At 51.8% G+C, this 268,096-nt stretch overlaps 14 protein-coding genes, 2 long non-coding RNA genes and 1 other non-coding gene across 55 annotated transcripts; 10 read left to right on the top strand and 7 right to left on the bottom strand.

Annotated features, from left to right (window-relative positions):
* Positions 1 to 6,496: 6,496 nt before the first annotated feature.
* On the bottom strand, positions 6,497 to 18,563 carry LOC130150558 (T-cell surface glycoprotein CD4-like). Its single transcript, XM_056341628.1, has 10 exons — positions 18,205 to 18,563; positions 12,337 to 12,474; positions 10,521 to 10,676; positions 10,292 to 10,435; positions 9,779 to 10,051; positions 8,970 to 9,332; positions 8,612 to 8,854; positions 8,403 to 8,521; positions 8,105 to 8,172; positions 6,497 to 6,885 (listed from the first exon to the last, which is right to left on the bottom strand). The coding sequence occupies exons 2-10, from the start codon at positions 12,401 to 12,403 to the stop codon at positions 6,870 to 6,872; spliced, it is 1,449 nt and encodes a 482-aa protein (XP_056197603.1). The 5' UTR covers positions 12,404 to 12,474; positions 18,205 to 18,563; the 3' UTR covers positions 6,497 to 6,869.
* Positions 18,564 to 26,062: 7,499 nt separating this feature from the next.
* LAG3 (lymphocyte activating 3) lies at positions 26,063 to 32,361 on the bottom strand. 2 transcript variants are annotated; one of them, XM_056342039.1, is made up of 8 exons: positions 31,999 to 32,359; positions 31,665 to 31,836; positions 31,280 to 31,506; positions 30,789 to 31,046; positions 30,309 to 30,602; positions 29,676 to 29,966; positions 29,278 to 29,393; positions 26,070 to 26,904 (listed from the first exon to the last, which is right to left on the bottom strand). In XM_056342039.1, exons 1-8 carry the CDS (start codon positions 32,051 to 32,053, stop codon positions 26,794 to 26,796), a joined length of 1,524 nt encoding a protein of 507 aa, XP_056198014.1. In that variant the 5' UTR covers positions 32,054 to 32,359; the 3' UTR covers positions 26,070 to 26,793. The 2 variants fall into 2 exon arrangements, with proteins under 2 accessions (XP_056198015.1, XP_056198014.1); XM_056342040.1 differs by lacking the exon at positions 30,309 to 30,602 and having other exon boundaries at positions 26,063 to 26,904; positions 31,999 to 32,361.
* A 16,593-nt stretch (positions 32,362 to 48,954) lies between these two features.
* Positions 48,955 to 53,021, bottom strand: PTMS (parathymosin). The gene is made up of 5 exons (XM_056339951.1): positions 52,354 to 53,021; positions 51,527 to 51,598; positions 50,703 to 50,781; positions 50,482 to 50,546; positions 48,955 to 49,914 (listed from the first exon to the last, which is right to left on the bottom strand). The coding sequence occupies exons 1-5, from the start codon at positions 52,399 to 52,401 to the stop codon at positions 49,864 to 49,866; spliced, it is 315 nt and encodes a 104-aa protein (XP_056195926.1). The 5' UTR covers positions 52,402 to 53,021; the 3' UTR covers positions 48,955 to 49,863.
* A 467-nt stretch (positions 53,022 to 53,488) lies between these two features.
* LOC130149839 (translation initiation factor IF-2-like) lies at positions 53,489 to 59,970 on the bottom strand. Of its 7 annotated transcripts, XR_008822022.1 has the most exons (3): positions 58,704 to 59,346; positions 58,502 to 58,562; positions 57,708 to 58,417 (listed from the first exon to the last, which is right to left on the bottom strand). XR_008822022.1 is itself a non-coding variant. In XM_056339949.1 (2 exons), exons 1-2 carry the CDS (start codon positions 59,967 to 59,969, stop codon positions 58,315 to 58,317), a joined length of 720 nt encoding a protein of 239 aa, XP_056195924.1. In that variant the 5' UTR covers position 59,970; the 3' UTR covers positions 57,708 to 58,314. The 7 variants fall into 7 exon arrangements, 1 of the variants encoding a protein (XP_056195924.1); XR_008822021.1 differs by lacking the exon at positions 57,708 to 58,417 and adding an exon at positions 53,489 to 57,675 and having other exon boundaries at positions 58,502 to 59,346; XR_008822019.1 differs by having other exon boundaries at positions 58,502 to 59,346.
* On the top strand, positions 57,350 to 67,575 carry MLF2 (myeloid leukemia factor 2). 3 transcript variants are annotated; one of them, XM_056339946.1, is made up of 10 exons: positions 59,961 to 60,120; positions 60,253 to 60,326; positions 60,738 to 60,785; positions 62,873 to 62,999; positions 63,472 to 63,507; positions 65,012 to 65,065; positions 65,467 to 65,592; positions 65,960 to 66,119; positions 66,208 to 66,448; positions 66,983 to 67,575. In XM_056339946.1, the coding sequence occupies exons 1-9, from the start codon at positions 59,968 to 59,970 to the stop codon at positions 66,384 to 66,386; spliced, it is 957 nt and encodes a 318-aa protein (XP_056195921.1). In that variant the 5' UTR covers positions 59,961 to 59,967; the 3' UTR covers positions 66,387 to 66,448; positions 66,983 to 67,575. The 3 variants fall into 3 exon arrangements, with proteins under 3 accessions (XP_056195923.1, XP_056195921.1, XP_056195922.1); XM_056339948.1 differs by lacking the exons at positions 59,961 to 60,120; positions 60,738 to 60,785 and adding an exon at positions 57,350 to 57,369; XM_056339947.1 differs by lacking the exon at positions 60,738 to 60,785 and having other exon boundaries at positions 59,962 to 60,120.
* A 10,790-nt stretch (positions 67,576 to 78,365) lies between these two features.
* Positions 78,366 to 82,058, bottom strand: COPS7A (COP9 signalosome subunit 7A). Of its 3 annotated transcripts, none has more exons than XM_056339945.1 (8): positions 81,740 to 82,058; positions 81,578 to 81,653; positions 81,082 to 81,170; positions 80,801 to 81,003; positions 80,228 to 80,333; positions 79,729 to 79,880; positions 79,313 to 79,378; positions 78,366 to 78,499 (listed from the first exon to the last, which is right to left on the bottom strand). In XM_056339945.1, the coding sequence occupies exons 1-7, from the start codon at positions 81,899 to 81,901 to the stop codon at positions 79,339 to 79,341; spliced, it is 828 nt and encodes a 275-aa protein (XP_056195920.1). In that variant the 5' UTR covers positions 81,902 to 82,058; the 3' UTR covers positions 78,366 to 78,499; positions 79,313 to 79,338. The 3 variants fall into 3 exon arrangements, with proteins under 3 accessions (XP_056195920.1, XP_056195919.1, XP_056195918.1); XM_056339944.1 differs by lacking the exon at positions 78,366 to 78,499 and adding an exon at positions 78,758 to 78,980; XM_056339943.1 differs by lacking the exon at positions 78,366 to 78,499 and having other exon boundaries at positions 78,758 to 79,378; positions 81,740 to 82,057.
* Positions 82,059 to 90,473: 8,415 nt separating this feature from the next.
* PIANP (PILR alpha associated neural protein) lies at positions 90,474 to 103,091 on the top strand. Of its 3 annotated transcripts, none has more exons than XM_056339612.1 (6): positions 90,474 to 90,864; positions 97,148 to 97,216; positions 97,369 to 97,931; positions 98,089 to 98,170; positions 98,423 to 98,641; positions 98,776 to 103,091. In XM_056339612.1, the coding sequence occupies exons 2-6, from the start codon at positions 97,200 to 97,202 to the stop codon at positions 98,795 to 98,797; spliced, it is 903 nt and encodes a 300-aa protein (XP_056195587.1). In that variant the 5' UTR covers positions 90,474 to 90,864; positions 97,148 to 97,199; the 3' UTR covers positions 98,798 to 103,091. The 3 variants fall into 3 exon arrangements, with proteins under 3 accessions (XP_056195587.1, XP_056195585.1, XP_056195586.1); XM_056339610.1 differs by having other exon boundaries at positions 90,475 to 90,864; positions 97,366 to 97,931; XM_056339611.1 differs by lacking the exon at positions 90,474 to 90,864 and adding an exon at positions 91,441 to 91,770 and having other exon boundaries at positions 97,366 to 97,931.
* An 18,282-nt stretch (positions 103,092 to 121,373) lies between these two features.
* On the top strand, positions 121,374 to 151,492 carry ZNF384 (zinc finger protein 384). Of its 11 annotated transcripts, none has more exons than XM_056339595.1 (12): positions 123,281 to 123,408; positions 123,917 to 123,965; positions 124,858 to 125,047; positions 127,717 to 127,783; positions 127,927 to 128,167; positions 128,517 to 128,847; positions 133,716 to 133,793; positions 141,026 to 141,250; positions 141,895 to 142,077; positions 142,906 to 142,984; positions 143,856 to 144,014; positions 144,180 to 151,492. In XM_056339595.1, exons 3-12 carry the CDS (start codon positions 124,995 to 124,997, stop codon positions 144,453 to 144,455), a joined length of 1,692 nt encoding a protein of 563 aa, XP_056195570.1. In that variant the 5' UTR covers positions 123,281 to 123,408; positions 123,917 to 123,965; positions 124,858 to 124,994; the 3' UTR covers positions 144,456 to 151,492. The 11 variants fall into 11 exon arrangements, with proteins under 11 accessions (XP_056195575.1, XP_056195570.1, XP_056195576.1 ...); XM_056339594.1 differs by having other exon boundaries at positions 123,366 to 123,470; XM_056339602.1 differs by having other exon boundaries at positions 123,367 to 123,470; positions 127,713 to 127,783.
* A 2,841-nt stretch (positions 151,493 to 154,333) lies between these two features.
* ING4 (inhibitor of growth family member 4) lies at positions 154,334 to 169,872 on the top strand. Of its 6 annotated transcripts, none has more exons than XR_008821985.1 (11): positions 154,379 to 154,437; positions 156,859 to 158,106; positions 160,440 to 160,540; positions 166,725 to 166,796; positions 166,968 to 167,134; positions 167,314 to 167,428; positions 167,751 to 167,859; positions 168,182 to 168,329; positions 168,727 to 168,788; positions 169,009 to 169,182; positions 169,276 to 169,872. XR_008821985.1 is itself a non-coding variant. In XM_056339615.1 (11 exons), exons 4-11 carry the CDS (start codon positions 160,501 to 160,503, stop codon positions 169,046 to 169,048), a joined length of 753 nt encoding a protein of 250 aa, XP_056195590.1. In that variant the 5' UTR covers positions 154,379 to 154,437; positions 156,859 to 157,029; positions 157,912 to 158,106; positions 160,440 to 160,500; the 3' UTR covers positions 169,049 to 169,872. The 6 variants fall into 6 exon arrangements, 5 of the variants coding, with proteins under 5 accessions (XP_056195591.1, XP_056195589.1, XP_056195590.1 ...); XM_056339615.1 differs by having other exon boundaries at positions 156,859 to 157,029; positions 157,912 to 158,106; positions 169,009 to 169,872; XM_056339613.1 differs by having other exon boundaries at positions 169,009 to 169,872.
* Positions 169,873 to 179,901: 10,029 nt separating this feature from the next.
* ACRBP (acrosin binding protein) lies at positions 179,902 to 195,180 on the top strand. Of its 2 annotated transcripts, none has more exons than XM_056339606.1 (10): positions 179,902 to 180,012; positions 180,860 to 181,072; positions 184,537 to 184,631; positions 184,745 to 184,850; positions 184,991 to 185,393; positions 193,095 to 193,227; positions 193,454 to 193,633; positions 193,740 to 193,907; positions 193,983 to 194,069; positions 194,621 to 195,180. In XM_056339606.1, the coding sequence occupies exons 1-10, from the start codon at positions 179,988 to 179,990 to the stop codon at positions 194,732 to 194,734; spliced, it is 1,524 nt and encodes a 507-aa protein (XP_056195581.1). In that variant the 5' UTR covers positions 179,902 to 179,987; the 3' UTR covers positions 194,735 to 195,180. The 2 variants fall into 2 exon arrangements, with proteins under 2 accessions (XP_056195581.1, XP_056195582.1); XM_056339607.1 differs by having other exon boundaries at positions 179,926 to 180,012; positions 180,890 to 181,072.
* A 233-nt stretch (positions 195,181 to 195,413) lies between these two features.
* LOC130149687 (protein Wnt-4-like) lies at positions 195,414 to 201,834 on the bottom strand. The gene is made up of 5 exons (XM_056339619.1): positions 198,805 to 201,834; positions 198,215 to 198,453; positions 197,192 to 197,323; positions 196,910 to 197,034; positions 195,414 to 196,168 (listed from the first exon to the last, which is right to left on the bottom strand). The coding sequence occupies exons 1-5, from the start codon at positions 198,867 to 198,869 to the stop codon at positions 195,704 to 195,706; spliced, it is 1,026 nt and encodes a 341-aa protein (XP_056195594.1). The 5' UTR covers positions 198,870 to 201,834; the 3' UTR covers positions 195,414 to 195,703.
* A 22-nt stretch (positions 201,835 to 201,856) lies between these two features.
* On the top strand, positions 201,857 to 211,025 carry LPAR5 (lysophosphatidic acid receptor 5). The gene is made up of 2 exons (XM_056339609.1): positions 201,857 to 201,910; positions 208,706 to 211,025. Exon 2 carries the CDS (start codon positions 209,015 to 209,017, stop codon positions 210,125 to 210,127), a length of 1,113 nt encoding a protein of 370 aa, XP_056195584.1. The 5' UTR covers positions 201,857 to 201,910; positions 208,706 to 209,014; the 3' UTR covers positions 210,128 to 211,025.
* Positions 211,026 to 225,116: 14,091 nt separating this feature from the next.
* On the top strand, positions 225,117 to 226,976 carry LOC130149689 (uncharacterized). Its single transcript, XR_008821987.1, has 2 exons — positions 225,117 to 225,186; positions 226,042 to 226,976. It is a non-coding gene; the product is annotated as an uncharacterized LOC130149689 (long non-coding RNA).
* On the bottom strand, positions 226,011 to 231,430 carry LOC130149688 (uncharacterized). Its single transcript, XR_008821986.1, has 2 exons — positions 228,837 to 231,430; positions 226,011 to 228,614 (listed from the first exon to the last, which is right to left on the bottom strand). It is a non-coding gene; the product is annotated as an uncharacterized LOC130149688 (long non-coding RNA).
* A 639-nt stretch (positions 231,431 to 232,069) lies between these two features.
* On the top strand, positions 232,070 to 254,004 carry CHD4 (chromodomain helicase DNA binding protein 4). 10 transcript variants are annotated; one of them, XM_056339582.1, is made up of 40 exons: positions 232,070 to 232,093; positions 233,232 to 233,393; positions 235,398 to 235,525; positions 235,716 to 235,907; positions 236,309 to 236,427; positions 236,860 to 237,101; positions 237,187 to 237,314; positions 237,451 to 237,586; positions 238,022 to 238,203; positions 238,332 to 238,571; positions 239,515 to 239,718; positions 239,825 to 240,030; positions 240,268 to 240,399; positions 240,702 to 240,798; positions 241,211 to 241,402; positions 241,490 to 241,690; positions 242,613 to 242,750; positions 244,780 to 244,901; positions 245,013 to 245,186; positions 245,512 to 245,653; positions 246,133 to 246,264; positions 246,374 to 246,491; positions 246,706 to 246,830; positions 247,122 to 247,359; positions 247,529 to 247,701; positions 247,863 to 248,043; positions 248,120 to 248,230; positions 248,382 to 248,488; positions 248,567 to 248,700; positions 249,208 to 249,352; positions 249,549 to 249,714; positions 250,095 to 250,204; positions 250,437 to 250,572; positions 250,827 to 250,904; positions 251,113 to 251,250; positions 251,345 to 251,453; positions 251,776 to 251,908; positions 252,846 to 253,041; positions 253,157 to 253,332; positions 253,439 to 254,004. In XM_056339582.1, the coding sequence occupies exons 2-40, from the start codon at positions 233,297 to 233,299 to the stop codon at positions 253,454 to 253,456; spliced, it is 5,796 nt and encodes a 1,931-aa protein (XP_056195557.1). In that variant the 5' UTR covers positions 232,070 to 232,093; positions 233,232 to 233,296; the 3' UTR covers positions 253,457 to 254,004. The 10 variants fall into 10 exon arrangements, with proteins under 10 accessions (XP_056195557.1, XP_056195567.1, XP_056195566.1 ...); XM_056339592.1 differs by lacking the exon at positions 232,070 to 232,093 and adding an exon at positions 232,161 to 232,316 and having other exon boundaries at positions 248,144 to 248,230; positions 248,403 to 248,488; XM_056339591.1 differs by lacking the exon at positions 232,070 to 232,093 and adding an exon at positions 232,161 to 232,316 and having other exon boundaries at positions 248,144 to 248,230; positions 248,400 to 248,488; positions 250,440 to 250,572.
* On the top strand, positions 249,742 to 249,880 carry LOC130150892 (small Cajal body-specific RNA 11). The gene has a single exon (XR_008822417.1). It is a non-coding gene; the product is annotated as a small Cajal body-specific RNA 11 (non-coding RNA).
* A 390-nt stretch (positions 254,005 to 254,394) lies between the features above and the next one.
* On the top strand, positions 254,395 to 260,114 carry NOP2 (NOP2 nucleolar protein). Its single transcript, XM_056339593.1, has 16 exons — positions 254,395 to 254,571; positions 254,651 to 254,696; positions 254,769 to 254,872; positions 255,492 to 255,757; positions 256,056 to 256,099; positions 256,265 to 256,434; positions 257,230 to 257,429; positions 257,532 to 257,621; positions 257,701 to 257,788; positions 257,885 to 258,025; positions 258,216 to 258,355; positions 258,634 to 258,723; positions 259,020 to 259,142; positions 259,227 to 259,324; positions 259,416 to 259,546; positions 259,656 to 260,114. Exons 1-16 carry the CDS (start codon positions 254,397 to 254,399, stop codon positions 259,907 to 259,909), a joined length of 2,160 nt encoding a protein of 719 aa, XP_056195568.1. The 5' UTR covers positions 254,395 to 254,396; the 3' UTR covers positions 259,910 to 260,114.
* Positions 260,115 to 268,096: the final 7,982 nt, after the last annotated feature.

The raw sequence follows: 268,096 nt of genomic DNA, 5'->3' as shown, positions 1-268,096 counted from the left end.
CTAGAGGCAGTGAGCAGAACCAGGACTGACGGAACAGGTCCGGCTTTCTGCTGGGGAGGTGGTGAGGGATGTCTCTGAGGGAGGTGGGTGATGATGCCGCTGCCTTGCTCTGGCTATTCTTTGGCACGCAGGAGCTGCCACGTGGGAGCGGCCCAGGGCTGGTTCATCTCAGTGGTCAGTCCAGTAACGGCCGGAGCCAGAGACGTGCGAAGGGGCAATTACAGCCCCCTTCAGTCGTTTCTTTTCAACTCCCATAATTTGCAGGAGGTTTATGCCTTGAAGTGAGGTCTATATCCACAAATATAAACATTTGGGCAGCTCCAGTCGTGTCATTTGTATGAATTACTTAATGTGATAACTTCCACATTACCACCCTCTTCTGATTCAGAAGCTGAGTCTCCTTAGCGTGAGTTGTTAGCTTGCCTGCGTGGGTGAATAAATCCTCTTGTTATCTCACAGCAAACCAAGCTCCTGACACTTTCGGTGCTGACTGCCGGCCCCAGCTCTGCTCTGGGAGGGACATCCTGCAGCCCAGCACCTCTTCATGGCTTGGGCTACCCCTGGCAGAGAGTGGTGAGCAGAACTGGGGGCAGCCCCTCATATCTCGCCGAGGCTTCTTGTGTTTGCAGATGTGGCTGGGTTCTTCATTTGAATGAAAGTGCAAAATCAAGGATTCACTGTGAAGTGGAAAGAACTCTGTGGGAAGGAGAGCTTTTACCCTAAGGCTGTCATACTCCCAAGCAGGTGCTTGTCCATCCATCCATCTCATCTAAATGGATTTCAAAGACTCTCTTTATTTGCCCAAGATTTCCAGACACCTGGTTTTATTAGTTTTGGTAAGAAGGGGGTCGCAACTGTGTATATGCTGCACATTGGCAGGACATGTGCAAAGGAGCACCAATGCTTGGATCTGGAAATCCTGAAGGCCCATCACGGTGCAGGGTTCTCTGGGATCTAGCACGTCCAGGCTACAAGTGAGACACCACCCCCCCCTGCTCATATCTTAGAAAGACTCACAGAGCTGGGAGCGATTTTTCATTCCTGCAGAGCCAGACTGGGCTCTGACCAGCGATACACTGCCTAAAGGCTCAGCTACTCGCTATAATACCCTTGGGCATCCAGGCCCAAAGAAACACCACTGTTACAGTGTCAGGGTAAGAAATCTTTTCTGGACAGCAGCTCTGCAGGCCCAGGGAAATGCTCTTCCTGCAGGTGCCCTGGATTCTTCAAGGAACAGAGCTCATTGACCAAGAAACAAACATCAGAATCCCCAAAGCAAAAGCACTGATGGAACAGCCAGTGCCGCTTCACAGGGCTGTGGTGGTTTGCAGGTCTGGCTCAGGACTTGGGCAGTGACCATGGGAGCTTTCATGCGTGTTTCTCCTTGCCGATCAGGGATGTGATTAAATCCGCCCTGGTGGCCCCAGCCCCGGCGTGAGGCTACACCGGTGTGCTCGCCGCGGGCTCCTGGCACCCCTTCTGGCTCTGGAGCAGGGTGCGTTAATGGCTGGCAAGAACCCAGCCAAACAGATACACTGGCGTGTTCCTTCAGAAAAGACAGTGACTGCAATGTAGATTTGTCATATCCAAAACTCACATTCTATTTCTAGCACCTTAACACAAAGATTTAGTGAGATTTCCTGGACAAATTGTCTACAAAATGGGCAAGTGGTAGTAGCTTGGCATGAGGGGACAGACAACTGACCATGTTGGTCATGAGCACACAGAAATATGAAGGGCTTGCAAGGTAAAAACTGGGTTTTGACCTTGTGAATGTTTGTTTACAGCTGAATGTTTTTTCTTACACAACTGGGCACCTTCTAAAAGATTTTTTTTCCCTCTGTCACATACATAAGTATTTGTATAAGGTATTTTCCTTGAGAAAAGGAAGAGCCAGTGTAGGCTTGTCAAATACGTGGTTGTTACACCGCCGCATGCCGTTTAGCAGAGGTGGATTTATCCTCCTGCTTCCCCCACCACGCTACCTGCCCAATGCAATGCTTTGCATCTTCTTTTCTGTCTGGGCTCTACCAACCCCTTTTTATCCCTCCTGCCCTTGTGGCATCACTGAAATCCCAGTGCAGTGAGTTCCAGTCTGTGAAGGATGTAAAAATGTCATTTCAGAATTTAATTATACCACTTTCCAAAATTACTGAACACTTACTTGCTTGTTCTCATGCACAGAAAGGATAATTAGGAGCTCTTGAATCATTAATCTGGGAACCTACGATGTCTGGAAGGAGCTGAAATGATTTCTTTTCTTTGGATGTGTAACACAGCATTGCAATTTTCATTTTACCACCTGTTCCCCTAGCTTGTCTAGGTATGCCTGAGGTTTCTCAAGACTGGAACAACTTTTCTTAATGTAAAAATAGGCTCAGACTTCAGAAGCACCGCTGACATGCTGGATGCAGCTGGCCTGGGCCAGGGAAGCTCTCTGGCTCCCCTCATTCTTCCAGCTGGTGTGGTGGCCCCTTTGGAGCCATGGTCCTCACAAAGCCAGCGTCACTGCTACTGCTGTTCATCTCCAGGACCTCACCTGCACACAGCACACAGGCAAGCTCAGAGGAGGGACTTCCCAGTGCCGGGGCCTGAAACAGGCGCTCTGACACCAGCCAGCTGGTGCCGAAGTGCTGAGGAACTGGGATTTCTCCTCTCTTCCCTTTCGATTCCTTGCCAGTGAGGCAGTCTCTGCCACCACCTCTTATTCTGCTGTTCTCTAATTCTCCAGATCTGGAAGCACCTCTAAGGCTTGGCCAAGCTGGCTAGAAACTAAACCAGAGGAGAGCCAAAGGCTTCTGCAGGGGGGTGCTGGGGAAAGATGCTGACACGCATGAGGCAAAGGCAGCCTGCCATAGTTTGGAGGTGTTGCTCAGATGTGAGACCACTAATGAATCCTCCTAGTAAACATGTACTTGGGAATACTCTCAAAAAGGAACCAGACCAGAGCTGAGAGCATCTGCAAGAACCTGGTGCTCCTGCTCTACCTTAACCTCTGAGAAGGGAGGATGGGAGCTACCCTCTCTCTGCAGCAGCGCTGGCCTGATGAGCCACCCAAATGGATGCTGAAAACTGTTCCTTTATTCCCCCCTGAGATAAAAAAAAATTAGAAGAGGCTGAAGTGCACAGCTTCCTCCCTTCCAGGCCTTGGGAACATGCAAAGACACACACAGGGTCATTTGGCTCTGAAGGCTGAGGGATGCGAGCGCTTCCTGCAGAGCCTGCGGGGAGCATGAGTCACATCGACTGCCTCAGCAGATCCGGGCTGACAGCATCCACGAGTTGCTGCCTCGCATTGCACTCAGAGGGCAGAAATAAACTGGGAAGCAGGAGGGGCTTGGGGAGGTAGAGCTACGGGCTGGGTTATTTCAGCCCACACGTTCCCAGTTCAGCAGAACTGGGCAGGGCAGTATACATACCTTCAGCTGTGTCCAAGCCCCTTCCTCCACTTGAGCGAGCAGCTCTGTGGGTCCTGACGGGATCGTGCGCTGGAGGTGGGTCCGAAGGACTGAAACGTGCTTTTTCCCTTTTGCAGCCCAGAACTGTGGGGAACTATAGTGCCACAAAGACTAACACGTTAGGGGAAACCAGCACTTCTCAGTTTTTTTCTAAACTCTTGCTTTCTGTGATGTTTCCACATCACTGCACAGAGCTCTTGCTATCATTGTCATCTTGTAAGTATTGCCATGCACGCCCTTCTGAGTCCTGCCATCATCTCAGGGCCACTCTGACGAGCTGTCACCACAAGATAAAATATGCCTGTCATTGTGTTTGCTGCTTTGTAGAGCTGTATATCGCCATGCTTCATGTTGTGCAAGAGGCATTATTCCATTGCATAGTGCAGGTATGTCCCTGTCACACCTAGCAAAGGGAGAAGCCCTCAGCGCCTCCTGAGAAGGACCAGGATACATGCAGCACACCCCTGGGATGCCACAAGGAAGGGACCACACAAAAGTGGCTCTGAAGGCAGTGTGCTGTGTCAGGATGGGAGCATGCTGTGGCATTACCGCACCCCAGGCCTGGGCAAGATGTTCCTGCAGTCCACTCCAGCTGGGGACTCATCAGGTGCATTTACATCAACACTGATATTTGTAATACTTATGTATTATTCTTCTCTGGTCTGAGCCTCCACCTCCATACTGCCTTGAAGCCCACACTGAAGCTTTCACTGTTGCACTCGTATGGAAAGCAAAGCCCATCTAGGACTCGCTCTGTGGATGCCTTTCCTCTCAGTCAGGGTGGTCTGTGCACCTAGGGCACAAAGGAGGTCATCGTGTGAAAACATACAGACAGGAGAGCTGCCAAAAAAAGATTTATGAGATTGGAGCCTAGAGCGGTTTGGGCTTGCAGGTGAGTTTCAAGTAGAGCAGGGCAGGGTCATGACAGCTGAGATCAGGAGACCTGCTGAGGAAAGGTGCGGTGTTGAGGAAGGCTTACCATTTTTGTTACGCTCATCGAGATGGGACAACTGGAAGCTGTGCATCTGTGGACATGGCCGTGCATCCCAGTGGCATCCCAGTGGCACCATCATGTCTGCTGTAATGCCAGGCATGCATCCACACAGTGCCACTCCTCACCCCAGGAAAGGACCAGCCTGGGCTTGGGGACTGCTGATGCCTGCTGGCACGAGATCAGGGCTGGCTGGGGCAGCCTTCCAGAGCCGCAGGCAGCGCAGGCACAGCTGTGCTCCCTGAGCCACCCGTGCGGGCACCTCTGCTACCAAGGCATGTCATCCCGGGCAGGACGGGTTTGGTGGACTCAGTGCTGGAGGCCAGGCAGAACCTGTCAGCTTAGTCTTTTTTTTTTTTTTTTTTTTTTTTTGTCAGGCTGATTGACTCACCGAAAAAGTGAAAGCTTGTGGTTTTAGGTACAGGGGTGGTCGGTTCAGCTGCCAGAGCCTCAGGTGAGCAGCTGAACGGCTGGAGGTGGCTGCAGTGCCGGAGGAGACCATGGTGGATACTCACCCAAGGTGCTGCTCTGTCCCACCCGGGCATCAGGTGGTGCAGGATCAATCCCTCTGCTCTGGACACCCATGTGAGTAGAAAGAGAAGCAAAACTGGGTACTCAAGCAGTTATTTAAGGAGAAGGGTCTGGACTGCAGGAGCAGGGTTTGGTTTTGGTTGAGGGGACTATGCCCCCACTTTGTCATGATGGTTGTATTGACTGCCACGGACCCTGCACTCATTTTCCCTCATACAGCACCCAAACTTGGCCTCTTCTTAAGCCCTGGTGATGACTTGTTGAGCAGACTGATGGGCTTCAGACAGCTCCCAAGGTACGCTGGCCATCAGGGACAGGGCAGGAGCAGGAGTGACTGCAAGCACCAGGATATGGACCAAGGCTTTTTTCAAAATTACTGTCATGTTTTGTGCACAAGCTATGGGAAGGAAAACAGCATTAGCGCCAGCCTTTGTCGCTCCTGTTTGTGTGAGGATGATGGTGGAGAAGCAAGCATGAGAGCAGTGGTGGCCCACACCTGCTGCCACAGCCACCTGGGGCTGCGTCCCCACTCCAGGGGAGAGGTGGGGACACACACATGCATGACACTGTTTCCCCTGGCTCGCAGATGTTGTCGCTGCTGTTGTTGCCACCTGTCCTTTCTCTGCCAGTGACGGTGATGTTGGTGTGACTGCTACAGAGAAACCCCCGCCTCCAGCACCGGGCATCCTGCGGGAGGGTCTGTGCCATGTGGAGTCCTTCCCACAGCTCAGCCCCCGCTGCCCCCCCAGCCAGCCCAGTGCAGCCGAGCAGACCCGGACCGCAGCCGGTGGCAGCTGTGGGACCCCAAGGGCTTTGTGACCTGCCACTAGCAGATGGCAGAATAACTTCTATAAACACAAGGCTTCTGTGTACATATTTTACCAGATTTTTTCTTTCAGGACATTCTGGCATCTCAGCAACACACTTTTACTTTCATCCTAAATTCCCTGGGCTTTCCACTCCCTTTTCCCATCTCCTTGAGCCCGCAGAGAGTCATTTTGGTGAGAACCATTTTTAGTGGCTTTCGCAGAGGTGCCTGCTCTCTCTGCTCTGTGGGCTTGCTCAGTCCAAGGCTGGTTTGTTCTCCTCGGAAATGACTTTGCCACCCCCTTCCCAAACTTACCTTCTAGATCAACATTCACAACTTCTTCAGGCTCTGATTTCCAGAAGCTATTGCTCTCTTGAACTGCCCTTCTGACACAGGAAGTCCCCAGTTACCCCACTGCCCACGGCATTTCCACCTGTGCACTGGTGTGTTGTGGGAGAGGGGAAGGCTACGGGCTGAGGGATGGGACTGGGGGTTTCGCAGGGCTCAGACCACCCAGGAGAGGGGAATGAGGACTGACAGGTTTCACGGAGAGCAGAGGGCATGAAGGAAAGCTCATGGCAGCCAGGGGTGTGGGAGACAGTGAGAATCAGGATTCCACATCCTAGCAGGAAAGGGAGAAATGTGAATTTGAACCAGACAAGCGTGCCTCACAAAAAATTTAGTTCAGCAGCAAAAAAACCCCACCACCCAACCCTGAAGTAATTTATTGTCTCTCAGGCAGATAAAAGCAGTGCATAAAATTAGTTCCACAAGAAGGTCAAATTAAGTGCATGAGCAAAATGCAGGCACATATATATATGTACATATCTCTCTCTTCTGTTCAGTGTCTCTCATTATAGAACTGGGGATCAATCATAACTCTTAAGGGTTTCTTGACTTGTCTGTCGGCTGCTAGCCAGACAGCAACCCTCCATGGCATTAGACTGAGGGAATGATGAAGGAATCCAGAATTACATCAAAACAGGAGAAAGGGAGATGGATGCACAGAGCACTATGGGCTGGCAGGTGTTTTGGGACAGGCAGAGACTTCATCAGTCCTTCTGACTCCAGTGCTGCAATACTACTTATTCAGCTGGCTGCAAGAGAAAAGTGTTACGTGAGTACCAGTACTGTAGAGGTGAAAAGCTTCACTCAGATACCTCGAAGCCAGCCAGCCTCCCACTTTGTTGCACAGTGTAGAGGATGCCTGCCTGCCTCAGTAGCTGCGGATGCAGATAGTTACTTCTGCATCCACGTGGCTGCAGTTCAGGTTTCAGTTACACTGAGCTGCTTACTTGGCAAAGAGAGTTAAGGAACAACTGTATCAGCACTTGTATTCCACAGATTTATCTAGGTTTGGATGTAGCTGTATGAGCTTTGTCCTCTCCTTAAGGGGATTTTTTTTTAACCTTGACAAAATGGAGGTGATGAGGTGAATTCTTTGGCACATGGTATGCTAAGCAGCTCTTCACCAAATACACATCCTAGCTATAACGCGGTATTTGCCCTAAACACCCTCACTGAAAAAAAGTAGGTGAAACCATCACAGTGTGCCACTGTCACCAGTGAAAATTAAGCAGAAGTCCAGTTCTGTACCTCTACATTCATTCAACTTGTTCATGCAATATTTATGCTGCCCTTGGCTCTCCACTCCCAGTGACAGAACAGCTGTGAGCGTTTCTCCACAGCTGCTTCTGATGCCTGATACCCTGTCAGCCTAAAGGGCTGGAAAAGGGCAGCTGCTCTGCTGAGAAACCCTCGCTCCTGAAAAGGGTCAGGACTATTTCACATCACACAGGACCTTTGAGAGAGGGCATGGTTCACAGTGTTCTGTGATTTTCTCTTCTCTTTCCTCACTCCCTGGAGTTTACTGGCAATTTTCACAGGTTGAAGCCCAGCACTGTGCTAGCAGAGCTGGAATTACATTATGGACATCACACATTTTCAAAATCTGGGTTTCATCCTTGGGCTTGGCTGTGTGCCTTCTGCCTCCACAGCCTTGATATCCAGGTCCCAGACCCACTGTGGAACCTACCAAAGGGCTCTGGAACTTCTGCTTGGGTTTGGCTAACAGCTCTCTGCTCGACAGTTTCCTAGCAGAGTGCTACCATGGGTTTGGGGCATAACAGGACATTCATTAAACATAGCTCATAACGCTTACACATGACTTAACGTGGGTAAGAGCTGAAGACGCTGAGCTGCAGCTGTGCTGTAGCACCAAGCAGGCTCAAGCTCCACTTGTCCCCACTCAGCCGTCTGGCTCTCCCACCTTGGAACAGGAGTCTGCCCCTTCTGGGTGCCCTTGTTGTCACTTACTGTTGGCACTGACATGTCTTGTTTTCCAGCAAGTATTGTCTTGCTCGTGCCATCCTTTTTGCCCGTTGCTGCCAGGAGAGAAGGGATAAAGAAGGATAATTTTATGCTTCAAATGCTTTCCTCTGAAGTAGTAGTAAGGTACTGCCTGACCTCTGCAGGCTGTCCATCTCTAATCATTTGCTCTGAGTCTATGGACTGACCCTTTGTTCTGCCCCACACCCAGAGAGAAAATCGGACTCCTCCTGTGCCCTGGGGACACTGCCATCTCTTTGCCCATCACAGGGACCAGGGCACTCACCCTTCTCCGCTGCCAGCTTATGCCGTTGATGATGCACAGGCATGCAAGGCCAAACACCAATATGCTGCCTCCGACGCTTGCTCCGATTGCCATATAGCTAATCCAAACAGGAGCTTCCTCTGTGGAAGGAGAAAAATATCCAGACACAGAAACAAAGAGAATTTTAAGGCTTTTGTGTGGAGGCAGGAAGGTGATGCTGGTTTCCATACCCACGAGGTAGTGAAGGCTGATCTTCCTCTCGTTGTCTTCCATGAGGTGACAGTTCCACAGCCCTGCAGCACTGACATTCACCTCCACCTTCACTTCGTGCTGCTTTGACTTCTTGACGTCCACCTGAGTCCCATTCACACGTTCCCAGAGCAAGTGGGCATTGGGTGGGAGCGGACTGGAGACCTGGCAGGTGAGGGTCACCTCAGCCCTGCTGGGGAGCGGCCCAGCAGGGTCAGCCGAGACTGTGAGGGTAAGAAAAGGACACGTGAGTGGGAGGATGGGAAGATGGGTCCACACGTATTCTTGTGGCTTCCAGGTTTCTGCAGCTCCTCATCTCTCGATCCGCTTCTCTCTCACCTTTCATCACCAGCAGCTCTATCTGGCTCTGTGTGTACCTCCTGCTGTACACCAGCCGGCACCAGTACTGCCCAGAGTGGCTGAAATGGACTTTGGGAATTTTCACTTCTATGGCACTTTGAGGTTTGCTTTCAGGTATCTCAAACCGCAAGGGGCTGCTTTTTTTGGTCTCGTGCTGCTCTCCTCGTGCCGTGATGTTGAAATCAAGCAGCTCATGAGCAGTCGCACTTTCCTTTTGCTTCCAGCTCAGCTGGCCTGTGAAACCTTCTTGCCATTTTACCTTCTGGAAGTTCAGACGCCATGACAAGGTGACAGTGCTATCGACAGCTGCATACTTTCTTTCCAAATCTGGATTCTGAAAACCTGAATTCAATAGAGACAGGGAATACAGAGGCAAGGAAAGCCACAGCTACACTTCTCAGTGTCCTCCCTTGCTCTGCAGAGACACAGGCTGTGCTCGGTTGAAAGAGGACTTGGAGAAAAACTGAGAGATACTCCAGGAAGGTTGAACGGTTAGTGTCTGAGGAGAGGTTTAAAGAGCCAAAGCACCCAAGCTCACCAGAGCTGAGAAGAACAGACCCCAGGGAGAGGAGGATCCTCTCCTTACAAAGCCTGGAGAGGAAAATGGGAGCAAGTGTGGAACAGAGCTCAGGCAGCAGAGCCATCGCCAAGCTGCAGTGCTGGAAGCTGTGGGAGATCAGCCCTGGAGCACCATTGCTTGGGGTGCTGGAAAGCAAAAGCTTGGCTCACGAGCTGGAGGGAGCAATGGTTCTCGAGCCTGTGTGAGTTGCATTTTGGCTGTTGCATACCTAATACCTTCACATCAAAGGTGATGTTGTGATCAATCAATGGAGAGTCTGAATGGACATGACACGTCCAAGTCCCATTGTCCGTAGCCTTCAGTTGCTTTAACATCAGTATGTATTTTTGAGGGGTCTTGTTTTGTAGTTGTGGTGTCACGGTGTGATTGTTACTGTCAAACAATGTGATGCTGAGGTGGGGTAGAGGATGGGATGAATTTTGCATTAAAATCAGCTCGGGGACCTCTTTTGGTAGGAAGTGTCCGTCCAGAGAGATTGTCACTGTAAAAAGGAAAAGCACAGCCAGTAACTCAACTCCTCTTCCAGCCAGAAAGGGACGAGTGTCACAGCAAAGAGAACACGGGGACACTGTGCCCTGCAGCTGGAGGAGAAATGAACTATCATAGCCCAGGCCAGAGAAACGGCAGCCTGGATAAGGAATCCCAGGAGAGACGCCTCTCTGAGCCCTGCAGTCCCCAGCCCCCTTGCCCCCTCGTGGATCAAAGTCCTCTGGTCACTCACGTTGAAAGACATGCAGTGAGATACTGACTGTGCGAGAGCCAGAATCACAGGTGTAGATGCCAGCATCGGAGAGCTTCAGGTCCCACACCTTCAGGTGCTTACTGGTGGAGCTGATTTCAGATCGATCCGTCATGGTGGCTTTGCCTTTTGTTAAAATAAGCTTTGTTAGGAAGGGAGAGGTTTCTTAGCCGTGTACTGGGGAGAAGGGGTGATGAATTGGGAGCCTTACCTCTCAAATGGTTACTTTTAAACTGCCTTACAACAAGCCTGTAGTACCTCCAGGTCACCCCTGTGTCGTGAGGTATGCCTCTGCAGCTCAGGGTCACCGTCTGTCCTGCGACCCCAACCTGCAGTTCATTTTGCTGAGCCATGACGGGGACCAGACCTGCAAGCCGATGCCCACCGAGAAAGGCAGATGTTCACTGCCCGAAGGCTGCCTCAGCGAACGCTTCCCGCCCCTCCAGAAAGACGCATGTATTTCTCCTCACTTTCCAGATACTGGGAAGATTATCCTCAATTTCTGAGTTTTTCACACCTTTGCCTCATCACTCAACCAGCCCTTTTCTTTTCAGCTTCCCCCTGGGGCCCTTCTCCTGGCTCTCGGCTATTCTGTTTCACATGTGTTCAGAAACGGGGAAAATACCAGTGGTTCTTCTGGATTCACCATCATTCACAATTTTGAGATGTCAACAGTTTTACTGAAACGACCCTTTCCCACTGGACGAGATTTAGTTGTTGTACTGGTGGAAAAGGCCGGACAGCGTGTGCCAGCCCTGCTTCACTCCCCAGTCAAGACTTGCAGCAGCACTGGCAAATCTGCTCACCCCTTCTTTCAATTTTTGCATGGAGCAAGACTGAAAGCCCAGGAAAACGAAAGGATAAAGTAAAACAGAAAGAAAGAAGGCTGGCCTAACGGTGGGTTCCTGTGGTTGGGTGAGGGCTATGTGACAGTGAAAGCAGGAGGATGTACAACATGGAGGAACATTAGGAGCAGTTTCTCGGAAGAACTGCTTCCCTTCCTTCGCTGGGAAGAGGGTTTCTGCAGGAGACCATAAGAAGCAGATGGAGTTGCCGAGGAAATGAGTTGCTGGGAATGAGGGGGCTGTGGTCTCCTGCCTCACTGCTGGTGAGCCCTCAGTGCTGCCTAGCCTGCAGGTCCCCCAGGTGACCCTAGTGCTAGGGAGCCACAGAAGTGCAAAATAAAAAAGTTTCTGTGAGTTTAACAGAGGGTTTTCCACAAGTTACGTATTCCTCCAAGGGCATAGGCAATCCACAACATTGCCAGTACAGATTTTCAGTAATCACATATCAGACCACAGAAAATGACAATTTTGTCTTGAACTGTGAAATTATGTTATTAACAAGAAAGGGTATTTTTTGCTTTGCTTGAAAGGTAAATCTTTATACTTTTGCATAAAAGATTTCCAATCTTTCCTCTGCAACCAGAGGAATCAAAGCTGAGTATCTGAGAAATGCAGGCTTGGCCTTACTCAGTCGCCTTCCTTTCTTGGGAAATAAGCACTGAAAGGGTCACCAGACTGTGTAACATCAGCAGTCAAGCCAAGGAAGCTGGTACCATCACACTGGTAAGGGCAGATCTGTGGCGAGGAGCATGTGGTTCTGCCCCGACAGCTGGAGGCAGCTTTGGTGGGAACCCCACTGCTGCATCCCTGCAGGGCAGCTCCCTGAGCCTGCTGGTGCCCAGACACCCCAGTTTGACTGGCAGGCTCAGCCAAATGGGGCCGGGAACAACCTGAGGCCCAAAGCCTGAGCTGTCCATGCTGCCTCTGAAATAGCAGGACATGGATGCAGGGAGCCTCCCAGCTTCCAGCCCCGCTGCCCTAACCTCCAGAGCGCTGCTGGGCAGGGCAGGGGTGGGCAGGCGAGGCAAGCGGCTGCTGCCGCAGCTTCCTGGCTGGAAGGAGCCTGCTCCGAACAGGTACGTTACATGGCAAACTGCAAGGAGCCTAAACCTACCCCAGATGTCGCTAAGGCTTGTGGAAAGGCTGTAAGAACCGGGGGGATTTGCTGAGCCGAGGACTCACCCAGATGCAGAACCAAGACGGCAAGCACGGCAAGCACGCTACCCACCACCGTGCCCAAAGTCTCCATCGCTGCAGGGACACGCCTCACTGCTGCAGGCTGCGGCGGTGGAAGTGCTCTCCTTCCCCAGGGGTGCTGGCCTGGAAGACCCAAACGCTCTGTTAATAACGCTTGGTTTTCAGACTTGGGTGGATGGGATCCATGTTCCCGGTCAGTACCCACCACCCGTCAGTGCAGCAACGTGGAAACTGATCGGTGAAGTCACCAGAGCCCTGTGTTTCAGCAAAGAATCCAGCTGCAGTGTTGCCCCTGGTGTTTGGTATTAAACATCCCTAGGTATTCCTTGGCCTTCCTTGGACTGCAGGTGTTCGTGCTGCCAAGAGGTCTGTGCTTTTTCACTTCTCCATGGTGGGTTATCATCGCTCCCGCAGCGATTAAGGCGAACGACATACAGGGCTCAGTTAGCAGGAAGACAGCCAGCAGGCTGAGGGAGGTAATTATTTCCCTCTGTTTGGCCCACCTGAGGTGTCATCTAGGACACAGGGTTCACTTTAGGGCCCCCAGTATAAGGCAGATGCCAATAAACTGGACAGAGCCCAATGGAGGGGTACTGGGATGGTGAAGAGGTTAGGGAGTGACAGAAAGCTGGGTTTGGAGGGGAGAGGCAGGGGAGCCAAGGTGGGATCTCATTTCAGTCTCCCATTATCTAAAGGATGCTACCTGGAAGAAGCAGCAACTGTCTCCTCAGAGAGACATGGGAGAGGAGCAGGAGGCAGCAGCCAGAGGTTGCAGCAAGGAACTGTTGACTAGATATAAGGAAGAATTTTCTTGCTGCTGAAGGTGGTGCAGCACTGGAATAGATGCCGAGCGATGCCAGGCAATCTGCGCCCTTGGAGATGTCCACAGGTTCCCTGGATGAGGCCCTGAGCAAGGTGCTGCCGTTTTAGGGTCAGCCCAGCTGTGAGCAGGAAGTTGGACCCGAGGCCTCCGGAGGTCCCTTGCCATCTAAATATTTCTGTGTGATTTTGTGAGTCTATGATTGAGGCCACCTTTAGGCTGTTATTAATATTTTTCTTTAGTTTGTTTTTTTGCCTGCTTATTTCTTACCTTAAAAATCTCAATAACCACCAGGTCTGGTGGCATTGGAAAGACTTGCTGGAATCCTTAGGGCTGTTCAACAGAAAGTTTGGGGAGAAGGGAGGTATGAGGTGGGAAAGAAGAAGTTGCGTTGATGGTAACAGAGACTGAAGTGGGAACTGGGACTTAGTTATGGTGTTGGGTTTTCAGATCAGACGAAGTATCTGGCTGTAGCAGAGACTGAGCGCTGGCATCAGCTGCAGCTGGGTGGACTGACAAGGTGAAGGGGACCATGGCTGCTGGCGCGAGGAGACTGCCAAGCTCTCCATCCCTAATCCAAGGCGTATGTTGCAACAAGGAAGCCAAGCAGGTTGACTGGTTGGAGCGAGCAAAACCAGTGAGGCAACCTCACTTCTTGGAGAGCAGGGGCTCCCCATGCCAAGAGAGTGACAGACGGAAGGCTGGAATTATAACAGGAGTGAACTCAAACAAAATGCAAGAATAATTTTGTACTGTATTTATATGTATGGTGTGCAATATTAAGTATAATATATTCTGTTAGAGGACACTTGAATATTGAAATTAATTTAAATTATCAGAGCACATGAAGCTATCAAAGAGTAGATGAAAACATCAGTGCTACATTTACATGGGGATCAGGTCAGTGTGACTGGCACTCTGACGGCCAGGCAGATGCACACGTGTGCATGTATGCAAAGTGCAGGTGCAAGAGCAAGGCAGCAGCCATGTGCGCCATCAGAAGCAGAATAGATGGCAAAGGCACGGTCAGAGAAGATTTGTGGGTTGCCTCGTGTAAGTCAAAAACCCAGCCCAGCCCCAGAGAATATTTGCATGAGCTGTTTTGTGCGAAACAAATACAACAAAGGAGCCAGTGCATGCGGCTGGAGACCACTTCTAGCAAGATGCAGCAGCAGCGATGAAGCAGTTTGCTGGGCTATGCTGCAGAATAAAGACGGGGGCAACAGCAAGGCATCTGTATGCATCTCACTGCAAAGAAACATCTATAACCGAGAACTGGCGTAGGGCCCTAGGAGCTGCTCCTGAGACGACCGGAGAAACCTCATCCCCGCTGTGAATACTGGCGTCGCCTGTCCCAGCAGCACCAGTGGGAAAAGCCAGCCCTGGCTCTAACGCGGTACCTGCACATCAACAGGGTCAGTGCTGGATTTCAAATATTTTCAAGTCATTAAACTTTATATAAAACCTGAAGGTAATGGAACAGGTAAAAATGAAATCGCTGAGTCACACTCCATCATTCTGTTTTGGCCAGGAATCTCTATTTTCTGTCATCTTCTGGCTTCGGTTTGTTCTTCGCCTTCTTGCTGCCCAGTTTTGAGCAAACCCACACTGCCAGGGCGCCCGGGGCCGGTGAACCGCTGCCCCTGCCCTGCTTGGTAAGGGCAGATCGAGACATCTTTGCTTTTCTGTTTCTTCTTGTGGTTTCACATCTTGTGCGTTCCTACTTCATTCTCACTAACCTTTGCCTTTCTGTGGCAGACCCCACAGCACGGTGTGTGCCACCTACGTGCCACCTACGTGCCACCAGCCAGCGGGCAGTGCACGTTGCCCTCAGCTAGCATTTTTCACACACTTTTCTTGCTCTCCCTGTTTATCTCTGCTGCTCAGCCATGCCACTTCCTATTTTTCCCCCGAGTCTTTCTATCACCTTCTGCATCCCTCCAGGCCAGACGAGAGGCAACGCTGCTCTGGAGTTTAGGGATGGGAGGGAGCAAGGCTCTGCGGCGTTAAGCGAGCGAGCGGGCAGCAGACCCCCAGCCTCCTGACAGACAGCCCCGCTGTATCTTACCCTGCTGCTGGTAAATTAACTGGTGTCAGGGAATGTCCCCAGGCGCTGGAACACACTCATCAGTCCTGTTAAATTGCTAGAACAATTCCTGACACATTTTTGGCCCAGGGCAACTCTCACTCTCCCGAGCAGCTCCTGGGATGCATTTAGGTGTTAGCGTGGGCCAGGGACCACTCCGTTAGGTGGCTGGCTTGTAGCCAGTTCATTCTGGAGATTGAGTGAGTTTAATAGCCCAGACCATCTCATGCCGGTTGGCCTCTGTGCCAGAATTGTCCAGGCACACTTGATTTATTAGCACGTCCAGTGACAGAGGAGCAGGGCTCCCTCCCAAGTGAACATCGATTTCCATTTCATTTTAACTTCTCCCTCTTATTAAACTGGTTTAATTTCCTTCTTTACTTATTTTAATGATCCCTGCCTCTCTGAGGGATAGGGAAAGGAGGTAGCGAGCGGTCTTCCCCAGGGGCATGATGCCTGCTGGAGGAAGCCTGGCCGGGAGAACATCTGCTTGGGAGAGCGGCTGGCAGCCCCCCTCTCCCTCTGGCCCCCAGCCCCACGGCTGGCACCTGAGACAAGCTGTCCCCCCGCCTGGCACGGGCTGGCGCAGGAGGAAACTGAAATAAAAAACAGCTCAGCAACCGCTTCTGATGCAGAGCGGGCCATCTCCCTCTCTTGGTGTGTTCCTGTGCCTCTTTCATGCAGTGTGGTTTTCTTGTTTTCCTCTCTTGCTCTTGCTTGTGGCTATGCTTTTGATCTGGCAGCAGCTCGCTCTGCTGGGGCGGGGGGGCCTCCCAGCCCCCCCGCCCCCCCCCCCCCCCTCCGTACTGGGCTCCCTGCCGCAGCTGCTGCTGCTGCTCTTCCCTTTGCCGCTGCCTCACGCCCTGCACACCGGCTGGCCTTGGCTCTGGGGCACGGGGCTGCAGCCGATCACCTCCCTTTTTCCCAGTTCAAACATCCAAAGCGAAGCTGGTCTGGCTCTTGGAGTAGCGGTTTCCTTGGAATTACTTATTAACGTTAAAGCAAACGTATGGGAGCGGCAGGCAGGGTAAGAGAGCAAACGCAACAGAAATAGCCGGCAGAGAGCAAAGACATGATAGCAGTGAAGGTTATTTCACAGGCCCCGCTGTCCCCGTGCGACTGACTGACCCTGCCTCAGTTTCCCCTTGTGCACCTCTGGCCGGCCAGGGGAGCAGCCGCGAAAGGGACCTGCTGGAGCCAGGGCTGGGGGCCAGGCTGGCCACCTGCCCATCCCCCTTGAGGGATGTCCCACTGTCAGGACATGGCAGGGTGGCCGGGCCACCGGCCCAGCTCTCTGGCCATAACATGCCCCTGGCCAAGGCGGGTGCCCCGACCCAGGCGGGTGCCCTGGGAAGCAGCTTCATGGCCACAGCCCTGGCTGCTCCCTCCAGCCTCTGGCAGCCGAAGGGGAACCCCAGACCTGCCCTTGCCTCACGGGCGCTGCAGCACCGGCTTTCTGAGCTTCCCCCCCCAGCTGCCAGCCCTGCTTCTTTCCCCCTAACCCTCCTCTTCTTTGCTCCACAAGCCACCTTTTGCCCTGCAGTCCACAGCTGCAGCCCAACGGTGACTTTCTAAAGCCACGGCGGACTGTGACTAGCCAAAGTGCCGAGATGCCCTCTGAAGGCAGGCTCTCCATCGCCCTGCCGAGCCATGTGCACGCTTGGGATGATGTTCAGGTACCGTTAAGGCAGCTGCCAAAGTAGGGACAGCGAGACCTTACCACACAGTTGGCTTGATGTACAGCCCAGGCAGGGTCAGGGTCTATACACATACTGATACGGTCAGCACAGCAAAACGGCGTGTTTCTGCCCATTCCCAGCAAAAAAGCATCCCTCCTTTATTTTTCCCTAGTGAATACAGAGTCCTCACGTGAGGCTGCAGTGGATCGGGTGGGCACCATCCCTGGGTGCCCGAGAGCCGTGAGTGGGAACGGGAGGGATGCTCAGTTTGGATGAGGCAAGCCCGGCCGCAGTGCAGGCAGCTTTGGCAGCCATGTTCGTGGGTAGGATACCCACTGGTAGGATAAAGGAAAACCCTGTGAATCGATTTGAGACTAAAATGCAGCCAGGACTGCAGAGGACTGTCCTGTTTCTAGCAAAGAACACTAAGTAGTGTCCTGAGCTCAGCCCTGATGCGCCATGGAGAGGGATACCTGAGGGGGCTGGTGGAGGCTGGGCAGGATGCACCACCTGAAAGTTGAAAAATTCAACCAGAAATGAAACTCTGGTTTTCAACAGTGCGGTGGCCCATGGAAGGGGAAGGCAAGGCTCTTTTCTGGTGTCCTTAAATTGAAAGGATCCCTCTTTCCCCAAGAAAGCCCTGAGCTAGTGGATCGGGCTGCACCGGCAGCCGGTGCCGGGCAGGGAGCCAGTCAGCTCGGATTAGCAGAGCGGAGCCCTCTGGCCTCAGCACATACAGATGTCAGCAGACGTCCCTCCTCAGCCAGATACTGGCATCTTCTTATTTTTCAGGCTTTTTTTAGCATAAAGTTCCCTTCCCTGGAGGGCATGCAGAGAAGGTGATAGCAAGTGGCAGCTGGTGGAAGGCTGCTCCCCAGTGCATTTCCAGTCCTTGGCAATACACGGTCACCAGAGACAGACCCCTCGTAGTGGACATTTTTCTCTATATGTGGGTTTAAAAGACCTGTGAGATCTCCAGGCTCCAAGGCATGTTGAGCTTTTTGTAGCCCCCTCCTTTTTGCCCTCTTCAGGGAAACATCTAGGGAGGCAAACACTTCTCAGTTAAAACTAAAAGGCCTCGGAGAGTCGCACAGCAGAAAGTCAAAGGTTCAAGATGGTTTTACATCAGACCTATAAGTGGGGCAAACCCAGACCCATCAGAGCTGAAACAGCAACTTGCGTGGAATAGTAAAAGTTCATAACATTAAAAAACCCGAAAACATATTGGCCTCTTTTCTCAGAGAAATAAAGAAAGAAAGTTTCCTTACCTCTTCTCCTTCCTCTCTGCCTCTGCGTTTCTGTCTCCTTGTGTTTGTCACCTGCCGTAATTGATCTCACTCAGCTACAGCTGAAACAAAAGAAGAATGAAGTCGATGTTCAGAAAGCAGCTCAACAGACGTGGGCCTTGATGTCTCCTCCTCTCCAGCTGGAGCGTCAGCAAGGTCTTGCTGCTGGTCCGGCTTCTGCTGACATCCGCCAGCTTCTCTCGGCAGATGGTGGATTTCCAGGCGCATGTGATTTCGACTTGGTGTGAACAGAGATGGAGACCATAACGGAAGGCGATGTATGGCAGTGCCTGGGGAGAATGAGTGTGAAACAGAGAGAGCCTATTGGCCATATGGCGGCTGATGGGATGCCGTGACGGGGCTGGAACTTAAAAGCAAACAGTTGGAAACTGGTTCTGCTCTACTGGCAAAGAAAGCTCGCAGATGAAGGTATCAGCTGAGCAGATCCGGACCCAGCTCACCTCTGACAGTGTCTAAGAGCCAGCTGACCTCCGTTCCCCAGCCTGCCTCCTGCATCACCCGCAAAGGAGGCACCTCTGTGGCGCGAGCCGGGGACCTGAGCCCAGGAGTAGCGTGGGGATGATAATAGAAGAAGAAGGGATCCCTGGCGATGTTAGAGATACCTGTCTGTGGAGGATGGCTGAGATCTGGGGTGAGATGAGAGAATTTAATTTTTTTTATAGCAGTGGCAGGTTGACCTCAGCTGGCTGCCAGCTGCCCACCCAGCCACTGTCCCTCACCCTCCTCAGCAGGGCAGGGGAAGAAGATAAGAGCAAAGATCTCTCATGGGTATCTTGTCAAGAGAAGGACACGGACATGGCTTACCAGTTACCGCCACGGGCAAAACGGATTTGACTTGGGGAAAGTTTAATTTAATTTATGGCCCATTAAAAACAGAGTAGGGTAGTGAGGAATGAAAACAAAAGTAAAAACACCTTCCTTCCCCCACCTGCCTTTCCTTCACAGGCCCAGCTTCACCCCTGACTCTTCTGCCCCTCTTTCCTCCCCCCGCGTGTCACAGGGGGACAGGTTGTGAGCGCTGCCTTGGCCGCTCCTTCCTGCTCGTGCTGGTACCCTGCTCCGACGTGGGGTCCTTCATGATGTGCTCCAGTGCAGGTCCTTCCTATGGGCTGCAGTTCTTCTGTTCATCTTGACGTAAGAAAGACATTTTTTCCAGTGAGAAAGACCATTCACCAGAGCAACCTCCTGAGAGATGTGGCAGAGTCCCCATCGCTGGGGCCTTTCAAGATAGTGTACAAGATCTTGTACAGGGTGCTAGATAATCCCATCTGGGGTTTCCCACAAAAGGCTGGGCCAGATGGTCTTTCCAGGTCTTGCCCAGACTGGGCTGTTCTATGATTTGATGATTCTAACTGCTCCAGATGGGCTACTGCCCTTCGGGAACAGGCTGCTCCAGCATGGGTCCTCCACAGGCCACAGTTCCTGCCAGTGAACCTGCTCCAGCACTGGCTCCTCTCCACAAACCCCATATCCTGCCAGGAGCTGCTCCGACATGGACTCTGCGTGGGCTGCAGGTGGATATCTGCTCCAGAGCCTGGATGGAGCACCTGTCCCCTCCTGCACTGATCTTGGTGTCTGCAGAGCCATTTCTCACATTTTCTCCTCTCTCTCATGGCTGCTGTGCAGTGGTTTATATCCTTTCTTAAATATGTTACCACAGAGGCACCCCCAGTGTTGTCGGTTGGCTCAGTTTGGCCCACGGTGGGTCTGGCCTGGACACAGCTGTGATTGACTTGGGGCCAGCTCCTCCTCACGTCTCACCGAAGCCACCCATGCAGCCCCTCTGCTACCAAAACCTTGCCATGCAAACCCACTGCAAGGTTGCTCTTGGGTAACCTGCACCGCTACTGAATCTCAGCTGTTTCCCTTCTCTGTAGGGCGGAGGAGGGGGCTTTTGTGGTTTTCCACCCACATTTGGTCTCTCTCTCTCTGAATCCCAGCCTCAGTCAAGACGGCGGAAACCCACTGAGCCCCAGACATGGCTGAGATTTCATCTCTGTGCCACCCACTCTCCTCCTGGCAGCCACTTGCCCCTTTGTCTGGAGGATGGGGGTTTGAGACCCCCAAAGCAACCAGGCTTTGGAGGAGCGGGGACAGACAAACACAGCACGGAGGTTCCTAATGTGCCACCAGGTGTGAAAGGAACAGCACGGATCAGGCCTTGAGCACACCAAGTCGTCCATTGCTTTGTCTTTGGAGAAAGGTGAAGCCATCCCATCACAGTGAAAGAGCTGTGAGACAGGAGCTTCCCAGTGTGGGATACAGGTGATGGGATGGGATGGGGTGATGGGATGGGATGGGACGGGACGGGACAGGATGGGACGGGATGGGATGGGATGGGACGGGACGGGACGGGACGGGATGGGACGGGACGGGATGGGACGGGACGGGATGGGACGGGACGCGACAGGACGGGACGGGACGGGACGGGATGGGATGGGATGGGATGGGATGGGATGGGATGGGATGGGATGGGATGGGATGGGATGGGATAGCTGCCTGCTTTGCCAATGTCCAGAGCCTGTGAAAGCCCCATTCTGAGACATGGCTCTCCTGCGAGAGACTACCACATCACACCAGCATCTTCAAAATGCTCTCGCATGCTTGCAAATAGTAAATGTCCATTTTGGATCCTAGCTGCCAGAGAGGGGCTGTCCTGGGAAAAACAGAGCTGGCAAAAGTCAGGTTGGGATTGTAAGAGCCTGGCGGCTTGGGGCTCGGGGCTCTGGGGCATTGCGCTGTTCCAGCTCACATGGATTTTGGCTTGCATTTTGTGTCCCCAGCATGCTGTAATGTAGAAACACTGGCTTGTTTTTAAACAGTTGGTTTATGTCACTGCAAATATCTACCAGAAATAGCATTCCCTGAAGGGGTGAAGCTTCCAAAACACACTTGAACTTGCTGCAGAGTTGCAAGGAGAAGCAGGGCTGTGGGCCTGAGGGGACGAAGCTGCTGCCTTGGCCCACACACAGACCCATTCTCCCCCCAGGGAAGGGATTCAGGAGGGAGCCTCATCTCTCCCAGCTGCTGCAGCTCTGTGGCGAGCAGGTACCTCTGGGACCGAGGGTCACGGCACACAGTGACGTGTTTGTAGCGCTTTCATCCAAGCATCTCAAAGCACTTTGCAAGCATTAATTAAACATCAGAATCCAAGAGGGATGAATAATATTAGCCAGACAGACTCTCTTCTGAATGTAATATTTCTCATAAATATTTAACTGCTTTTTAAATTCCGTGTGAGTCTGGTTCTCACCTTGCTGGGACAGTTGCTGCACTGCACCCCTGGGGAACGCGGGGCTTATCCAGGACCACATGCTGACCTTGCGCCAGAGCAGGACCAGCACTACGCACCGCTCCCCCCAGCCAAGCCTGCAGCTGTCACGTTTCCCTGTTTTCTCCCCTGCAGAGACCCTCCCCAGTCCTTGTTTGCTCTAATCCCATCACCAGCAATGTCTTTGCAAACTGGGGTTGGCAGGTGACAGATTCTTGCAGACCTCAGCAGAAGAGGAGGCTCCCAGGGTACTCTAGGTGCAGGGACACAAAACCTCTCCAGAGAAATGTGAAAAGGGAAGAAAAGGGTCTCAGAAATCAGGTGTAGAGATGGACGTGTGACTGACTCCAGTGGAAAGCCGCGAAACCTCCAGAGATGCTTTCCTTAAAAGCATGTTCCCTGCATGTCGGTGAGGGCAAGGAATGTTCCTGTGGGCTGTGATGGGTAAAGGGCACCCAGATGTATTGGAAAATTTGCGATGGCTCCACGGTGGTGGAGAGAAGGTAGGACGAGTGTTGAACACAGCATGAAACACATGAAACCTCGAGGCACCCGGGTGGCAGCACCCTCGAAGGCCGGGTGCTGTCTCGTAACAGAATTGCTGACGCCTGTGGAGCTGGCTGAGGGGCACAGCTGACACAGACGGGGAGAGCTAGAAGCAGGCAGCTGTCTGGCGAGGGGGCTCGGTGATTTGCCCCCCACAGCTTTGCACCCTGGAAAGGAGACCCCCGGCTGTGCTGGGGGGAGATGCCTCCCTGCCACGCTGGGCGCCTGGCTGCTGCTGCTGGGGCTGGGGACCGAGGGTTCTCGAGTGTAGGGGTTCATTTGCAGATCACAGAGGAGAGTCCGGAATTCTCCAGGGGTGTCCTTCGCCAGCAGGGTCCCCTGTGTTTTGGCAGGCGTGGAGGCTGGCTAAGGGCTCAGCAGATGTACCGGGGCCAGGGGCTGCTCTGGGGCACCGCAGAGGGGGGGACCCCAGAACCACCGGCTTGGAAACGCCTGTCGCCCCAGAAGCAGCAGGGGCCAAAGCAAGCCAACAAACCCATGTTAAGATGTGCCAGCAGTGCAACGGGCAGGCAGGAGGTGGTGGTGGGAGACTCTAGGACCCACGTTGGATGGATATTCCTTCCTACACCTTACAGCAATGACCTTGGCGAGAGGAACGGGGAGAAGCTGGTGACAGTGCTTGGTGCGACACCTGGCTGGGGGGGCTCTATCAGCACCGGGGGTCTGGAGATGCCGTGGGGAGCAGCCTAGGGCTCGCAGCAGCAGCAGCCGCAGGGTTTTGCTTCGGAGCAGTTACTGTAAAAACTGGTGGCTGTGGCTTCCTTAGCTGACAGCCGAGGGACGGGCGGGCTGAGGGCTCACCGGGCTGAGCACGGGGCGAGCAAATGACGGGGGTCCCGGTGATGCGAGCGCGGTGGGCGGGGGATTCCTGTCACGGTGGACACTAGATGGCGGCACAGGCCCGGGCCAGGCAGCCGAGGGGCCGGGGGGACGCTGAGCCCCCCCCTCCCGCCCGGGGCACAGCGACGGGACCCCGTGGGCCCCCGGCTGGGGATGGAGGCGCAAGGCTTTGGCACGGCGGAGCTGCGGGGTGCCCGGGCGGGGGGGCGGGGGGGGGGGAACTCCTCGGGGGGGACCCCTCGGGGGGGCCCTCTGGGTGCCTGCGCTCACCCGGGCGTGAGATTTCAAAGGGCTGGGGGATGCCTGAGCCCAGGGCCCCCGCCAAGCTTCTGCCGCCCCCCAAAAGGCTTGTTGGGGACACTGCCAGTGCCGCCTCCTGGGGCCAAACGCCGGTGCTGTTTTCCCATGGAAAAGGGAGATGCTGACCTGGTGGCAGGAGGGGAAGACGCCCAGTGCTTGTAAAAGAAGAGGAGCGTGAGCAACCTCAGTAAGAAGGAGAATTAACAAGTCCTTCCAAAGGCTGCCCTTGTGCACCCCCTCCCACCGTTTTCGCTGGGCAGAGTGTCCTGCCCTGGATCCTCTTGCTGTAAGACCCCCTGAAACCCACGCCCAGGCGGGAGGGACACCCACCTCGGAGCTGGGACGGGCAGGCCAGCAGGATGGAAACCTGGTGGTAGGAGCCATGAGCACGATGGAGTCAACAGTGACGTGTCCCAGGGTCTCAGCGGGCAGCACAAGATGCAGAACCTACAGAGTTCCCTGAAGGAGCTCGGTTTGAGGGAACCTTGGGAAGACAAAATGAAGGACCCCGTATATTTTAGTTTTATTCATTGACGCATCAAGGTGTTGAAGAAATCCAAGCAGAGTAGTAAGGCATGGGTGTTTTGTTTTGTTCTGTTTTGTTTTGTTTTTTCAGAATTGGTGCTGGTATTGTTCACACAGGTTTGCCAAGCAGGTACAAAACTCATTGTGCCTTAATGTCCTAGATAATTCGAGATCTGGTTCTAATTTTTAATTATTTTTGAAAGGCTGTGCAGAATGTGCCAACACCACAATAGATGTGCTGTTTATAATTGCTTCTTTGTCAGATTACACTATTTGCTAGCACTTAGCATTTCACTTGAAATCCCTCAGAAGTCTTAGATGCAGAATATCTGGACCTAGTTCTGATTTTTTTTTCTGACAGTGCTTGTCTGTCTTATAAAAAAAGAATAATTTAGGATTAAAGATCCTCTTCCCATTCTTTTTGGAGGGGTTGGATGCAAAGGAATTTGCATGCATAACACTTTCTTTGCGTTCCTTTACTGCTCCCCTCTGAAAAAAGGGAACCCACTGGATTCCCTGTGTTTTTCTCAAACTTTCTACTTCTGTCTGTGGGTTTGCATGGCAAGGGTTTGGTAGTGGGGGGGCTGCAGTGGGGGCTTCAGTGAGGAGCTGCCAGAAGGTTCCCCCGTGTCCGACAGAGCCCACACCAGCCGGCTCCCAGCCGGACCCGCCGCTGGCCAAGGCTGAGCCCAGCGGTGACAGCGGCAGCACCTCAGGGGTGACGGATTTAAGAATAAGGGGGAAAACCTGCAGCGGGAGAGAGGAGTGAGGCTGTGTGAGAGCAGCAGCCCTGCAGCCCCCCGGGCCGGGGCAGGAGGAGGCAGGAGGGGCTCCAGGTGCTGCAGCAGATCCCCCCCGGCAGCCCGTGATGAAGCCCACGGTGAGGCAGGTGTGCCCCCAGCCCATGGAGCCCACGGGGAGCAGATCCCCCCCCCCAGCCCATGCAAGACCCCACGCTGGGGTAGGGCAGCCAAGAGACACGGGTTTTTTGGTTTATTTTATTTTTTAATTTTTTTCTTATATTTATTATTTCATGTATTATATTTATTTTAATATTATTATCTTCTGAAAGCAGAAAGCTTTCAATTCAAAACTGATGAAGAACCATTTTTACAGAATGAACAAGCTGACCCGAGAACCGATGGCCAGAGGAGGTCAGGGAGTACAAGAAAACAGGAAGGTGAGAGGCAGACGGGGCACGCGTCTCGGCAATGAGAGCAGCCAGGTGGGGAGGAGGCGATGCTAACAGCATTACCTACAGGAGCAGAGGGCATCCCACCCTGTGCGAGGAGGGAGCACAAACCTCTGTCGGGCACTGGGAGAATATGCTGTGGTCCTGCTGGACACTGGCTGGCCCCTTAGCCCCGTGGGGGCTAACCCACCTTTGCTCTCTCCAAAGCCTCTGGCAGAGAGGAAGCTCAGCTGGACAGGTTACGCCAGCCTGCAGAAATCGCAGCACGCTGATTCCCCTGGGACGATGCCCAGTACCTGGTGGAAGGTCCTGCTCATGCCGGCCCTGCTCCAGCGTCCGCCTGGAACGGCGTGGGACAGCTGAAGTAGGCAAGCCTGCCTCGCACCTCCGCTGCATCGCCCTCGGTGCAGGAGTGGGCATCATTTTCAGTGAAAGATGTGGCTAGCTGAGGAACTGGGGGGCTGTGGAGGTCAGACGCCCCCCGGGGCGGGCCAGCTGTGACTTTGGGTGCAGCTCGGCTCCCTGCAGCCCGAGATCCCAGGGTGCAGTTGCTGCCATCTGCCTGAACCTCGGCGGGACGGGCAGTGCCACGCAGCAAGAAGGCCTCTGTGTGCCTGCTTAAATAACGGAAACTGGCAGTGGCGCCCACTACTCAGGGCAAGAGAATCTGCCACCCTAAACGTCGAGACCTTGAATTTTGTACCGCTGCCTCCTCGAGCAGCTGCAGCCTGGGGACTCAGGTGGGAGAAACCGCACGTGTGACTCTCCTTACTAGTGAGGTTTTCTTCTGGGTGGCATGGAGTGACAGTTCCAGAGCAGCACTGCTGTCCTCCATGGCTGCTCAGAGAGGAGGGGAAGAGCATTCTCTGACTACATGAAACCTAAAAACATTGAAGGTCTTGAGAGATGGGACCTGGCGGACTCGCGCTTACATTACTAAGTATGTCCTTACCAGGAGGAGAGCGACAGAGAGCCCTAACATCAATTGAAGGCCTATCAGGAAAATGTGAGGACTGAAGGAATAAATGAGTGAGTGAACAGGGACAGCCAGACGGGGGAAGGGGGGGGGAAGCCTCTGAAGTACAGCAAAAAGGAGACTGAACCTGTGATTCTTTCTTCTCTAGTGGCATTTGATTTCCTCTACCCCACTGTGAAAATGGCAGAAATGAACAGGCAGCTTCAGTAGAACAGAAATGAAAGAGAAAGAGCAGGGAGCAAAATCCTTAGAACCTGCCCCACGCAGGCAGAGGTGCACTGGCACCGTCAACAGGCACCGTCCTCCACAAGCACACGCCGGGGCTAGCGGGTTGTTTTGTTAGACAGATTTATTTTGGGTTCTAAAACAAATTTCTGATAAAATAAAATGCTCAAAATGTGCAACGTGCAGTCCTCTGTGGTGTCCCCTCTGCCACTGGGTGGGTGCAGGAGCAGGGTGATGTGGGGAGAGGGTGAGGAGAGCGGGCAGGGGGGAGAAAATGCCATCAGGCTGCAGGTAGGTGGGCTCAAGCCATTGCCCGCATCTGAGCATCCCACTGGTGCGAGGCTGTGAGAGAGGCTGAAGGAGGTGCAGAGGATGGGCAGGAGAAGTGGCACTGAAGCAGGCAATAGCTACTGGCTCAAATACTCCCAACAGCTCCGAAGCGCCTGCGCTGCCTGCCACCTTGGTGCAGCGGTGAGTCTCGGCTTGCCCTGGTACGCAGCTTCCAGCCCCTCTGCAGGTACAGAGCTCCCACAGCCTCACGGTTTGTGCCATCCCTAGACCGTCCTGAGAGGTCTGCATGGTGCCCATCTCTCTGCAGCATGGCACGCAGAGTTTCATCCTCCCAAGCAGATAAGCCCGCTGTCCCTGCTCCCATCAGCACTCGGTTTGCTGGATCTTCTCTTTCTGGTTTTCCTCCACCTCCTTCTTCCTTGGCACCATGACTGCAACCATCCCTTCCAGTGCTGGGAAGGCAGGAGACCGCTTCTGAAAGGGAAGAAAAGGGCAATATCAGGCATGGAAGGTAGACTGACAGGCACAGGTCCAGGCTTCTGCCTGCCATGGAAAACGTGGCCCTACTGCTTGCAACCGCAAGGCTCCCATTCCCTGCCAGAGCCAGTGAGCAGCCCCAGCCCCACTCTCTGAGACATGCCCTTTCTTCTCAGGAAGGCTGGCTCAACACTGTCCTCTGTGGTGTCATGGCCATAAGGAATAATAAAGACAGGACACGTTTAAGAGAGAGCAAAGAGCAACATGGCAATGGCCAGGGCATTGCCAGGTTCAATGGTATGCCAGATTTTACAACACCTTTTCGGAGAGAATAATTAAAGGCATGAGGTTTCATCCAAAATGAGATAAGAACAGATTAAAGACAGAACCACTTTCCCATCTGGCTTTAACAAGTGACTTTCTAGACAATAGAGAAGATGCAGATCTCAGGGCTCCTGATAACGGTAAAGCATACGGTGACACACAGACAATCAATACAGCAAGACGGGATGAGTGGAATGGCATGGTAGGTGATCTTAGCTAGGAGGAAGGGACTGGGATTCTGCTGGCAGGTTTCTGTCAGGCCTTCAAAGATCAGTTGTGGGACCAGTCGTTAATGGCACAGGGAGTGTGAAAGTGCTAATGAGTTGTGTAGCTGATAAGGCTGAGGAGCCTTACTTGGAAAAAAGAGGATGAAAATGTCACCCAGCACCCAGATATCTGAGGAGAACGGAGCAGTAAGCTGAATGACAGGGGGAGTGAAGTACCGACTGCACATCGGTAGGCTCAGGGCACTGGGGCAGAAATTCCTGATGTGCAGGCATCAAGGGGTACCGGTGAGCAGCCCGTGTTCGATCGGCGCAAAAGCAATGTAATCTCCTAGGATGCCAGCAGAGAGAGGGAGAGAGCAAGAGAAGAGCTGACATCCTTGCTCAGCACCTCACCTGCACTCCCAGAGGATGAGCCCCCTGGGGAGGCTGTGCAGAGCAGAGCTCGAGGACCACACGTGGAGGGAGGCCCTGGGCTGCCACAGAGGAGGCTGGCTTGCTTGGCGAAGCACATGCAAATGCTTTGGGGTGGTAAATAACCTGGCTGAGTTAGAGCTGCTTCAGCTGTCAGCTGGACACCCAGGTGTCCTCTTTCCTGCTAGCCAAGGCTTTACAGTTACACTGGTCCAGGGATTCCTGCCCGAGGGCTTTGGCCAGAAAGGTGGTGCTGAGCGTCTTGTCCTGGGCTGGCTCAGACTGAGAGAGTCATCTAGAAACTGCAGATTTCTGCATCAGATTATCCTTTACCATCAGTGTTGATTAAGGACCCGTGACGAAGAACCAGCCATGAGTCGCTCTAGTGCTACCCGCAGTGGTTTTTTTAAAGTGCTTGTCTTGCTTCTGTTTTGATGCTGCCCACCTTCAGTCTCCAGCCACCAGGATTTGCTCAGAATTCACATCAGTGCTGTCACATCCCTTGTCTTCAGCTCAAGGCAGGTTCAAAGCACCCAGCTCTTTCACCAGGGTCAGCTCTCCCAACCTGAGATTGCTCTGAGCCCCTGGCCCCTTCTGCACTGGAAGGGGATTTTCACCGTGGGCCCTTTCCAACAAGCTATGGAGTGTCCTTAAACAACTACATCACTGCTATTCATGAAGGGCGTCCCTTGTCAGCAAAGGGAAGCCCTGAAGGAAGGATTTGCCCTGTAATTAAATGGCAGAGAAGCAGTGTGAAAACTGCAGAGAAATGGTCTGGCTTGGTTGCACGGTTTTCCCCAGTGGCGTGCTACCGAGGGGTCACTCCTGGCCTGCTCTCTGGGATGATGAAGGCAAGGCAGAGTTTTTCAGAAGATGAGCTACTGCAAGAAGCTGAGCAAACGCAGGGCAGCAAGTTGCCAGAAGCAGACAGCTGAGGTGCGAGGGCTGAACCAGCCACAGCAGACCCGCATTGAGATCAGCAAGATCAGCGTCTGGGGACCAGCAGGCATTTGTATGAAACAGGAGACTCTTACATCAAAGCATTCAGATAAGGAATAAGAGAAAGGACACTTACAAAAGCCTGGAAATTAACCCTCCAATATTACAGCATGGCTTGATCTCTGGGAGAGTAAACAAGAGGCTTTTCAAGGCTGGGATGTGATGGTCTCCCAGGGGGTTTTACCCCTCCCCTGAAAGCTCTGAGCTGCCCCCAGTCGAGTGCCTGCTGATGCCCAGTTTGCAGCTTTCACTGCAAGTCCATGACACCTTCAGCCAGCCACCTGGGCCCTGTTCTCCCTCTGGCTGCTGTGTCCCTGGGACAGCTCACTGTCCCTAGGGTACCCAAGGGAAGGGTGAACAAGGGCTGATGTAGGGGGAAACTAACAGAAATGGGGTGATGGACACTTACCCTTTTTTGTAGGGCCAGGGCCATAATACAGGCCGCAAGCAGGAGGAAGAGGGTGAGTGTGAGCCCAAAAGTAACCTGCCCGCTGAAGATGGTGGGAGGGCTGGAGACCTGGGCACCTGGGAGGGGGAACCGCAGTTAGGAAGGAGGGGAAGGCTGATTGTGCACTGGGGCAAGGCTGGGACTGCACAAAGACAGGTAACCTGGAAAAGGGTGCAAGGAAGTGGAAGGAGCAGCAGGAGGAACTGCTGGAGAGCTCAGAGAGGGTGACAGACAGCAAGATGGGATCCAAGTGGTCAAAGGGGAGAGGGACAGGCTGATGCTGAGAGAGGAAAGGGCACCAGGGAACCAAGTAGGGCAAGAAGAAGGGGTCGGTTACAGATCCATGGGGGACAGAGTACCTGTGACCTGCAGCCCATACTCCACTGCTCCCAGCCTGCCTTCTGGGCCATGTACACTGCATTCCCACATGCCCATATCCGCCTGTGACACCCGGAGTATTTCCAGGGTAGGGCCCATATGGGGTGCGTGGCCTTGCTGGTGCTGGGAAGTGGCCACAGCCAGCTTGCTGTTAGCAGGGGCTGCGTCGAGATGCTTCCACTGGAAACGTTCATGGCCCCGGGGGTGTGTGAGGCTGCAGATGAGCAGCAAGTGACATCCCTCAGAAACCGGTCCTTGGATGCTCGGAGTGACTGCAGCAAAAGAAAAAAAAATACTCTCAGGGAGACTACAGGCAGGTCTACAGCTCTTCCTTATCTCTCCTTCTTCTATTACACCCCTCCTTTGTTACTTCCTCTGATTTATTTTCTTTGTCTTCCTCAGTCTTAAGGAGAATAATCAAGTTACCCAGGAAAAGCCCTGCTTTCAGCAGTTGGGTGCAGTGCAATGCCCTGAACAGAGACCTCGCTTCCTGCCCTGGGGTGGGAACCTGTGAGCAGGAGCGACCCAGACTCGCTGCACTGGCATGCAGGGAGGTTTACCTGCCAGCAGTGGGGGACCCCAATGGGTTACGCACCCCCCATCTCTCCTCTCACCTGTAATCACCGCCAAGGTCATGTCCCTGCTGGTTGTCTTGCTGCCAGCAGAGACAGCACAGCGGTACTGCCCTGCGTCAGCTGGCCCCACCGCTGGGAGGTGGAGGGGGAAGTTTCTGCTGCTCAAATTCTGGGGGATGCCCCAGCCTTGCAAGTGTCCTCCTGTGAGGCGGCTCCAGTGGGCTGTCACCGTGCTGCTCCCAAAAGCACTGGGAAGGTAGCTCAGGGTGCATGGTAGCTCAGCTGCAGAGCCACTTGCAGCGTAGACCACAGGGTTGGCTGGGCCATCAAAACCTGAGCCAGAGAGAGAGGACAATGTGGGGTGGGGGCTGGAGGGAGCTCTGCAGGGGGCGGGGGGGGACTGGCCTGGGAAGCGAGGAAAGGCTGGGAGCTGGGAAGCCAGAGCCACTGGGGATGGTCAGTCACATCAAAGGGAGAAACCTGGGGATGCAGGAGCAGCAAGGCAGAGGCTGAGCTCACCTAGAATTTGCAGGTTGTACGTGGCTGAAATGATCTCGTTGTCGGAGTATCTGAGCTGGCAGCCCCAGGAGCCCGCATCACTGATGGCTGGCTGGAGGATGGAAAGGGCCCCGTGCAAGGAGCAGAAGGTCGCGGAGGTGATGACCAGGCGCCCGTTGTGGAACCAGCGCGTCTCCACAAGGCTGGCCCGGTGGCTGGAGTTGCAGCTCAACACGAGCGGCTCATTTTCTACCACAGGGCTCGGTGGGCTGAGGGTTACTGCAAGAAATAGGAAGTGTTGGGGAAGCCAAGGTCACAGCGGGACTACCAGCCCACCGCCTTGTGCCCTTCCGTCCTAGCTCTGTCCCTCAGGCAGCCGGGAGCAGGTGGCAGGGGCTGCGTGCTTTTGGGAGGCTGCCGCCTGTACCCTAACTGGCAAACACGGCAGTCCCACCCCATCCCACCCTTACAACCTCAAATCAACCTTCTCCAGGATTTCCATCTTCTCCTACCTGTCACCACCCCCAGCTCCACACGGCAGCTGCGGACCTCCACGCCGTACACCACCTGTGCCTCGTACAGCCCAGCATCCTCACTCCGGACCGGGTCGATTCGCAGGGAGAAGTTGCCGTTGCGTAAGGCAGAGTCCTGGAGTGACACCCGGGGTCTCATGGGCAGCGCTGTCTTGCAGAGGCCCGAGTAGCCCACCTCCAGCACCATGTGTGGCTCCTGGTGGGCACTGGGAGTGGGACACGTGAGCGGCTCGTGCCAGTGGCGAGGGAGAGATCAGGGGCAGGATGGAGGGAATGTGGGGAAGGAGAAAGGGGGCTCAAAGTGCCTCCCACCCTCCCCAGTCCTCCCCCACAAGGACACAGATCTGTCTTGGTGCTGGCATACCTTCCCCCATGCCGCTTCCACAGCACAGATGTCTTGCTGGGCAGCTGCTTCCAGCTCTTCCCCACCTTCCCGGGGCTCCGGTGGCAGGGCAGCACGGCCGGGCTCCCCGCTGTTGCCCACACTTTCTGCTCCCTGCCTTCCCCCTCTGCCACTGCCGGCAGGACGTGGCCAGCTGCAATGAGATGGAGGGTTGAGCAGAGGGACTCATGGAACAAAGGGCAACAGCTGACCATCTTCAGTGGGGTTAGAAGGGCACAAATTCTCCCTTCCAGACCTGCCAGGGACTGAGTAACACCCCGGCTCAGCCCTCCCTGACACATTCAGCCCCTCTTACCACTGAACACCAGCAGAGTGATGGTGAGGAGCGGCACCAGGGACATCGGCCTCATGGTGGCATCCAGGTGAAGCTAGGGGCTGTGTCTTCCCACTCAGGTCTGGGCTTGATCAGGTCCGAGGCTTTAGGAGCTCAGCAAAAATGAGGCATGGGCAAAGAAGGTGTTGGAGTGGGTGGCTGAAGCAAGCGGGGGTCAGCTGGGTGTGCTTGCTCTCATTCTGCCTCTCCTTCTGATCAATGTATTTCCCTCGATGCCCTTATATTGCAGGTGGGCAGCCAATTTCCTCGTATCACTAAGAAGATGCGTCACGACCAAGAAACCAGTCTAAGTCTGAGGCATGTGAAGGCAGAGCTGAAGCCAGAGAGAGAGGAGGGAGGGACCAGAGACACTGCTCTAAGCATCTTTTAGTGGAAATTCTTTGGGTTGCTGTTGTTTTTCTTACAAGTTTCGCTTCTACATAGACAGTGGAAAAAGTGTAGAAGACACTTCCCAGCAAGTGCCCTTCATGTTTTTCTTTCATCTCTTACCTTTTTTGGTTTGATCTTTCTGTCTCTTACAGCTTCTTTCTAATTGTTTCAGGGCTTTTGAGAATATGCTGGTCTTTTTTCTGCTGTTCTTTCTTTTTGATGTTTTTGTTGTTGTTGTTGTTTCTCACACACACTCCCACCCCCCTCCCCACCCCCTTTAATCCTTCAAATGTGCTGATTTCTCAGCTTTTTCTTATAGGTCACTTCACAGCACGAGGAAAGGGTCTGTGGTGAGCTCCAGCCAGGGCACATGTGCCCCATCAGTCCGGAGTGCGGGGGCAATATGGGACAAAGCTCAGGGGGTCGGAGGGGGCAGAGAGGAGCACCTGGGAGAAGCAGCCGGCACTGAGAAGAGGGGCTGTGCTCTGTGGCACTGCGAGGGGTGTGAGGAAGGGACCCTCCTGCTCCAGCAGCACTGGGGACCCCCCACACCCTGAGCTTGTGTGTTGAGAGGGCTCGTCCTAGCCCCCATGTAGCTGCTGAGCTTTGCGTAGGGCAACACATTTCCATCCATGTGCCTCGTCCTGCCCCTTCTGCCTCAGAGAACCCCCACTTGTGGCTCACACTTTCCAGCAACCCACTGGCTCTGACTCTTTCGGACTTAATCAGCCCTTCGTGACAGGTGTCAGACACCCAAGCCCCTCGGCAGCGCACCCCCCGAGGGCTGGGCTGGGGCTTTTCCAGGGGGGTGAGGGAAGGGGGGTGACTCACAACGGCCATGTCTTCACTGTGGAGGGGTCCTTGCTTGCTCTCTAGTTCTCCTCCGCTGGCTGGGGAGGGTGGAGGATGAAAGAGAGCAAGTGGTAAGCCTCGCTGCAGCAGCCGGCTGCTGTGGTGGCAGCTCCTGTCCCTTATCACACAGGGCTCTTCAGCCCCGCGAGGAGGGGGGTGGGTGTGTGGGAGCCTGGTGCAGCCCTGGGTGCCTCGCTGTCCCTGGGGCACTGCTCTGTAGTGGCCCTTCATGCCCTCTGTATCACACAGCCCATGGGATCACCTGAGAGAGGAAGAGAGAAGACGGGGGAGAACCTGTGACGGTTGGCAGGAGGTGTTTTTTTCCTCCTGTTGAAGAAAAACAGTTTACGGTGCCCAGTCCAAGCAGAAAGCATCGGTCTCTCTTTCCCCTGCATCAGCAGTGCGAGAATGGTGTGAGCGTGTGGGTGAAGGTGAGAGAGAGAGAGAGGGGCGATGGGACCGCGGTGGGCAGACACACGGCTCCACAGCCCGGTGTTACCCACTGCCCATCCCCTGGCTTCGCCCGCAGACACACGGAGCTCGCTGCTGTGCCCCTCCACCCGACCCGCTCTGCTGCTCAGCCTGAGTGCCCTGGCACTGTGCCACTCCAGCTCCTAAAGCCACCCCCAGCCCAACCCGTGCTCTAGGAGATGCTTCGTCTGTAAGGAGCAGCCAAGGGGGGGGAGGCGTACTCCCACCCTGCTCCTGCTCCCCGAGGGCAGTCACGGGGGACCAGCGGCGAGCCCAGGAGCTGCCTGGCACCGAGGGGCCTTTGGGGCTGGGGGTGCTGTGCTGAGCAAGCATGTTGTGAAATGAAGGTTTTGGAGGCACCGTTTTACTCAGCACCAGGCTATCTTTAGCAAAGACACCTGTGACGTTTCTTTCTAACGACCCATTTTAAATGCTGACTCCCTCGAATGGCGTTTTCGTCATCTCCCAGAACAGGACCCTGCGACAGCCGTAACAGAGAGGAGCAGGGTCAGCACTGTGGCACCTCCCTGGAGCTGCCCGCCCCAGGCAGAGGGGTGACCGGGGCGCCTGGGACCCTGGCAGCGCCACGGGGAGCAAGGGGCTGGCTACCACAGGGGTAGCCCAGGGCAGGGACACGGAAGCCCGGCTCGCTGAATGCTCCTTTGTCTGTGCTGGGCATTAGCTGGCTTCAGCCGGACTCTGGGCTTACCCGCAGCCATCACCTTGTGCACAGCCTTAGCACATTGCTTTTCTTGTCTCTCTTGGCAAGCCCTACACATGCAAACTACACTTACCAAGAAAAATAGGAATAGAAAACACTATTCTGCAGTATCATTGAGTTAGTCTTGCTGAAGGAATTTTCCGTTGCGTTTCCAGATTTCTGCGATACCGTGTTTTTCTCTGAGTGATTCCACTTTCATGTTTTGGTCCTTGCAGCATCTAGTCACAATCTTCTGCTTCATGCTAACTTTTTGAGACGCTCTATAATTTATTTGCATAATTTTTTAAATAACATGTTTGCATATAATTTAACTGACCTGAGAAATTGTGCCCTGACTTGAAGGCTGGGTTATCAGCCACACAACTTAAGCTCGGCTGGTCTGGGTGTTCCTGAGGTAGGGTGCTCACCAAAAGGACTTTATGCAAAACATCCTAATCGCTGTTTGCCCAGAGCTAAAGCAAACACAGCAAGGAAAAAGAAGTTACTAATAAGAGATAACTAATAACTCTGTGGCAAGGGACTGTAAACAGAGAGCAGCCACGCCTGGGGAGACAGAAGGGAAAGTCTGGCAGGGGATGGAGGGTGAGCAAGAGCTGCTGGGCAGGGTGATGGTCAACAGGCGCCTGGACAGGCAACTGGGTTTGCAGGGGTCAGACTGGGATTAACTGTGAAACTTCTGGCACTGCCTGGGAGCTCAGGGAGCTGCCACAGACCTAAGCTCACCTCCAGCGGGGAAGGAGCAGAGCTGCCTGTCTCAGGACAGCGGCTCCTGAGCCAGCACCTCGTGGCTGCGGAGGGACCAAGAGCAGGTCCCTGCACCAGCAGAGCAGTGCCTGCAGCTTGGCAGGCTTTGTGCCAGATGCACGGTGTGGAACTGTGCTGAACTAGGCACCCCTGAGGCAGAGGGATGCTGGCCACTCTTTCCTCACAAAGGACCATGATGGTTTCTACCAAGGTGCCAACCTGAGGCCAGTTGTGTGTATGAAATCGCTCAGCTTTGCTAAGTCTGGGTGGGTACCAAGTGTGTGTCCTTCCTCACGGGAGGAAGCAGTTGCTCCAGACTTCTGTCCCTCCACGGTGCCTGGAAGGAGCATGTTATCTTCCCAGGCACACCACGCATTGAAGAGTGGTCTTGGAGGAAAGACCCATTTATCTGAGGTGACAGATCCCAAAAAGGGACCCAGGAGGAGGATTAGAAAAGAGAAAGTTCACATCTGCCCAGTAGATCTGGGCAAAACCGAAACGTGCCTCTGCAGAAGTGCTGGAAGGAGGAAGAGTGGCTGCCTGCCTGGTATTTATTGGGAGGCTTTTTTGAAAAGGTCTTTTTTAGAGGATTTGCTGAATGGGCAGTGCTGGAGCCACCACAGGTCTCTGATGTGGAGCCGAGGAGAGTTTAGAGGTGACCTGCTCCCTGGAATCCCACGGGAACATCCCTTTAGGAAAACATAGATTTATGTCATCTTTGGACAAATCTGAAGCCTCTTTACAACGCTAAAAGGAGAGTGACCTTTGTACGGCAATCCTCAGCAGGTAGCTGAACATCCCAGAGAAACCCAAATTAGAAAGTCAGGAACAACACCGGGGGGAGGCGGGGGGGGGCGGGGGGGGGGGGGCGCGGCGGGCGGGGGTTGTCTGTGACTGAAGCTGTGGGCTGCATTTCTGCTAAAAAACTGGTGAGTTAATCACTGAGAGAACCTGCAGCATTCATGGGCATATTTGTCAGCTGACATCTCGTACGTGGCCAGCATTAGCTCTAGAGAAATGTGTAACTGTTCTCTTTCAAAAAGCATCCCGGTCCTTCCTGGGGGAGCAATGGGATGCCACAGCATCCTCTTCAGGCATTCACAGCCACCAGTGGAGATGGTGATGGATATCGGTACCTTGGCCAATATCTAGTTAAGTGATGCCTTTGATGCCACAGGATGTCTTTGATGCCATAGCCTCTGTGTTTTGCAACACAGAGGGCGAGGTGAATCAGCTACAAAAACCCTTGCAGCAAGCTCGGTTACATTCTGACTCACTTTTCACAGCAGCGTTCGTGCCATGCCTTTAATCCAATGGAAAAATATGTGATGGCCTCCCATATGTCCCAGGGCTGCAGTGACTGTTCTGGAGAGCAAAGAGGTACCCAGGAGCCCAAGGCATGCGAGGGCTGGGAGCCACATGTCTGCTGCAAGGAGAAAGCTCTGAGTTACAGTGAGCTGACAGCAAGGTGAGGGAGTCAGGGACTGACACAACGTGCCACATGTCGCTGAGGGGCTGGGGCCACAGCAGAGTGGTCCTGAAAGATTCCCGTGGCTCGAGTGTGGGCTGGAAGCAGCTGAGGAGCGCTCTGATGGGAGCTGAACCTTGCTCTGAGCGCAGGGCTCACAAAACGTGGTTCTGCTGGGGGTAGCTGGAGAGAAAGGGTCTGACCACCCACGGGTCCCTGCCCTGGCGGGCTGGAAGCCCGGTGCCGGCAGCAGGGCTGGGTGACAGATGGGTGCCCAACATCAGGGTAGCCCAGGAGCAGGTGAGCGCTGGCAGAAGTGGCCAGCAAACAAGACCTCTGTCAGCACCAAGACTGTGGTAAGACTGGTGTTGTGGTGGGCTGGGCGGGTGATGCTGGACACATAGTGAAACCAGGGCGCCCAGATTCCCCAGCAGATCACACACAAGCCCCTTCTTAGCCTTCTCCAGGTTGTCAGTCTCTCTACAGTTTTGCAGGGTGACCGTGTGACTACTTGTCCTGAGAGATGCTTTGGCCAGGGGGATCTCCAGAACAGGTGTGGGTTGTGTCTGCTGGTGTAAGACCTTCCAGCAGCTGATCCAGGGGAATACCAACTTTCTCCTGGGGGCCGAGGGGGAGAGACGCTGATCCACAGGTGCGAGGCTCACACCTCCATCGCTGCTTTTGCTCTCAACTGACAATACAGCATGTATCCCCTCAAAGGAAAACTGCCGCAGCAGGACGTGCCTTCTGCTCATGGGGCTCAGATCCTCTCTGTGTCCTGCTCCTGGCCGCAGCGTGGGTGTCTCTGACACAGGAGAGGTACCTCGGATGTGTTTCAGACGCTGGGGGTGAGCGTTGCACAGGGCACAGAGGGGTCTGGCTCAGGGCTGAGTTGCCTGTGCCCTCAGGAATAGTGAAAAAGCAGACCTGGTCTGTGTCCTGTGTTTTCATGGTGCCTCATGGGAGGAGGACATGAGCCCATATTTTATGAGCTCTGGAAACTACTTATTATATATACTTAAGAGCAAATACTTATTAATAAAGAATATGCTATTTCTTTCTTAGTGGGAAAGCTAGATATAAAAAGTAGAGGGTAACTAAAGGAGCATGTGATGCTATGAGAAATCACTTGGAGAAGAACACAATCCCTGGGAAGGTTCATGTGGATGATGGCACAGTGAGGAAGGGGACAGCAGTGCTCCCAAATACTCCTGAAGAGAATAAAGTCTCTGATTTGGTGATCCCAGACTGGTGATGCGCAAATCATTTTGCTTTGAACAAAAATTGCGAGGGAGGGAGATGGTGCATTTTTATACTGAAAGGGCTCATTGTAAATCAAAATGGTTTTATTTCTTTACAATTTAGTTTTCAGCTGGATCAATTCTCCGATGCTCATCAGTGTTGACAAAAGAGAGGCAGCGGGAGAGTTGAAAGGGAAGATGGGATTGCCCCTTTCTGCACCACCACACGTTCATGCTGGATTATTGTGATGGTGGGACAGACTGCAATTCAGAGTGTAGTGGCAGCTAAGCTGGGTGTTTTTTCTGAATTCCTCTCCATTTGGCACCTCACGGCAGGTAGCAGCCTGCATCATTTTGTAAGGTAGCATCTACTGCCTCACTAACAAAAAATGCAAAAACCACTAAACCCACTCGTTACCCACAGCATCACAGGTACCTCCGGGGTCTCCACTCCATCCCTCTGCTCACAGCAGGGTGACTCCCAAACAGACTGGATTGCTCAGGGCTTGGCCCAGGCAAATCCTGAACACCTGCAATTGTGGAGACTCTCCAGTCTCTGAAAACCTGTTCCGCTGCTGAAACAGGGGAGGCTTTTCCTTGTGTCCCGTAGGAAGTTCATGTGTTGCAACTTGCGTTCCTTGTCCTGTGCCCTTTCCCTGTGCCCCTGTGAGAGGGTTCTGACTCTGTCTCCTCTCCAAGTCCCTTTGGGTAGGAGCAGGCAGCAGCTGGATCCCCCCTTTTCCTCGGGCTGAACAAATGCCCCCTGTCCTGTGTCATGTTCTCCGTCCCACAGCCATCGCAGAGCCTTTTGTCAGACTTGCTCCAGTGTGCCAGCATCCCACAGTGTTGCAATGTGGCTTTTCATCCTGAAGACAGGATTGGTCACTGTGCTCTTGCTAATGAACGCCTGGCTAGCCTTCAGTGCTGCAAAGAGACCCTCCTGGCTCTGGAGGTGCCCCCGTTGTCACCATGCTGGAAGGTGACTAGCTGTTGCTGTGGCACAGGCAACAGGCTTTGCTGCTCTAAGGGCTGGTGCCTGTTTACCCTTGAAGGAAGCTGGGACCAAAGTCATGGAACTACACCTCTGTGTAGAGGGGCTTTGAAGTTCCCAAGGGGTGGGACCTCCCATGTCACAGTGCAGGCTGGGAGAGATCCGGGTTCCAAAGATGGAGATCCCACAAACTAAATGTTAGGAAGCTTTGCCAGTAGTCGGTCACTGGGGTGCAATAAAGGCCACATGGGGAAAACATGGGTGTAAGCTCGATTTTTTTGGTTTGGTGCCATTTTTAATTTTTCCTGGTTCTAAGAAGTCTCTGCTTGCAAATGTCAGGTCTCGTTCTCCAGGAGGCGAAGGGGCCACACTGAGCAGCGCTCTCCCTCTCCACTGTAACAGGCGCCTCTGCCAGGTTTTCCTCATAAAGCCCCCAAAGACCAAAGGACCCTCTCTAGCTGCACAGGATACGTCAGAGCAGAAGATAAAGCTGCTAATACTTTTGTGCCCTGGGTAAATACGATGAAAGTGTCGCAGAAATTCAGGCTCTGTGAGCTTCCAGTGCCAGGGTGCCACATGGCTTGTTCAACATCCGACTGCTTCCTGGTGTTCACGGCTGCCTTAGGCTGCCAGGATGTGGTTCAGAGGGCTCTGCGGCTCCGCAGGTGTGCTGTCCTGCCTGGCACGGCCCACCATGTTTGGCAAGGTTAGTGGGAAGCCACCGCCTCCTGAGACCCCCTTAATTCACACTTAGGATTAAAATGTAAGGTTATATGTCAAGGAACAAAGTATGTGGATCACACTTCCAGAACAGAATACAGTATCCTGGGAAGACAAGGCTCCAGGGAGGGGGGTGCGTGACAGCGTGCTGTATGAGATGGGATCTCAAAGAGCGAACAGATTGTGTTACCTCTGTTTACAGCCCAAGTTACTGGAACGTGTCCATGATTCGAAAAAGGATGTGGAAAAATGGAAACGGATTTAGAAGAGCAGAACAAAACCCCCTGACTTGTGGCCTGGACATCTTGCTTCCGAATGTACAGAACGTGAGGTGTTTGATCTGTTTTACCTAATCCGAAGGAAACAGCGGAGGGCTCAGGCGGCAATTTTGTGGCAAACAAAAGGAAATTTGTTTGACATGTCATGAAGATGGTAGGATCATTGTTAGAGGATGTTGCAGAGACCAGGAGCATAAATGAGTTCAAACAAGGATTAGGTGGTTTGTGGAGGATCAGTTCCTCACTGGCTTTAGAATAGGATGGCCCGGGTGTGACTGCCAGCTCAGGATGTCCTTGGCTCTTGTTTTCAGAAAGCTTCTATACGATGCCTCGGCTCTCAGTGCCTTTCCTTAGGGATCTTGCATTGGCCAGAGCAGAGCTTCAGGCTAAAAAGACCATTGGTACCACCATTTGTGGTACATTCAAAATCTAGCTTTGATATTTTCTCACCATCAGAAGCTGTGAACAAGAGGCAGGTTCTCTGCTTTTGTAGAGGAGCATAAGGATGACCGGTGGCTGGAAATTAAACCCAAAATCTGGCTGGTGATGAGGCACATGTTTTTCACAGCAAGGCTCTGACACAGGAAGGATTGTGGTGGCCTCTTCACCACCCGCAGGCTGTTGATGTGAAAAATGGTTGATGGCATCCTCTTGCTCAGCCCTGGGACACAGGTGCTCTGCAGGAACAAGGAAGCCAAGCCATCTGATCTCCATGATGAGAATAAAACACACGCCAGTCTTATTTCCCCCGGCTTTTCCCTTACTTGCAGCCCTGACCAGAGGCTTCCCCAGGAGTGCATGTGGGCCCTTTGTGAGACTCGGGGAAAAGCCCACTGGTCTTGCTCCACAAGGAAACCCCAGCGCAGGGCTGGGGAGCGGCAGAGGAGCAGGGCTGCTGAGCCAAGGCACAGAACATGCAGGGAAAAGGAAGGAAAAGGCTCCTGGACTCAAACGAGCTGAGGCGGTGGTGGCATGTGGGTGTGGGGGCTTTCCCCTGAGTTTAGCAGGGACCTGCTGTTTTTTCCCTAGCTATGGGTGGTCGGCAAGCTCACTTGTTCCAGACTTGAAGGAGATGTAGAGGTTTCTCTTTTTTTCATGGGTTTTTTTTTTTTTCCCCAATTACTATTATTTTCTTCTGTGTGATGCTTATTAAGTCAAAATAAGTCATTCTGAAAGACTGGTCCCCTCAAGGGTCCTGTGAGCCCCCTGCCTGAACTGTAATGCCAGATCAGCTTGTGCAGAGGAGGAAATATGGACAGAAGGGTCCAGTCACGAGCCAAAGAGAAGTTCAGAAGCCTTATTAATGGAAAAGGAAGCTACACTCAAAATACTGGCTCAAGGGTAGTTATTTAACAGGAAAAAAAAAACAACAACAAACCCAAACCCAACCGAGACTAACAGCATTTCCTGCCTTGCTCTGTGAAAAACAAATGTTTGGGGTGGATATAAAAAACAGAGAAGTCCTCGAGGTGAAGGGGCATGCTCACTGAAGGGTTGGAAGGCGACCTGGAAGCCTTCCCAGGTGCCTGAGGGTGGGATTCCACCTTGCACCTGCTCTCACAAGGAAACTGGCCCAAGAGACTCTTCCAGGCTTGCCTTGCTGTCTCTGTGCCACCAGGAATGTGCCTGCAGCTATGGGCTCGCCCCCCGTGTCTGGGTGGTGACAACATGGCCCTTCACGGGGCTGTGAGCCAGAGCCGTGCCAACATGCTGTTTGAAAGGAGGAGCAGGAGAAAAGGTGGGTGTGTAATTAGCACAGGGAATAACTAGATGACTTCCACAGCAGGTCCCTCCAGCCAGCTGCCCTAGCACGACGGAGTGGATGAGAAACTGTGCTGAGGACTAGAAAGGACAGAAAACTCTTAAAATGCCGTTGTTGACATGTGGAATTATACTGGCTGGCTGGCTGATACCTGCAAGTGGCTCTGGGGGAAGTGGGTTATCCAAGCAGCATCTGAAACCTAAAACTGACAGGTTTTTAAGTTACCCGGAGCAGTTGCTGTGGTTGCCTGGGGACTTGTGGACCTCTCAGCTAAATCCAGAATTTTGTTTCCCCAAGAAAATTCTGCAACTGAAAATCTGAATCAGGTTCTCCAGAAAGCTGCAGTGATCTCAGGTACTGGCTCTGCTGTTGGGCATCCAACAGAGCTCAATAACCAACTGGTGTTGTAGGCAATGAGAAAAAGAGGCCTCTGTCCCCCTAAGGTGGGACAGTCAAACTCCAGGGCTCTACCTAAGGGATCCAATAAGGGAGGGAACCCCACTGGGAGCAGGTCCAGAATCAGCTAGGCATGAACATGTATGTGCCTTTCTACTGGAGGTCCCTAGACCTGCCCTGGGCTCTTTAGGCAGAAGGACCCTTCCTTCTGCAAGCCAGAGAGACACCTTTGTGTGTTCACATCAACCTGTGGACACCCAGGCGAGACAGATCGATGCTGACTGACCAGGCAGGGACTACTCAGTTCTCCAGGTCTGAGTTAGGCCTCTCACAACACTGGCAGTGTGTGAGCAGAGCCATTCCTCATTCCTCTGTTCCAAGAGACAGCTCACAGCCTGCTCTGCACCCAGCATTTTGGGCACAGAGAAACTCAGATGAAGACAGCTCACAATTTTTCAGTCATTTACAGACATGTCAATTCTGGTGCCACCAGGGGCCCTTGAGGCAGGAAAGCTGCAGACCTGAGCTTAAACGACTCCAGCAACTCCTCTCCCAGCAATAAATCGATTTGAGAGGATCAAGAAAAGCAATATAAAGTGCACCCCCCAAGCTGAAAGAGGTAGTGGTTTGAGCTACGTTTGGTTGTGCTGCCTGTTATCGCAGAGTGCTGCTCTTTCCCAGCACAAGCAAAGGTCTTGGAAAGAAGAGCTGGGGCTTAGCCTTTGTGTCCCAGGTTATGCAGGAGGTCTTGGTCCAGCTGGAGGTCCCCTTGGAGTCTTCATCAATAAGAGCATGTACAGCATGGAGGTGGTCTGCTGTATAGCAGCTGGGATGCCACACATGTCACTGCAGTATCCCAGTTCCTGGCACTCCTCCTGGTCTGCTGTCTGGGATCCCATCAGCTATCTGCAGGCTTCTCACCTGTGGAAGTAAAAGAAAAGCAGCACTGGGGAATACTGGGAACACCTGTAGGAATCCTGCCACTGATGGGAGATCTTAAGTCAGGATTGGATCTCAAAACCTTTTAAAACACAGAGAAACTGAGGTGGAACGGGATCCTCTCCCAGAGACAAACTACAGTCAACATGACACACTGTTAGCAGTGCCCTACAAGAATGCTTATTTCTACAGCTATGAAAAGTGATTAACTGGCCCTGAAGCAGTTTGTATTTTCTCTATTTATGAGCAAAACCTCATGACTCATGTGAATTACAAGGGCGGCTTTCCCAAACTTTTCTGCTGAATCTTCTGTAAAATTTACCTTTTTGTGGTGGAAAACTGACAAATTACCAGCTCAAATCTGGGTCCATATCTACTGGGCTGCTGCTTCCCTGGAAGCTCAGGATGCTTTGTCAGAGCTATATATGACAGCCTCAGCTGGATCTGAGACTGGATCTGAGATAGGAAAAAATTTAGGCGTACCATTTAAGAAAACATCCTCCACATAAGAAAACAGCAACCAGCTGTAAGTTTTCAGATAGGATTTCTGATGGGCTTATGGATGAGCCCAGCAGAGCTCGTGCTGTGGAGTGCTGTCTGGCAAAGACCTTTTTGTGAAGTCCTTTGGCTGTGCAACAACTGAAAAGCCACTGAAGGATGCTTCAGGTAAGGGGCTTGGAAAATTTGCATTTCGAATTATTATGTAGCCTAGTAAAGGCATCCTAAAATGACAGATGAATTGCTGTAAGATGTGGGAAAGCCTAAGACGTGCCGGAGAGGTACAGGTAGATATATGTAATCACAGAGCTCTGGAAGCTGGCTACTTTTGCTCCATCTTACAGCTTTTGCTAGTTTTAGGATCTTCCACCTTGGATGCATGAATACCCAGTAACATCTTTGATTTAGGGACAAGATTCTTCATTGCAGGACATGTGGCCAAACACCCTGCTGACATGACACCGCTTCATGGATTAAGCACCTAAAACTGAGAATAAAGTGCCTTGAACCCCACTAGGACATTGGAAACACCGAACTGGACTTTTTGAGACTTTTTGTTTAAGATACAAGGTAGAGCATGGGAACAATAAACGTCATTACAAAACCCACAGGTCTATAGAACATGCGGCTCCTGCAGCCCCCTGGTGACCAGTAGCACCAGCTGGGTATCACCCACAGCACACACGTGGCTCGCATGCTCTTCCATCCTCTTTAATTTGCCACAAGTGGCCCAGCCAGCCACCACAGCCTGCCTGCGCAGGTACGCCTGGCGAGGTGGAGCTTGTCTGCTCCGATACCCCAGTACCCTGTGGCCCAGCTGAGGAACTACTGCTGTGCGGAGATACCTCCAGCTGGGACTGGGGCTGCTGAGCAGCCTGAGATGGGCAACCATAGCCTCTCCGGTGTCTGATAGGAAATGCCTCCCACAAGAGTGAAGCTGTGGCTGATGGCACCACGCTTGGTCCATAGACTGCCTTGTGTGGCTGAGACCCTGCACTACTGACCCCTTAGGTCTCTCCTCATCCCTGTGACTGTCCCTGTTTTGCTAAAACTGTAAAAACTCACCAGGACACTATATTGGGTTTGTGTGGCAAGGATTTGGTAGTGGGGGGGCTGCAGTGGGGGCTTCAGTGAGGAGCTGCCAGAAGGTTCCCCCGTGTCCGACAGAGCCCACACCAGCCGGCTCCCAGCCGGACCCGCCGCTGGCCAAGGCTGAGCCCAGCGGTGACAGCGGCAGCACCTCAGGGGTGACGGATTTAAGAATAAGGGGGAAAACCTGCAGCGGGAGAGAGGAGTGAGGCTGTGTGAGAGCAGCAGCCCTGCAGCCCCCCGGGCCGGGGCAGGAGGAGGCAGGAGGGGCTCCAGGTGCTGCAGCAGATCCCCCCCGGCAGCCCGTGATGAAGCCCACGGTGAGGCAGGTGTGCCCCCAGCCCATGGAGCCCACGGGGAGCAGATCCCCGCTCCCAGCCCATGCAGGACCCCACGCTGGGGCAGGGCAGGGTGTGAGGACCCTCCCCATGAGGGGGAAGCAGCAGCAGTGACAGCGTGTGAGGGACTGGCCGCAGCCCCAGCCCCGTCCTGCGCTGCCCAGGGCGTGGGGAGAGACATCGGGAGTAAAGTTGAGCCTGGGATGATGAGAGGAGTGGGGGAAAGTGTTTGAAGATTTTGTTTTATTTTCTCATCATCCTCCTGTGTTTTGATTGGTAATAAATTCAATTCCATTTTTCGCCAAGTCGAGTCAGTTTTGCCTGTGATGGTGATGAGCCAGTGATCTCTCCCTGTCCTTATCTCGACTCGCGAGCCATTTGTTACATTTTCTCTCCCCTGTCCAGCTGAGGAGGGAGTGATGGAGTGGCTTTGGTGGTCACCTGGCACCCAGCCAGGGCCAACCCACCACAGAAACAAACCCCAAACTCATCCACTGATGACACACTCCAGTCCTGTCCATCTGCAATATGTCCCCAGTTGGAGCCCACAGATGTAAACACAGATTTCTTCCCCGAGAAAACACACAGACTGGATCAGCCATGAGCATGTCTGCCTTTGACTCCACTCTTGAAATAAGGGAGAAAGGTGGGAGGGAAAAGTACACAGGCTTCTTAAGGATCTGGGAAGGCTTGTTTCAGTTTCCCATATGGTGTATGGGAAGCAGCTGAGCAATGCTGGTTTCCTAACCAGAGGGCCTAAAGAAGCCCCTGATCCCAGAGGAATGGCGTGGAAGGTGGGGGGAGAAGCAATTAGTCTTTGCTATTTTTTTCAAGCTAGTACAGCAGAGTGATTACGGACTTTCCTGAAGCAAGAAGGGTTTTCCTCCCAGACCAGCAGTGGCTGGAGGGCTCACTTTTTCCAGGTCTGAAGGAGGGTTCACAATTCTGCACATGCGATGGCTCTGATTACACCAGCCTTCTTTCACTTATTGCCTTAAAACCGATGTGAAAGGCCAAAGAGGCTGGGCGGAGGGGATCATTTGCCTGTGGGGGAACGAGGAGGTGATGGCTACAAGATGCAAAGAGCATTCATTTCTGGGCTTAGCACTTCAAAATATCTCCAGACTCAGCTCAAACTTTCCATGGCAGGCCACGATTTCTTCGTGTATCGCAGAAAGATGTAGGTGGGTAGGGACCTCTGGAGACCTCTAGCCTAACCGCCTTGGCTGCAGCACAGCTGGGTCACACTGCACTGCTAAACCAGAAGCGTTAACTGGTTTTATTCCCCCAGCATGGAGATTAGCTGCCTCCTCTCATGCTTTCCATCTGCAAGCCAGAGCAGGAGCCTGCGCCTACATGGTCACGCAACGAGGGGCAGCCCTCATCCCACCAGCGCTGCCTCAGCAGGCTGGGCACGCCACGGCCACAGCCATTCTGGAGGTGGGCTCACCATCCCGGAGGGTCCAGGTCCCAATCGTTCAGTGAAGCCTGCCAAGGAGCCAGGGGTCACTCACTTGCCTGAGCTAGGACAGGGACACAGCTAAGACTTTGCAGGTGGCTTTACCTGCTCTCTGCTCTGGCATCTGATTTTCTAAAGCACACAAAAAGGCCACCAGAAGCAGCAACCGCCAGTCCAGAGGGAAGTCTAGCAGAGCCTGCAAGAGTGTGACTGTGCCACCTCCACAGCTCTCCAAGCAAGCAGCCCTGGGGGAGGATGAGAAAGAAGGAAACCTCTGGTGCTGCTCCAGCGGCAGGACCGAAGCTGCTGGAAGCTTGGAGCAGGTGCTGTGGGAAGTGAGGAAGGGACGGCTGAGGGAGCTCTGCCCTGAGCTGATGAGGTCAACAGATGGTCACAGGAATTACATGAAATGGGTGGAGAATTAGCACTGAGCCAAGAAAGGCGAATAAGGCCCCTGAGTGGTATCATTACTTCTGAGGAATCACTGGTGAAAGACGGGCTTTGTTCTTACCTTGCTGACACCAGCATGACATGGTTGATCTTGTCGTGGAAGAAGAATTAGGCTGAATGGTAAAAAGCACCTGCAGGTTCAGATATAAATCAAGCACAAGCAGGCCTGGTGTGCAGCACAAAAGGCTGCATCCTCAACTTTTTCTGGAAGTCTACGCAACTTCTCACTGTGATCATCTTGTCAGCTAAAATCCCACCAGATACAGCATGGATTTTTGCAGGCCAAAGGACAAGAAAGAAACTCTGTGAATTTCCATTGCATTATCTGTAGCCCTTACCTCAAGTCAGTGACAATGTCCTGCAAGTCACTGAGATGAATAAAATACCAAAGCAGATATTCTATTTCTGTATCTGTAGCTATATATTCCAACTATCCATAGATGATGACAAAGGTGCGCAATTGAATAAGATGGAAGAGCTAGCAGGAGATGTGGAGTTGAGGGCCCCATAGAGACGTGGAGAACCTGGCTGGCAGCTTTTTGTCACTTCCCTCTGTCCTGCAGCATGTCCCTCAGAGGAAACGAGGGATGGCTGCACACATCTCTGGTGCTGGCCTAGCGAGCAGGTCCTGCCTCACTGCCTGCTGGGTGACGGGCTGGGTAGCACCAGAGGTACTGGCGTTGCACCCACACAGAAAGCGGAGGTGGAGTTCTCTCTCCACAACTTCTCATTGGCAAGGACATTCTGCACTACTCATGGTCAGGCACTGCTGCAGCGGTGGAGAAGGAGCGTGAAAACTGTAATCAGCCTCTGCAGAGATTGTATCATCTGCTAATAATTCATCTTCAGTACAGAACAGTAAAAGGTGACTGGTCAGCAGAAAGTCTGGGGGAGTCCTGAGGACTTGCTCCAATGTGAAAGTATCTCAGAGACTAGAATCCATCATTTTGTAAAATGGAGCAATAGCAGGAATACAAAATTGCCAAAGTGCAACTAAAAGATAGATGCCAGCTGAAGCAGCACATTGATCGCAGCAGCCAAGGCGGGCGGGAGCAGGAAAGGTGCTGCAAGTCAATCCCCGGCAGCAGCAGCTACCTGCTCTTGAAACGCGGTCTAGGTGCTGCAAAGACCCCTGAATGCAGAGCCCAGCACAAGGTCACAGCTGGGGCCAGGGATGTCCCTGGAGCAGGGAGGCCTCTCCAAACCAGACCCATCCCCGCTGGAGGAGAAGGGTCCTGACACTACACGGGGAAGGAGTGAAGGGGCTGAGGCAGGAGCACCAGGGCCGTGGTGGGCCCTGGGCTGGGCTGGGTGCAGACCCGGCAAAGGCTCTGCTGGCAGCTGGGTGCTGGGGCAGCAGTGCACCCACACCCAGCCGCACAGCCATGTCCTATTAGGCAGGCACATTCCGGGTGGGAAGTGGCTTGGCAGCAGCTGCGCTGCTCACGCCACCCCCTCCGCGCCCAGCCAAGCACAGGCATCTGGAAAAAACGATGGTCGATGGCTTTGCCCTTCCAGAGACAAGCAACTGTTGGCGCTTCCAGTACCTGATCTGTTGCTGTGGCTGGACAACCATAAAGCTGCTGACACTCCGACAAAAGTTGGCATTATGTGCAGCTCTTGGCAGCTCGTTGCATGATTGCCAAAATTCTAATAGGAAAAAACACAGCAGCTTTAAAGGTCTGCAAAGATAAAAGGACAAGTGCTGGACAGATCTCTCCCAGGCAGCTGGTGGGACAAGAATGATGCTCCTGCCTCACACAAGGCTCCCCAGCTGCTGTGAGCGCCAGGCCGCAGGGCAGCGTGCACTTAGCGCAAGGCGCAGCCATGGCTCAGGATCCCCAGCCTCTCCCGCCCCATGGCAAGGCCTGCTGGCAGCTTCACAAGCTTCCCAGTAGCTCTGGAACTTCCCATTACCTTTGTGCCACAGCCATAGCAGCTGGCAGAGGGAGCAGGACCCCAGCACACTGGTTCCACTTGAATAACTAAGGCAGGTCTTTGGGGTAATGCAGGGCTCCCCTCTCTAGGGCTGGTCAAGCCACCCCATCTTTCTGCAAATCAACTTCTACCGCAGCAATCAGGAGGTAATGCGAGATGTACAGCCATGACCGTCCACACAAGCTGTCTGAAATATTTTTAAACGCTTTTATTTACAGTGCTAGTTGAAAACAATATATATATTTATATCTATCATCCTCGTGATGTCTGTGCCATAGAAAATGCTGTGGCTGTATCGCCTTTAATTTACAAAAACTGGTCACAAGAAAATCTGAAGGGAAAAAAAATGGAATTGAAAGTTTGGTCCCCAATTGTTTCTCTCTTGATTTCTTTTAAAAAAGCCTCCAAATTAGAAAAATATGCAATTCAGGTGAAATTCATATATAAAAACAACCCTTATCTTCTGAAAAATTCACGAGGGCCAGCTTGCTGTCATGTAAACTTGGGGAAAAAAAAAGCAAGCTTAAAATAAATTCTGTATCCATGTATGGTTTAACAGAACCATTATTTGCTTGTAATAATTCTTTTTTCTTTGTCTCTCAGGGTTCAGTGGGAAAGCAGATGAGAGGACGCCTAGAACTGGAAAATGCACCGTGAGATGTGTGCCCGCAGCCTCCTGGACTCAGGGAGGACCTCTGACAGCAGTACGCCTGGGGAGCAGAAGCCATCAAGAATCTCATTTGCACTAGTGACAAAAAAAGGGGGGCAAGCGGGAAGGGGAGGACGGGTGCCGGCTGCAGGAGGAGCCTGGCACACAGGCCTGGTAAGGGGACATACTGGGCCAGAGGAAACGACGAGATTCTTGAGGGGAGAGGATCCCTTGTCAGTGGGGCACAGCGGAAGGGATGGGGGGACTGGAATAGTTTCAGCTGAGGGATGTCACAGGTAGGCGAGGAGGAAACTGCTGTCTTCTCTGTTTGAGAGCATTTCTAATCTTCCCTCATCTGAGATTGTGTGAAGCCGGAGGCTAACGGACAGTGCAAGCACAGGCTGGAATGGAGGAGAAGAGATGGACGGAACAGAGGAGATGGGAGGGGAGGACTCAAGCTGAAGACCCGTTTTCTGTCTTCTGTCTCTTTGGATCCACTTCATCCTACACAGGACACAGGGGGTGGGGGGTAGGGAAAAAAAAAAAAAAAAAAAAAAAAAAAAAAGGCTTGCCATCAGCCACCACACCAAGGTACATCCTTTCTCCACAAAGTTCTTACTGCTGCTCTTTCCTCCACGTGGAAATCTGTTTGGCCCACCCTAGGCCCACTCCTCTTTGAAGCAACCCTGACTGCCTGACAACTGTCCTGCTGACTGTCATGGTTAAGACCCGGACAGCTCCATTGGGAGGGGCTCCCACGCTGTTCCTTTTGGGAGGTGTACAAAGCCCTGGCTGACGTCACTTCAGGGGTCATTGCCCAGCATCATCTCAAGCACCCTGACTCTCAAACGCTCAGCACTGACTGCTAGCGGAGGGACCTAGATCCTACCGTGAGCCCACAGGGGGTTATTATCCCCTTGCCACAACAGATTTGTTTACCCATCTGCTGCTGAAGCAACTAGACCCGAGGCCGATTTGATATTCAGCAGCAGCATCCACATGGATTTGACCAGCACATAGCAGGTAACCTAATCCTTTCTCACTGTCGTTTACTCTCACACCATCACTCACCTCTTCCTCCTCTGCAGATCGTTTTTCTGCATGACCATCCTGCTCTTGCCCATTCTCGTCTCCTTCTAAGCAGAAGGAAGAGAGGAAGTAATTTTTGGAAGTAGCATTTAAGGGAACATAGTCACACAGTCAGAGGGCTCAGAGAAGGAAATTCCCTCCCTGATCTGCTACTCCCCCACAGCCCGATTCCTCCCCATTCTCCCTATACCAATTACTCCTACCTTCATCCTCATCACCACCTTCTTCATCCACGTCATCAGGATTCTCTTCCTCATCTTCTTCAGCTCCATTTTCTTCATCCTGAACGAAACAAATTGGTCAGAGCAGATACTGGCACCAGGGTGACACTTCCATGTGCTCTTTGGTGCAAGTGCAAGAGCAGAGCTCCAGCTACTTCAGACTCCATCCTCAGACATGCACCAAGTGGTCTCTGCAGTGTTACCAAGACCAGTTATTCCCACCATCCCAGCTGAAACCCTCCTCCCAACCATCCTTCTTCACAAAACCAATTTTTCCAGTCCCTGCCCACCAATACGAACTCCCCTTAGCTTCCAAGGCTTACAACCCCGACAAGCTGCAGCCATTCCATCCCAACAAACAGAACATCTCTCTGGCTACAGGCTAATGATTTAGCCTATGCTCGTAGTACACCTGCTTCCTGATCCCTTCTGACCTTCACCAGTCTGTCCATTTCCTCACTGTTCCTTCCCCTCACCTTCTTCAACTTACACTCCTCACGCACCTCAGGGTACTTCACCGGGTGCAGCACCACATCTCCTGTGCCACTTTCTCCTAACTCCTCCTTGCTCGTCTCCACTCCCTTCTTTGATCTTTTTTCTTCTCACTGGGCCATGCCCAGTCCTTCAAGGCTCATTCTCCGTAATTATCCTATAGCTCGCTCTTCATTTGCCTCTCTCCCTTGTGAGCTCCCTGGGCCTGCCCCCCTTCTTAATCTCCCGTACTTCTTTAGTGTTCATTACCCAGAGCGAGCCTGGCTAACCATCTCATATAACACCCCTAAATTTATCCCTCAGAAGGGCCTCACCTCTACTACCTCCTTCTTCTTTTCTTTGTGAACCGTTTTTTCCTCAAGTTTGTCCTTCTTTTCTTTCATTTCCTATTTGTGAGGTGAGGGGGGAAAAAAATAATTCCAGTGGTCAATGGCAAGAAAAGACTGGAATGCTTGAACAAAGAGGGTTTAGAGGAGACACAGAATAAAACATATTAGGTGTTAAATCCGCCCGCCCTAGCAAAAAAAAAAAAAAAAAAAAAAAAAAAAAAGGAGCGAAAACACGTCAGACCTACTTTTAGACCACACACATATGGAAACCAGCAGTACGGAAGAGTCTTAATTTTTTTTTTTTTTTTTAAAAAGAACCTTGTCCGTAGGATCGAGGCGTTTCCCCCCCTCCCTCCCCAAGGCCCACACTTTGTGTCCACAGTACTTTTCGCCCGGGGTTCCGCCGCCGTTAAACCGTTCTCTTAACGGCTGCCGGCCCCGAGGGGAGACCGGCCGGCGCGTAACCCGCGCTGCGCACGACCGCAACGCGCGCGCCGCCCGGCCAATGGGGGGGGCGGGGGCGGGGCGGGGGGCGCGCGGGGAGCGCGCCCCCCGCCCCGCCCCCGCCCCCCCATTGGCCGGGCGGCGCGAGGAGCCCGCGAGCGCCCCCCCACCATTGGCCAGACGCCGCGAAAAGGGCCAACGAGCGCCCCCCTGCGGTCGGGCACCTCAAAGACCGCGCTGCCGTTCCGCCACCCACCCCCGGTGAGGTGAGCGGGGCCGCTGTTCCCCGTTCCCCGTCGGGACCGGACCTGCTGGCGAGGGGCCGGGGGGTGGGGGGGGTGGCTGGGGGCGTGGGGTGGGTGTCTCACCTTAGCGCTCAGCTCCGCCGGCGCCTCCTCGACGCGTTTTTCCGACATCCTGACCCGGGTTGCGAAGGGAAGAGGCTGGTGGGAACCGTGTGAGGGGGCCCCGCGAGGGGGGAAAAGCGGTCAGCAAAGTCCCGGCGGTCCGGAGGCAGCAGGCTCCCGCCCCGGGGGCCAAAGTACCAGGGTCTCCCGCGGTGGGGGGATACGCCGGGGAAGGGGATTTATACACCGCTCGGTGACGAGGGAAGGAGGGACCTGCAGAGGGAGGGGAGAGGGACGGGAGGCGGAGGAGGGAGGGGAGAGGGACGGGCTGCGCCGCGGGGAGCCCGGCCGGCAGAACAATGTGCGCTCGCCGCTCCACCACAGCCGGCGGAGCGCCCGGCAGCGGGGGCACACGGCAGCCCCCACCCGGCCCGTCGAGGCAAGACGGGGGCGCGAAGCCCACAAGCCCCGCTCTTCCCGCCGAGCCGCCACACCAAGGCACTGCCCCAGGGACCCCAGCCCTTTGCCAGCCGCCCCTGCAGCACAGCCCAGGGAGGCGGAGGGGGACAGCCGCCCGTACAGCCTGGCCGTCCCTTCAGGAGGAACCCGCGGTGGGCGAGGAGCTGTTGTGCGGGTCCGTGTGGGTGGGCAGCGCTGGCGACGGCCGGGCTCACGCGGCCTCCTGCCTGGAATTTTCCACTCCAGCTGCCGACCCGCCTTCCCTCCCGCTGGAAGAGCTCCCGGCGGCGGGGCCCCTCCCTCCCTGCAGCCCGGCCCCAGCTAGCCCGCCCCCCCCCCCCTCTCTGCGGCCCGGCCCCAGCCACCACCCACCCCCACCCCCCCTTCCCCTCCGCTAGGCCCCGCGCGGGAACGCGCTGAGTGGGGGCGGGAGCGAGGCTGCTTTTCCCGCGCTCTGCCCGCGGCGGCGAGGGGTGGGGGAGCGGAGGTTTAGGCAGTGCATCCCGCTTCCCCATATAAGGAGGGAACTAATGGCTAGACGCCTGATTGGGCCATTCAAATGAGACGTCTGCCTGGCAACAGGTTTACTATTGGCTGCCGGCGGTAGGCTGGCTGGTGGGGGTGGGGGGCCCAGAGAGCGTTGCTGCAGGGAGGCGGGAGGGGCCCCTGGCACGTGGGGCGGTGGGGCCGGCGGGCGAGGGCCTGAGGCGGCGGCGAGCGGCGGCGGGGCCGTGGTGCGCCGCGGGTGGCTGCCCGCTCCCTGGCTGCCCCTCTGCGGGGCTGGGGCTGTGCTGGCGGCCGGGGCGCCTGGTGAGGCTAGAGGTCTGTCTGGAGGCAGCGCCGCTCCGCCGCTTCAGGTGGGGGAGAGCCCTCGGAGGCGAGGGAGGCCGCTGCCCGCAGCCCTGTGTGGTGCGACACGGCGGGTGTTGGGGCTGGGCCTGCCCCCCGGCCCGGTGCCGCGGCGGATGGCCGTGCCCCGTTGGCGCTCGGCCCGGCGGCGGCTCGGCTGGGCAGCGTGCGGCGGCCAACACTGACCCCTGCCGCCTGCCGCAGCGCTGCGCCCGGGAAGGCGGGCTCTGCCGGTGCCTCCGGGCAGGGGGCGGCCCGCCCAGGGCCACTGGCCGGCGCTCAGTCTGCCTTTAAGCCGAAGGCCTTTCAGCAGAACGGCAGGTTGTGTCTTGCAGCTGCAGGGGATTTGTGGTTAACCGAACAGATGTGCTTCAGAGCGTTGTTTATCAGCCTGGGCAGACGGGGATGACTAAATTCCCTTTACCTTTCCCTGAAGATTTGTATTGTCACACTCTTAGTCACAGGCAAGTGCAAAAAATTCTGCATGCATTTGCAAGCCTACTTACAAAACCGAGCCTGCAAGTGAGTATGTATGGATGTACACAGCCATTCTCACAGGTACAAGGCAAGGTTATTAATCCATCTGGTTGGAAAATGTATTTAGGTGTGTCAGCCCTTCTTGTCCTGATACAAACTCAGTAAACCTCCATGTGAAGTCAGGATCCAGACCTTGAGTTTAATCAAATGTGTTTCAGTTTGAGCATTTAATAGAAAAAGTGGTTGGTACTTGTGGAACAGAGAAGGCAATAAGTACACATCTCCTGAAGTAAAGTATGAAAGAGATTGGATAAATTATATCTGTGTGACAGGGAGGCAGGAGATCCCCACCTTGTCGTCTCGTCTCCTCTGCAGCTACAGCTGCTTCTCTCATGATCTGACTAATTTATATTCTTCCTAGCTACACATAGTGCCTGCCCCAAAGAAATTGTCATGTAACCCAGACACGCTGATCTAGACTAGTACCAAAATAACAAATCAAGAAAATGTATGCATTAATTATTTCCTGCCCCCTTCCCGTTTCACAAAGCCCCTCTGGCCAACTTCACAGGTCTAGCTGCTATCAACATTCAAGTCCTGGTTTGGTTCAGGTACCCTTCTTTCATCCTTCTCTTGTATGAGAAGAAAATCATAATTTCTGGAGCTACACGCGAAAGGGAGAGCTAAAACCCCCCCATATTATAAAGTGGCCAGATGTTGTTCCTCTCTGCTTTTGCTTGTCAGAAGATGCATGGCTCTATCTGCTGTTCCCTTCACCAGTTCAGGTTTTTTACCCTTTCTTAAGCGTGCTCAACTGTTGAAAATGCAGAACAGTACCAACACGCATCCCTTGGCAGAGACATTTTCACATTAATGCACAAGCAGGCCTTGACACACCATCCTAGATAGGAGAAAGTGGGAATTATATTTGGTGATGTTGCTGTGCTCCAGCTTCTTGTTGACACAGACGGCACACCTATGGATGCAAACAGACAGGCACCTCTCTGTGGAAGGGAAGCATGTTTCCAGCAACCTGTGGGATGGGGCTGTTTGGTCAGCTCTACAAACTGGTGTGCCACCTGTCCCTTCCCCCCTTAGCATCTGCAGTGTGCAGCCTCACATTTTGCTTTCCACACTCCCCACCATATCTGTCTCTGTGATTTTTGCCTCCTCTGTTGCTTCTCAGCTTCTGCCTTCTAACTGTATCCTTGGCAGCATTCTTCCTGCGCCCCTCTTCCTGGCTTCTCTTTGCAACATCCTTTATCCCACGTACAAAATTTGTTTCACATCCCCCCTTCATTTTCCACGTGTCCTGTTTTGCCCAGCATGCCTATATCAGCTATGTTTTTTCCCTTAAATCTGATGTGAAACTCTTCTTCATACCTTGTGACATGCCTGTTTCTGCATCCCAGCTCTTCCTGCCCTTCAGATCCCGATGGTGAGTCTCTTGGCTTCTAGCACGCAGCTGCTTTGCTCAAGCCCTGAGGGCATCTCTGAATTGTCTCACCTAACTCTTCCCTGTGTCTTCTGCTCCTCCTTCTGATTTGTGCTACTCTGCATTTCATCTGCTGGATCAATTTGTGGCTTTTCTCTGCGCTCTTCTCCCATCTGTGTTTTTCCTTTTGTTGCAAATGCGAGTGTACTTACTGCACGGTCTGCAGATGCGAGTCCCTTTTCAGTATGTTCTGTAATCTTTGCCTGAAGTGGCTTTGCCAACTCAGCAGAATATATTCCATCCTTTTTGGAGTCTTATGTCCTTAGACAGTATGAGGGAGGTGCAGAAGTTAGATTATGCATCATTTTTTGGGAAGATAGATGCTGTGCGCGTCTGTCTGTAGCCTGGGCATTGATATGAATGCAGTTTGCTCTGTACAATAAGTGCCAGTTTTTGTGCTGTACCCTGTTTGTGCTTTGTGTTTATGCAGGTGCGTGCATGTATTTAGATGCAGTACATACCTCTTTGTGTACAGTGGTGATATTTTCTCTCCGTTACATGTGTTTTACTTTTGTGAGTACAGAACGTATGGTGCTTTTCTACTGAGGCATGTGTTAAGCTTGCAGGTGTGTGTCTTCGTAAGTGAGCATGTGCTTGCACGTGTGTCTGGGCTTTCATGCGTGGTACGTAGTCTTCTGCTTGTAGCATATGCAGGGTGCATGCACCTAGAAGCAGATGCTTATGCTTTTTGTTTTAATACCTTGCTAGACTTGTCACTGTGTTCTCTTGGGGGATGTGGGGGCTTTTATTTATGTTGAAGGCTGAACTAACTCTGAGCAAAAGAAAAACACAATACTGGGTATTTCAAGAATTTTATTTGGTGAACTAACTCGTAAGTGGTTCCAAAACTCCTCCAAACTGTTTTGCTGAACAGCAAAAGAGCAGAAGGTTGTGTATTTGCATTAACGTTTCTTAGATTTACATAAATTCAGACACAGAGGGCTCTCTTTCCTTTCACTTACAGTGAAACTAGCAAAATCTCAGTGTGTTGGAGGGTACATGTTTGAATGCATTTATGTATTTAATCCACACTATTCATCTTCTGGTCCTGCATCCATTAAAAAATACAGGCAGATAATTAGTTTTGTTCTTCTTTCATGATGCTGTATATCCTGAAGTCAAGAGGAAATACCCAAGAATTCAACCACCAGCCAACTTTGCATTGGGAAATGGCTTCCTGAGAGGCAACACATTTGAATAAGCACTGCGGAGGGCTGGGAAGCAGGGTAGGTAACATGGCAAGAGGAAGCAAGAGGAGTAGAAGGGAGTGACGAGGGGTGACACAGCCTGTGAGAAGATTGGAAAGAGGAGGGAGATTTTCAGTCATGATTTCTGTGAACCTCTCTTTGCTAACACAGCACAGATGGAGGTCGTGGTTCTCACTCACAGTGCGACAGACACATTCTTAACACAAGCAAAATAATCTGAAAGTAATTGCTGCTGCGCAGTGCAAGCTGCAGCCACCACAAGCTGGCTCTAGCATCCCAAATACAAATTGTTACGTTTGAGGATCAAATCAGAGCTGTCCTTCACGCAGGGTGCCCTTCATCTGAGGTCAGAGTTAGTTGTTGGGTGAGGATTATGTAAAAGGCACAGACGAAGGGAACCAATGAGGAAATGGCAGTGGGTAGCTCTGACTTCTGTTAACGAGGATTTCTTTGTCTTACAGGCGTCCACAGGGGCCCTGGAACATTTGGACGCATTAAGAAGCTGTTTCTGTCTTCCTGGCCAAAATGATCAGTCCCTGGAAGCAGCAGGTAACAAGGCATGATTTTTCAGTGTACTGTTTGTTTACCTTCATCACGTGATGCTCAGTTTACTTTTAAAATGCTTCCGCTGTGGCTGCCCCTTTGGCTGACCGCACGCGAAGGGCAATGGGGATGCTGGGGGGAGGCTGCCTGGCAGCAGCCGGCAGTAGGCGGGAGAAGGTGGAGTTGAGGGCAGCAGTGCCATTCATCCTTCTTCCATTTTGCCCTTCACTTGCCTTCTCCCGGCTGCCTGCTGAGCTCCTTCTTCCTCCCCTTCCCCCCCATCTTCCACCGCCTCCAGCACAACTTGGGCAGCTTAAAAAAAGGAAAGGAAGGAAACGGAGAGATGTAGTTAATGGCTTTTATTCATGACGAATACAGAAGCAACCTGAGTATAGAGAATGTGACCGGAGCAAGATGGGAGTCTTGCTTTTCCCTCGCACCCCCACGTGCTTCGTTATTCTAACCCAGAAAACGGCCATCCCCTCAGTGCGCGTTAGACACAACGTGCCGAGCACTATACAGAAACCTCTGTCCTACAAATAGCACAGTAACACAGTGTCTGCATTCCTCAGAACTGTGGGCTTGTCCACGTTCCAGAAAAAGGTTGCATTTCCAATTCCTCCTTCCAGGGTCTCACCCAGCACTTGCTACCAGCGCAATTCTTTGCAAGCTGGATTCCCTCAAGATTTGCTGAACTGGTAGTACCACTGGGAACGTAGTCTTGGGTAACACAGGTTCACCAAGCATAAGGACTGCCTGCGAGGCTACAGAAATACCCCATGAGCCCCACAGCCTCAGCCCCCAGTCTCAGCAACACAGCCCTTTGTGTCACCGGCCACTTGCAGAGGAGCAGCATTAGGGACAGAAAAAGGATCTGCAAAGCAGTATTTGTTCCAGACTCCATTCTGTTCCTTCCCTGTCCCTCTTGTTTGGAAGGCAGCAATGCCTGACTTAGCATATGGGAAAAACTGAGGGAGTCCTATCATCTCTAGGACATTCCAGGAGTGGGAGGATCACTGGTATCTGGGGGACAGCCAGTTGTTTTATCCCAGCTCTGGGGAAAAAAAAGAAAACAAAAAAAAAAGAAGAAGAAAAAAAAAAGAGAGATACTTATTTTCTTGCCCAAGAACCTCTTTACCTGCCTTTGAGTCCTGCCACGCGAGGTCAGCTGCCACACACTAATCAAACACCAGGAGAGCCTGAAAGCAAAAGGAAAACATACTGGACAGGAAAGGCTTTCCAGACCAGAGGTCTCTGAGGGATGATTCAGGGTTGCAAAAGCAGTGGCAGGGAGGCTGAGGCAGCGTTAGCAGAGGCTCTGTATGAACTTCAGTGCTCACAGAGAAGCTCCAAGCTGGTGGCAGGAGAGTGTTCCAGCACTCCCGAAGGAGTGCTGCCCGAGGTCTGTCACCACTGCACCCATGCTCTGCCCGTAGGATGTCTCCACCTCGCCGTCCTGCACCATTGTGCTCTCCACAGCTTCTAGGTTGTGGGTGTTAGTTTCAGCCTCCGTGGAACGCACTTACTAGACACAGGGACACCTGAAGTGCCTTCTGCGTGCACGCAGGCACGGGACTCTGGTGAGAAGTCACCTTTCTGGACACCGTGCGGCTTTGAGACCTGCTGTAGCAAGAAGCATTGCCAAATCCCCTGTGCATCCCCCCGCGTAAACCGCGCTGCCAGGTCATTTTCCTCGGTCAGACTCCAAATTCCAAGGACATGGCTCCTGCCGCAACCCAGGAGTTTGATTTCTCAACCGCATCTTGCAACCTGCCTATTTCCAGTCCTCTGGCAGGGGTTTGGTCTGGCTCCCGCACATAGTGGGCAGGGTACAGCAGTCAGCAACCCCCCCAAGGAAGCGTGTCCAGTCCCCAGCCCGCTGTCCATCCAGCAGAGCCGGCGGTAGTGGGAGGCAGCCAGCGCTCCCCAGGGACGGTGACACAGGCTGTCACCCACGGATTTGTGGGGGTTCCCCTGCACACCGAGTACCTGTGCAGCTGCCCGGGGTCCAGCGGCAACCCGCAGCTGACTGATGGCACGCCCTCCCCGTTCCTGCCAGGCCGAGCACCCCGGTGCAAATGCTGCCGGTGCTCTCGGTATGGGCAATCTGTCGGTACGCCCGATGCGCTGGCACCGCGCAGGATGCCTGGGCCGGGTGCTGTCACTGCAGCGGCCCAAGCACGGCTGCGGGCTCGGACCGCTGGGTTGTGGCTACTGCGAGCTGCCAGGTGGCAACCTCCATCTCTGCGGTACCTGTCCCCTGGCCGGTGCCCCGCTCCCTCTCGCCTCCGGTTTACCGAGGCCAGCAGCACCCCCGGTGCCTGTCGGGCACCACCTCTGCCCGGGGAACAGCGGCCCCTGTGAGTGGGGCGCGTTTGCAGCGGCCGGGCCGGGGCCGGGCCCCCTCCCGGGGCGTTCTGTACGGGGCGGCCCCCGGGGCTGCGGGCCGGTCCCTGGGCTCCGGGGGCTGCGAGGGTGGCAGTCTCCGGCCACCCGCGGCGCGGCGGGGAGCGGCTGCCGCCAGGGGGCGCTGTGCTGAGCGGCCCCGGCCGGGCTACAGGGTGACGCCGGCGAGGGGCGGTGCCCCAGCCGCGCGCGGGGCGCATGCGCGGGGCGAGCCGGCTGGGGCGGGCGGGGCGCAGGGCGAGCGCGGTACCGGGCCGCGATGGCCGCGCAGGCGTGAGCGTCCCGACGTGCTGCTGCCGCGGAACCGGAGGGGCAGCGCCCGCCGCTCGGCACCCACCGGCGCGCCGGCAGGCAGGGCACGGGGCGGGGCGGGGCGGGGCGGGCGGGGGCGCGAGGGCCGCGGCGGGGGGGGCGCGGCCTGGGGCGGCCGTCACCTGCCCGGAACGGGGCCGCTGCCCGCGCTCACCCCCCTCTCCCCCGCAGAGGCCGCCCCCGCCCGAGGGAAGCATGTTCCGGCTGATGAGGGATGGCGAGCCGGAGGACCCCATGTTTGCCATGTGAGTCGGGCCGGGCGTCCGCCGGGGGGGGCTGCGGCACAGAGCCGGGGGCGTGGGGGGGCCGGTATGGCCGGCCTTCCCCCCCGGGGCTGGCCGGGGCGCCTGGGCCGCGGGGGCAGCGCGGCGGCTGCCGGGGGAGCGTGCGGGGGGGGGGGGGGGGGTCGGGCAGCGCAGGGAATAACCTGGTTCGCGTTGGGCTGATTCCTGCAGTGAGGAGCCTGGCCGTGCAGGAAGGCGTAATTAAGTAAAGTAGGCCGAAAGGCTTTGCAGCTGGCTGAGGAAGAGGGGGCTGGCGTACCTGACCTTTTTCTTCGGGGAAGGATTTGGGTTTTTTTCTTACGCAAAGTAGGATTTCAGTTCAGACAGATAAAATCAGCTGTTCCCTCCGGTGCTTGTTGCTGTTCTGCACAGGAAATCGTTACTGGAGCTGGAGAAGACTGCTAAAGGAGTTGTCAAGTTGTAAGGAGCTAAGTAAAGAGAAGACAACAAGAACTTTTGAAATAGGAGTTTTGGAACCTAACAAAGGTCACGATGGGATTCCCTGTACTGAACATCTTTGATTCTGGCCACAGTCCAGAAATTGGATGCTATTGATAAGTTTTGGCAGCAAAACTAAGTTGGCAGTTCTTGCCAAAGCGGATGAGGAATAGACAGTAATACCTTGAGAATTTGATTATGTTAATAAGCATGGCGCTGCTAGAAACTTGGTGGAATTAATTTATGTGGAAGAATAAAGTCTGGTTTTTGCTTATAAAATTGGTAATAAGCAGGAATTTGACCAGCTCTAAACAGATTAGCAGGAGAGGAGACCTTGAGGCCCCAGTTAGTCACAGAATGACTGCTCTCATTGATGTGGCAGGTATGAGTCTAGCCTTTGTTATGGGATGCATTTCCAGTAGAGACAGAAAAGTATTGGTTTGTAGTAGGTGCTTTTGTGATCTCAGGGGTATTCTAGGCAGCTGAGGTTATTCATGCTCAAGAAGGGTAAGCACAGACTCTTAAGATGTGCAGAGTAATGCTGTGGTATTTCCTTGATTTTTTTTTTTACTGCATCTGCTGTATTCCCTGACAGTTTGTCCTTATTCTTCTTTTTTCCCTTCCTTGCTCCCCCACCATGTGTGAATGCGTATAGCCCTCAAAGTAGAGGTTGCAAAAGAAGGAAAAGAAAGGAAGGAAAACCAGTTAGGGACCCCAGTTACTGTTACCTTTCCCTCAACTCTGCAAAAGCTGCATGTGGTCTCAAGCTCTTAGCAGGCGTACACATAACATGTAGCCAAATAGCAGGTGAAGATTACTTGGGGCAGAGGGTTGTCACAGGGTGTCAGGCCATACGGTCCTCTCTGGAGGTTTCAGTCTTGGATTTGAGTGTGTGTGTCTGCGTGTGTGTCACGGTTTAACCCTGGCCAGCAGCTAAGCACTGCACAGCTGCTTGCTCACTTTGCGTGTGTCAGGATGGGGGAAAGAATCAGAAGAGTAAAAGTGGGAAAACTTGTGGGCTGAGATAAAGACAGTTTAACAGGTAAAGCAAAAGCCGCATGCACAAGCAAAGCAAAACAAGGAATTCATTCACCACTTCCCTTTGGCAGGCAGGTGCTCAGCCGTCGCCAGGACAGCAGGGCTGCATCACGTTTAACGGTTGGGAGGACAAATGGCATCACTCGAATGTCACCCCCTTCCTCCTTCTTCCTCCAGTTTATATACTGAGCATGACATCATGTGGTGAGGAATATCCCTTTGCCCAGTTGGGGTCAGCTGTCCTGACTGTGTCCCCTCCCAATTTCTTGTGCCCCTCCAGGCCTCTTCCCTGAGAAACTGAAAAGACCTTGACTTAGTGTAAACATTACCCAGCAACAACTAAAACCATCCACGTGCTATTAGCATTATTCTTGCACCAAATCCAAAACACAGCACTGCACCAGCTACTGAGAAGAAAAACAACTCTATCCCAGCTGAAACCAGGGCAATGTGTGTGTGGAGGGGTGAGAGGATGGTATCTGGGATCACATGCTCTCTGGTCCCATTAAGTGCAGACCTCTATTTGCAGCCGGGAGAGTCTTCATGCACCTCCCTGCAAAACAAAGAACTGCTCTTCTAGAAGGGTTTGATTGTTTAGCAGAGCTGTTGATGTAAAGGGGTTTGATGGCACAAGAGGAAATGAGTATGAAAGGGTGGTACCTGGGCTGTGGATCTGAGAAGCAGCTTTCATTTGTTAGGGCGGTGAGGTTGTGGAGTGCCTCAGCCATGCTTGGCCCTAAAGCGTTAGTGGGAGCAGAACACCAAACTGTCTAAATAGATACCGGTTAGTGCCTGAGAGGAATTCTGTGGTAGAATACCTTCTATTGCAAGAAATAAGATGGGATTCAGAGGTCCCTTCCAGCCCCAAGGATCACCATAAGCAACAGTGAGTTCTTGGGATTCTGGATTTTCAGCTTGAAAAAGAATGTACGGTTACATAAGAGACACTCAAAGTCAGAACGGGTGGGTTATGTGGGGCTTTGTCTTCTGTCATCCCTTCCTCACCATTGTTCTCCTGATCTTTCCGAAAGGGACCCTTTTGCCATCCACCGGCAGCACATGAACCGCATGCTTTCTGGAAGTTTCGGGTTCGGCCCGCTCCTTGGCATCACTGATGGGACCACGCCTGGGGCTCGCCAGGCTGGCCGTAGGATGCAGGTAAGTGAGGCGCTGAGTACAGGACAGCGTTTCTTGAACTGCCTTGTTAGCTCCTGTCTGCTGCCGTTACTGGCATGGCGCATCCCTTGCCGTCGCACGCTTGGTGGGTGCAGAATTAATCTCTAATAAAACAGTGGGTTTGCTTGTCCTTTTCTTTACTTTGCGTGCATTAATACATGGAACGCAACTGTGTTCTGGGTTGAATGGGGGGAAGGGAAGAAATAAGTGCTATTTCTCAAGGAGTTAAATCAACGTAACTGGGGGAAACTTATGAGCATTGCCCTCTGTCTGGTTTGCTAGAGGTGATATGGTTTGAACTGCCATGGGTCTGCGGGGCAGTTCCTTCATCTGTCTGTCGGGCCTGAGTGTTCCCAGTTCTGTTTCTGAGAAGTATGAGGGTGTTCTGAGGAGGATCTTGGTGTCTGGTTGTTGGAAGGTCATTCTCTGTTCTGTTTTTCTGTTGTCCTGGCAGGCAGGAGCTGTTTCACCCTTTGGGATGCTCGGCATGGTAAGTTCTCTGTTTTTCTCCATCAGATCAGAGGCTTTCCAAGTAGTGGCTCCACGCTGAGATTCATCAGCAGTGCGTGCAACCAGTGCTAAAATGTAGCCATCTGTGAGCAAGACCATCTATCCTAAGGGGTAGTGAGGGTGGGAGGGTGTGAAGAGACCAGAATGAGCTCTGGATTTATACGCAGTACAGAAGAGGGTATTGAACCGAAACTGGAGGCAGCTGGTTTCTCTTGGACCTCATTGAGTTGCTGTATGACTTCAGGCCTTCCCCTTGTTTCCCCTCTAATGTTTTAATCTAGGCGGTGAGCTGTTTTGGAGGAGAGATTCTAACTGTTTATATGGGGAGGTTGTATTTGCACCTTGACCAGAGAAGACCCCTAAAGCTGTCACAGTACAATATTTCATAGGAATTGGGACAGTTAATACTCAGGAAGAGCAGATAGTCTTTTAATAACCTCGTATGTCTGAAAAGAAGCAGTGGATCTGTTTGGAGGTAATAGAGGAACTGTGACGTGAGGAAGAGACTTGGCCATCAGTAGGCAGAGGTGATTATTGAACCCCCTTTGCCAGGGGTGGCGGATGGAGAAGCCAGCTGAATGCTTCAACTGAACAGGACTGGAATGAGAATGGCTGTGTGTATGTGAGAACGCCGTGCTTGGAGTGTGCTGATCTCCGTCAACTACTAAAATAATGCAGTGGAAATAGGTTATTCCAGATCCAGCAACTTTAGCTGCCTTGCTCTGCAGGATTGCCTTGGTGAAAGAGACTACGCGTCCTGGAATTATCGTAGCTCAGAGAAGGATTAATAAGAGTACAAACAGATAGACTTCAAAGGATAACATTGCGTGTGAGCACTGCTCTGCTGGAAACGAGAACAAGAAGCTACTCAAGGAAACAAAAAAATCAGCAAGTTTAAATGGACATAGTAATTTTGTTTACACATTGCACAATTAACCTGTGAGACCTGCTGGCCCGGTATATTGCTGTAGCCTTTAGGTTTACAGGATTAAAAAGTCGAGTGTTTGTAGGGAAAATAAGAAAACTTGTAATTATGTTAGAAAGAACACAATCAATGGAAACTTCCTTGCAGTTTAAATTACGAGTTGACAGTGATGAGGTGAAAACGTGCTTGAAGGATGACTGTCTTATGGTTTAGATCACTGTTAGTGCACATCTGAGATTTCTTCTCTTAGCTTTGCTGAGCGCCTCAACTCGCAAGCCCCAGTGCATTGGGAGTCAGACCCAAACGAAAAGAACAACCTTCGCCATATCCAGAGATCTGAAGAGCCAGAACACTTGAGCAACCCAACCTGAGAGAATGCAGAGGACAGCAACCCCAAATCCTGTCTGTTTGGGGCAGGGGATTCTGCACTACTGAAAGAAAGGGAAAATAGCAAGGTTTTTCTTCCTAGGCAGCAGGTTTTTGTCCCTTGCAGACAGTTTTTTGTTCGTTCCTCCTGTATCTTTCCAAACTGACTATTCTTGTATTCTCTTTTTATCAGGCAGGTGGCTTTATAGATATGTTTGGGATGATGAACGACATGATTGGAAACATGGTAAGAACCCTCCCGTAAACCAGTCTGTATTGAGAGGAGTGCTCCTGCCATCGTCCCCTCTGTCTCCATCTTACTGCACCGCTTTGCTGTGGGCTGTGCTCAAGCTGCTGTCAGCCTTGCTCCGTGACCAGGAATCGGTGATTGAGACCTCGCTCCTGAGGCGTACCCTCTGAGAGCAGGGAGGGGAGGTGGGTGAGGAAGGAAGTGTGGGGGTAGGCTTGCTTAGCGAGAAACAAGAATTAATTTAACAGGAAGATGGATTCTCCAGAAAGATGGACCCACGGGGATTATATTCCTCCTATTGTAATTTCTTCCTGCTTCACTGTAGGGAGGGAGAATTAACTGCCATCTCTTCTTCCCTCCCTTTCCTTCTTTATACCATTCCCCATTTCTTCTTGCAGGAGCATATGACAAGTGGTGCTAACTGCCAGACATTTACCTCCTCAACTGTCATCTCCTATTCCAACCTGGGTGATGGACCCAAAGTGTATCAGGAGACCTCAGAGATGCGTTCAGCACCTGGCGGGGTAAGGAGGAGGCTGCAGTGTGCCTTCCCAGCGCGAGGCTGCTGGGTTTGCTGTGGGTGGATAGACTTCGCTTGGTGGCTCAGTGCCGGCCACCCACAGCACTGCTGCTTTGCAGTCACTTGCAGTTCGAGGAGCACGCTGTGACTCACTGAACCATGCTGAGGGCCACTGGGAGGGGATGGGAAGCACTGGGAGGGGATGGGAAGCACTGGGAGTGGGGGAATCCATTTTTCCCCTCTTCATTATGTTGGTGTCTGACATGCTGGGAGTGGTGGCAGTGCAATTTACCGTGGGCAAGAGTCAGAGTGTCTTGTGGGGCTGGGAGAATGAATTGAAATGTTGATCCTACACGGGAATCTGCCCTCAGATCCGCGAGACCAGACGGACCGTAAGGGACTCTGACAGCGGCTTGGAACAAATGTCAATTGGACACCACATCAGGGAGCGGGCCCACATCATGCAGCGGTCCCGGAACCATCGCACGGGTGACCAGGAGGAGAGGCAGGACTACATCAACATGGATGAAAGTGAGTAGCGCCCTTGTCCTCCTCCCAGCAAAACCAGGCGCCGCTTCCCCACCTCCTCCCCATCTGAGCTTGTTCTTTCCTGACACAGGTGATGCAGCCGCATTCGATGACGAGTGGAGGCGAGAGACGTCCCGGTTCCGGCCGCAGCGGGGGCTGGAATACCGGCGTCACGAAGGCAGCAGCGGCCGTCGGGCTGAAGGGACTCGCCTTGCGATCCAGGGCCCTGAGGATTCTCCCTCTAGACAGTCCCGTCGGTATGACTGGTGAACTCAGAGCAGACCTGGTGGGGGGTGCAGCGTGGCCACCCCCAAATCTACCTACACACTCTTGTAAGTCTTAACGAGCTCTTTACCTTGTCTTCTGCTGTGCAGTTGCCTCTTAGCCGCAGGATTACTTTCTTTCATTGCCCCAGTCTTGCCTTATTTTGATGTGTTGATTGGAAATGGGTTTTCCCATTTAGTCTAGAGAGCAGGGGAAGATGCAAATTTTGAGAAAATACTGTTCCAACTGGGAAGGTGGAAGCTGTTGAAGTTAGCTTTGTCATCAACAAAGAAAGTGTGGTGTCAGCCTTAACTGATGGTTGAAATGATATGAAACGATGTAGGATCACAATCTGTAGAGTGTGCTGTCACTGTATAGAACTTAAGAGACCTTTTGCTGTCAATCCAGTCTGAAATCCAAGTAAGTGCTGGTGTCTGCTGTGTTTTGAATAGGGTTCACTTAGGATGTGTTCTAGTGCTTAAAAAGGGACTTTTCCCCCCATTGTTTTTTACATCAGATTTAAACATGTTTATCTGTCTTCTGTGCTGCTTTCTAGCCACTGCTTACTCTCTTTTTATGTTCTCTGTTTCCCTTCCTCCCAGGTACAGACAGTTGAAACTCTGAAGCCCCTTCAAAACACTACTTGGACCCTCCTCAAATTTAGTATTAACCTCCCTCCCACTTAAGAATTGAAACAAAGCAACTAATCTTCTGCATTGCTCTTTTTTGCCCCATTTGGGTGCTGCAGTGGGGCATGGGGAATCTCATGATGTGCAAGGAACGCATTAATTGCCCATTCCCTTTCTGCTCTCCTTTGGTTCTGTTCTTTCTGCCAGTAGTGGTGGGCATGAGGAGCTGCCACCTTGCCTCTTCCATCCTTCCCACTCGTTCTGTGCTGGGTTGGGCTGGTTCTGATGTTTGTGTTTAGTCCCCTGTGAAAGAAATATGAGGGAATTCTGCTGGAACCTTGTGTCGGTCCCCTCACCGGGACAGAGGCTTCGATTCCCCTCCTGCTCCTTGGTGCAGCTGTGGTGAAGCAGAAGGATGTGTGCGTTAGAGAAGGGAGGAGCTGAGCAAAAGCTGGATCAGCCTGTGGGCCCCCTCCCCGACCCCTCTTCAATCAGCTCCCCCACTTTTTTAATTTGTGAAACTTGTAACTAGATGTTTACTGAATAAAGAAACAAACTGTAAAGAATCGTTGGATCCGTCTTTACCTTCAGCTGACCTAATTGTACCTGCTGTGCAATTAAGTAAACGTTTTTTGTATCCTTGGGAAGTTGCTGAGGGAAAACATGGTGTTAAATTGTAAGGCTTTATTTTAGTACAGAAAATAGCCTTATGGCCTTCCCCTGTAGTTACGAAGTGAGATGATGCTCCACATGGAAATGGTGAAAGATGGCCCGAGAACCCACCCTTTGCAAAATATACCTTTTAATTGCTGTAGTTCTGCTGTGCACGCAGGGGAGATGGGTTGGTCTTTCTTGCTGCCTGGTGAGCTGTGCAGCTCTCCAGTGGGCCCCTGGGATTCTGCACGGCCCGGGAATGTTTTCATTATCTCATTATTTCTCTGCAACTGCGGCTGACATTAGAAATTACCTTTTCTTAACTTCTTTGCTATTAGGTGAAACTTGAGCGACGTTGGCAATACAGGACTAGGGAAGATCTCCAAGGTTCTTGGGCCAGTTTCCCGCTCCAGCACGCACCCTTAAATAAACCTTGCCGTTAACTCATTTGGGAGGGAAGGTGGGAAATGGAAGCGTGACTCGCCCTTGGAAGCGGTGTGCCGGGACCTTGCTGCGCACCCCCGTGTTGTAAGTAGGGCGCTAGCAGCGGGACAGACGCCTCGCTGAGATCTGTCTTGCCCTGAAAGAGGGATGCAGAATACAGCCCCCAGAAGCTTGGGGCAGTGGCATGTGCTGTGCCCCTGGTAGGGCCTGGGCTGCGGGCGGGCTCCATCCACGTTCCCCTGCGCCACCTTGCCCCGTAGCAGCCCCCCGCCAGCGCCCTGGCCTTGGGGAGCCAGCTCAGCGCGGGTGCAGGGGTGAGGTCTCCGGCAGCGCGAAGGGACACACCTGGGCTGAGACGGTGAGGTGGATCGGAGGGGGCTGGGCTGGCTGCCCTGGGAGCGGGCTGAGCTTCTGCAAATGCCAGTCGAGGCAGGCCCTGAGGAGAGCGAGGCCGAAGGAAGAGCGACGCAGAACTAAGCGAGGCCGAAGGAGGAGTGACACAGAACAAAGCAGGGCTTGGGAGAGGCTTCATGGAAGACAAGCCATCTTGGGGCTGCCAGACTTCGGAAGGAGGAACTGGAGCGAGAGCAGCCCTCATCTCCGTGGCAGTGTTGAGCTGGCCCGAGGTGTGGGGCCCGATGGTTTGATCCCAGCAACGAACCAGCTGAGCTCAGGAAGGTGCTCAGCGGTGAGATGGTGGTAACCAGCAGCCAAGTCCTGGGCAATCTTTAAGGCAATGTGTGGGAAAGGGCAGGGAGATGGGCACGGGGCGGGGGGATTAATGTGGACCTTCAAGTTGTGAGGATCCCTTCCTCTTTGGGCATGGAATGCCTACCCTTGACCCAGTCCCTAGTCTGTGTACCTGCATTCAGCCTCTGCGCCCCGTTGGGTGCTGCTGTGCTAGCAGGCCTGGGACCCTTGGTGCTCCTCCGCTCTGACGGGGTGGGATTTGCCCGGCTGCTGCACAGCCGTTCCAAGGCGTCGGCCTTCTCCGGCGTGGCATGGCTCTGGTGGTCTGGGTTGATGCAGAAGAGGTTCAGTTCGAGGAGGACCTTGTGTTAAGTCTGGGAAGCAGAGGCAGGAGCCCAGCAGGGACTTTCAGAGATCGCAAACCAAAAAAGTAAGTACGAGAAGTGTATGGGGAGCCTGTCCCAAGCCTACCACGGTACGTTAACCTCTGACTTCGAAAAGCAGGAGGTTTTTTTTCCCCCAAGGAACGGAAGGAACCTCCTTTGACTGCTCCAGTCCCAGGCGGCTGTTCTTCACCTGCTGCCCCGGGTTCTGCTGAAGAAGCCACCTCAGCCACTCCAGGCTGGCACTAACCCAGGCACGATGGTGCTTTTCAGTCAGTGGCTTGAGGGGCTCTGGAGGAGTATGTGAAGGCAAGGAGGAGGGCAGAGCCGTACCCCAGTGGGAGCAAGAAGTGCTGCTGCTGGTGTTTTTTGACAAGTGTCTGCAAGTCGTGCTTGGGGCTCTCCCTTTCGCTGACACCCCGGTTTGATGAGAATTCGCTTACTGATGTAGGTTATCCCATGGAGGAGCACGCAGACAATTGCACGGAGGCAACAAACAGGTACGTGTGTGCAACCTGTGATTTACTGCTCTTCCTCTATCTCCAGACAAGTGGTGAGGAGCTGTAAGTTGCTATTAGCAGGTGCCCGGGGGCATGTATGGCGCCGCTCAAAGTGAGCAGCCTGGGAACAAGAAGACCAGCACAGTCAGAAAGCCCACCTCTGTTACACCACCTTGCTTCGGCATCCAGACCACACCTGCGTCTGCTTTAGTTTTTCCTACTAGTTACATCTCAGGTGCAAAGGTTTCCTGCTAAAAGCAGTTTGGGGCAAGGGGAAGGCCTGGGATGAGTCTCTTGCACTTGAGGTGTCTGTGACACTCTGCCAGCAGGATGCAGTAAGAGCAGGTTGGACGTTCCCAACATGAAAGTCAAGCAGTGCGTATCCAACTCGCCCCTCTGACAGAGGCAAAATCCCTTCTCCTTCCTTCTCCCACAGCCATTACCCTCAAACAGGACCACTGCAGCAGCAAAGCAGCGCGGGTTACTGGCACTTCAGCATCCTCCCAAGGAGCAAGCGGGGCACCTGGAGTGTGACAGAGGGGCTCTGCCCTGCTCAGATTGGGGCAGGGGGGGCAGAATGCGGTGGAGAGTGGCTGGAAACACTGGTAGAGAGATGGATGACATAACCTGGGATCAGAGTGTGTTAGCTACGCACGAATAGAATAGAAATGTCAGGGGATTTGTTTTATATGTTCAGTTTTCTGTGTTTGAAAATGTATCATGAAAATAAGCCATTAAAGCTGGTGGGAACTTGGTCCTGAAGGGTTTTGGTGGCAGCCCTGAAGCTCTGCGCCTTTCACGGCGCTGCTTTGAGCATTGCAGAGCCACAGGGAAACGCAGCGAGCCTAGGGAAGTTTGCAAACAGTAAATGAGATGGTATCCACAGCTGTAAACCAGGCAAACTGACATTAAGTCAAGGTAGAGATGGAAAATGCATTAATTTTTTTAAAAATACTGTATATCAGTTTTTATAATGTTCCCAGTCTCACTTTCTCTAAATTGTTCTTGTCCAACAGCCGTAATATTTTCTGATGAAGTCATGGGTTGGGTTAACAAAGGCACTACAGCACCATAAAGTTAAAGTTTACAGTAGCGCGAGGTGTCTGAGCCACCCAGGAGTCTGCTCTGATTTACAGTACATAAATAAGTATTAAAACAACAAAAGGGATGATACTATAAATTTTAGTTCACTGACAGATTTCAAGTAATGAGGAGAACAAGAGACCCCAGAATATGAAATTATTTCTAGCTGTATACTAGAAACTAATGCTCATTAGTAACTTGATTAATGATCTGAGAGAAGATACTGCACTGGTGCTGATGAAGCTTTCAGAGGACCCAAGGAATGATGAAAGTGATAAACAAGGGAAGGAGATGAGATGTGCGGAGCAGCCCCAGACTCGGTGTGGGGTTTATTCACAAACAGTGAGCAGTTTGGGCTGCACGGAAAGCAGAAGGATGTTCATCCAGGAGCATGAACATAGTCTCTGCTCTTTCAAGATGGAGAATAGTTTTCTGGAAACTCTGGAGGGACTCCGGAAAGAATTAGGGGATTGGGAGATAACCAGGTGAATGGTACTTGCATAATTCTTTGTGGATGCAGGTTATGCCTGGATGCATCAGTCTGCACTCCCCAAACAGGGAGGTAAAGCTGCTCCCCTATAGCACAGTAGTGAACCCATTGTGTGAAATCTGAATATGTGACATTAAAAAGGACACTAAAGGTTAGAATCACAGAATCATGTGGGTTGGAAAAGACCTTTAAGATCACTGATCCAACTGTTAAGCCATCACTGCCAAGGCCACCACCGAACCACGTCCCTGAGCACCGCACCTGCACGTCTTTTCAATGCTTCCAGGGATGGTGACTCTGCCACCTCCCTGGGCAGCCTGTTCCAGTGCTTGACCACCTTTGGTGAAGAAATTTTTCCTGCTCTCCCACCTAACCCTCCCCTGGCGCAGCTTGAGGCCCTTTCATCTTGTCCTGTCACTTGTTCCCTGGGAGCAGAGACCGACCCCCCTGGCTGCAGCCCCCTGCCAGGCAGCTGTAGGGAGCGATCAGGTCTGCTCCGAGCCCCCTCCCCTCCAGGCTGACCCCCCCCAGCTGCCCTGCAATAGCCTTGTGCCCCAGCCACTTCCCCAGCCCCCTCCCCAGCTCTGGACACGCTCCAGCCCCTCAGTGTCCCCCCTGCCCTAGGGGGCCCAAACTGAACACAGGATTTGAGGCGTACAGTCCCACCAGTGCAGAGTGCAGGGGGACGGTCACTGCCCCGGTCCTGCTGGCCACACCATCTCTGACACAAGCCAGGATGCTGTTGGCCTTGGCCACCTGGGCACACTGGAGGCTCATGTCCAGCCGGCCGTTAACCAGACCCCTCAGCCCTTTCCTCTGGGCAGTTCCCAGCCCCCTGCCCCCGCCCGGGGGGCTGCAGCCCCAGCACAGAAGGAAGGGGCGACAGGTGCCACATGAAGCCTGGGACCACTGACCGGCCCCGCAGGACAACAGCGTGCCTGAACCCGCTCCAGCGTGGGGGGAAGGGGCTTCTGATGACAGACAGCTCTCCAACCCCGCAGGAAACCCGCCACTGCTGGCCATGGAAGGGCACCCCAGCGGCGCCTCCGAGAGCCCCCCAGCACCCACTGGGGGGCTCCAGCTCACCCTGCGCCAACCCTCGGTGGGTGCCCGAGGAGATGCTGGCCAGTGGGCACAGGGATGGGCTGCGGTGGCTCTTGGCCACATGAGCAGCCAGGTGACACGGTTGTACTGGTCCCTTTGGGCTGGACAAACCTGTGACCCGCGGAGGAGAGCGGAGTGGGGGGTGCTGGCGGCTGCAGAGCACGCAGGACCACAGTGTGTGTAGGCACGGCAGCTCGTTGGGGAGCCACGCATGGGTGGCGGGGAGGTGTAAGGTCCTGCAGTAAGTGCTGCTCCCACAGCACCGGCACCGGCCTTGGGAGAACAACAGGATTTAAAACAGACCTCACTGCAGGGGCCAGGTTAAAATCACTTGTTTGGTTTTGCAACATTTTTCTGCTTTCCAAAACACTCTAAAAAATAAATAATGAAGGCTTGATATTACTTTTGAGCCCCGTCTTTAATGTAGCTGTTTTTTCCCTCCTGGAAATTTTCTATTTTAAAGACACTACTTCAAAAAATGCCCCCATGGGGAAACACCACTCAGGTGATTACCACTTCCGCAGCTCTCACACCCGACGGTTTTGTCCGGTTGGGTTTATAAATTCTGAGGGCACTTAACACAAACTTCAAACTTCAGGGGGGGCAGGGGGGAAGGAGATACAAAAGGAGGGGTGTGGAATAAATATTACCTGCCTCCAGCTGCAGGCGCCGGAACCATCAGAGGTAGGAAGCAGAGGTACTAGCCTTGTCACAGCCATCCCTTTCTAATAAGGGAAAAGGAGAACAAAGACTGCAACAAAATAAGTACGTGAGTAAATAAAACCCAGGGCCACTGCCAATTTGCATGGGGGTATCACACAGGAGGGCACAGGTGGGCTTAAAGGCATCAGTAACAGCACAGGGACTAAAGTCAGTAGCATGAAGCACAAGGGGGGAGGCACACAGGAGCGAAAAATCAAGACTTTCTTAGCTGTGAACAGGAGCATCTTCATAAGCAGCACCCAAGACAACAGAGTCAGGATCACCAGCACCTCATGTAACCACTGCAAGGAGCTGCTGGGCACTGGGGGAGGCGGGCGCTGGCAGGGGTGTCGGGCAGCTGGAGCAAGCGATGCCCTTCTGCTGCTGCACGAGGTGCCAACCAGCCCTTTCACCTGTGCAAGAGACCACGCACATTCGCAGCCAAGAGAGCCGAATTTGAAGCGGGTAGGAGCGTGCTGGCCGGAGGGCTGACCAGCTGCAGAGAACTGAACGCATGTGGGGCCGGTTGGGGTCGTTAAGCAACCTGCAGTCCATACTCCAGGGAAATAAACTCCAGGGAGGAAGAATAGCTTCAGCTGGAGCCGCGCTGGCACGAGGGAATACAAACTGGCTGTGAATTCATTTCAGCTGGAAATTAGAAAAACTTTCTAATCACTGCAGCAGTCGGGTTCTGGGGCAGCCTGCCAAGGGGACTAGTGGGGACAATAAAATCAACCAGTTTTTGGGTGGCACTTGAGAAGCTTTTGCAAGGAATTATGAGATGGTACCAGTAAGAGATCACACTCACCCCAGGAGCATCCTCCTCCTCACTTCTGCTCCCGCCAAGCACATCATCCATCTTCCTGCATCCCGAAGCCAGTGCTAAATGCTTCTCAGGCAGATGCAGGGAAACCTGCAGGAGACAGGGAAAAAGCCTCCCCAGAAACACCTTCTCTTGAGCCAGAGGGGCTGAGACTTCACTTGTGCCTCAAAGCAGGAGGGTGCAGAGTTGCTTTTAATAAATGCACAAGTGCTACAGTGATTCTGGATGTTCTCGTTACCCACAAAAGCGTCACGGCTCTTGAGGCTGTCTGACATTTCAGTATCTATAGAATTCATCACAACAACAAGTATAATTGCATATTGCACAAAGATTTTTTGCAGAGGAGCTCCTTTCCCTGGCAGCAGCAGAGCCTGGCCACCAGCAGAGGTGGCAGACAAAAAACCAGCCCAGTTCCACATTGCACCGGCAGGGATGTTCCCGGGAAACTGCAGCAGCCCCAAAGAGAAACAACCAAAAGGTGGGTGGCTGAGGAACCAGTGGAGAAAGCAGGTGGTTTTTTCTGGGTATTGCAGCTAAGCGGTGACTAGTACCAGGCAAAAAGATGAGGAAAGAGGAGCCCTGCAGGTGGAAACACAGGCAGACACTGGTGGAGAGGCTGGCAAAGAGGGAAAGGGGCCGCAGATCAAAACTGAGCAGCTGCTCTGGGGCATAAAAAGGAGACAAAAAGGATATCAGAGATCCAAGAGATGCATTTGCAGCTGCTAACATGGCCAGTGGGATTCCTCCAACTCCTCTGCCTTGCTCTGGCTGTAGTCCTGCAGAGCCAGGCCCTCAGCCCAGCGGCTGGTCCGGCCGTGGCAGGAGGCAGGCACAGCCCTCAGGGCTGCCGCTGGCAGGGAGCCCTTTCGAGGCGGCGGCAGAGCGGGACACCCCCTGGCCTGCGCCAGTTCACCCAGCACACCAGCCCGACAGGCACCCACCTTCCACACAAAGCCTTCAGAGAGGAGCTGACCCACGGGCACGCTGGTGCAGAGGCAAAGCATCCCCACATGACGCTCTGGGGGACCATGCTGCCGTGTGAACGTCCTGTAGACCTGCAAACACAAGCCAGCCGGCCTCACCGTGACCTCTGCAGCATCCCCATGGGATGAGCATCACCTGCTCCTCAGCTGGCACCAGGGCCCCACAGGAGGACAGAGGCAGCAGGCCAGGGTGGCCCAGTTTGACAGCTACTTTAATACCCACCAGCCCATTTGTTCATCAAAAACCAATCAACTCCCCACCCCCCATCATGTCTCATTTGGGGAACAGAGGTGAGGGCGGCCTCAGCAACCCCACTAAACAAAACGCTGTCTCCCTTTGCGGGGTCGTTAAGCACCAGGACCAGCCCCACATCCCAAGGTCCCGCGGCACAAAGCACTGGAGGCTGGGGAGAACCTCGGGCAGGTCCCACGGGGTGCTCGTTACGCCTCTTCCCACTCACTGGGCACAGAAGGGCACCGCTGCTGGTGGTGGGCTGCTGGCAGCGCGGTGTCCGACACCCTGCCACCTTTGGGAAGGGGAGCAGCAAGCTCCCAAGAAAAAATTGTGCCCCCAGTAATGCAGTAAGAAGAATTACCATCATTAACGCCAATTCCTAATAAGAATCCATGGTTACCTCTTGGCACACAGTGGCTGGAGGCAGCTGGCAAAAGTCAGATATTGGTGGCAGAGCCATTCAGGTCCCATCCTGCCTCCTCCCTTTTCTGAATCCAGACATGAAAGCCTTCGTATAATACCCAGAGAGGGGATTGCAACGAATCATTGCACAAGAGCTGTTACACTTCCCGCGCTAGGGCTGGCAGATCTCCTGCTCCTAAAGCTGGGACTAACGCCTCTCCACATCCTCTCTCTTACAATCCCCTAAACCTCACTCCCTTGCCAGGGCTTAGGGTGTCGCATGTCCAGGAACTTCTGTCCTGCTCCACTCAGGGTCTGTTTTCTCAGTCTTTTCTTTGGGAGAAAAATGGGGTTCAAACACAAAGACATTTAAAATTAAAATGAAAACTTACAATAATAATGTTCAGTACTTATCTCACTTTTGCCACCTTCAAAGCGATTTACAAATGTTAACCAATTAATTAGCCTTCACATCCTCTCTGGCTGAAATTCTGAGTCACGGCTGAAGTGAGCAGGAAAATAAAAAGCGCCATTTTCAGGTGAAGGGCAAAGGGAAACTTACACTCCTGCCCTTTGTTTGCCAGCCAGAAAGGCAATTTGCAGCAATATTTCCATTCTGCACTGCACACCTCTCATTTATTTTTCAGTCATTTCAAAGGTCTGGAGTAATTTTGTACGCTGCCTTCTGCTTCCTTTTTCTTAATGGAGGTCTGCAAAGGTGTTCCCTTTGAAAAGGAAACAAAATGGAAGACTTTCAGGGCTGTGCAGATGCCTCAATCAAATACATTGAATCCCAAACTCTTCTGAAACCCACACCACCACCAGCCTTGAGAGGGGCACGTAGGGAAACGGGCGGGGGGAGCCAGGGCTGCGGCTGCGCTTGGCAAGCGCCACTACTGGGGAGCGGAGCCGAGCCCCGGCGCGGGGACCAGCCCGGGGCCAGAGGGAAGTCACGGCACAAGGGCGCAGGCAGACAGGCACCAGCTGCGATTTAGCCATGAGGGGCCAAGCCTGGGGCTCCAGTACAGCCTTGGGTCAGCGTGGCGAGGCCCCCCCAGACCCCACACTGGTCCACGCTCCGGCTGCTGTTACCCGTGCGTGGGTGGTTGTGCTCACGAGGCTGATGGCAGCGTGCATAGGGAGCGCAGGCGACGCTCCTTGCCGAGTGCCGCGCACATGGGAGCGTGAGATGTGGCCAGCGCAGACTCCCGGTGCTGGCTCAGGGATGCTTCCAGTTCCGCTCCTGGGATCTGCACCCTGGATTTAAACTGTGGATTCAGGGTGTTTAAAAAGACCCTTCATACCTAATAACCACAGCACAGTTAAAGAGAGCAAAGCCCAAGAGGTTGGAGAGGAGACACTTGGGACAAGGAGCTGGTTTGGGCTGCTCAGCGAGACCCCTGCGGGGCACGGAGCTCCTCCTCCACTGCCGCTAACTTCAGCTCTCCCTGCAGGTGCCACCACTCCAGCCCCGCTCCTGCTGGACCTCGGCCAGTCACTCGGGCACACACCTCGTACAGCTGCTCAGCTCCATCCCCAGCTCGTTCTTCTCGCTCCTTCGCATCACACACAGCGTCTCTTTCAAAGGGTGTGGGGTGCCAGTCGTTCAGCAGGTCCCACCTCCCCTGCTGGCACCTGGGTCCCGGGCTGCCCTCCCCAGGGAGCGGGAATCTGGTGCACATGGACGTTCTTGCTTCCCCCAGTCGCAAACGCAGTGAGCGGAGCACATCGACTTTCCTCACTGGGAGGAACAGAAGGTGGTGACATGATGCCGAGGAAGACTCAAGGCATGTCAAAGAAAAGCTGGAAGCGTTGTCTCAACCCCTCCCTGCAACTTATGGAAAACAGGACTCGTCAATTAGTCTCCTTAGTGCTGCGAATTAGTCGGAGCCCTCCGGGTGGGCTGGGACGACCCTGGTGCAGCTGCCCCACCACGCGCCCCTGCAGCCAGATTTGCATCTCTGGGCTTGTCCTGCCTCTCCTACTTGGCACTTCTGTGCCCGATGACCACAGCCAAGGGGCTTTACGCCTCAGGGCACAGAATGGGGGAAAGGTATGGGGCTGCCCCAGCTCTTGGAGACCCCAGCTGGTGACAGCAGCCCCCCAGGACAGCCAGCTGGTGTGCCCTGCCCTGTCACCTTACACACAGGGAAGGAAGCTGCTGGGAATTTTTATGCGTTCACAGGTCTGGGCAACAGGGCTCCCACTGAAAGGTAGTGCTGTGTTACCGCAGCCCAGAATCAGTGCAACAGCAATATTGCACAAACCAGCACTTTGTGGTGTTTGAGTACTGAGGTGGCATCACACATTGCTACCACCGTAACACGCACGCTCTCCCCTCCCTTCCCCACCCCTGAACGAGGCTTGCTCCCACCTACGCGCCTCAGCTCCAGCTCTCACCTGCCTGCACGAGGAGCTGACCCAGCAGAACACTCACTCAGGCCAGTGAATCGGAACAGCCTCCACACAGACAAAGAGCGCGGCTTTCCCTTGTTGGATTAGTTTTTCAGCGGTTTGCTCAGGCACAGAAACCCAGGCTCAGGGAATCCCATTTCAGCATTGGCACAGAGGGGCAGAACCGAGCCAGGGTAGGAGTCACAGCATCAACTTACATTTACATCAGCGGACACTGTCGCGTGTGGAACAGCAGTGCGACTCTTGCATCCCTCTGACTCTGCTTCAAGCCCATCTCAAGGATACATCCCCTGCAGCATCTGATGGGGTTTTTTTCTGGGCATCAAACAGGAGTCTATTTCATTAAAAGTTTGTTTTTTTTCTTTTTTTCAACCAGACTCATCTGCCAACTCTGCCTCATCACCCAAGAATGGCTTCAGCAGCACCTACACTACAAAAACTCACACAGACGGGCGTCAACTGTGTTACTTTCAACTCTGTCAGACAAGTCCCCACATCACATTCCATTTTGTCCAGAATCACTGGGCACGTAGTACTGACACACACCTCTTCCTCAGTCTCTGTGCCTTCCTCTGAGATTACCTGAAAAAAACCTCTTTTGAACGTTCCAGATGAAAATCAATCACACAAGAAACTCTTTAAATAAGATTTATGATTCATTCCTGCTTTGCGGACTCTTGTCCCCATAGAGCTACTGTGGCACTACCCTCTGGAAAGGAAAGTGAGTATTTTGAGGATATTCCACCCAGAAATGGGACAGAGGCTCTCAATATCAAGACTTATTTTGGAACATCCAGAATTTGTATATGAGAAAAAGAGACACCACCACAGGAGCACCAGTTTGTATAGATATGTCCATAGATCTGTATTTTTATTGTTTTATATATATTTATAATATATTTATATATTTTTAAAATAATCCCTTCAAAATCTACCCTCCCACCTAGCAAAACAAAGATTAAACAATCAAAGATGGCAGCTGCATCCTGGAGCAAAGTATCCCAGGGGTCACATAGAGCCAAAATGATTGCTGAGCACACTCTTCCCAAGGTTCTGTGACGCCCTGTGGGCGCAGAGGTGATGGACACAGTTTTATGGCTCTTTAAATTGACCTGTCAAAAAGACAGGGACAGAGAGAGAGAGAAAAACACACGGCCGTGGCGATGGGGGCTTGAATGGTAGGGGAAGCAGCAACACATACAGCTGTAAGCTTAAGAGTGTGAAATGCTGGGAAGGAAAGGAGGGAGACACTGTCTGGAAAGTTAGTAAGAAAGGTAGGAAAGAGAAGAAACATGCAGGAGAATTAGTTGGCAAGATGGATCTCAGAGAAGAGCTCAGAAGCATCACGCTTGGGACCCTTGCTACCCCTCCATCCCCTAAATCTCCTTCTCTCACCCTCCCAGATGTGAAGGGAGATCCAACTAGTTTGATTTAGACCAAATCTTCGCGCTGCCCCGGAGCCTGTAGAGAGAGGTGAAGGGGAAGAAAAAAAAAAAAAAAAAACAAAAAGGAAGAAAAAATTAGAGTGGAAACTCAAGCTGATCTCCAACTTTCTTTTTCTAAATTCACACAAGGAAGAGCAGCTGTTCTTTGCTAGAGAACAGAAGGAAGGCTTATGAACTCTGCTTCAGATCAAGGGCCACAAAGATTTCCCCTCAACACAGCAGGAAAAAAGCTCAGGCGGGGCTGCATCTCTGACCAACCCTTGTGCAGGGTCAGCAACCTCACCGCTCCGAAACAGAGAGCTCCCCTCAGTGCACCTCCTGCACACACCCACAGCACGGCTCTGTCCGTTTGCCCCCATTCCTCACCCCTTGGCTTTGGAAGTTTTCTTGCTCGCCTGGCGCTGGTTGGTGCCAGGGGCCGGCTCCCTGAGCTCTGTTAGGTGCTGTTCTGGGTCTTGGGATGTGGCTGCTGCAGCGGCTGCTGTCGTCACTTTTATTGTCTTCTTCAGGTTTGCCACCTGCAACAGCGGAAAAGCAAGAAGCAAGGAATTTCCCGAGGTTTTTAGCTTGGTTTGGTTGGATTTTTAAGTTTGTTTCATTGCTTCGTTGGTTTTTTTTAAAGCAAGCCTTGGAGTTAAGAGCTGCAAGCTCAGGTCAAACAAGAGAGCCAACAGCTGTCCAGACTCCGGCACTACAGAGCAGCATTAAGCTGATTTAGGGCTCTTCTGCAGGCACAACCCCCTGCGGGGTCTGGCCTAGGAAAAAGGTAATGCCTCACTCGAGCAAAGACCGTACCAACTGTGGGGTACTGTTTCTAGTCGCTTTAAAGTAAGGGGCACTGGCTGCTTCCTCTCGGCCCACTCACCTCGCTCTCTATCTGCTGCTTAAGTGCAAGCTGTTGCTCTTTATGTTGGTTGGCCCGGCTAACCTGTTCTTCAATGCCTGACAAGACAACCTCGCAGCCGTGGCACCTGGAGAGAAGACACAGAACTGAAGGCCAGGTAATTTACAGAGCACAGAATGAAATGTGAACGATGACAGATTTCAACTCTAGAGGCCAGGAGGACCAGAAGGCGACAGCTACACAAGGCAGGAAAGACACAGGAGCAGTTCAATGTAATAACGCAGCAATGTTATTACCTGGGAGGGGGACAAATACAGTGACATTAGGTTAGGAACTACAGATATATGCTCAGGAAGCCTCCAGCCAGCAGCCAGGACTGTGCAAAGGTTGCTGCAGTCTCATCCCTGCTCCAGCAACAAACAGGAGAATTTGGAAAACTATTTTTGGAAAATTACTTTCCGTTGGAGTATGGGAAAGGGGATCAAGAAAGCCACCTCACAACACTACCCCCAGCGACACACAGAGGATCTGGGGAAGCCACCAGCCACTCCTGCAACCTTTTTTGGGTGTTAGTATCGGGGGCTTCCTCCTCACCACTCCTGCAATGTGCGGGTGATGGTGCTTAGCTCCTCCCTCCGGATGTCCCTCCCAATGCTGTAATCCACCTCCAGGCGCTGGTTCCGCTGATCCAAGCTCCCTCGCAGCACATCTGCGTACACCGCCTCAATCACGAGGTCCTCCAGTTGCCGAACGTTCTTCAGCTGTAACTGCTCCAGCAGCACGGAGTAGGGGATGCACTGTGGAAACAGGAGGGTAACTAGCATGAGGCAACCCCAGCGAAAGGAGTATGCCGGGGAGGAAAACAGGGGCACTACCTTGATCTTGGCAGCCAGAGTGACGACCGACAGGTGCCTCAATTTGTTCTTCTGAGCCTCTGTCAAGGGAGGGAGGTTTGCTGCTTCAGCTGTTGTCAGGGGAAAGAACAGGCTGTAAGAATTTATGCCTCATTTTCCATTTCCCAGCCCCGCACCGGTGCGCCTACACCATCCCTGTTCCTTAAAGCATCTGCACGCCAATCCCCAAGCGATGCTTATCTCGCCAAGCTATCCTCTGCTCAAATGTCCCTTTCAGAGCAGCCTCCCCCCCGGCCTCAACCCACCCTCGGGCTGTCTCCTGCCTCATTTCTGCAGCCCGGCCAGCCACAGCGGCCGTCCGCACCCGGCCCCTCGCCCGCCTGTGCCACGGGCTCTCGGCGCTGCCGCGGCTGGCACGGGGGCAGCCCGCCACCGCCCGCGGCCCCAGGCCCGGCCCGCAGCGGGGGCACCGGCGGGGCCGCGCCGTGCGGGGGGAAGGGCCCGGGCCCCGCCTCACCCAGGTAGTCCGCGTAGGTGCCGTAGGCGAAGATGGTCAGGAGGCGGAACACGGGGGAGAACTCGCTGTCGGCCAGCTGCGGGGACACAGCGTCAGGCCCCGCTGCCCTCCGCCAGGCCTCCCGGCCGGGGGGCGCCGCGGGGCCGGGCGGGCCGCGCTCACCTCCCGCACGGCGGGCATGTCCAGCAGCTCCCCGAACACGTAGATGCCCGGGGCCTCCAGCACCTGGTGGATGAGGCTGGCGAGGGCGGCGCCGCGGGCCGCCTTGGCCAGCAGCAGGAACTGCTCCTGGCTCTGCCCCGTCACCTTCCCCTCAGCCGCCATGGCGCTGCCGCCGTCCCCCGCGGGGCTCCGCGCCCCGCCGCGCCGCCCCTCCCGTAGGCCCCGGCCTCGCCGCCGGCAGCCACCGGAGGCCGGCTCAGCCGCCTCCTCGCCCCGCCACGGCTCCTCTGTGGTACCGCCGGCATAGAACGGCCACTTCCGGGTGCCGCGCCACCCCGCCCTGCCGCCCTGCGCCCGCCTCCTACTGGGGGAGGCCGCCGCAAAGCCCGCCCCCGCCGCTTTCCCATTGGCCGGCCACAGAGCCGAGCTGCGGGTCGCTCCCGCCGCAAGTGCGCCCCCCGCCGGCTCGGAGGGGCGCCGCCTGCCGGAGCCGCGTCTGTCGGGCTCACCGGGCCGCCGCCCGGGCTGGCCCTGGCCCCTCCGGCCCCTCCCGGCCCCGGGGTCCGGCGGGCACAGGCCCACGCCGGGTGCCCGCTGCCGCCCCGCCCCGTGGGGCCCGAGGCGCGGCCCGGCCTGAGGCGGCAGGAGAGGCCCGGGCAGGGGGCCCGTCTGCCGAGGCGCGGCTGGGGGCGTCGCACCGCGCTCCCGCGGGGCCCTGACAGCGCCGCTGCCCACGGAGCCGCGGCCCTGGCATGGTGGAGCTCGGGGCCCGGGGCCTCAAGGGGCAGCAGGGCCCGTCCGGGCTGGGCCTGGGCCGTGCAGGGACTGGGCTGCGGGGCGGTTATATGGGGTGCGGGGGGCTGCCTGTGGTGCAGGGGCTGGGGTGCGTGTTGTTCCCGGGGGTGCAGGGGGTTCCCTGGGGTGCAGGGGGTTCCAGGGGTGCAGGTGTTCCCTGGAGTGCAGCCTCCACCTGGCCTGCGGTGGCCACAGGCACCAGCCAGCCATTATCTCTTGCTCTCCACCACGCTTCATTCCCTGCCTGCTCGCGGCTTTCCTGTTCCTCGCCACCCATCGCCTGTCAAAACCTCCCCTGAGCCGCCCAGTTGTACCAAAATGTGTCCCAACAGGCTGCAGCTGGCGTAACGGCCACAGCGCCACCTGAATGTACATGTATTTATGGGTCTTCCTGTACATTTTGGTGAAAATCTGCTCTTCATCACTACAATAAGTACATTAAAATAACTGATGAGGAAACAGATACACTGCTATATGCACAGTATTTTTCATATTTCAATGATAATATTCTATAAGTACCATGCCCGAATTAAAAGAGATGCATAGCCTACCGTGTGCGTGCCTACACATCACTCTCATCTTTGCTCTGCTTTCACACCATTAAGATCTCACTATTTGGGGCAGTGGTTTGGGGATATGTAAATGTAAAACATCTTATGTTGCAAAGCACTGTACTTATGTATTTAAACTGTGCATTTCTTAAATCCCTGCATGCACCCCCTCCTCTACTGCATCAATTTTTACCAAAAAAACGCTTTACTATCTGCTGAATCATTAACCATCACACTTGTCAAGAAATGCATCCCTGATGCAGGCAGGGTATGGCCATAAAAAGATAGTTTAAACACTCTACAAGGATAGAAATGTTTATGGTGTGCTTTAAGTATCTTTTCATGGGCAAATGAGTTAGTGTAATGCGATCAGGAGGCATCACTGAGGGCACGCTTCCCTGTGCTAGGTGAAAGAGCTGTTTTTGCAATGATTGGAATAAAAAGTGAGGGTCATTTTGGAAAAAAAAAACCCAACTCTTCATAGCTCTTCTTGTCTTGTGTAAATCGTGTGGTAGGCAGAGGTGAGCTGTGAGGGGGATGGGAAGGACAGCAGTCAGCAAACGCTAATTTCAGTGACCAGTATTAAGCTGTTTGGCCAAGAATTTCCAGTCTAGCACCAATGTCCTCATGGCTGGCTCCTTTAGAAATCAGCGATGATTTTCTGTGAAAGCAAAGGAGGCAACAAAATGGTGGGAGCCCAGTATAGTCTGTGCAGGCAACATGGTTTTAGCATATTAAAATCTTGGTGCTGCCAGGGCAAGTTTGTGCTCCGACACGTGATTGCCAGCAAGAGAACCTGTCTTCAGCTTGATCAGTTCAGCACATATTAAAGGCAGCTGATTGTGCTTTGATGGACTTCTGTAAGCGTAATATCTTGAACTCTTCATCTGGGTAAAGTCTAAGTTTGTTAAGGTTTTACTTGCCAGTATCAACGACCCTTCCCTCATCACTTGCTTTGACTCTAGTTCTTCTCACACAGCTGCTGGTGCTGAGTCATGGACAAGGCTCCTTTGGGGTACTGTACAGCTCCAAACACAATTTTAGAGCTAGAAAATACAACCTGTGGCTGCCTTGGGGAGTTAGATCATTGTGTTTCCCTGTGAGAAGTTGCTCCAAGCTCATTCAAATGGCCATATGTACCATCCTACCCCTTCTCGGGGTCCCTTCAGTCCCTGAGGCCCCTTCAGCGCTTGGTCTCTGCACTGAAGCTACTGACAGAAGGGAGTGGTGTGGCAAGCGATGGTCAGTGTGGAAAACTGAACTTCTAACATTGATGGTCGTGCCACGGGAATTAGGTGGGCATCACTCAGAAGTAATTCCAGACAGAAGGAGCAAAGCAGCTCAGTGCCTGGGCCAGGGAGGCAAAGAGGGGCCCTAGCAGGGGAAGGTACCCAGCCTTGTTCTGGCAGAGCATGGTTTTGTTTGTGTGCTCTGATGCCCCCTGAGCTTTGGGATGTCTCAGGTTCATTTGCCTCAAAAATCTGGAGCAGAACCAAGAGGCTTCTCTGGTCAGCTGCCGTTGGTATGTACCCATGTACCCGAACGCACCTGCTCAGGGCATCGCCAGCAGCTGTCCTGCCCCAGCTCCTCGGGAGCACGGTGGTAAGGAGCATCTCCTGCACTCTGTCGGGCAAAATGTCACCGAGACACGTTTTACCCAACAGATGCATCTTCAGGACAGGCTGAAGATCATGGTGGCCCAGGGAAGCGGGGAAAGGTTATCAGCCTGTGTTCTCGAGCTGGCAACATCTGGGCTTCTCCATATATCAAGATTAAGGGAGAAGCAGGGCTTGTAAGGTTGGGTCAGAGCTGTGAAGGCAGGTTACAGGGAGGTATTAACACGAGGACTATCTCCTTCCTACTTTTCCCTCTCTGTTTCTGTATTTAAGTCTCATCCACATAGCCTTACACCTGCTCTATTCACTTACACCGCCGCCCAGTGCATTCAAATCAGGTTCAAACGTAACCCTGCTGATTTGTAGTGTTTTATTACTCTCTTCCCCACCCCCTCACCAGCTTCTTCCATCTTGGTTTTATCTCCCTATCGATCTGCTTCTCTCACACTCCCTGACATGCTTGCTGCCTTTCATTATTAGTCAGATAAAGCCAGGCAGCCCGAGCATCCCAGCTACGTGGTGCTCTCTGTCCTCCTCCTCTGCTCCGACTCCTGGGTCCCGCGCCCTGTGCTGGCTCCCCGCTGTTTGTCTGCTCCTTCTTCATCCCACATGGAGCTAAAACAAGGGCAAAGACCAGAAAGTCCTTTGAATGAATGGGATCCTGAGCTCTCCAAACGAGAAGATCGTCATCTTCCCAAAATAGGCAAACTCTCGTGAGAGCGCGTCGTGGGAACATCCCTGCAACCTAGCAAAGCCTTTGCCTCGTCCCTAGGTCAAGCTGCTGGCTGTTGAGATTAAATTCCAGGCTCCCAGAGTCATTAGCTCTCGTGCTTCCACTTCGTTCACAAAGCAAACGCCTATCTTTACGGTCACAGGGAAACTGTGAAATGTGATTTTCATGTAACCTAAAGAGTCTCAAGTAGGAGGCGAAGAGTGCAGGCAAAAGCAAGTCTTTACAACATTCCATAATATTAAGATAAATCTCATGACACGGGGAGGTTCTGCGTTGTTATTTCTGAATGTCTGCAATTTCTAATCCTTGCTGTAACCACCCCTCGCATCATCCTTCTCTTCTGATCTCACTCTGATCTTCCCAGAAAGAAACCTCCATGCTCTTTGCGCTGTAGATCCACCTTCTTCCCTATGCGCTCACTGTCCCACTTTAAAGCCCGTAGAGCCGTACTGGCTCATTCTAGGTTGTTTCTCTCTTCACCACCGCAGAATCCAAATAACTTGTCAAAACACTGATGATATTTTTTCCCCAGTCCTCTTCCAAACATAGCTAGGGTCACATCTTCTGAGACTATTTTTCATAACTGTGTGTAGCACAGACTCCGAGACAAAAAACACTGTAAGGACAAAGGAGGCTGGGGTGCATCGCTCAGGTACCAACATGATCCAGAAGGTTTTTAACCCTGTAACGTGTGCTGCCCTAATGCACACAGGGTCATAAGACCTCTACCTTGGTGCACCTAAAGGCACCTGACAGCAGCTGCTTACAGGAGTTTAAAAGAGGGTAACTGGACGGTAACTCTCCCTCCGACCCGCGCTCGCAGCCCACAGGATTTTGCAGACCAGGAATCAGCTTCCAGACAGGCCTCCAGTTGTGATTCAAAGACTCCAGAAGAGAGAGAGGATCTTGCACTTCATTTGGCAGCTTGTTTCCGTGATTAATCACTCTCCAGTGGCTGGCTCTTGTTATTCTCTGCCAAAATACCTGGTAGACTTTTCCCCAGGAAGGAAGCGATACTGCAAGCAAGTCATGTCTCGTTCTGCTTTTTGATACATTAAACAGGTTGACCTCTTTAAATTACTGAGATATCCAGCCTTCGGATCACCTTTGATTCAAAGTTATTTTTAAAATATGGAGCATGAAGCGGTGCAGTTTTCCAGCATGGGACTTACCCAGATACAGGGAGAGGCTTGATCATCCCCGCACTGCTCTTCCTTCCTTCTGTCTTTGCACAGCCAGGGATCACTTAGATCCATTGCTGCAGCCTGGCCTCAGGTGGGCTTTTCTGCCAGTTAGGATCACTAAATCCTTTTCAGATCACCTCTTTTCAGGGTGGGAAATTGTTCGCTGTAGATACGGACATTTTTTCTGCTCACGGCTGTACAATTTGCTCTCGACTATCTGAGGAGACGTTTTATGAGAATGACCACCTTACCGAGTGCAGTAGGTCATTCTGTGCTGGTCCTATCCTCATTATTTTTAACACTCCAGCAATATTTGTGTCCTCAGTAAATCGTGTCAGAATGAACTGTACCTGCTCACCAAGCACTGAATAAAATGGTGAGTCATACCTGACCCAGGACTCGTTCCTGGGCATCCATGTAAGGAACACTGCTGCTCCATGGTGGGTTTTCAGGGATGAGCTCCTTGGCGTCTGCAGGCCATTAAATGGAGTTAACCAGCCCACTTAACCTCCTGCATTGCATAACGCTACTTTTTTCTCATCAGCATGCTTTCAGATATTAATGCTACCAGAAGCCTGGATAGATCTAAGCCATCATCTTTTCCAAACAAATCTGTAGTCACATCAAAGACCGGCAAGAACAAAACAAGTTTATGCAGCAGGATTGGTTTCCTCCAAATCAGGCTGATTGGCATTAACTGGAGAATCTCATATCAGCTCTTTTCTGCTTTGCCTAGAAAGTTTCAGGTCTTCTGTTCGCTCTTTTCAAATATTGGCAGGGCACAGCTCTCTGCCAGTCTTCTGGGATGTCTCTGATACGCCAGAGCTTATTAACCAGTTGCTTGGTGAGCAGCGGGGCCGAGGAAACTGGGTTCTCGATGGACTTGTTTCCTATATATTCTATACTTCCCACTACCACACCTTCAACTGGGGTATCTCAATGACACCCTTTCCACTGTTGGCCACATCTGAGTTCTTTCCTCTTGGTCTACAGCCTGTGTTGCCAGGCTTCTCCTCCACCGATCTCTAACATACGCAGCTTTCCCAGTATTTTCTGCTGAATTATTTTGGCTTGCTGGCTGCGCTGCTCCGACCTGTGGGGTGCTGCCTGGCAACATGGCTATGGATTCTCTTCCAGTGCAGGCACCGATAGCGTCTCTCTCCTCTGTCAGGCTGACAGTTTTCATACAACTTCTTGGTGCTTATTTACCTTTTTAGACGCTGGTTCTTGTGTCCAACCCGTGGCGACTAACAGAGACCAAGTTCTGCAGATAGCAGGGCAACCACATGGGTCTCTCTGCCCTTCAGAACCAATGCTAAGAGCAGCTGGAGCGGGCCACTTGGCCCCAGGACTCTTGGGTGTAGGTGATCTGCATGTGGTGATTTAGAAGTGACTCCACCAGACAGAAATAGCAGCCTCATATCCTTCCCAGGTGTGGCTGGGCAGGGAGGTACTTCATGGTCCTCATATGCTGACTCCTCATTTGAATCCTGGCCAGAGAAAATTTTTACATCTCCATCTTTTTTCCATCACCACATCACTCTCACGTTAACATTTTCAGTGTAATACTTTATACTAGACGTCACGCTCATATCCTCCTTCCGCAGCTACCCAACTGCTCCCCTGTCAGCCCACCTGGTTCCACCTCTCCCCTCAAGTTTCCCTGCAATTTTACATTTACATCACTCTGTGCCCAGCCCATCCGGAGTATCTCCTGTTGCCACCCTGCTTCTCTAAACCTATGCTCCGAAACAAGCAAGCCATTCCCTTTGTAGCACGTACAAGGGATATGAGTGCCATCAGCCCTTGTGCCCCCTGTTCTGTCACCTCGATGGCTTTCCTGACCCCCTCCCACCATCTCCCAGGGTTTCCTTGGTCCCTGCATCCTCGTTCTCTCTCATCTCTCTGGCTTCTTTGACTTCCTTCTGTAGTTTTGCTCGTCAGGGGATTTTCAGTGTTTGCATCATTTGGATTTTCACCCTTTAACTGACCTTTCCCTGGTTGAAATTTCTCATCTGTTTTGTGCTTCCCAATTATACTAAACACATTTGTCAGGACTTGAAAAGGTCAGAAAGAGCCCGCATGGCTGATGTAGCCCCTTCCAGAGCCTTCTACCCTCTGCTACTCCCAGGTGAGAAAGCAGGAGGAGAAGCACAGAAGGCAAGGCAAGAGGAATGCCGCCTCATGCCGCACTGCCACATCCCCGGCCGTGTCTGTACAGGTGGTTTCTTGGGATGCATGTGCGAGAGCTTGCTGAGCGAGCTCTGCGCACATCATTTGTACAAGTCCCGGGAGGGCTGGAGATGAAAAGGCTCTAGAATGTGACAGAAGCCTGGATAATCTCTGACATAAAGCCTTGTGTACATGAAGAGGACAAAAGCTGGGGGGCTCAGCCATGTGCGTGCCTGTTGACACACCATGGCACCGTGTCTCACACAGACCCAGATAGCGACGTGACATGACATTCCCCCACCCCGCCAGCACCGTCCTCCCAGGCCCCAACCTCCCAGCGACCATATGCCTTAACACAACTGCATCCCCCTGCCGATGCGCCCAAACACACCCCAGCGTTGCTCTCAAACACGTGAAAAACCTGTTGACTCTCCCAAACACGTGCAAAACTCGGAACATCCCAACATGGGAAATCTTGGATCAGCCTGGTTTGTTAGCACGGGAGCTCCGGGAGGCCTGATGGAGAACAATGGACTCTGTCCGAAGTTGCCATGACCTGCCGCAGGCATCCTGCTGTGCTCAGGACTGGTGCTGTGTCCATTTGTCACAGTGCCCGCTCCCGAGGCAACGCAGGTTGGTTTACAGCTCGGTGCTGTCTCTACTATTTCTTTCTGTTTTTTCCCAGGGTCAGTCGCAGTCTTTCCTCATTGCTTTATGATGAAAAGTTTGATTGTTTCTGAGGATCTGAGGAAATTACTTTTTTGCTTCCTCATATTTCAGACCCTGGAGTGGAAACTGTCTTTCTGTCATTGACTGTCTTCTCTCGCCTGTTGGTTGCTGAGCTGCTCCCTTCTGATTTGGACTGTGCTCTCTGTCTGGTACTTGATGGTGGAGGGAGATTTTCCCCATGAAATACCCGGCCCCTCAAAGGCAAATCAGCTTCTTTACTTTCGCTGTCACATCCCTGCCATTTCCAGACACATCCCATCCATCCCCGGCATAAAACGCGCTTGGGGACACGTTCAAACGACCTGGGTGATCCCTCAACGGGGAAACCCACCTTGGACAGACACACCCCCATTGCTCCCCACAGCACCCATGTGTCCCACCCGGCCCACGCGTGGGCGGCTCTGGGCGCTGCCCGTGAGCCTCGGCCAGCCCCCGCCGCCCACCCGCCGGGAAGCCGCCCCGGTACGGCGGCGCCAAACCCGGGGATGATGGACGCGGGGACGGGGGCGACGGGGGGACGGGACCGGCGGCCGGGGGGTGGCATCTCCCCGAGGGGGCTGCTGCGGGGCGGGGAGGGGGCGGCGGGGGGGTGAGCCCGGGGGGCGGCCCGGGGGAGGGGGATCCCGGGGCGGGGGGCCTCCGCCCCCAAGGACGGACCCGTCCGGGGGTGGCATTCGCTGGAGCGAGCTGGAGCGACGGGTCCCTTGGAGACACCTCTCTCCATGGCAACCTAATCGCTTCCTGTGAAGATCCCGAAATAACCGACGAGCTGGGGGAGCGGGGCCGGGCCGAGCCGAGCCGTGCCGTGCCGTGCCGTGCCGTGCCGTGCTGTGCCGAGCCGAGCCGAGCCGGGCTGAGCGGGCAGCGGCGGGAGGCGGCGGGGGGCAGGTCCGGCGGGCGGCGGGCGCGGGGTGGCGGGAGCGCAGCGCGGGCGGCAGCGGCAGGAGCCGTCACAGGCGGGGCAGGGGGCTCCCGGGCCGGGGGGGGACACGCGGTGCCCCCCGCCCGGCTCCCCCGCCCGGCTCCCCGGGCTGCAGCGGGGGGCACGGTGCCGGACGCGCCCGTGCCAGCAGCCATGGGGTTAACGGCAGGCAGCGAGCGAGAGAGACAGAGACGGAGAGAGAGAAAGAGGGGCTGGACCAGTCCTCGGCAGCTGTTTATTTCAAGGCATCTCTCGCTCCCTCTCCCTCAGCCAGGGCTCAGCCTCATCAAACCTTCCTCCTCCTCCTCCTCCTCCTCCTCTCCTTCCTTCGTCCTGGCCATGAGAGGCACCGGCAGCAGCAGCTGTGCTCCCCCAGCCCCCTGCTCCGCCGCCCCGGCTGCGCCCCACTCGGCTCCCCGCAAGGTAAGTTCATCCTCCCAGCCCGGGCTTGGGGACGGGGCGGCGATGGGGCTGCGGGGGCGAGGGGCAGGGAGGGATGCACGCCCGGCTCCAAGTCATCTTTCCCCGTCTCCTTCCCTGTGTCCTTTCTCCCCCGTTTTTCTTTTCCCTCTCCCCATCTAGGTGCTCTGTCTCCTTCTAGCCGGCTATCTCCTTCCTAACCACCCCCCACCCCCCACCCCCGCTCAGTCTGGGGCAGGGGGTGCCCGAGGGGCGGGGAGGGAGGGGGCACAGCCGAGGCATCGCTGCCTCTCGCCCTCCAGCTCTGGGCTCCATCACAAAACCTGTTGTGCTGGAGCACTGGAGCCTGCGCTGAGGAAGGCGACTTCAGCCAAATTGGCGCAGCTGGAGGAAGGAACCGGAGGGGTCAGTCCCTCCCGCGGCTGGCCGGGGGTGCACCGTGCCAGGGGGAGCCGCTCAGCCGTGGAGACTCAGCACCTGAAGCACTCGGATGCCCGGGAACAGTAGGAAACTGGGAGGCAGGAGATTGGCAGACTCATGACATGTATTGCAGGCAGGCACTAGATGGCAGGGGACCGGCATCCTAGAGTGCTGCTTGGAAAGGGGCCACACTCACAGTTCCCAAATGCAGGAGACTTGAGCTCAGAGGACCATTCATGGGCTTCACACGCTCATTCCCTCAGACGTCCAAATGCACCATCGCCCTTCCAGCCCCGGTTCTGCCCCAGACCCGGATTTCCAGACCCAGCCCGTAAGTGCTCGCCTGGTGCCCTGGCACAGCAATTCCCACCGGCGGTCACCGAACGCTGCAGGACCTGCACTGACACAGGGCAAGCGGTGTCAGCCCCTCCGCGGTCCTGCCGGATCCTCCTGGGCACTGCCACCAACCCTCTGAGCCTCAGATGCCAGGTAGAGCCTCCTGACGTGAGCCACTGCATTCAGGCTGCTATCCCCCAGCCCCAGCCCACTCGGCGCTGTCGCCCCCTGAACCCCACGCAGCGGGAACTCCTTCCTTGGGTGGCCTCGGCATCTCCCAGCCCAGGGCACCAGCATTCGGATTCCCGCTCCCAGCTGCCATAACTCCTCCAAGGGCAGCAGAATTACCTCCCTGGGGTAGCTGTTCTGGGATTCCTCCCTTTCCCCGTCCCCACCCAGCCAAATACAGCAGGACATATATATAACCCCTTCTCGCCAGCACCGGGGTTCACGCTTCCAGCTACCAAACCAGAAATGCCTGCATCTCTGCCTCTTGGACCACCAGCTCTGGGATGTTCATGGCCACTGAGAAGAATATAGGCGTGGGGTGCCTGGGGCACTGGGCAGTGTGGTGGTGGGGGCTCACTGTGCCTAAACTTGCTCTGCTGGGTGCTTGGAGATAGCTGCTAGGTTCTACGGTCCCAGAGCACAGCCTAGTATCGGTAGCTGTCACCATAGCCCTTAATGCTGGCTGGGAGTTAAAAAATGACAACCAACCTAGCGTTCTTTCTCTGCGAGGAGGGCTGAGTCCTCCTCAGGTTTGTTTTGATTTTTTATCACTATTTTGAGTGGGATCATTGCTTGGGGGGGGGGGGGGGGGGGGAGCTGGGTGAAGGAAGGATTTGCATGAAGCTCTCGGTGCTGTGGGGTTGCTAATGGCGAGCGTTATTTCAGCCGGCAGTAAGTTTCATAATCTTGGCCCAGCTCTTGTGAATGTTCTGTTCCTCAGGGTCATAAGCCTCTTTCCCCTTCTTCCATCCCTTACCCCTCTCCCCAAACCGGTTGGCAATTTCATTGTTCCAGTGGAATATATCCGTCATGTGAGGTCATCGCTGCATAAGGAGAGGTGATTGATTGCTTAGGTCACTGGGGCCTGTCCCATGCTGGGCTTTGAATGCTGGCTTGGAGACCTTGGACCAGACTCTGTGCCCGAAGGTGATGCGATGTGGGGTGCAGAGAGGCATGGTGATGCGTTCCCGGCAGCTCGAGTCACCGAGCAAACAGACTGCTGCATTCTGAACTAGCTGGAGCGCTCAGAGAGCAGGCAGCTTCATTCCTAGAGGCACAGTATCACAGCAGTCAAGCTCGAGATGTTACAAAAATACAGATAGATCATCATCTGCCAGCCGAGTCAGACAGAATCGGGTGCAACTCGTTTCCCATCCCCGGATGGAAGGAGACTCTACCCGCTCCTGGCTAACACGGCTTGTGTATGCTCGGCTTCATCCAATTGCTCTCCAGTCAGGGCTGATCTTGCCTAGGCAGCCAGAAAGCTGGGAGATTCTCAGATTTTAAGGCCGGAGGGACCATTTTGATCATCGAGCCTGACCTACAGCAGAGCACAGGCCAGAGAATTTCACCAATTTCATTTTCTGCATCAAGCCCATAACTTCTGATCGAACTGTAGCATCTCTTTTAGAAATACAGCCACGCGAAGGCTCCAGGCGGTAGGGAACACACCGCCTGCCTGGGCGCATTTGTGCTAGTGTATGACCCTCTTTATTAATAGTATTGTTCCTCATTTGAATTTGTCAAACTTCAGCATTTTGTAGCAGAAGGTTACAGATGGCATTTGATGCAAGGGATCTACGGCGTGGGTATTGCTTGCACACGGCCGGCACCTCAGCTCTGTTATTCCTGTGACGGCTTTTATGTTTGGAGAGGATTTATCTTTGGGACCACAGTATGCAAGAGTCCTGGCCACAGAGGAGTTATGGGCAGCAAGTCCTAGGGCTTCCCTGGGCGTGGTAGCCCCTGAACTCTGGAGCTCAGGGTGTCACTTTCGGGGTTTAGTCTGTGCTCCCTGCCCAGAGCAGGGGCGCAGCAGGTTTTGCTCCTAGCCACCACTTAGCTTGTCAGTTCCCAGCCCCCTTGGTGAACTGGGTAACACGCTTTGGGGCATGGCTGCTGCGATCTGCTTTCTCACCTCCCAGCAGCGGCGGGTCCGTGCTGCGGGAGGCTTACAAAGAGGGAGGAAGCACAGCTGGGTCCCTGACGCTGGGGAACAGCAGCAGGATTCGTGCTTCCATCCTGCAAATGCAACAAGAGCGGCTCCTAATAGATTAGCCCCAGGGATCTCTGGTCTGGACCGGTAGTGGGATCCATATGCAGAAGCAAAGAGCAGTGTAATTCTTACTCACGGCTTTCAAGCACCAAGATTCACAAACTGAGCTCAATGAAGTGCCCTGGGGAAATAGCTTTGTCATTCACACTCTGTCATCTGTGCATCACAGGACTGGAACGCTGCAATGAAGGCTCTGTACCTAGAGTGAAAATACCCAGGTCTGTCTCTGGACCCTGGGCGTAGCCTTGTCCATTTTCATCACAATTAGACTTGGGAAACAGATCTGAAAACAAGAGCCATGCCATGTGGTACTGGTGCAGGAATCCAGTCTCTCTGCTCTGGCACACAAAGGCCCCTTGAACCCTTGAGGGCTGTGTGGATACTGGGGTTTATACATCCAGGTAGTGGAAGCATTGGCTTCTTCTCTCTGAGGAGCTACGGGTTTACTCAGCATCCGTACCGGGAGCTGCACACCGAGCTGACCCGCTTGCCCTCCAGCACAGCAGGGTCCGTGCCCGGGGCGCAATGCCCACTGCCGGCGGCTCACTGCAGGCTGCCGCAGACGCGCCTTGGCTGCTGCTTTGTCAACAAGCCGCCGGGACATCCATGCTACATGTGCCGTGGAGTCCAGCCCGCGCTGGCCGGCATCTCCACCTGACACCTTCCTTTGCTCGCACGGCGTTCATGCTAGGGGAGACACCTCTGTGCTTCCCCCAGCTGCTCTCCGGCCACGAGATGATCAGCAACCCGGGGTGCGTTGACTGAGACTGACTGACGTGGCCTCGTTGGGGCACTCAGCTGGAGCCACCGTTGGGGTCGGGGCACGTGGAGCTCACCTGCCCCTCACCGTCAGCAGAAGGACCCATGCACAGCGATGCCTGGGGTCTGAGGGTGCCCAGCTGTCACTGCCACAGCATTACATGTACGCGAGGAGGCTGGCACTGGGGCTCGCTCCTTCCCCTCAGCTCCCGTTAGGGCCATTACGTGCTCGATAGGGCAGAAATTCAGACTACTGGGTGTGAAAGCAATTCAGGATTTGGCTCTGTAGGGTTGCTCATTCCGAGGCTTTTGGACCCTGGGAATCCATGGCCTGGGGTGCTGCTGCTGGGTCTCGCAACCTCAGCCGAGAGCTACAGCGAGGTCTTCATCATAAAACATCCCAACAGGCAGGAGGGAGGGGGCAGTGAGCTAGGTGACCCGACACGCCTTGCCCCTACACCCAGGCGCTGGTGGAGCCATCTGCGTTAGAAGGAGTACACCCCTGACGTACCGCGCTGCTCCACGGGGCTGGCACGCACAGGGGTCTGCCTGCACCCAGAGCAGATCTCCGCTCCAAGGCTGGCACTGCCGAGAGCCACGTCTCCTCTTGCCTGATGCAAAACAGCCCCCAGGCCCCCAGGCCCGGAGCTGTAACAGAGAGTGCCATGCCACGAGCAGAGCAGGCTTTTCACCCCAGGGAGCTGCTGTCCCACGGTGAGTCCCAGGCATGGCCCCAGGCCACCTTGAGATCATTTGTGGCGTTTGGGTGCCCTCTAACCTGGGGACTCGCTTGAGGAGGTCCCTGATGCTTGGAATTCCCTCCTTTTCCAAAGTCCTAAAGGAATTCTGTCACGAATCTGTGTTGCCAGTCATGATCTTCCATGGCATCGTGACCATAATCCAGGTGGCCAAGACCTCGCCAGCCTCTGGCCTGGGAAGAAACTTGCTCCATTCTGCTGCTTCTCTGCAGAGCTGCATTTTAATACTGAGCCCCCTCCAAGGCTAAAGAGGTTCAGGAGCAAAGTACAAAGAAATGCTGAGAATAGCTGCTCTTTTCTCCTCATCTTCATCTCAGGATCCCTCCAGAGACTGATCTTGCCCTGGAGGGAAGGGCAGGGCACATTAGCTGACAATTCCTTTTTTTCCCTGTGAACTTTGTTTAAATATTTAACAGAAAGAAACTAAAAATATCCCCAGTTAATGCAGCAGGAGCTAGACAGCCACTCGCTCTTGGGTGCTGTTCCTCCCAGCCCCTATCCTCAGGTGGACAGCAGGGGCATGAGTCCCCTTACTACAGCACCCGGGCTCTTCCCACAGCAAGGGGAAGCCCCCCGTTGGGGAGGGGCTGGGGTTTTGGATCAGGGCATGAGCTGGGCAGGAGGGGACGGCAGGAACCCCCGGGGAGGTGCGAGGTGCGGGCTTGCCCTCCACATTGGCTGCCTCGGCCGAGCATCCCCGTTTCTGCAGCCCAGCAGCCATGGAAGAGCATGACCATGGGCTGTCGGCATTCGTGCTTTCCCCTTCACGAGGAGGGAGCGAGCTGAATATCGTGAATGATTTCTGTGTGCGTGTGTGCATGCAGCCTTTGTTGCAGAGAGGATCCCAGGTCAGGCACACAATGGCTTGCAGGGAAGCGCTGGCACTGCGCTGTGCCCGGCCAAGGGAAGGGGCAGGCAGCATGAAGGGCAGCTGTGCCACTGCCGGACCGATGCCAAAGGGTGCCGGTGCAGAAATCCGGCCGGGGGGGACCAGCCCTCACTCCCTGTCCCCACTGCTGCCTAGTGCTGCTCGCCCTGGGAAGGTGGGAGAGAAGGGGGAGGAACAGCAGAGGAAGGGTGGGACAGGAGAGTGCGGAGGACACTAGGACAAGGAGTGTGGGAAGGTAATTCCATGTTAGCTAAGAGGAAAGTAAATACTAAATATTTGATAGGTGTATTTTTGCTCTTAAATTCTTTAGTAAGGCTGGACTTTTCTCGCTGATTCACTCTCTCAGTTGCCTTGGTTTATCACTCTCGTGCTTCCCCTCTCGCTCCCTCACCGGCACACAATGAAGAGGCTCTTTTTTAAATAAACGGATTACACGCTTTACACTATAAATAAACACAGGAATTAAGATTCCAACTTGGTCCAGCAATAAGCAAACAAAGATGCCGAATCCCCCTCTCGGCCCTCAGACGGGCGAGTCCCCACGGAAGCTGCGCATGTGCCTCCACACGTGTGCTCCAGAGATTGCTCCTCGCTTCCATGTGCACACGCTGATGCGCGTGCTGCTGCACGGTGCCGGGGTTGGGGGACGATGCACCTCTGCATGGCAGAGCGCGTGGGTGATGGGGGGCACGACGGGGGCACGTGCGGGTGCATGGGTGCCCAGCTGCTCCTCCCACTGGGGCCAGGAGCTTGCCCTTTTTTTGGAGGTGGCCTCCTCCAGGGAGACAGCGGTCACAGCCGGGTGAGGCGACGCTGACACCTCCCCCTTTTGGTTCCCAGTGAAGAAGATGAGACGGGATCCTCGCTGAGCAAAGACGCTGTTGCATCTGAGATGGAGCCCAGTGCTTGGTAGGTTCACGGCTTCCCACATTCACTGGTGATGCGGGAAGATGACGGGAGCGTGGGTGGTGGGCTGCTCCCGGCTGCTCCGGGCTTGGCTTTTTGATGGGAGGGATGTCTCACGTAAGGCTCTCCTCTTCCTCCTCCCCACCCTGCAGCAGGATGCCTCCACTCCTCTCCTGCATCCACTCCCTGCAGCTTTGGCATCTCCTCCTCCTGGTCCTGGCCGTCCCTCCTCCTGGTGTCTGGTCTCTTCGTTCTCGGGGTCCAGCAGCCACTCGGCCTCTGTGCACCCGTCGGAGCCCCTCAGCCCCACGGTCCATTTGCATTTGGGACAGGACCTCGCTGCCGGAGAGGGATGCTCGCTTCGCCCTGCCACGCCAGCGGTCCCTGCCCCCCCGGGGGGGAGAGCTGCGGCACGTCGTGCGGCTGAGGCGCCAGGCAGCAGGAGTCCGCCCTGCCACCCCCTCTGGCTTTGAGGACGGCATGCCCTCCTCCCAGTACCCCTGGGCCATCGTCTGGGGTCCCACAGTGTCGGATGAGGATGGAGGGGACACCAATTCGGCCAACCCAGGCTTCCCACCGCTGGGATACACCTTTGTGTCGCCACACGGGATGGCAACGGCGCAGCCCAACTCCCACTCGCTCCTGCACAATGCGGGACTCAACCTGCGGGAGACCCCGGCCACCCTACGGCCCTTCTTGTTTGGGCCCCGGGGGGAAGGTATATCTGCCCTTTGCTCCTTTTGCCCCCAGTCCCCGCAGGAGCAGCTCCTGCAGAAATTCACAAGAGCCCTGGCAGCAACCTCCCCTTGCACTGCTGCTCTCCGGGGACTGGTGGGGGTGGCCGTCACACCCCCCTCTCCTCCTCTGTCTCACAGGTGTGGACCCCCAGCTGTACGTCACCATCACCATCTCCATCATCATTGTCCTAGTTGCCACCGGGATTATATTCAAATTCTGGTGAGTGGGGGCTGGCCCGGTGGAGGGTGTCACCACGCCAGTGCCTGCATGTGGCTGGGCAGGAAGGCCAGTGGGTTTGGGAGCCATTTGCCCCAGGGATGCAGGTCTGGTGCCACCAACCCTTGCGAAGTTTGGCACATGGCGAGCTGGGCTCTCGGGCCAAGCATAGCGGGATCCCACAAACCTCTCTGCTGCGGGGACTGCTGCTTGCCCAAGTGGGCACTCTGCATCACCCCTGGTCTCTCTCCAAAGCTGGGACCGTAACCAGAAGCGCCGGCGTCACTCGGGGCAGCAGAGCGGTGGGAGGCAGCAGGAGAGCCAGCAGCCCCTCACGGACCTCTCCCCCACCACCGTCAGCATCCTGGGACCCTACGGAGACTCCCTGGCCCCCACACCTGAGCAGGAGGAGTCCAGGCAGGGCCAGGAGAAACTGGGGGGCCATGGGAAGAGCACGGCTTTCCAGCTCAACCGGTGAGTGGCTGGTGAGCCGGGGCGGCGGGGACGGGCAGGCTGGGGCAGGCCAGAGGAGCCAGCCGGTTAACGGGGGCAGTGTGGCAGTGTGAGCACCCGTTGCTAATTGATTTCCAATTCCCTTTCCCCCCCAGAATCCCACTGGTGAACCTGTGATGCTCACGGGAGAAGCAGAGCTGGCTCCCCCCAGCCTCCCGTCACAGCCAGCGAGCACAGACTCCCGCCGCCTCTGCTACCCCAGGAAAAAAAAGACCTCCTTGTGCCACGGCCCACCACCACCATTACTAACTCACTCCACCAGGACGTGCCTGGGCAAATGGATGGGCTGGTCCTCCAACCTGCTGGGGGAAGGTTGGGGACTTCCCCCCACCCCCACCCCAGCCCATGCAGAACAGGGTGATGAGAGAGCAGGATGGTGGGAGGGGAGGTGGCTGGTGGTGGTGTGACATCTTGCCCCCCTGGCCCCTCTCCTAGCACACACGCAGACACACACACTTGGATCTCCGTGACTCTCCCACCAGTGCATGCCTGACATCGGGGGTAGGCAAGGTGGAAAGGTGTACCCCTGTCCCCGTGGGCCCCAACCCCCTCTGTGTCCCTTCCCATGTCATGTGCTTTGAAGTGAGCGTTGGAGTTGGGTGCTGTAGGATTGCCTGCCGGGGCTGGGGCTCCCCTGAGCCGGGACTTGGGTGATGGCAGGTTCTTCTGCTCCCAAGGCGCTGGCCCTCCCAAGGGTCCCAAGTGGGGGTGAGGCTTGGGCAGAAGAGGCCTGCACAGCACCCGCCCCCCCCCCAGCAAGCCATTTCCTTGAAGGAAATGTGACCTCCCCCCTAGACAGAAGATATTAACTGCTTTCCATTTTCTTTCTGCCTAATGCTCTTCTGTTTTTTCTCTTCAGCTTGTATCTTTCTTCATCTCTCTGTCCCCAGTTTTTTTTCTTTCAGTTACTCCCCTCCGCCACTTCTCTTGCCAGTTAAAGTTGGAAAACGTTCCTTTAGCTTTCCAAATGTCTTGATCTCTTGGAAGCCTCCTTGCTGTCCCCCTCCACCCCGCCAGCCCACTTCAGCAAGGTTTTTCTGGAGAACATCATTCTATGGTGATGTCCTTCAGAACATTCGAGGTGGACCCTCCGCCCATCACGTTACTCACCAAGCGTCCTGTGCATCGGGATGCTGCCAAAGCAGCTAAAGCATGGCACGCAGACACAGCTGGGCATGATGAACTCGAGTTTTGGCCGGGCTGAGGTAGGGAATTGCTTTCAGACGCTCATGCCGCAGGCAACAAGCAGCAGATGTGACTGTGCCTGGGATGACAAAGAGCAATTTTGAGTTGACCTTGGGAACGTTTGGAAGGCTGCCCCGTACTGCTGACAGGTCTCTCCTGGAAGGTGACTGGAGACCCCTGAAGCAGCACTTGCCAAGGGCATGGGAGAGGGTATATGGGGGGGTGCCAACTTTCGTGAGTGTCTTGCTCCAGATGGCTGGGGACCAAAACCAATGGCACAGGTACGGGTGCACACCAGTTGCCTGAGCGTGTACTTTGGGGCTGCAGTGGTCCGTAGGGCAGGTGGCCGCGCTGTCAGCTGTGTGGGTGAGCCAGATCAGCCCATCTCAACCTCTTCCTACATGTGGACCCCTGGGTGTCCCTTTGAGGAACTGTGAAATGGCAAATTTGAGCTTCGTGACAGTCATTGCTCTCCATCAGCTTTTGTGGGCACCCTTGAAGCAATTCACAGATGCCACACCACGAGGCACTGAGCGGCAGCGATGCAGGCTTAGGGCAGGTTGTCCCTGCACCGTGCAACACCTGCAGCTGCTGGGCTCATGTGCCCAGAGTCAGGAGAATCACCCACAATTTGAAGGCCCAAATGCACCATTCAAAGTCTCTGACAAAAGTCATCTTGGAGAGGAGGAAATGGCCCTTTCATCCTTTATCTCTTCAGTAAAAGCCTATTCTTTATAGGACATAGCGCAGGGAATTTCATAAGAGTCCTGGTTCTGCCCATTTACCCAGCTGAACTATTGGGTGATCATGGGTCCCATCTGACTCACCGTGAAGGACATTTAAATGAGAGTGTAAATTGCCATAAGCTTCACAAAAAACAGTAGAGATTTGGAGAAAATGACAGGTCAAATAAAATTACTGGCTTATTAAAAGCAGCAAATGGCTGAAAGATGTAGGCGGAAAAGGACTCTGGAGGTCTCCAGTCTAAGTGCAGTTTGAGTCTCCGCTTATAGCAGGGTATATTATTGCTTTACCTTGGATCAATCTATTACCGAGCCTTTTCCTTACTCAGGCTCCGTTCAGGGCTCTGGCGGATGTTCAGCCCGCTGCCCCTGCCAACCGGGAGCAGCTCGGGGCTGTTGCCCCTCCGGCTGGCGCAGCCACACATGGGCTGCAAGGGGCTGCGCTGCTCAGCGCTGGCAGTTTACAATACAATGCCTTGAACTGGTTTAAATAATCTTCCAGACCAGATTAATTAGATTGCTCTTTGATCAATAGGGCTTGTTGAAATAAGGCCAGAGTTTAGACTCTACCACTTCAAGGGCTGTCCCTGGACTTTCCCTTCCCACGCGTGGCGTGGAGAGCAGGTCTGTAAGAAAGCGGCAGGGTGCTGCAGGAGATGCAGTGGAAATATTTTCCAACGCTTGACATGGGGAAGCCCTGCGCTCAGCTGGCCAGGCTTTTGTAAACTCTGCAAACAAATCAGATTTTGGTGGTTTGGGTTTTTTCCTCCGCTTTTAACGTGCCTCTGGTTTTGGTCAAAGTACCTCCAGGGAGAAAAGCTTTTCACGGATACTGTGGTAAGGGGGAAACTGGAGAATGCAGTAGAGAAAACTATTCAAATGACAGGAGCTTGGATAAGCTGAACATCTTTTCCAAGACCAATTTTTCTAGCCAAACATGTTTTTAGAACAGTCATCCACTCTCTCACGTGAAACAGGTTAGATACGGGAAACAACTTCATTGTCCTGCCCTGCTACATTTTGTCCCTGGAACAAAATGTTCAAAACACATGTGGGCACACAAACATTCTTCCAGTCAATAAATAATCTCACTGGATCTGTTTTCTCCATGGCTGGAGCCTTAGAAACCATCTTCCCCACCACGGACTGGAGGCAGAGCGTGCCTGCAGCCCCTCGCCCTGGGCCAGGCTGACACTGCGAGATGCGCACATGGACGGGCTGACGGCACCAAGTTCCAATCCAGGGCAGAGGCCAGCACCTTCCCAGTCACAGCTTATCAGGTTTCCCTGCCTTCTAGGTGACTGGAAGAGAAAGGTTTGGATTCATTTTTTCCAGTGGCAATTTCACAGAGAGAAAAGTGGGTGGGGAAACCAATGGAAAATGTTCACAGCCTTGGGCTGAGCCTGCCTAACCTTTCTGCACAATTAAAAGGGAACATCCAGGTGGGTGGGTGAGCTGGAGGAACCATGTCTCTGCTCAGCTCCTTGAGGGTCCTGGCTTCGTTAGTGCAAAGGTGGTCTTTCCATGAGTGCAGTGGGAAGGTCTGGGGAAGGATCTCTCTCCTCTGCCCTGTACTGGTTTGGAGCAGACACTGGAGTCTCCCGCTGTTTACCCACCAGAGCGTATGACCACAAGGCCAAATCCTGCTTGGGCTTTCCCATCTGGTTGGTGGCAACTGGTAGGCAACAGAAGGCACTGCTTCCACATCGCTCCTCCGGTCCACTTCCCAGGGACTCGCATCCAGCTGAGCATCCCACGGCTTCAGAGAGGGTTATCTACCTCTTCCTCAACGGCACCTAAGTGCCCTTCCAAATCTGGCCCCTTCATTCCCCACTCCCTTTCCCAATAAGGAAAAACGTTTGGAAAGGAGCGGTTTGTTCATTCCCCACAAGTTCTCAAACACAATCACCTTCACACTGTTCTGAATTAAAGTGCGGTTTTGGTTTTTCACTCTGACAAACCATGTCGATGGCACAGCCTTAGAGCCAAGTCCTGCAGCACAAAAGCCCCGGGCCAAATTCCAGCCCCCAGCTGCACCCCTGCTGATGTCTCCCCATAGTCCTGCCCCTACCTTGGGAAGACCATAGAGGGCGACCCCCTTCCTTCACCGACTGCCAGCTCTCTACTCCTTTTTTCCTGTTGTTTTCCCTCTCCCACTGTTTCCCCATTTCCCATTCCTGTCCTGCACCACAGTCTCCCTCCCAGTTATTTCTCCTCTCCTACTGTTTCACTCTCCCCGCTCCTTTCTTGTTCTACCTTTGCCACTTGGTCTCGTTCTGCTGCGGCTCCCATCCTCCCCTCCGTCCTCCCTCCTGCTTCCCTGCTCAGTCTCGCTCTTCCTCCTCCCCTGCCCTTGTGCGCTGTGATATATATTTTTGTAGGAATTCTCTTCTCCTTGTGGTGAAATATTCAATTCTTGTGGGATGTTAGTTTCAACATTTTTAAATAAACCTTTGCAAAATACTGGAAGCAGAGCACTTGCTGCTGTGGCAGAGGCTGTGACGGAGATGTCAGGGTGGGATGAGGGGGACTTCGTCCTGGGCAGACCGCAGTGGGCAGGGACTCAGGCATCTGGCATTTCACAGTCTCTCCTGGCGGGGGGTAGATGGGCCAGTTTGGCCCCACATCCATCTCGCCTTGGTCTCCTTGCTGGCCAAGGAGGCTCTTTGACCCTCTTCCTGCATTTCCACGGGAGGTGGCACCTGATGAAGGAGGCCTTGCACATCCCCTTCTCCACCAAGGGTGACTGTTCTACCTCCGGAGCTACTGCCTCCCAGCCACGCTTTGGGGCTGCTGGTCCCACACCAGCCTGTGCTGGGAGCCAGGATGGCCAGGAGAGGTGAGAGAAGCTGAGGGGAAGGGAGGGAGATGGAGTGATGCTGGCGCAGAAGCCTCCCTCGCTGTTCCCCGCGGCTGCCTCCGCAATTTCTATTTACAGCCCTGCTGCCTCCCCTCCTGGCCACAGTGCCGCTGCTGTTGCTGGTTTCCAGGGCTGCTCTGTAATTAAGCATCCTTGTCTCCTGCAGCTCCCCCACTTCACAAGTCCCGACTGTGCTGGGTGCTGGGGTGGGCACGGAGAGGGTCCTTGAGACCAGTACCGGGCATGGTGGCTGCTCTGAAGGGCTGCTCCCCAGCAATGGTAGGAGGATTTCTGGACGCTGGGGACAGTCCCCGCCCCCCCCTCCCTTTGCCCGCTCACTGTCCGGGTCCTTCGGGCATCGGAGATGTCCCTGACCTGCTGCATTACTGTCTGAGGAAGGAGCAGGCTCCCCAGCCCTGACCTTGGACTCTGTCCTGGGGTCTCTGCCCACTGGAAGGACCCAGGACCACGTCCCGCCACAGGGCCAGACCCCTCCACATGACACCCTGTCCCCTGGACAGCATCTCTGTGGGCTGGAGGTGGCCCCGGGCCCATCGGAGGGCAGAGGTGCCTGCAGTGGCTGTCCCAGGGAAAGCACACATGGGAGGCTGGGCAGCACCTCTGCTGCCCCTGTGCCAAGTGTGGCAGGACGAAGCCCCTCACCCTTGTTGCTTTAGGTGGCTGGTCACCAGCTCCCTGCCCCCCCTGCTGATTCTGTCTAGTCAACCACATGGAGCGGCTCTGGGGCTGGGCAGCTGGAGAGACTTGACTGAGGAGGCGAGAGATTCTCACTGTGCTGAAATCACAGCCTCATGTACTCATCAGCACAGTGGAACGTCTTGCACAAACCTCATCTGCTTCCAGCCAGAGCTTCAGCCTTTCTTGCTGACTCCTCTGTCATCAGGTGCTTTCCCTCCGGTGCCCTCTCGGCACAGGCTGAGGCTGCAGGCACTCAGTCAAACGGTCCCTTTCCTCACCAGGACTCGCCCTCTGCCTCACAGGAGGAGCTCCATGAGCTGCCCCATTTTCTTATGGATTCCTGAAAAGCTGTTCTAGTCCCTTCCCATCACCACTCCCCACTACATCACTCTTGCCCACCCACTCGTGTTGACTTCCCACCCTTCCAATCTGGTCCCAGCCCTACATCCTTCCCCAGCATCTCCCTCCCTTCCAGGTCTTCATCTTTGCCTGCTTCCCCAGCATCTCCCTACCTTCCAGGTCTCCAGCCTTGCCTCCTTCACCAGCATCTCTCACCCTTCCAGGTCTCCAGCCTTGCCTCCTTCACCAGCATCTCCCTCCCTTCGCAGTCTCCAGCTTTGCCTCCTTCCCAGTGTCCAGCCTTGCTTCCTTCCCCAGCATCTCCCTCCCTTCCCAGTCTCCAGCTTTGCCTCCTTCACCAGCATCTCCCACCCTTCCAGTCTCCAGCCTTGCCTCTTTCCCCAGCATCTCCCTAGCATCTTGCTCTCCGACAGGGAGCTGGAATGGCAAGCTGCATGCAGAAGGAGGACGGGAGAGACAGAAGGAGTGGATGCAACCATTTAAATCAAAGAAAAACACCTAAAAACTGTACAACCACATGAAGACACATGAAAATCAACCCAACAAGTGGTCAGAAACAAGCGTGAGGTATTGCTGACCGCTGTGATTTCCCAGGAAAGGGAGTACTTTAGAAAAACATTATGAAAACATCTCCCAAAGCTGGGATTCCCTCCAGCTGAGTGCCTTCTATAACCTGCAATAAATTATCCCATTATGAAAAAAAAAAAAAAAAATCAGGCAACTGTCAGCTGGAAGTGCCTGTCAGTACGGGGATCTGGCAGCGAGCTAGAGCTCTTGCTTGCCTTCCCTGCTCAAGGAGCTTCTCCAGGGCTGGGGCTGGAAGTCAGGAGTCCACACAGTCCAGCTCTGCCCCGCTCCCCATGCCTGCCCTGTTGGTTGCCACCACTCTGTGTGCCTCCGCAGCACACCCTGCGAGAGAGCCAGCACGATGCTGAGGGCGTGAGGGCCGTGGTGGGAGAGCACCCACGGAGCCGTGGGCATCACCTGCTCCTCAGGGCTGGGCACAGCAGCGTGGGCCAGCTGGGCTACCTCGGTGTAAGCCTCGGTGCGGAGGGCACAGGCAGCTTAAGTTAGAGGTACCTCCGCACCCTGCTAAAGGGATGTGGCTCTGCAGATGGCCCTTTAATTAGGAGCAATGCACGACTGGAAACCACCACGAAGAATCACCCTGAAACAAGCAACCGCTCATTTCAGCATCACGTAAAGGAGTTGAGTAGTTCCCTTGGTTCGTTCCTGCTTTGATCCTTGGAGGCAGAATTGAATCTTTATTGAGGGCTGCTGTGTCTCCGAGTGCACATTGCACTTGGTGAATAATAGACCATTCAGTGATGCATTCCACATTGATCCAAAGCCCAGCTTTCTCTGGGAGTGACCAGAATACAAGCAAAACCATCTTCAACTTCAGATCAATCCCCACAAGGGATCTGGCAGCGAAACAAATGCCAGCCTCTGCTCTGGGGACCTGTCCTGCATCCCCGTGGCTCCCAGTTAGAGCTCCAGTGGCAGGAGAGCTCTAGGGCAGCCAGTCTAGTTTGAAGTCCAGACTCTGTCAACAGCTGGACATACCGCGAGGGTTCAGCAAACAAGCAGGCAAACAAGCCTGGGGTGACTCATTTTCTGAATGTCAGAGGAACATCGTTTGATGCCTCCAGCATGCACTGGTCAGTTCTGCTGCACAGCCTGGCCTGCTGAGGGGTGGCTGGCTTCCTGGGTGCTTTGCCTAAGGCAGGATGCTTGGGCAGGCGTTGTGCTTCTCCCAGGTACCAGCTGAGCCTTGGTGAAGTGACCCAGAAAGCAGGAGCTTCCTGAGCCCTTCCCAAACCAGGGGGCACTCAGTGGTGGCTGTCCCCAAGCACCAGGGAATCCAGCCTGGCGCACTGCGAACGCATGCAGCTTCAGCTGAATGTGTCCATCGGCCAAAACAGGAGCGCGATGCTTAAATACAGCTACAGTGGAGGTTTGTGCCAGTCTCGTTACATTGACACAGACCCGTCTGGCGACACCTGGATGAGTTATTGAAGCCTGAAATGGTTTCTCTCTGATGCCTTTTTTCTGCTTTGCAAATTCCTTTCCCGTGTGACATACTGCATGTGAGTGAGCGTCACGCCAGTGAAGTCCGAGGCGCTGCTTAGCCTTACCCTGCATTGGCTGGGCACGCAGCGGGAGTTGTAAGGGATGGTACAGAGGGGTCGTTCCCTCCTTTGTGATGATATTTCTCTCGTACCAAGCATCAGGGCCTCCACGACAAGACCGAAAAGGCTGCCCTGGCCAAACAGGGGGTCCCTGTAGCTACCCCGGTCGGCCAGCTTACTTGTAGCTGGCTGCACGGTGCAGTGATGCCGAGCGCAGCATGTGAGGAAGGGACAGATCTTCCCCGGGTACCTGCAGATTAGAGGAGGGCTGGGATGAAATGGTGACTCAGCATAACACTGCCTCTTTCAGAGGTTTGGTGGCAGTTGTTTGCCGATGCTCAGGCAGAGAAACAACTCACCTCACCCAAATACGAGGAGCTAAAGCTGCTGAGCAAAGGCCTAAAGAGAGTTACGAGCACGAAGGAGGGCAGGAAAAGGCAGGGTGAGAAGAGAACAGGCAGAGCCAGAAATTGCAGCTAGGATTAAAAGATGAGGGAAGTAGTGTCAGAGGAAGGGACCAGGATGGAAATTTAGAGATGGGGGGCTTGGAAACAACTGGCCAAAGACAAGTGGGTGAAGTGGAGGTCTGGGAGCTCACGGGTACCAGGGTGCTGCTGATGCTGAAGCCCTGGCTTAGCCTGAGCCCTCACCCAGCTCCCCTGATCCTTCCAGCTGTCTCAGGAGCAGCAGCCGGATCCTCCCCACCTGCCTCCTGGGGAGGGAAGGGGAAGCAGATGCGACTGTACATGCTCATGGCTCAGCCCTCAGAGCTCAGCCTCACTGCTGCAGTGCGGACCCAGCCCACGTGTCAGAGATGCAGGATTGTCATAAAATGTAGGTCAGGGGGTGAAAGTCCCTTGTGCAGGTTTGAAGGTCTCAGCCAGCCCCCCTGGTGTTCACTCTGAAGGATGATGCATTCCCACTTAAGGGATGTTGCTCCCTTTTCTTGCCAGCTTCCTTTTCTAACATTAATTGTTGGGTCATAATTTTCCAGGAGCTGAGATGGAGGCCACATCATCTGATCTATGATCTCTAAGGTCCCTTCCAACCCAAACCATTCTGTGATTGAGTCTATGTTCTACAGAGGCAACAAGAACTACAGCACAGGGACTGCACTCTGAACGTGCGCAGCACTGATAACCACCAAAAAATGAGGCTGCCAGTGTCTGCCCTTGGGTACCCAGAGCCAGTGTTGTGGCCTCTGGCCCCTGCCACTGAAGGGCAAGGACATTGCCACCTGCAGCGGCGCGTGGTGACAGAGTCGTCCCTCGGACTGGGAGATGAATGCACTAGGAAGCCCAGGGAGAATGACGCATGAGAAAAGCGTTTTACAAAGATGAAGCGAAGGATGCAAACGTGAAGGAGCGAGTAGCAGCATATATCCAGCAAGCACCATCCTCTGCACCAGAAAGGTCTGGTGGAAAAGCAGTGCATCCTCATGCAATAATAATGTGCATCCAAGCATCTATCAGGATGGTGGATGAAGGAAGAGGCTGGTGTTTCACAACTTCTGAGCTGACTTTGCATCCTGGGTGGTTGCTGCCATTTGTTTCCTTCTTCTGTGATAATTGTACATCGTTTCTCTGCACGGTTCGCTGCACAAATGATTTCACGTACCCACCCGAGCTGTGCTTTATTGTATTTTGTTTAAATATGCGAAATTGTATGCAACTCCATGTGACGTCTTATGCAAATTGCTTCTTGTGTTACTGCGCACATTTGAAATTAATTTGAGTACGATCACAACTCTGACTCTGAAGCCATTGTTTAGGCTCAGCACTCACCCAGCTCCCCTGATCCTTCCAGTTACCTCAGGAGCAGCAGCCTGAGCCTCCCCTGCCTGCCTCAGCCTTGATCCAGAGGCAACCTGCTCTGGAGGTGACGTGGCTTAGATGAAGGTCACATTCCAGGCCTCTGCTGACTGCCAGTCAGTTAAGAGCAGTCAGAGAGTGAGGACTTGATGGGGAAGCTGGAATCCCAAATTTGTGCCCCAGAATGGCCCACAGACGTGCGCTCATGGGAGCGCTCTGTATCCCTGCTGGGCCCAGCTGGGCTCTGTACAGTGACGTGCCATCCAGTGGTTCAATAGCTGTCTGGGACGTCCAAAGGCATCTAGGCTCAGAAAAAAAGCCCTGGTGTTACGAAGTCAGGAATTAAAGTTGCTTTCTGGAGGAGCTTGTTTCTTAAAGATCTGCCCTGTCTGGCAGTGGAGCTGTAGATACAGGCAAATGCTCTACCCAGAGGTGCCCGTGTTCTTAGAAAGATCAGATTCCATTAAAAACATCTATTAAACACAGCAGCCATAACACAGGCAGCAATACAATATCTACACTGATCTCTGAACACACACACGCACAAGCCATTTCAGCAACATTCTTCATGCTAATTTTCCCTTCTCTCTTCTGCCTGGTTGTGAGTCAACAGCTGGGCTGGAAGCCCCTAACCTCCATCACTGAGCAGGGTGCAGGCATCGCGCCGGCAACGCCTTGATCTTCTACTAAAAAACCCAAAACTGAGTTTGCTGTAACTCCCATTCTATCCCCAGCTCGTACAATCCACCAGGACCTGTCAGTGAAGTATTTCCCGCAGGATTTCTGCTCTGGGCAGGCAAGCACGGATGGATGCCGGGGGAGCAGGGGGGGCTGGGGCTGCGTGCCTGCTCCCAGGGCTGCTGGTGTCCAGGGCTGGTGGCCGGAGGGAGCGAGCCAGGAGATGCTCCAAGGCAGCTGCAGCTGGTTCACTGTAGCGCCCAGCCCGGGGAGAGCTGCTGCCATCTCTCCCCATGACAGCTGCTCCTGGGGCATCCCCTTCCCTCATCCCTTTTGCCATCCTGTGTCAAGCTGGTCACATCCAGCTGACTGCCCTCTCTGGGAAAGGGCTGACCAGTGGGCCCTGGCTGGGTACTCAGCCCCCATTAATGAAGATGAGTGAAGACGGGAAGATGAGCGAAGATGGCAGAGGAGCTGCTCCCCCCAGCCCCCAAGTACCCGGCTCGCCAGAGTGCACACTCCCCTGGGCTGTGGCATGGAGGAGCCCTCTTCTGCTCATCAGAAATCCCCTCAGATCTGCAAGACACCCAGCCGCTACCTGAAGGCAATTTGTCCTGGGTCTGCCTGTCACATGCTGTCCCCTCCGATTCCCGTGCCTGCTCCTGGTGCGTTGGAGGCGGCTGGGATGCACATCCTGTGCTCCCTGGGGAACCGCAGCCCTACAGCACTGGCAGCACTGTCCCCAGGACACTGTCCCCATAGCCCCAAACAGCGCACACTGTGTCCTGGTAAACCCCAGGCACCCGGTGGGGCTTGTGCTGCTTTAAGAGCAAAGTCGCCGTGAGAATGTCCTGCACCCCAAGCAGAGCAGGCTGGCAGCGATCCCTGGCCCCTGGCTGGCCGCCCCATCGCATACTCTTACTCAGAGACTTCCAGTCCCCAAACAAGTCGTGTCTCCTGGCCTCACAGCTGCTGTTGAAAGGCTGTTCCAGATCCTTGCACTGGCAGGTAGGAAGCTCCTTCTAATTTCCAACCTCAGCGTACCCACGGCCCAGCTTGTGATAATTCATTCTCGTGCCAGCATTGTCCTCAGGCTTCAACTCAATGTCAAACCCCTTTGTTAACACAGAGTTAATGTTGCTTGGTGAGAGCTCATTCCTTCTCAGAACATTATGTTCGTCAAAATGCAAACTTGTGGAAAAACAGGACATTTAGAGTTAAAGTACATGTCCAGGCAACCTCACTTCTGCTCCTTCTGAGCTGGCAGCTGCCAGAGGGACTGCCAGCTCTCTGTCTGCATTAACTGCATCAAGTATAAAGTGTTCTGCAATGAGCGATGAGCGGAGGGAGCATTACCTGGACATTGCTGGAGCGTGAGGGGGTGAGCCAGTCCCCTGGGGCAGGCGGGGGGGCATGCCGGGCTCCTCCCGCTGTGACGAAAGGCCAAGTGTTTCTGCCCATGGGGCACCCCGGCGCTTTCAGTGCAGCACTTTCAAGGACAGAAGGAGACGATTGTTGGTCAGGGTGTCCTGGGGTAAAGATTTCACCAGGCACTCTGTTCTGCAATACCAAAAGGAAAAACTTTCTGGCAGGTGTCAGCTCAAAAATGCTGCCGTGTGGCATCAGCACTCTGGGGAGGCCACCACTGGCGGTCACCTCGAAAGCACGGCCCCACCTGCACTGCAGAGTCACTGGGGCGAGGGAGGGAGGGAGGGAGGGCCATCCCCAGCAGCGAGTTTAGCAGATTTGGCTCTGCCACAGCCAGGCACTCACGCAATTCCTGGCAGCAGCAAGCTCTTTGCCCTTATGTGCAGCTGCAGTCGTGTTGCTTCCACCACAGAGGCTGCTGTGGCTAAGGCAAAGGATGCTTGGAGGTTGCCATGAGCTTCAGCCCCATCCTGGGCTCTCCGTGCTAAGAGCAGGGAATCCAGGCCAGGATTGCCGGCAGGGCCACAGAGATGCACAGCGCACAGGGCTGAAAACTTCAGCAGTTTTAACATGCAGTGATTGCAGCAGCTTCAAGCACAGAAGCAAAGAATGGCCAGAGGGACTCCCTCGCCCCACCACCCCCCCAATTATCTATGCTGCTGCCATTTCCAGCTCACCTTCCTCGCTGCATTAAGCTGTTAGTGCTTTAGAAACTCCTAAGGTTTAAAAAAGTTTCTTACAGTCTTTGCTGTGGGGTATGTTTGCTGAGCAGTGCCTTACAGGAGTTCAGCGCAAAGTGGAGCCACAAATCTGGTCCTGCACTAGACAGGTTGCTCAGCATCCTTCTGTCCAGCCAGGCATTGTGCTGGGCTCCTGATCTCCAGCAATTTTGGGGTGTCAAGCAGCATTTCTTAATTTTTTTGCCTCTTTGCTGTAGTTTTTTACATGTGGATTGTGCACAGGACCTCCCCCTGCCTAGAATGGTCCCCTTGCTGACCCAGAAGGGCTGCTGGCCGTGCCTGCCATGGCAAGGATGTGCACAGAATGGGAGCTGATCCGGGGGAGGCTAGTGCAGGCAGCTGGCAAGCCTGAAGGGCTCCACTCCAGAAAAAGGAGAGAGGGAATAAACACGGAGCAATTTCTCAGGTGGCAGCTGCTCCCCAGACAGAGCCAAAGCTTCTGTGACAGATGCTCGCTCTGCCTGCAAGGCTGGAGGAAAAAAAGCCCCAGGTGACTGCGGTGCTGAGGGACTCCCTGGAAAACACAAGCATCCTTGCTAAAATGAGGCCCGGTGACGATGCAAAAGATTTTCTAGGAACTCTTGAGCATCTAAGTGAGACTGAGAACTGCCTGGAGGATGTGGAGATCATCACGCCAACCTGCCTGGGAGGAGGAGTTCAGGCAGCCGAGCAGGAGGGAGGCACTTGAACTTGCAGTGTGCTGCCTGCTGCAACTCGGGGCTCGTCTGGGGCTCGTCTGCCCTGACCGTGGGCTCACTGCTCCTGGCAAGGAACCGGACGGGAAATGTGTGTCCCTGGGTCCCACACCCCTCCAGGTGGAATAGCTGGCAACTTCTGAATTCCTTCAAGACATATTTAAAAGTTAGAGGTGCCTCCACCTGGGGAAATGGTTAATAATCTAGGAGCTCAGCTTTTTAGTCTGTCAAGTGGCCCCAGGAACAAATTTGCAACTCTTGTGTACTCAGCTTGAATAGTGGAAAACCCAGAAACCCGATGGCACTGTGGAGTGTGAGGAACACAAAGGTGGAGTGTACAAAATGAGAAGAGGACAGTGCTCTGTCAAATAGACAGAACACACAGATACAGGCAGCTGGACCCGCTTGCCTCCGGAACAGAACCACCAACCACATCAGATCGTGATGGGGTGCACCCACAGGTGCCGAGGGAGATGGCAGATGTCATTGTAAGGCCACTCTGGATAATCTGTAATTGATCACAGCACCTGGGAGAAGTACCTGAAGACTGGAGGAAAGCAAACATCACTCCTATCTTCCAGAAGGGGAAGAAGGAAGACCCAGGAACTACAGACCAGTGAGCCTCTGCTTGATTCCTGGGAAGGTGATGGAGCAGCTCGTTCTGGAAACCATCTGCAGGCACATGGACAACAAGGAAATCATCAGGAATGGTCAGCACAGATCCACCAAGGGGAAGTCATGCTGGACCAGCCTGATAACCTCCTACGATGAAGTGACTGGCCTGGTAGACAAGGGGTGAACTGTGGATATTGCTTACCTCGACTTCAGCAGGACCTTTGACACCGTCTCCCATAAGATCCTCGCTGACAAGCTGTTGATGGAGGGGCTGGATGAGCAGGCCGTGAGGTGGGCTGAGACCTGGCTGAACGGCTGGGCCCAGGGGATGGTGAGCAGCGCTGCAAAGTCTAGTTGGAGGCCAGTACCTAGTACTGAGCCCCTGTAACCCAGGTGTCAATACTGGGTCTAGTCCTGTTCAACGCCTTCATCTCTGCCCCACCACATACAGGTGATGGGGCAGAGTGTACCCTCAATAATTTGCTGATGATACCATACTGGGAGGACTGGCAGATACACCAGAGGGTTGTGCTGCCATCCAGAGGAACATCAACAGGCTGAAGAACTGAGCTGACAGGGTACCCATGAAGCTTAAGAAGTGCAGAGCCCTGCACCTGGGGAGGAGTGACCCCCCACACCAGTACAGGCTGGGGGCCACCAGCTGGGAGGCAGCCTGGCAGAGAAGGACCTGGGGGTGCTGGTGGCCACCTAGTTGAATGGAAGCCAGCAGTGTGCCCTTGCCACAAAGAAGACAAATGGTATCCTGGGATAAATTAGACAAAGTATTGCCAGCAGGTCAAGGGAGGGGGTGCTTCCCCTCTGCTCAGCTCTGGTGAGGCCAGACCTGGAGTCCTGTGTCCAGTTCTGGGCTCCTCAGTGCAAGGCAGACATGGTAAGGTGATTAAGGTACTGGAGCATCTCTCCTATGAGAGAGCTCAGGGGGATCTTATCACTGCATACAGACACCTGAAGGGGGGTGCGAGGGGGAGGGCGCCAGGCTCTGCTCAGCGGTCCCAGCGAGAGGCCCAGAGGCGGTGGGCACACAGACACACAGGGGCTCCCCCTGAGCCCCTTTTCACTGGGAGGGCGATGGTGGCAGAGCACTGGCACAGGTTGCCCAGAGAGGTTGTGCAGTCTCCCTCCATGGAGATGCTCAAAAGCTGCCTGGATGCGGTCCTGGACAACTGGCTCTAGGTGGCCCCACTTGAGTAGAGGGAGGCTGGACCGGATGAGCTCTAGGGCTCCCTTTCAATCCCAGCCACCCTGTGATTCCAAGAAGCCACTTACTGGGAACGGTCTCTGCGGTGTGCCACCCCTAGCCGTGCCTGGGCTTTGCCTCGGGCGGTAGCTGGGTTGGGCTAAAGCCACCCCAGCAGTGTGATGGAATGGGTGACGGGATGGGTGATGGAATGGGTGAGGGATGGGTGGCTGCAGGTCCCCGTGCAGCCCTGTGCCCTCTGCGCTCTGTAGCACAAATGCAGCCACGGCTGCTGGGAGAGCACCCCAGGAGATGGCAGGCTGGGGCTGTCGCAGTTCTGTCTTCGTGCAACAAGGGCAGGGTGGCTTCCCATCCCAGGCAGAGATGGGATGAGGGAAGGATGGAGCTGGTATGGGGAAGAAGGACATGGTGGTGGGGAAAGTGTCTGTAACTCGCTCTGCTTCTCATCAGGAGCTGTCACCTCCTGCCATATGGCTACACGCCTTGCCTGCTGGGGAAAAAGAAGTGCCCAGGTATGTGATGTGGGTTGAGAAACTGTAGAAAGCTTGCAAGATGTGTTGTGACTAGGTAACACCACTGCTGCTGAGCTTAGCTCTTCGGGAACAACAGCATGAGGAGGACAATGAAGTAATCCTGGGAGATAAGCCGTCTGTGGTACAGTGGGAGGAAGCAAGGCAGCTGGTGAGTTTTCCCCGATGATGTTGTAAACACATCTGAAAAATTACTTCCCTAAACATTATGCTTACCTGAAACTTGGGAGCCCTGCCCAATGGGATCTGCTCCAGGTGCTGAGAAAGCTCTGGGATACAATAAAGGGGCAAGAGCTGCTGAGAGCTGACAGCCTGCCCAGAGTCATGCAGCCCAAGTCTGCTACTCTGAAAACCTCTCAGTGTGTCTGAGTCCGTAATGAATTCCAGAGGGGTTCACGGTGCACAGGCTTCATGCATCCCTGATGTTACAGGCTATTAAAACACTTGTAGCAGACTGTCCTTCCACGCTCTTGGCGCTTACCCAAGGGGCTCTTGTTATCCCCAGAACCCCAACAGCAGAATACTTGTCTGGAACTGCATTTTATCCCAGCTGGATTTGCCCCCTGTCCCTTCAGCTTGCCACAGCCCCAAGCCCTTCTCCCCCAGACCCTTTCTCATCGCTGTCAGGCAGCTGTACGTATGAGCTAGCTTCTCCTCCAATGTGTGCTTCAAACCTAAAAAAACCTGCCTCCCATGTCAATTCATCAGGAAGATCATGTTAAGCCCATCTAACCTCGCTGCCTGACAGGCTAACTGCCCTAGCGGGCTGGGGGGATGCAGTGGATGTGATACATCTTGACTTCAAGGCTTTTGATGGAGCGAAAAGCATGAAGGTCTCATAAACAAACTATGGAAAATACAGTCAGAATTGCCAAAAGATGCATGCAATTGCCAAAAAGTAGATGCAGCTGGTTTGGGGAGACAGTTTGCAGTGTCAGAGAGGAAAGGCACTTTCCAGCGGGGCTGTGGAGATCAGCTTTTTGAGACTCGAGCAATAAAACGCTGGACCAGACTGGCCAGGGGAGCCCTGTCACTGGAGGCTGCTGAAAGCAGGTTTGACAAATATCTGCTAGGGATGAGTTGCGCTTACTTAATCCTGTCGCCGGGTCAGGAGGATGAATTAGATGACTGCCCAGGGTCCCGTCCCAATTTCATTTCCCCCAATTAAATTAAATAAACCCCAGAAATCATTGGCAGAGGCAAATCACAGCCACGTGTACTCACTGCATCCACCCCCAAGTCAGGCGTTGGATCAGCTCAAACCCCATTGAGGTGGAAACCAGATTCAGGACCCATCACTCATCCCCCTGATGCTGAAGATCAGCACGATGAAACCCTGTCAGCACTGCTGTCTGCACGGGGGATGGTGGTACCTTTAGTTCTGATGGGCTTTTGTGCATTGCTCCAAAGAACCCAGCTTTTTCTGAGACACCGGGTTTTAAATGTCCTTCCTTGGAGGGCTTATGGGAGCGGGCACGGGGTGGGAGAAGCACCACACTGTCCCCTGTTCAGAGAGTGCAAGGCTCTGGACTGACCTCTCAGCCTTTAAGGAAAAGCTCTTTGGGTGATGGAGCAGGAGAACGTGGGCTTGCGGGCCTGTGTTCGGCACCTCTTTTCTTACAATGCTGCACTCGTGGTGCTAACCTGCTCTGCCTGCCAAGGAAGCTCAGCACACCGCAGGGAGAGGTAAATCTGTGCAGCCTTGGAAAGAGCCAAACTCTGAGGAGGAAGGGACTGCCCAACCTTGTCATGGCCGAGCTCCTTCCCTTCTGTAATGGCTCACCTTGCTGGGCACATCCCCATGTATGAAATGGATTTCTAGAGAGAAGTTCACCCATCTCAGCCCCTTGCTGAGCTAAGGAAGCCAACCCCTCTCCTCGTCTGCTCGCAGGAAGAGCAGGGGGAGGCAGGAGGACAGGCTCGGTTATTCTGGCTCCCCCACGCTGCTGCCAGCCCTGAGCCCCTTTCCAAACAGAGGTGACAAATTGTATATAGCGTCCTAAATAAGATTAACGTAATGATCTCTTTAAGGCTGTTGTCTTTGTGATCACATCACATCGGAGCTTCATAATCATCTTGTGAATGATGAATGCACCCAGATCTGTCTTTTCCTCTGTCATTTCTAACCAGTGAATCTGTGTGTGTAAAAGACATTCCTGTTAGCAGCAGTGAAGAACAGGACCTCACACTTCCCCGCTCCAGACTGTGAGTAATTCTTCTAAATGCATTTAATCAGCAAACTTCCTTTTCATGATGCTTTTTGCTGAGCTAGAGCCATTACTGCAAGCAGAATTATTCCCAAGGCCAGTAACATTCCTCCGTGGTGGCAGCTCCCTTTTGACTCCACATGTCACCTGCCTTTCCCCAGCATTTCACCCACCTAAAATTCTCCTACTAATTCCCTTCACTTCAGCTTATCTAGCTGCCTTCCAGCCTCTACTGTATCAAATGCTCTACTGAAATCCAGCTAGGTTAGATTTACCGATTTCTGGTTTTTTTTCATCCAGGTAAAAGAAAAAAAGGTAAAGAAAAGGATCGAGTTAAGGGCACACAGTGCTTTTGTTGATAAACCCATTCTCTATTTGATACCATTTTCCACTTACTGCTGTAGCTTTAATTTTGTTTTCCTTCTGTAATTTGTTCTTAACCTTATGCTCTATTGAGACTAGACTAATGGGTTTGCAGCTGCCCAGAGTACTTTGTTTTCTCTCTTCCTGAAATATAGCTCCTTTTTTCCAGCCCTGGCATGCTTACCCTGAATTTGATGGATATGCTGCAAATCTTTGCTCCCAAAACTGCAATTTCCTCAGCCAGTTTTGTAAAAAACACAAATATGGAGGTGAGCTGGCGAGCTCCAGTCTTGCTGCGATAAGGCTTCTCAAGTTTTGCTTGTGCCTTAATACAATAATTTACTGTTCACCCTTTCTTCTGTTCTCTTCTCCCACCTTTTTCAGCATCATCCTTCTTGCTGAGAAATGATACGAGGCACCTGTGAAGACCCAGAGGCGCTTCAGCAGCACTGTGGTGGGCACTGAAGGTGGGGCGAGGGGTGCAGCAGCCACGCACCCACCCCCTCGCTCTCTCGGTGGACGGCACGCCCCGGTCTGGGCTGCCGAGAGGCGCGTTTCCCAGAGAGGGGGAACTCGCGAAGTGACTGTACAGCATCCCGACGGGAGCAGGGACCCCCTGAAACTCCTCACAGATCCTCTGACTGCCCAGAAACATGCAGACACCGAAGCCAAGAATGTAAAGGAGTTTAGTTAAAGCTTCTCTGCTTCTGAAAAGGTGAAGGGAGGCGGGGAGAAACTCTTAAATGCTGCAGTTTAAAGTTTTATATATATATATATAAATATAAATATATATGGTTTTAAATGACACTTGGGTGACTGCTGCTGCACATGGATGTCACAGCTTAAGGAGTCACCCCCAAACCAACAAGGTCCTGCTGTCAGGAGATTCATCCGTGCTTGGAACAGAGTAGGATGGGTCAGAGGGTGGCAAACCAGCTGGAGCAGGGGTGTCCGTGCAGAAGGGCTTTACAGGTGCCAACACTGCCATCAACACGGACCCATTTCCAGAGGGCCAAGCAAGCATTACCCACCCTTTGGGCTTCCAGCACTATGAAGACACTGAACATCGGCTCATGGGAGATCAGCAGCATAGAAACACTGACCCGCAGAAAAAATCAGGTGGGAAGGGACCTCCAGAAGTCTCTAGTCCAGTTCCCTGCCCACAGCAGGGTTCCTCCAAAGCTAGACCAGGTTGCCTGGGGCCTTGCTCACACAACTTCTGAACATCTCCAAGGATGGGGATTCTCCAGCCTTTCTAGGCACCTGTCCTGCTGCTGAACTGCCCTCAAGGGGAGGAAATTTTCCCTTACATGTTCAGAATTTCCCTTGCTGCCACTTGTGTCCACTGATTCTTCTGCATTCACTGTGCTGTTTTCTCAGAGGCTGCCTCCATCTTCTCTACAACTTGCCTCTGGGTAGTAGCAGACAGCAATCAGACATCCCCTTGGCCTTTTCTCTTCAAGCAACCCGGCTCCCCCAGCCTTCTACTTGTGCACTGTGCGCCCCAGCCCTCTGCCATGGGGCCCTCTTGCTGGCTGTGCTGCAGTCTGTCAAGGGCCACCTTGTACTAAGCAGCCAGCCCCGGGCACAGACTTCCAGGTGGAGCCTCACACCTCTCAAGTGGATGGGAATAATAATTTCCCTTGAGCTGCTGCTGCTGCTTCTGCTAATGCAGCCCAGGCTGCAGGGATCCTTCATTGCTTGAAGGGCTCACCGCTGCATCATGTCCAAAGTGCTTCTTGAGGCTTTTTGTGGTGATCTAATAAAATGCACTTTGGTTTGAGCCTGTTGGGGTTATTCCACAGAGAAGCTATCATCCCAGTGGAACAGGCATTGCCTGTGCACGCGCAGTGTGCTTTGGCTGTGACCACCATGCAAGAGAGATCCCTCTCAGGCACTTCTGATGTGCCTGTGATCTTTGCCCTGCACTGAGGGTCCGCAGGGACAGCCCCTCTGGCCGTCTTGGCACATGCAGCAATAATTTTTCCTCCTTCCAAATTATGGCATTTGTATTCGTGGCCCATTGGCCAGCAGATTTAGCAACTAATAGCCCTTACTACGGCAACCAAATGAACTCGGCCTGTAGCTAAGGCTGATCAATCCTGGGTTACCATGTTCCTGCCCAACAGGGACCCCCACATCCCCAGTTCCAGAGCAACCTACTTCTCTCAGTGAAAAAGCATCAGATCATTGTTGCGTATACTTCAAATCCCAAAGCGTATCCCAGGTGTGTGCTTTCTGCTCCTTGCCCTTAAGCGAGCCGATGCCATTCTAATGCAATGATTCAGGCAAGCAAGCATATGCAGGATAATGCACACTATATTTCTCCATTACCATGTGTTTCTCCAACCTTAAACAACAACACTAAGCAGAGAAGTTACCAAGCAGGGGAAGATGCAATCTATTTCCATGCAGCGGAAAAAAAGGTAGGAATGACGTGCTGAAATGCTCTCTGCTGTGAGCTGCCAGGGGATTTAATCAGCCGATTGCCAAAGAGATGTCAGTTCCCTGAAAAAGTGAGGACAACACGCCTTGCTGAGAAATGTACTCACAAGATTAAAATACCAGCTTCAGGATAAACCTAATATTGTCCCACAAGCAGGTGAAAATTTGGGCAAGAATGAACAGCCTCCGTCCTTACAAAGTGTGTCACTACATCAGCACACCTTCCAAGCCCATCTGTGCCTCTCTGCCAGGTACCCCCAACAAATTCAGGTACCACTAGAGGCAGCTCACCGAACATGTCAGGCCAGGGTTAGCAGCCCTAGAAGCCAGCCAAGCAGGATACCATGGCACAGAGCACCACCTGCATTTTGGGATGGTCACCATGAGCAGTGCAGTTCACATGCAGACAGCAGGCAAAAGGGGTTCAAGCACTGAGCGTACAGTGGGGCTCCATGAGCAGGCAGTCCGCAATCATTATTGAAGGTCCAGAGGTGGATGCCTTGTTGGGGTGGTGAGGAAGGAGAGAGATGAAGAAATCAGGCGAGCAGAAAAAGAAGGGAAGAGCTGAGGTGGCAACGTGACAGTCAGATGTGAGTGTGGAGGAGGTAACAAGGATGGGAGATGGAACAGGCAGCCAGCATGGAGGTGTGTGTTTGCCACCCTCCTGGGTCAAAGCTGTTGCAAGAAGAGCTTGTTACAAAGGTTGTAAGAGCAACTGCTGCGGTAACTTTGAGCTCAGCTGGCTTTCTCCACAAATTTTCTTTTCTGAGCTTGTCAGGAGCCGGTGCCCTCAGCGGGAGGTGGGCACCCAGCTGCGCTATTCGCACAGTTTTGCTCCCAGGAGGGGGGCCCCACTAACCTCCACCTACCACCCCCTCCAGGGCTCAGTTACCTCCTGCAGTCACTTTACGTGCTGCTGGTTTATTTTCTTGCTGCACAATTGTAAGCCTCGCTCAGTCACCCCCTTTCCAGCCACCAGCCCGGGCTGGCAGGGCTGCCAGGTGAACCTCACGGCTGGTGCAGCGTGGCCGCCCCTCCTTGCACAGCTCCGAGCCCCGAGACGGCACTCTCTGAAAAACAACTTCATTACAGACAGAGACTGTACCAAAACTGACTTTTCTAAAGAAATGAGCTGGTGTGGAAGCAGCCACTGGGCCTGGGGGTCTCCACTATGTGCATCATGCTACTCGCCCCGGGGCTGGCTCCTGGCCAAGCTGGCCCCTGTGCATGAGCATAATGGGGTAAGGAGGGCACCTCTTCATCCCCCTGCTGCCTGCACTGCTCCTCCCACTCCCAGCACCAGCAATTATACCCAGGTTTTTAACCGCTGCAGCCCTCCGTTGAGCCCACCCAGTAGATGTTGCGAAGTGCCAGAAGCCCTAAACACGTACATGTGGAACACGGGCATGCCTCCCTGGGGAGAAACCAGTGGCAGTGGCCTGGATGCTCTTCCCTGGTGTGGAAGAGCAAGGGCAGGCAAGATAAGTAAAGGGGAGCAACCGAGAGCTGGGAAAGAAGGTGAACAGATCAGCTGTACCCTCCAGAGACGCACACCGGTGGTTCTCTGATTTTGCCTACTGCTAAGGAAAGGAGATAAGAGAAATCAAGTGTCTGTGACAGATGTTAGTCACGCTGCCTCACGTGCTATTGAAGGGTGCTTGGCAGTGCAGGGCGGGAGGGGGAGCAGAAAACTCTAGGCACAGTAAGAAAAATTTAACCACTTTGTCCCACTCCTCGGCTGGCAATTACCACTTTTCCTTGTCCGGTAGAGTGTTTTGACAAGCTCTCCCAGCTACCAAGGCCAGGCCAGCCCTCTTCTTGGAGGAGACTCTAGGTCTTATTTCTTTCTAGGCAGCATACACAGAGGAAGGAGGAGAGCCGAGAGGCTGCAAGGGACTCTGGGGCAAAGAGGAGGCAAAAAAGACACCAGTGCCAGGCCACAGTGCCTCTTCCAAGGCATAAGATTGAATATATTTGCCGCGTTGCAGAACAAGGAGAGAAATGTCACCTTCAGAGGCGATCTGACAATCATAAAAATAAATTACACAGTGGAAGGGGGGAGAAAAGGTGAGCATTTGTGAATATTCATGAGCAAGTCAAAACCCCCAAATTAACAAGGAAATTAATTTCCAAACTGATTAGGCTGCCAACTCCTTTTATTTAAATAAATCAACAATTGCCTTCATGTGACTCCTGCTGAAGAACGCAGAGCTAATCCTGGCTCCTCCCAGGAGGCAGTTTTGTACTGCCTGGGATGACCAGTACCCCAACTCCTTCTGGGGACCGACGGGTGCTGCGGCTCCAGCCGCCTGCCTCTGAGCCGCTGGGAGATTCCCCTTTGCCCGCTGCTCCGGATGTTGTGGTTTCATGATCGCCTGAGCCAATCTAACCGCTGGCTGCTATAGTTGTGCTCTCCCTGGTCCCACCCTCTTACTCATGCTGGCTCTGAAAAGCTGTTCCAGCATGCCAAGCTGGCAGAAAACTCATACAACAATTAAAAAAAAAAATTCTCCCAAAACAGCTCTGCCAAATGCCCAGTGAGCAACACAGATAAGGTATCCTAACCTGACTTGGGAGGTCAGTCCAGTGCCAAATTTAGCCCTGCTACAAGTGGCAGAATTAAGCAGATGACACCTAAAGTCTCTTTTCACCTCAGTTTTAAGAGTCCAAGGCAGAACAGAGCTGCAACAGCCAGCTTGGCTCAGTGGTCTTGTGGGGTGTATCCAGTTCAGTGTGGGGTGATCAGCCAGCCTGGCTTAGCGACCTCGTGGAGTGCCTCTGCATTGCCTTCTCCAGAACAGCCTCTTGCATTCTCCTGTGCTATCAGCAAGGCTCAGGGGACTGCCTGCTGCTCCGGGCGCAGTAAGTCACACTGCACAGCAACACGCCTGGTGGTGCCTGTGCACGGGAGGCAGCAGGAACCGCCAGCCAACACTTAGGTGGGCTGAATCTGTGAAACTGAATTCTCAATGACTGAGAAGGAGGGTGAGTTGTGGCCCCCTCTGGGGTCAAGTTGTGAATGGTTGCAAATAATAATTAGTATTTGGGTGTTGCATTGAGCCACTGGCTTGCAAGTGTGGAAAGAGGGTTGCCCAGCTCCTCTCTGCACCCGGCCTTGCTCTCTTGTCCCCTACAGCACCTGAGGTGGCCCGGTTTGCCGCCCCGCAGAACGACAGCCCTTTCTGTCCGGCTGGTGTGGCAGACGCGCGTAGCATTTGGCCAGGGAAGCGCCAAAGCCAGGCCAGGCGGCGGGGCAGGCCCCGCCGCTGGCCACCAGCCTTCGGGCCGGCTCGCCCGCCGCAGCCGCCGCAGCCGAGGCACGGCCGCCCCAGCGCTACCTCCCGCGCTGCCGCTCCAGCCGGGCCCTCGGCGGGGCCACCCGGGGCACCGGTCCGAGTCGCGGTGCCGCCCCCGCCCGCTGGCAGGCCGCAGGCCCCGGAAGACTGCGGGCAGCCCTGAGGCGGGGACCGGGAGGAACGGAATGGGCCAGGCCCCCCCTCGCACCCAGCATAGGCCGCCTCAGGCGGGAGCCAGGCCCCGGGGCGCCCGGCCGCGGGTGGGCGGGGGGCTGAGGGCAATCGGCGGCCGAGTATTCCCGTGGCGGCTCATGAATATTCAATGGCGCGGCGGGCCCGCACCGCGCACGTCACGCCGGGCGGGCGGCTGGGCCGGAAGCGGCGCTGAGGCCGGGCTGGGGTCCGCCGCGCGCCCGCCGCCGCCACCGCCACTTCCGCGCAGCCGGGCTGCCCGCACTTCCGGTAAGCGCGCGCCCGCCGCCGCCCGCCCCGTCCCCCGCCGCCGCGCGCTAGTACCCCCCCTCCCCCCGCCTTGTGCTGAGGAAAACCTGCCCGGGGCCGGCGGCCTCCGCCGCTCCGCCTCTTTTTTTTTTTTTTTTTTTTTTTTTTTTTTTCTTCCCCCGAGAGAAGCCGGCTCATGACGCGGTTCCGCTCCGCGCCCCGGAAGAGCTGAGGCGCGCTCCTCCTCCTGACCCGGAAGCGACTCGCCGCTCCTCTTTCCGGTGAGGAGGCCGCTGCCGCCGCTGGAGTCGGGGTCGGGGTCGCCGCTGGGGGGTGGTGCCCGGTAATCTGCTGGGGGGGGCGGCTGTGCGGGCGGGGGGACCCGGGCCCGCGGGGCGACCGGGCCCGAGGCGATCCGGAAGCGGAAGCGGAGCGGGGCTGTCTGTCTGTCCGCCCGCCGGCCCGCCGGCCCGCTGGCGGGCGCGGAGCCGTCCCGGGGGCGCCGCCGCGAGGGAAGCGCGCTGCGGGCCGGCCCCGCGCTGCGGGGGGGGGCACCGGGGGCGCGTCCCGGCCTCGGCCGCCGCCGTGTGTGCGCGGGGCCCCGCGCGGGGAGGCGGGTGCGGGCCACCCCTCCCGTCCCGGCCGGTTGCCGCGGGGAGCGCCCTCCCCCGCCCATGGCCGCGCCCGCGGGGGCTGGAGGCGGCCGGCGGGTCTGGGGGCCCTGCGCAGCGCCGCCCGCTGTCATACAGGGCCCCGGGTACCCCCGTAACCCTGGCGGTTTGTTTGCAGAGACGGCCCTGGAAGGAGGAGAAATGCAAGAGGAGGGAGAGTGAGAGGGGTAAGGAGCTCCCGGAGCTGCGTGAGTGACCCCCGCCGCCGGGGGCGCGGGACGGGTGGGCCACGTGTTCTGGCGCTGGGGGCTTGGAGTCGCTTGAGCCCGGGGGTGCGGGCGAGGGGATCGCGCGCCTGGAAGGAGCCGAGGCGCAGAGTACCCCCCTGCCAGGCACCTGCTCCCACAGAGGCTCGGTCGGTGGGGGTGGGGGCTGTGCGTGTGTCCGGGAACGGCACTGAAGTTGGTGGAGCTCTGATGTGCGGGTTTGGGGTTCGACACTTCGTCTAGCATGTTTTGGGGGTATTCTTGATGTGCATCCAGATGTGCCAGTTCTAAAGATGCAGCAGCGCTTGAACTTTTCAGTGCTTAAGAGCTTCCTGGAAGCATTTTTGCATTCGATCTAACAGCCTGTGTGGCCTTCAGCATCCTTTGTATTTTGCAGCAATTAAGCTTAAAAGCTCCTTGTTACTGAACAAAGATCTTGGGCAGACATAACACAACATTGTAAATTGTTCCTGAGTGTCGTACTGGGGGGCCCTTTGTCAGGTGAAAACTCTATACCAAATAGAAAATAAAAGCTAGGTATCTGGAGAATAAAGAAAGCCATATTAAAATTCAGCCTCTAAATACCTGTGTGTCCAACCTTGATTGTGCCTTCCAGAAATACAGCCTCAACCTCACTGTATAATTGCACGTTCTTTTATCTGTTTATGATTAAAGTCAAGACCTGCAAAGAAGTATTAAGTCCAGCACGTTAAGTATGTGATTCTATGAAGTTCTCTGAGATCTAAACTCCAGATTCCTTGTCCCTTGTGGGTTCCTCTGGTTCACTTGGTTGTTTATTTGGTGTATGTACATTTGTGGTCTGTACATAGAAGGTGTTTTTGGTTTATATCAGGAGGGTACGTTGACATCTGTCTGATACTAGACTGGTGAATAGGAAGAAGGTCCCATCTCTGGCCTGTTTGTGGAAGCTGGGATGATGAAGGCACTGCAGTGGGAACATGCTGTGGTACAGGGTTGAAGCTCCAGCCCATGTCTGGTAGTTATAGAACAATTGGAAGGGTTACGTGCAGAGTTCTGGTAAAGTAAGTGTGAGCAGCATTAAAGTGGGGGCTGTGAATAGGGGTGCATGTTTTCAAAATATCCTTTAGCCTAAAAGTGGGGTAGGGGAGGGACAGCTGTGGGCATCAGGGCAGTAGTTTGGTGGAAGAATCTCACCTTTGTTTTCTCCCTTTGGAAGACTGGCTTGCTAGTGAGATTGCATGAAAGCTTCAGCTCTTAAACCATTTCTCCTTTTCCTCCACATTCTTACAACTTCATCACACTTCAGCCTTTCAAGCCAAAAGTTTTGAGACCTGATACCATTCAAGCATGGAGATTTTTGGATGGGGAGGTGTGTACTAAAAGGGTTTAACAAAACCTGTGTAGTCATCTTTTGGGAATCAGTAAGTCTTATTTTGAATTGCTCAGTTTACAAAAAGCGTGCAAACAAAAGTTAGGTGCTCTGTGAAGTTCACGTAGGGAACTAGATGGAGACAGGCAGCCGCTGAATTACCTGGCCTGTGCTAGTCTGGATTTTGGAGTCTGGAAATGGATTTGACTTTTGTTCCTTGTACTCTTTAAATAAGAAAGCTTTTGTGAGATTTTTTGTTTAAACTGGCATCATTCTGTTTGAACTCCTGAAGTTTGCAGTTGAATCCAAGGGAGTCTTGGACAATTACAAAGTTTATTTGGAAAATGCATCTGATTATTATATGAGACTTCATGTTTTTATAGAATTAGGTTCGCTTTGATGTTTTTGATGTGGAAGCTAAGCAAATAAGGGCTTACTTATTTTAAAATAAAAAAAACAAACAAACAAAACCCCCAAAACCACCAAACCCAAAGTCGACATTCCAAACAAAAAGCCCTTCTTGATCCTGGTGGTGCTTAATTGCCGGGAATGCATTATCTCTGCATGTGTGCCCATCCTGTGGAAGAAAAAAGTCACGTAATTAAACGTTGCATACATAGGGCCTTGCTGTGGGCAGTGTACTTAATAATTCATTTGGCTCAGAAAGGAAAGCAGAGGAAGGAAGGTAAGAGTCTTGCCCTATCAGATTCTGATTGAATCACAGCAATGTAAATCCAGAGTAATTCAGTCAGGCAGCTAGCAGTCTGACTGCATGCCATTGATGCAAGGTAAATAATTCGTCCTTAAGTGTGTTTATTGGTTGATTTGTAGTGAGTGAGTGAGGCAAGAATACTTGGGTTTGCTGTTGCATGAGCGATTCATAAAAACAAAATTATCAGGTAATTTGGTTCATTTGTACTGCTTCTCTACATAGAGGAAAATTATCTTTGCATTTTGGCTCACATGCAGCAATTCCACATGTATTTATTCTGCCCTAATACAGTTCCGGAAAGTAAGTGTTTTGTGCTACTCAGGGTCCTTCAGAAATAATATTTACTCATTAATTAGAGTACTGCGGCATCATAACAGGAATAGGAGCGGGACAGTTTGCAGGTAGCTGCATGAGAAACATACAGTGCTTGCCTTCTGCAAGCAGCTCTCTCTGCCAGATGATCTCCGAGCATAGTTTTTATCACGTGTATTTTACATACTGTTTTTGCCATATTTGTTCTGGAATAGGTGTATCTTCTGCTTCAGGAAATACTCTTTTATTAATTTCTTTAGGTTTTGAATAGTATTTTCACAAGTGTGACAAACTTTGTCCGCTAATGCTGTTACACAGAGGAGTGTAAGGGTTAGAAAGAGAAGGGGCTGCTTCAGCCAGGTGTTCCTAAAGAGGTTATGCTTCTGTCTTCAGGGGGCTGCCTTTTGGTGTCTAACTGGTGCACGGGGACTTGAGACGGAGTGGTGGGCACTTGACTTGGGACAGAGCCCTGCAGAATCTTGTCCCAAAGACTGGAATGAGATGGGCAGTAGAGAGCTGTGACATGATCTCACTTGGAGATAGGGTATCCCAGGAGCAGGCGGTCAGGTTATTTTCCCGCTGCCTGGTCTCATTGGACGAGAGCAGAGGATCTTGTCTGTCAGGAATACTGAGTGATTCTTCCGGGTTGCTTTCGAGAGTGGGGCTGAGGTGGTCAGCGCGGTGGGCAGCAGGAAGTTAGGAGCATTAATTTTGACTTCTTGGTCTGCTGTGGCTGTCTGTTATCTTGGGCAAGTTTTTTTCCCTCTCTCTGCCTGTCTTTCTTCCTGTGTAACATAATGCTAATGTCCCCTTGCTGCATCTGGGTCCTTCATGTTGAGCTGGGGTGAAGGGACAGGCAAGGTCCAAAATTTTCAATGCTTGTGGGGTCAGACTGTCTGAGACAGTGAAAAATGGCTTGCAGCAGTATTTGCCTGGTTGCAGATGGCGCAGACTTCATCATTTATGCCATGCATTTGGGTGGATGATAATCGGGGAATTCTGGAGGTGTTCTGGGTTTGTAGTTAGTCCTGGTTTTTGCATGGAGGACTATTGGGCAAGAGGCGTTTGAGACTGACCCAAACCTGTGGGAATGTCAGACACCTTTTTCCCCTGAAAATAATTTTTGGATTTGGGCAGAGCTCAAAAGTGGGGAGAAGTTAACGGCTCAAGTAAGATGGGGCAGATTAAGGAACTGTCACAGCATTAGACTGAGTCAGTTCCATGTTGGAGTCTCCTTGGGTTTAATGTTCTTTTTGTGTGTGTGTCTGTCTGTCTGTCTTCCTTCTCCTCCATTCCTCTTCCCTTCCCCCTTCCTCTTCCCCCCTGTGCCCAGCTAGGATGGAAGAATCTCATTTCAACTCCTCCCCGTACTTCTGGCCGGCAGTGCCCACCGTCTCGGGACAGGTAAGACGTTTTTTCCAACCTATTACGCTGGTCTTGCTTCTTTTTAGAAGTTCATGCATGTTTCTGTTGCGCTTCTTGCCCAGCCAACTGCTGGGAGAAGCTGTGCTGGGGTATTCTAAAAGCTGTTCTTTCCATCCATTCAGATTGAGAACACCATGTTTATTAACAAGATGAAGGAGCAGCTGTTGCCCACAGAGAAGGGCTGCAGCCTGGCTCCCCCCCACTACCCTGCCTTGCTGACAGTCCCCACCTCTGTGGCCCTACCCACTGGTATCTCCATGGACTCAGACACCAAGCCAGAGCAGCTGACGCCGCACAGCCAAGCCCCTGTGACTCAGAATATCACTGTGGTACCAGTGCAGTCTGCTGGGCTCATGACAGCAGGTAGGGGACTCCAAACACTTCAGCAGCTTGTGAAGGAGACTCGAGGGTGGGGAGGACAGGGGGATCCTGGAGCATCCTTTCGGGCTGTAGATTATTCCTAGCCTTATTGATGGTGTGGACTGCCATGGCATGCTTTCACCATGAATCTCTAGGCACTCCATACATCCACCCTCTGTGGAGATTTGACTTCCAGCAGTGGAGACTAGGAATGTGTTGGGGAGGGTGAGCTACTCTTCTATGTGTGTTGTAGTTAAAAATTAGGTGTATAGAGCATGTGTCTGTGAGATAAGGAGGTTGGACATAATTAGAGATGTAATAACTGACTTTCTCCATCTTTCTTCATTTGCAGGTCCTGGTCTGGTGATAACTTCCCCGTCAGGTTCCCTGGTGACCACAGCCGCCTCTGCCCAAACCTTTCCCATCTCTGCTCCCATGATTGTCTCTGCGCTACCCCCTGGCTCCCAGGCAGCCCTCCAGGTGGTTCCTGACCTGTCCAAGAAAGGGACAACCACCCTTTCTGAAGGTGGTGGGGGTGGCGGGGGTGGGGGAGTTGCTCCCAAACCGCCCCGGGGCCGGAAGAAGAAACGATTGCAGGAGTCGGGGCTGCCAGAGATGAGTGACCCCTTTGTGTTGTCAAACGAGGATGATGAGGACCAGCACAAGGATGGCAAGACATACAGGTGGGGAGCGGAGTTAAACCTTGACTGTAATGTTGCATGGGGATGGGGGTCTATTTAATCTTTCAAAGGATTACATAGGGAAGAAGAGATCTCTGCCTTTTCCCTGTAGAGTCCCTGAGTAGAGAATCTTTCAGCTGCAGAAAGAGTTGAGTTTTCTCTCTAATCAGGAGTGTTTACAAGCTGGTGGGCTGGCCCAAAACTAAGGATCTCCTTCGTAGTGAACGAATTGATTTTCTGAATTTACAAATGTTAACGTTACTAGTTTAGTTAATGACAAGGATGTTTTGGCGGCTAAACCGTATCCTTGATGCCACAGCCAGGTAGTATGGCTGCTGTACTGCAGAATGCAGTGGTCTGGTGCAGCTGGAGCACTTTTGGTGTAGCTGAGAGCCCTAATGTACCTGGGTGCTCCCGAGCTAGGACTCCAGTCTGTCCAGGGTAAAGACTACAGACTGGAGGCACACAGGGCAGGAAGTGAACTGTGGTGATAGTGTCTGCTCCTGTGTGCATTGCCCCTTGTGATCTGCTATTTCAGCATTCCCAACAGACCAGGAAAAAAATAAGTGTTTCTGAATTATGTGTAAAGGTGTTCCCGAGCCCTAAGGGTATCACAGAAGAGGGGGGAGAGTTCTGAGCCCTGAGATTGGTTTTCTGAGCTTGGAGGGATGTGGTTTGAGTTTACATGTGAGTGGTGGGAAAGGGAGAGATTAACTAGGAGGGAATACTTAAACCAGAGGACAAGGAGTGTGGGTCTTTTCGAGAGGGTGGGAACCGGACAGAGCTGGCAAGTGCTAGGGAGGAAATGTGGTGGTCTGTCTTGGTTGAGAAGCAGGAGCACGTGTGAGTGATTTAACGATAGGTGTTTTGGGGGGATGATTAAGACCAATTGGGGCAAAGCAGTAGCCAGACGGAAACAGAAATAGAAGATGGTCCCTTGTTCTTCTTAGTTCCCTACTGTGTGGCCACGATTGTGTCTCCGTTTCCCTTTTACCATCCTAGACCCTTGTTTTGGGTTGGTTTTTTTTGGTACAGGTTTAGTTCTGTTTCTGGAATTTGGTCATAACAATACAAAGGCATCTACACAGAATCAGTGCATCCACCCCAGGCACTGTTTCATTTTGAACTATAGCATTTTTCAAGTGTTTACATTTTTAAGTCAATACAGTTGAATGGGTGCAAAACCAGATCTTGGATTGGCCTTTTTATTCTCTTATCCAATGTCCCAGTTCTTCCACTTTGAAAATATAATCAGCGTATGGCGAAGAGTGGTGGGAGTGTTAGGTGGCTTGCTATTTGTAATCCCACCATTTATTTTGGGCCATAGCCACAATTCCACACTACTCAAGCTGCTTACAGTCTGGGTTGCTAATTAGGTTGTTAAATATGTATTTACAGGGGACACAATTGGCAGTGAACGCTAGAATTAAAGCTGAACCAAGGCTTTAATTATAGCTCCTTGTTTACTTGTAAGTTTGAAAAAAAATGCCCAAGACCAGGTGGAGTGACTCAGCAGAAACTTTATGAACATGCATAGTCTGTGTAGCAGCTCATGCAAAAGACTTTGCAGGGAAAAACCAAATGAGTTTATATGTAGGAACATGTGATCAGGAAGATTTCCTGTCTTCACATTTAGTCTGAGGGTGGTACCCTCTGCCTCTTCCTTCAGCCCCCATCCCGAGCAGGCCTTCCTCTGAGCAGTGCTAAGGTGCAGGGTAGCTAAACTGAGGTTTATTGAAGACCACCAAGGAGTACTTCTGCCCTCCTTGGGAGTCTCTCCTTTGGCTGATGCTTTCTATGTGCAAGTTTGGAATGGAAAATGATTGTTGAAAAAATAAAGGGGGATGGTATCTTCTCTTGGAGCCGTGGGAGAGAAAACCTCCGTGAAATACGGTTAAAACTGTTTCTCCAAAATATACATATGAATAGACTTACAAGTTAAAACTTTGAGGAATCCTGTGTTCCTTCTGTATTCTAGAGGATGATTTGTGTAGTTCCCATTGCTACAGTATGTAGACATACCCTAGCTAAATTAAGACTGTGGGTGAGGTTCCTCTACTCCTGCTCCCTTCTCAGATTGGAGGAGCAATTGCTTGTGGTATTTGTATGTCTACATTTGTATGATTTCACTCATTCTTGTGATGATACACCAAGGACAATCTAGTCAGATGTCTGGAAGGAGTTGTACTGTATTGATCAGTATGACTTTTTAATATTTTTTTTAATACTCAGTTCCTAAAGCCTGGGATTATTTTGTCACATTTAATTATTTTTTGGGTTTAAGTTTCTTTTTGCGCTCTGTGCTAAGTGCCTGGGCAGGTGGCTAATTTCCATAATTCCAGACTCCTAGCGTGTTAGTGAAGATGGAGTAAGGCCTTGAATGGGCAGCACAGCAAGGCAGACTTGGAAGGAATTGGAGCACAAATGTGATACGCATATTGCAGCTTATCCCATTCTCTACTGAATGTAGAGATTCCTGCTCCAGCAAATGGCAGCTGTTTTGCTGCTGTGTCATCTCTGGAAGTGAATTAGTAGTCTGCTGTGAAAGTGGTGGAAGAATCTTTGTGACTAGCTTTTTCTTTGTAAGAAAAGGTGTGAGGCTTTTGCTAATGATCATGTTGCTTGCAGAACTTTGACATCTAGCCTTCGGATTAGTCTGGCAGAGTCGTTGGTGCTTTGCTTTGTGCTGTTAGAAGAATGCTTGCAGCTGCAGGGGACAGCATCTGACCCAGTCCTGTGAAGCATCTTCCTTCCTGAGTAATGTCACTTCAGTCTTGTCTGGATTCATTGTCAGCTCTTTGTTAATCTTCCCTGACATCTTCATAGAATTTACTTTGTAGAAAATGAGATCGGCATCAAGAGTCCTTCTAGTAAGATGCTGGCAGTGTGAAGCACGTAGCTTCCTTTCAGTACTTTAAAAGGTGCTGAGGAAGAGAGAGCAAGCACAGGTCCTGGAGACGGTAGTATTGTTTCTTAGTGCTGTTTTGGTGCCTGTACCTGTACTTTTGGAAGTTCATGGTGTGATACGATCAGTGGACAAGACTGATGAAGTGGTTCAACCTCTCTGGGACAGATCATCAGTTCTGTCTCCGACAAACAGCTGTCTAAGCAGTTTCTTCTTTGCAAGAGGAAGAGAGCTCTCTGTAGGCGTTGCTTGGTTCCAATATTAAGTTTGTCAGGGCTAGGCCACATACCAGTTTACAGTCTGGAATGGTTTTGCAAGCTGTGCTTTGGAGCCTAGGATACCAGCAGAAGGGCTGTAGGCTTGAGAAGGGCCTTGCCATCATACTGTAACCAACAAGCTCTCTCTTCCCCACCACTAATTCTGAGGTTCCCTCCTTTCACTAGCTTGTGGGAGCAGCAGGCGGTTTGGGAGACAGTAAGCAGCAGAGGGACGTGGGAAGCTTCTGAGGTGAGTCCAGGGTGCAAAAATATACAGAAGCCATTGAAGGCTTATCAAGAAGCATGGCTGAGCTGTAGAAAGTGAAGAAGCTAGATGGAGGGCCCCATTTAGTGAGATTAGGTACACAAGGGGAGCCAGTAGTCTGAACACAGCAGGTGGGCATGTTCCTTGGCCATGTCTCATTTTAAGCCTTTTTTTCTGCCCTGTGCTGGGTTTAGCATTGCTGTTCGGTGAATTTCCCATGGTTTTGAATAGATTTGAGATCTGGTGGCTGCTTTTTGTAAGCCACGTATATCTGTGAAAATATGGTCAAATTTGGCCAACTTGTAAGCTTGGAAAAAATCTGTTTTCTCTTTCTCTGAGTTGCTTTATAGTTTGGTAGTTGCAAATATTATATCCTCTCTGGTGTTTCTTGAGGCTTTGCATGACTGTGGGCACTGACCAGACTTGCCACAGAAGAGGTGAATACACTCGTAACTTCTCTCAGTTTCTTTTTGAGGCTGGACTACACGTGTACCCTCTCTGCAGCGATGAGCATCTTCTAGGCTGGTGCTGAAGGGCCAAACATGCTTTTCCTTCAGTCACAACTGCTCCTCCTTCTGCTTCAGAAGGGAGTCTTTTGTGCCTAGCATTGACAGTGACCTCTCCTCTCTGATGGGCGCAAAGGCAAGGTGTGAGAAAATGTAGTAGGCATGAGAATGAGATACGGGCAGCGCCTGGAGCTGGTTGTGTCCAGGGAGTCTGGAAACTTGGTAGAGCAGAGATGGAAATCGGAAAGGAGGAGAGACAAAATTGCCTACAAACTAGGGAATGTGGCAAAGGATGTGATGGGGAGCCTATTTGCAAGGGAGAGATGGCACAGAGAAAAGACACAAAGGGCCAAGACTGGGGGGAGGAGGAAAGAACCAGATCTGCTAGGGGCTGGGAATTGAGGAGATATACCTAGAATTAGCAGAACAGATGGGGACAAGAGCATGGGATGTGGACAGATAGAAGCGTGGAGGAGAGGAGATGAATGTTATGTAGTTGAGGGAATGAAACAGTGCACAGCCACTGCAACAGAGGATAAAGGGGCTGGGGCATGTGGGTAAAGAGCTTGGGGCTGGGTCTTGGTGCAGGAGAGAGGGGATTGTAACAGGCCAGAAGGATAAAGGCAAAAGGGGAATGAAGCTTGAAGTGTCAGGCAGAAAGTGTCACCACATTCCCTCCAAAGCCTAGAAATATTAAAGCCAGTACTTCTAAATTTTGCTGTGTGTCTGATGTCAGCACAAGAATGTGACCATATCTGGCAAAGAACCTCACCCCCTCTAAGGCCAGAGGAAGGTGACACACTACTGTTGCTGTCATTTATCATCCTAGCTGCAGTGGCAGAGGTCTGTGCAGTGGATCTTAAGATTGCTGATGACCAATGTGGGTGTCAGTATGATGCCACATGTTGGAATTTCTGTTTGCTTTTTTTAACAAGTAGTTCCGTGAGCAGCGGAACTAATGAAGCCTGGTTTCCAGCGGCTCTCTCCTGTGTGGATTCTCTGATGTCTAATCAAGGGTGAGCTTACTAGCCTTTCCCTCAGCAGGGGGCTCCAAGAGGGTCTCTCTTCTTTCCCCACCTGCGTATTTTTATGAGACTTGTGATGATGTTAAGATCCTTACCGTTTTCCAGATTTGGTTGAAATTGGCTTATAATCTCAAAACTCTTAAGGCGGACAGGTGCACATGCACATCCACATGCACACGCAGTTTGTACACATAAGCTTTGCTTTTGTATATGAATGCTGTGCTTGGAGGTTAGCAAATGTCAGAATTAAGACTGACCACGTGCCTCAGGATATAATAAGGTAAAAACTTGCATTATGGTAAGTTCTCTCCCTTCTGCTGAGATGTTGTAACTGTGTATGTGTGCGTGTGCACTCTCAGCTCATCATAGTGCCAAGCAGGAGGAATTAACGGTGGAGTTCTCTAGTCATGAGTTTTAATTTTAGCACATGTTACTTGCATGTCAATGGAATGAGTGTGTGCAAGAGAATGAGGGAAGCAGTTACAGTTTCAGCTGGAGAGAGAGAGCTTCGAAACTATTCTGTTGCACCTCTTATCTGATCCTGCCTTAATTTGGCCCCATTGAGTCAATGCACTTTGATACTATCCTTGATTATGTGATTATGGTTATCATGTACAGGATGGCCTGTCAGGGTCCTGCATGTTTACTCAAAGAACCTGAAAGGAGTGTTCTATTTAAACAAAACCACAAACAACAACCAAAACCAAATGCATTGACATGGGGTTGCAGAATTGAGAAGGCCTATTTGGGGAATGCATTTGACTGCTAATCTGAGGAACAGTGGATTGTGTTGCCTCTGCCACAGATTTGCTGTGATATCCTGCAGCCGTGTGGTACAGGTCTGCAGATAATCTTGCCTCGAAGCGTGTGCAAATGCGAGTTAGATCTAGTCTTCAGTGGATTTGCATTTGCCGCAGGCTTAAAATGACCACAGGCAGTTATCCTGAAATAATTAACATTTGGTGTTCCCAAAACTGTAATGTCTTCTTAAGTATCGTTGAACAGTCCTCTGTTACATGTGAGATCCTGTTTTGCTTTGTAGAAAAGCATTGCATCTCATAGCTGTAGCGTAGAAATCTATAGGAGCTGTGATTTGAATGTATATTATATGAGTTTTCCTTTAAAGGCAATAGGTATCAGTTTGGGCACCCAGAATTGGTGGGTATGTCTTGTCTTACCGTGTTCTGCTCCTCTGTCTTTTATCGCTCCCTTCCCTTAGAAAAAATAACCCAGGGACATGGTGGGGCTAGCTGAGCGCTTACGGGACGCTGACACTTTGGTGGTGGGCACAACAGACGAGTGATTCTGCTTCATGAGGTTGGAATTGCACGTGGTCGATGGGCTTTGAGGCTGTACACAGAGTGGTGGTGAAAATAACGGAACACTTGCTTGTTAAGTGTCTGTCTGTGCAACATAATAAGGCTGTGGTTCTGTGGGAGCAGTCAATAAGGCTGTATCAGAGCGCACCTGCATTGCGGAGCCAAATTATGGTGACATTGACAACCTTAATTCTGGCATTTCCAAATTTGCTAATGCTTTCTCACAGACCTTTTGTATCATTTTGAATTTAGCTTTTGCATGTTATCACTATACTAGGAAACACCTTACTGTGTTTCATTGTTTTGTTGGTCTTTTTTGCTAATGGTGACTGATTTCAAAAATCAGCAGGCAGGGGTTTAGGCCTGATGTTCAATGATTTGGAGGTCAACAGAAAGTCACAGCTGATAATTTACATATAGAAGCAATATTGTTGGATAGCTAAAACAAAAAAAACCAAACCCAAACCATATATATGTATATAGAAGCTTTATGTTGTTGCTAAACTGAAGCTATTCAAGCAAAATTATTTTAATACAGCCCAATGGAAGACTTAGCCTTTTGGGTTGTACTGTGTGACTTCTCCAGCAGCCAGGGACTGAGGCCTAGGTGTTGGGACACAGTGGGAAACGCTGTCAGACAGAAGTGTCCTGTTGGATACCATTGAATGGTTTTGATCTAAAGATAAGGAATATGAAGAAACAGTATCCTGGAAAGCAATAACTCTGAAAAAGACTTTTAGGAATTAAGTGACATTATGTGAGCTCCTGGTGCAGGGCTGTGACAGAAGGGGGTAAAGGCGACTGTTGAAAGCCTAAATGCTGCAGTCGTTAAAAGAAGACGGACAACTTGTGTAGCATGCTGAAATACCACAAAATTCTGGGTCTGGTATTTTTAAGATCATTCAGAAAAACGGACAAAATGCAGGAATACTCTCAAATCTGAAAACTGGAAAAGTGCTTTATGGTGAGAGTGTTTAAAAACACTTGCTGCCTTGCCAGGGCAGTATGCTTTTGTGCAGCCTCATCAAGCCACCAAAATGACTGAAGGCGTGTGGAAATAAGATGACTGAGATCTCTGAGCATAGCTGATAGACTTGATAGCATACATGCCAGTAGTGTAAATTGGTAAATGGAAGCATGATGGTAACTTTTGAATCGGAGTTGATGCTGGGTGTGGAAGCAGAGGTACAATGCATATGCTTTCATTTGGCATCTTCATACTTGCTGGCTTTATTTAGGTCTTACCTGAGTTTTCTAGCTGTGTATCTTGGATGTTAGTTCTGTCGCTTTCTGCCTTTACCAAAATCCTAGCCAGAAAATGTTTAACTTTGCCATTAAAAAAAATTCGGGGAATACGAGGGTTAAATTAGCATTTATCATGAACTGTGCATCCATTATTATGCTATGCTTGCGTTAGTTACTTCATTAACTCTGCATTGCAAAGGCAGTACATTTCTTTCCTTGCTAAATGAACTGCTGACTCTGACAACCTAAACTTATTCTTATCATCGAGTTTAACTTCAGACCTTCCTGATTTGAATTTTTTTTTAAAAAAAAAATTGTGGTCTAACTTGTATTTGTAGCCTAACAGAAGGAGCAAGGGCTCAATTAACTTCTAAAACTAATATCAGTAGATACTAGGAATTTGAATTCTCATAGCCGTGTAAAAGCTTACATAGTTTTCACAACTGATAGTGATTAATTAAGCACTTGACTGAAAAATGCTGTTAATCCACGTTAGGCAAATTTTACTATGAGTTGGTATTTCAGATGGTATTTTATCTCATAACATCATCTGATGAATGAGGCGGAACATTCCATGAAAAGTGGAAAAAAATATGGCACTGTGTGCCACAGAGCTGTAGTCTCGTTGCTATAAGCATCATTTTGTTTATGACTCATCATGATGACTTTCATATGGGAGCAGAATTAGAATTGTACATCCACCTTTTACTGGCATTTCATGATTTTTGAGGGTGTCTCTGTCTTCTAACACGAGCATTCTCTGAACGTCTTTATTTTCCTGCGGATTCCCTATGAAAAGAAAGGATTACAAACATTGGAAGGGGTTACTTTTGATTTCTGGCATATGGCTGGGTACTAAATTAACTATTTATATGAACCTCTGTGTTATTACGAATATGTTCTCCTAGGCTGTCTAAATTTGCAGTGCCATAACAAGCAGCTGTAGGGATGTTGTGTCACACTGTCAATGGGAATGCTGCAGTCATTTCCTATAACTTGCTCTCAGAAAGAATACAGTGAAAGTAGTGGTAGTTTAGAAGCACAGTGGGGAGAAAAGATTAAAAATGGATATTAAACAGAGGGAAAAAAATCAATTATTTCATATAGCAGGTTTTCTTCATGGTTGGCAAGGAGCACTCCCAACTTTTCTTCTCCCTAGCCAGAAGAATTTCACTGAAGTAGAACAGTAAAATGCTGCTACTGTCAGATGCGGTGATCTCATTATCCATATAGATTTAACATTTTTTTGAATCCATATTTGCCCACTAGAGGGCTGATTGCTTCTTCCCCTTTAATACTTGATGTTGTCTGAGACAGAATGTGAAGCCCTTAATTAAATGGATCGTTTGTTCCCTTGAAAATGCCTGAGACCACATAATACAAAACTCTCTGAAATGCAGCTTTCTGCTATATTCCAGGGCTGTTTTTAACTCATAAGGCTCATGAATTTCTTAATGCTACATAGCATTCCTGCCCTCTCAGGGCTGATGCTAATTAGATGATTGGAAAATGAGTCCTTACAAGACTTTTTTTTTTTTTAAATGTTGTTTGAAAAACAATACTGGAACGTTTATAGCTGCTAAATTCAGACAAGAGGGGTTTGTTTTTAGGGGTGGGTGGGTTGGGGGGTTTGCTAACTGTCAGATTTATCTTCCATTTTTATGCAAGTGTCAGAGAGGTTTTGAAATACGTTCTTTGTAATTTTAATCCAAAACTGGAAAAGGACGCTCAGTCTGTTTCTCTTCATTAAAGTTTGTTTTTGGGAATTTCTGACCTGAAAGCAGATACCTGACAAAGCAAATAAATACAGGAATGGTTGCACAGAAGTTATGGAAAGTAGATGGCTTTATGGCACTGCAGATCTAATGCATGGGACTGCTTAGATTTGATGACATAGTAAAGTACATGAATTCTTCAGAACAGACTAAACTGTTTAAAATATATTGTCATGTGTACAGCACAGAAGAGATTAGTGCCCAGCATCGTATTTAAATGAGAGCAAGACTTTTGGAAAGGTACTTCTCTCAGAAAGGTAGCTGGATTCTCAGAATATTGATTGTAGGGGCCAAGTGATTGAGACCATACTATAGCCTCCGAGTGTTGTTCCAAAGATGCATTATTCTCATGGTTCGAAAGATCCTGTTTCCCCTTGGATTTTTTAACTTCTACAGTCAGTTATTGTTTCTCATCATATACCTTTCTTTGCTCATAAAACAGGCCCCTAGTAATTGATATTTTTCTCCCTGCATAGATTTATATGGGTATTGACCAAGCTATCTTTTAAGCCTGTCTCCAAACCTAGACTGGGCTCAGTGAATCTTTACTGCAAAGCCGATTTTCCACATGCCATCATTCTTCAAGTTTGCTGAACTTGTCTGAGTTTTTCAATAATTGCTGCCTATGTGGACTTTACAATTAGACATGCTGCTGCAAGAATAGTCGCACCATTCCAGTTTACAAAAATGATACCTGCTTTTCCCTTGATGGGGGGTTAGCTAATATGGTTAGCCGTATTAGCACAGCATCGCACTGGGTGCTTGTTCTCAGTTGAGTGGTTCATTATCGGAGGACCGACGGTGTCCTTGGACAACTGGAACAGAGTTCAATTGAGTGTAATGGAAGGAAGCGTCTGCTGAGAAAGAGCTTGATAAGAGTCATGCGTGGGAGTGTGCCCTAATGGTGTGCATTAGCAGGGGACTGGACTTGGCGACTCAGAGGTATTTTTCAGTTCATATTCACCTCAAAGTTTTTTCTAACGTTGCTGCTTTCAAGGATACAATCCTTATCCCGTAAGTGTGACTCGTTAACTGCAAAATGCATACGCTGTATTCAGGTCTAGCTTTAAACATTTTGGAAAGTCTGGGACAAACTGTACAGGCGTTTGGAGATAGTTGGGTTTATAAACAAAGAGTGACTTTTAAAAAAGATGATTCTGATGTTCCTTTTGACTCCTTGCATCCCTAACAGACCTAGGGATAAACAGCCAAATTGCTTCTGTGTGTTGATTCCAGAAGGGATCGTTGTGCGTGTGCAGGGACTTCATGTAAGGCTGTATCTAGTGTGCTTGTTCTGTTAAGGTTTGCGATTAAAGTGGATTAAGAGAAAGATGAAGATAGGAAACATGGGAGCAACTGTTAGAGACGATAATGATTGTAAAAGAACAGTGATGGAGAGGAAAGAATGTAGTGACAGGTGTGTGGTAGAGTGCTGGCTCGGGAGGCATGGCTTCCAGTTAAATGCTTTAAAATCAGGCTGTGGCTTGGAAGGGCCTGTGGAAGTTAAGGTAGGTGCTGGGTAAATATTACCTACATGACATACGCTAATCGGACTGCACACTTCATAAAGCTTCTGGCTCCAGCGTAAATAATCACAACAGTAGATGCAATGAAGTATCTTCCTGAAGACCAGGATCCATTCTTTGTGGCTTGTAATACCTGCAGAGGCTTTTGTCACTGAGCAGTTTTGTAAACACTTGTAGAACTTGAGGAAATTCCCAGACAAAAACATAAGTCAGCCTGCTGTGAAGGCTAAATTCATATCAGCCAGACTTCTGGGTGGCATTCTTTTGTTCAAATGTGGCCTTGGAAGTTCCAAGTGCAGGTTCAGTTTAGTCTTGTTTAATCAAAAAGTCTGCAAATGGAAGAACTAAGTTCAGAGAAACCTTAACTCTGCCCCTTGGTTGGCACACATCGGGGGGGGGGGGAGGGGACGGACGGACCAAAAACAAACCAGCAAAACAGTCCGGTAACTTGGATGCAGCTTCTGTCTCTCTGTCAAATTATCAACCACAAAAGCTTTTACCATCTTGAATTGTGAAACAGTGCAAGCTTCTCTTAACAGCCTGGTGTCATGATGGAGGAACGGTTTTTAACAGCAGCATCCATAGCAGATAGATGCCAACTGCTTCTTCCTGTTCAAAGAGTCTGTGTTACCAAATACGTTTCTGATCATTATGGGAACAGATGGATCCAAACTCCTAGACAAAACATTTTGCATCACATCAGTAAGGTTGAAATGATGAAAGCCCATTAGACCAGTGAAATACCACATTTAATATCCAGAGTGTCTTTGTGAGACCCACTAGGAAAGCAGCACTGCTGTTATTCTTGGCATTTTGTATTCTAAATACTCGAGTGTCTCCTCCAGAAATGGGAGCAGAGTTAAGTGGGTTTGGTCATAACTGCTTTTGCAGACTTTGCAGTACACGGAATTAACTTTTATTATGAAGATGAACCTTAACCTGGAACTTCCAGGTCTTCCAACCTTTTTTTTTGACTGAAATAAATCACGGATGAACAAAGTGTTTTTTGTCTGGGAATTATTATTCCTGTCCCCTTCGGATCACTGTTGGAAAATTTCCAGAGCGCTGCCCTGTCTCCCTTGTAAGCCTAATAAATCAACATCTTTGGTTCTTCCAAAACCTTTACTTGTCTGGCTGCAAGGTATCGTTTGGTCTCTGCCAGTTCCTAGCTTAAGTTTCTCCCCCCGGGACTGGAGTACTTGCAGCCAAGCACAGTGTCCTGGGTGAAACCTCCCCAGAACCATACAGTGAGGAAACATCCCTTCTTCACTCAGTGTGGCAGACCCCATCCAGTTAGTTGGTACCTGTTGGGGCTTGCCCCCGTGTGACACTGTCTCTTCCCCTCGCCCCGGTCCCAGGTGCCGGATGTGTTCGCTGACCTTCTACTCCAAGTCGGAGATGCAGATCCACTCCAAGTCCCATACGGAGACAAAGCCACACAAGTGTCCTCACTGCTCCAAGAGCTTCGCCAACAGCTCCTACCTGGCCCAGCACATTCGCATCCACTCAGGGGCCAAGCCCTACACGTGCAGCTACTGCCAGAAGGCCTTCCGCCAGCTCTCCCACCTGCAGCAGCACACACGGTAAGGGCCGGAGGAGGCTGGGGGCCCTCCGCACTGCATGTTGCTGTCGTCCCAGCATGCTGTGAGCACCCTCCGTGGGCGGCTGCCTGGGGACTTTTTTCCGCAGGCTGGTCAGGTCTCGTACACGACGAACCGGCAGTGGTGGTATCCGACGTGTGAGACTTGTCACTTGCTGTGAGGGGCTGGGTATGCGCAGAGGTTAGCACTGCTCACCCTAAGGGGCGTCCGCAATGGAGTGACGCTTTCTGACGGAAGGTAGGGCTGGTTGTGTCAGTGTGAGAGTAGAGTGGGTGTAGGAGGACTGTTCCCTGTCACCCCAGCATAGTTCTGCCAAACGTCTCAGTCCAGGCTTGCAGCCCCACTGCTGTTTCAGCCGTAGGCTTCCCACACACAGCTCCGCCAATGCCCCTCAGTCCAGACTCTATAGTTCCTCTCTCTGGATCCTCCCCCGGTGCAGACAGACCATGGTCTCTTGAATCCAAGGGGAGCATGGTTTGAGACCGAGCGAGCTCGTGCCGTGTCTGGAGTTCCTCCATGTAGCAGATAGCGTGGTGCTGTCCCACCCCCTTTGTGCCCTCATTCCATCAGCACTAGCCAGATGGCGGTCATGTCCAACTGCTGCTGCTCCTCCTCCTCTTCGGCAGGATCCACTCCAAGCTCCACACGGCGATTGTCAAGCCGCACAAGTGTCCTCACTGCTCCAAGAGCTTCGCCAACACATCCTACCTGGCCCAGCACCTCCGCATCCACTCGGGGGCCAAGCCCTACACCTGCCGCTACTGCCAGAAGGCCTTCCGCCAGCTCTCCCACCTGCAGCAGCACACACGGTAAGGGCCAGAGGAGGCTGGGGGCCTGGCCCTGGCCCCCCCGCGCTGCCGGCATGCACCTGTGGAGCACGCGCGCCAAGCATGCGGGGGGCGGGCGGGGAATGCGGCCGGCTGCACCCTCAGAAGGAGGTGACCCACCAGAGTGGACGGAGTGGAGGCTGCGCAGGAGACACTGACCACGTCAGGGCTGAGGTGGGCACATGCTGTCCCTGGGGATCCTTGGTCTTGCACCGCGGGGGGCACAGAGAGAGAGAGCGATAGAGAGAGAGGCATTGGCCGTAGGGGATCACAGCCTGGCACCACGGGGGTTGGACTGAGTGTGTGGAAGCTTCTCCTGGCATTGCAGGGGGACAGGGACAGATGAACACTGTAGGTGATCTCAGCCTGATGATGTAAAGGGAAAAGCATTGGTGTGTCTATCCTGAGAAGGAACCTGCTTGCTTGGTACTGCAGGAGCAAGAGAACAGACTCTTCTTGGTCATATGGGACTCCTGGGCTTGGAGCGGGGAGCCTGGACCTCCAGACCCCTTCCCAGCCCATTTTCAGGTGGCCCGTGTGCCAAGCTGGCCAGGCGTTCATAAGCTCTTGCTCCTCAGTCCTAGTCACTCTCTGAAATCTGCTTGACTGCCTGTCTTCTCTGACTTTTGTAGCTGGACACAGGAGCTGGGCAGAGCTCTCTTTGTCCAGATAGAACAGCATCTGGAGGCAACATCATCCCCTTCCCTGCTCTCCTGAGTGGCTGTGAGATTTGATCACAGCATCAGGCCCTGGCAGTCTGCCCTGCCTGCCTGCTCACTGCCTCTCGTTTGTGCTCTTCCTCCTCAACAGTATCCACACCGGGGACCGACCCTACAAGTGCGCTCACCCTGGGTGTGAAAAGGCTTTCACCCAGCTCTCCAACTTGCAGGTAAGAGCCTGGACTTGTTCTGCTCGCTGGTGAGGGTGGCAAGGGTGGCTGTCAAGTGAGGGGAGAGGCTACTTGCCCTGTGGTGGAGGAGATGGAGAAATTGGGGCAGCTGGGAGGAGAGTGAAGGAATACAGAGAAGCTGTTGGAGCCCTGGGAAGAAGTGAGATTGCTGGCTTTTGTGGCACTAGTGATCCAAAGAAGTCGTGTAAACAGTCACATCCTGTAAAATTGTAAACTTGGCTTGAAAGCGGTGAGACCTTGGTAAAGTTCCTCCCATCTGTGCCGCAGAGTTTTTTAGCTTAGCTGGGGCCAGGCTTTTGCTAAAGATCATGCAGAGTGAAACCTAGATATCTGATTGCGGGTTTTGTTTGTTTTACAATGAAATGGAGGGCATAAGAGTAGGGATTTAGGGAAGCAGAGGTGGTGTGCCCTGTTGCAGTGTCCTGGAGGAGGGTGCACCAAACGGCAGAGAGCTGTAAATGGCTGTGAGCAGTTAAAGCAGATCCTGCCCTGAAGGGCAGTGGCAGATGGGGGGAGCAAGCACGTGGTGAGGCAGAAGAGAGAAGAGGAAAAGACTGAGAAAGGATTGTGTGGAGACTGAGAAGATGGAGGTTGTGGAGCGTTAGGAGACTCTGCTCTTTATGTGCCTGGTATGCCTCAGACAGAAAGGCATCTGTGGGGAAGATGCGGTGGGCTGGAGGGAGAAGCTCTGTCCCCTACACCAGGAGCCAGGCATACCTCTCAGCAGGCAGGGGCACAGGGAGCTTGGAGCCGGGCTGGAAGGGGGTGTCGGAGGTAAAGCCTTCGCCAGTACTAATACTCGCTCCCTTCCCTGCACTTGCTTTTTCTCCACCCCCCTGCTGTCCCTCAGTCCCACAGACGGCAGCACAACAAAGACAAACCTTTCAAGTGCCACAACTGCCACCGTGCGTACACGGATGCTGCCTCGTTGGAGGTACACCTGGCTACACATACAGTGAAACACGCCAAGGTCTACACCTGCTCCATCTGCAGCCGGGCCTACACCTCGGTGAGTGTTTGCTGCGCTGGGGGGTAGCAGAAGCCAACGTGCTTCCACGGGAGTAGCTCCTCCAGATCCAACAGGAGCAGCCCCCTGAGCTGTTGTGTCCCTCCCTGTTGGTTTTGGCTCTTGCGAACGCCATCCCCTCCTCTCACGCCGTTCTTCCCGTTGCAGGAGACGTATCTGATGAAGCACATGCGGAAACACAACATCCCTGACCCACAGCAGCAGGTGGTTCAGGCGCAAGCCCAGGCCTCTCAGCAGCAGCAGCACTTCCAGCCACAGGGTGGAGGGGCGGCAGGGGGCCCTTCTGGAGACACTAACCAACCCAACCCTCCCCCCCAGTGCTCCTTTGACCTGACTCCTTACAAGACTTCAGAGCATCACAAGGACATCTGCCTCACTGTCAGCACCAGCGCCATCCAAGTGGAGCACCTCTCCAGCTCCTAGAGAGACCTCAACCCAGGGAGCAGAAAGCCTCTTGTGCATAGCCTGCGCCCAGGGGCACCGCTTGCGCAGCGGCTCTCCTCGTGCAACAGTCTCCGGCCTCTCCTCCTGCAACAGCCTCTTCTGGCCGTGTAACCCTGTTCATGGCAGCCCCTTGAACAACAGCCTGTCTCAAGGGGGTGCTCCTTCTGTGCAACAGCCTGCCTGGTAGGAGGATGCTTCCTTGTGCAAGAGCCCCTTTCCTGTGCTGGGATCACTTCCTCATGCAAGAGCCCCCCTTTCAAACCCAAAGAAAGGCCCCGGTTTTGCCTTCTCTCACTGTAGGATGTGTATGAAGGGGGGGTGCATGTCGAGCCACGCATGGTGGATGGGATGGAGAGACGGTCCTTGTACGTACAGGGGCTCGGACACATGTTTTCAGCAGGCCACAGAAGAAAGTGGCAGGGTTCACAGCTGGATGGGATTCTTTGAGGATTTTCTTGAGTGTCTAAGGGAGAAATATCCATTCCTGTCCCTCCTGCTTGTGAAAGGGAGGAGGGGTCGCTCGTCCTGCCCCAAGGACTGGATGGGAGAAACCTTCTCCCCAGTGGAAGGTGAGACCAGTGAGGGGGGAGAGGTGAGGCATGTTCTCTGGGCCGGACAGGTGCTTGCACTGCCCGAGGGCTGTGGAGTATTGCACTCTTTCTCCTCCCCTGGTGGAGAGCAATAGAGAGGAGTCTGTCTGAACTGGCTGCTGCCTCTCTCTCCCAGCTGTCTGAGCAGCACGATGGCCAAGGCCCCGTAGGAATGTGGGTTCCTGCTCATTGCTCTTCCTGCCTGTTGTGGATGATGTCCTAGCAGCTTGTACTCCTCCTTCTCTCCCTCCTGCTTCCCCCCCCACCTCCTCAGAAAAGCCTGCAGGCATCAACAACAAACCAAAAAGCAACTGGAGGGAGGGTAAGAGACTGCCAAAATAATCATCACCTTTCTCTCTACTCCCTTTCCTGAAAGGCGGAACGACAGCAGTTCTGACTCTCACACACCTGTCCTGCCCCCAGTTTCCCAAAGGGAAGGAGGAGGAGGAATAGACCAGTCTTTTCAAGGAGCCGGCAGGAGGCAGGGAAAGGCTAGCTTCTCCTGCTCACCTCCCAGCAGAGCGCTCTCCCAGGCTCCCTCTTGCCAAGACGGGCTGGACTCACATGGCAGTGGTGGCCTCTTCTGGACCCTGGTCATGGGAGAGAATCCCCAAAAGGTGGACAGTGGAGAGAAGGGGATGAAGATCCCCACAGAGAGACCAATCTAATGAGAAGAGGGAGCCAACAAGAATAAACTGAAGGCCCCTTGAATTTATATATATATATATATATATATAAATATCTATTCCCCACCCCGGCCCGCTCTGTCCTTGCTGTAACTGTTTCTATCTCTGTGTTTATAAAACGCATTATCCTGGCGAATTTTTATTTTCAATCTGTTTGTTTTTCCCTTTCTCTTCGTCTTCAATTCTCCTTCCCTTTTTATTTTATTGGTCCACATGACTACCAGTCTTGTGTGTCACTTGTTAGTTTCTTTGGATCATGGAGGCTGACTCGGAAGAGAATGAGAAGGCAAGGGAAAAAGCATGTGTTGTTGGGATTTAAAATCAATCACCCACCCAAAGCCTATAGAATCTCCCAGACTTCTGTATGAACAACCAATAGGGGCTGCTTTTTTTTTTTTTTTTTTTTTTAACCACCTTGTATAGAAATAAATTGGTGTAAAAGGCTCCCTGAAGGTGCTGCTGCAAGCACCCTGCCCCTGTGATGTGTGTTCCTTCCCCCTGCACCTGACCACGGCACGAGCATCGTGCTGCTGTGGGTCCCGAGCAGCTGTGCGGGCGGACACGAGGGTAGCACATCGAGGGTAGCACATTGCTGCCCCGGGGCAGACTTACGGTCCGTGCAAGGGAAGCGAGGAGCTCTGCCCTCTGTGCTCTGCCCTTGCGGAGCCTGTGGCAGAAACTTTCTTTTCTTCTGCGTTTAGTCACCAGGGTTGGCTGCAAATGGTTGGAGTGTTCTGTAGATCCATAGGTTAGGTTAGAAGAAGCTGTCTGATCTGACTCCTGCTATTCACAGGTGACATTTCAACCCATTTATCCTATATTGAGCCCCAAGAATTAACATGTGTTTGATGTATGTGTTGACAAAATGCATTGGCTTGATTTTGAGGCACTGGGACACAGACAATCCCTTCCATTGGTAGCCTGCTGCAAGGGCTTCGTGTTCTCGCTGTTTAAATATTGAAACCTGATTTCTCCTTTGGATCTGTTTGGCTTTGGCTTCCAGTTTCTAGTTCTGGATATGTCCATCCCGCTGATAAAGACAGCCTTAGAGCACAGTGGGGCTTTTTCCCCTGGACTGGTATTTAAACACTGTAATGTCACTTCTCAGTCCACTTTTTGACAAGCTAAATGGATGGAACTGCTTAAATCTTCCATTGTAAGGGATTTCCTCCAGCCCATGAATTATTCTTGTCTTTTCTTTCTACATCTTGTACAATTTTTCAGTATCTTGTAAAAATGTTCCTTTCAGAATTGAGTGTTCAAACCCCAGTGCCATGGACAAGGTCCCCCTGCCCTTTGCCTTAAGTCTGCAGAGGATTGCGTTCGTCCTTTTCTCGCAGCATTATACAGGAGCTCGCATTAGCTTCTTGTCTGGTGTGGCCCCTGGATCATCCGACGTCTCAGCTTTCCGTGATAGTAGTTCCCCCTTTCTACAGGTGTGGTCTGAGTTCTTGCTTCCTAGATACTTAATGTGAGGCTGTTTGAAGTCCAGTTTGTGTGAATGGACCTGGCTTCCTGATGGACCAGGTCACAACGCTTTCCCAGTTTTGTCGCCCACAAACTGTATCAGTTGTTATTTTTTACTTTGAGGTCCAAGTTGAAAATGCTATATTGCATCTGACCTACACTAACTTGAAAAGGATCATTCAGTGTAACTTTTTATTAGCTTATTTTTGAGACTTGCAGGCTAGGCATTTCTTAATCCTCTTAGTATGTGATTATGTACAGTAAATCTTTTTGACTTATGGTGCTAGGTCAATGCCTTACAAAAATTTAAGTATGTTGCACCTATGCAGTCCCCTTTGTTAAACCAAATGTATAATGATGTCATCTAAGAATGAAATTAAGGTTTGGGGTTTTTCTTTCCTTTTTTTCTACAAAACCTCTATTTCATAAAATCTTTGGGTTAGAGGTTTTATTTTTCATTCACTAATTCTTCATCTCGACAGCTTTTCCATAATTTTGGCATCGAGTCATTTTATTTGCCTTTTGGGAATACTGTCATGAATGTCTTAAGGTATTTCTCTAATATCCCAAGTTTAATTAAAATTGGAATCAATGGGCTAGAGAGCTTGTTAGTGAACTCTTTTAGGATTCCTGTTTCTTTGCTGGCTTAAAAATATACATCCCTAGTAGACTGTCTGTTCTCCTGCTTTGATACTAAGGTACTGGATAGAAGTTGCTATTTTCGTCTGACTGCCACATCCCGTTTCTTTCTGAATATGGAATTGGAAGTATGTGTTGACTGATTTTCCTGTTCTGTGTCACTAGCATTTTCACCATTTGTGTCTAGTGATCAGTACTATGAGTAAGATTACTTTGTTTATTTTTTATTTAAAGAAAGGACGATCCAAAACCCCTTTCCTATTACCAGTAGTTCTGCTAGCCACAAAGATTTCCTTAACAGTTTTCTCTATTTTATAATGTCTAATTTATGTCAGTTGCTGTTTGGCCTTCCCCTTTTCCACGTGTTAAGTTTCAGGGTTGGGTGTGTGTGTGTGGTGTTTTAATTGTTTCTTGCTCACACTTTCTCACTGAACCCAGGATGAGCTTTTACCAAAAGTTTTCCTCTTTCTTGATTGTGGAATTTGGGCTTTTTTGGCCACATAGTAAGTTTTTGTTACAGAAGACTTTAATTCACACTTTTCTGCCTTACTTCTTTTTTCTCATGGACAACCTGCTTAATAGTTTTGCTCACCTTGGAAATTAGCACAGACTCAGGACAGGTTTATTACTGCCCGTGGCTCTCCTCTGCGTGTCCGTATTCTATATGGACAGCACAAAATTGCCAGTTTCACTCAAGTTATTATCTTGTCTTGTATCTATCACCTTGAAGTGTGAAAAGTTGACTTGTTTTAGGTGCAGTGTCTTGTATTAAGAAAGCTACAGTTTTAAAAGTTGGAAAGATGTTTTGCCGACTGGTTAAATTCCCTGGGGAATGGCTCACAAGTTAAAATTCCTTGCAGTGGTTTTTCATTTTGTATGTTAAAGGTGCTTGAAATCACCTTTCCTCATCCCGGGTTTGACGTGGTGTTTTCTAATGGCTGCTATCCTTCCCCTTCTTGGAATCTACTGCCTAGCATGGGGATCCACATGTATTTTCAGGCTCTACAATTCTTGTGTTACCAGTTATTTCAAAGGTATTACTGCTTGTGTTTGTGCAGTTTGCTGCTGCTCCTATAGCTTTTACTGTTGCCCAGGAAGAAATTGATGTTTTTTCACTAAGGGACTTTCCCATCGAGTTTCAGAAATGCCACTTTGTTCCAGGCTTTTTTTTCTCATAATCAATGAGAATTTCTTATTTCTCTGTTCACCCAGAGTGCTGTTGCTGGTGTAGAAGTAATTGAAGATACCTTGCTCTCATTATCTTTGACACTTATTTGAGTTTGGATTAGGTCTTCTGTTTGGATTCCCAAGGCTGTTTAACATATTCAGAATGCTTCAGGTGGTTTAAAAAGTATAGTTGCTACCTGCGGGATGCAAAGTGTTGTATCTGTACAGAATTCTTCCCTGTTGAGATGAAGCCCCAGGTTCCACAGCCTGCAGCTTTTCAGCTTTGTGCACTCAAGGCAACAATGGTTTAATTATTGAACTCCCACTCACAAGAGTGGAAGATCCTCTAACGAGATCCCATGGTCCTTCCTTTTCAGCTCCCTGAATTCTTTGACCCTGCATTTTCTTTGTGATGCCTGTCCATTTCTTTCCGTATGTCTGTACCCAAGGAGACTTGACAGCAACTTTGGAGTTTTGTATTAGGTTGCATCTTGTATCTTTGCTGGAAGGTGGTAGCGCTTTTTCTTCTTGTCCTTTACCAAATTGGTTGTCTGTTCTTAGCTGGATTTTGCAAATTGTTGTTGCTTTAAAAGGAAACATCACGTAGGCTGGAAATCATTTAGAAAAGTCGCCCGCAAACAGAACTGAATCTCAGCCGTGACTAATGATAGTATTGCTGGTCTATAATTCAGTTAAATCTTGAAGAAAGATTTAAGACTTTGATAATTTAAAGCCTTATGGTTAATCAGCCATGTCCCTTTTTAAGAGTTTTTTTTTGTTGGTTATCACTGCCATGAAAACTGCCATTCTATTTTACTCCTTTTTTTTGTTGTTGTTTTAAATCCATAGGGTCTTGTTATAGCTTTGTTCAGTACATTAAAGTCTTCTGCTATAAGAACTCTTTTTTTCTCTTTTGTAATGAATTACAGGCCATGATCAAGTCACTGTATTCATCTTTCCAAACAGCTAAAATTAAATTCAGCTGGTTTAGGTGTCTCACAATAAGGCTTGGCTGCATCGTGTAGTCCTTACCTGTTGCCTTTCTTTTTCCCTTATGAACGGCCAGGCCAGGCTGTGTAGTGCTCAGCTGGGAGTCTCGCTGCATCAGGCCTAGACGGTTATCTTGAGCCTCCAAACTTACATTGCCATAAAAGGGTATGTAGTTCTTCTAATGAGATCTTTTTCTTTAAATTAAACCAAATAGCATTATGTTTCTCTTCTTAGCTGAGTGCAACCCCGATCAATTACACTGTGATTTTATCAAACCAGTGTTAGGTTAACTGGCTTACAGCAACCTGGATGATCCCATTTACTTTTCAAATACTTTTTTTAAAGTATTTTCTGGTCTTCTGGAACACGTTCAGAGCTCCAAAGTTGTTTGGAAAAGAAAGCCCATCGCTTCCATCTGCTTGCCAGATAATTCTTTTAAAATTAATGATTGTCAGTTTCTAGCTATGCAACTCCTAGGATGTTTTATTGAATGGGTGGAACTAAACTTCTTCCTAAATCTCATTGGCAATAGGTAATATTTCATTATTTCACAGATTTGTCTACATCATCCAACTTTCTTCCTAATATAGAATATAATTATGAGATTCTGCCTGTCTTCTATATTTTTATTGATTATTTTATCATCTTTATATCAACTAAAGGATATATATCATGTTTAGGATTTTCTTCTAATACTTTGCAGGTAATGTACCCAAAAGCTGCCGAAGTTTACTAGTGCAGTTTCAGAACATAGAATGAAATTGCTCTGTACGCTTCCTTAACTACAAGATAGGTACCTGTTCAATCGTCATTTCAGGTACAACAGATTAAATTTGTGTGCATGGTTTCTTGTTTCTGTATAGTAGAACACCAAAGTACTAGAGAGATGTAGTAACTTGGTCCAACAAACATTTCGATTTCATGTAGTGTCTGTGTAATGAATGGAAAAAAAAAACTGCAAGAAAAGAAATCATGACACCAAAGAACTAGAGTCTATGCCTAGTTTTGCTCCTGAATTAGGGTATGTTGTTGGAACGTGGACACAGCTATAATTTGGGGCCTTTGGCATCCTTTTTCATTTATAAAGCTGATTAACCATCCTGGGGGCAAGTGCTGCAGATCAGTTGCTTGATGTTTGTAAGAATGAAGTGTGGGTACATCTAGTCTTTCCTGAAGAGAAGGAAATACAGAGCAGGCACCTCTGAACAGAGAATGTTAAAGGGTGGGAAGAGCTGAATTTGTACCTCTACAGTAAAAAGGGAACCAACAGGACTCTGAAGTTGTAAGCCTCCTGCTGGTGTACATATAAGGATCCCTCCAAAAGCGCTGGCCTTTACCTTGTGGTCCTTGGACAACATTTTTAAGAGGTCTGTAAGGTAACTGAAAAGCTGGAGGCTTAAATTTGGTATGCAGATGTTTACATTTACAAGGGAAAATACACAGGCATCTGTAGATCAATAAAGGTTGAGAACCACTACTCTAGATGTTGTGGTTTAACCCCAGCCGGCAAGAGCCCCACACAACCATTCGCTCACTCCCCCCGCAGTGAGATGGGGGAGAGGATCAGCAGGGTAAAATGGAGCTAACTCGTGGGTTGAGATAAAGACAGGTTTAATAGGTAAAACAAAAGCAAAGCAAAACAAGGAATTCATTCACCACTTCCCACCGCAGGCAGGTCACGCCATCACTGATTGTCCCCCCCCTCCTGCTTCTTCCCCCAGCCTTATATGCTGCGGATGATGCCGTATGGGGAGGAATTACCCTTGTGGTCAGCTGTCCCCACTGTGCCCCCTCCCAGTTTCTTGTGCCCCTCAGCCTACTTGCTGGCGGGGCAGCCTGAGGAGCAGAAGGGGCCTTGGCCCTGCGTAAGCGCTGCTCAGCAGTGACAGACATCCCTGTGTTACCAGCGCCGTTTCCAGCACAAATATAAACCACAGCCCCATACCGGCTATGGTGAAGAAAACGAACTACCCCAGGCAAAACCAGCACGTTAGACTGCTTCAGTAGGCTGTTCTGCTTCCCTTTGTGAGATGTGTAGACCTTCTGGGCAGTGCGCCCACTCATCAGTCGGGTCCTTCATCTAACTAGGAGGTATTTACTGGTTTAACAATAGGATGTAATGGAAGTAGCAAACTCCGGGGTGGGGGGTGGCATGTGACAACCGCTGGGGTTAGCGTATGTGGCTTTGTTACTACAGTAGTTACCCAAGTATCAATATATGAGGCTGGGGGAGAGGGGAGACCTAAATAGTCATCATGTAACTCTAAAGTATATGCCAGCTGGGGAAGCATCTTCCTGTACAATCATATGCACCCATGCTAGGACTTTCACTTGCGGAAGTGTTTACTCCTAACAACTTTCACCAAATAACTGCCGTGGTAAAAAAAAAGACAGCAAATGTACAGATTCAGAAACTAGGTTTTGCTGGACTGGGAGAGTTTCTACTGCGATGAGACCACACAGGTACGCAAAACTACCTCTGCTTTGTTTTCCAACTTTACAGTGGCAATTAATGAAGTGAAAAGATACATTTGTACACTTTACTAAGGTTTACCATTTAGATTTTAAGCAAGTATCTCCTTTCTTCCCAGTCTTTTGTATTGACAGTGGCAACAAGTCCAGAAGGAGCTTGTCTTTCCATTGCAGTGGTCTAGTATTTTGACATCTCCCTAGCCTTGGCTTGGAGGCTAAGATGGGTGGATAAGATAAGGTGGTCCCTTAACAAAATTGGTGGTGTAAGAGTACCTGTTTCTTAGTATTGGCTCCATAGCCATGGATCTTAGTATCAGCTCTGTACTGCCTGGTAGCTCCAAGCAGGATGCGTTTGGGGGATTCTGGTTTAATACTGCGACAGGGTACACGGAGCAGATTTTTTTTGTATGTAACAGCCACATCCTTCACCTTAATTAGAGTGGAGGGAAATTTATACAAGAATTTTGAAGTACTTTAAAAACAAAGTGGGGCTTAACAATAATGTTCAGCTAACTGAAGCCTGCTGCTTCACACAGGACCTGAAAAGAGTAAGAAATGTGTTTTGAATAATTAAAGATATGTCATAAAAATTGACTGTGGGAATAGGACTGGGAAACACTGCATCTTCAGAACACAGAGGATCTCTGAATTAACCAAATATTTTAAAAGCAAGATGGTTGATAGCGCAAACAGCTGCAGTTCATTTTTATAACCCCCCTCAGTCTGGCATTGCAGCCTGCTGCAACACTGAATCCCAGTATATCCATATAAATAAAGGCATTGGAAGATCTCTGAGAGGAAAGAGAAGAAACAAGCCCGGTCAGTTCTCCTCATGGCCAGAATCCAGCTGCGTGCAGTCTTGGGCATGACTGTCATTACACAGCCTATCAGGAAAATTGAGCAGCATAAGGTGAGCAGGCAGGAGAAAGGCAGATGAAACGTAACATTTGCCAAAAGAACCCTGTGCCTCCTGAACTGGATAGGATGCTAAATTAACGCTGGCCTCTTGAAACAATGATCCTGAATATTCTAGGCCTGAAGGACCAGAAGTAACGTAATTTTGTCTCAGTTTCTCCCTAACTGCGTGTGTCACCTCACACTGCTGTCCTAGCCCAGTACTATATATACCGTGCATGTGCGATCACTAGCAAAGGGCAGTGGGGGGGACGCAGCCAGGGGATCGCTAACCCAGATGCGTCCCGTGGGATGCGGTCACCAAAGTGTGTCTGGCAAGATGGAGAAAAAGAGAGCATGGTCACATGTTTAACTTAATTTCCTTGCTTTGTTAGTTACGTCCAATTTGTATCACAATCGTTTTACTGCAAAAGCAGTCTCTGTTTATAATATAGCTGCAACTACTAGTCGCTGGCAAATTATATGTTGAACAGAGAGTGCTGCAACAGACTATCAGTGCTTCCTAACCCACATTACCCAGCGGGAGCGCCTAGCCAGGCTGTCGAAAATTATTTGAAGCCAGGAGAGACCCGTAGCCTCCAAAAAACGAAGCCCGGTTCCTTTAGCGCGGATATGAAGGCAGCAGGTATTCACCCTGGGGCCGCCGAGGGCGGTGGGCTCCGGGCCTGCTCCCCGCGCGGTGCCTGCGGTCGGGCCGGGCCCGCCCCGCTCCCCATCCCTCTCCCCCCCGCAGTCAGCAGTGGGCCCCGCCGGGTGGCCTCCCGCGGCCGGTGCTGCTGGGGCTGGGGGGGGCGGGGGGGGGGGGGGGAGCTGCCAGAAGAACCCTGAAGTGGCGGGCTCAGAGCGGGGGCAGCCCCACACAGCCCAAAATGGCGGCAGAAGCGGAAGCGCCTAGCAAGGCGGGCGGAAGTGGCTCGGGCAGCCGGGCAGTGTCACTTCCGGTGGGAGGTGCCGGCGTGCGGCTCCCGCCGGAAGCTCCCGTGTGTGCGGGGTCCAAGATGGCGGCGGGGATGTACCTGGAGCACTACCTGGATAGTAAGAATCGACGGGGACGGGGACGAGGGGCCGTGGCTGGGGCCGTCCTGGCGGGGACCTGCACAGACAAGGACGGAGTGCGGCTCGGGCCGGGGGCCCAGCTCTGCCCGGGTGCTGACCGGTCCCTGGGGCCGCCCGCGGCCTGCTCCGGACCGCTCGGGCGGCAGCCTTGTCCGGCTGTCCCCGGCCCGGCCGTGGCGGCCCTGCTGCCGCCCACTCCTGGCGCCGTCCTGAGAGGCCCGGCCCGCCGCGTAGAGGTCGCCTCGGGGCCTCCTGGAAACGGCGGCAGCGGCTCCGCCTGGGGTGCCGGTACGGGCTGCCCCTCTGCCGTGGGGCAGGGCTCGGCTGGGGCTCCTGGGGAGCCCGGGTCGGTGGCGCTGGCAGCGGCTGCGAGCGACCGGTGTGTCCCCGGAGGGAGGAGCCCGGTGCTGCTCCAGCCGGCAACTTGGCTGTTAGTGGCGTTCCCGGGACAGGCTGTAGGGCTGGTGAAACCCAGGCAAAGATAACTTTTGTGTCTGTAGGGAGGCAGTTTCGGTAGCTTCCTCTGATGTCGTTTTACAAATGCAGCCCCGTTTGGCTGGTTGAAGAGAGCTCTGTAAATAAATACTGGTGGAGTTGGTAACATTATCAGAGCCCTCCTGTGATACCATCCTGCCTGAAGGTGCTCGTAACTTTCAAACTCTGATCTTTGGGGCTAAGACTTTCAATGCGTCTTTTACCCTGTGTTCTTAAAATAGCCATGTAGGCTAATCAGAGGAGTTATTTTTGAAGGAACCTACCAGGTGGTTAAGATTTAGTAACTTGTTCTTTGATTAATGCTCGGTTTATATTTTCTTTCTGATCTGGTGTCAGTACTAGAGACAGGGGAGCATGTTGATGGGGTGGTGTGTTTAAAGTGTGATAGCTCTGGTAATTCACTATACTTGGCCAAGTCAAATCTCTTGCTATCTGTCTGCATACGTTTGGAAACATTGGAGCTTGGTGCTTCGGAAATTTTGCTACACTAAGTTTCCTCCAGCACAGAGCTCTCTGGTGTTGATATGGAGACAAGGGGGTTCATTCATTGTTTCTGCAGTGCTCCTTTTGTCATTAGGAGAGGAAGCCTTGTGAATTAAAATAAGAAAGTTCAAGAACCATAATAAATTTCAGTTAAAGCTGAAAAGAAGCTGGAAGTGAACAGGCCCTTAAGGATCTGGGAGCTGCAAGGAGGGGAGGGTGCAAAAAGCCAGGAAGAAGAGCTGGAAGGGGAGGCAAGTTGTTAGAGAGGAGCAGGGATTGCTGAGCAAAGATGTATGTAATTCTGCACTTCTCATTCTGTTGTGGAAGACCACTTGACTGAGGCTCCTCAGCAAAGGTGGCCAGGAGTTGGGGAGGACAGGGGCTGGACAAGAGAAGAAAGAGGCAACTGGATAAGGAGCGAGCGCATGGGGAGGATGCAGGGTTTTCCTGCTGGGAGAGCACCTGTATTTTGAGTAAGTGCTGCAGTGCAGAGATAAAGGAGCAAAAGACTGGGGTTTGCAGATGGTAGGTGGAGATGAGAAAGGTGCAGCACTGAGTGTGGAGGGGTACGGTAGATATCAGGTTGAAGAGAAAGGAAGCTGTAGATGAGCCTGGTGGCCAGAGAGTGCTCCCACCAGAGTCAAACACTTCCGGGTCTCGTTGTCACAGTCAGCTAAAGTCAATGAACCCCCTGGAAACTCTACTGTTCCCCTCTACTACAAGCATACAGAGAAAAATTACAAGTTCTTACTTCTTCTCTCAGCTGAGATGTGTTGTCCTGCAATTGAATTAAAGATCTTCGTCCTGTTGAGGATGTATATTAACATGGTGGTGTAGGCTATTATTTTTAAGGTATCTTGCTTAAAAAAATCCAAAAAATAATGTGCACAGTCTAAAAGTACTTTAAAAAAATCCAACCTCAGATTTGTTAGGAAGAACAAAGCAAACTTTGGTGTGATGGTTTAGGCTTTTTTGCAAACTATTGGAGCTCTTAAGGCCTTTTTCAATTTTGTCTGGTGTTCTGTGTAGTATATGCAACATCACTTCCCTTTGTTAGCTAATTATAAGGCAGCTGCTGTGCTTAATTTGGAGTTTCTTTCAGAAAAGCACATTGTATGAATTGTAATACTTACAGGCAAAGAGCATCCATTTCAGTCTTGAGTAAGTTAGTTTTTGATAGGCTTTTCAGTCATGGTTTTGTGACTTTTACCTGTAGTTAATTTTCATGGTTCCAATATTCAGTCATTGCACCAATAACACCTTTTACTTGTCATGTTGACATGTCCCCTTATTAAACGTTTCTTCCCTGTGTAGATTGTAATTGATCAAATCTTAACCGTCTTTCTGGAAACTTAAAAAATATAATAATTGCCGGTGATAATATATTTTTCCATTTTCTAATTACTTATATTGTTCTTCAAGCCTGCTCTGATCTTTTGACATCCTGCTTGAACTTCTGACTCTGAAAATGCATACGGTCTTTTAGTAACTAGTCTTCATGGTACTACCTAAAGAAGTCAGGTTATTGCTCTTCTATTGGCTATGCCCTTTTCCCTCTTCACCATTGCGTTTCAGCTGGGAGCTCATATTCAGGTAACTATGTACTATGATATTGATATGATACAGTCTTCCTGTTTCTTAGAAATATGATCCAGCATCCGTTATCCATCACTTATATTGTTTGTTCCTAAATGTATTACTGTCTGTAAGACTTGATGGAAAGTATCTGTTTGCAGTCGGGCTGTCTCTTGCTGTCTCAGTGGTCTGTTCCTTCCATGCCCATTCTTCCAGTCTGCATCTCACTTCCTAATGACTAACTTTTGGTGGATCAAGAATTGCTTTTGTGTGATTTGCATGAGTGGTGCAGCCACTGCTGATAGTTCTCTATAATGCATTCTAAAGCCTTATGTAGCCGTTTAAAGTACTTTTAATATATCTTATGTTTGTTTTTCTCTTATTCTAGCTTGTTGTGCAAGATACTTTCTTGCATATGTACTACTTCTCATATTAAGACATCAAACTACATCAAGTTTTTAATGCAAGTTTTGTAATAACTACAAAAAATTGTTTTCACTAATGAAAACGTACATTCTTACCAAAAAAGGTCCAGTCAGGCAAGATTAACACTTAATCTATATTTTCACCCTTGACTAATTCTTTGAGATGGTGTCAAGTCAGCTATTCCATTTCTTTTTATGCCTGCCTGACAGCATTCAGTTTCCCCGTTGCTCCTTCCAAACCCTCTCCCCGCTCCTTTTTTTTCTCCAGTAGTCCAGTAATTTAAAAACATTCAGTTCAGTTTTAAAGTAGTTCACTGATGTTCAAAAAACTTCCTGAAAATTGATACAATTGACTTTTGGTCAACTCTTCTCAAAATGTCTAATATTTACATTTACTTATTGAAATTGAATTCTTTTAGTATTATAGTGCTGATGCAGACACAGTTTTCAGTTGAGTTTTTTTTTCCTCCCACAGAGATTCTCTTTCATATGGTTTACTGGCTGGATCTGCTCAGGGAGTGAATGAGGAATGTGTGATGAAAGAGGGCATTTGTTTGTAGGACCTCTTCATATCCTTGAAGAAAGGAAGGTGTATAATGAATTAAGTGAAGATTGTAGGAAGAAAAAAAGTGGCCTCATGTTTGAGGCAGTTGAATACCACTCTGACAAAGTGAGTGTGATGTTTTTGCTTATTTTGGGGGTCACACTTTTTACAGGTTCTCCTTGCATGGATTGTGCTTCTCTCAAAAATTAGTAGTGAGTGAAAATTTGTAGTCAGAGGAGCAGGTATGCTTATGGCTGCAACTGCAGTTTGGTTTGTACAGGTAATTCTGAGAAGTCAGGCTAGGTAGCATTCTTAGAAATTTCAAGAGGTGTGTTTGTAGTTAGCTGGCCTTCTTGCCTTTAATCTCTTTGCCTCAGTAAATCTATTGACCTTTGGTTTATTGATAAGGGAAGTGGGCTACTCCACAGCAGTTTTGTGAAAAAGCATTTTAGTGTCACAGTAATGAACACCTTGAAAAGGTGGTTACCAAGTCAGTTTTTTCAGATTGGGTTTTGGGGTGTGTATGTGTGACTGTATTGAGCAAAAAGAATAAAATAAAACTTTGAATCACCACTCAGTCACTGGGAATGAGAAACACCTCGTATGAAAATCTTGTGCAGTTAGGTAATTAAAAACTATACATTGAAAGGTATGAGCAGTCTGACAAAGCTGTGCATACAGCCTTAGTTGTTTCAGTTCATAAATTTTGAGTCCTCCACTCTGGGCATCTAAAGCTTTTTTCCAGGAGATTTTTGTGGAATAGCCAAGATACCAACAGTTCCTTTAGTAAAAGGTGTCTGGCAGCTTCTTAGGTCTGGTATTTCAGTAGCTTTCAAGTCCTTGCTGTAATTTGAAACTGAGTTTAGACCTAGGATTAGACGTGCCCTTGCCTTTGCTCTAAGCTGCTAATTACAAAGCATATCTGAGATATGTTATGCTCCTAGCAGATGTTTTTGCAGCAGAAAGATATGCACATTCCTTCTGTACCGAACATCCTGACAGAGGAACTCAGTCTCTTGTCTGATCATCATCTTTCATCTTACTGAAGTTGCCCCTTCAATGACTATATTGAGCCAAAGGATTCAGGGAAGGGGAGGAGGAGGAATGTTTCTTGTTCCATTTCTCTCCTCCCCAGTGGGTTTTTTGGGGGGGCATGGCTCTTTCCTTAGTTCTCTTCTGTGGCTGAAGTTAAGCATGAAGAGATTTCCATCTCATCAAATATTGTCGTCCTCCTGGTCCATTTTATGCCTGCTTCTCAGGGGAGAAAGCAAGATACTGAAGTGCTTTTGCTCATGCCAAGAAAGCAGTGCAGCTTTAGTAGGGGAAAGACTGTGGGTGCAAAGGAGTTAGAGATGTAGAAAGGAATGAAGGAAGAAAAGAGCGTTTTGTGATGAGAGGATTGAATGTGCATGAAGACTCATTAGAGGAGCTTGTGCTTGTTCAAACTTGAGTTACTGTGCTTGGCTCAGTATTTGCTCTCATACTGGGTTAGAAATACTGTAGTGGAGGCTTTGAGGGGGAGAAAGGAAGGGCGACTAATACAGTTTTTCCTGAAGATGAGATGCAGAGACTGAGTTTTCTTTGTTTCGGGATTTTCAAGAGGATTGCAGGGCTGGTTTGTAATAGACATTGTTGAAGTACACCTATTTAGAAAACAGTCCCAAATAGTTTTCTACAAGTCTCTGTCTATAGGTGAGTGTGCCATGAGGGTAGGGATTGTCTTTATAGTAGAGGGAACTGCTGTGCAACCACATGTAGTTATTTTCTACCATCAGTGCTTCCCTGTTTACCCACCTAGCGGGTGTCAGAATAAAGTAAGTAGTACACGTAGTGAAAACACACAAATTTATCTTTTTATAGCAACAGAACCAAGGCGTATACCTCTCCTCAACTGTCTGGTGCCTGAATTTGTTATTAAATGACCTCTTTGCTCACATACCTGTGCTCTGCTGCTGAGGACATGTCTGCCCAGTTGCTCAGGTCGCTGAGGTGAACAACAGGGTCGTGTCTGTGAGAGTGCTGTCTGAAGCAGTCAAACAGCACCTTCCCCGCTGGTTCCAGCTGTACTGTCCACTACCTATGTTCCTGCCTGGACTAATGAGGCTGTTGCTTTATTTGCCTTGCTGAATGGGGAGCACACTTTGTTCAGGTTGGGAAGTATGTGCCAGACTGGAAGGAAGTTCAGATTTCCATATGATTGAATTGGTCTGTTACCGAATAAATGTCAGCATAAAATGTTGGTAAGGAATGGTAACAAAACCATAAAAAGTGTTTCCATCTTCCCCTACCCCAAACCTCTGAGATACTAGATTCTGCCAGCGTTTGGGCTAAATTAGACCTAAACGCTTGAGAGAATCATCAGCAGACAGCTAGTAACCTCGGTGAGCTTGAGAGGTAGAAAGATGTCGCTGGCCTGTCTAGTTGGATGGCTGCTTGATATTAATTCCGTTGTCTTGGAGGCCACCAGTCAGGACCTGTTCCAGGAGCAGACACTAGGACATATCTGCCTCATTGAAGAGGATGATGGAGACAGCAGACTTAGATGAGGAGTCCTCAGCTGGTAAGTTAACATGTTACTGTGTAGTCATTTTCTTTTGGGTTTTTCCCCTTTTTTATACCGATTAGGGAGGCATCAAGTTTCCTTTGCTCCTTCTGTTTGCATATGTCAGTAGGCACATAGAGTTGCACCCATTTGGGGCTCATCAGTACTGGAAACCTTACGTCAGCATAAGCAGAGAGCAACAGGAGCAGCATACACCCTCTTGAAAGTCATCTTCTTTCTCCTACAACTGACATGGGAATGTCCTTTCATTCCTTAATAACACTGGCTAACCTGGTGAAATAGGGTTGTTCTTTTGCAATAGCTACATCTGGATTTTCCTCTGTATAGCTTCATCAAATGAGGCTATGATGTGTATTGTCATCTTGGTACTCTTAGAGGGCATGGGTGTGATGTCAGAACTTGCTCTAGGCTAGCCCTTGATTCCTTCCCAGTCCTGACGGCGTTCTGAATTCCCCAGCAGTTCTTTTATCTGTCACTTTACCTGCAATCATGACTCTTATCCCATCCCCAGTGTAGCATGCAGCCATACCCTCCTGTTCTTGCCTCTAAAGTTTCTCACATCATACTTCAGATATGCAAATTGCTCAATAAATCGTTTCTATATTCAGCACTATTTTAGTGTAGTTAAAGATGCCTTTCACCTTACTGAGACTTTGGATTAGTTGCATCTGTGATGCAGCACACACAATCTGTGGAAAATTACAAAAGATCTCATGCAGGGGAGAGAATTTGGTGATTCATAGGCATCATTTGTTTCTGTGTGAAAGCTACTGGCACAGTCCACACTAGGCTAATACATCATCTATTATTGTTAATGACCAGTTCATTTAGAGTTGATTTTGTTGTTGACTGGTATTTTTTCTCGGAGCTGATACAAGATGGCTTTACCAGACAAAGCATACTGCATTTTCTCTGCATGTCTTCACTTACTCAACAGCAAATCTGATGTGGCCATTTTGGCAAACGGCCCTGTGATCTCTTTGGTGGTGGTCCCTGCCTTTGGAGGTCTGTGACAGGCTGGAAACGCCTGGAGTGGTGCAAGTCTCATTTGACATGTCAGTCTTCCACTCCCTCCTCCAAGCTTCTGAAATCAAGATTGATCTTTAACACAGCAATAAAGATCCCTTTTCTGAGACTTAACAACATTGCCTGCTATCTGCTGGCTGTGGGTGCTGTAGCATTGAACTCGTGTAATAAGACAAGGAGAGCCCTCCCTGGGAAGAGGGTCCCACTCTCTGGGGAGTACTACATTTCTGTGGCTGTTGCATTGACTGTTGTTGCTGAGTGATACCATTTCTTTGCATGGTGCCTGAAGCAGATGTGCCTGGGTGGACTAGTGTGCAGTGCCCTGGGGTGTGTGACATGGCCACAGAATTCCCGGGTGCCTGTGGCTACATCGGTCCACCATGCATCAGAGTACTCCATTTATAAAAATGTAGGTAGTATTATCCCTTATGGAGGTGGTGTCAGGATAATGTTGCAGCTCAGGATGCGCGTGTTGCAGTAGGGCTGAGCCATATATGAATAGCGAGAAGGGTATATATTGTGCTCATTCACCAACTTCAGTAAACTGTGTAGGAAGATAATAATTAGCTGAGAGCACAGGACAGTAGAAGCAGCGGTTTAAAAGGGTTACACCCTCAAAAAAGGAAGGATGGAGCGATATAAAAGACATCCTTCCCCCTAAGGAGGAAGCAAGGAAGCTCCTGAAGATTGCAGTAAGGCGCTTGTCCTGCAGTATACGGCACATGCTACAAAATTATGAGAATTGCAGAGTACTTGTAGGAGAAGTCCTGGGTGCTTCCCCAACAAGGTCCCAGCCAGTTTCCTGTCTCAGAGGGCAAAGAATTCCCCCTCTCATTGTGGTAGCCCCTGGCACAAGCAGGACTTTCTAAATTAACCTTCAGCAATGTGCTGTTTAAAGTGTTTGCTGAAATCTGTACTGTTCAATAAAGCAACTGTGGTTATGTTTCCAAATGCATTTTCACATGTTTTAATAAATTTAAACATGCATCTGAACATGGTGAGTGACCAGATGGCTTGGGAGAGTCCCGGTGTGTTTACGTAGCGCTCGGTGCAAGGGGTCTCTTTAGGAACTGGGACAGTACCAACAGGCAGCACCGAACAGCCCCGTTGAGCACAGCTGGCAGGTGTGCGGTGGAGGGCTGAAGTGGAGTGCAGGTTCCCAGGTCGCGTAGGCTTGCTCTCTGTGTGTCCGAGTTAAGCAGCTGAAGTTTAAATACCAGATGCCTACACTTGCCACCCTGCATGTGTTTCTAAAAATAAATAAATAATAATTGGAGGGGAAGGAGCGTGGTGATGGACTCTGACTTTTGGGGAATGAGAGCACGTTGTTGTGGTAGTCTGCAGAAGAATGAACAGGGGAAGGAATGACAAGGAAAGAGGAGAAAAAAAGATGAAGGAAGGAACGGGGTAGTGAAGGGATAAGAACTGAGGAAAGATGAAAGTAGATAGAGGGATTTTAGCTTGTGAGAAGACATGAAAATAAGGGAAGGAAAGGAAGAGGTGGGAAAATCCTTCATGGGAGACTTGCACCGATGATTTTCAGGGTAATCCTGCTGTGCTAGGAATGAGTGGGGCACAGTGGGGCTGTCTGTGGCTCTGTGCAGGTGGACACAGTTGCATTCATGCGGGCCCACACTTTGGGCCAAGCTGCTGGCCTTGCTAGCACCTTCCTCACTGTACACCTTCACTGTCCTCTTCCTCTCTTGCTGCTGTGCCATTTGTGTTGCAAGAAGCCCTTTATTTTTCTATCGGATTGTTGCCTATCTGGGACAGAGTGATGGCCCTTCACTGTGCTCTTCTCTAGTGATCAAGGATGCCTCTAGGGTGTTTTTCTTTACTATGATCCATTTAAGAATCTGAGAATTATTTGGGTATTTTACAATAGGTAGTATTTAGTCATGAAAAGCTTAGGTGCATCTAAAAATAAGAAAGCACAAATGAATTGTAAAGGAAAAAGGAGAAATTCAGGAGGAAATGAAATTGCATAAATAACATGAATGTTTTTAGAAAGACTGAGAGAAAGCATGTTGCATTGGTAGGAATGAAGAAATGGAAACTTAAATCTTAGATTTTTATTGTATTTTTTAATGGGGCTGTTAGGGTGGTGATGTCGGATAGCCGGCACAGCACAGGCCAAGCAATTTCAGCAAGTGTTCTGACCACTGTGATAAATTCTGTGACGCAGAGCATCATTTTGTTTAAGGTTATGCAAGAACTTTTGAATTAAGCTGCAGATAGCAGAAAACTTACCCATAGTTTGATTGAACTGTATACCATGCAAATATTTTCTTGCTCAGTTAAAACTTGCTTAGCTGCAGCTTTATTTTGTTACGCTTTCTGTTCTTGTGAGACTTTCTCTGGATCATAATTTGTAATGGTATGCTCAGCTTCTTCCCACTTTGAAGTGAATAGATAAAGCATCTTTGTAACAATTCTGAAAATAAAGTCACTGTACTGTCACTTGTTTCATTTTCTCCCAGTTTATTGACAAAGCAGTTGCAGAACAGCGGCCCAATAATAGATTTGCAGAGTGAAGCATTGTCCTGAGGTTTTAGGAAATCATTTTGCTGGTTTGAGCAGGGAAGGAATTCAAATGACAGGGGTTTGTCTTGTCAGTCCCCATGGAAACCTGCCCAGCTAATGAGCCTCTGGAAGATCATTGCTGGCACCTGCTTGACTGGTAAATGGTGTCTGTGCTGGGCGTCTGCTAGGCCAGAGCTGGGCTGGATGAGGCCTCTCCCTGTGCTGCCGGGAGCCCTGCGCGCCGAGGCGGCGGTGCAGGGGCGCAGGGCTGGCTGGGAAGGGCCTGGAGGTCACTGGAGGATAGATGGCACGGGCTGGAAAGGTCACACCAGGCCCACAAACGCAAAGGGCAGATGGGCTTTCCAGATGAGGCTGTGTGCTGGCATTAGTGGTGGTGGCAGATTTTTACAGTAACGGCTGTGAAAAGCTAAAGCACAGTCCCTTTCAGGTTCTGTAGCAGAAGCAAACTCCTGCCAGAGTTCCTCCTGCTGCGAGAACATCGCTGTGAAATGTGGCCAAAACCTTGAGGGGGTTGTTCTGCCCCACGAACAGCATCCTACCGGGTTTTGTGCTAGCTCAGGTGCTCGCTCTGTCTGTCTTTCTAGCTCTGCTGAGGGAAAACTGACTGTACCCAGTGGAATTTGTGCTTCTACCAACTTTCCTTTTTAAAAGAGAAAAAGAAATTACTTTAATCTTTTTTTTGAAAAACATACAAAGTTAAAGAGTTTAGAAGTTGTAATCTTCCAGGATTAAGAGACTCTGTGTAAGTTTGACACACTGTGTGCAGTGCAAGAACAGACACTGTTTTCCTCTAGAGGATACCTGTCTTGTCTTCTGCAGAGGATGCTTTAGGGAGGAATGAAAAGTAGTGTGCTGCAGTATAACCCGTGTTTGATTTGCTGTATAAATTGAAAGGTTTGGAGTTGACGAGGCTGGGGATCGCAGGAAAGAAGGCGGCATAGTCTTGAGATTTCCAAGCTGGATTTCATCCCTGCCCTAAGCTCCCTTTGTAAGCAATGATAATTTTCAGCATTCTGTTCCTGCTGCCTTCTGAGATGCTTTGCTGAGCCATAGGGATGTAATCTGGTAGTCAGCTCCCGAACCTTGTGTGAAGTCTGTCACGCTGAACAAACACAGAGGTAATCAAATTTAGGAATGTGCAGGCAGCCTTAATTTTGCCACTTCCTAATTTTTTGAGAAATTGATTTTGCACTGTTAACTGTCCTTAGATGCAGGGGGTGATGTGTATGTGCTGTGTGATTATGTATCTGGGCACTTACGGACACATACCGCCTGAACATTTCTGAGATACTTAAATTGGAAATGGCAACAGAAATCTATTGAAACAACAGCTTGATTACTTACAAGGAATCTGTATGTAACTTACTATAGTCTGTTTGTGAGAAGAAAGAAAAAAAAAAAAGTTAAAAGAGCAGCTTCTGAGCACAGCGAGGCCCACAGTTGTTTTACCTCTTACAGGAACTAATTTCATGGCCCGTGTGTAGTACTTGTTAAAACCTGCCTGTTGCATACAGAGCTTCCCTGCCAGCTGATTGCTTTTCAGGGAGATGTCTCTGCTGTCGAAACATGTGGCAGTGAAAATAGAGACTGCTGCTGGGACTGATGTATTAGACAGTTTTGATGATGGATAGACACACCTTCATTTACACTGCCTGTGTATTGGAGAGTGGGTTCAGGAAGCAGACATGCTTATGTTGTGTTTCTGAAGAGCTTTTCACCCCGCCTTTGGGGTTTTTTAACCTGCAAGAGAGGGTTTTTTGATTTTATTAGATACAAAGGTGACAATAATCAAGCTTGGACTTCAGGTTAATGCAGTGACACTAGATCTCAGTTTGATTAGACAGGCGTGGAAAAATGAGAATTGTTTTTTATCAGCTTTGTCAGTTGAGCATCTGGTGATGCCTGGGGGGCGAGTAGCATAGTGCATTGAAAATTAATTGACTACCTACTTCACATTGCTCATTCAGAGCCCTGCAAACATTTATTATTCATGATGCGTAGCATCCTTTCAGGTGTTGGACAGACCACCCTGTCATTACAGTGCAGAAGGCAGAACAAGGCACACGTGTTGGGGGTTAAGGCTGCTGTTCACTGCTCCCCGTCCTGTCTCAGATTTGCTCTTTGGCTCTGCACAGTGTCTCCTGTCCCTATATGTAAAATAGATGCACTAAAACGGACTCGCTTTTCAGTGAATTAGCATTTGATCAATTTTTACTTCCTTCTATAGAAATAACTAAATGGCATTATTTACCAGCTGTTGTACTATTTTTTTTCATTACTGAATGGAGTTCTTGGGTGGATACGTTGTATTGTAATGAGTGACTTCATTACAAATTCTGGTTTTCTGCTTTCTTAATGTAGGTCTTTCTGCCAAGCAGCAGTTCTGTTAACTAATACGTATTATAGAACTATGCTCCTCGATTAAATATATCACATTTTTATAGCCTGTCTCATTTGATGTTGACAACAAGTGGAGCACACTAATGTGCACCAGGAAAGGGCATTGGGAATCAACAGAGTGGTGTGCGTGGTGTTATCAGTTTAGCTTTGTTCGTGCCTTGGCACGGGGGACAGGAGCCTGACTTCTCCATGTATCCTCCTTTCCCTGCAGGTATTGAGAACCTGCCGTTTGAACTGCAGAGAAACTTCCAGCTCATGCGAGATCTGGATCAGAGGACGGAAGGTGAGGATTAGCGATGGTTTTGTTCACTTTCCTTTGCCTTTATCCCAGGGATCGCAGGGCAGGGGAGGAAGCCACCAGCTGCTCTGACCCTTCAGTCTCTCTCAGCGCAGGGCACTGTAGTGTGTGCGTTGTGTATGTGTATTTACGTGTTGAACGGTAAACTTGTTTCAGACCTCAAGTCAGAGATCGATAAGTTGGCCACGGAGTATATCAGCAATGCACGGACTTTGTCTTCAGAGGAAAAACTGGGGCTTCTCAAGCAAATCCAGGAGGCCTATGGGAAATGCAAGGAGTTTGGGGACGACAAGGTTCAGCTGGCTATGCAGACCTACGAGATGGTATGAAGGGAAGTGTCTGGTGCTTATTGTATATGAAAGGATGTACTGAAGGCCCTGATCTCTCTTTTAGGCCCTACCTACTCTTGCTTCTCAGCAATTAGCGCAAGCCCTGTGCCCTCTCCTCTTTGCCCTCTTGGGCTCTGTTCTGTGGTAATTCCTGGTCGCTGTCGTCTTTGCAGGTTGATAAGCACATCCGGCGGCTGGACACAGACCTCGCTCGCTTTGAAGCAGACCTGAAGGAGAAGCAGATAGAGTCGAGTGACTATGACAGTTCCTCCAGCAAGGGCAAGAAGAGTGAGTACGACCACTGGGCTGCAGATTGATACAGGAGGCAGCCAAGTGACTATGGAAGTGGTGGGGATGAAGGCAGGCACTGGAGTGGTACAGATCAAAGACTGTTACGCTGGAATCTGAAGGACAGGTAAAAAGATGGTGACCTGGGCTCTTCTTGTGTGAGCATATTCAAGGCTGCTAGATAAAATTAAGATGGGGTGCATGGCCCAAAGCCAATATGCACTCCAAAGCAAGAGTGTATTTTAGTGCTGGAGAGGTTGTTACTGTCAGGTGCCTATTTTGATGGGGTGGCAGATGCAACACCTTTTTCTCTTCTTACCAGAGGGCCGAGCCCAAAAAGAGAAGAAAGCTGCCCGTGCTCGCTCTAAAGGGAAGAACTCTGATGAGGAAGCGCCAAAAACTGCCCAAAAGAAACTGAAGCTTGTGCGCACGTAAGTGTTTAAGAGGATTGCAGGAATGAGAAGCAGCACTACAAGTCAGAGCAAGGGAGGCCTAGCCAGACTCCCCCGGCAAAGGATCTGATCCCCACTCCCAGACTAGGTGGTGTCCCCTGTCCCTTCTTGGGAAACAGGAGGAAGGAGACCTTTAAATTCTTTCAGGGAAGCGTGGCACGAAGGGGAAAGCAGGTCACTTTGGTGGAGTTGGATGTATGTGCTTAAAAAAGAGAAGTGGCAAACAAGGGCATTGCCTTGAGAGACATGAAGGGACTCGAAGACAGTTATTTTGCTGATTTTCTTTTATTCCTATCTGCAGTAGCACAGAGTATGGGATGCCTTCCGTCACCTTTGGAAATGTGCACCCTTCGGATGTATTGGATATGCCCGTGGACCCCAATGAGCCTACTTACTGCCTCTGCCACCAGGTCTCCTATGGGGAGATGATTGGCTGCGACAACCCAGATGTAAGAGCCCGCACTTGATGGAACTGGGGTGGAAGGTTGTGGAGAGAGTCTTGCACAGAAAGTCTTGTCCTGCTTGGGTGGGGCCTGATACAGCAAGCAGGGACAAGAAGAGGGCTTCCCTCAGGCGGTTTGGAAGGGCAGAGGGGTGGCTTGCCATGACCTGTCAAGTGCCTCTTCAGGGTTTTCCTTAAAATGTCAAGCTTCTTGCCCCCACACTTAGCAAGGGAGAAAAGCAAGTTCTCCTTGCTAACAAGGTATAGGTTGGGTGTGAGTTGTCATTCCCTGGTTGCTGCTAGGGATTTAGGAGTTTGTGATCAAAGACTGGGAAACTGGTACCCCAGAAGCAATGATTTCAAAAGAAAACTGCTCATTAACGGACTGTTCTCTGTCCCCACAGTGTTCCATTGAATGGTTTCATTTTGCCTGTGTGGGTCTGACGACAAAACCGAGAGGAAAATGGTGAGTGAACAAGCAACCTGGAGGGGCCCACTGACCTTTGGAAAGGGGAGGTCCTGGGTGGCAGAAGGGAGAGTACTGTACATACATGCTTAAAGACGTCTTAAAAAGGAAAATTTTAATTAAGGCTTTGTCAGGGACCTTGGAAAAGGTCCTTTGGGACTCTGTGTTGGGGGTTCATGTCATGCCGAAAACGCCGGCTTTTTACTTCCCTGTCTACCAGGTTCTGCCCTCGCTGTTCCCAGGAGAGGAAGAAGAAGTAAAGTCCCGTGAGCCCTCAGTACTGCTGCAGGAGCATTCTTCCCCCTGCCAGGGCCTCGTCGCAGCTCCCCCAGCCCCTGGGGCCTTGGCTGGGGGGAGCCTTGCCCTGTTTGTGGTTTGGGCCATCCCTGGAATGGTGTGTACCCTCACAGCGGTTCCTGTGTGTTCTGTATCCCTGGTTGCTTCCGAATCCCTAAGGGAGGCCCTCTCTGTGTGCTGTTCCAAACAGGTCTCTGAACCTCAAAGGGAATGAATGAGGGCACCGGGGTGGCCACCAGGTTCCCAGGGATTCAGGTAGCCCCTGATTTGCCTTGGCTTTCCTTCAGCCTCCTCAGAGTTCATTGCCTACTCTCTGCTTAGAGAGCAAGGCTATGGGATGGGGGAAGGAAAGGAGGTAAGTCTTCAGCATTTTAGGTCTTCGATTTTCCTGGATCTTTTTCAGGAGAAGAGGGAGTAACCCGGCCAGTTCTTAATCTAGTGGGCTGGTAGAGAGACTGAAAACCTAATGTACTCCCTGTCTTTTAACCATTCCACTGCTGGTGCTGAGCAGCCTGTTTTGTTGGGGAGAGGAGGAGGGAGTATTTAGAGCTAGCTTTGTCTCTCTTATTCCTGGGGTAAACCTGCCGGTCGGGGAAGTACGCTGTGTGAAGGAGGAAGAATTTCTGACCACATGGGGAGAAATGGCTGGATCTAGCCTGTCCTCTGGCTCCAAAATTCTGCCTGCCTTTTGTGCGATGGTGCTTCTCCATTATGTTGATGATGGGAAGTTTGGGGATTCAGATCCCACTTGTATAATATGGAAGTAAATAAAGTTCATTGAAACAGATACTCTGTTTGCCTTGCTGTCACCTCCAAAATAAACTGCGGCACCTGGTTTCTTTAGTCAGCTCTGCTTTCATGTTAAATGATGAATGTAGTACAACTTTTTGTTGTAACAGTCCTGAACAGTGTTAATAAGTGACATTCCACCCAAGTCAGGCTTGAAAATGTACTTAATGCCCTTGCAAAAGGGTGCTAAGCCTTCTAGTAGCTGGGAAAAATATCTGCCCCTTCCATCATGCCCTCACAAGAGGGTGGACATTTATTCATGAGATTTTTGCATCATTTACTACATGAGTTGTTGTCTTTTAAATGAGAGGTGGGAGCTCCAGAAGGCCAGCCCTCACTGGCTGTTGGGCAGCACAGCTGAGAAAATCAGCCCTCAGGGCAAACCAGAGGTGTCCAAGAATGTGGACAGGTTTTGCAGATACCCTGATAACCTGCTCCCCGGTCACCTTCACCTTGGATCACCTTGTTGTCAGAAACTCCAGCTGCTGTTACTAAGGTAATGTTAGGCTCCGAAACAGTTGCTGAAGATGTGTCTCTCTTGGCCGTGTCTGCAGGTAACTGAGAGGAGATGATCCATGCTGAAGCTGCCCTTTATCAATTCCATTGGCATGGCCTGGAGATGGATGAGCTTGAGTCTCTTCTTCCTGCTTGTTCTCTGCTGTTCAGGAGGGTTTAAGCTTTTCACCTGGAACATGAAGTGTTTTCCTTGCGTAGATAACTCGCACGAGGATCACTGGAGCAGTTTTGTTCTTGTGGTTGTGCAGCCAAAGTTCTTCCAGGGGTCTGTCACTGGGTTAGTTCAGAGGACCGTGCAGATGAAGGGTGGTGCTACTCTCACCTTGTAATTGTACGGGGACCCTGTCAAAGCCACCGGCTCAGAAGCTGGCACTGAGTCCGCTGTTGGGGTGAGTTAGCATTGAGTCAGTCTTGGCTTTTGCTTGGAGAACGGGTGCTCAGGTTCTTGTCCTGCTCAGGAAAGAAGCGAGGTAAGTTCTTACCCAGACTGGCTCAGACTGTTTGTGGTACCACTGCCACAGTCTGGATCTCAGTCCCCGGATTGTCTTTGACCATTTCCCAGGGCTTCCCTCCTTAAACAGAGAGGAATTGAATTCTGCATGTTGGTTGTGTGTCTGGTACAGTTTTTGTGGCAGGAGACGTGGTGCCATCATCCGGCGGGTGAGAAGGCTGTGGCAGGAGAACGAACTCTTCAGCTGGGGTTTGTCTGGGTACCAGCTGGGTGCTCAGCTAAGAGGACAAATGGAGGATCTGGTCTGAACTTGAAAATGGGAAAAGTGCAAGGGTGACAAAGGATGTGAAGGCTCCTCTGAGTGGTTTGGTTTTCGTGGGGTAAGTTGGGGTAGGTTGGTTTTGGTGGGCTAGGGCGCTGGATTGTAGCGGCCACTGTCTACTACAATAGCAAGCTGTCTAGGGCTAGAGAGGTGTTTGAAGCAGTGGCCGCCCTGTAACCAAGCCACTGCTGGTGGAGGATAATAAGTAGCTTCTAAATGGATGTGGTGGAATGTGAACGCAGCATGAGCAGGCTGGGCTGCATCACGCACCAAAGCAGGGGACAAGGTGGCCTGTTCCGTGCTGCCGACTGCGCAGAGGGGCTCTGGTTTGGGAAACGAGGCTTGGGGCTTTGGCAGTCAGCGCAGGACACTGGGGAAGGGAGGCAGACCAGAATACTCCAGATTTCAGGCTCAGGCTTGGCCACAGGGTTACTGTTGTGCTTCCTGGCACGCTGAGAATGGGAATGTTCTGACAATTTCGTGCAAAACATGTGAGAAACACTTCGGCCGGGCTCTGGTTCGGTGGCAGGAGGCGGCGTGGAGTGCAAGGTGGGCAGCTCTGCTCACCCACCCGCTGTCCTGCCACTGCGTCCTGCTGCTGCCCAACGAGGGGCTGCTTCAGCCGGCGGCGTGGAGCATTCGGGGGATGTTGCTGCAGCTGAGGGAATGCTCTGACTTACGGGGAGAGGGGACTTGCACAAAAATATGGCAACAACCGAGAATTTTTAAATGGCCAAGTATAAATGCAAATGAAAAGACATTAAAAGCTAACCTTGGAAGAGAGGGAGTAAGGGCAGTAACTGTGCAATATTTAATCACCAAAGGAGGAAAATAAAAGAGTCAGTAGAAGCTAGAAATTACAAAGCACAAAAATGAAGCCAGTGGGAACAAAGCCTGTAAGCGACAAAGCTAGAAACATAAGCAGCTTTTTTTAGAATGCCTTTTGTTTTTGATATAATTGAACATGGCACATGTCCATTACCAACTGCAGATAGCAGAATTGTTTGTAATGAGGGGAGGGGGAAGTGTTCTGTAAATATTTATTCTTTGTTGGTGCTGGTGTCATATGGGGATGATGTACTTCCTAGGCAAACAGTAAGGAGGATTTAAAATAGCATCTACTGGGACAAGGGCTTTTTTTGACCGGCAGTCTTCAGTAAACGGTGTTTGTCATCCTGTGAAAGCCACCTGAAGGCGCCTCCATGGTCTGCGCTCTGCCGGGCTCTGGACTGCCAGGGAAAGCCTGGTCCTTAACAATGTCGGGAAGGCTGCTCTGGCAGTCCAGATGTGAAATACTGAAACAGCAGAGAAGTAAATTGCTTCTCCCTAGAACAAGCAAGAAATCCAGGTCAACAAAATAAAATCAGTTTGGCTGGAAGTAGCAGAAAAAGGTCAGTCAAAAATTTGTTGATTTTTTCTTTTATTATTTTTTTAAATAGATCACCGTTAATAGTTACCTGTATCACTGCAGCGGTAATGGAAGCTGAAGTTTACTTCTAGAATTGAAGCGCTTAAAGAAGGGATACACTAAGTTAAAGTAATCATGAACTCCTTTAAAGAACTGGCTAGCTTGCAGATTTCCTGGAACAGCTGTCAGTGCAACATAAACACTTTCTAAAATGGAGCTGGAGAAATTGCCCTTTTGGAGTCATTGGAAATAACCTAGCTGATGAGTACAGTCAAGCCTGAGTTTCAGGAAGCTGGTGCCGTACAGCACGACAACAGGGAAGACTTCTGTCAGCCTTGTTAAGCCCATTTCTTAATAATAATTGATCATGCACGCAGACAACTGGTTTATCTTGTCCAGCTGTGATTGCCCCATCCGTGGGCATTGCTCCTGGGTAGCTGGGTGAGCGTGGCCGATGAGGCTGTTCAGCAAAGTGTTCGCATTCCCAGCGAGCTCTCGTCCCTGGGCTCTGCCACCACCGTGTCTGCTGCGTGATGGACACAAACCATCCCAGCCATGACTGTCACCTTCCACCAGCGGGACCACCTTCTTCAGCTGCTACAGACATAGCAAGCGATTAAACTAGCCCCCGTAGCTGGGCAACATTCAGCTTTTCATTAAGTGCTCTTAAGGTATCATTTACCTAATTACACACTCAGAGCCATGTGGCAGGCAGCCTCTTACTCTCTGTTAAACAGGTTGTATAAGGCTCCCATGCTTAAGCAGACTGAGGCTCAGCTGTAGAGTGTTTTGGTGATACTCAGATTATCGGGGATCAATTCTTACGAGACGATTACTGGATATAAATATATATATCTTAGAAGTGGAAACGCTGATTGGAAGGTACCGTACCGCTGGTGGTCATCTGGTTCAACTTCCCCTTCGAAGTAGGGCTGCTGTCGGTCCTAAATCAGGGCAGATACATGCTGGGTAGCAAGATGCTTTGTAGCAGAGCAAGCCAGGATAAGAAGCAGCAGTTGTGTGGCTCCAGGTGAAAGGTCACGTTGCTGAGGATTTTAAGGCTTGGTTCACATGCTGGCCAAATCAGTCCTGAGATCTCCACTTGGCAGCAGAGGAGAAAAGCATTCCCAAGAGATAGTTTGCTTATACTGGCTGAAAATAAGACCAGGTCCTCCCCGGATGTTTCTCATTGCAGATATGTGTTGCTGAGAAGTGGTGGTTACAGGTGACAGCAGGATTGTTCCCCTCTGACGTCCACAGAGAAATGGGTGATGCTTCCTCCAAGCCCCAGAAAGGAGGGATACGAAGCCTGCCTCGTCATTCGCTTGGCTAAGCAAAGCTTTAGCTAAAGCGGAGCAGGGTGTTGAGGTGACTGAGCCCGGGCCACGATGCAACCCCAGTGAGCGCTCCCGTGTGGACTGGCAGCAGCAAGGCAAAGGTTTCCTGTCTCCTGGAGCAGGGCGAGGCACGCTGGTCACGTACCAAGCACTTGTCATAGAACGTTTTAACGCAGCGGGATTATCCCAACTTCCGAATGAGCTTCGCCCGAGGGGCGAAGCAGACCCGGCTGGTTTGGCTGTGCCTGACCCCGTCGCCCTCCGTACAACCGGCCACGGCGCTGCTTGGTCGCGGCCATGTGAGCCGGGAGAGCGAACCACGGAGACATTGGCAAGCCGAGCGGCAACATCTGAGGAGTGTGCGGTGCCTGACTGCTCTAAAGCAGTGGCAGTAGGCAAGGAAAACGGCAGCATTAAAAGAGTTAAAGACTAATAGAATGAAACAAAATGTCCTCTCTCTTTCCAAAGACTACTGAAGAAAGTTTCTCCAACTCCTTTGCCTAGTAATTACCGTATCAGAAGCATAGCTGCTTTTTTATCAAATAAAATGCATTTCATTTATAAAAATAGTCAAACATCTTGATTAATTTATGCTAATTTATGTTTATTCTTCTGAATACATAAAAGAAATTTAAGTGTTAGTTTTAAAAAGACATTTTTGCCCAAGTCTTAAGGACAGGTAAACCTGTGACAAACGCTAAGCTCCTAAAGCCTAGTGCAAAAAAAATGTTCAGCAGGTTGCCCACTTTGGTCTGGTTTTGCAGATGTACAACTTAATTTCAGTGGTTTAGGTTGCTCCACTGAAGGAATAATTCGTTCAAAGCTGAAAACCAGGCTGGGAGGAGAAAGGGCTGGAATTATTTTTTATACATTGACAACAAGCAAGAAAAAAAAGTGTGAGACCATGAGATTTCCTTGTTCTGAAAGCCCGAGGGATCCAGTCATTGGAAGAAGCCATGTAGGAACCACAGAAAGATCTCCGTGGGAAAAGATGTCTCCAGGGCTCTGTAGCCCAAGCGCCTGCTCATACTACAGGTAACTTTGTGGTTGGATCAGGTTGTTCTTGCACTAAAAAAACCTGCCTGAAAAGGCTAGAGCAGTTCATTCAAGCATGCTTTTATTGAATCTACTCCATTTTAGGTTGTATTATTAATGCAAGAAACCATTTTTAAATGCTGGTTTTGCAATCAATTAAATATTCCATTTTCTAAATGACAAGTAAAAAATGCTTCATTCACTATTTCCTAACAAAATAAAATGTAAATTAAGTATCTGAATTAATGCATGTTATAACTGTACAGTGCTTGTATAAATGTGAATAGATTAACATATCCACCAAGTTAAAATGAGTGCCAATTTTTATGTAAAGTCTATATTTATCAGCATATTCACATAGCTCTCAGCCAGTGACAGTAAACCTACCAAAATAAAGTACAAATGTGGAATGAAGATTATTTAACCTGTGATTAAAGTCAGCAATTCATATCATTTTGGTTTAAACCAGAACACTCTAATGCTTTTGTCTGTGGAGATGGAGACCCCAGTCCTGCTCTGAGGGGGCTGGTACCCACGTCCCTCCCCACAGGGCCATAGCTGCCAGGATGAAGGTGCTCAGCATTGGGCTCTTGAAGTAGTTTCTGCTGCACAGAAGACCTAGAGCTGGACTGGAAGAGGACCTTCACCTGGCTGCTGTGCAATGGCTCTGGTGGCCTTGGCTGGGCCGTCCACTCCTCCATTGGTGCCAGATGGCAGCTGGCCTTAGAAGCCCAGGCACACTCCTGAGATGCAGCTCCACAGCCTCCAGATGCAGCACTGGAGGACATCTAAATCCGTGTCCTGTAGGCGCTGGGGCAGGGACTGCTGTCTCAGCCAGCGGCTTTGTTGTCCCACAGCGCAGGCCAACACTATTCCCATCTTCCACCCCCCCTTGAGGTTCCCCCGCCGGGATGTTTGGTTTGTGGGCAGACGGCTGAACTCTGGCTCTGCAGCTGGTTTTGCTCGTGGCTTTATAGTCACTGGTAGGGCCTGTGCTGAGGGGTGCGGGGGGGTGGGAGATCAGCACGCTGCAGACACCGGCATCGATTTAGCAGGGAGGGTCCCCTGTACCGTCCAACTCCTTATGTGGACAGAGCAAACGTGCTCTTGCTTGAAGCTGCTGCAGCCTCGAGTGAGACCCAGCAATGTCACCAACAGAGCCACAGCCCCCATGGAGCAAGGGCGCCTGTGCAAGCCCGAGGTCCCGGGAGCTGCCAAACAATTGCTGAGGAGGGGGGATGCCCTGGGAACTGGGAGCTGGCAAGAAGGTGAGCCTGGTGGGCAAGGAGAGGGAGGGGACCCCGAGGAGGGCCGGAGCCATTGCTGTTGAATGTTGTCACCTGTGGAGGGGAAGGGATAACATGCTGCTGAGGGACCACGATGGGCTTCGGACCTCCTTCTCTGCCTGCTCTCTTGGGTATATGTTTTAATAGATGAAGGTATCACAGTTTTCCCTTTCCTTTGATGCTCTGTAACAAACACGTAACCTGGTGTGTCTCAGGGGCTCTGCTGGCCCCTTCCTCAGCCCATCAGAACAACTACACGCGTAGAATTGCTCATGGCCTCCTCCATAAGCAAAGAGCCTGGTGTTTATTTCCTGGCAACATATCGATATACATATTGCAGTTAACAGCACTGTTATGGCTGTACTAATACTCTGATTTTTTCACTCCAGCTAACATGAAAGAACAGATTTAGGTATTTTTACCAGAATTTCCTTTCTGAAATCACTCCCCCCCCCTCCCCCAACAGGTGTTTTTGGAAGCATTTTTCTATCATCTCTGCTTACATTTCAAATTATTTAAGACACATGCTTTCTAGGGATGCTGCCTGACAAGGCACTGAGTCTGGAATTCACACCTAATCTTTGTAGCCTGCATCTTTATGAGTTTTTGAGCTGATCAGGCACTCTTTCCCTGCCAACACCCTCAATTTAACTCACAGAGCTGACACAGCCTAACATAGCCATATAGCCATCGTTACTTCTTTGGTTAAGCGCTCTGTGTGCCTGAGCATGCTTTTTTCTTGGCAAGTTAGGCCAGCGTGCGTGTTGAGGAGCCATGCTACGCACCCCCACTGGTCACAGCCCTCAGCTGTCCTGGCCTAAGGAACAGTGCACAATATACCACGTACCTGCACGAGGTAGCGAGGGAAAAAAGGGATGGGCAATTGTTTCAGCACCTTGTGTCCAGGATGGTGGTATTTTTGGGTGCTCACCTTGATTGTCTGATGTTTTCTATCATCGGATGAAGGAAGGAGCAATATAACCCTTGTAGCAGAGGAAGAAGAGTCTGTGAGCCACAGTCCTGTGGTTTTCAAGAGGTTTTCAGACATTACTGGTGTTTGTGGTGGAACATGCAGAGCAGAAAATGCTGCGAAATAGCCAAAGTATTTAAGACAAGAAGACTAACTTGGAAGAGGAGCTTGTCTGCGGAAGGATGGTCCCTCACAAACCAGACAGGCTCTTCCAAAGCTCAGAATCAGCACAGCAATCTGATAGCAACATGGAAAATCCAACTCCAGTGAGCTGTTACCCTGCTGCTACCATCCCAGCGTGGCATCAGGCACTCCATAGGCCTGAGGGTTGCAGCTGCATCATCAGGTCACAGAGCTCAGGCCAGCACACTAACACCATCTGCAGAAAACTCCATTTTGTGGTGGCTCTGAAAACGAGGTTGCAAATTTGCTTCAGTGCAAAAATTATACAGCCTGTAATGCATCATCAGGGGTAGAGCCTTAAAGGTGCCAAGTTAGCCCTCAGAAACCAGAAAACACCGGAATCAGCCTCACCCCTGTACCATGCAGTACTGACCAGTATAATTGCTTGATGCAGCAGTAGGGAGTAGACCTCCCCACAGCTTGCAGCACTGATGCGTCCTGTCCAAACTGCTCTTCCTCCTGCCCTCACCCCTCCCCCAAGGATGACTTCTTTTTTGCAGAACCTTAAAACACAAGTGCCCAGCTGGCACAAACCTATCCGAACAGCACAGCGGTGCCTCCTGCACAAGCAGTCTCCCCACCTTGTGGGTGCACGTTGCAGACTAGCTAGCTTCTCAACACACTTGTGGACTGTAGGCGTTCCCTGAAGGATTTTGACAACCTGAACCCAATCCAGGGTATGCCACAGTGCATGACAAGTGCTAAGTAGCCAACCTGCCCTCACATCACTAACCTCCCCCTTTCCAAATATACAGTAGCTCCCACAGGCATTGCTACTAGAGCATCAACCAAGGATGACTTCTTTGACAGCTCTTTCATCTTCTGCCTTGTGTTTGAGTTCTCAGTGTACGTCTGGGGGCTCTGGTCCGTTCATTCTTGTTTCCTGTTTTCATACACCATAAATCTCTTGCTGGCACATGTAGACCCAGGCTGTGTAGCCAGCACCTGCCAGACGTTAGTAACACTGCATAACATGCTGTACCAGTATGTTTTCCTAGGTCATGCATTTCCTTCAGCCACCAAGGTCAGCACTGAGCTCCCCTGGGAAGCCACTCAAGTCAGGACAACAGAACTCAGCCTGGGCTCTGTTGTCATGGGGGAGCAGTGGGGATTAACAGAATTGGGGAGCTGAAGGCCCTGGAGTTCTCTAAAATCAGCTAATTAGCAGGATGTCTCAAGCTAAGCAATGGAAGACCAGGGACATGCTAAAATTTGTAAGCCCCAGCAGCGTTGCCCGTTTTAATGTGAGCGGCAAGAGCTAGCTGGAAAATGTCCCCAGCTCACTGTCTTTCTAAGAAGCTGGAAAAACATCCTAAAACTCAGTGCTGTCGTTAAATGGTCAAGCTTCAAGCTTCTCAGAAACACTGGCATCCAACAAGACATCTCATAACAAACTACAGCCTGTCTCCTGCAAGGACTCACAGAGCTACATGCAGTTGCCAGACACCTTTTTAATGGACCGCGTGGCTGGAGTGATTTCAGCTTTTGCCTTGACAGCCTTCATGGCCACCCCGGGTAGTGGCAGGCGACATGTCAGCCCTGCAGTCGCAGCCGGCGCACCCACAGCACTCCCTGCAGCTGCTGCATCCAGCAGCGCTGCTCCAGTCTCCCACAATTTGAGACAGAAGCGACTTCTTCAGCAGCATCGTGCCACGCTGGGAAGCAGCAGACTTCTCTGCTCTGCCTGCAGCTCCTCTTCTGTTCTGCAAGGGTGTCACTTTGCAGCCGAGCTGGGGCTGTGGGGTGATTCAGGGGACACACAAAGCCGCTGTGCCACCCTGCATCTTGCTTACAGCTGCAGTTCTTGTTGCTGCTGTGCCAAGCATTTTCTTTCCAAGCACCCTGACAGCTGCTTGCCCAGGATGGTTATGGTCATGTCTTTCCCTCTCACATCAGAAAGTGCCCAGCCGTGGGAAGCGCCGTGTCGGCTGCAATTCGTGGGGTGCACACGTGGGTCACTGCATCTGTGCCTCACGCTTTGGTCTCTGTCGTAAGAACTGGGCACAGGCACGTGGGTTTGGTGTCCCCCAAAACCAGCCGTGTGGGGCTCTGGGCACCTCCGCACTGGCCACCCCAGAGCCCCTTTGGCTGGCACCATTCCTGCTTTGGCCTGAGAAGGCTTTCCCGTGCAGAGCGGTGCGCAGGGCAGCGGCGGGGGGCAGAGGAAGGCTGGCTGGTGCTCCTGGGACTTGCTGGGGGTTCACCGGAGGACATGGCTGCCTGGGGGAGATCAGGCTGGCTTCCCCCCACGTCCTGAAGCAGGCCAGCGTGGGGACGCTCCTGGGGGGGCACGAGGTGAGTCTCAGTCCCCTGCAAGTGGAACAGGTTTTTGTCTTCCTTCTGCTGCAGGAGGGCACAGAGCGCTCTGGGGCGCAGGCCCGCCGGGGAGCCTGGCCAGGCCTCAGCTGCCGTTGCCAAGCTGCCAGCGCCATGTTGCCTAGCAGCGGGGGCGCCGGCCCCCTGCCTCTCCCCACGCCCGGCTTCCCCCTTCCTCCCGGGGGCGCCTGTCTCCCGCACCCCCACAGGCACGGGCGCACAGCCGTTACACTGTCCCTGCCCCCTGCACCGTCACCAGGGCCACCGAGCGGCGAGGCCTGCGGCGGCCATGCCGGGGTGGCGCTGCCTGGCGGGTGAGCGAGGCCTGCGCGGCCGGGCGGGCAGCCCAGGGCCGGGGCCGGAGGCTGGAGCCCCCGGGCGGGGGGGCCGGGGCAGGAGCGGAGGCGGCTGTCGGGGGCGGGGGAAGGGGACACGGTGCCCGCCGAGGGGCGCGGGCCGGGCATGGCGGCGGGGCGGCTCACGGCAGGGCTGCGCCATGGTGGGTGCCCCCGGGGCAGCGGGGAGCTGGGCAGGGGCTCCGGGGGGGGGTGACCAAAAAAAACCCAAAAAATGAAACAAATCCAAAGATCAAAACACCTCCCCCCAGTGCAAACCAAACCAAACTCAAAAACCCCTGACTTAAATTCTTTTAAAAAGTTTTCTTTTTCTTCTTTCTTTTTTTTTCTTCTCCTTTTTCTTTTTTATTTTTCTTCATTCTTTTTCTTAATTCTTTTTTCTTTTTCCTTCATTCTTTTTTATTTCTTTTTTTCTTTATTTTTTCTTTTTTTCTTCATTCTTTTTTCATTCTTCTCTTCCCGTTTTTACTTTCTTCTATTTGTACTTAGTTCTGTTTTCTTCTTTTTCTTTTTTTTATTTGCAGGTCATTCTTTTTTCTCTTTTTTATTTTTTTTCTTTTACTTTTTTTTTCCTTTTTCTCTTTTTTCCCTTCTTCTCCATTCTTTCTCCCCCCTTTTTCCCCAGGGCTTCTGGTTCCCCTGGGGCCCCACAAGCAGGTGTGGTGGTGGCAGTCCAGGCCAGCTCAGCCCAGTGCCCCACTCAGCGCTAGCAGACAGGATCAGGCCACCCTGCCAGCTGCTCTCCCATTCCCACCCGCTGCTCGCCCCGTCAGGGAGGGCTCACCGCAGCCTGCTTCTCCCCCAGGGCTGCTGACCGTGCTGACGTTCTCTGCAGCTCCACCGGTGCCTCCTGCTCCAGGCAGCCCGCTGTCGGACAGCGAGTACCAGCTCTTCTTCGCCAGCCTGGGGCCCCCCTGGAAGGCAGCCATGCTCTGCCAGCTGCGCCAGGCACAAGGCTGCCTCAGCTCCACCATCCTGCAGCTGGACCAGGAGGAGAACCACGGCCACGTCCCTGAAGGTATCAGCCCACCTCCACGGGGAGATGTGGGCATTGCCCCAGCTGGGGCAGCGCCAGCTGTTTCTCTGCCCCAAAATGCCACGGGCTTGTGGGAATGGTGGTGGGATGGCTCCGTTTTGGGGTGTCTAGCCAGCTCAAAGCAGGATACTCCCAGCACTAGGGCACCCTGGATTTGTGCAAGGGAGTTTGGTTTTGTGGCCTCTCTGGGTAGCCCTTCCAGTCTGCACACCTTTCCTGAAGAAAAAGTCTTTTCCTGATGGCCAGTCCTAACCTCCTAAGCAGGAATCTGCAGTTTTTTCCCTCTTGTGTCATCTGGCACCACCAAGAAGAGTCTGACTTTGTCATCGTGTAGCCTTCCTTTGGGTCCTCGTGGGCTGCCTCTCTTCTCCATCCAGCAGAACAAGTACAGCTTCTCTTCACAGGTCACGGGCTGAAAGCCACGACCACTTCAGTGGCCCTTTGCTGAGCTCTTCAGTTCCTCCACATGTCTGTCGGTGGGGTGGCAGGGGAAAAAAACTGGCTGCAGTTTTCTGAAACTCACTGAAGCTCATCGTCTCCCGCCAACAGTACACCTTACAACCTGATCGGCTCCTTCCAGCTTCAGCTAGGGTTTAACACAGAAGCTTGGCTCATGGGCTTCTGTGGGCCTTTAAGAAAGCATGAGCTGATAAGCTGCTTTTTTAAGTGTTTAACATTTCAGGAGCCAAGAAACATCCCAGTTCAGAAAACACCATAGCAACAGCACCCTTTAAATCTCTGCAGTCATACTTTCTCTGCACCCCTGCATCAGAGAATTTAAGTGGCATAATTATATCTGTGCAGCTGAAAAACTTGGGACTACTTCTGTTGTATTTTTCTTCAGAGGAAAAAAAATAGGAACAATTTTTGTCATAAAAAATATGTCTTTATATTTAGCTATGAACGTCAATGAACTGAACGATCAGCCAACTGTGCTTATTTGGACTGCAGCATGAGGGCAACTATTTCTTGCTTGTTTCTGCAGCTGTGTCAGGGGAACAGGTCCCACCCTGCATCACCAGACCCAGGGATGGGTCCTGGGCTCCTCCCTCGCTTGAGGACACCTGCAATCCATGATGCCATGGTGTTATGTGTACCTAGGGCCTGTCCCTGGTTCCTCTCCTGGTGATGCCCAGCACACTGGCACCGCTTTTTGGCATATCCAGCCATGCTTCCACTCCTGCTGCTTTCGGAGGCTCAGCTGCCAGCAGCAGGAGCATCTGGGAATGCCAGAAGATGGGACAATTTTGCAGGATGCCCTCTTTGCTACTTTTTCCTCCAGCCCTCAGCCCAACAGGCCCATCTGGCAAACTTTATTCCCCTCTGTGTTCCCTTTTCCCCAGTTTTGGGGCTATTTTAGCATGTGTTACAAACCAGCTGAGAGGCTGAGTGGACGTGGCAGTGCATGTGCCCTCACATATTTTGTCTCCACTGTCCCCACAGATAAATGGCAATGCTGTCTGCAGTCAAATATTCGTGAGCATTAATTGTGCCTCTTTAGGCGTGGTGCTGAGGAGAGCAGCTACGCTGTGTTTTAGACAGGGGAAGCCTACACAGAGCCTTTCAACACTGCTGTGGAAGATGAGAGTCAGGAGGATGTTTCCTGATGAGAGTATGCAAATACTTCAGCTGGTTCCACCTTTTAGTGATGATGCAATTGTTAATTAATTGCCCACCCACCTCCCCACCCCCATGCTGGGATCTCATGCAGGTGGAGTTGGCCACAAAGCCCAAGGGGGTGGCTTCCTGACGCTCAGCAGAAGCTGTGCTGTTTGCAGCAAACACATGGGCAGGACGAGCAGAGGAAAGAGGCAGAAGATCATATTGATTAAGCAGTTGGTGCTGGGAATGTCTCCCTTTGGCAGGAAGGTCAGAGGATTCAGAGGTAGACTAGTATCTCTGCAGGGGAGATGAGCTGAGAGAAATGAGGAGATGGGGATCAGTGCTGAAGGAGGTGAGCTGCTCGTCAGGCAATGCCACCAGCGTTCGACAGGCTGTGGGAGAGCTGAGCCACAATGAAAATCTAGAGACAGCAAAGAGAGCCCACAGGAAATTTTAACTGTGTCAAGTTTTCCTTCACTTCCCAGGTACTGGAATGAAGATGTACTTTTCTTCTCCCCTCACCCCAAAATGGAAAGTTTCTGTATCATTGTGGGAATGGTTTGTAACAGGACACAGCAGGCTGTAATACTCCAAGCTCCAATATGCCTGGTCTGGCACGCTTTGCTGGGGATGCGGTCCTGGCCCAGGAGAGCCAGGCTAATGCTGGGGATAGCAAAGGGCTGGGCATCCTCCACTGCTCAGAGGTAGCAATGCTCCTTTGTAAGTAGCGGCTATGTGATGAACTGGAGCTCTGCAGCTCCCAGTACATGTGCACGGGCATTGCTCTCGGTGAGTCCCTGTCGCCTGTGTCCTGGAGAGATTGCGTAAGGCATCACCAAGGGACAGGGTGGGGATCTGGCATGTTACCTCCAGCTTGGGTAATTTTCTGGGCTGGGATCCTAGTGAATACCTGAAATTCTACTATTGCTGGTGAATCCATGTGCTCAGCACAAGTGAAGGAGTACATACAGCATAAAAGATGCTGCACAAATAACCAACAGGAGAGCACTGCAACTCTACTGCCAGCCTCCTTCGTCTCAGCTGGCACTTGACCCATTCAGCATGCACAAAGGGCTGGCTCTGCTAGCTGGGCCATGCACTCGCAGAGCAGAGGGAGCACAAGGCTACCCCCCTCCCCAAATGTCCCAGAGTTTTTTGCTCTCCTGCATGACCTCAGCTCTCCCACAATCGCTGCAGGAGGAGCTGTAGCTTTTGAGGCAGTAGTGTTGGCAGCACTGGGCAGGATTATGGTGCACGTGTGTACAGGCACAGGACTTGCCAGCAGCATCTTGGCCCTGTGGACTTTCCTCCATCCCCTGCATGGCTGGAATCAATGTCAAACTTTTTTTTTTTTTTTTTTTTTTTTTTTTTTTTTTTTTTTTTTTTTTTTTCCCCTGAAGAGGTGGTCTCCTGTGGTGTTCCCAGTCACAGTCTGGTCATCTTTTTAAGCCATCACACACCTGCTTGCCTTTTGTTGTTGTTTGGTTATTTTTTTTAAACCCTTGAAGGACTAATAACAGAGTCCTTATTAGATCCTGGAAACAGGAGGTTTGGGTCTTTGTAAAAGGGAAGATAACCATGTGAAAAAGGGCAGAAGGACTAACTGAAACCGTGGGTAGTTTGGAGGGAAAGTGCATGTGGCACCTGGGATTGGAAGCCATAATAGCACAAGGCTGTGATCTCCACGTGGGGTCAGACAGCTTTGACTTTCCCTTCAGCCACTAGCACTCTGAAAGCAGCCATCCAAGAGGTCCCCAGCTCTTGCTCTGCCCAGGTCAAGGGGGCAGATGCCAAAACCTGTGGCCTGCCCCCATCCCACATCTCTCTCTCTCTCCCCTCTCCAGGGCCAGTCTGCTGTGACTTCCCTGAGGCTCCGTGGTTTCAGACCTTCTGCCAGTTCACCCAGTACCGCTGCTTCAAACGCCAGTTCTATACCAAGGTGGTGCACAGGATACAGGGCAAGGGGGAATATATCTTGGGAGATGGAAGGGGTGAGGAGGAAGGGAAGATAACACAGTGAGATTCATGTTTCTCCCTCTCTCCTCCACCCAGCGAATCCCATGTTCCAGTTTGTCTCCTCAAAAAAAACTCCTCATGACAGAGCAACCCCATGCTGTGGGCTCCTGGGCAAGGGGCAAAAGCTCCCCTACAGAAGAAGGTATGGCTACACCAAGCTGTGCTGTGTGCCCCTGCTTGCCTGCATATCTCCTGTAGCTACTCTTCCCCCGCTCCCCCCAGCAGCTTTCTGGCTGGCCTCAGGAAGGTGCCCTCAGCCCCCCCATCCCACTCTCTCCCCAGCTCCAGAGCAGGCTTCTCTCTTGCACGTCGATGCCCTGCTGCGTGCCAATGTGGACAGTCTCCTGAAGTACTCCTATGCACTGTCAAGTCAGAAACCACTGCTGAGGAATGTTTCCACAGCCACGCCAGGGGTGCTGAGACCCCCACAGGACAGGGGGCTGCCTGCGCTCCCACCAACCCTGCTGGTCCCAGCCTCCTTGCCTCCCAGGCTGAGATCCCCTGACCGCACAGAGCAAGCCTGGGAGCAACGCCTACAGAACAACATCTGGCAGCTGATCCACTCAGCCCTCTCCTTGGAGACATCCCTGGGCACTGAGGGCCCTTCTCCAGACTCCAAGTCACACCCAGAGAGCATGTCAGGCAGCACTGCAGAGAGGGTGCAGGAAACAGCCCCCCGTGGCAGGTAAGTGGAAGACCTGTCTCCCCTCTGGGCAGGGTACCACACACCACCCATGCAGGGCTGTCCTCACGTGGTAATCCTATGGCATTTGTGCCCCTGCCCTGAGCAGCTGGTGAGCACAGGAAGGTTTTCTGGAGCAAGCTGTCCCATACAGAGCAGAAATGTACTTGGGGAGCCCCTCAGGGACCCCTGCTCCAGCACAGAGTAAAGCAGGGAGAGGGTGACCCAGTGCTGCTAGCGCCTGACAACGTTACTGTCCTCATGTCATGAGCAAAGTGCATTTAAGCTGGGCCTTAGATGCAGGCAGGGCTTTTTCCCATGCACGTGTGTCCTCACACCGTGGCCATCTGCAGCGTGCAACCACATCTGCACTCATCTTCCCCCAGCTCACGTCTCTGAGGAGTACGGATGACCTGCAGAAATAGCTTCCTTGCCAACATGGGTCCTTGGGCTGCTGGAGTAAGCTTGTGTCTCTCTGTGTTCCTTGCCTCTCTGCATTCAACATGAGGCAGATGTTTCTTAAAAACAGTCTGGCCTGAGGAGCGCTCCATCCTTGCCCAGGTAGAGCAAAAGCAGTCCTGGGCTAGGAGACAGAGCCGGGAGCACAGAGCCTTGCTCCTGGCTGTGCAGGACCACTGCTTCTGCCCGAGCACATGCACACCTCTGCACTCTGGAGCTGTGCATTGCCCTGGTTGCCTGGTCTGGCTTTGAAAGCAGCTGCATGCCAGTTCAGCACAGGGCCCTGCGACAGTCCAGCTTGCTGCAGTCCTTTTACACACCTTCTTGGCTCCCCCAGCCTTGGGATGCTGTAGGAGCTTGTCGAACATCTTGAGCTCTTCCCAGCTGATCTGCCAGGATCCATTTGCCTTGATCCTCAGGCAGCTGGGGCTCGCGAGCTGCAAAAGGATCCTGTGTTTTCACTCAACTTACTTGCTGTACCTTTAGTACTTTGTGGCTGAGGATCACTTGCCTTGACTGAGATGCAAGGGTTGTTTTGCTTGCCAACAGCAGACAGAATGCTGTCTAGATGTGGTTTTCACAGAGAAGTCGTTTTGCTTTGGCTCTGTTGCCGGCTACTGATGTTCCTGTTACCACACAGGTTTTGTGCATGATTGCAGTCTGTGGTTTCTATTAAACACACTGCATACTACTACAGTTGAGCCAGAGATCCCACTTCTGCATGTAAAAATGAATTGCATTGCATTGTTAAAGCTGTAACTGTTCTGTTGCAAGGTTGTAACTTATGTCATCCTCCTTCCTAATACTGTATGAGGCTTTTACTGCCTGGCAAATTTTTACTGGGGTACGTACTCTGAGGCAAAACTGTGTTTCATTGAGGATATGTTCATTTTTCCTGCCTCTGAAATTGAGCCTTGCTCTGATTTAGTTATATTGGGATTATTGAGGGACTGCTGTGATTGCAGATGACACTCGCTATTCTGCTGCAGAGTTTCTCAAAGACACTAATGCTGACTGTGTCTGTAACCTGGCAGCTGAGCCCCATCAATCATACTAAGCAAAGCTTAAATTCAAGTGAGGATAAAAAGGCAAGATAGACCACGCCTGTCAGCTTTGCTGCTCACCACATCCCACCTCCTCTCAAAGGGACTTCAAAGTATGACCTAAAAAAGGGGTAAATGCTTTGAGGCTTTTCCATTCCAGCAAGAGGAGCAGTGCTGGGTGGGACCATTCAGCATGCACAGGTGCCATTCGACGTCCGGTTTAACACAAGGGGCGCGGGGTTGTGTGGGCACTGAGCCCAGGGCTGTGTGTCTTCCCTAGGGTCTGATGTCTAGTAGGACATCCATCCTTGCTCACTCAGCCCTGCTTGTGGCAGCTGCTCTGGTAGCTCTACCAGCTTTGATGGTACCTGATGAAGCTAGCTGTGACCTTTAGAGACAGACAGGGCAAAGGTAGTAACATAACAAGGTGAAGAATTTGGAGCATACTTTTGTGGCCTTTCTGCTAGCAGTGAATCATCATGGGGGGGGAAAATTTGTCCCTTATTGCACTTATTCTCAATTTTTAGTTCTTACTATGCTTTCTGCCCTGTGATTAAAGAGCTATTTATTTCTCATTATTGCCTTTCCTCAAAGTTACCTGTATACCATGATTCAATCCTGCAATAAGCTAAAAAGAGCTCTGTAGCTTCTACATTATAAAGCTCGCATAACTCTCACTCTCTGCGGCAATTTTTAGTGTCCCTTTAAAACATCCACACACTTCAGCTCTGCATGCACCATTCAGTGATGGGTTTCAGCAGTTGGGTACACAGGAGGAGGTCAACCTCCCTTCTCTTCCCTGCTCTTCTGTTTGCACAAGAATTGCATTTGCCCTTTTTCCCAGGGCTTCCCACTGTTGTGTTGTTCATCCGCTATGACCCCTACACTCCTTTCAGCATCATGGCTGTCCCGGATGCAGACCTCATCCTGTTGGTATTTGCGTGTGGATGCTCCTGGTTCATGTGAGCCCTGCTTCCACAGCAAGGACGAGCCAAGCCCTCCCAGGGGCTACATCCTCCTCCTCCTGCTTTACCCCTCCAAACAGTCCTTGTGGTGCTTATGTACTTCAGCCCCAACAGCTTTAATTTTATCACTAGATCCTTTATTAAAAATACTATCTCCAGGAAAAAAAAAAAAAACCTCTTTTTGAATTATCCTCATTCTTTCACAATTATTGTTTTTCCACCCTGGGTCTGACAGTGCGGGATGGGGCCCGTTCCCCTGACACCTCTTTCAGAAACTAGCTGTCACTTGAGGATTACGTAGTGGTACCTTTTGGACATTCAGTGAGGCCAGGGCCCAATTTAGTGCCTCCGTATTGTTACTGTGTGCAGCTAGCTGTGAAAGGGGAGCCGTAACATGGCAGGTAGTCTTCTCGCCAGCAAGCTAGAAGAAATTCAAATGCTTGTAGGCTTTTGGGACTCTCAAAGCAGGGGTCTCTCAGTGTCCCGGGGGCAGAGGTAAAAGGCTGCAATATTGTGTGGGTCAACAGGACAGAGGTGTTTACAAAATACAGTTTTTCCCTTGTCTGTGCATCCTGAGCCCTTGGGCAGGCATTATTTTCCCGTTTTCCCAACAGCTCCTGCATTAGGTTACCTGCTGGGTTTGATCTGTCAGGTACCTAGCCAGCCTGCCTGCCTTCTTGCCTGCAGGCCAAGTTCTCTTTTTTTTATCCTGAAGCTGCTAAGAATGGCTTTTTCCTTGGTGGTTTTAGTTTCCTGCAGCAATCACCCCCACCCCCCAAAAAAAAAAAAAATCAGAAGTTACAAAGTGCTGGAAAGCTGCTGTTTGCTCTTTATCCTCTTTTCTGCTTGCCTCAGGTATTCACTCCACCTCACACAGCCATCCAATATCAAGGAGGTTCAGCAGCTGAAAGTTAATGGTCCAAATCCTTGTCATTACGCTGAGGGAGAGGTGAACGTTGTCAACCAGTATTCTTGAGATATCGCTGAAGTATGGTCTATGTGTGTCACTCCATGTCTCAAGATGCTTAAGCAAGATAGGCTTTTATCTGAAGTTTTCTCCTTTTGCCTTCAAGCAATTACTGATCTCAGCCCACAGATTCTACTTAATTATATTTTTTCCCATTCCCCTTGAAACACTGCCTCCCAGTACCTGTTAGGCTTTTCCTAGAGCAGTGGTTAGGACATTAAGGCGCAGAGGTACTAAGCTGGGAAGGGATTTGCATTTCGAAATCACCTTAGACAGACCTATAGCTTTCCCTGAAGTATGGTGAAACTTCTGCACATCCACAAACAGCTCAGCAGCATGTCAACAAGTGTAGGGGACCAGCAGCAGTGCTGTTATGCTCTGCCAGGTCCGTACCGCTTGCCTGTAATGCCTCTGTGATGGGACACAAAGCCCCAGCACTGCCATAAGGCAGCAGCAGTGAGAGAGTGGCTGGATGCACTGAAGAGCGGTGCCAGGGCACTGGGCGTCACCAGGAGAGGAACCAGGGACAAGCCCTGGCTGCACCTAGTGCCACGGCGTGGTGGATTGCAGATGCCCACCAGCGAGCAAGGAGCTCAGGACCCGTCCCTGGGTCTGGTGATGCAGGGTAAGACCCATTCCCCTGACGTATCCCAGTGGCTTTCAAGATACTAGCTGTTATTTGGGGATCATGTAAAAGTACCTTCACTCACCCCAAGGTGGTAAACCAACTCATAAATTTGCAACCGTGAGGTCAGAAAGACTCACAGCAGAAATGGAGAACAGAGACAGAGGAGGAAATGAATGTGACAGAGCAACAGAATTTCTTGGTAACCTCAGGCTGATGGTGCGACTCAGTTTCCTGGGTGGGTCAGCGGATGTTATGGACACAGTTCATGTGCAGCTGCATATGTGGCCAAAGGCAAAGTGTCAGTAGGTGGTGCATACTGATATGAGGCTTTCTGACCTGCATGAGCTGATCATATCGAACATGATCTGTAAATCTAAAGTTTGCTGTGCAGCAGAGGCTCCTACCCACATCTGATTTTGTGTTTGTTCTGAACAAGTAGGTCATCAACACTCAGCAGATGTTTTACTGCTACTTATAAGCTACTTATGGAAGCACTCTTTTTAGAAAAGTTCCCTTTTACTGCCTGTTTTGCCTGTAATCATCTATTTGCATCTTGTTTAGGCTGCACTTGTTGGACCAGTACATGTGTTGGAGAAAACAAAGCCTGTTAAAACCCATTTATTAACAGTTGCTTTCAAAGCTTCAGGTTGTTATTTATTTGCTGTTCTTAAAAAGGTCCAGCAAGGTGGACAGTTTTCTTCTTTTTTCTACCTTGGTGATGAAAACAGCAGAGCTATTCATATAATTTTTAATGGCTATTAATGTGCCTCTGACTTTACTGGTTTGATCATCCTGGTGTGATGAAGAAGCAATCAAATCACGTGCCACTGGAATAACAAGCAAGTAGTGGAACAATAGCCAATATTTGTGGCTAAATTCTTTCAGATAAGTTTGGAGAGTAAGATCGGGGTCCTTAATTGAAATTTGTGAGTCCCATCAAGATGACCCAGATGGTTTACCAAATCTTGAAGGCAAAGATCCAGCTGCACCTAAGCAGTCAAGCATCTGAGAGGTGGCAAGGACTCCCTTTGGCTGTCACAGATTTATCAGCGAAATGTGGACTGAACACTTGTTCTCCAGGGCTACAACTGCTTAAGAGAAAATTGTCAGTGTCAGGTAATCCCCACGCAGACAGCAATCCTTTACAAAAGAGAAATGCTAGGTGTGCCTTGGGGGCTGTCACTGGTTCTTCTCTCAGAGATGTCTAGCTCCCAGTCACAGAAAAAAGCTGAGAAGGTTGAATTGAACAACTCTAGACAAGATTTTCAAGTGGGATGAGCACTGACTTTTTGCTCTAAATTTCAAATTTCCTTTTCTTCTTAGTATCCTAAATGGTCTGAATGTTTATAGAGGAAACAAAGAAAAACCAAAAATAAAAAGGATCATGTGGAGCCACAGGATGGAGGAGTGGACATAAAGGATCTCACAGGTTCTGGAAGTATTCTCTGCAGGATAGGTGGGGTTTCTTTCTTTTTTTTACCAGCACATTGTAATTCTTTCCAACTTTGCCTGAAACAGTTGGTATCTGTCACCGCTGTCCTCAGTTTGCACTCTTCTGTCCTCTTGGAACTCAGCCTTTCCCTCCACAAACCTCTGACCAGGTTGGTCACACTGTGGTGCATTGCAGTAAGATGCACAGGCTTGCAATATGCAGATTTCCAGATCTTCATCCGTTCTTGTTTTTTCAGGGGATGTGGTTAATGTGCTGTGGGTTGGCACCACAGTAATTTTTTCATGTCTGTCCCCACAGCATACCTTTTGCAGCCCGTACAGAATGGTACACCGTACAGGATGGTGTGTTAAAGGAACATCTTCACTCACCTTGTTGCAGGCTAGAGCAGCATCTGCTTTATGATAAAACAAACTTGACTGTAATGTTTTTAAAAAAATATAGCACTCATTGTATTTTCTGTGACTTAAGATTGTCCAGATTCTCTTGTAGAGTGAGAGAGAACTTCAGAGATACTGACATGCTCATTTGCTGCTTGTTAGTGTGAACAGTTTGGGTACAGGATCACTCGTTTCTGACCCGCTGCCAGTGCATGACACGTGCTGTGAGCTCCTTTCCCCACGGTGTGTGGCAGTGCCCAGGCATCTGTGAAGGAGCTGTACAAAGCTTCTGCCTGTTAGCCCTAATGCTCACCCGTGTTCTCCTACATGGACGCACAGCCAAACCCCGTGCAAATGACAAGCATCTGTGTGTTCCTGTGCTTATGGTGTGTACCTCTCACATGTCCATAGATCTGTGAACACCAGTCATTCCTTACAACTTGACTTCTTCACACACTGCACAATCCTAAGAGCCTAACAGCAGAGAGAGTGACCTCTTTTAGCCTGGAGGCTAAATTGCTATCACTCACCCTGGCCTTCTTGCTCAGCACAGGGCATGGAGCCATGCCTGGCAAGCCCTGAAGGAGAAACATTGTGTGGCCGAGGTACAGACCTTTCTGCTAAGAGAAATTTAGGATATCTTTTTGATGTCTCCAAGCTGTGGAGAAACCACCCCATCAGCTACTCCCACACCAAATACTCTTTGTGTCAGGAATGTGTAGCTAACTTCTGCTTTGAATGGGTCTCGCCCCAAGTTCCAGTCACCAAAAGTCATTGCTTTTCCATCTGCTGATGGAGAGAGCCTTCCAGCTGATCCCCACCTTGGTGCCAGCACTGACAGACTGAGGGGCCACCCACAAGTGTCTTTGCTCAGCTAAGCTTCTCGCTCTGAGTGTTTTCCAGGCCTTAGGAAATGTCATCTTCATGACCTCCCTCCAGGTTCTCCAGATCATTTTTATTTTTTTAATGCTAATCTAAAGGTCTCCAAGAAGTTTCAGCTGCACTTAGGAAAACTTCTCCATAGAGGTTAGCCCATGCATGGATTTTGAAAGCATTTTAACATAAGCAATTGTTGCTCTTATCTTCTTACTTTCTGCCAGATCAAAGCTTGTTTATTTATCACTGGTTTTGTTTGTAGGCACAGGAGACAAATGTCTAATGAGCATTTTTACCTCTTCTGCACTGTTGCTGATAACTGACACCATTCCTGTCTAATAACATTTCTGTACCATGTCTACAATTTCTACTGTTCCTAAGAGAGGCAAAATATTTTTATTGTCCTTATCACACTGTCATTAAATTTTCTACCTTTAGCTTCCTTCCCATGTCAGTTTGGATGAACAGTTAATTCGTTGTTACCGATTTTTTCCCCTTTCTGTCAAATACATTGGCTCAAGCAGGAGGGAGACTTTGGAAGTTACCTACTCCAGACCCAAATGGGGCTGCCCCACGGTCAACACTCAGCAGACCTCTAACAAACATCTCCCTGCTGTGCACTCAGGTGGACAAAACCAGGCAGGGGCTGCTGCAGGATCCCTGGGGAAGTTCCTCAAGCTGTGCTCCTCAGCCTGTCCCTCTCACGTGCTCCCAAATGTACACACACACCCCCCGGAGCCTCCACGTTACACACGCAGATACAGACTCTGCATGTACCCCCATTCCTCCATGCAGGTTAGCCAAGGTTTCTTTGGGAAGGGTTTTTTTGCTACTTTGGGAAGGGTGTGTTTTCTCCCCTTTCATTTTTTAACCAGAGGTCTACCTCTTCAGCTTGTGACAAGAGATGAGACTTGACTTCATCCCTTTCTCTGTCAGCCTTTTAGCCCTGAAGAATGATGAGGCAGTGATGATCCTGTGCTATGCGGTGCTGGAGGGAAACTGTGTCTCATCAGCGGTCACCCAGATCTGGAAGGAGATGGAAGAGAGAGTCCTCGGGTTTGGAGATTTGGTAAAGATGCTGATGTCCCCATTTGACCCCCACTGTGTGCAGGCCTCTCTGCAGTGCTGACCACAATGCTCTGGTGGCCAGAGCTCGTCAGCACTGTCCCTTCAGGTGCCACCTCCTGGGAGAAGCTGACCTGGGTGACCAGCAGCAAGATCCAAGCCAGAGCAAGGACATGGGAGGTCCTCGGTCTCCTTTTCCCCCCCTGACCTCCCCACTACATCCACCCTAGGTGTGTGACAGCCTTGGGCGGCGTCACATGGACCTGTGCCCTGACTGTGCTTTCTGCTCACTGAAGAGGGAACAGTGTCAGAATATGAAAAACCTGAACCGTGTTCACTGCAAGACAGGCAACTTCAGCACCTACATCAACCCTCAGATCTCAGCCCAGCATCAGGCTGCAGGCAACAAGGTACTGGGTATGCTGCATGTCCTGCTGGCCTCTGAGGAGCAGCCTAGGCTGGGTGGTGGGGAAGGGGAGGAAGAAACATCGCTCTCTTTATCCCCCTCCTCTGCAGACCAGCTCCCCAGAGACCTCAGAGTACCATGGCATGGAGGTTTTCAGAGGGCTGAGGGCAGAGTACTGGTGCAGCCGGATAGCCACCCATGGCTGTGAGGACCCTCGTGTGAGCCTCTGGCTGAAGGCAGAGTACGCCGCCTTCCAAGATGGAGATGCCCAGAGCCAGGTAGGTGCCCTGTGGATGCTCCCACCCCTCCTTCTCCTCTTCCTCTTTCTCTGGCCTTCATTCCCACCTTCCCAGATCTGCGACTCAGATGGACTTCAGCACCCCAACTACTGCGTGTTCAAGAGCCACCAATGCCTCCAGCAGAGCCTCTACAACCAGCGGGTGAGAAGCAGGCTGCACCGCCCTTCACACAGCCTTCTCTGTGGCTGACCCCTCCACAACAGCACCGAGTCCCTGCAAGACTCACCAGCCCACTGCTTTTCCCTCCAGTAGGACAGAGTTGGGTGTGTTTGGGGGTGTGACAGTGATGCAAGTGCAGCTGGTGAGTAATTGAGGCGGTGGGATTTGCACAGACGCTGTAAGAGTGGAGACGACCACTAATGTTGAGACAGAGGAACTGTAGGAAGCATCCCACCCATCAGGGTTTCCCTGCATGTCCCTGCAGGGGGGGAATCTCCCCCATCTGCTGTGTGCCTCCTAGGTGGTACAAAACCCAAACCCACCAGAGCAGGACAGAGGACTAGCCCATACCTTAGGAAACACACAGTTCAGCTGTCATCCTCCCCCTCCCACTTTCCAGGTGGTTCTCCCCTCTTCCTTCTGGTGCCCCCATCACCCCAGCCTCCAGTTGCCATCCATCATCGGGGTCCCCTTTCCTTTGGGGGAAGGATGGGCAGTGGTAGCAGCCTTATGAACTCAGGCTCTCCTTGCAGGTGACTCGTCGCAGCTGCCTCAGAAACGAGACATACCGGGTGCTGAGTAAGAAGGAGGGAGAGGAGCAGGTGCAGCTGTGGCACCAGAGGTTCCTCAGCCTTGCCAAGGGGTGATGCCTGATACCAGGGGGATGTGTGGCAAGGACAGGACTCCACAGCAGGTTATCTGGAGCTGTAGTGGGGCAGAGAGCCTGGATAGACTTGGAGAGCTCTTCCCAGACCTCTTGCTGGCCAGCCAGCTCATCATGGCCTGATCTCACCCTCTGAGCACCTGCTCTGTGCCGGCGCCAGCGGCACACCATGAGGGGAGCCTCACAAAACAGCATCTCACTGTGGGACCTGCTGGAACTCCTCCTGAAAATATTTTCTCCAAACAAAGGAGCAGCTGAGCATTGGAGAAGGCATCAGCCCTGGCCACCTAGATTAAGAGCCACTGGCCCAAGCGTCCTTGTCTGAAATCCCCAGCCATCTCTTGCCTCCCTCTCCCTGCAGGATTACACCAGGCAATAGTTCTCCCACAGATGAGTCTTATTGTATAAAGAGCCTGTTCACCCTACAAACTTAATTTGCTTCCTTCTCTCTGATGCTGCTGCTCTATTATACCCTTCGGTGACCCCCTCCAGGCTCCCCATGCCCCCCTGCTCTGCACTCGGCTGTTTTTTGCTCACTGCAGCCCATGTCCCCTGAGCACGATGACCCCAGCGTGGCCTTGTCCTCTCCCAGCCCGTGGCAGGGAGCAGAGACAGGCACCCACCAGGTCCCAAACACAGCATGCGAAGGAGCTGACGCACTATTTGCTTTCCACTGCAGCTGGTTTATTTCTAAAGTTTAAGGATTTATTGGGCCTGTGTCCTCCAGCCCTCCATCAGGAAAAATAATTCAAACCACAAAAAGCCCAGTGAGGCTGGCGAGAGGCTGCTGTGCGGGGACCCCCGGAGCCATCCAGCAGGGCAGGAAAACCCCACAGCTCCTCTGCTCCCCCTCGGGCTGTGTCTCCCCTACACCTTTCCCTGCTTCTCCACCTCTCTCCCCCAGCTGCCTTCTGCCTGTGGCCTGGCCCCCGCCGCCCTGGCGTGCTCCCTGTCAGCGGCAGCTCTGCACCTCCACGAGGTGCCGGCACTGTTTGCACTTGACGGAGCAGCACCAGTGAAACTTGCAGCTGCACCGCTCCACCACCTCCGCCTGGGCTGTGCGGAAGCCCCTGCCGCAGCACAGCAGCTCGCAGCCATCCATGGCTGGGGATGTCCGGTTGCACTGGCGGCCAGAGGTGCCAAAGACCCCATGCCCGGGGTCCCGGTCGCAGAAATCTGGGCTGGCGAGCAGGTAGATCAGGTCATGAGCCGTGTATGGCTTGAAGCTAGAGTTCATGGGCACCAGGAGCTTGCGGGAACCAACCCGCTTGGGGTAAACCTCTGTGGCCCCCTCAAACTTTTCCTTGAGGACGTTGCCCACCTTGCGGAAGGGAGGCATGACCTTCCAGCACGCGCGCACCTCGCAGGAGCCTGACACGCCGTGGCACTTGCACTCCTTCATGTGGGCCAGGAGAGCCTGTGGGGCGGGAGGCAGCTGCCAGGCAGAGCTGGGACACTGCCCTCACCTGCCCTGCCTGCGGGCCCCCAGCTGCTGTTCCCCCAGCCCACCTGCCCTGGGGCCGGAGGGCAGCTGAGGAGAAGGGAAGGGAAAATGGGAGGAGAGGCGAGAGGGGAGGGAAGGCAAGGCTAGAGGGGAGGGAAGAGGGAAGCGAGAACAAAATAGTCTTTTATGCCAGATCACTATGAAGCAGAAGGGGATCCACTCTGTGGAAAACAGCCTGGCTTAGGTCTGTAAGAAAAATCCCTGAGAGAGGGGAAGAGACAGGGACTTGCTCTGGGGAGGTGGACAGATCTGCCCAGAGCCAGAGGACACTCAAGGGACCAGATGTCACAGCAGCCCCTGCAGAAGGTGTCTTTGCTCAGGAGGGGCAGGGAAGCCCTTCAGAGCAGAATGGAGGAACTAATTTCCTTTGCAGAAAAGGCCAAGGAAGGTAAATGGCAGCTGGGCTCTGTGAGGAAAAGGAGACTCTGTGCCGAGGCGGGGGGAGGCTGGGACCCCGCTCCACAGCGGCCAGGAGCCAGCTCGGTGTGAGCGGTGCTGGGCTGGGCTGAGGAGAGGCAGCAGGATGCAGCCCGGCCCTGGGCTCCCATGGGTGCCCCCAGCCGCTCGGGGTAAGGGGGCCCGACCCAGCTCCGCCTAGCCAGGGAGAAACCCCTGCAGCCGGGCTTGCTTCCCAGCCCTTGCTCCTGCCCTTACCTTCCTCCCAGCCTCGTTGGCCCGGCTGGAGGAGACACCGCGGCTCCTCTCGGGGTTGTCTGCAAAGGCTTGAGAGAAGGCAACCCCGTGTGACAGGTTATCAGAGCAGCCCGACCACTGGAAACCTGCAGAGGGAAAGCGGCCATGAGATGAGGAAGTAGAAGCCCTGAGAGGAGCTCCCAGATTGCTGAGGGCTGTGAGAAACCTTCTCCCTTGGGGCGGGTCTCCCCCATGGATCTTCCCCTCTGTCACCCCATCCCTGCCGCCACCACCCTCCTTCACCTTCGGGGCTGACTCCTCGGATCTTGCGGTCGCAGCCACACTTCTCCAGCTCCCCGCGGCTGCAGGCACGAGTCACCGCAAAGGCAATGCCGGCAGCGGAGATGGCGTGGATGAAAGCAGACTCCCGCGTGCCTGCAGCGGGGTGAGAAATGGCCCCAGTCTGCAGAGGGGGAAGGCACTGATGGGACACGGCACTGGGGAAAAAGCTGCGAAGGCATGCGGGAGGAATGCTTCCAGAAGGAGACTGCTGGGGAGAAACTGCTGTCGGGATGTTCACCCAGTGCTGCTGTTGCTGAGACCCGGAGCCGGCAGGGCGATGGCTCTGGGGGGTCCTTTGGGCTCAGCGCCCTCGCCTTTGGCACAATTGAGTTCCTGGGCCAGGCGTCCCATTAAGGGAGAGAAGTCAGCAGCCCCCGAGGGAAGAGAAAGGGGAGTGGTGGGGGGGTGCATCAGGGTCTGAGCCTCCCGCACAGAGGGGTTTGTTAGGGAGGACCCTGCCACCATGTCTCCAGGAGCCAGAGACCCTGCTCACAGCTCCCCGTATGGCTCCTCCCGGCCAAACACATGCAAAATCTGTTCTGTGCTGGTTTGGGGGCACAGGCAGAGCCTTTTTCCCTGGCTGCAGCAAAGAGGGACTGCAGCTGCAGAGCAAAGCGTCTGATATGAGCTGCTGCTGCTCCCAGGGGCTGGGCTGGCAGCAGGCAGGGAGAGAAGGTCTACCAGTCTGCAGAGCTGGTACCCGGAATGGGCTAGGTGGAACCAAAAAGCCAAACCTGACCAAATGAGAAAGAAGTTTAGGCAGAATAGTAATATTTGTAATAGCATATGCATTTGGTTCAGTTTGCTCTGTGTTGACAACTATTAATACAGCATGCGGAGGAAGGCACTGGCCATTCTGGGGCTGGGCCCAGTGTGACACTTGCACACTACCCCAGGAAAGGCTGATGTGTCAAGGGGACCGTGTAGGCTTACTGAAGGGACCCCGTACCCAGTCTGCCTGCATTGCCCGCCCCCCCCCCCGACCTTGGACGGTGACCTTGCCAAAGACCTGCAGCCCCTGCAGAGTGGAGCAGTTCCAGTGGCGAGAGCGGAACTGGTGCTGGCACTCCTTGACAGCCAGCTCTGCTCCTTGCTTCACCGCATCCATGGCTTCTACCTGGCGCTGGCAAATGCGGACCTGCTCTTCTGCCAGCCCTGTCAGACCCTTACAGCCCCCGGGGCCCTGGAGGGCCACCTGCAGGGAAGTGTCCTCGGCCAGGTACCTGTAGGGCAAGGGAGAGATTCAGTTGCAGGTGGACTAGAGCCAGGGCCATGTCTGTGCTGGACTCGCCCCCTGTAGCCTTATTTTAGCGCAGAAAAGGGGCAGGGAAGATGTGCCATCTCTTGTCTGTGCCAAATTGGACATTCCTGCTCCCCACCCTGGTCTGCACCTCTTGAGCTTCACCATCCCTCTCCCTTCATGCTCCCAGGGATGTCCCTCCTCATGTGCTGCCTTTGGATTGCCCAAGTTCCTTCTTCCACCCTTTTCTCAGAGATCTGCCTGTTTTCTTGGGAGACAGCATGTCCCCAGATGACTTTCCAACCCAGACAGTACAAGTGCAAAGCGTACTTACAGCCAGGTCATGGCAAGGACGTGTTGCATGGGGATCAGCACCACGTACAGCCTCACCATCTCCATCCTCTCCCCGGCAAAACTCCACCTTCAGCCACGGTGCAGCAGCCGCCTGAATCCCCTCCTGGACCTCCCACTGCCTCTGCCTGGGAGTCTCTCTCACAGCAGCTCTGGCCCAGCACTGCAAAGCATGGGTAGCCTCTGCCCTGGGCAATGACCATGGGCTGCCATGGTGTGCCAGCATTGGAGACCCGGTAGCCCACAGAAAACTGCTGGGATGGTCCTGTGTGGGCGTCCACGCCGGTGCTGTCCCCTACCTACAGCTCGGGCAGCGTGGTGGGAGAGCTCTGAGCTAGGGCTCTGGGGTAGGCACCCGTCAGAGGCAGCTCAGATGGCTGGGAACAGTGTCAGCATTACAGCCCTGGTCTCTGCTGTCCTGTCAGCAGACGATCTGGTGGTCTTCCTCCACAGTCAAGTCACTTCATCAGCAGGAAGCAGCCCGAGACCCGGTCGGCAGCAAACAGAACCTCCACGCCAGACAAACCTGGCAGCTCCAAGCAGCTGCTGCTAGTCCAGCTCGTCCCCACTTCGTCACCCAGCCCTTTCGGGGAGCCAGAGGGTTTCCCTGCAGTGACAGCTCGTGGGAGCAGAGAGGGGAAGACCTGCTGCCCCACTCATCCCCAGCCACCGTCCTTGAGGACCCTCCCTCATCTGCCTCCTCCAGGCTGGAGATTCTTCTTTTCTACCCTGCAGCACACATAGCTACAGCAAACAAACACAGCCCAGCTGCTCCCTGGCTCTCTTAACTCTTTCCCTGGCAGGTCCCCCTTTGTGCCCCCCGTTTTCTTCCCCATGGCAAGAAGGACAGCCCTTGCCCTTCTCCTAAGTAGGCACACTGGGGTGGCTGCCCGCCTCAGCGCGTGGCCCTTTCCTAAGAGCCCCTGGGAGTCCAGGGAAATGTCAGCTCTGTGCCCAGGGAGCTGAAACGTCCTGGGGGAAAAGCCTGCCATTCCCTAAGTGAGCCTGGGAAGTGCCAGCTGTCCCCACCACCCTGGCAGGTGACACTCCTCCTGCAGCCCCGGGGCTTCTGCTTTCCCTGCCCAAATCATGCAGAAAGTGAAACATGGCTGCTCGACCCGGCCGTGGCTCTCCCAGTGTGGCCCTGCACGGGGATTCACCCCTTCCCTGTGCTTTTCCACATCTCCCTGCACAAAGGGGTCTGAGTAGCACTGGGCTTCATCAGCCATCCCTTCCACCCTGAGCAGCCCCCCTGCTGCAGAACGCTTCCCACCTCTCTCCTTGCCTTCCCAGTGCCCCTCACTCTGCCGGGTCCTTGCTCCTGCTTTCTGGAGCCAGCGCTCCGGGGTGGCAGGCATGTTGGGATCTGCAGCGTCGGGGTGTAGCCTCCGACACACACCCCAGTAATCTGGTCTTACCTGCTGTCGACTCACAGCGGTGAGGACATGCCAGGCGTTGCGCTGCTCTTCCCCACCAGCTGAGCCCCTCGCGGACAGCAAGGGGCGGAGGTATGAGCCCACCCGGGGGGAGATGGAACTCATGGGCTGAGGCACCGAGTCACGGTGAGGTGAGTGACCCTGGCTGGGTGAGGGATGCTGCGGGGCTCGCGGGCTAGGTGAAATGTCAGTGTCCTCCTCTTCTGATACACATGGTAAAGCCAGGACTACCCAGCTCAGCCAGATGTGTGCACATGTGTGCAGGGGGCGAGGGCCACAGGGGAGGGGGAAGTTCCCACAGAGGGTGTCCAAGACTCCTTTTGCAAAGGGAGAAGGACACACACACATTCCCCGGTATATTCGCAATCCTTATCGGTACCAGAGCCTTGATGGGAGCTGAAGAGACACAAAAGGCTGCAAGAACAAAGATCCCAGCAACTAGGAAGTGAGAAAGGGGGGCTGGTTAAAAAACAGAGAGGCACTAAAAAGGAGCAGGGTGAGATCGATGGGTTGGGTGCTTTTGTACCTTCCAAGGATTTATGAGGGGCAGGAACATAGATCCCTTGGCGCATCACTCCCTGAATGAGGAGACAGTGATGGCAGAACAAGGAGGCAGGAGTGAGAAAGTCAAACACCCGCAGCAGCAGCCAGAGGAGCCGGTGGGGGACTGCAGGGAAGGAGGGAGCCCGCAGGCACGGGGCAGCAGCTCCTGGGGAAGGACGATGGCCGGAGTAGGAGTACCCTCATGACCTGTGTCTTCTTCCAGCTGTGGCTGGGACTGGCAAAGCAGAAATAGGACTTGAAAGAACAGAGCATGCACTGGGTTCTGGGGAGGACAGAGCCCTTCCCAGCTACCCGTGGCGGCACTGGGGCGCACACCTCTCACTAAATCAACCCTTGCACCTTCTCAGCACGGTGCCTCCTGCAGCCTCAAACACCCGCTGAGGTCTGTGGCAAACGTGCCTTTGCCTGCCACAGGCACTGGTACCTCTTCAGATCCCGGTTCTTTCTGGGTGCCACATGGCAGCGGCGCACAGCTGGCCCTGGGCAGGAGCTCAGCCCCCCAGTGCCGGAGGCCATGGGGCTGGCAGGGCTCTGAGCCTTCATGCTGGCTACGGGTTGACTCAGCTTTGCTCTCACTTCCCTTATTTCACTTTTACCTCATGTTTAGCGATGTTTTGGGAAATGGGATATTTTCATTTTCCCCTGTCAGTTCTGGGGGTGGCTGCACGAGCATGGGAATGAAAAGGAGCAAGTATTTAGCACTATGACCCAGGGCAGGTCTCCTCAGTTGCAAGGACACCTGGGTATCACTTCTTTCACAATTATATTTGCTTTCATAAGATGCATTTAGCTTATCAGCTTTTGATAGCAAAGTTCGTGCTTTGTGGCTAACCACAAGTGCGCCAGGAAGTGCGAAGGACGGGGGGGATGAACTGCAGCACGACAGCCCAGAGCCAGCCACGGCGGGGCAGGTGGTGGCTGTGATTTAGATGACCAAGTCTCCAAAGAGCCTGCCTGCTTCCGCTTTGATTTGAGCCACCCGCAGTTCTGGTGCCTGGATCAAGACCCCTGCAGTGACAGCTAGCTCTCCGACCCCTGCAGATTGCTAACTAGCAAGCCTGCCGCACCCTCGGCTCTTCACTGGCAGAGGTGAGTGAGATGGAAACATCTGGAGAGTAGGACGGGCTGGGGGCACTGGTCCCCATGAGCTGCTGTGCAGATGCTGCTGGTCCTGAGCACGGGACACTGGGGAACCCTCTATGCCTCCTCAGCTGCCTGGTGAACCTAGAGGAGGCGCAAGGCAAATGTATTCAAATGGCGGCTTTCTTTGGGATCCTGCGACACTAAGAGCATGGGCAGCCTGCAGAGCTTACCGGCCACGGTGCCCACGATGGAAGCCCTCTTCCACAGGACCCTCAGGAGGCGAAGGCGGGTGACAGATCCAGGGAGCAGGCAGTAGCAGTGTGACCAGCCCTCATGAGTTAAATACAGAGTTCTTGGCTTTGATGTCACGTATCTCATGAAAAACAAGCCATTGTAAGTCTTGAATGTCTTCACAGTTCTAATCTGACAATAATCTAATTCCTCAGTTTTTTTAAAAAAGGTGAAAAGTGGGGCTTAAATATCACCTACAGCAGGTAAAAAGCATCCACGTTTATGAAAAAATATAACTCAAATTTCTAAAGCAAACTTGGGTGTTTTTTTGAGATTTGGGGCGCTCTTTGGTATTTCCTTTTGGTTTCAGATTTACTAAGTGAGCTCGTGCTGTTGGCATTTCCAGCTGCACCGCTCTGCACCCCAGCCTGCATGCCCAGGGGCATCCCCTCTGCCCCCCACCCAGGGCAGCCCCCAAGCATGCCAGGGTTTAAATGACAAGTTGCTCTCGGACATGCTGGCCCCACAGCATGCTTGGCAAAGTATTTTCCAGCTGTCTTTTCCCACCTCATTTCCCAGCCCCATGCATAAAGCTGTGTCCCACCACACTGTGCTCCATCATTTCTGTGGTGCTGGGCAGCAGCAGCTACCGGTGAGGCAGCATCAGGGGAGAAGATGCCAGAACCAGGCAGCGGGATGCCAGGCACGCATCCCACCATCCCAGGGCACGCCCTGCCCATTTCGGCTGCTGTATGCAAGCACAGCTAGGGTGTCCCACCCCCACAAAGAAAAAACTCAAAATCCCCACGGGTTTTGTGTGTCCTGTGGGGCCTCCCTGCCCAGCAGCTGGTTTTCTGCCTCTAGGGAGACATGCCCACCTTGGACCCGACTTCTGCTCGTCTCAGCCCAGCACCCCATGCCAGGTAGGGCTCCAGGCAGCTCCTGGGCATGTGGGGGAGGCATGTGGCTGTCACTCCAGTGGGGTGGTCACGGGGGGGGTGGGGGAAGAGAGGACATCCTTTTCAACTGTTTTCTGACACTGTCCACCCATCCTCCAGCATCACGTTCTCCTTTCCCATCACACAGCAACAGCAGTCAACGGTGCTTCCGTCTCACACCTACACGTCTTCCTCCCTCACTTGTGTTTCTCCTTCCTTCTAGTTTCTGCAGCTTCTCCTCCTCCACAGCACTTGCTCAGACTGTCTGTGTGTGTGCGCACACACGGCACGTCATTCCCCCATCCTCCCCTCCCAGGGCACCAATACTCACAACGAATCCGTTTTCCACCTGAAAACAGAAAGAAGCATCTGCCTCGGTCTCATCTGGGGTTTGAATTGCTCTTTTCTGTCCCTGCTGGGGAAAAGGCCACGTTCTCAGCAGATGGTTTCAGAGGTAAAAGGATGCTTCCTCCACCCCCTGGGCCACGTAAGGGTCAGTCACCAAATGCCAAGTTCCTTCAGGTTTTCAAGGCAGCACCTCATCATCAGGAGGAAGAGGATTAAGCTGTGGTTCTGTTGCCTCCTTAAAGAGCTGGTGACAAGGTCGCTCAGCAGCTTTCTGTAGAGCAATGAGTACTTGAGGTTCTTCTAGAGGCAACCACAAAGAATGTGGCCTGGGGCTCTCAGACATCAACTAGGATACAACAAGGATATATCCAGCAAGGATAAGCCAGTTTCAGCTTTTCTGTCTCCCTGCTGCCAGCCTGCTTTACCCGTAACTTTCCTTTTCAGCAGGGGACAGTTGAAGCAGTACCTCCAGAGCTCTGTGGAGAAATGCTCCATTCCTACAGCTCTGTCTTTCCAAAGACCATGCATGTACACATCTCATTGCAGGTCTCTGAGATCTTGATTGCAGTATCTGCTAGGTCAAATTTGAGACTGTCAGCTTAGCTTCAATAACCACCACAGTGGGAGTCTTGCTTCTGTGTTTCCATCTGCCCACCAAAAAAAAAAAAAATCCACTCTAAAATCTTCAGGCTATTTTCCACTCTCAGTGATCTGTGATGCCACTTTAGAGCTCCGCTGTTAGGTGTCTCGAAGGCTGCAGGGGCTAGTACATCAGGAAAGACAACTCTGGGAAAAAAAGGAAAGGTGATGGTGGACAAAACCCTAGATGCCTTTCTTGCACTGGTGGTGCCCAGGAAAGCCTGGGAGATTTCCACAGCAGAAACTCTTTAGACAGGGAAATTCCTCACAGGGCTGTCTCTGATCAAAGCGCTAGTGGGAACGGCTACAGAGCAGCATGATGAACTAAGCAGCGGCTGAAACCACATGGCTCCTACCCCAGAGGTCCGAAAGCCACTGAAGGGTGGAAGACCTGGTAACTGGGGTGTAGAAACATTTGCTCAAAATTGCTTGTAAAGGCTCACTAGCAGGCACAATTTGAGAAAAGGTTCTTGGGGGATTTCAGACCAGGGACCTTGATGTCCGTGCAGAACAAATTAGTGGAAGCTATTATAAAGGAAAAAATCAATTGGCGTGCAGTCACTTCTAATTACTGAGGAAAAGTCATCATGGCTTTTATAAAGGGATGCTGCGTCTCACGGTCCTTCTTTGAAGCAGTCAATAAGTACGTGAACAGGGGCCCGTGTGGATTTCCAAAAGGCTTTCAAAAGGGCTCTCACCAATGGGGCTGAAAGAAATTCAGAGAAAGTGTTCCTACCTGGACAAAAAACACCTAAACGGCAGGCCAGAGAATGAGGGGAAATTGCTGGTTTTCCGGGTGGAGTTATAAAATGCCAGTGCTGGGTCTTGGACTGTCTGACTTATTCATGAGGGATGAATAATAAAATAATAAATCTGTTGGTGACATAAAATTATTCAAGTTAGAAAAGATGAGGGCTGGCCGCAAAGAACTGCAGAGATTAGGAGAAGTGTGAGTGACTGGCCTTAAAATAGCAGCTGAAATTTCATCTAGCAAAGTGATGAGAGAAAACAATCTGAACTGACCATTAGCCCTTGCAAATGAGGTCTGCGCCTACTCAGCTCAGTGCATCCACATCATCAACATGGTGTACATTTTGTGCAGCCCACCACAGGCTCATAAAGGCTGCAGCAGACGTGGGAAGGTGCTGAGAAGGGCAAAGAGGACGTCCAAAAGTACCGAACGGCTCCTCTGCGAGGAGCAGCTCTGAAGGCATGGACCCCTTAGCCTGAAAAAAAAAGGAAAAGGTTACTGAGGGGGAATGTGGTAGATGTTTATAAAATCATCAGTGATAAGGTGAAGGTGAGCAGGCATGGGGTTTTCACTGTCTTTTCCAGCACTAAAACTAGGAACTGAAGCTAAAAGGTGGCGATTCAAAAATCAGTACAAGAAAGTGGTTCTTCTCCTCAGGTGCGATTAAGCTGTGGAACTCCTTGGCACCCCTGGCACTGGATGTTGTAGATAGTAAATTTTACATCGACTCAAAAAGCAGCTGGAAAAAATCAGGAAAGAAAAGTTCCCTGAGGACTGAATACAAACAGGTCACCTCTGGCTCAGGGAATCCCTGTGCCACGGTACGCTGGGAGCGGGAGGGGAACTTGGAGGAGCATAACAACGTGATTGCACTGCTCTCATGTTATCCCTGCACCACCAGCAGTTTGAGGTAGAATGCCAGCTGTAGGTAGACCGCTGACCTCGCACAGGTGGTCAGTGCCCACATGTTATTTGTCTAGAGGTGTTTATGGAATATCCCTTGATAAAAACAGCTTGTTGGTGGAGACAAGTCACCTTCACCTGACACCTGGCAGGTCTGGGCACACGTGGTAGAGCAGGTGATGGTCTCTCACAGTCTCAGTCTCACTTGCTTTGTCTTGGTCAAGGTGAAGGTCTCACCAGTCTGGTCAGTCTGCAGTCACTGCAGGGCTTTGGCTCTAGAAAAGCTGGCATATCCTCCTTGAGATTTTTTTGAGGCACTAAATCATTTCACTTGAAACCACCAGCATTCTTGCCATTTGCCTTGCTGGATTATCTCATGTTTCAAACTTATTCAAGTCTTCACACAAAGTTTTCATCCACCAGGAAGGGTGAAGGCGGCTCAGATATAGCTTGACAAGCAGTAGAAGTCCCTCTAAGAACCCCATCTTGGTGGTGGACCTGCCCAACAACACAAAAGGACGGGCAAAGTGGTAGTTCTCTGCTCTCCCGTATCAGACGTCCACTTCCATCGTTTAACATATCGTTACCGGAATGAATCTTTTCCTACCTGTGAGGCCAGCACACGCTTCTGGCTTTAACAGATCCTCCCCCGAGATCTGTGCGTTGCCCCACATGCCACCCAGAAGGTCTGACACTCTTGTTGTGCCTGTCCAACTGCTGAGTAGCTGCCTCTTACAGCAATACCAACCTAATATAAAGATTTTCTCCAGGCAGAAAATTCTGCTTTCCTTTTGAAGGAAATCAAGGTCTTTGTGGGCTCTGCAAGGGAGTCCCTATGTAACCCTGCAAACAGCTGTGGGGAACCACGTCCCCCTTCCCAACCCCTACTCCACTGCAACAGCTTTGAGGGCAGACATCTGGTTTGGGGATGCTGGAACAACTAAGGCAGCCCCTAGCCCAGCCCCCTACTCAGGGCAGGGTCAGAGGTCAGATCAGATGGGGTTACTCTGGACTACCCAGAGTCTGGTCTTGGAAGCTGCCAAGGATGGCGGCTCCACAACCTCTCTAGGAAACTTGTTGCAACTCCTGACTGTCCTCACGGTGAAATCCAGCCTGAATATCTGTTGGTTCAGTTCATGCCTGTTGTAGCCCTGCCATGCCTCGCTGCAAACAGCTAACGCTGTCCTCTTCCAGCAGCCACCTTGCAGGTACGGGGAGTGCAGTGGGGTGGCCCTGGCTGGGCACCAGGTGCCCACCAGGATGCTCCATCACCCCCCTCCTCAGCTGGACAGGGGAGACGAATACAACAAAAGGCTCCTGGGTTGAGGTAAGGACAGGGAGATTGCTCAGCAATTACCATCGCAGGCAAAACTGACTCAATTTGGGGCAAAATTAATTTAACTTTTTATCAATCAAATCACAGGAGGATGATGAGAAAATAAAACAAAATCTTCAAACACTTTCCCCCACTCCTCTCATCATCCCAGGCTCAACTTTACTCCCGATGTCTCTCCCCACGCCCTGGGCAGCGCAGGACGGGGCTGGGGCTGCGGCCAGTCCCTCACACGCTGTCACTGCTGCTGCTTCCCCCTCATGGGGAGGGTCCTCACACCCTGCCCTGCCCCAGCGTGGGGTCCTGCATGGGCTGGGAGCGGGGATCTGCTCCCCGTGGGCTCCATGGGCTGGGGGCACACCTGCCTCACCGTGGGCTTCATCACGGGCTGCCGGGGGGGATCTGCTGCAGCACCTGGAGCCCCTCCTGCCTCCTCCTGCCCCGGCCCGGGGGGCTGCAGGGCTGCTGCTCTCACACAGCCTCACTCCTCTCTCCCGCTGCAGGTTTTCCCCCTTATTCTTAAATCCGTCACCCCTGAGGTGCTGCCGCTGTCACCGCTGGGCTCAGCCTTGGCCAGCGGCGGGTCCGGCTGGGAGCCGGCTGGTGTGGGCTCTGTCGGACACGGGGGAACCTTCTGGCAGCTCCTCACTGAAGCCCCCACTGCAGCCCCCCCACTACCAAACCCTTGCCACACAAACCCAGTACAGGGAGGCTACCATTGTATCCCCTGGAGCCTTCTCTTCTCCAGCTGAACAAGACCAGTTCCCCCAGCATCTCCTCACGGGCCAGTTCTCCAGCCCCCAGACCATTCTGATGGCCTTCCACTGGGCTCAGCCAGCTGGTCAGTGTTTGGCAGGACAGTGTTACCATTGCTGTCTAGAGTGGTTACCAGCCTCACGCTACGCTGAAGTCCCAGGTATGTTTGCCCGCGTGAATCCCATGACCCTTCCTCTCCTGCGTGCTCCCTGACCTGGCTGTGCTGCTCCGTGTCTGTAGGACACGGGCTGTTTCATGCCTCATGGTGTTGTAAGCCGGGAAATGATGTGAGGAGAGGAAATCCAAGTAAGCACCGCTGGTCCCACACAAGCGAGAACCCCAGAGTGACTGTAAGGAACCCCAGCTAGCTGGGGCTCAGGGTTCTGTGGGTTGTTTGAGCCAGGGAAGGAGCTCGGGTGGAGCTGAGTCTAACTGTAGTGTAATTCTTTTTATCTGCAATGGATGTACAGAGTCCAGTTTCTCTGATATAAAACAATACTATGCAGTTTTTATTTTAAGTTCCTTGCAGTCAGCATTTTCCCCTCAAAATGCTTGCGCTCTCCTTTTTCTTTCTTTCTCTCTCTCTTTTTCTGGAGCTGCCTTGCCTACTTTCCCTGTGTGCTCCTGCGCTCCCCCTTTCCGGGACACATGTGCTCCCAGAAGCCATCAAAGCCACGTGCATTTTCTGGGGCTAAGTGACACAAAATTCTGCACAATTACCTTTGTTGTGCTCTGGCTGCTTCTGCCATGTAATTGCTCACTTTTCTACTGGCCATTTTTCTCAGTCTTTTGGTTTCTTTGTGAGTTCTTGCTGCAGAAGCCACCATGGTGGGATTTTAACATTTCAAGAGATTTCCTCCTCTAACTTAAACTCTTTTGCCTTGGTCTTCCGCTCTGACCAGGAATTGTGCTGACAACTGGCAATGTTCTTCCACCGCATCGCCGTCCCCATGACGACTGGGCAGAACTGCTGAACAAGAGGCAGAAGCTGACTCCAGGTGACCACATTACCATCCCTGCCAGATGACCACGGACCAGCACCAGTCAGGAGAGAGATGAGTCCATCCACACTCCAACTGCAGATGAGGGGAATGACACACCTACAGCTTCTTAGAGGGGAATGACTTCTCTCAGTGCTTTTCTTTGTGCCTCTGTAGCCCACTGGCAGGCTCAGCCATCTCAGCGAGATCCTTCCCTGATCCGTGCTGGGCATGTCAGCTCCCAATGAGTCTCAGACATGCAAGGATTACAGCTTCAACCACCACCTCCTCCTGCCTGGCTACATCCTGATATTCATTACAGGTTTGATGCTGAACGTGATGGCCCTATGGATATTCATCCGCTACCTGCGCCTGAAGTCTGTAGTGATGATCTACATGTTCAACCTGGCCGTGAGCGACCTCACCTTCACGCTCCCACTGCCTCTGCGACTCTACTACTATTCCAACCACCACTGGCCCTTTGGTAACACCCTATGCCAGGTCTCTGGCTCTGTCTTCCAGATCAACATGTATGGTAGCTGCCTTTTCCTCATGTGCATCAACCTGGATCGCTATGTTGCCATTGTCCACCCACTTCGCTGGCGACATCTGCGGCGCCGCAAGGTAGCCAGGCTCCTTTGCCTGGTTGTCTGGGTTGTGATCTTCATGGGCTCCATCCCCACAGCCATAGTCCACAAGCAAACCCACTGTAAGGTACAGAACCAGACCATTTATCTGTGCTTTGAAAACTTTAGTGACAACATGTGGCAGAATAACCTCTTCCCCCTAGTCATCCTGGCTGAAATCTTGGGGTTTCTCCTGCCTCTCAGTTCTGTGATGTACTGCTCAATTCGGATCTTTCAGGAGCTCTGCCAGGACGGCCAAACAAAGACCCTGCGACAGCAGAAGACTCTCCGTCTCCTCTTGGTCAATCTGGTCATCTTCATCATCTGCTTTGTGCCCTACAACACTACCCTGGCAGTTTATGGGATGATAAAAGCCCGGGTGATTAAGGTTGAGAAAGAAACACAGGCCTCCATACGCCAAGTGTTAATTATGGCAATGCTGTTGGCCAGCATGAACTGCATGCTGGACCCCTTGATCTACTACTTTAGTACTGAGGGTTTCCGTAACACCTTTAAGAAGCTGCGGCGGGGACAAGCCTGGGACTCGGATATAGGGACGCTTAAGAGTCAGGTTGTGGATAACAAGTCGAATCGAGACCACGCTCTTTCAAAAGTAAAACAGTTCCCCACTAAAAGCTTTATCCGTCCCAATGAATCTTTGCCATCGCTTCCTACTGCCATATTTTTGAATGGCCCTATTGAAGACTCGGAAATATAACCATAGACAGGTCATACCGTCATAATTATCACCCATTTGATAATTACAGCAGGACTGCGGGAAAGCTCAGGATAACGTAGCAAACCCTTTGAGGGAACGCAGCAGACTGCATGTGGGTGAGCGTGATGATGCGAAGCTGAAGGATGAAAGGCTGTTTGGAATAAACAGAGATGCCTTGGTGACATGGTCCCACCTGACTCCTTCGATACAGGAAACATAGCAGGGGAAGAAGGACTTGAAATGATCCTGGTGTGTCTAGGACAGGTCAGCACAAATTCCTATACCACATCCATCCCGCCGGACACCTCCCAGCTGCACTGTAGCCTGAAGCAGTTCTGGGGATAATCAGAACACAGATACGGTACTCACTGCTGACAGAGTGGATTTAGTAGTAATGACTGAGGGAAATTCTTGGTTTTTCAACTAGATGCTTGATGCTTCAGTCTGAGTCTTCAGTCCAGCTCAGGGCATCTAAATAAGCATGTTAATTTTCCAAAAGAGTCGAAGCATTTAGCAACCCTTGCTGGGGTCAAGGAGAGTAGCTGAGTGTTTAGTGTTCTTGGAGAAAATAGGTTCCTAATTGTATAGCAAGCCACAGTCCTCAGCAAAACAAGCTTTAGGAGGCATGTCAAACGTGCTGGTGCAGCTGTACACACACACATGCAGCACAATGGCTATACATTTACCTAAAGCAAAATGGCTTGGGAAATGCTGGCATACTTAAAAACACACCCAACATCCATAATGGCCCCAGAAAAAAGAGAAGACACCAATACTGTGGTCATTTCTGAAGCTGACATTGACACCAGTGCTTTGCACTCCCCTGTCGCTCAGCTATACGGTGATTGATTTTAGCTCTGGGTGATTTTTGCTGTTAAAAAAAAATGATGTCACAGAACGAGGCTGCAGTGAAATATATTTGCTTGCACTGTTTGTACATGCTTTTTCAGCCTGCACTGTATGCGAGAGCCCCATAAATCTCCCCAGCAGTGAGAGATCCAGCTGCAGAGGCAGTGCCAGAAGCCCCAGTTACTCACTCCTGCCAGTGACCAAGGGTGCCCTTTCCACTCACACCGTAAAACAGCTTCTCTGTGGCTTCCAGCAGGACTTAGGCTATCCCGGAGTGGGTCCATTATGGTATATTTTAATTTTTTTGGAAAATGTTAAAGGAAAAGTAAAGGAAAGTGACAAGAAATGCAGTTCAGAGTAAAGTCCTGGTGCTTAGACTTGTAAATTAGCAATGAATCTTATTTCAAGGCCCTGCCTCATGATTACTGTGGGAATAAAAGTACACCTGAGGAAGGCCAGCTCCAACCCCTTCCTCAGCCTGTGCATCCCCAGCAGACCAGCCTTGAAATATATCTGCAGATGAAGGACATCTAATGGTGTCCAAGAGATGCCATGAGAGAGCTGGAGGAGGGCTTGCAGGGCAGCCGGTATTTCTATTTTGAAAATTCTGGACTTCCATGTCAGCGTGAATCATTTGTGATATCGTGCAGCTGGAGAGGGAATGGAGCCGTGCACTGATCTTCTCCTGGGGTCTGATGTTACTCTTTTGTTCGGGATTTATGGGGCAGTGGAGTGACATTACAGCAGCTGCACTGCTGCTCGTTTCCACATCTTTCTCCACCTTCCTCTTTCCTAGACTGCTTTCCTTGTCTCAGTTCCTCTGCTCCTTTCTCCCTTCCCCAGACCTAACACACCGCACACCTAAGCATCAACGCAATGCCTTCACTGCTATGCTTTCTTCCCTGCTCAGAGAAGCTGGGTTTTTTCTTCCCTTTTAACTTGGCTAGAGCACTGTCATAAATTCACAGAAATATTGGTGTGGGAAGGGACCTGTGGAGGTCTCTACTCCCTGCTCACTGCAGGCTGTTGGGAGCACTGAGGGCTGGCTGCTCCCAAGGGAATGGCGGCTGAGAGCCAGGCATGGTAACGAGGTGGCAGAGGAAGGGGCAAGGTGAGCAAGGCGAGCAAGGCAGGTACGGGGATGATAGGCAGGTTCAGCTGAAGATCCAGACTGTCAGACAAGCCTGTGATGACAAGGCAGGTCCAAGGTCAAACTAAGAAGTCAAGTCAGCATCATCAGGATCGGGTCTGGGGCAGTAACCGGGGTAAGCTGCAGTCCAGCGATTGCCAGCGAGTCTGTCGCAACATGGCAGGTCTCAGGTCAAGCCAGGAAGCCCGTCCGTGGGTCCAGATCAACACAGCGCACGGTCAGGCACAGGCAAGACTGTGCAGGCAGGAGCTGAGGGCAAGAGCACCAGCTTAAGAGCAGCTCCTGGGGCAGGGGGCCAGCCCTGGCTGAGACTCCAGCAGAGCTTTCTGGAAACTCTCCCCAAGGTCAGCAGAAGGAAAGGGCAGCCCCCAGCTGCGTCGTCTCTGACCTGGCACCGAGCTCCCACAGCCACAGCTCAGGAGCAGGGGGGATGCACTTGGGACCCTGAGCCAGTTCAGGTTGCCCAGCACCTTGCCCAGGTGTCTTCTGAGCTCCTCCAAGGATGGAGATTCTTCCACCTCTCCAGGAGCCCGCTCCAGTGCTGGAACGTGCCCCAGGGAGAGGCTTTTCCTAACGCTCAGCAGGAATCTCCCCTGTTTTGAGTCACGGCTGTTGACTCCTCTGGTTTCTCGGGCCGCAGCGAGCAGAGTCCAGCTCCATCTCCTCTTGGCAAGCGTGCCAAGGATGAATGGAATGTCAGGTGGCAGACGCCACTCCTTGGGAAGAGGCTACTCCTCTGCCAACGTTACAATATCCCCCCAAAAAACACAACACAGAACTTCTCAAAAAGAACATCAGAAAACATAATCTTTTCTTACAGTTTCACTCCTGAAAATAGCAGAACTATTTTTACCTGGAACATTTTATAAATATTCCACCTCCAGCAGAGGAAATTTTTGCTTAAATATTTTGACAAAATTATAAATAACTGAAAAGCTGATCTCTTAATTAATCTCTTCAACCAGATTAACAATAAAGGGGGCTGCTGGTCATGCTACACGCAGCAGAAAAGTTCCTGACTTTGGGTTTCTGAAGGCTTTCCTTAACTGTTATATATAGGCAATGGTGTGCCCAGTGCGGGCTGCTGTGTTTTGTCCTTTGGGTTTTCGAACTTTTTCAGCTTGAATTGGTTTTGTTTCATTTTTGAGGATTCTAGTTGGGTTTAACCACTTTGGATTCTAGAGAGGATTTTGGATATTTATCATGTCTGCCACCGAGAATCAGTGTGAGCTCAGTCTTCTGCTTCTGCGTTTTTGCCTTTGCTAGCCTGATTTTTTTATCCCATCACGCAATGATAGAGAATATGCATGTATTGTCTCTCAGTGGAATGAGTCACTCACACCACCTTGCTTTATAGCTTCTGTTTAATGAGTATATATAAAAAAAGCCAAACAAACAAATTGGGAAGTCCTAGGGTAAGATGGTGTCCAACAACAGCGATTGCTACAAAACAGAACCACCCTAAAGCATGTGTTTAAAGCAACAGGAATGAACTATGTGAAGCAATGGTATTCAAGACAGGAAAGTTAGGTGGGAATATGAGCTCATCAAAGCCTTTTCAACCTGTATAATTGACCCTCTACATCCTACTGTGGTAATTCTTGTATTAGTATTCCTGCTAAGTATGTCAGGGGTAAAAGATGCCGTTCGCTGCTTCCCTGCACTTTGTGTCATTCAAAAACATCTTCTTATCAAGTAAGACTAAACCAGTGAAGGTCAGAGAGATGGCAAAGGAGTACAGACGTGTATTCTGCATGGATCAGACAGGGTATTTGCAAAAACGCAGCACTACGTTGGGATTTCAAGCCCATTTTGTTCTGCAACAGACACACCAGCCACTTCTGGAAAGAGTTCCTTACTTGGAGGGTATAGAAACATATTGTTATCGCTATTAATTGTGATCTTAAATGTATTTTATACTTTCCAGAAACCCACTGACGCTCTGGGTGCTCTAAATCAGATTGAAAAGATGTTTCAGAAGTCCCAGAACAAGCCAGACTTAACCTTCAAATTGTTTTTCTTACTGGTTATATTCCTTCCACCACGTACTGGCTGCGTGCCTCCCACCGCTTGATGTATCCCTCCAATTTTGTGTTACGGACATCCTGAGCAAGTGGAGCTCTTCACGCTTTGAGCCTGGGAGGTTAACCCCCCCCCCGCCGCTCCCCCCAGTCGCCGGAAGTTGAAACAGATGTCCTCCAGAGGTCCTTCCAACCTAAATAATTGTGTGAAACTCTGACCTTGTGTTTTAGATGCTGCTCTGATAGCCCAAGCGGGTTTTCAGCCTCTTCGTTATGGTTTCCTCTGGGTGTTGCTGGTGCTTGGAAGACACTTGGCACTCCCGCCTGCCTTCCAGCTGCGCCAGTGCTGAGCACGGGCAGCCAAAGCTCTGTATGTCAGGAGTTCTTGGAAGCTTTTCCTTCAAACTCTTGCCTTCTGCAGTGCTAACAGAATCTCAGCAGAGGCCAGGCTGCCGCTGCGCTGGTACCGCCACAGGTTCTGCTGACCAAAATCATCACAGGGTTTCTTTGCAGCTTCCCACATTTCCATCTCACCTACTGCCTCTGCTGTTACACTCTAAGAGATCTTGGGGCACACATCATCATTTTTAATTGGGCTTGCATAGCACCTTGCACAGAGAGACAGCCGTCTCGAAGGGCTCCCAAACTAAAGAAGAAGAAATAGTGCAGCAGCACCGAAGGACCTGCCATGCTGCTGATGTTGCTTGATGATGTTTGGGAGCCTGGATGTGTTAAAGCCAGATGCAGTAATCACTGCTTTAACCTATTTCACTAAGTAAGAGTGACAAGGCAGCGGTGACCCAGTCTTCCGTGCCAGCTGTAGCACCTTCCTGCCCTGCAAGCCCCCTCCCAAGCGCAGGCAGTCGCTCTGCACTTTGGTTCCTGAAATACAAGGGAACAAGAAAGTACTTTCCTCCAGGAGGACGCAGGGTGAAAGGAAATGATCAAACTTTTCACCATAAAGTGATGATGAAAGACCTTTTCTGACCCTGGGTGGAAAAAAGAAAAGAAAAAAAATAAAGAAAGGGGAAAAATAAAAAGGAGAAAAGTAGCACAGACATCCCTGGGCTATAAAGCAGCCTGTCACCACATCGGGGATGGACACGGATGACAGACCCTCAGAGCACGGTGTGACAGCAGGAACAGCCTGGCTTAGCTTCAGGGGGACACCTCAGGGGTCGGCCCCTTCTGTGCCCCCCGAGGAGCCCCCCGTGCCTGGTGGGCAAAACACGCCGATGCAGGCCTCGCCGGGGGCCAGCTGCAGCTCGCAGCCGCTGCTGGTCCTGCTGGGACCCCCGTCACCCTTCTCTTTCTTCTCAGGCGGCTGGTTTTTTTTTTTAATTCCGAACGAAAAAGAATTTGCAAACCCAGCCCCCCCCCCCCCCCCGAGACCCGCCTGCAGCTACACGTCCCGCAGCGGCCACGCACACCAGCACGGACACGGACACACGTGGGGCGCTTGGTGGCGGGTCCAAGGTGGGAAGCGGCTGTACGTCGGATGGCGCAGGCGGCTGCCCCCCGCCCCGGGGCCGTTACCGGCGGGGGTTCGACTCCGAGCCGGGCGCCTGCCCCCGGCCCCGCCGCTCCCGCCTCGCGTTCTCCGCGGCCAACAGCGGCCCCCGGCGGCGGCTGCGCTCCTCGGGCCGCACCGGCGGCTCCCCCCGCCGGGGGGGCTCCCGGCCCGATGCGGGACCGCGCCGCAGGGACCGCCGCCACCAGCGCCTCGGGGAAGCACCGGGGAGGGCTCAGCGGGGCGGCCCCGCAGCCGCTGCCGCCGGGGCAGGGCAAAGCAGCGGGTACCGGGCGGGGGGAGCGTGTACGGAGCGGGCTGGGGGAGCGGGTACCGGGGAAGCGAGTACTGGGCGGGCCGAGGGAGCGGGTACCGGGGTAAGCGGGGTACCGGGTGCGGCTGGGGGAGCGGGTACCGGGCGGGGGCAGCGGGTACCGGGGCAGCGGGTACCAGGCGGGCCGGGGGCAGCGGATACCGGGTGGGGCGGGGGGAACGAGTATCGGGAGGGGGCAGCGGGTACCGGGCGGGGGCAGCGTGTACCGGGGAGACGAGTGTACCGGGCGGGCCGGAGGGAACAGGTACCGGGAGGGGGGCAGTGGGTATCGGGCGGGCCGGGGACAGCGGGTACCGGGTGGGGCGGAGGGAACGAGTACCGGGAGGGGGCAGCGGGGACCAAGGGGGCAGGGACCGAGGGGGCGGGGGACCGGTAGCTGCCAGCCGGGCGGCTGGTTCCCGGCGCCGCAGCCCTCAAGGGTTAATTGCCCGGCGCTGTCACGCAGCAGGGCACGGCGCTGCCTCCCCGCTCTGGTCCTCCCCGCCTCTGGGCAACGGCCATCTATTTAAAAAATGGTAATAAAAGCGAGAATCTGTAAAAGGGAAGGAATTAAAGGTGTGAGACTTCTTCCCCGGGAGCGGGGAGAGAAGGGGAGCCAACATTGTGACCAGGACAGCAGCACCCCAGTGCAAAATGCAGACTGGGGGGGGGTAGAGCCGTAGAAGCAGGGGCAGCCGTAGAAGCAGGGGCAGCCATAGAAGCAGGGACAGTCACCTTGCCCGGCACTACCCGGGCCTTCTGTGAGGGCTTTACCTGGCCAGAGCCCGGCGAACACTGAACTGGCACCCGCGGGGAGCGTGGCACTCAGTGGCAGGACGCACCCAAGGGGGCTCCGCAGCCCTGCCCGGGGGTTCGGCAGTGCCAGGCTGAGCTGTCTCCTTGTGGGCTCCTTCTGCATAGGTGTCACGGTTGTCCTTGGTTACGCAGTGACAGATTGTTTTCCCCACCAAGTCCCTTCTTTGTTTGCCGTGTAGGAAGAACACTGCTCACAGAAAGAGAAAAAAAGTAGCTATTTGCCATTTTTCTTCTTCCCCCCCCCCCGCCATTTAGTATACAAATCCATCAGCTATTTACTGCACGTACCCGAACTCCATCCTGCAAAAGGGCTACTGAGCATCTCGTGCTTTTCTGTAGTATTTATCATTCCCGCATCCAACGGCTTCATAAATTTGAATTAACTTCTTTCACAAGAGGCCCATAAGCCGATATGGTATTATTACTATTTTATAGGCAGGAAACTTGGTAGCTAAAATGTATGTTCTGAATTCCTTCAGATGTCACTTTTCGGAGTGCTATAGAGCATGTATACATTCTTTGTGTCACTCCTACTGATTTCAGTCAGAAATACAAGACCTCAGCAATCCCACAAATCAAACACCAAAGTCTCGCCGAGAGCCTTTATAAGAAGGGACAAAGCAAAGGAGCAGTGACTTTTGGGGACAATTTGGTGCCCGTGCTGATGGCCAGCATCACCTGCGGGCTCTGGGGCAGAGGCAGGACTGCAAAGGTAGTGGAAAGTGGTTCACAAACACTGTGTTGCAAGGAGATTAATTTTTTCAAATGCTTCTATATCAGTGTGCGACATCTAGATAATGAGCAAGGGGAATTAGCGTTCTCATTGATGAGCATGCATTTGATATAATTAGCATTACAAAAAACCCGGTGGGACGATTTGCATAATTGCAGCGCTCAAATCCCCAGTTACAGCCTATTCAGAGGGGACAGGGAGGTTACAAAAAAAAAAAACAACCAGAAGTGTTGGGGAAACATGCTGCTATGGCTTAGGGACAGCAGTTGCTGCTGTACAGCTGCTGAAAGCATTGCAGCGTGCCCAGCAAGCTGTGGAGCCGGGGGGGGGGGGGGGGGGGGGGGGGGGGGGGGGAGGGCGCGCGGCGAGGGAGGGGGATGCTGTGGGAGACCTGAATCCAGGCAATGTGCAGCCATCCTAAGGATGCCCTGTTAGTACTTGCCGAAATTATTGGTGACAATTTCTAAGCAGGGGAAGGATCAGCGCTGCCACAGGCTGGCTCGGTTTTGGGGTGCGTTGCAACAGGTGGCAAGGCATTCGTTGTTGGCCTGGGAATCTGCGGTTTTCTCCTTGACCTGATTGCCTTATTGCGCATCTGGAGTGTAACCTGAATGGCCAACACGCACGCTCGGTGCTCCAAAAGGACCTGCCTCCAGAGGAGGGAAGCGACATGAGGAATTGGTCAGGAAGAAACACAGTGACAGAAAAATACCAGTAAGATCTGGTGGTTGGTGGCACAAAGTTTATTACCTAGCCAAAGAGCCCACAACTGTAATCAACGGGAGAATGCCACCTTAGGTCAGAGGTAATACGAATGAGAAATTTAGAAAGTAAAAGGGTAAGAGCAACAAAATGGCAACACGGGTTCTGTCATTCTGCACTTTGTACTTTCTAATAGTGAGGGAAAGGAAAGCCGGTGGGTGAGGCACTGTGACTTACTCAACAAGGAAGAATTAACTACAGGAGAAGCAATACGAAAATGCTCTGGCTACTTAGTGTAGAAATGGTATTTATTGACTATAGCTGTTTCAGAGTAGCTGCCAGTAGCAATATATCATCAATCAGATAAGTAGATCATTGCCACAGGCAGGGCGACATCAATGCTTCAAAGGGAAATGGTCACGCTCATCGCTTGAGCTGGTTTTGAAGCTTGGGAGGGCCCTGTCATACATACAATTGAACATTTTGTTTTCTTCAGACCTGACCCTGTGCTACTCTGTTCCCTCCATGCTGTCCTTCCTCGTGTCTCATTTTCCAGACATGTAGTCTGAAAGTACTAAAAAACCCCACTCTTCTCCAAAAACCTGAAGCACTTTGCAGCAAGAATATAATTCAGCTGAGAGAGCAACTTCCCAGAGACACCAAAACATGGGATGAAGCTGATTGTGCCTGCCTTTTCCACCACTTCTGTTTCTGACCTTGGGTTGACTTCTGTAGCCCTCTATAGGAAGTAGCCTTCCCCAATTTAAAAAAAATAAAATTAAAAAATGTTACCTGCTAGTTTGGGTTTAGTGCAGAGACGGTGTTAGTGGTTAGTCTTGAGAAATAACCTCCTCAGCACTGATGGTTTGATTTGCCTCAGTTTTGTACCGCTTTTCCTCCCTGTCAGGCCGAGCAGGGTGGTGGGTGGGGATCCCAGGGTCTGACAGACAGCTCTTGCTCTTTCCCGTGCAGACCTTCTGGCAGCAGCTGAGTGCTGTGGCAGGTAGCTGTCTTGCCTTACGGTTTGCCAGGGTTGCCTGTGAGACATCAGATACTGCACTACAATGAAGCCAGAAATGAACAGGAAAGGCTCTGAGACCTGCTGGAGAAGATGCTCATGCAAGAGCACCAGAGGGACATTTTGAGATGCTGACAGCGCAGTGACCCTACCAATAACATGGGATCTTCGTAGCACTGTCTCTGTGCTTGGATGCCAGGGAAAATGTCCAGAGCAGCCTTTTGTGTCAGCTCTTTGGACTCATGCCACAGTGATGGATGCTTTTGGAATCTGAGATGGGGCTTTGCTTGTGTCCAAACCTGCAGTCACTTGGCGCTTACAGTTTCCCGATCTCATGTAGCTCATGAGTGCCAGTTGATACTCCTTGTTCTGCACCAAACCTGTATCAAATCCATCTCAAGTTCCTTCCCCAAATAGCTTAGCAAGTGATTCCCAGGTTGTAATTCCGAAGAGAAAGCTGGTCGAGGAAAGTCAGCATGGCTTTCTTATATTTTGTTGCTGCTGCAGCTTCTCCAGGGAGGAGGAGGTGGGGCAGAGAGAAAGAAAAGGAAAAAAAAAAAAAAAAAAAAAGCCTTAGCGTTCATAAAAGGGGACAAACTACAGAGATTCCACCTGGCTGTACGTGCAACTAATTAAGGGTAAACTGGAAACTTTGTTGGTAAGGTGTGATGTCCTTTTGCTGGCTGGTGGAGTTTATTTGGCTGTTGATGAAAGAATTGTTTTAAAGAAGACAGGAACACAAAGACTTGAAGACAAGCTTTAACACCTAACGTTGTTCCTATGTGCAGCTCTGGGGTTTCCTTAATACCATCCTTGTTTCTACTTCAAGTCTAGGTGACTGCATCTGTCAACAAACATACCAGGTGGTGTTGCAGAGAGAGAAACGCACCTGGGAACAGCACACCTTGTAGGGCTCTGTCACTCTCAGCCTGTCCCACTTTGTCCTCCATGGCATCACAGTTTTTGAAAAGGATGGGTAAAGAAGAATCACAGCCTTCAACAGATTTTGGATAGACCCCATCCAGCTCTGGCATTCCAGTCACCTGCCCCATCAGCAGTTCTGGTGAAACCCCCTTACAGCCTAGGCAGTAAGCCAGGGTGGAGGGCAGGTACGGTAATTGGAAGGGGAAGAGGGCAGAGCCTGTATGAATTGAGAAGAGGTACAGCACAGACCGTGGGAGCACCTTACCCCTTTTCTACATAAAGAGCTTTCTCTCTGGTCTGCTAGTGTCCCCCTGCCCAGGGGGTGGGAGGGAGTCTAGAATTTGTTAACCAAAGACTTTGAGACAGATGAGTCTTCCATTCATTCAGTTCAGTCTCTGTGACATTACCAAGGAGTCTGGCGAGGGAGTGGATGAGTATATGGGGACCAGGCGGGATGCTCTTTTGCCCATAAGACAGTCTCAGGATGTCATTTATCAGCTGGCGAAGGAGCAGACCTTTTTCTGGAGTAACTCATTTGTGTTCTTCCATGTGGAGAATGGCAGCTCAGAAGCTGTTGTAGAATCCACTCCATCTTACTCTTTCTTCATTTTCCTTCTCTCCTTTAGTGCTTCATGGTAGCAGTGCCGCCAGCCTCAGCATTCCTGAATCATGACTCAGGGATGAGATGCAGGAACCTGAGGGTTTGCTTATGCCACTAGAACAGGATAGATACTGGTGTCTGCTTGACTAGCTCCCTGCCCATCCTTCCGCCACAAATCTCTTTGCTCTGTTATCTGAGTGCTCTTCCTGCTCTTTGGTTCCTTAATGAGTCTATCACAGCTTGTTCTTTCCTACCACCAAGTCCAGTGTTGTTACACCCTTCCCACTGCATTTAGCTCCCCCTTTTCTCCTCGTTTCACTGGCTCCTTGCTCCTGCTTTTTCCACAGCTCCCAAGAATATCTTGCTTGTTCAACTTGTCTTAGTCTTCCCTTTCTCTAGGCCCTGTTTCCCACTACAGCTATCAATCTTGATTATTTTTAACCCCACATACTCTGATTTTCAATCTAGTTGTGTTACTCAGCCAGTCAAGGTTCTTTTCTCCCATTTCCACCCCTTCAGTTTCCAGTAACTCCTTCTGTCTTAATCCCTGCACCAGTCCTAATGTCATTAGGCACCTCACCCTCATCTATCCTCCATGCTTCCCTTCCCCAAGGGACTTGTCTTCCTTGCACTCGAGTACCTGCTCCTCCTTCACCCTGGCTGGCCCAGAGCAGTCGGCCGGGGTGCTTGCGCTGGCAGCTCAGGCAGAGCAGTGGTTGCAGAAGACAGGGATCTTTTCCCCCAGCCCTACGACATGCACGTATGCACGCTTACCCCACCTTTGTGAGAAAGTGGTCAGGGATGGTGGATCTTTGAAGAACTGCACAGGGAAAATCTGAAGTGTGCCTACAGAGCCTGTGTGAACCGGCTTTGCGTTTGGTTTGTTGTGGGTTTTTTTTTAAAGGCTAATAATTTGTAAAAAATTCACATGAATGTTTCAAGGTATAGTGAGTAGCATAGCTCTGATGTGAGGACAGCTCTCCTTCATAGGCTTCAGCTTCCTCTTCCGACGCAGTTGGGAGTTGTTCATAGTAAAGGGCTGTTCTTTTTAACGTACACTTTAACGGTCTGAAGCAGAATGTTTTTCTCTACTTTTTTTTCTCCCTGAGTAGATTAAATGTTCAGGCTGAAGCCATATTTAAGAAGAGGGGAAAAAATATAAAAAATCAGATGTAGGCAGACAGCCAGAAAAGAAAATTTCAGCTCCAATTGTAGAAGTTATAAGCAACTGAACAGTTTACAGCAGGAATGCCCAGACAGTCTAATTCCATACTCTGCTGGTAACTTTCTCCTTGCAAAAATTTGCAGTTTGAACTTGTCACTCTGGGATCAGTCACATCACTGTCCTAGCAACTTCAGAATAAGGCAGGAATACAGCACTTGCTTTGCCATAGATTGTGCCTTCTCTGAAGCTTTGTGTGAATTGCGAGGCAGATGGAGAAATGAGGCCTGATAGCTGGAAACAGCTACTTCACACACAAAGCCTGCAATATTTCTTTGGAAAGGGAGAAGGACAAACCTGAGGCTTTTCATAATGTGGTTGGTCTGTTAGCAGTGTCACCAGTGTAAATCAACCCATTTAAAACCAGTCTTGTTACACCTCTAAAAACAGCTAAGGTGGACATGTTTGAGCCTCACCTAAGATGGAACATTTTGGAGTGGTGTAATTAAATTTGGTGACTTCTTAAAAGTAAAGGATGAGGTACCTGTTCACTTATTGCAATCAAACTGAGAGCCTGCAGGCCAGTGTGGCTCGCTGCCCAGGGTGCTAACGCCCCTCCTGTGCCCGCATGCAGCATGCAAGCGCTGAGCAGCAGCTATTGCCCCTGCAGAAATACAGCTCCTGCTCCCTGGGGCAGCAGTGCAGTTGTAGCAGTTGCCCTGTTTCTCCATCACAGGTGCAAGAGCAGGAAGGCTGCATGGTGCAGGACCTGCTGTGGGAGCTGAGGAGGACAGGAGGAGAGGAAAGAGGGCATGCAGAGAAGAGGAGGAAACAGCTGTTGGCAGGGCAGGCAGGCCCTGAGAAGTGGGATGCCCCGGTGGGGGCATCAAGCACAGCCACTGAGGTCGGACCAGCTTCCTTAGCTCAGACCTCCTCCTGCAACTGTTGTGTCGTGAAGTGCTGGACTTCACACTGGAGCAGGCACCGAGCATGCACATCTTCTGCTCTGACACCGGAGACGAGAGAGGAGCAACTTCTACTGCAGTAGGCCAGTAGTGGACAGCCAGGGGACAGACTGTGGCAGATTTCCACAAAGCCAGCGCATGCGCAGACCACAGATCTACCCAATTAAAGCCAGGCTTGGAGCAGTTTTAAGTTCCTACTCTGCATTAGGCGTTCTCAGTGTTTTACTAAACAGATGTAACATTGATCTAAACATGTCACATGCAGATGGTGTAGTACGGACCATACGCTGCAGACTAAAGCTCTGTGTTGGCTCAGCCCAGCAGACCTCACTTGGCCCTTCCATCACTCTATGCAAAAGCAGCGAAAGACAGCTATCTTCCCAAGGACGCAGACTGGAGACCTACTTAGTGGGTGCCCAAGTGCACAGAAACGTGAAAAACAGTGACTGGGAAGGACTGTCAAAAGGACTCAGTGCTTCCAGGCTCTGAGTCCAGAGCTCCTTCTCCAAGACCGTGGAGTGCCACATGCGTTCACTTGCTTGTTTCTAGCCGATGCCAGAAGACTGTCTGTGAACAAAATGCATGACAGGCAGAAGAAAACACGCGGCACTTTGCCGGCTGCATCCTCCGCCGCCTTGCGCTGCCCTGCAGTTGCTTTCCCTGTTAACAGATCGGCCACAGGGGGACTCCCTGTAAAACACGGCGTTTGCAAAGGGGGCTCCTGCATCCGCCGCCAGAAAGCCACCAGACAAAGGGACCACACCTTGCCAGCACTGCCAGTGGTGGTGACTGGCACTGGGGTTGCCTCTGGGCACACGGCTGCGGGCCCACTGCCAGCAGACCCTGTCTGGTTTCACTGGGATGAGGCCTGATGGAGAGAGCCTTCCCCCTGACGCAGCTGCAGCGGATTTCTCACTGGGAAAACAGAGCCCTTCCTGCCTTTCCTTGCACCAGCACCCAAACTTGCTGCTGCTGCTCCTGCTTGAAAAACCTCAGCCCTGTGCATGTTCTGCCGGGATCCGAGTGAATGGATGCAGGCACCTTCGCTGCGTCCCACCCTGCTTAGCGCCAAGGAAACACTCCACTGTGCCACCACCGCATGTTACCTTTTCCCAGCTTGCCTAGATATTTTGGAGCTGCCGTTCAGGGTGGGAAATTATGTTTTCTTGGTTCTTTTCCACATACAATCCTTTTATGTGCTGTTATTTCAGCTTTGGGAGTTTACACGTTCTGTTCCTCCCTTAGGTATCGGGGCACTTTGGCCGGCTTTAATATGAAGTAAACGATTCAAGTGCTGAGCCGCACCAGGAAGGGTGGGTGGCAAGCATGTCCAGTAAAACCACCAAGCAGCTGAGAAAAACTCCCATAAGCCCATAATAAACATTAAGTACAACAGGGGCACAAGAGAAGTGCTGAGGCTGAAAACAAAACCCAAAGACAACGGTAAAAACTTGTTTTCAGAAGTAAAATACACTCGCATCAGTGGAGGGCAAGATGAGTTATCTTCCACAGCAGCAGCCATGTGGCAAGGGAGCTGCAAGTGGATAGCAAAGCTTTCCACGAGCTCACTGAAACATGGCCCGCGGTGGCAAGAGGCCTTCCCAACAGCGGTATGGTAAGCCGGGTCCCCGCTGTGCCCCAGGGTCTCCATCCAGACCTGGCGCAGGCACATGGCCGTGGCACAGCATGGCACTCGCTCCAGCTTTGTGCTTTTCTGCTGACTTGAGGGAGGCCAAGGGCTGGCAGCGCAGGGCTGGGGCAGTGGGTGCGAGGGCCGAGCAGGGCCCAGCGTGGGCTGTGGGACCCCCGGTGAGGCTCCGGGAGGGCGGGGGGCTGAGGTGGGTGGCCTGGGAGGGCCGGGGCTGGCAGCAGAGCCCAGGGACCGCAGGAGGCCCAGGGATGGCAGCGAGGGGGGTGGGCCTGGGGCAGGCAGCAATGCCCGGAGGCGAGGCTGACCCAGGGGCAGGCGGCGAGGCCAGGGATGCTGGCAGGGCCCGGGGCAGGCGGCAGGCCCCGGGATGGCGGCAGGCTCGGGCGCCCGGCGGGGCACGGGGGCCCGGGCGAGGTGGGCCGGTGGCGGCGGGAGGCGGCGCGGGGCGCCCAGCCGGCTGCCGAGCTCCGGCCCGCAGGGTCAGGCCTCAGCCGCGGCTATTATGGGATGGCGAGGCCCGAGGGAGGGCGGGGGGGGAGGTGGCAAGCGGTGGGTATTATGGGATGGCGAGGCATTTACAGCGGGGGAGGGTGAGCCGCGACTATTATGGGATGGCGAGGCCTCCCGCGACCGGAGGGGGGCAGGTGGGTGGCGGGGAGTATTATGGGATGGCAGGCCCTCCTGCCGCCGGGAGAGTATTATGGGATGAGGATGCCCCATCGGGGGAGGGGGTGGAGGGTGGGGGTATTATGGGATGGCAGGGCCTGCCGCAGCCGGCGTGAGGGGAGCGAGTATTATGGGATGGCACCATTCCCACCGCGTGTGTGACCGGGCGACTATTATGGGATGTGTCTGTACCGACGGCGGGGCTGCCGCCCTGGGAAATATTATGGGATGCAGCAGACAGAGCGGGGGTGGGGGGTTATTATGGGATGGCAGTGGCGGGGGCCACAGCCCTCAGCCCGGCCTTCCTGCTCGTGCCCCGGGGGACACCCCCAGCCCGGTGCCCCCCACCCCCACACAGCCCCAACCAATAAATCCGGCAGGGTATTATGGGATGGCTGCTCCACGGTGAGGGGATGGGGGTGGGGTGGTTGTGGTGTGGGGGGGGGTGGTTGCTATGGAGCATTTCCCGTGGGTGGCTATTATGGGATGGACTTGCCTTTGTGAACTATTATGGGATGCGGGCAGCTCGGTGGGGTGCGGCTGCCCGGGGCCCGGGCCCTGCAGGCCTTGGGGAGGGGGGGCAGGGGCACAGCGGGCAGGGGGGCCATGGCTGCGGCTCCAGGTGGGCTTTACGCAGACCCTCGCCGTGGTGGCCGCTTCTGCCACCAGGCGCCTGCGGGCTCCCCTCGCTCTCAAAGCAGATTCTGTTGCCTACATGGTGGAGGAAGGGAAAAACCCCACGGCCCCTCCAACCACGGCTCCAGAGCATCCTGCTGACCTGCAGTAAGAAAGGTGCTTAAACATTGGCCCCAATTATTTATTTTTTTAAATAGGAGCTTGCCATGCGAGTCCCGGTGTCACAAAGCTAGGAGCCAGCAACTTGGTGAAACATGGACATGTGTGGCACAAAGCAAGACCCCTCCCGGAGCACTTCACCTCTGAGCAGGACCCAGTGTGTGACTTGGTTACAGCATAGCCCCAAAGTTACCCAGCTGGTTGTTCCCTGTTACAGGCAAGAGAAAACTGCCTCCAGGCACTCAGGGCTCTCGATGCTTTGCAAACCTCTGGCTGCTTTGGAGCCCAAGGTGACTTAATGAGATTTGAGTCTTGTACATCCTTCTCTTGAGCAAATCCAAGTCCATCAGCTCTGCTCAGCAGCAGTGGGGTTCGAACCCCCTTGAATGGGACATACAGCCTCCAGGCTAATTTGTGCTGTTCCCTGTAGCACAGCTGTTGCTGGGTGCAGTGCTGGAAACGCCTCTCCCAGATCCAGCTGGAGGTAGGAGATGAAGGAGAATTCTGTCCCAGCCTGTTTTTTCAGTATCTCTGCTTACTGAGCTCAAGAGATGTGTTTCAGTGTTAGTGATTCTTGCCAGCATGCACAAGCGTTAATACAGGATGCAAAAATAGGTATCACAGGATTGCAGTCGGGGCAGCTCGAACCACCAGGCTGTTATTACGGTCCCTCTGAGACCACTTGCTGCTTCTCTGGCTGGATCCAACTGTTTGTTTCGTGAGCAGGGGAGCAGGGCATCTCTGAGGCACTTCAGGGAAGTGGGAACCTGAAACTGCTAACTAATAAGCATCCTTAACTTCTGAGTATTTCTTCCAGCTTTCGTTATTCATGATATACAAAATTCTGTGTTAAAAGACTGATAATGTTGCAAAGTAGTATTTTTACAATTGCAAAATAGTATTTGTTTCTTACATCTTAGTAAGTGCCTCCATCTTCAGAAAAAAAAAGGTGAAGGTAAACATGGAAAATTCAGATCTGAATGTCTGAGGTCTGGCAAAGTTCTGAGAAACTGAAAACGGACTTGTGATGGAAAATATCAAGTAATCTTAGCTATAGGCATCAGTACCAAGTACATGATGTTTTTAAAGCAAGCAAACTAGCAAAGCATACAGAGATGGAGATCGGCTGTTCAGATTTACAGGGGGATGAGCAATCCCCAATCTGCTCTATCTCTCCCCCTGCCTCAGTGCTCTGCCACTAGCACTGCCTCATGCACTGTGCCTGTGCGGTGTGGCTCTGGCTGCACGGCCGCACCATTCACCCTGCCCCCTCCTCCTGGCAGAACAGGAGATGAGGCTCATGATGAGTGCCGAGCAAAGCCTGAACTGCCGTTCTTCTGACGGGAAGTAGATGCAGAGTCATGCTGGCATATGGGAAGTCCTCACCTAGGTGCCCATTAGAGAGACTGGATCCTCCATTGACGCTGGAATGTTGTTCTCAAAAAAGAAGCATCACGTGGTCTGTTCAGTGGTTCTTTATCTCATTCTGGTTGTATACTCCCAAATTCTCTGTGTGCAAGTCTCTCTGCCTCTCGTTGCAGTGGCATTTGTTTGCTGCAGGAGCAGCTTTTTGGACATGACAGGAGAGGCTCTGGTCTCTTGTCCACAAGAGGAGGAGACTATTTCTCGTGTTGTTTTCTTCCATGTCTGACACCAAAGCAAAGACACTGCCGTTGTGCTAAACAAATAAGCTCACACTTCTCTGTTAGAAAAACAAACAAACAAAAAACAAACAAGCAAAAAAAGGGGTGGGGGCAGGATGAAGAAAGCAACAATGAAAATGGATTAGATTCACTTAGCTTGCCACGGAGATTTTGCAGAAGTCTGGAAGTGCAGAAGAGTACCTCAGGCAGAGGAAAGAGCTTTGTGGTGTTGAGGAAAACTTGCAGAATTCAGGACAATTGCTTTGGCTGGTGTTGAGGGGACAGGATTCTCACAAGACAATTTAAAATGGGAGGGAAGAGGGTTGAAGGGACAGACTCTGGGACAATAACCGGACACCGAGTGAAAGTTGGGACCAGTCTCTTACTAATTTCAAAGTAAAAGTTACTTATCTGGGAGTTTGGTACCCCTCCACACTCAGAATGGTCTAAGGCAAAATTCTCTGCCTCGCTAAAGAAAATCAAAAGGCAAGGCTTCTCAGAAATCCTGAGATCTTCAAGGTTACCTGGCAGAAGCTGTAAGACCTTGACTCAGAGTCATGGCAAGCACCAGTATGATCAGGAGAGCCTACAGGGCTGCTGAATAGAAAAGATGAGGGTTAAGTCCGTTCACATTAGCTACAAATGGAATGTCAAAACCAGGTTAAAGGAAAAGGTGAAGTGTACCTGCAGCCTTTGACGAACAGCACCATGTTTGTGAATACATTGGATTATACCAGTTTAATAAAGATACTGAAAGATATTTTTAACATTGCTAGTTGCATGTAACCTGACAAAACAAATATTACAGTCAGGCTAGAGCAAACCCTCAGTCAGAAGAACAGCAAGAATGAAGAGTAAAACAGAAGTATGTCTGTATCCTGGATCCCAAATGAAACAATGCAGTGGAAGCATCACATCTGGCATCTGAACCATTAACACCTGTGCTTTGTTGTTGGACATGAAAGGAGCTAATGAAAAATAAACAGAGAGACCATAAACTGACCTTTAGGATCACATTGTCTGCAGCAGCAGCAAGTCATGATTATAGTCTGTTATCTGTGTCCTACATACACAGTTCACGCTGGCCTGGAAAGTCTGCCTTATTTCCAAAATGCTCTGGAGTCCCTTCCCCCTGGCCCCAGACTCCCACACCTGGCAACAACAAAATAGCGCGGACCAGAGTTTCTCACCTCCACCTGCGTCTGAGTGAAAACAGGGACTGAGTACCACGGTGAAACAATGTCCCACTTTGCTCTTCTTGTTACATTGGAGAAACATGTCTCTGTCGAAAGTGAAACCGAGAAAGGGCTGCGGGCCTGATAAAAGCCTGGCCAGGGGAGGCAGGTGGGGCAGGACCTGAACCCTGAGTGACCCAGTCCACACACAAACCTACAGAAATAATTCAGAGGCCACGCCAGCATTGCTGTGGGGGGTACAGAGACCGCTTTGCCCAGTTGTCCTTGGAAGCAGAACCGGGCAGGGGTGTGGGGAGGGTCGTCTGGTTAGTTTGAATTTCCCTAATGCAGGCACAGCACTGAAGCGAAGCGATGTTGCAGGCGTTTTCCCCACAGAAGCGTGCTGTGGGCTTGTTTGGGGCACTGATGCCCATCAGCAGGTAGGGAAGATTATATTCCACGGGTCTAGCTGTAATTGCTTCGAAGCCAAGAGCTATGAACTCAGAAAATTCAGTTAAACCAGGTAAGCGAGCAAACCACAGTAAGGTAGGCAACTCCCACATTTAAAGCAGCCAAACAGCTGGAAATGTATCTCACATTGTGATCATCAAAGGAAAAGATTTAGAAGCCTCATTTTTTAAAAATCCATTTAATCTGCTTGGCCCTGACAAGCACTAAAAACACCTTAATCATAATCACTTACATCCTGCATGGATTTTTTGAGAGTGAAAGTTAAGGCTTCTGCAGACTGAGAAACCTCAACTTACAGAGAAAAAGGAGATGGAGGTGAGGTGGGGAAGCTTGGAGGCACTCATGATAAAAATGTGTTCGGGTGCTGTACAGAGACAGATTTAAGGAAGCAGTGGCTGGTTGGGAAGCTTGATGCTTCAGTGGCTGAGGCTCGGGGTACGTGTTGCACGTAGCAAACGGCCTTCTGCAGATACAACCTTGCCAGCAAGAGCATCAGGGAGCACCTGTAGAGACAGCCCCAGTAACTAACTGCCTTTGCAGGGTCTTTGCCTGCTTCGTACCTCTCGCCACCTCTCGCCAAACCAACCAAAGAGGTACGCGCAGAGTGCGGCGGTCACTGCTTGAGGCCAGGCTGCTTGGCATGGGAATTTGGCATGGCCATCCATCTGGCTCCTATTAGAGAGGATTATGGCTGTCAGCACACAAAAGGGGGAATGAAAAGTCCTGCAGGGGTCTGCGGGAGTTTGGTGGTGTGCTATCCACCTGATGTTTCTGTAGTGCTGGATATTCTGCTACACTTGATCTGTGTGGAGGATGGATAGCATCTGTGGAATAGTAGTGTGGCTCTTGCCTACCACTTTTCCTCCGTGGATCTGAGATAAATGATGGCATCATCATCACTCAAGCAAAGGTATACAGGCAGGGGTAGCACACACGTGCATACCACGGCCAGCTGGAGGGTTAGTGGGATTTCTATACATGCAAGAAGGAAATGCAACAGCATTTTGGGATGTACAGTGTAGTCTTTGCTGGCAAGGCGGGATGGACATGCACGTGATAAGTGGTTGGTGCCGTGCAGTGGCTGCACATGTGTTGCAGGACCATGCTGGAGCATGCAGTGGTGAAAGGCACGCAGACAGGATGGCAGAGCTTGATATCTCAGCGTTGAGGTGCTGGCAACAGGAGGTGGGCAGTCGGGGGCTGCTTGTGCAGGTAGGGGCAAGTTTGCCAACAGTCCAAGATGCTCATGGCAGAGGCGATGGGACGGTGTAATGGAATACCTGTGTGCCCAGTGTACGTGTGGATGTGCCTTTGGTGTGGTTTGGCAGACAAAGCACGGATTGTGTTGCAGGATCCATAACGAGCTGTTGCAGTCTAGCAGTAAATCCTCCACTCGTGTTTTGGGATGTTTCACTGTGGTGGGACAAAATGTGCACATGCACCACCGGGCATGAGACAGTGGAGGCGTTTGTTTGAAGAGGAAGGAGCGCAGTCATTGACACCATGTTCTTACTGGGAGAGATGGACACGATGGTGCCTCTTTGTTGAGTTTAATAGTGTTGTGAAGATGCTAAACAGGGGATTAGGACAGGGGAAAGGTGGCATGATGGGATGTGATTTTGTTTAATGGGAAACTAATGATACAGTTTCACGTGCATAATTGGGTTATGTTCATACCTATGGACTGTTCACGTCTGTATAACGCGATGTAGAGTTTCCTGCCGGAGGGCTGCAGCAGGGAGCAGCATGTGGAGCTAGGTGCAGGGCGAGAGGGGGGAACGGGATACACAGAGCCACTATGCCTCCCTGGGGTACGGCTGGTCCTGTGGGTAGCACAGTTGGCTGTGGAGACCTCGTGTAGCCAGTATGTGGGGGGGAGATGGAAGTTACCGCGGGCTCCCCACGCACGCGCTGGTGGTGACAGCGGCTGTGCTGCAGGGTGTTGTGGGCTGCGGAGGGAGTCTTGGAGGGAGCCGTGTGGGAAGGGGCACTGCGGGGCCCCCCCATGCATGCACAGAGGTGGAAATGTGCCCCAGGTGCGGGGCAGGGAAGGGGAGTGAGCAGGACACTCGGCCGCAGGGCTGGGGGCCCAGCGGAGGGTGGTGCCAGAGTGCGGCGTGGCAGCCCCCAGGGCCTTGAGGGAGCCTGCAGGGCCCAGGGTGGCAGGCAGGGCTCTGGGCAGGACCCTGGTGGGGCAGGCAGGGCCCCAGGGCGGTGGGCAGGGCCCCAGGCAGGCAGCAGAGCTGCAGGTAGGGTGGCGGGCAGGTGGGGTGGGCAGGACCGCAGTGGGGCAGGCAGGGCGGCAGGCAGGGCCCCGGTGGGGCGGGCAGTGGTGGCGGGGCGGGGGGGGGGGGGGGGGCGCAGCCGTGAGTATTATGGGATGCCTGGCTGGACCTGGACGGTGGCTCCCGGCGACTATTATGGGATGCCTGCCTGGGAGGGGGGGGGAGGGAGGAGTATTATGGGATGTGCGTCCCGGGTGTGACTATTATGGGATGTTCTGGGGGTTACTACAGTGTGCCGCCCCCCCCCCCCTCCCCGCCGCGGGAGGGACGTGCCTATTATGGGATGGCAGGGCGAGGGGCCGCGCCGCAGGGGGCGCCCTGCCCCGGCGCGGGGTCCCGGGTGCGGGAAGGGGGGGAGGAAGTATTATGGGATGCCGGAGCGAAGGGGTGCGAGCGTGGGGAGTATTATGGGATGTTTCTCGGCGGTGGGGGCCGTATTATGGGATGTTCCCTGCGGGGGGGGTTATTATTATGGGATGCCAGGCTGGGCAGTGAGTGGGAAGTTCTGAGGGGAGGGTGAGTATTATGGGATGTCTCGGGTTGGGGGGGGTGGGGGGGTGTTGCCGGGGAGATGGGGGCAGGGTCTGTTGCTGGGGTCCCGGGGCATATTATGGGATGGAGGCGGGAGCGGGGCGGGGCCTGGCCGGGTTTTTTCCCCTTTAAGAGGCGGTGCCGGGGCGGGAGCCATTTTCCCTTCAGCAGCGACAGCGAGAGAGAGGAGCTGAGGGTCTGGAACCGGGTGAGGAAGCCGGGAGGGGAACGAGGGCGGGTAGGGCCTTGCCGCCGCCTCTTGGGGGGTCCCTGCCGGCCGGCTCCCCTCTCCGCCGGCCGCGCTGCCGCCCCCCGGGGCCGCAGCTCTGGCCCCGCCGTGTCCCTGCCCAGCCGCCCTGCAGGACCTTCCCGCGCCCCCACGGAGCGGAGCGGCCGCGGCCGCCGCCCCGGCCGCCGCCTGGCCCGGGGGGGGGCGGCCCGTCAGCCGCACGCGAGCCGGACTTCCCCGGCCCCGCCCCGCGCCCCCGCCTCGGAGCCGGTACCCCCCCCGCCGCCCCCGCCCCGCGCCGTGCAGCCCCGCTCCGGGCGGGGGCGGCGGGCAGCCGAGCGGGGCTGCCGAGCCGGCCCTGCCTTTTGTGTGGGGCCTCTGCCAGCGGAGGAGGCGGCGGCCGGCCTCCCTGCCTCCCGCTCCGGCCGCGGCGGTGGCAGGGCGCCGTGGGCCCGCCGAGTTCGGGTGGGTTGGGGGCCGCCGGTGCCCCCCAGCCCCGCCGCTGTCCACCCCGCCGGGCGCCGGCTGACAGCCTCCCGCGGGCCGCGGGTGTCCCTGGCGAGCCCGGCCGCCTGCCCTGCCTCGCTGCCCTGGCCCGGCCGTGGGCAGCACTGAGCGAGGGCGCCCGGCTGCAGGGCCAGGAGGATTTTCCTCAGGACAGCTGTGCTGGCTGCCTCGCCAGGGATGAGCTGCTGACTCAGTTTAATATCTGGTGTCTTCAGAGTCTGCTTCATCACAACTCTAAGCTGATACTTGCCGCCACTCTTTCTATGATCCGCAGGCTCCAAATCCAGTGAAGTTGCTGCCTAAGCTTTCTCATAGATCCTCTGGGTAGCACTATTGCTTGGGAAAACGGAGTTCAGGTCTGCTGTAACTTTCTCTTTTTCATTGAAGCACTGGCTTGGCTGGCAAGAAGACGACACCCTGTATAAGTCCAGGCCTCCCCCAGATTGGAGGACATGGCGTCGGCCATTGGATCTCCATCCCCATGCTCAGGGGGCAGCGATGACGATGAGATGGAGATCCTGTTGAATAACGCTATCCCCCAGCACCCAGGTACAGTGAGCCCGCGGGGCAGGCCTGTGACACAGGGCAGTGCCGCTCTCGAGCTCAATGCGGGAAATGCGCGATGTGCTGGGGAATGCGATATATTTATTTATTTTTACTATGAGTCACATGTTCATTTTTTATTTTGATGTCTGAGTCCTAGGGTTACTTCAAAGCGCAAGGCTTGTGACTTTGTGTCAGGTGGAGTTGACTCTGTTCCGAGCCGTTGCAGGTTGTCAGGGCCTGTGTTTTGAGGAGATGTAAGGGGTGGAGGCAGAGCGCCCGAGGCTGACAGGGTACCAAAATGCCTGTGAGTTTCATATTTCGTGAATGGGGAGGGGGAAGGGGGGTAGTAAGTGAAAAGGCAGGGTGCCTGGCTTGCTTTCGTCTGGGAACTCAGACCGACTGACGTCCAGAGCAAACTGCCCTGGGCTGTTGCGTGACCCACTTTCCTTCATCACCACACCCAATTACTGAGGTTTCTTGTGGTTCTCTCTCCCTGCTGCTTGCTCACCTTTGCTTTTGTGGTAGTCTTTGCACCTTACCTTTTCCCTCGTGTTTGCATCCTCATCATCGACTTGAGACTTTAGAGCCCTGGACGCTCTTCTGTTTTGGGTTTTCTGTTGTTGCTGCTGCTGTTGTTGATGAGTTGTTCTGCACCTACATCTGGATTCTCTGCTTCCTTGTGGGAAGGAATAATGTCTATCCTGATGTGCTGGATTGTAAGAGAAGTTTGAGTGTTCCTACTAACTCATGCTGTAGTGTTGTATTCTTGTAGAAGAGAAATGTTGCAGCTGGAAAGGGAAAATGGTGTTGTGGGCTTTTAGTGTTTTTGTTTGGTTGGCATTTTTTCTTAGGCTTTGACTCCAGGGTTTTCTGGCACCTCTGAAACACTAGGCAGAAGGGGACTGTCAGTAAGCCTTGTAAGAAAAGTCTTGGTGGAGAAAAATGTTTAAATCCCTGCAAATTGGAGAGCTTTAGGTAATGTGTTGGAAAGGATGGGACATTAGAGGCTCCATATCAGACCTTGAGGGAGGAGAAGAGGTGGGGTCCTTGAAGGACTTGGTGTGGCAGGACTGTGGGAGTGAAGAGACATCCGTCGGTTGGGAATATGGCAGGGGCCAGGCACAGGACCCCGGGTTCAGAGAGCTCAACCTCTGCCGCGCCACCCCTGGCTGCGGTAGCTCCTCTGGCCAGTGGCTTTCTCCATCCTGCCCAGCTCCTGTGGTCAGGAGGCCATTTTCCCTTGGAGGGAGAAGGAGGACTCTGGCTGTGTGCGGGGGGCGGGGCGGCAGGGGAGGGCAGGCTCTGCAGCGTGCCACAAAGGGGAGGGCTGGCTGGGGCCGGGGGGGCAGGCAGGCAAGGGGGGTGCGCAGATGGAGCAGGCGGCGGTGGGGAGCTGGCATGCCTTCCCCTGCCTGGGCAGTGAGCTTGCTAGCTGCTGGTGCGGGGGGAGGGGCTGGGGAAGGTTGTGTCAAATCTGGATGGGAATAGAGTTGCTGAGTAACAACTTTTCTATGGAGGAGGACAAGCTGTGGCTTACTGGCCTGTGTTTTGCACGGGGCTGTAGGATGCTCTGTACTGCTGAGGAGGTTACCTAATTGTGGTCTCTTCCCTGGAGACTCATGGACCGAAACAGTATCCTTGTCGGGTTTTCAAATGTATCCAACATTTTGCATCTTTGGATGTGGACATGTATTCCATGCTCTTTCACCTTGTCATTGGTTATGGCAAATTTCTGGTCCCCAAGATCAGCGCGCAGCTCTGCTTGGAGAAGGAATATTGTAGAAATGGGTGGTGTTTGGGGCTCAGGGGGGAAGATCCTGTGCAGTGATAACTTCTGACATGATTTCCTAGTATTTGTTGTGAACAGTAACAGAGTAAGCGGTTGTAAATGCTTCTGTGTTTGTGTGTAGCAAGAAGTAGACAAGTTGGGTAATCTCTGTGAGAAGTGGGCTATGCTGTAGTGCACAGATGGGGTTTGAATAAGACATGTTGCCACTTCCCCACCAGAGCCTGAAGAAGAGCCAGAAGAAGAGCTTCTGTCAGAGGCTGAGACACCCAAAATCAAGAAGAAGAAGAAGCCCAAGAAACTGAAGGAACCCAAAGTGCCCAAACTCAGCAAGCGTCAGAAGAAGGAGGTAAGGGAAAGGATGCCTAAGGTCACACTCTTAACATATGGATATAGGGCATGAGGGTGATTACTGTAGTTGTCCTACAGCAGCAATCCTTTGTATGAACCCTCCAGAGCTTGGGAAGAGTGTGGCGTTTAGTGCTTATCCAGGGTATTTCCTCACAGCTGCCTGATCTTCTCTCTCCCTCCCTCCCCAGCTGGGGGACAGCTCTGGTGAGGGGAATGAGTTTGTGGAGGAAGAGGAGGAGGTTCTGCGCTCTGACAGTGAGGGCAGTGACTACACTCCTGGAAAGAAGAAAAAGAAGAAATTAGGGCCCAAGAAGGAAAAGAAAAACAAAGCCAAGCGCAAGGAGGAGGAGGAGGAAGAGGAAGAAGACGATGACTCAAAGGTGAGAAGCTGTGCTGCTGCCTGCCTGCCTGGTTCTCATTCCCGTGTATCTGATTTTTGGGATCATTGTGCTCTGCATTTGTGATAGCACATGGAGTTGGGGCTGTTCAGTCTCCTTCTCCTCCACTGGACCTGTTTGACTTGACCATTTTCCCACCTTGCATCCCTTCCCCTCTCCTGCCTTAAACACACCTGTCACATATGTTGAATCCAAAGACTTTTCCCTCCCCCACTGATCTTCTGTCAAGACTATGTCTCATGGCAGTGATAAGTTGATGGTGGGGGGAAAAAAGCCCCTCTGTCCTGACTCATTGGGTCATTTGTAGATGTGTGGAAGGTCTGCTCTTTCCTAGAGCAGAACTAGAGCTGGTTCTCAGAGTTGCTGTGATTCTCTTTGCACAGGAGCCGAAGTCATCTGCTCAGCTTCTTGAAGACTGGGGCATGGAGGATATTGATCATGTCTTCACAGAGGAGGATTACCGCACTCTCACCAATTACAAAGCTTTCAGCCAGTTTGTCAGGTGAAGTGCAAGCCTGCACTTGGAAGGATGTTGGAGTGGGAAAAAAAATGGCATGAGGCAAAGACTAGGTTCCTTGTTTTTGGAACATCGAGGCACATTAGAGACAAGCATCCTACCTAGAGCAAAAACTGAAGCAACGGTAAAATAATTGATGCGCATCCCTTTTGTTTTCAGTGATTGAGATGATGCAAGTTCTCACTCCCAGTCCCCTTCCCTAGTATGCTAAATTCTGTCTCACTTTCCAAGCCCCTGAGCATTTGCATCCTCCACAAGGTGAGGGATGGGAGTGGAGAGATTCATTGGCTCTTGAGATCAAAGATTAGAAAGGAATGTAGTTTGAGCTAGAGGTGCTGAGCAGGGTGGTGGAGGGGCAGAATAATGATCTAGATTTCAGTGTGGTTGGGTAACTCTTCCTTCCTTAACTGTACACAGGCCACTTATTGCAGCCAAGAACCCTAAAATAGCAGTGTCGAAGATGATGATGGTACTGGGAGCCAAATGGAGGGAGTTTAGCACGAACAACCCCTTCAAGGGGAGTTCAGGTGCATCTGTGGCAGCTGCTGCAGCTGCAGCTGTTGCAGTGGTGGAAAGCATGGTGACAAATGTGGATGCTGTCCTGCCGCAGCCCCCTGTAGATGTGCCGCTCAGGAAAGCCAAGACAAAGGAGGGCAAAGGTGAGATGAAGAATCTGGCGGGATGGCAGAAGGCGAAGGTGTCAAGGCAGTAGTCTTTCTGACTCCCAGGCTTCTCTGTTCCCAGGACCCAATGCCCGGCGGAAGCCAAAGGCCAGTCCTCGTATTCCTGATATCAAGAAACCTAAAACAAAGAAGGTGGCACCTTTGAAGATCAAACTGGGAGGATTTGGTTCCAAGCGTAAAAGGTCATCGGTAAGTGATCTTTTAAGAACTCCTTTCTTGACCTTCTAAAGAGCTGGTGATGTGCTAAAGATGCTAGGATGTGTCTGCCACCCTCGACACATGTGCCTGAAGTAGTATAGCTGTTTTTTTTTCTTGCCTATCGCAGAGTGAAGATGATGATCTGGATGTGGAGTCAGACTTTGATGATGCCAGCATCAACAGCTACTCTGTTTCAGATGGATCTACAAGCCGTAGTAGCCGCAGTCGCAAAAAACTCAAAGCTGGGAAAAAGAAAAAGAAAGGTATTGATGTTTGCTGTCAGTTGGAGACAGAAGTACAGCATGTAGAAAGATTAGGGGAATGTATGTGCAGAATTTGCATATTTAACAGTGTACTTGAGGGAGGGGAACTCTTCATGGAGGAAGAACCTGATACTACTTGTAATAAGGAAAGGGTTTTGAGGAGTTCTTTTGCACCTTGGTAGGGCAACAGGCAGTACTGAGTTTTCCTGGCCTCAACTACACCTTTAATTTAATGGGTGGAAGGAGGCACAGTTTTACGGGACTTGTTTTACTCCTGTTCCAGCTCTTGCTTCTTGCCTTGTTTACTTAGATAGAGCAAGAGTTTTGGATTCTGGATCTCTGTATTACTATGCAGGCTGTTGGGAGAGTGCCCTCCCTTGTAGGAAGCCTGTACCTGTGGCTTGTACTGCTGTAACTCCTCACCACCCTCTGCAGGTGAGGAGGACTCCACAGTGGCTGTGGATGGCTATGAGACTGATCACCAGGACTACTGTGAGGTATGCCAGCAGGGTGGAGAGATTATTCTGTGTGATACCTGCCCTCGTGCCTACCACATGGTTTGCCTGGACCCAGACATGGAGAAAGCCCCAGAGGGCAAATGGAGCTGCCCGCACTGTGTGAGTACTGGGTTCACCCAGACTGTGTGAGAAAGAGATCACGGAGGAGGGTGTCAAGTGACTTGGGGCTGCTCTTCTGCGGTAATAAAATAATGTGACTTTGGTTTTCTGATTTCCCTCTACTATAGGAAAAAGAGGGTATTCAGTGGGAGGCAAAGGAGGATAACTCTGAAGGTGAGGAAATCCTGGAGGATGTTGTGGGGGATGCTGAGGAAGAGGATGACCACCATATGGAGTTCTGTAGAGTCTGCAAGGATGGAGGAGAGCTGCTGTGCTGTGATGCCTGTCCTTCATCCTATCACATCCACTGTCTGAATCCCCCATTGCCAGAGATTCCCAATGGAGAGTGGCTATGTCCTCGCTGCACTGTGAGTTTCTGCTAGTACTGTTCTCCTGTCGCTACAAGAGATGATAGATGTAATCCCTTTGGATCATCATCTTTTCCCAGAAACAGTCTTCTCCAGAGACTATCTCCTCTCACACTTTTGTCATAAAACGTCAAGGCCTGGCTTGTAGCTGGATTGCGCCTTGTCAGTTGGCTGCTTCTTCCAGACAGCAGAAAGGGACAGGATTAAAGCCATTGAGTCTCATGGGTTTTGCCCATGTGCAGAGCAGTTGGGCAGTTTTGGATCCAGGATGCCAAGGCTCAATTTTCTCGGATCCTGTACATATGTAGTAGCAGGAGAATGACTGCAATCAAATTCAGTGCTTAAAAAAAATACTTTAAACTGATGCTGAGCCAAACAGGTTTTTTTGGACTGCTAGCTCTGTAACACCAAGCCCTTTCCTAGTAGATGGTTTTGAAAAATGTCACACTTTTCCAGGAAGTTCTTGAAATGAAGCATTAGAAACAGTGTTAGGTGCATTCATTGAGTGATAAGGACTTTTAAGATGATGAGTAAAAAGGCTGCTTCAGGATACATCCCTGTACTGGGCTGATAGTTCTACAGCAAAATACTTTCTGTACAAACTTCCAGTGGAGTTGGGGTGGGACGGATTACTGGGTTCATCAAGCCTAGCAATTTGTTTCATGTAGAATTCCTGAATTGGTGTGGCCCTAGGGAGACAACTAAATTGAGCTGCTGAATTCAGTTTGGTGTTTGTGAGTCCTAGAAAAAAAGGCAAACTGGAGAAATCTCAAGAAACACTGGATAAGGGGATGAAGGCTTCCAAGTCCAAAAAGCAAATTCCATCTGTGCAGTAAAGCTATAACTAAGGAAGAGAGCTGCAACTGTGTGTTTCTGCTCCTCAGCACTTGTGTGTTAGAATGTGTACCCTCTGATGTAACAGGCTCTGTTAATAACTTTTCAGTGCCCAGCTTTAAAAGGAAAGGTGCAGAAGATCTTGATCTGGAAATGGGGTCAGCCCCCAGTTGGCCCCCCGCCACCACGTCCACCTGATGCAGACCCTAATGCTCCTCCCCCTAAGCCGCTGGAGGGTCGGCCTGAAAGGCAGTTCTTTGTCAAATGGCAGGGCATGTCCTACTGGCACTGCTCTTGGGTGTCGGAGTTGCAGGTGAGTGGAGGACTCAACAGTGTCATAAGGGTGGATAGTTGTGGGGGGAGATACTTCGGATAGCTGAGGGGAAAACACCTACTAACTGCTTCTGTCCTGACTCCAGCTGGAGCTGCACTGCCAGGTCATGTTTCGTAACTATCAACGCAAAAATGATATGGATGAGCCACCCTCAGGGGACTTCGGAGGGGAAGAGGAGAAAAGCCGGAAGAGAAAAAACAAGGACCCCAAATATGCTGAGATGGAGGAGCGCTTCTATAGATATGGGATCAAGCCTGAGTGGATGATGATCCACAGGATCCTTAATCATAGGTAGGGGGAGTAGCAAAGAGGATTTTCAACAAAGATCTGAAGTCCAGGGTTAAGGGAGAGTGGATGAACCAAGTGCAATATGACTGGGAGAAACAGTGGGAGTTCTGTTGTTGGGATGACAAACGACGTTCTGTTTCTGCTGCTTCATTAAGGGATCTTTTCCTTCCCTCCCATTTGAGGGGACTGGGTGAACACTGTCATTTCACCGTGCTTAAGACTTACTGGTTTCTTCAACAGTGTGGATAAGAAGGGAAACGTCCACTACTTGATTAAATGGAGAGACCTACCCTATGACCAGGCATCCTGGGAAAGCGAAGATGTGGATATCCAAGATTATGACCTCTACAAGCAAGCCTACTGGAATCACAGGTAAGAGGAGTGTCTAGAGGTTGTGTTCCTTTCCCTTGCCTCAAGAGAAAATACTGGAGTGCGTCAGCTCCTAGCACTGGCTGGATTAATATATGGAGATAGCCAAGCAGTATCTTGTTGCTGATTCCTTATTCCTTTGGGCAGGGACCTTGTGTGTCTCTGCCAGTTCATGAGGGTTCCAGCCCTGTTCTGTTGAGCCTGTTTGGGTTGGGTGATTGCCCTCCTACTCTTGGCAATAGTTTTTCTTTGATCTGTTACAAAAGCCACTAAACTTGCACATTCTTGGGACTGTCTCTGCAAAGGGAGCTGATGAGAGGTGAAGAGGGCAGGCCTGGTAAGAAGTTAAAGAAAGTGAAGATGCGGAAACTGGAAAGGCCCCCTGAGACTCCCACAGTAGATGTAAGTTACTGTTTATTGCTTAGGAGCCATCTGATACAGCTGCTTATTTTGGGGAGGGAGCAGGTGAATAGGAAGCCGAAGAGTGAAAAGCGTGTGATTTAGAGGTCCTTCCTGGCCCAAAGAGCCAGTGGGTTATGGAGCCTTCAGACAAAGGTCTGCCTTGTCTGTCAGGTCAGACACTGACTAGCTCTTGGTAAAAGGGTTTTATTAAAAAAAACCAAACCAACCAAACAAAAATGCACAAAACTTTCCGGTGGATGCCTTTTGGCCATTTGGGAATTTTGTCTGGTGCTAGTCTGGTTGTCACGTGAAGTTTCATCTGCACTAGGGAATATATGGGTGACTAGGAAGAGGAGTCTGGTAGCTGTCTAGCTGTGGTAAACAATCTCAACTCTTCCTTTTTCTGCTGTAGCCCACAGTGAAATATGACCGGCAACCGGAGTACCTCGATGTAACAGGGGGGACCTTGCATCCCTACCAACTGGAAGGACTGAACTGGCTGCGCTTCTCTTGGGCTCAGGGCACAGATACAATCTTGGCTGATGAAATGGGTCTGGGAAAGACTGTGCAGACAGCTGTGTTCCTGTATTCCTTATACAAAGAGGTGAGAGCTGGGAGATCACTACCCAGAGAGATTCTGCCTGTGTTAGTGGTTGCATTCGTCTGATGCTCTTACCAACTCTGTTTGTAGGGCCACTCAAAGGGTCCCTTCTTGGTGAGTGCCCCGCTGTCCACAATCATCAACTGGGAGCGAGAATTTGAGATGTGGGCCCCAGATATGTATGTAGTGACCTATGTGGGGGACAAAGACAGCCGGGCCATCATCCGTGAGAACGAGTTCACTTTTGAGGATAATGCCATACGTGGAGGCAAAAAAGCATCCAGAATGAAGGTACAGAACTCTGCTGTAATGCAAGCCTGAACTGAAGGAACAGATGCACTAGACTGGCTTTTGGCAGTTGAGGTTCAGATACTCTGATGTCCCTAGGAACTGATTATACTTGCAGTTTCCAGGGGGAAATAACTGCAAATTGCTGACTAGTGGGTGTTTAGGCTCCTGCTCTAGACTAGTAGGTGTTTAAACAGTCTGAACTAATTTAGCTCTGGAAAAAGAGTTAACTAAGGTAATGACTGTAGGCAAGTCCCTCTATCTCTTCTACTTAATCAGTGAAGTTGTGCATCATTTCTACAGATCTAAGTCAATGTCAGAATCGCTACTGTATGAAAAGGACAAACATACCAAAAAAGCATGAACTTTTTAATCTTCTGAGGAACTGGCTGACAGGAAGGAAGAGCCTGATCTAGGTGGCTAGTTCTTGTAGAACTTCAGTCTTCCCAGTGAAAGCAAGATGGGAGCTCAAAGCTTTTCCGGTGACAGATAAGAATCCTTTGCTTCCCTTGAAATTGAGCTGCCTTAAGTACTAGCAGTAATTTAAAGTTCCATGATAAACTGCTTATCTTTTTAAGTCTTAGCTGACTTTTTGATGAGCCACTCTGCTTCAAATCTCATTTTTCTAACGTGCCTCTATTTGCTGCTTGTTTGTTAAACTTCTCTGTTAGAATATTTGGCAACTGTTCAGAAGTAATGGGTACTGAAGGGGCTGAGGAGACTTAGATGTGTTAAGAGAGTAGTGGGGGATTAAAAGACTGGAACGGTTTGGATAGCATTTTGAATCTTGTGACGGGAAACTTGGTATGAAAATTTTTTGATGTGCTGTTTGACCAGGGCTCGTCAGAATAACTTGATGTATCTTCTGCTTTTGTCCTGTGGCATTCCCCTATCCTGTTACCCTGTTCGTCCTTTTCCTTTGCAGAAGGAGGCTGCTGTGAAGTTCCACGTGCTTCTCACGTCCTATGAACTAATCACAATTGATATGGCCATACTAGGCTCTATCGACTGGGCCTGTCTCATTGTGGATGAAGCTCACAGACTGAAGAACAATCAGTCGAAGGTACAGAGAAGCATCGGTGGTTTCTAGGTGTGGCATGTGTTGCAGGGGGGAATGGACAGAGAGTGTTCAGATAGCAGCTCCTAAGCGCATGAGTTTGTCTGCCAACTCTTAGTCATTTGTTCAATAGTAAATTTGATTTGTTATTGGGAAAAAAAAATAAACAGCCTTCACTTGGAGATTGATTATCACTGGCAACGACTTCACTTTTATACATGTCACTGGTTAAAACGGCTTTCTCTCTGGGTGAATTGGCAACTGGTGTACACTGGAAAACAGAAAAACCTGGTGGTTGTTGTTGCTCTCAAATAGAACCTGGCTTCTCTGAAAGCAGATCATATATCTGCACCACCTCTGTTCTGGAAAGGTTTACCGTACTGAGCATAAAACAAGCTACACGAGCAAAAATTGCCCTGCTTCCAGAGTAGGCTTGCTCTGTATTCACCCAGCTCTGTAGCAGAACTCGCAGAAATGGGAGAGGTGGGCAGAGGTGTTCAAAAACACCTGGGTAGATGCTGAAAGCCACTTAGCTGCTTTTATATTGAGGCTGCACCTTAACTAAGCCTGTTTGAATTCAGTAGTTGACTGTACTTTCTTAATCCAGCTCCTCCTTAAGCCCTTGTGCTGCCTTAATTCAGGTATTGATTTGTCTGTCTTCAGCTGGATTCTAGTGGTTGGTACACTAAAAACAATTGTTACTGGAAATCCTGGTTTTATAGGTTCTTGGAGACTACGCAAGACAAAATTGTCTCTTGATTTCTTTTTTTTAAAGCTTTTTGTGTCTTTGTATGAGGCATCTTTCCATGACATTACGGCTGTGCTTGTAGTCCAGTTTGCAGATCTCTTCTTATTGTAGGCACTAAGACTGGACGCCGTTCTATGCTCGGTGTTGACATTATTGGAAGTAGTAATGAATGCTTACTATTAATTGAAAAAGGATGTAAAGGCTGAAGGTTACACTATGACTAATAGTTACAATCAGTTATCCACCAAGACCATTAAATGTGCCTTTTTCTAGAGCAGCTTCCTGTCTTGTAAGGACAGGTTCGGGTGTTTAGCTGGAAGAAGGGTCAGATGCTTCTTGACAGATTCTGGTTATCTACTAAAGTTTTGCAGATATAATTACTAACTTCCATATTTGATTTCAAACTGAGAATGTTTTTCTGCCTATAACAAAGTAGAGATAAATCCCCATGCAGGCCACTAGAAGGATCCTTCTGGTGTGATAGCCAAGCCATAACTCATGGTGGGTTTCTCATATGTTTTGTGTTTGTTTTTTCTTGTTTGTCATATAGTAAAAGCTACTTCCATTAAGTTTGACCTGGTGTCATGTTAAGTGTAAAATAAGCAAAGATATCGCTGAGCTTACAAATAAATTACTGCTTTATTGTCAGTTTGTGCTGGTGAACATGGTACATTTGTGTCTTTCAATTCAGTACTTTTAACTGTTCACTCCCTCTGCCTGGAATTACTTCATTGTTGTGAAAACCAGCACAAATTATCTTAAAGGCACATTGGCAAACCCTAAGCTCTCTTTCTCCTCAGCTTGCTCCCAGCTCTGGAAGATTGCCAGGATTGATATGAATAGGAAGAGTGACTTAGCTATTTCTAGAATTCTCAAGGCAGAGTAGTTGTAGGAATGTGGAACGCTAATTTAGCAAGAAAAAATACATAGTATAGCAGACTGGAAATGATTGGTGGTCTTGAAAGAGCTTGTAACTTAGAAGAGCAGAGGAAACCTACAAGCCATCATCAGGTGCTGGTAGGATGTGCTGTAGTTGTGTTTTAGCTATGCAGAGCAATGATCCAAATGAGATCAGTCTAGTGACCCTGACTGGAATGTGAATACTTGGAGCTCTTGTCCAAACAGCTGATGTGATCTAAATTGAACCCTAGCTTGGTGTCAGCTTTTTTTTCCCCTAGGATAAGTTAATTTTTTTTGTAGGCCTATGACTTAATAAGCCTTTGACATGTTTGTGTATTGTTGGTTTTTTTTTTCTCCACCACTTCTTCCCTGCTTTCTACTTCCCAGTTCTTCCGTGTGCTGAATGGTTACTCCCTCCAGCACAAGCTGCTGCTTACAGGAACTCCCCTGCAGAACAACCTGGAAGAACTGTTCCACCTGCTGAACTTCCTGACGCCAGAGAGATTCCAGTATGTCTTGCAGTGCAAGTCAGCCTGTCTGTCTTGTCACTCCTACCCCCTTCAGTGTTGTTTTTGCTCTTTTTCCTTTGTGGCTTTTGCTGAGTGTCTGTTTCTCTGCAGTAACTTGGAGGGCTTCCTAGAAGAGTTTGCAGATATTGCCAAGGAAGATCAGATCAAGAAGCTGCATGACATGCTGGGCCCACACATGCTGAGGCGTCTCAAAGCTGATGTTTTCAAGAATATGCCATCTAAGACTGAACTCATTGTCAGAGTGGAGTTGAGCCCCATGCAGAAGTGAGTGTGAGGTTGAAGAGAGCACCTGCTGTTGAACTGATGTTGCTCTGTCCTGCTGTTTCAAAGGGGATGCTGAAACAGCCTCATCCTCACTATAGGGCTTTCTGCACAGTGGGTTGGAGGAAGTTTTCCTGCTGCCACTGTAGCAGAGGGAGGACTAATTCCTGTGCTTTGGTGTAAGGGAGGAAGAGATGGTGAATGCCACTGGCAGAGCCTGGGTAGCTGGCAGGTAGTGCCAGGAGCTGTGCAGAGTTTAGCAAGAGAGTATGTTAGTCATTCTCGTGAGGGGTGTCTGAGTTGTTTGTTTGTTTTTTTTTCTTTTCAGGAAATATTATAAATACATTTTGACAAGAAATTTTGAGGCACTGAATGCACGGGGTGGTGGTAACCAAGTCTCCTTGCTCAATGTTGTTATGGATCTGAAGAAATGCTGTAACCACCCCTACCTCTTCCCTGTAGCTGCTATGGTATGTCCAGTCACTTACTCTGTACAAACAAATTCCCTGCTGGCTGTTATCAGGGGGCTAGTTAGCTCCCTAGCAAAGCATGGAGGGATTCCCTTTCTTTCTGCTTCTGGTTTTTTCATTCTGGTTTTTTTTTCATCCTGTTTTTTATGTAAACCCAACATGCTGGAAGGCTGTTCCAGTACCTTTGTGTGACAGGTAGGAGCTATCTTGTGACTCATGCAAGATGGTGAAGACAGTAAGAGTAGGGACTGAGTCGTGAGAAAGAAGAGGGAGTCTAGGAGTCAAATTGCAAGAGAAGAGGCACAGGGTAGCACTGATGTTTTCCTGTAACTAGTGCTGCACAGTTGTGCCAAGCTAAATGACCAGATGTGAGTCAGCATCTGATCAATGCAGCTAGGGACTAAGACCAAGCTGCATCCCTTCAAGCTGTTTTCTCATCCCACCCCACCCCTTTTACACCTTTTCTTTTCTCTTCTCAGGAAGCTCCAAAAATGCCGAACGGCATGTATGACGGTAGTGCTCTTATTCGAGCCTCTGGAAAGCTGTTGCTGCTCCAGAAGATGTTGAAGAACCTCAAGGAAGGAGGTCACAGGGTACTCATATTCTCTCAGGTATATGGGAGGAAAACCTTGAGACTAGGCATTCTTTTTTGAGAAGAGCTTGTTGATCTGGTATCCCCTTGACCCTCACTCTTCTGTGGGGTGTTTTTCTGTTACGCAGATGACTAAAATGTTGGACCTTCTAGAAGATTTTTTGGAACATGAAGGGTACAAATATGAGCGGATTGATGGAGGAATCACAGGGAACATGCGTCAGGAGGCTATTGATCGCTTCAATGGTATGGAGTCTCCTACTTTCTTTGCAAAATGGAGAACTTGACTTGTATGTGCTTAGCAGTTGACATGGGATTGTCGTGGCCCAAGTCTATTGTTGCTGTCCTGGAATCTTAAATTAGTAGTGATTCCCTGTCAGGTGATGTGGGTCTGACACAAAGCCTCGTTTGAGTAATGCGCTCTCCCTTGATTACTTTTATTCTCTCCTTTTTACCTAAGCTCCTGGTGCTCAGCAGTTCTGCTTTCTGCTTTCGACTCGAGCTGGGGGTCTTGGCATTAACTTGGCCACAGCAGATACTGTGATTATCTACGATTCAGACTGGAACCCCCACAATGATATCCAGGTGAGTCTGAACGAGACCACTCACTATGGAGCAATCCTGAGGAAGAAAGGAAATGAAACTATCATGAGGAGTGAAGGAATGTGAGACTTCCCTTCTAGAAATACGCAAAACTAGAGCAGCGAGGATGGGTAGAGATGGGAAGTGAAGTAGTGGAGGGTTCTTCCAGGGCCCAGCCTTTGCTAATGTTAAGAGCCGACATGAGGGTGTCTGGGAAGCTTGTGGAGGTAGGTGGAGTGTATCAGACTACTACTTGTGTAACTCTAGACTGTTCAGAGCACATCTCTCTTTTAGGCCTTCAGTCGTGCACACAGAATTGGACAGAACAAGAAAGTGATGATATACCGCTTTGTGACAAGGGCCTCAGTGGAGGAGCGTATCACTCAGGTGGCCAAGAAGAAAATGATGCTAACTCATCTGGTAGTGAGACCAGGGTTGGGCTCCAAGACAGGCTCCATGTCCAAACAGGAACTTGATGACATTCTCAAATTTGGCACTGAAGAGCTCTTCAAGGATGAGGCTACTGAGGGGGGTGAGTGCCTGGGAGTAGAACTGAAGGAGGTGGGGAGGTCTGTCTCCATGTTTAGCAAGTGGCTGTAGGCACAGTGCTGACTATAGGTCTACGAAGAGGTCTAGGGTGGCTTTCCCTTCCCTAGTCCCTCGAGATCCACACAGCAGCTGTGCCTGTGCTCTTCCCTCAGGGGATAACAAAGAAGGTGAGGACAGCAGTGTCATCCACTACGATGACAAAGCAATTGAGCGTCTGTTGGATCGGAACCAGGATGAAACAGAAGATACAGAACTTCAGGGCATGAATGAGTATCTCAGCTCCTTCAAGGTGGCCCAGTATGTGGTTCGTGAAGAGGAGATGGGGGTGAGTATGAGGTAGATGTCAGCTAGCATCTTCTGCTGAACAAAGTAGGATCAGTTAAGTAAACTGAGCTCTGATGTTTTTAAGGGCAAGCAGGCATATATCTGCTCAGACAGGTTGGGATTTGGAGCGTAGGGCTCTGAAATTTGTGACCTGTCTGACAGGAGGAAGAGGAGGTTGAACGGGAGATCATTAAGCAGGAGGAATCGGTGGATCCTGATTACTGGGAGAAACTGCTGCGTCACCATTATGAACAGCAGCAGGAGGATCTGGCCAGGAATCTGGGCAAGGGCAAGCGTATTCGCAAGCAAGTTAACTACAATGATGGCTCGCAGGAGGATAGAGGTACAAATCCACAGGAACCTGAGGGAGAAATAGGTGTAAGTATGTGTTGCTGGGAAGTGACGGAGTAGCGTCTCAGGCTCACGTGCTGTTTTTCTTTCAGACTGGCAGGATGACCAGTCAGATAATCAGTCAGACTATTCAGTTGCTTCTGAAGAAGGAGACGAGGACTTTGATGAGAGGTCTGAAGGTAAGTTCTGGTGAAGCCAGAGTTCCTGGGTCACTTTCTCTGAGCGTGGGAACAGGTGGGGCTTGATTTGGGGATTTATACACTTTGTGGTGCTGTTCTGCAAGGGAAATATTCACACAACAATATGCTGTGCATTGTCTCTCCTCCTTAGCTGCATTTCTCTCTTCAGCAGCTCGTCGGCCTAGCCGCAAAGGCCTGAGAAATGATAAGGATAAGCCTCTGCCTCCCTTACTTGCCCGTGTGGGAGGGAACATTGAGGTAGGTAGTACCAGGGTAGGTGTTTGCATCCCAGCTGCTTCTGTATGGCTCTTGCCGTATCTGTCTTCTCCATTCTAGGTCTTGGGTTTCAATGCCCGCCAGCGGAAAGCCTTCCTCAATGCTATCATGCGCTATGGAATGCCACCTCAGGATGCCTTCACCACTCAGTGGCTTGTTCGGGACCTCCGTGGCAAGTCAGAGAAAGAGTTCAAGTGAGTCTGCGTTAGGCAGGGATGGAAGATGGGCAACATGTAGACTCTTTGGGGAAGAGTAAGAATGGGGCTTTTTCTGGCACTTCCTTAGAGACTATGTTTCCTTAATGTATTAGTTCAATTTTTTAGTGAGGGGCTGATGTATAAGCTGGGAGAGACCAGGGTGTTGTTCCTAGCTGTTCTTCCTTGGACTTGACCCATCGGTCATAAAAAGCAAATGCTGTTAGAGGAGTAGCATGGCCATGCAAGCAAGTTATGAATACTCTCCCAGAGTCCTTTTTGGGCTTATGGTTGTTTTGGGCTCAAGCCTGAGTCAGCTGTGTGTCCTTTATACACCTAGTAATTCTGTTGGGAAACTTCCTTGATGCAGCCTGGAACCCCAGGGCTTGTGTTCCTATGGGTTAGGAGTCTTGGGGTGACTTCCCTTATGTTACTGGAAGGGCTCTGATAACATGTCTACAGCTAAGCCAGTTTATAGTTTAATTGCTTGTCTGTTAACTGCTCCAGGGCTTATGTCTCGCTGTTCATGCGCCACTTATGTGAACCTGGAGCTGATGGTGCAGAGACCTTTGCAGATGGGGTCCCACGGGAAGGTCTTTCTCGACAGCATGTCCTTACTCGCATTGGGGTCATGTCACTTATACGCAAAAAGGTAGGTGCCTAGCAGAGCGATGTGGCTTTTGCTCTCTGTACAACTTGTAGTGCTGAGCTGAACCAGGGTCCTGAACTAGTGAGGTACCTCTCCTTTCACGCCTTTGTTGCATGTCAAGTGGTCTGTCTCTTCTGGTTCGAGGACAAGCGTTGTACAACTCCTGCAGTGTTAAAGTCTTTCTCGCCTCCTCGTGTAGGTGCAGGAATTTGAGCATGTGAATGGCCGCTGGAGTATGCCAGAGCTGGCAGAGATAGAAGAGAACAAGAAACTTTCACAGCCAAGCTCGCCGTCTCCGAAAACTCCAACTCCTTCAACACCAGGGGACACGCAGCCCAATACGCCTGCCCCTGTCCCTCCAGCTGGTGAGAGCTCCCCTCTTGCACAGTTCTGCGTCCTGACCTCATCCTGGCTGTTCCCCTCACCGGATCTGTGGTGGTGGGGTCTGGGGGTGGACGCAGATCAACTTACTCTCGTGTTAGGAGGGCTGCCAAAGACATGTGCAAGCCCTTAAAGGCAAGAGAGGACACTAGCTTTCCTCGGATGAGCTGGCATCGTTGAGAAGCACCTAGCATTTGTAGTGGGCAGGGAAAGGGAGGTCATCTTGAGAGAGTGATGTTGGTCATACTTTGATGGCCTTAATCTCTGGGAGCAGAGGAGAGGTGTGCTTGGCAACAGTGTGGGAACACCTTACTGATAGCTTCTCTTCTTTCCTTCTGTGCTGCTCTGGGATGGGAATACACAGAAGAAGGAGTAAAGGTAGAAGAAGGCACCAGTGCTAAGGAGCAAGGAGAGTCATCTGAACCGGAGAAAGAGCTTGGTGCCTCTGCTACTGAAACAGAGGTCCCGATGGAGGTGAGTGTTGGGATGCTTGTTTGCCTCATGCAAATGTCTCTGTTTCTGCCCCTTCTTCGTGTTGTTCAGCAGCTGAGGCAGAGGTGAGTTCTTGGAATGATAGTTAAAGATAACTCTCTGGTTCTCAGAATTGGCCTGACAGTTTTGTGCATTTTTGCTTTCCAAACTGCTGTGACTATCATCTTTTTCCAGGCACTGCTTTACCTCGCTTCTCATTGATTTCTGTCCTCAGCAGTGCACCCAGCCTGTGGAGACACCGCCACAGGAAGCAAAATCCCCGGTGAACCCCGCAGAAGCGGATGAAAAAAAAGTAGAGGAGCCAGAAGTGAAGGAAAGACCAGATGAGCCAATGGAAGTAGAAAGCAAAGGTATCTCTGGGGGAGGTTGTTTAACACCTTAAATGGTGATATGTGCCCCTCCCCCTCAAGCTTTCCTAAAGCTGCATTGTCTTTGCTTCGGCAATTCATCCTGAAGAAACAGATGTAAATGTAGATAACCAGTGGGGCTCTTCCAGGACTTTGAACAGGGAGTTAGGGAATGGTATTAAATTTCACAGGCTGAAGAACAAGACCTTGGATTTGCCATGTTCCCCTATGTCTCATGTTCCCCTTCTCTCCTGCAGCTGACCTGGAGAAAGTGGAAGACAGAGCACCTATTGAGAATGCCCCTGAACCTCCTATAATCACTCTGGATGAAAAAGGCGAGTCACAATAATTCCATTCTCTTCCTTAACCCCTCTCCTGCAAGGATCCCATTTCTGTTGGTAGTTTTTACAGTACCCTGGTAGCCAGCTGAAAGGCACCACAAAAGTTGTTCTACCTGCTTTCTGGGCTGAGATGGGGAACCGCTGTCTGTCAGCTTGCTGTGGTGTCTGCCATGTTCTTTCTAAAAATTTCCTGTGTGTACAGATGAGAAAAAGGATGACGATAAGAGAGATGTGGTGATGCTGCAGAATGGAGAGATGCTGAAAGAGTCAGTAGATGAAAGGCACAAGAAGGCAGTAAAGCAGCGCTTCATGTTCAACATAGCAGATGGCGGTTTCACTGGTATGAGAAATCTGTATGTTTGAGCTTCTTTATGTGCCCCTGCTTGTGTTTGTGAAATAACTTTCAACTGTTACGGTGTCTCTTGCCTTTCCAGAACTCCACTCCCTGTGGCAGAATGAAGAGCGGGCTGCAACTGTCACAAAGAAGACCTACGAGATCTGGCATCGGCGTCACGACTACTGGCTTCTTGCTGGGATTATCAAGTATCCTTACCCTGACGGACCAGTTCTCCCCCCTTGTACATGAACTTATGGTGAAGGTGACAGTCCTGGGTCTGACTGGAGTACATTAACTGAGAGAGTGCTTTATCTCCTTTCACAAGAGTGAAAGTGATGGTGGGAGGAGGAGTTTCCTGCCAGCATAGTTAAGACTTAGCAGGACATAGTTGTCATTCCTCTTCCTTGGCTTCTGTTCCTCCCCTCTCCGCACCCCCTTTCCCCACCCCCTCTTGAGAACTGTATCTGCCTGGGCTGTGTATTCCCTTGTTCTCGCTGCCTTTGTTTGCCTGAGCTCATCCCATCTCAGTCATGGCTATGCCCGTTGGCAGGATATTCAGAATGATCCACGTTACGCCATCCTCAATGAACCCTTCAAGGGTGAGATGAACAGGGGTAACTTCCTGGAAATAAAGAATAAGTTCTTGGCAAGGAGATTTAAGGTAAGGATTTCTCTTCAGTGTGATAAGTGCCTTTCAGCCAGCTGGACCTCTGAGAACAAGAGCTTGCTGTCTTGAGTTTCTGATAAAAAAGCAAAGGCTTCTGCAGTGCTTTTTGGTGGGGGGAGCACTTATTTCCTGGGATCATGCAGTAGCTGTGTGATAGGAGCTCCCTTTGCTCTGGAGATGGTGCTGCGGAGCTTGGTTCAGTGCTTTCTCCAGGTGTTTATTGAACAACTGGTTTGCAGGAGGCTTAAGGGTCAAGTGGCTGTTTCTGTTGCAATATCTGCTTGGTGTGCGCCAGCCCCACTGGCGTGGTCAGAAATGCTGTAAGGAGCGGTGAATGCGTTGCCTTCAGTCTCTGCCTCGGCCTGTTTGGGGGCTTAATTCTGGGAGCCATTTAAGACCAACCCTAAAACAAGCCACGTTGTTCTCAGTCTTGGGGCAGTTCAGTGTAGTGGGGCAATTCAGCTGATCAGTCCTGCACTAACAGCACTCAGACTGTTTTCTCCAAATTTCCCTGACAGGCGTAACAGTTTTTAGACTTCCTTATAAGTAGCATGGGATACTTCTCACTCGGGTTCAAAGAAAAAACTCCACCTGCTTTGCTCCATACAGGCAGAGTAAAATAGCAGACAGCTTGGTCTTTAAAAAGAACCTGAGGAGGAATGAGAATCCTAGAGGATTTGTGGTAGTCTGTTAAACTAGATGTAGCCTGGTTTTCTTGTGTACCTGGCCTAGCTTAATTTGAGCCCTTAATTGTTTTGGGCTCTTTAGGCTTTACTCAGTATAAACAGAAGCTGGTGGAAGGAGGTTCAGCTGCAGAATCTCACCTCATGAGATAGTGGAGAACTGGATCAAGGGGAGACTGGAGGTGCAAACAGGCTGTTTTTCAGGCAACTGATGAAAGACTTGCTCTCATTACTGCCCTATCTTGCAGCTCCTGGAGCAAGCACTGGTGATAGAGGAGCAGCTGCGGCGAGCTGCCTATCTGAACATGTCAGAAGACCCATCTCACCCATCTATGGCTCTGAACACGCGCTTTGCGGAGGTGGAATGCCTGGCTGAGAGCCACCAGCACCTATCCAAGGAGTCAATGGCTGGGAATAAACCAGCCAATGCTGTGCTGCACAAAGGTAATGCCGTGTGTTAAACAGGGGTGGGGTAGGTGTTTAGCATCTCTGTCCCCTCTGGTCTCCGCCCTCCGGGGCATCCATTTCCCCTCAGAACCGATGTCCCTTTCTCTGCCAGTTCTGAAGCAGCTGGAGGAGCTTTTGAGTGACATGAAGGCAGATGTGACTCGTTTGCCTGCCACCATTGCCCGTATCCCACCTGTAGCAGTGCGCCTCCAGATGTCAGAACGCAACATCCTCAGCCGGCTGGCCAACCGCAGCAGCGAGCCCCCTCCACCACCACCTCCCCAACAAGTAGGTACCCCCTCTGGTACCTCGGGGCGGGGGGGGGCTCCCTGGGGGGAGCCAGGGACCATCGACCAGCCCATTGAGTCTCAGATGATCTTCTCTCGCCCTGCAGGTGGCCCAGCAGCAGTGAGTCCCTGGCCCAGTGCTGTTGACCTTTTGGCCAAGCTGAAGTGACCCCCCACCCACCCCCCTCCCCTGTTCAGACTCTACCCCTCTGCCTGACATTCCTGACTGGGTGCTGTTTCCCTCCGTGGAAGCTGCTGTGCAGGTCTCTGGGAGGAAAAGAAACTCCTTCCTCTGCAGCCAGCCCGTTGGAGCAAGGAGTGTGCTTAGGAGAGAGGGGGATGTATGATGGACTCTGTATATAGTGACTGGAGGCCACAGCGCCATGTCTGTTACACGGAGAACCTGGCTGCATTGCTTGCTGCCTCCACCTGGAATTCCAGTTTTTTGTTTTTAATTTTATTTTGAGTTTGTTTACTGAGATGAGTGTGCAGGCAAGACCAAGCAAAAGCCAGGACAGAGACAAAGCTACCTCCATCAATATCCTTTTTAATACAAAAACTGACCGGACTTGTCCACTAATAAACAGCTTGAAGACATAAAACAAAACAAAAAAAGTTAAAAAACAGAGCAAAACCTTGGTAAAACTGAAAAATAAAGTTTCCTTGTATTTTATTTTGTTACCTCTGCTTAGCAGAAGAGAGCACGTGCCTCCCCTGCAGCAGGGAGGGGTCAGTCGTGTCCTTTGCCTGCACCCCCCTGAACTCGGGCACGTCCCTTAAGCCCCTTCCCTGCTCCCTGCTTTGGTGTGTTGCGCCCCTCCCCGGGGAGTCAGACCCCCCGGGAGGAGGGGGGGGGGGGGGGGGATGCCCAGGCCCCGGCCCGGGGGGCACCTGGGGCTGCCGGCTGCGCCCCCCTCGCTCCCCGCTCAGGCCGGCCGGGCCCGGGCCCTGGGGGCGGCCTCCGCACGCCGGGCGGCTGACGTCACCGGGCGCATCCACTCAGCGAGCAGAAGAGGCGGTGGTAGCCAATGGGAGCGCGGCGGAGGCGGGCCCGGCGGCGGGCGCATGCGCGGGGCCAGAGGCGGGCCGCACGTGTGGCGGCGGGCCCGGGGCCGCCGGAGGGGCCGCGCCGCCATGGGCCGCAGGCTGGACCCCAGCAGGAAGGAGAAGCGCGGCCCCGGGCGCAAGGCCCGCAAGCAGCGCGGGGCGGAGGTGGAGCTGGCCCGCTTCCTGCCGCCAGGTGAGTCCGGCCCCGCCCGGCCCGGCCCGGCGCCGCGCTGCCGGTTCGGGCCGCCTGACGGCCGCGTGTCTTTCCGCAGAGCCGGAGCCCGGCAGGAAGAAGCTCTCCAGCCACGGGCGGAGGAGGTGAGGCCGGGGGGGCCGGGGGGGCCGGGGGGGCCGGGGCGGAGCTCACTGCCGCTTCCCCTCTCGCCGCAGGGCTGCGAAGAGGCGGCTGGGAGCGGGCAGCGCCGCGCCGGTCGGGGGGCGCCGGGGGGCAGCAGCAGGAGGAGGAGGAGGAGCAGCGGGCCAGGAGCCAGCAGGTGAGTACCGGCCGGGGTGGGGCGTTCCTGCAGACAGCCTGTCCTGCTGCCCCCCAGACCACCCCCCCACCCCCCTTTTTTTTGTATGGCACGAGACAGGTGGGGGTTTTATTATTTTAAACGAATTTTTCCTGCTTGCCGGACCCGCCGTGCCAGGCGGCGGTGCTGCCCGCGGGACAGGCCGGCAGGATGCTCTGGTCCATGGTGCCGCTCCCGGGTCGCCGCTGCTGTCGCAGGCAGGTTGGGCGGCTGAGGCCTTTCGGGCCGCCGCGTTGTGTCCCACGGCGCATAGGAAGGTGTCACAGCAGGAGGAGGGAAGGATGGACAATAGATTTGGGAAGGGGGGGTACTGTAACACGTCAGGGCAAACACTATAAGAACTTTGTGGCCATGTTTTTCTTTGGTAACTCTAGTTAGTTCTCTTTAAAGCTTTGTCGGAGTAGAGGTGGTAATGTGCCCTTGTTTGCGATTGAGAAAACCGATGTGGAGAGCAAGCAATCCCTTCTCTTGGCCAGGCAGCTCAGCCCTAGGGTGAAGGTCTCTTGTATCACAACTGAAAAAACAGGGCAGCTGCTTCTGAGAATAACGCCTAACTTTTAACCGCTGCATCTGCCTGTAGCTGAAGAGCAGATATCCCCGCAGAAGGAGAAACGTGCTGTAAAGGCAGCGGGACAAACCACTCGTGGCCGCTTTGGCTTCAGTGATGGCAACTCAAAATGGCTGGCTCCAGCCAAAGCCAAGAAAATCCCATCTAAAGGAAGCAATGTGGAGTTATCCAGCGATGGTGAGGTGGAAGGAGGCAGCTGGGAGATGGAAGAGGAGGATGGGAGCAGCGATGAGATGGTGGATGATTACGGTGTGTCTTCATCATCAGAGGAGGAAGAGGTAGGAGCTTTTTACCCTTAATTATGCAAGAAATACTTGGCTTTGCTGGCTGAAAAGACCCGTCAGGCCTGGGGAAACAAGAGTGACTTTACTAAGGGGTGGATGGATAGTGAGGTGGCAGAGAGCTTTCCCCTTCTTCCCTTCACAATAACAATTTCCAGTTTAGCAGCTGATCCCAGGATAATATTTGGTGCTTTTGTTTGTTGCTTTTTCAAACAGAACAGGTAAATTTCACAGATGCTGGGAAGTAAGGGGGTACCCGGGGATATTGCTTCATTATTCTTTTGTCTCTCTTTAGTTGCTGCCTATTGAAAAAGCTGCCCTGAAGCAGAATTCTGATAGGTAAGGATTTGATAATACTGCCAGCCTGCAGCGTCTTTCCTGGTTAGACAAGGAGCATGTGTTGTTTGTTCTTCTGTCCTTTTTGCCATCTAAGAAATGGTAGTTGTGAAGTACCTGTGTGATACTGTTCTTCTGTAAAACATCTGTCCTGTTCTTTGTCCTTAGGGGAAGCCTTGGTGAAGATGACAGCGAAGAGGGGGAGGAAGAGGAGATGGCAGAGGCGGCAAGGGGGCAGAAAACAGGACAGAAGGAGGAAGAGGGCCCAGATCTGCAGCTCAACCTGGATATAGATGAGCAGTTTAAACTGCCAACTAATGAACAGATTGAGAGAGAGGATATCCTTTTTATTTGTGACATCCATAAGCCATGTGCCTGCAGCAGCACGGGGCCTGGATACGACTAAAGGGCTTCCTTTGGACTTTATCATGAGTATTGCTTAGCAAGAGCATTCTGTGCGCGATGAGGTATTTTTAGATGAGCTGCCCAAATAGATAGTATACAATGCTGTGCTTCTGTACAGCACAGTTAGGAAATCTGTTGGGCCCTGTACAGAGCTTGGAGCCTGCCCCGGTTTCCTTTCTAGCCCTGAGTGCATGTGGGTATCTTATCAGTAGTTTGTTCCTCTGTACCCTGATTTTCCCGGTAGGTGTTTGTCTAACCCGTTCCTAGAGCCTCTGATGACAGCAATTCCAGCACCCAAAGTACTTGCTCTTGGGCTTTAGTGATTTTGATTTCCTCCCCCCAGTACATCTAATCCTGCCTCTTCTCCTTCTCCTCTGTACCCCGTAGTTGCCCTTGGGGAACTTCTAGTCTCTTTTCTGTCACAGGTATTGTTTTCAGCATTAGAAGATGTTTTTTGTTGTTGTCTTTTTCCTAGTTTTTTCTGTTTATCTAAAGTAACTAAACAAATTCTTGTAAATACCTTGTAGTTCCTGCCTTGTGAACTTTTTTTGCCCGGTCCCATCCTTTGAATCCCCACTCTGCTGAGGTCTGATGACAGTCTGTTCCAACAGAGCCTTTCTGGTGCGGGTGCTGTGATGCAGGAGTCCTGCATGACTGATTGTGCTTGCAAAGAGCTTGTGTGTGTGCAAGTTTGTTGGCTGTTCATGGTTCCTTAATGGTCCTTCTACCTGCTGAGCCGCCTGACCTGCACATCATTCACCAGCGCATCAAGGGCAACATGGAGGTGCTGCAGGACTTTGGGGCGAAGCGGGAGGAAGGACACACGCGACAAGAGTACCTTGCATTGCTGCGCCGGGACATGGCTGCCTATTATTCCTACAGTGACTTCTTGCTCGTGAAGCTTATGGACATCTTCCCACTCCCTGAGGTAGGATCCTGCCCTGCCTGTATCTTTGCTGACTGATGAGGATTTAGCTGCCTTCCTGGGCCTTCGTTTTTACCTCTGTTCTCTGTCCTGTCTTCCACCCAGCTGGTAAACTTCCTGGAAGCTAATGAGGTTCCCCGCCCTGTGACCATTCGCACCAACACACTCAAGACGCGGCGACGGGACCTGGCACAGGTGAGCAGGAGCCTGTGGTTGTCTCCTGCACCGCCTGTCATACGGGACAGCATCTCAGTCCCATCTCCTTGTCTTGCAGGCTCTAATCAACCGTGGTGTGAATCTCGACCCCTTGGGGAAGTGGTCGAAAACGGGGCTTGTTATTTATGACTCCTCTGTGCCCATTGGTGAGATCACCCTTCGTGTTGTAGGGCTCCATTGACCCACTCCTGACTCCCATTTTTTTGCGTGTCATCACACTTTGTTCTGCCTTCCCTGCCTAGGTGCCACCCCTGAGTATCTGGCTGGGCACTACATGCTGCAAGGAGCCTCCAGTCTCCTCCCCGTCATGGCTCTGGCTCCACAGGAGAACGAACGCATCCTGGATATGTGCTGTGCCCCAGGAGGCAAGACCAGCTACATAGGTACCGCCCTGCAGCCCCTGGTGGGGAGGTTGGGAGGGGTGCCCTGTGAAGCGACGAGTTCACTCATCTATACAGAAAGGGGTGACAGAGGCAGGGACTGAACTTGGGGAAAGGAGAGGGGTGGCTCTCCCTGCGGACAAAAGTGCAGGGGGTTTGCCGCCCCTTGCTGATGTGTTTTGCCCTCTGGCAGCTCAGCTAATGAAGAACACGGGTATGATCTTGGCCAATGACAGCAATGCCGAGCGGCTGCATAGTGTGGTAGGGAACTTGCATCGGCTGGGAGTCACCAATGCTGTAGTGAGTAACTGTGATGGACGCCAGTTCCCCAAGGTACGTTCCTGCCTGTGCTGGGGTGTCCTTATCCTGCTTACCTGGAGCTGCTGTGCTGTCCCGTTAGTTAAATGGGTGTTCTCCAAAGCCACTTGTCACAAGAGGATGAGCAAAGCTGCTGAGGAGTGTGTTTGTTACTTGATAGGGAGACAGGAAGGTGGACAGGGAGGAGCGAGGGATCTTTGCTGCCTTCCTAGTCTTCTGGTTCCCCTTCTAGTCTTAGTCTTATTCTGAGTCCCTGCCTGTGAGTGTAATTCCAAACGTACGTCTTCCTGTAGGTGCTTGGAGGGTTCGACCGTGTCTTGCTTGATGCTCCTTGTAGTGGAACAGGTGTCATTTCTAAGGATCCTGCTGTCAAAACCAACAAGGTGAGTGGCCAGTGGGGACACAAGATGGGGACTTAAGTATGAGTCACAAGAGGAAGGACTTTGGGACAGCTTTGTTCTCAGAGATGCCTGCAGTGGAGACACTGATATATTTTTCCTTCTCTTTCCTATTTTGCATGTTGTACCAGAGCCAGTTTTCTTTGAGATTAGTTCTGCAGAAGACTCTGGAACCTTTATATCATGCGTGCTTTCCTCTCCTGTCATCCCTCCGTCCACAGCAGAGGCCTGGAGTGCTTCCCTGTGCCCCTCTGGCACGCTAACCTATCTTTCTCTTTCAGGATGAGAAAGACATCCTGCGCTGTGCTCATCTGCAGAAGGAGCTGATTCTTAGCGCTATAGATTCAGTCAATGCTGCCTCAGAGACAGGGGGCTACATTGTCTATTGCACTTGCTCTATCATGGTAAGTCCTTTCCACGCTCTGCTGTGGTCATCTCCTACTCAGAGGACTGCTGAGCTTCGGATCCTAATGCTTAATTTCTGGCAGGTGGAGGAGAATGAGTGGGTTGTGGATTATGCACTGAAGAAACGCAACGTTCGTTTGGTGGCCACAGGCCTGGACTTTGGCAAGGAAGGCTTCACTAGGTGCGTGCCAGGTCACAAGCTGCGCAGGCTTCTTGGTGGCCAGGTTTGAGCAGAGGTGTTCTATCATTTCTCACCCTGCTTCCTCCTCCAGGTTCAAAGACCGTCGCTTCCACCCCTCCCTCAAGTCTACGAGGCGTTTCTATCCCCACACGCACAATATGGATGGGTTCTTCATTGCCAAGTTCAAGAAATTCTCTAACGCCATCCCCCAGGCACAGACAGGTAACCCGGTGCTGGAGCTCGGCTGAGCTGCTGGGCCTGTTCTCGCAGGCTGCTTCCCCTGCGGAAGCCAGGCAGGTTCTTCTTACAGCTCCTTTCTCTGTTGTTTCAGATGAAGAGCCTGCTGTGGAAGCAGCACCTCCATCCACTGTCCCTGATACCATTGTGGAGCCTCAGCCAAAAAAGAAGAAACTTGAGGGATCAAAAGCTGACAAAGAGCAGAAGCCACCACAGCCTGCTTTGAAGAAGAGACATTCATTGCAGGCACAGAGGAGACCCTTGAAGGCTGGCCGGCCTTCTCCCAAAATGATGCGTCCTCAAGCCCCTGCCAAGAAGAAGCATAGGATGAAACAGAACAGACCGTGAGAGGAGCTGCTTTCCCGGGTGTTGGCCCCCTCCTTTGAGTGCAAAGGCTGCCACAGCTTTGCGTGTACCACCTCGTCTTTGCTGCTCTGTGCAGAGAACCTCTGCAGCGCTGCACGCCTGGGACAGCTATAGGCCTGTTTGCTCCTTTCCCTCTGCATCAAGGACTGATGCACTGACACATTAAAGGTTTTATACTCTTGCTCAAGTCTTGGCCTTTTCCCTTGGAACACTGAATACAGAGTTCTGCCACGTCCCCTTACTCCTCTGCAACAGAAACCCCTTCCACTCCTGTCTGACGCTCTGGCGTTTTTGGTTCTTGTGCCCTGCTGTGCTTCTCTTTGTGAAGAGGCAGTGAGAGCTGAAATCCTGGCTGCGGGGGTGTGGGCTGTGTTTGTGGTGCCGGAGAGCAGAGGGCTTTGTTGGGGCAGGGCTGGATCTCCCTCCTGGGCCCGTGGGCCTGTGCTGGTCCCTAGTTCCCTGCGGTCACTGTGCTAATCCAGTCCACTGCTGTGACTGAGCCTTGTGCTGGTCCCCAGCAGTCTCCTGGTTCTTGACCTCCCAGACTGCAGCAGGGATTGCCACTGGTCTTACGACTGACGATTGCCACCAGAGCTTATGGTCACTATTTCCTTCGGCCTTTTTGTTCACCTAGAGGGGGTTGCTCCTCCTTAAGACGTAACGGGCAGTGGTCTGGGCTGCTTTTGTTTAAATGTCAGCCCAGGTCCCTTTCCTTTGCCAGTGTGAGTTGATTATTCTCTTCTTTGGTTCTGCCATCTAGTGAATAAATCTCTAGAGACACTTCGTTAATAAACTTTCTACCAAGCACCCTCTCCAGCTTCTGTTCCACCACAGTGTGTGTGAAGTTGGGTGTGTGACGGACCTGAGGCATAAATCTTGTTTCTGTAATTGTCTTGCTAGCTCAGCTCACCTGAGGCTTTGCCTTGATTTGTTTTCCTTGCCAGGCTCTGGGTTCGTGGGAGAACTTGATGCGCTATTCCCGTGTTTGTTGTTGAGAACAGCTGAACGCAGTGGACTGTAGGATCTCGGGAATCCTTTGTCCTGGTCCGCTACGCATGAGGCTGCTGCTTTCCCATGTGATGAGCTTCAGCAAGTGGTGAGGCTGAGCGTGAACTCCAGGAACTCCCTGAGACACGCACACGCGCTGCTGATGCAACCAGACACGGACCGATAAGCAGAAACTGAAGAAAAGCGCTGTGGCGGGTGCCCAGGAAACCACAAATGGGACTCGCCAAACAGGAATGGCAAAAAAGGCCAAATCCTGCTCTTGCTGCCTGGCCTGTCACACCGAGAGCGTGCTGGTGGGTTGTGTGTGTGTGTTTCGCTGGCAGCAGCTCCTCAGGCTTGTGCCCTGCCCGGTACCCGGCTCTCGCATCTCTTGCCCTACTTGTGGGCTAGGCCAGCGTGCAGCTTGCTGGCAGGTCGCACACGTGCGTGCGTGCAGAGGAGCCGGCAGGGATTAGTTTAATAACGAGGCCAGGACAGATGGTGGGAATCGGGTGCGGGGCTCAGGCAGGCGGGCACGCTGACCAGCAGCCAGTGTCTGTGTGACTGGCCCCTTCTGTTTATCCCTCCTCTCCGTTTCCTGTGCTCACTTCTCTCTGACGTAGCTCAATGCCTCCCTCTCCCCTCATTTGATCCTTCCCCTGAACATCCCACAGTAAGTTTTTCTCCCATAATCTTCCTTAAACACTGCATGATAAACTTTACGCCACAATTCCCCTCAAACATCCCATGAGAGATTTGCTCTTCCCCATGAAGAATATTGGTGGTGAAGTTTCCAGCTGAAGCTCTTTGAGGTTGCACTTGAGTGGTTCCTGTAATCGTCTGATCTGTCACCATCTTGGGAGCCCTTGGTCTTTGTTACAGCTTGTCTTATCTTCCGCTTTTTAGGGCTTATGTATCTGTGTGTTTTATAACTCTGGTTTTGACTTTGTCTTTTTGTGTTGAACAGCTATTAATTAAATGTCCTTATAGTTGAAAATCACTTTTCCCCCACACTTCCCAGTGAAGCGGGGCAAGGAGGAGCCTCTGAATGCGACCGTCCCATCCCACGCTTGTGTGGTGAGGTCTCTGGGTTGCCTGACATACAGGACCCAAGGGAAGTTTTCTGGGGTCTTTCAGAAAAATTAATTAAATATTGGGTGCCATTCGGAAAGGAGTTGCTAGATAACAGAATGGAGACAACTGTTCCCTCCCTGTGTAAAATTGCCTCCCCGTATGCGCACTTCAGCCCCGTGTTGCTGGTGCCCTCTCTCCGAGTAAGGGCTGTAGCACTGGGAAGCAATCGGGGAGGACAAACACACCCGAAGTTAGGGGGTGGCTTCTGTGAGAGGAACAGCTCGAGCCTAGGCCTCTTGGAGCCTGGGAAAGAAGTGTTACAGCAGTGTGTAACATCGTTAATGGCATGGAGAAGATGAACAGGGAGCAACTTCTTGCTCTTTTCCAGTAAACAAAAGCCCTGGGGCCCATCAAACACACCAAGGGTGTGGGTAGCTGTGACCCTCCTTTCTGCAGGGCGCAGTGGGTGCTAGAAGCTTAGGCAGGTTGAGAAGCCAGCTGTATTCACGAGGGGAAAATATTTCTTGTAAGGGCTGCTAAACACAGCTGGCTGAGGAGATCCACAAGGCGTGAACTGGCTGGGAGTGCTGCCAGGGGCGACCACTGCCCACTCGCCCGGGTCACGAACCCTCTGTCCTCATCCTGTGCTGGAAACTGGTTCCTGGGCATAGACGGACCGTTGCTGTGACCTGCAGACCCGAGCGGTTCCGGTGTTGCTGGGAGGTGGTCCCACTGCTGCGCCTGCCCCTTGGTGCTCGCGAGGTTAGTCCTGAGCTCTGCCCAGCACCTCGTTTCCCTCAGCTGGGTCCTCGCTGCACAAGGCTCGCATGGCTTGTGGCAGCAGTGGCTCCTGGGCAGGCTGAGCCCTGCCTCTGCTCCTCCAGCCTCATTTCTTTTCCAGTTCTAGGAGGTTCCCCTAGGAGGGATGAAATACAGGACTGTAGTGTACAATTCAAAAGTGGAGCCGTGTGGCGATCTTCCAGCTGTAGGGTGGCTTGCACCGGGCAGGGCTTTTGCTTCTGGCAAGCCGTGAGCCCGTCCTTTGGGAAGCGAGGCTAACCTGTCCTGTTAGCGACGCTAACTGGGTCCCACCGCGCTGGATAACCCATTTATCTTGATAACCCCGGCGGCAGGGATAGGATGTTCTTGGTTGGGATCCCAGTGTAATTGTCTGGTTCCTAATGGATCTGCAAATTATGTCGGTCCCCTCTGAGAGGTGGGAATAGATGCTGCTTTAACCACCTCAGCAGAACTTCCCTCTGTTGCTGTACGTCATTCTGCACGCTTTGCTTGCTGCAAACCTGCTGTTACAGCTGGGGAGAGGCGGAGGCGGCTTTCAGCTCTCCTTGGTGGCTTGCTCCCCTTCTGCTCTTTATTTCAGCCGCTGCATAGCACTGCTCAGAGAATGTTGAGGGGGGCGGTGAAATGCTGCCATCGAGTTGGTGGCTTCCCTCTGCATTCTGGTGCAAGGCTGCTGGTCACACTGGGCTTGTGTCTGCAGCTGCCGCCTTGCACTGGGCATCTTTTGTTACCTGAAAGCTGAGATTTTTGGAAAATGTGACAATTGGGTCATTGTTCAGTACCTTTAATGTAGTTTATCTGAGAGCTGCCGGTAATGTGGTTTGTGAGAGCTGAGCAGAGCGAAGTGAAGGAAGAACTGAGGCAAAGCAAGGGTTGAAAGCAGGTCCGAGGAGTAAAAATGCTGTTATAAATTAAAAGCTGGTTGAGAGAAGTCACTGTAATGGGTCGTGATATCTGCTCCACTGCGCTGTACACAGATGTTACTGGGGTGGCATTTAGTGACTTGGAGAAAAAAAAAATGGGTAAGCAGTTCTGTTATTAGAACTTATTGATTTTGACAACTTACTTAAGTAGAAGTTATTTAGGCTAAAGAAGGCCAATGTGAGGCGCAGCCGGTGTGCGGGAGAGGGGAGGTTCACTGCTAAGGGCTGCCAGTGCGGTGGAAGAAACCACCACGCGCGTTGTAAGTTCTTGATTCTGGTGGGGATTCTTCGAACGCCTCTTCACGGCGAGGCAAGTCTGTTGGAGAAGCCCTCCCGGGGTACGCTGAGGATGCTGGCTGCAGCCTCGGGAATGCCACCAGCTCCCCCCTGCCACCCGGGAGGTGCCCTCGGCGTGTGGGGGGAGGAAACCGGAGGCTTCCGGGGACAACGGTGCATCATGGAAAGAGACTCTGGCAGCAATGTGGGTCGGTCACTAATTCCAGTGGTGTCACGCGCTGGAACGCCTGTTCTGTGCTGGGTAGGCAGCCTGCGGTCGCGTGGCCTCGTGTCAGGCTGCAGCCGGGGGAAGGGAGTGAATCCTGCGCTGCGTGCTTCAGGGGCTGGGGTATGAAAAGTAGATCCTGGAGCACATGCGCTGTTGCATGTAACCCTACAGAGATGTACATGCTTTTGTAGGGGCTGAATCCATAAATGACCGAGCCCAGGTCGGTAGGTTTTGCTCCCCTGAGCTGTCCATCCCTGCTAGGGAGGGTTGGAGAGCCCTGAGGAGGGGCTGTCTGCAGCTCCCTGCCCTGCTGCTGGAGTCAGTGGGGGATGCTGAGTGGAGCAAGGTCTGTGAGGCCCCTGGTGCTCGCTGCAGTGCCCAGAACTGCCTTCACGTGCACCACCTGGCTGCAAAACTCCCTCCTGGGGACTGGTGTTCAGGGTCTTTAAAAAGCAAAGCCATTCCCTCCTTTGCTGTTGGACAGGGACGTTACTGGGCGTTGGTTTGGGTGGTGATGGCTCAGCTTCTGTTGGCAGCTGCTCCTCGGTGCCAATTGCTCCCCAGTTTTGGGGTTTTAGTGGAGCATCCTGGAAGTTGGAAGACTCGGAGGGTTCACAGTGAAATGCTCCAGCAGTGAGGTGCAAGGGAGGAGGTAGCATGGGGGGCACTCAGAGGGATGGAGAGCAGGGAGATGGGGTATATACACGCTAGCGTGACCTATGCCTTAAAAACCAGAGCCTCGAGGAAAGCTGTAGAGCTAATTTGAACAGGTTTCACCTACGAAGCACCGCTGCAAGGAGGATGCATTAGCTAGTAAGAGGTTCTGTGATCTGGGAGAGGGGGAAGCACCTCAAACTGGCAATGGATGTTAAAGCTGGGCAAACTCACGCGGGAGGCAAGGCAAGGTCTGGGATTTTATTAGGTGATCAGCCACCTGGCAAATCTGCCTCCATTTGTCTATGAAGGGCAATGGCAGAGGCTCAGTCCCTTCACCGTGCGGTCAGCAGAGACACAGTCCCACGTGAGTATCTGACTTGAGCTGCAGAAATTTGCACCGTGTGTTTTGCACAGGGTAAGAAAATGCAATAGTGCTTTCTCAGCCTAAAAATCTGTGCAAGATAAATAGCATCATGTTTGTGAATAAGTGTCTGTTTTTACGTTGGCTACGGGCACAAATTTTAAGCGCTGCAGTGAGGAGCTCTGCACGTCATCTGGTGGGGTCCAGCAGCGCCACTGCTGAGCCTGAGCTGGCAAACTCAGGGCAGGAGCTGTTGGAGGGTCAGGAGAAGTGCCGGGGGTTTTGGTGAACCAAGAAGGGAAGATGAGGAGGAGGAGCTGTTGTGCTGGGGTAGAGGAGCGTTGTGCTTCCCTGGGCAGCAGGGTTGTCTCTGGGCTTCCTCAGGAGCAGCTAGAAGAAGTTGGCCCTTTGCCCCAGCCATCTTCTGTGTCAGGAGGAATCCTTTACCCCAGCAAGTAGCTTGAGCAGGAGAAGCCAGGAAAAAAAAATAAGGAGGCTCCACGCTGCCCTGTCCTCTCCAGGAGACAGCTGGAGTGCTGGTGGGAAGAGGCTCTGGGGGTCTGTGGGCCAGCCCCCCGCTGTCAGCAGGACTGTCCCGGCACTAGGTCATGTCGCTGTGGCTGAGCCCTGAGAGCCACCAAGGATGGAGCTCCTGCACCTGCTCCAGCGCTGCACTGGCCTCCCGGTAAAACAGGTTTTCCTGATGGATGGCAACACCTTCCTCTGCTGGCGTTTCATTAATCAGCCCTGGTGCCGGGTTTCCCCAGCAGGACAGGAGCAGGCCAAGCGGAGCCTGGGAAAGCGCTTGCTCCACGTTTGTAGCCGTTGCTCTTGGCCATGCTCCCCGCTGGCTGCAGGAGCAGCGGATCTCCCTGCTGCCCAACACCACTCGCCTGCGCGTGACCGGAGGGGACTGCGGATGGGCTGGCAGGGACGGGGGGTAAAATCCGGGGTGTGCGAGGGGACGGGGTGCTGGTGGAAAAGGGGGGCTGCCGCGTGTGCAGGCAGGCTGCAGCAGCATGCGGGGCGGGTGAAGGGACGTGGCAGGAGGGAGTCAGTGATGACTTCCAGGGCACGTGTTGGGAGGTCTCCGTGCTGGAGCTGCCACTGCTGCTTCAAAACAAGCTTCTTGACTGGGAATCCCTTTTGTCCATCTGTCCTTCCCTTTTCCCTGGCTGTTTATTTGGTGGTATTGCTGCTGGGTGCATGGCTCCCTGCCGGCTGCTGTTGCAGCGAGGGTTTTTGGGAGATGTTCCTGCACCCGCCAGTGAGGAACACCTTCCCACCTGCCTCTCCCTTGGCAAAAGCGCTGCTGGCCATGGCTCAGCCTCTCTGGTCAGAAGCAGAGCAAGGGAACCGCTGCTTCAGAGAAAGAGTGTTAAGAGGTGACAGAAGAAGGAAAGCTCACTTCGTTTCCTACCCTAAGCCCACATGGGAGGGACTGAAATCCAGTTACAGCTTCCAGCAGTCACGGGTGTGCCGGGGAGGATGCTGCCCCGTTTCTGGTGGGAGAGGAGGTATTATCAGTGCGAATGGGGGCTGCTGCAAGGAGCCCAGCACTGGGGGCAGGGTAGGGGAGACAGGCAGGTCACAGGGCAGAAGTGATGCTGGACACAGCATGGCAGGAGAGGGGAACAAATTTGATTTGGTCTGCTCCCAGGCAAGGAAGGCAGGAGAGGGACGGAGGAGCCCTGTAGGCCTGCAGGAGAAGCAGCAGAGAAAATGCAGTAGGCAGGTTCTTGGTCAAGACTAGCAAAGCTGGCCATCTTCGGTGGGTCTGGGAAGTTTCTGGATGCATGGACTGAGCCGTATGTCAGATCCCACGGGAAGGGCTCTGCAGCACCCTACCCCACCAGCGCCTGTCTGCCATGGATGCCGGGCATTTCCTTCAATTCAAAGCCATTGCTTGCTCCCCCTTTGCCGACCGCTCAGCTGGGATCTCGGAGGGCACTCAGCTGCGCCGTGGACACCCTGGGGAATGGGCCACGATGGCAGCATGTGACACAGGTGTGTGTCCACATCCGCATCCATCCATGCGGTCCCCTCCCGCCGGACAGCAGGGCAAGGGAGCGTGGAGAGCATTTTGCAGCAGTGGCCTGGGGCTGAGGGCAGGGCCAGGGGGACAGACTGTAGGAAAAGACCTACCGAAGGAGCAGGTAGGGAGCGGGAGGGCAGACCCGAGGCTGCCCGGCACACAGCGGCGGAGCGAGCCGAGCGCAGGGTGTTGCCGGGCTGAGGCCGGCTGCCTCCCGCGACCTCCTGCACCTACGGCTCGCGCTGGCTGCCGGCGGCTCCCAGGGGCCTGGCTGCCTTCGGGGGGCTCGAGTGAGGGTAACGGGGGGCTGCGGGCGTGCGGTGGGAACGTTGTGAGGCTCTAGAGGGGGGCAGCACTGGGGAAGGCACTGAAGGCTGTGCTAACAATAACAGTAGTAACAACAACAATAACAATAATAATAGAAAGCACAGGCACCTTGGGCTGGTGATGGGGGGCTCGAGTGAGGGTAACGGGGCTTCAGGGGTGCAGAGGGAAAGTTGCGAGGGTTTGAAGGGTGGCAGTGCTGGGAAAGGCACTGAAGGCTGTGCTAACAATAATAAGAATAAACAACAACAATAACAATAATAATAGAAAACACAGGCCCCCTGGGCTGGTGATGGGGGCTCGAGTGAGGGTAACGAGGGGCTTTGGGGGTGCAGAGGGAAAGTTATGAGGGTTCGAAGGGGGGCAGCGCTGGGGAAGGCACTGAAGGCTGTGCTAACGGTAATAATAACAATAACAGCAACAATAACAACAATAATAAGCACAGGCCCCCTGGGCTGGTGATGGGGGGGCTCGAGTGAGGGTAACGAGGGGGCATCGGGAG

This window comes from Falco biarmicus, chromosome 5, assembly GCF_023638135.1.
Source record: "Falco biarmicus isolate bFalBia1 chromosome 5, bFalBia1.pri, whole genome shotgun sequence".
In the NCBI taxonomy this organism is placed as follows: Eukaryota; Metazoa; Chordata; class Aves; order Falconiformes; family Falconidae; genus Falco; species Falco biarmicus.
Note: the sequence above shows the minus strand (reverse complement) of the source record. Positions and strands in the feature narration are given on the sequence as shown.

Coding starts and splice junctions, on each gene's coding strand:
- LOC130150558 (XM_056341628.1), bottom strand. CDS start 12,403: ATGGAGACTTTGGGCACGGTGGTGGGTAGCGTGCTTGCCGTGCTTGCC. Junction 10,436..10,520: donor TAAAAGTAACCATTTGAGAG/GTAAGGCTCCCA, acceptor TTTTAACAAAAG/GCAAAGCCACCATGACGGAT. Junction 8,855..8,969: donor AGAGCTGCTGGTGATGAAAG/GTGAGAGAGAAG, acceptor TTACCCTCACAG/TCTCGGCTGACCCTGCTGGG.
- LAG3 (XM_056342039.1), bottom strand. CDS start 32,053: ATGAGGCCGATGTCCCTGGTGCCGCTCCTCACCATCACTCTGCTGGTG. Junction 31,507..31,664: donor TGGAAGCGGCATGGGGGAAG/GTATGCCAGCAC, acceptor TCCCACTCCCAG/TGCCCACCAGGAGCCACACA. Junction 26,905..29,277: donor CCCTGGCCCTACAAAAAAGG/GTAAGTGTCCAT, acceptor CTTCCCTTTCAG/AAGCGGTCTCCTGCCTTCCC.
- PTMS (XM_056339951.1), bottom strand. CDS start 52,401: ATGTCGGAAAAACGCGTCGAGGAGGCGCCGGCGGAGCTGAGCGCTAAG. Junction 51,599..52,353: donor CGGCGGAGCTGAGCGCTAAG/GTGAGACACCCA, acceptor CCTCACAAATAG/GAAATGAAAGAAAAGAAGGA. Junction 50,782..51,526: donor AGAAGAAGGAGGTAGTAGAG/GTGAGGCCCTTC, acceptor TGTTTCGTTCAG/GATGAAGAAAATGGAGCTGA.
- MLF2 (XM_056339946.1), top strand. CDS start 59,968: ATGCGCGGGGCGAGCCGGCTGGGGCGGGCGGGGCGCAGGGCGAGCGCG. Junction 60,121..60,252: donor ACCCACCGGCGCGCCGGCAG/GCAGGGCACGGG, acceptor TCTCCCCCGCAG/AGGCCGCCCCCGCCCGAGGG. Junction 63,508..65,011: donor CCTTTGGGATGCTCGGCATG/GTAAGTTCTCTG, acceptor TCTTTTTATCAG/GCAGGTGGCTTTATAGATAT.
- LOC130149839 (XM_056339949.1), bottom strand. CDS start 59,969: ATGCGCCCCGCGCGCGGCTGGGGCACCGCCCCTCGCCGGCGTCACCCT. Junction 58,418..59,352: donor GACCCCGGGCAGCTGCACAG/GTACTCGGTGTG, acceptor TTTTTTCCCCAG/AGCTGGGATAAAACAACTGG.
- COPS7A (XM_056339945.1), bottom strand. CDS start 81,901: ATGGCGGCTGAGGGGAAGGTGACGGGGCAGAGCCAGGAGCAGTTCCTG. Junction 81,004..81,081: donor CTCTGGCTGCCAAGATCAAG/GTAGTGCCCCTG, acceptor CTGTTTCCACAG/TGCATCCCCTACTCCGTGCT. Junction 79,379..79,728: donor AAAACTTCCAAAGCCAAGGG/GTGAGGAATGGG, acceptor CTCTCTCTACAG/GCTCCGGGGCAGCGCGAAGA.
- PIANP (XM_056339610.1), top strand. Junction 98,171..98,422: donor GGGATTATATTCAAATTCTG/GTGAGTGGGGGC, acceptor CTCTCTCCAAAG/CTGGGACCGTAACCAGAAGC. Junction 98,642..98,775: donor ACGGCTTTCCAGCTCAACCG/GTGAGTGGCTGG, acceptor TTTCCCCCCCAG/AATCCCACTGGTGAACCTGT.
- ZNF384 (XM_056339595.1), top strand. CDS start 124,995: ATGTCTGGTAGTTATAGAACAATTGGAAGGGTTACGTGCAGAGTTCTG. Junction 125,048..127,716: donor ACGTGCAGAGTTCTGGTAAA/GTAAGTGTGAGC, acceptor GTGCCCAGCTAG/GATGGAAGAATCTCATTTCA. Junction 144,015..144,179: donor GCAGCCGGGCCTACACCTCG/GTGAGTGTTTGC, acceptor TTCCCGTTGCAG/GAGACGTATCTGATGAAGCA.
- ING4 (XM_056339614.1), top strand. CDS start 160,501: ATGATGGAGACAGCAGACTTAGATGAGGAGTCCTCAGCTG. Junction 167,429..167,750: donor CTCCAGCAAGGGCAAGAAGA/GTGAGTACGACC, acceptor TCTTCTTACCAG/AGGGCCGAGCCCAAAAAGAG. Junction 168,789..169,008: donor ACAAAACCGAGAGGAAAATG/GTGAGTGAACAA, acceptor CCTGTCTACCAG/GTTCTGCCCTCGCTGTTCCC.
- ACRBP (XM_056339606.1), top strand. CDS start 179,988: ATGCCGGGGTGGCGCTGCCTGGCGG. Junction 181,073..184,536: donor CCACGGCCACGTCCCTGAAG/GTATCAGCCCAC, acceptor TCCCCTCTCCAG/GGCCAGTCTGCTGTGACTTC. Junction 184,632..184,744: donor AACGCCAGTTCTATACCAAG/GTGGTGCACAGG, acceptor TCCTCCACCCAG/CGAATCCCATGTTCCAGTTT.
- LOC130149687 (XM_056339619.1), bottom strand. CDS start 198,869: ATGGAGATGGTGAGGCTGTACGTGGTGCTGATCCCCATGCAACACGTC. Junction 197,324..198,214: donor TGGCAAGGTCACCGTCCAAG/GTCGGGGGGGGG, acceptor ACCCCGCTGCAG/GCACGCGGGAGTCTGCTTTC. Junction 197,035..197,191: donor CCGAGGAGTCAGCCCCGAAG/GTGAAGGAGGGT, acceptor TTCCCTCTGCAG/GTTTCCAGTGGTCGGGCTGC.
- LPAR5 (XM_056339609.1), top strand. CDS start 209,015: ATGTCAGCTCCCAATGAGTCTCAGACATGCAAGGATTACAGCTTCAAC.
- CHD4 (XM_056339582.1), top strand. CDS start 233,297: ATGGCGTCGGCCATTGGATCTCCATCCCCATGCTCAGGGGGCAGCGAT. Junction 237,315..237,450: donor CCAAGCGTAAAAGGTCATCG/GTAAGTGATCTT, acceptor TGCCTATCGCAG/AGTGAAGATGATGATCTGGA. Junction 247,360..247,528: donor GGATGAGGCTACTGAGGGGG/GTGAGTGCCTGG, acceptor CTCTTCCCTCAG/GGGATAACAAAGAAGGTGAG.
- NOP2 (XM_056339593.1), top strand. CDS start 254,397: ATGCGCGGGGCCAGAGGCGGGCCGCACGTGTGGCGGCGGGCCCGGGGC. Junction 258,026..258,215: donor AGGCAAGACCAGCTACATAG/GTACCGCCCTGC, acceptor GCCCTCTGGCAG/CTCAGCTAATGAAGAACACG. Junction 259,143..259,226: donor ATTGCACTTGCTCTATCATG/GTAAGTCCTTTC, acceptor AATTTCTGGCAG/GTGGAGGAGAATGAGTGGGT.